The sequence below is a fragment of the Microtus pennsylvanicus genome, chromosome 7, assembly GCF_037038515.1.
Source record: "Microtus pennsylvanicus isolate mMicPen1 chromosome 7, mMicPen1.hap1, whole genome shotgun sequence".
Lineage (NCBI taxonomy): Eukaryota > Metazoa > Chordata > Mammalia > Rodentia > Cricetidae > Microtus > Microtus pennsylvanicus.
In genome coordinates this window covers 33,955,791-34,212,492 of record NC_134585.1, presented here as the reverse complement: position 1 = coordinate 34,212,492, position 256,702 = coordinate 33,955,791, and the positions used below count along the sequence as shown (strand labels likewise).

The 256,702-nt window shown below is 45.0% G+C and overlaps 4 protein-coding genes and 1 pseudogene across 25 annotated transcripts; 1 reads left to right on the top strand and 4 right to left on the bottom strand.

The window, feature by feature from the left end:
- Positions 1-32,717: 32,717 nt before the first annotated feature.
- Positions 32,718-141,308, bottom strand: Uggt1 (UDP-glucose glycoprotein glucosyltransferase 1). 3 transcript variants are annotated; one of them, XR_012911353.1, is made up of 42 exons: positions 141,076-141,308; positions 133,242-133,377; positions 129,967-130,049; positions 126,720-126,850; positions 117,556-117,668; positions 114,940-115,114; positions 111,665-111,761; positions 109,982-110,060; positions 108,700-108,800; positions 107,058-107,157; positions 105,558-105,618; positions 103,697-103,788; positions 101,044-101,194; positions 97,403-97,522; positions 93,527-93,612; positions 87,157-87,292; positions 85,826-85,957; positions 83,028-83,192; positions 80,611-80,731; positions 73,787-73,885; positions 73,006-73,029; positions 72,428-72,522; positions 70,010-70,216; positions 68,999-69,130; positions 68,303-68,433; positions 65,303-65,398; positions 62,189-62,291; positions 60,956-61,035; positions 59,993-60,182; positions 58,435-58,593; positions 57,733-57,818; positions 55,735-55,819; positions 53,879-53,967; positions 53,279-53,380; positions 52,098-52,182; positions 50,946-51,128; positions 45,206-45,366; positions 43,479-43,593; positions 39,526-39,642; positions 39,054-39,207; positions 35,803-36,898; positions 32,718-33,903 (listed from the first exon to the last, which is right to left on the bottom strand). XR_012911353.1 is itself a non-coding variant. In XM_075980480.1 (41 exons), exons 1-41 carry the CDS (start codon positions 141,131-141,133, stop codon positions 36,873-36,875), a joined length of 4,656 nt encoding a protein of 1,551 aa, XP_075836595.1. In that variant the 5' UTR covers positions 141,134-141,302; the 3' UTR covers positions 32,718-36,872. The 3 variants fall into 3 exon arrangements, 2 of the variants coding, with proteins under 2 accessions (XP_075836595.1, XP_075836596.1); XM_075980480.1 differs by having other exon boundaries at positions 32,718-36,898; positions 141,076-141,302; XM_075980481.1 differs by lacking the exon at positions 73,006-73,029 and having other exon boundaries at positions 32,718-36,898; positions 141,076-141,268.
- On the bottom strand, positions 78,207-80,252 carry LOC142853533 (RNA polymerase II elongation factor ELL2 pseudogene; annotated as a pseudogene).
- Positions 141,309-161,485: 20,177 nt separating the features above from the next.
- On the bottom strand, positions 161,486-183,504 carry Neurl3 (neuralized E3 ubiquitin protein ligase 3). Of its 2 annotated transcripts, XM_075980477.1 has the most exons (6): positions 183,478-183,504; positions 182,540-182,769; positions 168,182-168,424; positions 163,610-164,098; positions 163,077-163,130; positions 161,486-162,079 (listed from the first exon to the last, which is right to left on the bottom strand). In XM_075980477.1, exons 3-6 carry the CDS (start codon positions 168,207-168,209, stop codon positions 161,886-161,888), a joined length of 765 nt encoding a protein of 254 aa, XP_075836592.1. In that variant the 5' UTR covers positions 168,210-168,424; positions 182,540-182,769; positions 183,478-183,504; the 3' UTR covers positions 161,486-161,885. The 2 variants fall into 2 exon arrangements, with proteins under 2 accessions (XP_075836592.1, XP_075836594.1); XM_075980479.1 differs by lacking the exons at positions 182,540-182,769; positions 183,478-183,504 and adding an exon at positions 171,612-171,628.
- Positions 183,505-192,786: 9,282 nt separating this feature from the next.
- Arid5a (AT-rich interaction domain 5A) lies at positions 192,787-206,240 on the top strand. 4 transcript variants are annotated; one of them, XM_075980475.1, is made up of 7 exons: positions 192,787-192,883; positions 200,319-200,434; positions 200,968-201,088; positions 201,361-201,413; positions 201,758-201,855; positions 202,190-202,352; positions 202,682-206,240. In XM_075980475.1, the coding sequence occupies exons 1-7, from the start codon at positions 192,880-192,882 to the stop codon at positions 203,891-203,893; spliced, it is 1,767 nt and encodes a 588-aa protein (XP_075836590.1). In that variant the 5' UTR covers positions 192,787-192,879; the 3' UTR covers positions 203,894-206,240. The 4 variants fall into 4 exon arrangements, with proteins under 4 accessions (XP_075836590.1, XP_075836589.1, XP_075836591.1 ...); XM_075980474.1 differs by having other exon boundaries at positions 192,790-192,883; positions 200,316-200,434; XM_075980476.1 differs by lacking the exon at positions 192,787-192,883 and adding an exon at positions 192,976-195,865 and having other exon boundaries at positions 200,316-200,434.
- Positions 206,241-221,194: 14,954 nt separating this feature from the next.
- Positions 221,195-256,350, bottom strand: Kansl3 (KAT8 regulatory NSL complex subunit 3). 16 transcript variants are annotated; one of them, XM_075980465.1, is made up of 23 exons: positions 256,278-256,350; positions 254,912-255,177; positions 251,586-251,756; positions 249,008-249,136; positions 244,271-244,361; positions 243,970-244,155; positions 239,897-240,028; positions 239,214-239,330; positions 238,917-239,018; positions 238,742-238,813; positions 237,100-237,174; positions 236,756-236,913; positions 234,498-234,561; positions 233,923-234,123; positions 233,624-233,780; positions 232,328-232,405; positions 231,093-231,284; positions 229,943-230,024; positions 229,466-229,596; positions 228,426-228,532; positions 227,813-228,035; positions 227,360-227,493; positions 221,195-223,139 (listed from the first exon to the last, which is right to left on the bottom strand). In XM_075980465.1, the coding sequence occupies exons 4-23, from the start codon at positions 249,019-249,021 to the stop codon at positions 223,119-223,121; spliced, it is 2,337 nt and encodes a 778-aa protein (XP_075836580.1). In that variant the 5' UTR covers positions 249,022-249,136; positions 251,586-251,756; positions 254,912-255,177; positions 256,278-256,350; the 3' UTR covers positions 221,195-223,118. The 16 variants fall into 16 exon arrangements, with proteins under 16 accessions (XP_075836580.1, XP_075836584.1, XP_075836583.1 ...); XM_075980469.1 differs by having other exon boundaries at positions 251,586-251,794; positions 256,278-256,338; XM_075980468.1 differs by having other exon boundaries at positions 254,893-255,177; positions 256,278-256,327.
- Between the last annotated feature and the right edge of the window lie 352 nt (positions 256,351-256,702).

The following is a 256,702-nucleotide window of genomic DNA, read 5'->3' as shown; positions in this document are numbered from 1 at the left end:
GGACCTTGGTAGTCAGCCTCAGGAGGAGAAAGTGGCCAAATAAGGGAAGGGACCTTGGGGGCTAGCTTCAGGAATGCAATCTAATGGTTTTGAGCAAGGCAGAGGGAATTTGGGGAGAAGGGCAGGGCCTGCCAGAGCCGCAAGTTCTAGTGAGCTAATGCCCCTTCAATTCCCAGCTCAGAAAACAGTTTAAGAAAAATCTAAGAGAAATTGCAGTGGAATGCTCCCAAGGCTCCCAGAGCTTCGCCCCACCCAAGCGTTTCCCTGGGAGAATTTTTTAAGTAAACAGTGGGCCTCTCAGCCCGGTTCCCCTTCAGAGAATCCTGCATGAAAACGTCCTCCATTTTATTTTATTATTTATTTATTTATTTTGGGTGACTCTAATCATTTTTCTACAACCCGTCTCCTGGTCAAAGGTGAAGTCAGGCCTGAGCTCCGCCCCTGAAGACAGTGCTGGCCCAACCCTTCCTGTTTCCTATAAAGTCGAAGATTATGAAGTCTACCTGAGTCAAGCACTGTCCACCCCAGCCCAGCTTGCTACCTAGCCCTGAAAGCCTGGTAGGAGCCCCACCATGACCCAAGCCTCCTGAGCTGCTGGGGAAGCCATCTTACCACTACGACTATGAGTTCCAATTAATACACTCCTCTGCCAACCACAAACCAGTCCTGTCTACTGCTCCAAGCCCTCGACTGGATCAGCTGGGCTGTTTCTCCTTGCTCCCCCTCGGCCTTAGCCCATCCTCATGCCCTGCTCTATCGGAGCCCCTTGACACACTGACCTTTCTGAAAGTAGAACAGACTCCATGGCCCGAGGTCTCTGGTCACCTTAACCACTGAGGTTAAGCCAACGAGCCCGTCCTCTGACCAGCCTTATGAGGAGGGGGACGACACACACACAAGTGCCACACACTAGGCCCCAGGGACCTGCAGGACTTCTGGGTGGACACTGGTAGGGTTTATTAGTGACAGGTAGGCCTCACATCCCGGGATCCTCCTGCTGGGAGAAGCCAGTTCTCATCCTGATGGTCTGTCAGGTGGGGTCTTCCATTCCACTGTGCTGGATTGCTAGTTTTTTGTTTTTTGAACAGTGTCTCACATAGCCCAAGCTCTATATAACTAAGAATGATATTAAATGTCTGATCCTCCTGCCTCTACCCCACAAGTACTGGAATCACACACACTCCATATGACCAGCCCTAGTTTATGCTGCCCTGGAGATTAAGCCCAGGACTTCATGCATTCTAGGCAAACACTCTGCCAACTGACTACAGCTGCCTGTGCCCAGTCCTTGACTGTCTCTGTCAAATGGGAACCAGGTGTGTCTAGTGTAGACCGCGGGCATCCATTGAAGGGAGATTCTGACTCTGACTGGGGAAAGACAATCAGGGACCCTGTGGTCCCTGGAACACGGAAACACACACACTGCTCAGCCGCTCTGAATCAAACCCATGGGCCCAGCCTCTCCTATGGGAAAGAAATGTCCCCTTTCCTTTCCTCTCACGATCCGCGGCAGTACCCATACTCTCGTTCCACTTGGTTTCTGCTGAACCCCCACCCCAGATGGGCGGGCCACTTGGCCTCAGCGCTAGTGGAACTAGGGGAAGCCAAGCTTCTGGGCATCACCCAGATGTACCCAGGCCTTGCCCTGTGACAACTGTTCTGGACCATTCCGATAGCCAGTTTGCTTTCTGCTAATCCCCTCACTCCGGTCATCTGATCCAGCATCCAATGGCCTTGCCTAGTATCCTATGGAGTTGCCCCAGGGGCACTCACTCTCCCAAAAGGGACAACGTGTACATACGTACACACACACGCATGCATGCACATACACACTCATGCACGCACACACAAACACACACACTCCTCTTCCAGGTTGCTACCCCTCCTTCTGCAGGCCAGAGTCAGCCCTCGTCTACTGCCAGTGGTGGTGTTAATGCAGCTGAGGCCCAGCTGGAGGAAAGTACAGAGACTCTAGGGGTGGCCTGGCCCCTTGGGGGCACTATCGCTGAGTCCCCACCTCCCCTACAGGCTCTTAGCGTACCCGCCGGGAGTGAAACTATCTTCCCACCTACCCTGTGGTTCCAAGCACTTCCATGATCCCAGCTTTCACCCCTGTCCTCCAGTCCAGGGCTTTTCCTAGTGCCCAGCCCTGGCAGAGACCCAGGGTTGTCCTCTTTTCTGTCCAGAGGGTCTTTGCTCCAGGTTCCCTGAGGGCTTCTTTCTGAAGTCCTTCATTGTCACATCCTCCCACTGCAACCCCATCCCTAATGGTGCTCCAACCCTATGGTTTCTGAGAGAGGCCGGAGGGCTTTGGAAAACACTTTTCTTCGTCAAACAAAAAGCCAAGCGTTCAAGATATAAGGCTAGGTCTCCAAGGAGCCACCTCCCCCTAACTTCTCTGTCCTTCTGGGACCACCCATCTCCAGTGCCTCAGCTACCAAGCATCTGTGGTGCTCTTCTAGGTCTGAAGGACAGTGTGTGTCCCCGACACGAATACGCACATTCTACACTGTTGGTGACAAGGCCTGCCTCCCAGGGAACCGCTGGCCTCATCCGGGCTCAGCAGACTGTGTCTCTGCCCTGAACTGTGGCCGCTCACCTCTAGCTACCAAGCGGCCACGAAATCCCTGGCAAGTCCGAAGCCTGTCAGTGCCCCTGCCTCGTGGCAGGGGGTCTTTTTTCTTGTCTGTGTCATACAAAGCTGTCATAACTCCTTTATCTGTCTTTTTGACATTGGAGATGGGATGGTTTAGGATTTGCCTCTTTGTGAATAAAATCCTAGCCAATTCTCTTGGTCTTTGCAGAACAGCATCCAGCCCCCATGCATGTGTACAGCTGCCAGCACCCTGGCATGGGGCAGTCACTGTCTAGGACATGGCACGGCTCTGGCTCTCCACCCTTCTGTTCTGAGACAGTGGGGCGGGGAGCAAGCAGGATCTCTTATTTAGGCTTCACAATAATCCTGTGACCAGGCAGAGACTTTTGGGGGTTGATCTTGGCATTCGGGTCCCAGTCACTACCTTCACTTTGATGACCAACTTGCTCGTCTGACCAGCACATGGCTCATGGTGGTGTCAACATGGTAATTAACAGAATCAACACTGTGGATCACAAACATGGATGTAGCCCTCGGTCCCTGGAGCTTTTCAGACACCGTGACCTGGTGACAAGGCAAGACAAGGCCATCTTGTATTCTTGCTGAGTCCATTTCGTGTTTAGCTAGAATATGATCTCATTGATGGGAAATCCTTTAGGAAATTCTCCAACTCTGTTCTAGGATCCAAAGCCAAGATGCCCCAACTAATTTAGCTTCTGTTAAATTGCTTGATTGTGCAAAGTTGTCTCAGCAACTGCTGAGCAAGATAACAGGAGGTGGGTTTTACCTTAAAAAACCCCTTGGTTAATAATGAGGACAATGGCAATGGCCACCCAAGATAAGACTATTTGGGCACAATCTTTGAGCAGGGGAACCTCAGCACAACAAGGTGAGCTTTTAGCTTTGACTTAAGCACTCTGCTGGGGGAAAGACAGGCTATCACAGTGTACACCAATAACTATAAGCTTTAGCTACAGCCCATGACCATGGGACTCTTTCTGCAGAAAAAGGGGATTGCTAACCTCAGCAGAAAAAGAAATCACAAATAGAGAAGAAATCCTAGCCCTATTGGAAGGTATCTGGTTTATCTAAAAGGGTGTCCATCATCCATTGCAAAGTACACCAAAAGGGGCTCCCCAGAAGCCAGAGGCAACACAGAAGCTGGTTTGGTCACCCAGGAAGTGGTCCTAGGACCAGTGAGGCCGCTCCAGGTGTCAGTAGCCCTGCTGGAGCCCAGCTTACCAGACTGCCCAGAATCCACCCCAGGGTAAGGCTGCCTGGGCTAAACAAGAACTGGTCAGATAGAATCGAGAAGGATCATGGATGCCGTATCTGGGAAGGCAACTGGTTACGGTTCCCCACCAAGTCACCCACCTAGGGAACTACAGGAACTGCTGGACTCTTCAGATACTATGTCCCAAATTTGAACATCCCGATTAAAGACACCGCTTTTAGATGTGCCACCTGTGTTCAGGTGAACCCCAGAGGGGGAAAGGAAGACCCCACAAAGGATGTGAGCTCAAGGAAATGGGCTTGGGAAACATTGAGAGTGGGGCTTCACTGAAATCTGACCTACTGGTTTGTGGTGTAGGCATTTGCTGGTGTTTGCGGATACCTTCTCAGGATGAGTGGGGGCCTACCCCACCCCAACAGAGACTGCTCTAGAGGCTAAGAAACTTCTTCAGGAAATAATTGCTAGATTTGGATTGCCCCTTGTTTTGGGGTATGACAACGGCGCAGCCTTCACAGCCAAAGCAGGTCAAAATCTGACGAAGGTATTAAAGAAGCTGGAAATTACATTGTGTGTCTAGGCCACAGAGTTCAGATCAGGTGGAAAGAATGAACAGAACTCTTAAGGAGACCCTGACCAAATTGGTCCAAGAAACTGGTGAAAAAATTGGGCCAACCTCCTCCCTTTGCCTGCTCATAGCCCGATGTACTCTTACTGGGAGGGGCTTCCTCCTGAAGTTGTGCTTGGGAGACCACCTCCTGTCCTCTCCAAGCTCCAAGATATTCCTCAGGCAGAAATGTCTAACTGCTCACTCTTCTCAAGTCTTTGCAGATTTCCAGAAAGCATGCCAGGCCTTTGTGAAGGAAGTCTTGTCATTTCTCACCTCCAACGCTACCCACCAGTTCCTGTCAGGAGGCTTGGCTTGGATAAAGAGCATCCGCTCCCAGACATGGGAACCTGTCTGGACAGGGCCCTGCCCTGTATTCTTCACTATCAAGGTAGCCAGTGTCATCCATTGAAAATAGGTCATGAGAACCATGACCAATGGGCTGTCACTTGGACCTTGGACCCCTTAAAGATAAGACTGATGAGAATTTACTAACCTGGGATACAAAATCCCCAAACCTGGCCATGGAAATTTGGAAAAACTGATAATGGGGAACTACCTTTCGGGTGGACCTCTGTCCTCCTGTGTTTCTTCCGGAGATAGAAGAATATGGGTTTGGGGGGGATGTAGGACTCAGTAAATCAGGAGAAGATTGGCTAGAAAAAGGCCTCAGGAATCGCAATTTTATACCTACCCTGCTAATGGTGACTCATCCTTCCAAGGATGGCCTCAAATTACCTGGCTTGTGTGTAGTAACAGTTGACTAAATGTGCCTCCTCTGACTCACTAACAGTGAGTCACACCCCCACTCTATGTAGACTGGTCTACGTTATCCCCCAGGTATATGCCTATAATATAGGAGATGAGTGGAGAGCTCATACTGGCTTTGACTCAGTGTTAATAAAGGTTGAGCAGGCCCCAGTTCTGGTCCTGATCATAGTAGGGGCAGGAATAGCCAGTGTAACTGCCACAGGCATCTCATCCTTCACTGCTGGGAGCCGAATCAGTTCCCAGATAGACTTAGACCAAGGCCATTTGGAGAGTCTGACGTTCAGGCTGGAGAGCCAAGTGGACTGCCTCACACATAGTCCCACAGAACCGAAGGAGACTAGACGGCCTTTTGTATGAAACAGGGGGGACTTTGCACGGCCTTGGGAGAAACTCAATGTTTCTATGCCAACCAGTTGTGGTAATTAGGAAACACCTTGCCATGGGGAGATCAAACCTCGATGAAAGGAAAGAAAAATAATAAAGATCAAATAATTGGTATCAGTCTCTGTTTACTGGGTTTGCAAGGCTGATCACTTTATTGTTCAAGCATTAGCTGGACTATTGATTCTTATTCTGATTAGGCTAATGGTTAGATGTTGACAGAAGTTTCTGTCCTGCCCAATCCTGCAGCTGTTCAGTCCCCAAAAAACACACAGTGGTTTACATTAATTATAAGCTGGTTGGCCTATTAGTTCAGGCTTCTTATTAATGCTTACATCTTAAAGTAGCCCATAATTCTTGTCCGTGTTAGCCACATGGCTTGGTACCTTTATCAGTGAGGCCTTCTCATCTTGCTTCCTCTATGTCTGCGTGACAAATGCAAACTCAGCCTTTCCTCTTCCCAGAATTCTCCTGTTCTGGTTTCTCCACCTCTACTTCCTGCCTGACTGGCTACTGGCCAATCAGTGTTTTATTAAAGCAATACAAGCGACAAATCTTTACAGGGTAGAAGACCATTGTTCCAGAGCAATTAGACACTGCAGCCTAAACTGCATGGCCAACTATGTCAAATGGAGAATAAACTCATAAGTTTTATTATTATTTATTATTCTCATAATAAATAAGTTCTCAGGACCAGTTATTCCCCACTAGAGACAGGATGAGTCAACAATTTAACTCATAGAACTAGCGGGGAATGTGACAGGGCAAGGCCTTTCAGAGGTTCCTCCAACTTTATTTCTCCATGGTCACTTCAGGTTTAACTAGAATTAGATCTCCTTGATGGAGAATCCCATGGAAAATTACTCAAATCTATTCTGGGACCCAAGGCCACAATGTCCCAGTTCACTTATCCTCGCTTCTGTTAAACTGCTTGCTTGTGCAAACTTCCCCCTGAAGTTGCTGAGCAAGGTGCCAGGATGTGGTTTTTGTCTTTAAAAGGCCATTGCTCTAAATGCTAGGGGCTACACTTAGGTCCCAAATACCTGAGAACAGTCCCAGCCAGCTGCAATAAAGACTTCGCTTGGCTATAAACTATCTGAGTGATCATCTTCAGTGGACTCCCTGTACCCCTGCAGTCCTTGTCCCCTGCAACCCATAATAAACCACAGCACACCAGAGCAAGCCTTGCACACAGCAAAGGCAATTGTAACCTAAAGGTTCTACCTGGGCAACCGTGCACAGACCTCTGGAAGTCACCTTTTCTCCATGAAGCTCCATTCAAGGAAGTCTTCTGGGCTAGGGTTCTGGAGAAGTCCCACAAAAGACTATCATCTGTTATCATTCTGCTGACCTTCTCTGTCACCTGGGTACCCTGTCCCTTTAAGAGACAAGCACTGCCCACCCCCAATTCCCCCTTTCTGATCTCTCACCTTCTCTATATCTCCTCATCCTTCTTCTGAAGAGGCAACCACTGCCTCTCCCTTCCCTTTCTCACCTCCTCTGTCTCTCTGTCTCTCTCTCTGTCTCTCTCTCTCTCTCTCTGTCTCTCTCTCTCTCTCTGTGTGTGTGTGTGTGTGTTTCTCTCTCTTTATCTCTTCCCTCCATAATCCCCTTACCCTTATACCCTTTCCAATACCCACTAAATAAACTCTCTCCGCATGGCATATCTGTATGTCTCCCACCTGCCAGGGTCACGCAGCCGTAAATCTTTCATTATCCACATATGAAATCAGCAAGATTGTTTATTATTTTGAGAAGGTACCAGCCAGCAGGCTTGGGAACACACATCCAACACAAAGGCAAAAGTGGTGAATGGCGACCCCCAAGAAAATCTTGTGGGCTCTTTTATACACAACAGAAGAATTCTAAGAGCACTGTGATGGTTCTGTCTAGGATTGGCTTATGCAAGTGGCAATCATGTTAGTATGTTTCTAATTGGTTAGAACTAGCGGGGCTTAGCTAAGGCTAAAACTTTTACATTCTGGGGAAAGCCTGCACAAATCCCAGGCTTTGTCCTTATTTGGTTATTGCCTTAAGGTAAGGAGGGGTTTGACTCAGATCTAGTACACGCAGGTCTTAATGTCCTCACTGTCAGAGGCTTCGGTGATTGGCTGCCCTTTGTTCACGTCTTCCTCAGAAACTGTCTCGTTTTAGTTTCAAGAGGCAGGAACTGAGGCCTGGTTCTTAACTGAGTTACTGGGGCTCCGTCATGCTTTTTTTGCCTGGCCCTCTCACAGAGCCGTCAGTCCTCTGATTCCCTGACCCTTCCCCCAGTAACATCCTCTGTCCTGGTGGCTAACATGATTTCTGTCCTGGCTGGTGTAACTCCAACTTCAATGCCAGCGTAGCTATCTTCGGCGAGCTCCCAGGTAAGAAACTCATTCAGTTCAGCTAAGGGAAGTCATCAGCCACAACCTTCCTCTTCCTGGAAATCGGCCACTAGTGAGGTCTTTCTGAGGACCCATGCTTTCTGTTATTTCCAGGGAATACGGCTGGAAACAAGTTCAAGAAAGCAACCACCACTCCGACTGAAGCGTCTCAATGAGGTAGCTTTACTCGTGGTGGAGAGGGTGAACGGCTCACAGAGGTGAAAAGCGAGCACACAGAACGGGAAGTCTGTTTGATTTCTATCCTAACGCAGGTGGTAACCGTGTCTTCTCCACAGAGGCTGGGCTGCAACCTCACAGTCAGCTGTTAAAGCCGCTGAAGACCTGAGGATGCAGCAGGGGCTTTGGGAAAAACCAAGGTTTTTAACTGGTGGAAGGGATGGAAACATTTGCATGAAAGTTTTACAAGGCGAGAACATTAAAAAGATTTGGATTCCTGCCCTAAACACAAGTTTTACAGTGTTGGATAGGAAAGACGAATACTTAATGTTTCTTACAATACCATATTGGAACTTGAGGGACATCTCATTGTACATTTGAACTTCATAACAAGTTTCCAGTTTCCCGTTTCCCACAGTGGGATAATTTAAAAGCTGAGCATGGCAGAGCATGCAAAAGGCCCCTGGAAGTTTTGATGAAAATAGGAAGTAGAACTGGTCAAGTACAGCAGGGACCCTATCTTAGTTAGGGTTTTTATTGCTCTGAAGAGACGCCATAACCACAGCAACTCTTATAAAGGAAACATTTAGTTGGGACTGGCTTACAGGTTCAAAGGTTTAGTCTATCATCATCATAGCAGGAAGCATGGCAGCATGCAGGCAGACCTGGTGCTGGAGAAGGAGCAGAGAGTTCTACATCTGGATAAGCGGGCAGGCAGCAGGAAGAGAGAGTGACACTGGGCCTGGCTTGAGCATCTGAAACCTCAAAGCCCACTCCCAGTGACACACTCCCTCCACTAAGACCACACCTACTCTCCAACAAGGCCACCTTAATCTTTTCAAATAGTCACTCCCTATGAGCCTACGGGGGGGGGGGGTGCATTTTCATTCAAATTACCACAGATCCCATACTAGTTAGTATTTTTTTTGCACAATTTTTTTTCCTTTTGGGGGGGGTTATAATGTAATTACATCATTCTCTTCCTTTCCTTCCTCCAACCATTCCCATGTATTCCTTGCTCTACTCAAATGTGTCCTCTTTTTATTTGATTGTTCTTAGGGGTGTATGTGTGTGTGTGTGCATTCTTTAATACCTAAGTGTAACCTGCTCCATCTGTATAATGCTGCTTGTGTGTCTATGTTTTCAGGCTGACTTGGTATCAGATAGTTAATTGGTGTTTCTCCTGCTCTCAATATTTACCAGTTGCCTGTAGTTAGCTCTTTGTAGGCTTGAGACTGCATGAGCTTTCCCCCTTCTGTTTGTGCTACTTTTTGGTTGTTGTTGTTGGTTTTTTTTTCTCCCTTTGGTTTTTCGAGACAGGGTTTTTCTGTGTAGCTTTGGCTGTCCTGGAACTTGCTCTGTAGACTGTAGACTGTAGTTTGTGGGCTGGCCTCAAACTCAGCGATCTGCCTGCCTCTGCCTCCCAAGTTCTGGGATTAAAGGTGAGTGCCACCACCACCTGGTCTTTTTGTTTTTCAAGACATGGTTTTTCTGTGTAGCCTTAGCTGTCCTAGAACTAGCTACGTAGAAAAGGCTGGCCTCGAGCTCACAGAGTGCTGGGATTAAAGGCATGTGCCACCACTGTCTGACTCTTTTCTGGCCTTTATAATCTTTCTGCCCCCTCTTCTGAAGTGATTCCTGAGCCTCGGGTGCAGGAACTGTGTTGCAGGCATATGAGTCAGGACTGGACTCCACAACTTTATGCTCTGATCAGTTGTGTTTTTCTGTAATGATCTCCTTGATATAAAGGTGAGAACTACTCCTACCTGTGGGGTAGTTAAGGATTATGTTGGTTAAATAAACTGGCGAGAATAGGTTCTCTATGATTCATGGCTTCACTAGCCACAGGGAGTTGGCTGGGTTTCCAGTACCAGGCATGAGTTCCCTCTCGTTGAGCATGTCTTAAGTTCAACTAGAGAGTCGTTGGTTACTGCCTCTCAACTTGACACAACCTAGCATCACTCTAGAAGGGAGCATCAATGAGGAATTATGTCTAGATCAGTCAGCATGTAGGCTTGTCTGTGTCAAGGGTAGGGGGAAGTGGGAGTCTTGGTTGCTCACTGACCTGGCCTACCATGGGCAGCACCCTCACAAACTGTATTAGATGCAAAGGATAGGCCAAGTGCTAACCAGCAGATAAGCAAGCAAGCATGTGCTGGTCTTTCTCTCTGGATGTGAGGTGACTTGATACTTTGAGTTCCTGCCTCAACTTCCCCTCCATGATGGGTTGTAACCTGGAATAGGGAGCTGAATAAACCCTTTTTTTCCCCCTAAGTTGCCCTTTGGTTAGAGCATTTTAAGAATGAGGGAAACAGAACAGCTCTCACGGTGTCCTTGCAAGAGACAGGAATGCCAGGAGGGAGACCTTCCCGGGTTCTTGTTATCTTCTCTCCTAAACGAAAGCCCCTCCCTGGAAGCCGTATAAGGATGAGACTGAAATCAAAAGGAGACACCTGAATACACCATGGGTAGGCCAACGGGACCGCCCCACCCCGTATCTCACCCCAGTTTCTATCATCAGCCCTATAAAAGGCTCCAGATTAGCAGGCGGCATCCTATTATCTGGGAACTTCCGTGCCGTGAAGATACAAGTCTCTAAAGTTCCCACCTATGACTCTGAAATAGATGTCTTCCTAAAACTCCCCTTCTGTAGTTTGTGAATTTCCTTCTTCGAATCTGAGGAACAAGCACGCAAAGACCGCCGACTCAGCAGGAGTTTTGTGCGACTGTGAGCATCAGGCACCCAAACTCCCTCCATCAAACTCAAAGACCCATCCCAGTTTACACAGTGAGAGACCTTGTCTCTAAACTCAGGGTGAACCAGTTGCCCCTGCAGAGAGGTCTGTGTGTTGGGCGCTGGAGCAGGGGTGGGGTGGTAAGGGGGAGACAGTCCATGCTCCCATCCTGGCTGACCTGCTTGATTCTGCACCCACTTCACCGCTCGCGGGAGCAGGAAGCTCATTCGAGTTTAGTTTCTGTTGCTGAGACAAGCCTCTAGCTTGCTATGTAGCAGGGAATGACTTGACCCTCCTCTTGCCTCCAAACTCCCTGCAGAGGCTTTCCAGCCGCTCAACACAATTCCCTGTCTACCCAGTGCTGGCAATGGAACCCGGGGCTCCCCGAAGTCTAGCTGAACACTCCATCCATCGAGTAATAGCCATAGCCTAAGCTTTAGGGTCAAGTCCTTAGGTAAGGGAAGATGTTGATCGAGACCCTTTTCCTACACTGAGGGGCCACGAGATACATTCTTCATGATACGGTCTTTTTTTTTTTTGCTTGAATTAGCATTTGATTTATTATTGACATATACTGAAAAGCCTATTACTCCTGCTTTTTGAGTATGTGATTTCCTGCCTCCATTGACAGTACTTGGGGGTTTGGTTCAAAGATATTAGTTATGCTTCCTTCTGGCCATTCCCTCTATGTAAATAATGCATCTTAGTTGGTTTTCATCCATCCCCCCTCCCAACCCTCTCTCATCTCCCTCGGGAGGCTTTCTTCCTAACAAATCCCCTACAATCTCCACTTCTTTTTGTGTGTGGCACACGGAACCTAGAGTTTCTTCCCAGAACATAGGCAGGAGGTTCTTTACTAGAACAGAGCAACTTCACAGTAGCTACATCATTAAAGAAAATGTCACCCCCTCTGCCAGCAACCTTTAACTGCTAATAACTAACAGTCCCTCAGAGAGGGGCGGGGCCTGGCGGTCTCCTCCACATCCATGATGAAGTGCCTACCGATGGATGCTGTTTCTGTACAGGTCTGTGTCGATGGCCACAGCTGCAGCGGGTTAATTCTGCTCATTGAAACAAACAAATAAAATAAAATAAAGACAGGATGCTTTGGGGCAGCTCTAAATTCACAATAAAGTGAAGAGAAGGTAGTGTGTCTCTCTACACCCACTGATACCTGCCTGCTATCCCCCTGCCCACCTGCCCGCCATTCCCCTGCACCCCCGGAATGCCATCCACTCCTGCCTGCCTGCCTGCAGCCTTGTTAGCCCAGCTTCTCTCCTTCACTGCATTTAAGTTTCTTCCATGTACCTGTTCTTGTGACTATGCTTATGTGTGTGCACAAGTGTATATCTGCGGGGGCCAGAGGTGAGCCCTGGTGGTCTTCAAGAACTAGCCACCTTGGTTTTTATCTGCTTGTTTCGTCTTTCACTGAACCTGCAACTCACCAATTAGGCTAGACTGGCTGACGGTCCCAGCCTTCGCCTGCCCCTTCCTTCCCGGCACTGGGGTGGCGGTGCTGGGACAGCAAGCAGGGCACCACACCCAGCATTTTTGAGGGCTTGGGAATCTAATTCACTGAGCCATTTCCCCCGCCCCTTGCACATCTCTCCGCGGCTTCACTCACTGCCTCTTTCTTCCTGTGTGTTCAGTACTATTGGAACCACTACGTTTGTTTCTCCATCCGTCAGCTGCAGGACATCGCAGCAGCTCCCAAGTCCTGACAGCTACAGAGAAAGTTGGATGGGGACAGCATTGTGTCAATGGGATCTGTGCTGTTGCTGGATTTCTCGTCCTTAGCCCTTTGATGTGATGAGCTACATCGTTGGCCACCGACATTCAAAGTGTACTGTGGCTGGGCTAATGCTCATGTTATTGTCGTCATTTCCTATTTGTCTGTCATTGCTCTTTTTGTTTTCCGGTCTTCCTTCTTGTGTTCTCTCTCTCTCTCTCTCTCTCTCTCTCTCTCTCTCTCTCTCTCACTTTCTATGTACCCGCATGCACATGTTCCTGGTGTGGCTGTCCGAGGATAGCCTCTCACGCCAGCCCTCACCTTCCATCTTGTCTGAGTAGGGTCTCACTGTGCAGGCCAGGCTAGCTGCCTACAGGCTTGCAGATATTAGAAGGAAGCAGGAGTCACCCAAACTAAGGTATCTCCACAAGACTTCACCTCTGCTGAAGGGTTAGTAGTCATGAGTTCTGGCAAGCACACACATTGAGTGCCAATCCTGCTGGAGTTTTAGTCCTGACATGAGGGTTCTGTGCCTTCACTCTGCATGCATTATTAAACCATTGGTTGATTCAGGCAGTGCAGCACAGTGTGGGGAGTCGTTGGCCTTTCTGGGCCCAGGAAAGACTCAGGAGAATCAAACTTATATTCTAGAAACTAGAGATATATGTGTGTGGAGGCAGATTACAAAACAGTGGCTTCCTCGTATGTAATCATCCTGGCTTAGCTAATCTTTTTTAAGTTTTTTAAAATTAGTAATTGTTGTGGAATATAGTTGAAGATGTGTTACATTCATTTATGCTGTGGAATATTTGTTTAATGATGCAAAGATGTGTTGCATTCTTTTATGTTGCATTTGTTTAACTCTGTGAAGCTGTGCTACTTTGCCTGTCTAAAACATCTGATTGGTCTAATAAGGAGCTGAACGACCAATAGCTAGACAGGAGAGAAAAATAGCTGGAGCTGGCAGGCAGAGAGAATAAATAAGAAAAAGAAGAGAAGAGGGGGGGAGAAAAGGAGAAGGAGAAAGGATGCTAGGGGAAGCCACCCAGCCACACAACCAACTACAGAGTAAGAAGGAAAAGGGAGTGTCTACAATGAATAAAGGTGAAAGACTCAGAGGCAAAATGTAGTAAAAGAGAAATGGGATAATTTAAGTTAAGAAAATCTAGAAACAAACCAAGCTAAGGCTGGGCATTCGTAAGTAAGAATAAGTATCTGTGTATTTATTTGGGAGCTGGGTGGTGGGTCCACAGAGAGTAAAAACAAACGAGCAAACAAAAAACAACTTATTTACTTTTTGTATAGCATGATGTCTTATATTTCATTGCTGTGAAGAGAGACTACGGTCAAGACAACTTATGAAAGAAAATATTTTGAATTATGAAAGAAAATTGGGGCTCACAATTCCAGGGGTTAGAGTCCATGACCATCATGGAGGGGAGCATGTCATCAGGCAGGCAGACATGATGCTGGAGCATTAATGAGAGCTTGTGTCCTGGTCACAGGGACAAGGCAGAGGGAGAGCTAACTGGACTAGTGTGGGACACACCTGCTCCAACAAGGCCACACCTCCTGATCCTTCCCAAAGAGTCCACCAGCTGGGGACTGAGCATTCAAACAGAGGAGCCTATGGGGCCATTGTCATTTACACCACCACAGTCAGTGTTTGTCCGCAGGTACAGCTGTGTGCCACAGGTACCCCAGGAGGCCAGAGAAGGATGTCAGAATGTTGCTGGAGTTAGGGTTTCAGAGGGGTGAACTGTCTGCACAGGTGTCCAGGTTCTTTCTAAAGACAAACAAAAACTGAACGCCCGGGGACAAAAAGAAAAGAAAAGAAAAGAAAAAAAGAAAGAAAGAAAGAAAAAGAAAAAAAGAATCAGAAAAGGTGGAAATGGGGATTTATTAAGGGAGAAAGCAAAGTGCAGAAATAGCCCTGTTGGAAAGAATGGAATTTCAGAGCTAGATGACTTCCAAGTGGTGTCTGAGCTGGTTCTTTTACGAAGCCTCCAGACCCTTTTCCCCTTTGGTCTCCTTTCCTATTTATTGTTTCCTCCGCACGAACTGAAAATAACCTCTAAAACAGACAGTATTGTTGAACCAAAATAGTCAGAAAAACACGAGTCATTGTCCAAAGAATGGCCTTGATTTGATGGATGGCCCTGGTTGATGCCTGCCCTTGTTTGTCAAGGCCACTCCTTGTGTGGGAAGGTTACCTCCTTCCCTTCCCACTGGGAATATTTCTTTCTTCTATATGAATGTTATCTTTTTTTCGCAGACCTTTTGCTGACTCCCCATGCGATCCCTGGGACTAAGAGAATGATGAGATGCCGAGTAGGTGCTGGGAAGGGAGTTTGAGTCCTCTAGAAAAACACCTTCTACCTGCTGACCCTTCTCTCCAGCCCCTCGGCTTGCCTTTTGAGGGAGAAGAAGACAAAATGCTTCTCACTTGGGGGATTCTCCTGCTCTACCCCCATCTTCTTGTCTAAGCACTGCGACTGCTCACACATGCCCCCAGGCCCGGTTCTGGGGATTCAAACTCGTGCCCTCACCCTCGCTGGCAGGTGCTTTCCCCACCGAGCCGTCTCTCCAGCTCTTTTCTGTGGTCTTTCATGGAGTCCCTTTTCCCAGACTTTTGTTTGACCTTTCACTCTCTTGAAGAAAAGTTCCCAGTTTCCATAAAGTCTAAATTCTCAGCCTTTGTTTACTTTCTGGTTTCTGTGTCAGTAAATTTCTGCCCAAGGATGTGGAAACCCAAGTACAGCATGACACCGGCGGGGAGGCTTCTTAAAGAGCACAAGGCATTCTCTTCAGCCCCTTTCCTCTGTCCTGTTTCCGTGATGCTCGGGGCCCTAGCATCCATTAAAACAACCAGGCCATATGAAGGCACAAACCCCACACAACTGGAGGAACCTGAGACATCAAGATGAGAAACTGGCCCTGAACAGGGAATTCTATTATTCGGGCCTTTGTTCCTCACAACATAGCCAGAGCTTTAAAAAAAAAAATTCTTTTATAAAGAAAAATTCAAGCCAGGTGTAGTGGCACACGTTTTTAATCCCAGCAATCTGGAGGCAGAGGCAGGCAAATCTTGGTGAGCTGGAGGCCAGCCTGGTCTACAAAGCAAGTTTCAGGACAGCCAAGACTACACAGAGAAACCCTGTCTTGTAAAACAACAGAAAACCGAAAGATCCAGTCAAAAGGGAAGGATGAATACAAGACACATCCTTCAAGCCTCTCCTCCAATGAGGACTGCCTCTAGCAGGGCTCCACTGCCTAACAACCCATCAATGGGTTAATCTACTCATGAAGCTCACTCTTTCTTTACCTAGTCAGCCCCCAGTGGCTGCACCACTTCTGGGTACAAGTCTCTCATACACCAACATTCATTTCAGTACAAGTTTTGAGCCAGGGTCTCAGGAAGCCCAGATTGGCCTTGAACTTGCAAGGTAGCTGAGGATAACCTTGAATGTTTGACTTCCCTGCTTGTTCCCCAAGTGCAGGGATTACAGACATACACCTAGAGCCCAGTTTATGTGGGGCTGGAGACTGAATCCAGGACTCTGTACACGCTAGTGGTTAGGATATAAGGGCTGCACCTCGTTCTTGTACGGGAATTATTGCTTGTCTCCCAGAGTGAACTGATCTCATGAGAGCTGGTTGTTCTAAAGTGAGATCACCCATAGGTTTGTCCCTTCTGCACCAAGCCATTGCTCCACCTTGCTGCTGTGCAGCCAGGGCCTCCCTCATCAGAGGTCAACTAGGTGGGACCACCTAGTTGGATTTTGATTTTGGATTTTCCGTCTCTGAAGTGTGACCTGGATAAACCTTGTGTCACCGCAACAACGAACAAATGACTAGCAAGAGCCAGTGAAGGTTAACTTAAGTCAGAAGGGTGGGGCCCAAACTCAGTAGGACCACTGCCCTCATTGGAGGAGGTGGGAAGGGATTCACAAGCTTGATTACCTGAGCGGAACCCCTGTATCCATGTAAAAACCAGGTAGGGTGGGGTGTGCTTGTAACCCCAGCACTGGGCAGGGCAGACAGATCCCCTGGGTTCAGAAGCCAACCAGCCAGCCTAATTAGCAAACTGGGGAGAGACCCTGTCTCCAAAAAGACAGAAGAGAGCCAGCGAGATGACTCAGCAGGGATAGGTTCCTGTCACCCAGTCTGATGGCCTGAGTTCCATCGCCTGGGTCCACACACGCACCCAGAGGAAGGACATGACCAGCTCCACCAGCAAGTCAACCTCTGACCTTCAAACTAGAGCCATGACACATGACACACGCACAGTCACGCAATCACATACACATGTACACACACACATACATATGCACATCCATACGCATGCATGCAGGCACGTGCACACATGCACGTACGCACACGCACACTCTTCATAGGAGCTCTGACCTGCTCAGCTGCAGCCTGAGTCATTGCAGCCCCTGATGAGTCATGCTGGTGGCCGTGAGGCAGGTGAGGCTTGACTGAAACTAGGAAGAGGAGCTTAGCCGCAGTAGGGAGGCCATAGGGGGGGAGGGGGAGGTTCTTCAGGACTGTGTTCATTATTTTCCCATTGCTGTGATCAGATACCCAGACAAAAAGTAACTTGGTGGAGAGAGAGTTTATCTTGGCTCAGAGTTCCAGAGGGGATGCGGTCTATCATGGCAGGAAGGCACAGGGACAAGACTAAAGTCAGCCAGGCAGTCTGGAAGTAGGGAGTGAAGATAGTACCTGAGCCAGGTGTAAATCCTTAAAGCTCAGCCCCAGTGATGTACTTCCTTCAGCCTTGGAAAGGTTCCACAACCTTCCCAAACAGCGCCACCTACTGGAGAACCAAGGATACAAACACATGTGTCTGTGGGGGGCATGTCACATTGGGTTTTATTTTGTTGTGGGTGGGTTTGTTTGTTTGCTTTTGGTTGACTGGCTGTCATTGTTTGCCAGTGTTTCTAGCCCAGGCTGGACCAGAATTCCCTATGTATGGGAGGATCATCTTGTACTTCTGATCCTCCTGCCCCTACCTCCTAAATGCTCGGATTATAGAAATGGGCTACCATGCCTGGTTTATATGGTGCAGGAGACAGAGCCAAGGGCTTCCTGAATCAAGTACTCAACCAACTGAACCACATTCTCAGTGCAGTGGGCCCTTCCAGTGGCCCCTTCCTGCTTTCCACGTGTTCCAGCTGCCACGGTTCTGTAGCCAAGTACATGGGGAACGAGTGACCCCACACTGAACTCTCTGAGCGGGTGAGTCACGGGAGGCCCTTCCTCCTGTCAAGCTGGTCACAACGATGAGAATCTAATGAACACAGTTTTAAAGAGCAGATTTATGGGGTAAGGGCCGCTGCTGAGGAAATTCTAATCACGTTGTGAAAATAAAGTCAACTCAATGATAAAAATCAAAGACGGTGGGTAAGGAGCCCGTAGCCACCTCTGGTGTTTGAGCAGTGACTGAAACGTGGGCAGGTGGATGGCAGGAAAGGGCAGCCCTGGTCCACACTGGCTAACGCAGGGACTCTGGACATGGCTACTTCTAAGCAGGGCCTCCTGTGTGATTAGTTAAGTGAGCATAGTTGACCTCGGGTGGGTGCTAAGTTGGAAGGGAGAACAAAACTGTGGAAGCTGACGCTTACTGCCAGTTCCTGGCTGCCTGGACTCCTTTATCCGTCAGCCTTCTCGGGACAAGGGCTGGAGATGGCTGCCTGGCTTCCTTCGAGTCTGACTTATGGAGAACTGGAGAGCAAGGCAAAATCCTAGCTAAGTAGCAGGATAGCACTGGACCCAAGGTTCAGTGCTTCCAGGAAATGAATCACCAGCTTGAGCCACAAACTCCTTAGCTTCCTTTTTATTTATGCATTTTTGTTTCTGTTAATGAACTCTGCCCTGGGGTCAGGAACTGGCCAGCTGTGGCTTGTCTAATCGGGACACTTCCAACACTGTGCTCCTGGAACCACAGACCGCCATGCTCCCTGACCCTCTGTATAATCACAGCCTTGGTACCTCTGCCTGGAGATACTCACTTCCCTTTCGGCTACAGCTGTTCTAACATCCCAGCTCCAGACACAGCCACCCTGTCGTACAGGAGTGTGATCATCTCAGCGCTTACTCCCGGAACCATGACTCCATGCTAGTTACCGCTCTCACTGCCTTAACAAAATGGGTTTATTTTGGCTCACTGTTGGAGGATACAGTCCCTAGTGAAGTTTCCCATCATTAGGATTGCATGGCACCAGGGAACTAGGCAACTGGTCACATTGTATCCGCAGTCAGGAAGCAGAGGGAGAGAGATGAATGCCGGGGCTCAGCACCTTTTCCTTTACATTCAGCACAGGACCCCAGCCTGAGAATGATGTCACCCACCCCTGGAGCGGTTCTTCCTATCACCTGAATTTCTAGCATCCTTCTAGATCCTTCCAATGGTCCTGAGTGTAGTAGCTGAGGACCTGCTGCAACAGAGCCGTGCCTGGTTACTTTTTCAGTCATGACCCTCCAGCGCCGTCTATGCTGCTCAGCCTATGACTGTCAGCTAAAGTCCCAACTATGGCCTGTGAGGAGTTATAGCCGCAGCTCACGCATACAGCTCATTGGAACACTTCCTCCGCGTTCACCATGATTCACAGCTGCCTGCTTGCTACGGTGATACATCCGGGACCGCTTCAGCCCTTGCCACAGAGACACAAGCAGTTACAGAGGTAAGAAAAAGCAGTTGTAGGCTGCTAGCCATGAACGTACATCTTGGAGCAGAACCTGCTGCCTAGGCCAGCCTTCCAGTGATGGTAGCCACAGCTGCCCTCTAAGGCCAACAGCAGCCTGCCCGACTGAGCCTGTCCCAACAGTCTGACACAGTGTGACCACCGCACAAGGCTGTTTTATGCTACCGTTCATGTGTATATGCATGTATGTGCTTCTATGCATGCATATGTGTCCATATGTATCTGCATGTTTGCATGGCTAACTGCATCTACACATGCATATGTACATGTCTATAGAAGCACTGTGTATTTGTGTGTTTGCTAGAATGTGTATTTACACACGTTTGTGTGCCTTTGTGTATGAGGGGTTATATAGGTTCTTACACTGCAAAATCCATACTTGTCCCCTGAGCTTAACCCCAGCCATTGTCCTTTTGGCTTGGATCCACACTACCTCTCCTGTTTACCTGTTGGCTCTCCATAACTCTATAGCTCAGGGCGACTCCGTAGCTTTGAACTGTCCATCCTCCTGCCTCAGCCTCTCTCTAGTCAGATTACAGGTCCACATACTATGTGCATCTATACCGCTTTGCTTTCACATATCCCATAATATTAAATTAATTCGTGGACTGCTTACTGTTGTCTACGATTTCCTCTACACTTGCCTAACAAAGCACACGTGTGCATACTGATACATGTATGTACGCACATGTAGAGGGTTTTAGTGATGTTGACAAAGTAGGACCCCTATACCACAGTCTTCTGCTCCTTGATTTCCTCATTCATCTATGTAGAAAGCTCTATGGAACCCTCAGATCCCCTCAGATCCCACCCCGTCCTTGTCTTTTCACGGCTGCATAATATTCCATGGCACTGGCAGCAGTAATTTACTCATTCGGTTCTTGATAATGAACAAACCTTGGTTGTCAGTTTGGGGCACGGGTGAGTTAGGGTCAGAGCTTGGACCCTGGTAGCCTCCCTAATAAGTCAGGTATGCACCCCATCCTGAGGACAAACATTGCTTTATGTTGGAGCAGAGAGGGCCCACTAGCAATGGCAGCCGAGGGACCACATTTTCACTTAGTTTTAATATCTAGTATCTCAGAAAATGTCAGGTTTTAGGACCCAGGAAGCGGCCAGACTCATGTGTTAGGAATGGGGCCACTGCACTTAGTGAACACTGATAAGCTAATAACTTTGTCAGAATAGGTGCAGAAGAAAGCCTTGGGCGTAGCTGAAAGAGAACTAAGATGCCTGAGGCCTGAAGGATTTCTGAACGAGAACAGAACACCTCCAGGCACAGCGGAGCCAAGTGGACCCAGAACCGCAGCAGCCAGCCAGGGGAGAGCTCAGAGGACCTGCTACAGGAAAGGAAAGAGGTGCCCTCCGGGCCCCAGCGGCTGCCAGAAGGATCTGGAATCGGCTTTAAAACCCAGAGGGCAGAGCCTACTGTGTGTGCAGTGAGGTACAGAAGCCAAGGTGAAGAGACAAAGTGCTGGGTGCAACCACACCTGACCACAGCTGCGCCCTTGCCCCGTGGTCTGTAGGATGCTTACTGAGGCAGGGGGCTGGGGACATGTAAAAGGTGGCAATATCTTCACGCATCCCTGTGAAAAGCTAACCACAGGAGAGGCATAGGGAGACACTTTAAGACTCAGCAAATGGAGCACAGGAGGGGTAAGGAGCTATTAGGAAAAGATGTCGTAATACAAAGCTCGAGACAAAGGGAGCTTGCTTGTTTGTTTGTTCATGTGGGTTTGTGACATGGCTCAGCCAGGAAAGGTACTTGCCACCAAGCCTGACAACCCTGGGTTCAATTCCTGGGATCCACATGAAGGAGTGGCAAGCTGATCTCTGACCTCTACATACGAGCCGTGATGCGTGGCGCACGCACACTATCCCTCACAGAAATGTAGGTTTTAAAATGTTTAATTTATATTTTATGTGTGTGAATATGCTTACATACATGCCTGTGTATTTCTTGTGGGAAGTGTCCAGGGATGCCAGAAGAGGGCTACTGATCCCCAGAACTGAAGTTACAGACAGCAGTGAACCTCCAAGCAGGTACCGGGATTTGAACCTCAGTCCTCTGGAAAAGCAGTCAGCACTTTCAAACCACTGAACTATCTCTCCAGCTCTAATTTTTTTTAAATTGTCTGCATTAAAAGAAATTAAGTTTTAGTGGGGTGCAATGACAGATGCCGGAAAGGAGAGCTGGCTGGATGCTCCGTAGGTGCAAGAGCTTCCTGAGCAAGCCTGCAAAGTTGACTTTGATCCCTGGTCTCACGGTGGAAGGGAAGGACCACCTCTAATGTCCTCTGTTCTCCACACACTTACCTCGGAGGGCACTGTGTGCCTGTGTTCGTTCGCGCGCGCGCGCGCACACACACACACACACACACACACACACACACACACACACACACACACACACACACACACCCTATGTACACACAATAATCCTCAAAGAAGGGTTATAAGCCTGGATAGAGATCCCTTATCAAGTACATGATTTATAACTATTTCTTCTGATTCAGTTACTCTCAGGCTGGTCCCCTTCTGATGTATATTTTCTTTCCCATTTTTATGTTATTGGGTTCATTTACTTTTGTTTGTGTGTGAGCTCCCTGTCTGGGGCGAGTGGAGGCACATATGTTGTGTCTCCCCAGGAAAAGCCTGCCACACAACAGCCTGATGACTGGAGTTTGGGGAAAGGACAGAAATCACTCGCACAAGTTGTCCTGGCCACACACGGGCCGTGGCGCACACGCACCACCACACATGAGCACACCCACACACAATGTCTCAACTAAGGAGAGATGTGAGAGTTTATTTCGGGGTTCTCTTTTCCTCACAGAAAGGGGAGGAGGGCCGGAGGGGCTGTGGGCAGCTAGAGTCAAGGATACACCTCTAGCAACCTTCCTTCACCTGGCCCTGCCATCTGCTGTACAAATATGCTGGCATTTTAGGAGTCCACGGAGGGGTTAATCTGCTCACAATGTCAAAAACCTGTGCTCCCCAATCTCCCAGGTGTCCCGGTTATTTCTTCCCATGGCTGAGATAAAACACCCTGACAAAAGCAATGTAAGAGACAGAAGGCTTGCTTAGCTCAAAATTGCAAGTTCGAGCCCATCACGGCTGCAGGCACTTAAGCTAACCAGTCCCATCACAGCCGCGGTGCGGAGGGGAAAACAAGGGATTCGAGCGTTCATGCTTGTCCTTCACTCTTTCTCATTCAGTTGAGGACCTCAGCCTCACCCCTGAGCTGGTGTCACCCACATTCAGGGAGGACTTCCCACCTCAAATCACTCAGAAAATCCCACACGAGCAGGCCTGTAACATGAGGACCGGCTTGTTGGGGTTTCTGTCCTGCCCAGTTCCCACAGCCAGTAACCCCCAAAGAAATTACAGAGGTCTACATAACTTATAAACTGATTGGTTCATTAGCTCAGGCTTCTTATTAGCTCTTGTAGCTTATATTAACCCATTATTCTTATCTATGTTAGCCACATGGCTCAGTACCTTTTTTCAGTGGGGCAGATCACATCCAGCTTCTTCGGTGATATGGGCAGGACTGGGAAGGACCTCCTCCTTCCTTGAATTCTCGTGTTCTCATTGCCCCGCCTCTACTCCCTGCCTGGCCAATCAGTGTTTATTTAAAACATGATTGACAGAATACAGACAATTCTCCCGCACCACAGGCCCACAGGCTAGTGTAAACTACATAATCCCTGCCAGTGATTCTAGTGTCAAGTAGACACTATTATAACTAGCCATATCCTCCTAGGTGTTTCTTTCTTCTAAAGTGTGTAAAGTGTGTGTGTGTGTGTGTGTGTGTGTGTGTGCGCGCGCGCGCGCGCGCGGAAACTCAGGTGTAGGTATACGTGGGGGGGGGGGGTTTGCTGGTCAGAGAACAACTTTGTGGAACAGCTCCTCTTCTTCTACCTTTCCATGGGTTCTGGGGATCAAATTCAAGAGTCAGGATTGCACAAGTGTGCTTTCACTAGCTGAACCAACTTGGTCCTCCTGCATGCTTCTTCGTCCCACCAAAATTAACCATCATGGAAACATTTTGCTGAGGATTTTTGCATTATTGTAAGATACACTGGTTCAGTCTCCTTCTTTGTTATGGGTCCTGCCTGGTTTCTCTCTCTCTCTTTCTCTCTCTCTCTCTTTTTCATTTTTGTCAGTTTTGATGGTTTTCATGTTTATAGGAATTTGTTCCTGCAATTGTTGCTGTATATACTTCTCTAAAAAGTAGGCGGTAGGAACTGAAGAGCTGGTTCAGTGGTGAATTTGCTGCTCTTCCAGGACACTGGAGCTCAGTTCCCAGTGGTGGGTGGTTCACAACTTCCTGATACTCCAGTTTCAGAGGGCCTACTGCCCTCTTCTGGCCTTCATGGGCACTGCACTCATACATGCAGTCCCACATACACAGACACAGAAATAAAAAATACATCTTCTAAAAAATAGGTGGTACTGTTTCCTTTTCTAATTTTGATTATTCGAATATTCTCTCTCTCTTATTCTCTCTCTCCCCCTTCCCCCAGCACACACCCGCTCTGCTAAGGGCTTTTGCAATTTTTTTGATATTTTCTAAGAAGTAATTTTGGCTTCATTGATGTTTATTCCTCCCTTGGCATTTTATAATCATTTCATTACGACTGTCAGCTGGGTAGCAAACTGACTCCAGAGACTTATATCCGCCAGGCAAGTGCCCTTCATTTTTAACATAGGCTGTATTTATAGCTACCTGTTTTGTTAATCCCAAAGATGGGAAGAGAAAGACCAAGTCATTGTGGCCAACTCAATTAAAGCAGGAAATTAATTAAAGCAAGCTCTTTTATTCCTGTACAAGGGCTGCTCCCCCTAAGGCAGGGCTTGAGAGGTCAGCACTGAATGTGAGAATGACAAGATTTGTATTGCTCAGGGGTGGGGAGGTTCCAAATGGGGCATTTGAGGGGCAAAATAGGGCCGGGTACAGGGGCAGAATATATAAGCATCCTGAAACAAAGACGTGGTTGGAAGGAAACAAAACAAGGTGGTCCTAAAACCTTTTGAAACAAAGGCAGGGCTGCAATATGGTTATAGACAACTTTTTGAAACCAAGACATGATTACCATTCCCAGAACAGGCTGAACAGAATCATTTGTAGTTAAGGTTACAGGAAGGGCATAGGCCAATCCTTGAGAAACAGCGGCTTAATTATAAACAAGAAGGAACCTAGTTTGCCTTTGCTATCAGATGGCTTTTGAGCCTAAGATGGAGGCAGGCTGGTTCTTCACTTTCCGTCTTAGAGTTGCATCCTGAGAGTCTTACATGCTCTATCTTCACTTTATATACACCAATGCATTTCCGAATTTCCCTTTTGATTTTTTTCTTTGATTTGTTGGAAAAGAATATGTTGTTGTCAGGTGCTCAGGATGAATCCTGAGGTCCTAGCTGCGAAGGAAACTGAGGCAGGAGGACCACTCCAAAGACAACACAGAGACGAATTAAGATACCTGGAGCTTTGCCTGGATTGAGTTGTACCCAAGCCCCCTCCTCTAACAAGGCACATGGCAGCCTCACTCCTTCTGCATTGACTGTGTGCACACAGATCCTCCTCCAAACACTGAACCTGGCTTCCTGGCTTCACCAGAGCCTCCCTGAGCCCACACTTTCAAAGGGCTATGTGCACTCTCTGAAAAATGGTGTAGATTTCTCACCCCTAATGACAATCAAATTGAGACAGTTTCTAGTTAGCTTTGTTCCCAGTGTTCACACACGGTGAGGCACACTGTCCTTCAGACGAACTTTGAGGTAGACTCCCCTATTCAACATCTTAGGCCTCTGTGTAGTTGCCATGAATATGATTAAGATAATATGCATTATGAGAAGGAACACTGCAGTATGGATATGTGACCTAATCTATCAATCAAACTAAGGAGTCACCCAGACCAAACCTTTAGTAACTATCCCCTCCTAAACCCCATACGAAGAGGCCCTAGGCTGTAGCCTGGGCCCTAGAGCGTCCTTACCCACACGGCCCTTCAGTCTGGATAGCCAGTCTGTAACTTCCTCTATTGCTTAACTCGAATCAAGTTGTTTTGCTTCTTCTACAAATCTTCATGAGCCTTTGTTTCCAATTCTTTTGGATAAGAGGCCAAGAACTTAGAAACTTCTGCTCTGACCTCTGGCATCAGCTTTAGTCCAGGATGTTAAGGTCAATCAGAGTCAGGTAGAAAAGGAACCATTTCAACAGACCAAGATAATTTTCACTTTGGGTTGAAATTTCCAGTTTTCCCCTTCTACTTCTGATTTCTAATTTCATTCCACTTTGACTGAAATATATGTCACACAGTTTCGATTTTTGTTTTGTTTTATTGAGACAAGACATGATGTATTTCAGGAGAGCCATACACTTGCTCAGTAGCCAAAGCTGCCCTTGAAAATGCCGGATCCTCTTGCCTCTGCCTCCCCAAGCACTGAGATTATAGGTGTGCACAACGGCACCTGGCTGATGTGGTAATGGGGACAGAGCCCAGAACTCTATGCATATTCAGCAGGCATAATGCCAGCCGTGCCACAGACCAGTCAATTCAACTTTTCGCAATGCATAGAACCTTTAGCGTTTGAAGAGATGGTGCAGGAGTGGAGAGCACGGGCTGCTCTCACAGAGAACCCAGGTTCCGTTCGTTCGCTGCATCCACCTGGCAGCTCACAACTGTCTGTAACTCCAGTTCCAGAGGATCTGATGCCCTCTCTGGCCTCTTTGGGTACTGTGCTGAATAGTTTTGTCAACACAGCTAAAGTCACCTGAGAGGAGGGATCCGGTACAAGTGTATTTTCTTTAGTGATGGATGGAGTAAGGCCCAGCCCATTGTAGGTGGTGCTATCCCTGAGCTGGTGGTTCTGTGTCCTATAAGAAAGCGGGCTGAGCAAGCTATGAAGAGGAAGCCAGTAAGCAGCACTCCTCCATGGCCCTGGCATCATCAGCTCCTGGCTCTAGGTTCCTCCCCTGTTTTGAGTTCTTGCCCTCACTGCTTTCAGTGATGAACAGTGATGTGGAAGCATAAGTTGAATAAATCCTTTCCTTCCCAAGTTGCTTTGGTCATGGTGTTTATCACAGCAATAGAAATCCTACCCAAGACATGTACTGCACATACATGTGGAACATACATACATAACTGCAGGTAAACCACTCATGCATGAACTAAACTAAGTCTTACACACATACAGATGTTCTGAAAAGCAGAGGGCTCCTTGTTTGCTGTGTCTAAGTAGCTTTTACTATCACTAACTAGCTTTTACTATCACTAACTAGCTTTTACAATCACTCGGTCCTTCTAGACCCTTACTGATCCTCTGCCTGGATATTCTATTCAGTGTTGAAAACAGGATACTGAAGCTACTCAGTCATCTCTACAACTCGTTCTCCCCTTGGTTCTGTTCATTTTCACTCTGTATATTTTGGTGCTCTTCTGCTAGGGGTGAATCTATGACCTCACACACCTGAGGCGAGCATTCGCCTGCTGAGCCACACCCTCCAGGCGGTTGAATTTTTTTAAGCATACCATTTAACTCCTTTATTTCCTTTACCATAAATTCTTTTCGGGTTGTTTTTGTTTCTTAAGACAGAGCCCTACTTAGCTCTGGCTGCCTTGAACTCACTATGGAGCTGAGGATGGCTTTGAACTCGTCATTCGCCACGCCTCCACCTCTCACACAGGAGTGTGCCCCAGACCCAACTCCTTCACTGTATAATTTTATTATCTTATTTCTCTCCTCCTTTTTGAAACAAGACCTCACGTGCTCAAACGTGAAAGTATCTTGCTGCATCCTCCTAATGCTGGGCCTGCATCCTCCTAGTGCTGGGCCTGCATCCTCCTAGTGCTGGGCCTGCATCCTCCTAGTGCTGGGCCTGCATCCTCCTAGTGCTGGGCCTGCATCCTCCTAGTGCTGGGCCTGCATCCTCCTAGTGCTGGGCCTGCATCCTCCTAGTGCTGGGCCTGCATCCTCCTAGTGCTGGGCCTGCATCCTCCTAGTGCTGGGCCTGCATCCTCCTAGTGCTGGGCCTGCATCCTCCTAATGCTGGGCCTGCATCCTCATAGTGCTGGCCCTGCATCCTCCTAATGCTGGGCCTGCATCCTCCTACTGCTGGGCCTGCATCCTCCTAGTGCTAGGCCTGCATCCTCCTAGTGCTGGGCCTGCACCACCAAGCTTGGCTCGTCTCTCTAAGCCTTCTGACAGATGGCACCAGAGCATGGCGCTGTCATCATTGTTGCCACTGTTGAACAAAGGTGTCTTTGCTTTCTCAGGGTCCCACCAAAGCCCGCTAAAACACACCAAGCTACATCTGTGCAGATCGTCAGTGTCCACGCCAGCACCAGGATGCAGACCACTGTCTCTGCACCCACAAGGCATTTAAGACTGCGGTAGATCCCTGCCCACCTCTCTCAGAAAATGTCAGGAGTGTTTTGGTGTGGGGCAATGGCTCAGTGGGTAAAATATTTGTTATTTGGCATGGTGACATGAGTTCAAATCCCCATTACACATATAAAGCCAAACTCAGCAGCTGGAATCTGGAACTCAGTGCTCCTATGGGGATGTGTGTGTGTGTGTGTATGTGTGTGTGTGTGTGTGAGAGAGAGACAGAGAGAGACAGAGAAAGAGACAGAGACAGAGAGACAGAGACAGAGAGACAGAGAGGAGAAATCCCAAGAAGTTCACAGTCCAGCAAGCAGCAGCAAACAGCAGTGTCTCAAACAGCAGACAGAAGATGAAGAACAACCCTCAAGGTCATCCTCTGACCTCCACATGAATGTACACATACAAAAGACCACACATGCGTGCACGACACACACATAACACACACACACACACACACACACACACGTGCTCAAAAATAGAGGAAAAAGAAAATATACAAGTATTACCATCTATCCCTTCATGAAGCGCCCCCTAGTGGTTGCCAGTGCACAAGCTGCTCCAGGGCTGCACTTGCTCTTGCCAGGTCAGCAGGCAACTCAGCACAAGGTCACCCCGGGATTTTTACGTTCGTATATTGCAGACCATCACTCCTCCACGTATTTTTTTTTCAGTTGTATGTGTCTGAGTGTTTTGCCTGCATGTATGTCTGTGAGTCACTATGTGGGTGCTGGGAATCCAACTGAGGTCCTCCGGAAGAGCAGCCAGTGCTGCTAACCACCGGGTTCTCTTCAGCTTCCTCCTCCACATATTTTAAAGTCACATCACAAGTGCCATGTAACGACCCAGTGACATCATACTATCTGTGGTCTTGGGGTGCTAAAGTACACTCTGATTTTTGCACAATTAGAAAACCACCTAAAAACTGTTTTTTTTTGGGGGGGGGCAGCATCTGACCTTGAAATCACTATATAGCCGAGGTTGACCCTAACCTTCTCCACAGCCAGAGTGTGGGATTGCAGACGGGCGTCACCTCGTCAAGTCCAGGACCTCATGTATACAAGGTAAGCACCCTACCAACTGAGCTACGAGCCCAGGCATCTAAGGGGTAAGTTTTCAGAACGTATCCTAATTCTTAAGCAGCATCCAATTCCTAATGATTTCTTGATAAATTAACTTTTATCAAGATAAACTGGACCTGCTCTGGTATTATCAGTCTTGAAACAGAGTTCACTCTATTAACAGAGCCAAGCATCAGCTTCCTTATTATTGGTGGGATGGCATCTTCCCTCTAACCCGGGCTGGCCTCAAACACATGACCCACACATCCCGTTTGCTTCAGACACCTAAGTAATGGGATTCTGGCTGTGTGCCCCTGTGTGCCACCATGCCTGGCTATTGTTTGGTGTATTTCTCTTATTTCAACCTATTTTTCATTAATATTCTTTTTAAAATTAAATTTATATATACACGAGTGCATGTGTGTATGTGTCTGTGTGTGTATCTGTGTGTGCATGAATGTCTGTGTGCATGTATTTGTGTGTATCTGTATTTGTGTGAGTGCATGTGTCTGTGTGAGTGTGCATGTGTCTGTGTGTGTGCGTGTGTGTGTGCGTGTCTGTGTGTGTGCATGTGTCTATGTGTGTGCATGTGTCTGTGTGTGTGCGTGTGTCTGTGTATGTGTGCATGTGTCTGTGTGTGTGCGTGTGTCTGTGTATGTGTGCATGTGTCTGTGTGTGTGCATGTGTGTCTGTGTGTGTGCATGTGGGCTCCTGTGGAAGTCAGAAGACAACCTTTGGGCTTGCTGGCTGTTAGGCCTGTCTACAATGTGGGATCCCAGAACCAAATCAGGTTTGATGGCAACCATCTTTACCCACTGGCTTAATATGCATCCTTAAATTGATTCTAAGAATCCTGTCTGAAAATATTGTTTAAGGCTGGTAAAATGTAATGGAACTTTAATTTTTCATTTTAATGGTTATTATTTAGCTATTTGTTTTCTATTCTTTCCCTTTTGTTCTTTTCTCCTATTATTTTTGTCTGGAATTTATTATTTTTATTTCAAATGATGTGCATGTGTGTGCAAGTCCCCTTGGGTCCAGAAGAGGGCGCTGATCTCTTGAAGCCAGGTTTATATATGTGCTTATGTACCGTCTGATGTGGGTGACTGCAATCAAATTCAGGTCCTCTTCGAGAGCACTGCCCTCTCTAACTGCTGAGCTATCTTTCCAGCCCCTGGGGAAATTTACTTAACAGTGTGTGTGTGGGGGGGGGGGCAATTCTTAAGTTGCTTTTTGTTGTTTTGTTGCAACAATGAGAACAGTTTAATGACTATGTGTGACCCTCTTTATATGTTTCTAAGAAGACGGTGCTGGGGGCTGGAGAGATGGCTCAGCGGTTAAGAGCACTGACTGCCCTTCCAGAGGTCCTGAGTTCAATTCCCAGCAACCACACAGTGGCTCACAACCATCTGTAATGGGATCTGGTGCCCTCTTCTGGCCTGCAGACATACACACAGACAGAATATTGTATACATAATAAATAAAATATCTTTTAAAATCATCAGATGCTAGATGATGGTGATGCACCCCTTTAATCCCAGCATTTGGGAGGCAGAGGCAGGCGGATCTCACAAGTTCAAGGCCAGCCTGGTCTACAAAGCAAGTTCCAGGACAACCAAGGCTACAGAGCTACACAGAGAAACCCTGCCTCGGAAAAAAAAAATATTAGACAACAGGGTTTGGGAAATGGCTCGGTAACTAAAGTGCTTGCTGCAAAAGAAATCTTCAGCCAGGCATACGCAGTGGGAAGTGGGGAGCCAATCAGACCTCCATGTGTGCACGGAGGCATCTCTCTCTCTCTCTCTCTCTCTCTCACACACACACACACACACTACAATCATTAGAACAGAACTGCCAGCAGTTTCTGAAATAGCTGACATCTGTACTATGTGTTTATGCAAACTGAACGTTGAAGATAACCTGCGTCCCACAGCAGCAAACATGTAGCTAAGACCTAACCAGATAAACTAGTGCGTCCACTTCACTAGTACTAGTGTCTTGTCTTAAAGAAATGGTGTGGTGGTCTGGACAAGACAGTGGGAGATGCCAGAGCTATGAAACAGCTGCCAAAATGGGCGGCACGCAGGGAGTGGAGCCAGCCCACGAGATGGAGGTATGCTGCAGGCAGCAAGGCTGGAGGGGAGCAGACACCAACGCCTTTTGACCTAGGATATGGAAGTAGAGAACTGAGTGTCCCTTATGGGTTCCAGCATTGCTTTTTTGGTTCAGTATTTTCTCACTGTGCCGATTCCTCCCTTTTAGAACAGTATATTCTGTACCACTGTATGTTGGAAGTTTGTAACTTGCTTTTAGATCTAATAGAGGGTTACACGTTGCCTTGAGTCTCAGAGACCTGCAAGCAGTGTTGAAAGTCTATGGGGACTTTTGAACTGCAGCATGTGGCGGCCTCTAGTGCTGATGCCGTCTGGGGCGTCTCACAGTGTGGGCTTGTGAGAGGAATGGTCCCTGAAGGCACCTGGCCATTTATAGTTCTCGCTTTGTTTCTTGTTTGCAGTCAAAGACATGAGCCCTGAGCTTCTGCTCCAGCCTGCTGCTTGCCATGAAGGACTCCCATCCCTCCTGAACCTTAAGCCCAAACAAGCCCTTCCTTTTGTAAGTGGCCTCTGTCATGGTGTTCTAGCGCAGCAATAGAAGAAACTAATAAAATGATAAAACTGTATGTATACCAAACAATGTTTTAAAATAATTATACAGTTTATTATCAATAAATGTCTGGTGTATGTACCAATTTGAGTATTAGGGCCACATGAATATTGCTCAGGCAAAAGGAGTCTAGAATGAAAACCATTTGGAAATCTCTGAGCCCAAGGTGAGTTAGGTTAATGGACCTGCAGCTAGAAGAACCGACAGCTATCACATACCGTGCTGACAATCATCAATATAGTTGTATTTCAAATCTTCACACTGTGAACCTTGAGTACACATATATTTAGAAATTAAAACTTTAGGCTAAAAATATAAATGTAGGAGACATTAAGAGTAATAAGGAATCAACAAGGAAAGTCTAAGAGGCCGATTCCTAACCTAGGGTTTGCTAACTAGCTCACCTGGAGAGTTCCAGAAACAGAAAAGTAGATGACTCCTGAGGAACAGAAGGTGAGGGTGTCCTTACAACCCCCTCAAAAAAACCATGTCAAGTCAGAGTCCAGTTTCAAGGTCCGGAACTGTCCTGGTCCCAGACCAGTCCCCGTCCTGGACAGCTCAGCGAGATGCACACGGACTCTCTTGAAGTCCTTCACCAACACAGGAAAGCTCCCACTTCTGTGCCGGCCTTCTATTTAAGCACTGTTTCCCTGGCCACCAAATCCCTCCTCCTCTTGACCGCCACCTCAGTAAGGACACTTCACACACCAGTCTGAAGTGTGCACCGATTTCGGAGGGGCAGGACGTGTTCAGCTTCTCCTCTGCCCCAGAGCGGCTCAGAGAACCGGCAGGGGGCAGAACCCACATGCCTCCTGAGGAACTCAATGAGGAGGCCTGCCAGAGGCCTCACCCCACTGCCTCTCATGGCACTGCCAGGGCTGTTTGCCATCCAGTGACCCAGAGCTGGGGGCCTGGCTGCTGGCCCAAAATCTGAAGGTCTAGCTACGGCCACACCTTCAAGGTTTGTGACAGGTGAAGGGTTAGACTGTCCTCTACCAATCTACTCTTCACGCACACGCACACACACACACGCACACACGCGCGCACACACACGCACGCACACACACACGCACGCACACACACGCACGCACGCACGCACACACACGCACGCACGCACACGCACGCACACACACACGCACGCACGCGCACACACACACACACACGCGCACACACACACACACGCACACACGCGCACGCACGCACACGCACACACATGCACGCACGCACGCACGCGCACACACACACACACACACACACACACGCACACGCGCGCACCTTAATGACCAACCAGACAGCTGTAAAGAAGAGAGGAGGAGTTTATTGTGTTGAGCAGAGCTTACTCTCATGATAAACCAGCATCCTTTGGACTAAGACATTCACAGACATTAATTAACCTCATACCAAGTGAGGTGTTGGTTTGAGTGGAAAGTTGGACATGGTTTCTTTAAACACCCTAAGTTTTGTCTCCATTTTTCCTTTTTTGATTGGAAAACTGAGTGCTTGGGAGTCTTTTGTTCCAAACTGCCAACCTTAGGTTAGTGTGGTTTGCATCTGGTTAAAGGAATGGTGCCCATTTCTCTACCGAGCTCAATGGGGACGTAAGGCAGTGCAGAAAGCACGGGCGGGAAGAGACCATGGCTCCAAGCCCTACTCATGAGTCACAGACCCTCCACATTGCGAGGGACCCAGGACACTCAGGAGAGGTCTCCTGCTTTCCTTCCCCGGAGCATGTTGGTGCTTGGCGCGGACTCTGTCACCTGCTGCTATGAACTGTCAGCACTCGCGGGCACCATGGGAAGGAGAGTCTCTGCCCAATTCACTGGCTCACCATTGCTATGAACACAGAAGGGCTCTTTCCGTTACTACACGGACAGACAGACACCAGCGATGGAGGAGAAATGGGAAATTTCAGTAACTTCCTGAGTGACAGTGTTTAATGTGCTTGGACTTGATCCGGCGTGTGAAAGTCCTCAGTAAGACTTTCCTCGTTACCTTAAGGCAGAGAAAACAGGAGCTCAAGACTTCCAACAAGAAAAAGTGCTAGCTTCCTAAACAAGAAACACGACGAGCCATCTGGTTGACTCTGGTCGTCACACAACATCCCCAGAAAGTTAAGTACCCAGTAACTCACGAAGAAGACGGAGCCTGAAGTCACATTTAGGAATCGTGCATAGACCATACTCCACATCACCAAGCCACTTCCCACTCGACAGCCTTCCTTCCGTGAAATCTACCCAGCAAAGTGGACCAGAGCGCCCTCCCAACTCCTCAGGCAAATGATTTCTTTTAATCATGCAGGTCTAAGAAGAACAACTTTAGAAAAAGATTTAGTCATGGAGGAGATAGGGACAAGAGGAGCGACTTCGTACTCCTGACCATGTGAGAGCTATCTGACAGTTCTAAATCACGCCAGTCAAGTTGACTTCCTGTTTTTCTCTTCCTTCTTTATCTCTGGGCTCTTGGGGTATCATCCGGGGACTCAGCCTGAAACCAGATGACACACATCAAGCAGAGCCTCAACAAGGTTCAGAACACAGTTTCAAGTAGCATCAGGAAATATGGAGCCTGCTTCTGGCCAGACAGGCCCAGCACAATGCATGTGCACCTGGAGACAAGCATGCTCATCAGAAAGGCAGCTTCCGCCAGACTAACAATGTCAACATCTTATGAAACCAATACACCACCACTCTCAACTAAACCCATGATGCTGGAGGGCTGGGCCCTCACAGTCCGGGATGCCAATCAAGGGCCGCTTTCTGCAGAACACAGACTGACTCGCACTGGCTCATGTAATTCTGACGAGTCACAGTTCACCCTACCCTACTGACTCAGAAAGCAAACTTTCTACCTCTATATGACAAGAGGTCAAAAAAACTATATATGTGCATGCCAAGAACAACAGTGAACTTTCCAGAAGCTTGGACAACCCATGTGATCCGTTATCTCCTGCTCTTTCCAGTCACAGCCTGCTTTCCCATGGAGCTATCAGATGAAACCAACATGGACACCTTCCCTGGGGCACTTAATGGCAGCATCATTTCTGGGGCATTTGCTAAATTTGTTGAGATGAAGCTGGAAGCAAGGAAGAAGCTGGCAAAGGAGGGGCCCAGACAACCTTAGAAGCAAGCTGGGTCTGGCCTATCCAGCATCAACTATGGCTATGACTTACGTCAGGGTGGTGACACACGAGGAACCACAGAGGACACATGAACGACTTGGTAAAAAGAAGGAAACTGGCCACTGGGCTAATAGTAAAAAGCATACCCCCGTGACCTGATTCTTTCCTGCTCATCGCGGAGCACTGTGTCCCTGCCTCCAGTTGGGGACAGCAGCAGTGGCATCCCTGAAAACTTAGTACAATGTGGACAGAAGCCTGAACAAAGGCTGGCTCTAAGTTAACCTTTGGATTTGAAAATAGGGGAAAATTAATTACTTGATATGTGTGGTGAAATCTTTAAAGTTCATGTCGCAATATACAGTGTGCTGATGTCACGTACTAGCTAAGAAGCTGGCTACAGAACATGTTTACCTCAAAGTGTCCTCCAAGGCCCTTGGTCTGGGGATGTGAGGCCCCCTCTAACTTCATGACAAAACAGTTCAATAGTCCAAGAGTCAAACATGACATCCTTGAACACAGCTGGGAAGTAATTCATTCCCAGACACCTTTCCAAGGTCAGAGGACTCAGCCATTGCTTGGCCCGCCATCTACGCGCCTGCAAGCTCAGCTGGTTTCTGCAGGATGTTGTGAGCACCGAATCTGATGATGCTGTTTTTAGTTTTGCTATTTGTTCTTTCACTTGTGTCCTTACCTGAGGGTACACTCTGCTCTGCCCGGGACACTCACTGGGGAGTTTCTGCTGGTTGTGTGAGCTCCCGATAGATGACGCGTTGCCATCTCTCTCTATGTATTACTTAATAATGGCCCATTCAAATCCCAACTATGGCTACTGTAGATCATTCCTCCTTGGAAACACACGTATTACCTAGCTTAGATGGGCAAGGACTTCTGTGTACTCACTCTTCATAGTCACTCTTTCTGAGGGGGTGGGGGTGCAATGCTGGGATGGAACCCAGGGCCTTGAGCTTGCTAGACAAGCACTTTGTCTGCCATTGAGCCACACCCAGCTCCCTTCTTGTTTTTAAAAGGCAGGTTAAAGAGGAAGAACAGCCCCTGTGAGCTGGAAGGCAGGTCAGTACCCAGAAACCCTCTCTGCTGCAGATCCCTGACTCCTGGACAGAGATGACACCAGACACCTGTACAGCCAGGGTAACAGTGTGTCCCCGGCTCCACAGCCCAGGCTGCTCCCGCCCAGGTGAGGTTGGGCTGTGACTGTGGACACACACAAAGCAATGACGGGGGCTGCTTCATACAGCAGCAGTTACCTTAGAACGGTACTGGGCCTTGGACGAGTCTCCAAAGCTAAAGGCAATCACAGAGCCAAAATGAAAGGGAAACAGACAGAGTATAGGAAACTGAGTTCCAGAGACAGTCATTCCTCGTCATAGGTCTGAGAGCAGAGCGAAAGGAAAGTCCAAGGCCAGTCTCCTGGGTCTGAGAGAAAACTACGGTGGCCATCCAGATGGAGGCTGAGCACACTGAGATGGGTCACTGAGGGACTCAGTGTGCCTGTGCCCAGCCAGGAAACTGATAACCGACAGTTTTTTACAAAGTAGGAAGAAAAAGCAAACATTTTCATAAATATAAAAATCGTTTACAAAACAATTATGTAGAAAGTTCACTGGGAATAGAATAAAGCTTCCTTTAAAGTCAGCCGCAGCAGACTGAAAGAGAATGGCCAATTTTTTGTCTTCTTCCTTCGAACACCACATAACTCCCCCCTGCCTGTCATCTCCACAATCCTCATCCAAACAGCCCCAGTTCTCCTCAAGACCGGTTTCTTAGCAACTGAGCCAACCCTGAAGACACATGATTATCGGCTGGGCTCAATAACAATGAGCCTAATGCTTGGGAAGAGAATGTGGGGCACGAGATGGGAGAAGCATGTTGGCATAGACCTTGAGGCAGGGACCTTGGATGAAACATCTGCCGGCCTGACCTGGTGCAGGGTGGGCATCTGCAGTGCAGCAAGGGCTGCAGGTAAACTGAGGTAAGGAAGAACATGGTGGCTTTTCTGGCCAGCTTCTGAGCCAGTGCAGCAATGTGTGCTCTTGGACGTGGGCACCAAAGGACTCAGCTTCCTTCAGTTGCTGCCACCATTTCTCCCTCTGGTGTGAAGAGAGTCCCAGAAGATCAGCCACTTGTCTTCCTCTGAGGTACAAATCCAACAGAGCCTTAGCCCCAAAGATCCAGCACCCACTGGGGTGCAGTAGTCTAAATCAATAGGTGTGGACATCTGCCCAGTCAGTTCTTCAGCAGTTGTATCGACAGATCAGAAAAAACCATTTAGTATAAAAACTGTCAGATGGTGGGATTTCCCATCTTCCTCCAGAGATCATAATTCTTCATGTTTCTCAGGTTCTATGGAAAAGAACAACAGAACATAAGACTCACGTCATAATCACAGCATGAGCACTGTCCACAGCACACCCCACGAAGCTCTCAGATGGAGTTAGAGAAGCTTGGGGTTTGGTATTTTTGTATTAAAGTTTGAAAGCAAACATAAGAGAAAGGACATATTTTCAGTTTTAAGAGTTGCTGACTCGCACTGTGGCTACATTGCTTTCACAGGGGCAGTCCTGGCTCTCAGCCAACATTTGTTCTGTGTGCCAGGGTAGCTGTTTTCTTTGATCCTTAAACTGTTTTAATGTTACTAATTGATATGGAACAGTAATGCAAGCGTCTTCCTATGTATTGTTTTTGTCTTGCATTGAGTTATTTAAGAGCACTCTCACAGGAGCTGCTGAAGGGGAAGCATTTTCTTTCATGTGTGCACACGGGTGGGTCAGAGGAGAACTGTGTGGAGTTGGTCGTCTCCTCCACTCTTACATGGGTTCTGGGATCAGACTCAGGTCATCACTAGGTTGGGTAGCAGGCACCTTGCCCACTGAGCCCAGCGGTGCAGGATCTCAGAGGCTCCCATTAACAGACATACTGCTGCTTTTGAGCAAGGGCTTTCCAGACCCACAGCTTCTGCAAGGTTCATTCCCCAGTCTTACCACTGTCTCCTCTATGTGCGGCATTATCAATACATCAATATTTTTTGATATAGCAGTTACTAATGGTGACTCTAACTTGATTTCTGCCTCCTTATTTCTATGTGGCTTTTCTTTTGAGTAGTTTGCTCATATTCTTTGCTCATTTATCTACATATATAGCTGTATATCATACGCATGCTGAGCCCACAAAGGCCAGAAGAGGGCATCAGACACCCCAGAACTGAAATTACTGTCAGTGCTTTAACCATCTCCCACACCAAATCTGAGTTGTTTTTATGGTGACTGTGTGACTGTATAGCCTTCTAGCTAGGATTCTTACTACCCCGACAGTCTCCAGAATGGACTGCTGAGTCACTCAAGACCCAAGCTCTGCATTTGCTCTTGGGATAACTTTAAAGGGGGAGAAATATTAAAACCCAGAGCCCAATTTATTCATTGTTTTTGTATGCTGGTCTCAAACTTACTGTGTAGCTGAAAAGTGAGTTTTACTCTTGATCCTCTCACTTCTTAGCTTTGGATTAATTATTAAGACTTGTATGGATGGGCAAAGGTATTAAGCATTTATTGTAAATTTTTGTGGCTTCAAAAACAAAACACCTAATTTGACTGATAAAAATACGAAAGTATTTTGCAGAGATCCGTGTCTGTCCTTGGAAGTGCTAGGGATGGAACCCAGGGCCTTACACACACTAGGAAAGTGTTCTAACACTGAGCCACACATCCAGCCTTCAGAAGGACACGTCTTAACCACTGATTATGCTCTTTCAGCTTGCTGCTATAAAATACACTCTATGTGTGTTTGGTTTTTCTAACTTTGTCTCTGTTGTTTTGAGACAGGATCTCACTTTATTTCCTTGACTGGCTTGGACTCACTATATAATCAAGCTGACCTCAAACTCAGAGATCCACCTGTCTGTTTCCAGAGTGCTGAGATTAAAGGTGTGTGCTGCCACGCCCGGTGATATGTGTCCCCCTCTAAATAAGTAAACTTATTATGAAGCTGTAATAAAATGATATGGAATAAAGTTGAAAATTGATGTAAAGAAGACATCTTTTTTTTTAATTTTCAGCTTAAATACAAACACTCTGTTCTCACTCCAATATGCTTGTTTTACACTATTTTCTTTCAAACGAATATATATTTTGTCCTGATCTAAATTTATTCACTCTCTAGTATCTTGGCAAATTTAATGAAAACAACACACACAACACACACATTTTTTTAAAAAAAAGTTTTAGAAAGCATCTCTTCTTTCTTCACCAAAACAAGAAAGTGTATGTGTGTAAGTGTGTATGTGTGTGTGTGTGTGGTGTGTGTGTGTGTTGGGTAGAGGACTGCAAGACTTCACTGAAAGCACTATTTAAAGGGCTGGCCGAAGAAACAAAATGAAAAGCAGAACTTAGGTGAGGTTGAGACTAAGGAAAAGGTAGCTCTCTCCCCTTATGTCATTATTTTGTTGTCTTCCCAGCAAATCAGAAACAAAGAAGCACTTACCCAAGGCCAGGCTCACACTCACCTTCCTGTGTCTTTTCTACATGCAGGGTCCCCATCTTCTTCTCCTTTTGGAAGAGGCTCTGCAGCTGCTTGATCTCCTGATCATAGTCCTGCCACTCGGGGACGATTCGCACAGCAGCCTCCAATTTGGGTTCTTTAGTCATGGGATTATTACACTGAAAACACAAGGAACGCACCTCAGAGGAGCTCAAGGAAAGGCACACGCCGTACAGAATGCAAAGGAGACTGAGGAAAGAAGATCAGGACTTCAGGGTCAGCCCAGATCACACAGTAAGAAACTCTCAAAGCCAAAATGGAGTAAAGGTCACAGGCACAGAGGTGCAATGAAGGGCAAGCAGTGACTCAGCAGTAAATGGTCTGCCCTCTGCCCGGGGATCTGGCTCCCTGAGGAAAACAAAGAGGCCGGCTGAAACAACCAAGACCTGCTTTGCAGCCCAGGTACAGTCAGGGTCCATGCAGGGAAGGCAGCTCACCAGGTCGATGGTCTTAGCCCTCTTCTTAGATGCGTCATCACACCACGTCTCACACCAAAGCCATTCTTGAGGGAGGGATTTGATTGGCACCTGATGGATCATGTTATTAGGCAAATCCTGTTTGGTAAAGAAAGTAAAACACAAAGATCTAAAACTCAGAAATTTAAATAAGCAACCAAAAAAAGTGTTAGCTTAAAATTCAACTAGAGGGCTGGAAAGATTGCTCAGCATTTAAGGGTATACTGTTTTTTCAGAGGATCGGAGTTCAGTTCCCAGCACCCAATCACCTGTAACTCCAGCTCCAAGGGATCTGATGCCCTTTTCTAGCTTCTGCAGCCACCTACACACATGTGCACACACCCACACAGAGACACGCACCCACATAATTAAAAGTAAAAAACAAAAACCTGACAAAAGCAAACAACAATATCACCTCACCTAGGGGCCCATGAATGGGACTACAAATAAAGCATTAGCAGCTCTTACAGAGGACCCAGATTGTTCCCCACCGACGGTCTGGCAGCTCACAACCATCTGCACCTCCAGATCTGATGCCCTCTATGGCCTCCTTCAGTACTAGGCACACATGTGGCATATACACACAGGCAGGCCAACACTTACACATATAAAAAACAAAACACAGACAAAATTCAACTACATTTTCCTGTATAAAGAAAATCCCATTCTTTTGTTTTTGTTGAGACAGTGTCTCATTCTTGCCCAGGCTGGCTTGGGACTTGTGAAGTCCTCCTGCCTGGCCTCTCATACTGGAATCACAGCTGTGAACCAATATGCCTGGCCTCTATTCACTTCTGCAGTTCAACTAGTTTATAATTTTCCAGAAGAGAAGTTCTGACTCTCCCATCTGAACCCTGTTCCCCAATGCAGGAGCCCATATGTCCCCCACAATAAAATGCTCCATTATCCTAACCCACTGAAAAAAATCTAATACATCAATGAAATAAAAAGCTCAAACTGACTGTGAGGCTTGTAAAGAAAGATGTAGTGCGGTCAGCTGAGCGCGACGGCACAACTGCATCCTAGCACTCTGGAGGCAAAGGCACGAGATCAAGTCACTGAGTTCCATGCACCCTGGCTATGTTGTGTGTTCCGGGAAACAATCACTTGTACTCCAACGTTTAATGAGATAAATGGTTCCTATGGTGGTCGGAACAAGAACAGGCTAGTAGGTTTGAACACTTCATCCCCAGTTGGTGGAACTGTTCCCACCAACCACACGGCAGCTCACAACCATCTATACTGAGAAGGGTTAGGAAGTGTGGCCTTGCTGGAGAGTTGTTCCCAGGGCAGGCTTTGAGGATTCACAGGACACCATTCCCAGTTTCTCTCTTTCTCCACTTGCAGTCAGATGTGAGCTCTCAGCTGCTCCTGCTACCATGGTTCTTACCCTGCCCTCAAGGACGCTGACCCTCTAATTACACACTTACCAACTGCCTTGGTCATGGTTCTTTGTCCCTATGATATGGATTTGAGTATGAACTTCAGGATATAACAGCAAAAAGCATAGGTAACAAAAGAAAGGGAGAATGGAAGAAAATGTCAACCTCTTATCTAGTAATGGATTAATATTCATAACATATAAAGAACTCCTGAAACTCAATAACAAATAACTCTAAAATGGGCAACTGGCTTTAACAGATATTTCTCCACATATAACATATGAATGACCGCACAAAAAGACAGCAACAACACTTGTCACTTCAGAAAAATCAAAACCAAAACCACTGTGAGAATCAAGCACGGAAGTCCAAGCCTGTAATCAAAAGACAAGGAAGAGTGGACAGGAAGACCACAGAGTTAGAGGCTAGCCCAGATCACAGATCCCCCACACAGTAAGACTCTCCTTCAAATCCATTAGGTCAACTATTGTTTAAATTTAGCATGTGTGTGTATGTGTACACACCATATGTGGAGGTCAGAGGACAAATCTCTTCACCACATGCGTTCCAGGGCTCAAACTCGGGTTATCAGATGTGCGGACAAGCACCCGCTTTGCCATTTTGTGGACCCTGTTTTCCTTTTTTGAGAGAGAGCTGGCTGCAGTGACCCTCTTGTCTCTGCTTCTGGAGTTCTGGAGTCAGAGTGCGCCACCACACCTAGCCAGGTCAACTTGTAAAAAATAAATTAGAAATGTAGATAGGGCTTGAGAGATGGCTCAGCAAGTGAAGGCACCTGCTGCCAAGCCTGACAGCCTGAACGTGATCTCTGAAACCTACATACTGGAAGAGAAAACAAGTTCCTACAAGTTGTCATCTGACTTCCACACTGTGTTATGACACGAGTGTGCACCCAAGAATCTGGAGCAAAGGGAGTCCTGTGCATAACTAACTGAAACGTAAAACAGTGTCACCATTGCGGAAAACAGCTTGGTGGTTCCTCAGAAAGTAAATACCGAGTTCTGCTATGATTCACCAATTCTATTTCTTGGTATATATCTCAAAGAACTGAAAGCAAGAACTCACATACTATATACCAATGTAAATAGCAATTGCATACACCCTAGTAACGCTAGTAAACAAATGCTGTATGTGAGCATTACAGCACTGTGCAGTCTTAACAAAGGGGGAATTCTGACCTAAGTAGACAAGCTTCTATACAACAGTCAAAACATCAGGATGCTATGAGTGAAACAAAACAAGCAAAGGGACAAATACTAGGACTCCTTTATGAGTTACAGGAAACAAATTCAGTGACAGAAAGTAGAGTAGGCAGCCAGTGAGATGGCTCACCACAAAACCTGAGGACTATACTCATGTGCAAATATCCACATCCCCCATATATTTTAAAAGCTTTTTGAAATTATCTAGTTAATGGTAGTAAAGGCACAAAGAACTGATAGCTAATACTCCCACCTATAGTAATAAATAATGCATGCACAAGTGTTCACAGTGGCATTTATTGATGTAGTGAAAAACCAAAAATATGCCAGGCTAGGGAAACGCAAGCCTGCAGTGCATAACAAAACTGCAAACAAACAAAAAGACAAACAAAAAAACCCAAAACACCAACCAACCAGCCGGGCAGTGGTGACGCATGCCTTTAATCCCAGCACTCAGGAGGCAGAGGCAGGCGGAACTAGCTCTTGTAGACCAGGCTGGTCTCGAACTCACAGAGATCCGCCTGCCTCTGCCTCCCAAGCGCTGGGATTAAAGGCGTGCGCCACCACCGCCCGGCATGACTAGAAATTTTTAAGAAAGACAGGTGGAAATCATGACGAGTCTTGTCTACAACTCAAACACAACAACAACAACAAAAGGAAGGTAGGAGAGAGAGAGAGAGAGAGAGAGAGAGAGAGAGAGAGAGAGAGAGAGAGAGAGAGAGAGAGGGAGAGAGAGGTAAAAAGACTGACAATAGATATCTAAAAATACCTAAAAGTACAATTTGGGGGCTGAAGAGAAGCTTCAGGGGGTAAGAACACTGGCTGCTCTTCCACAGGACCTAGCATGGCATCTATTACGCCAGTTCCCTGGGAACAGACTCCCTCTTCTGGACTCTGGGCACATTGCACACATAGTGCACAAACACATACATGCAGATAAAACACCCAAAAGCATAAACAAAACAAAACAAAAAACAACAAGAAAAAAACCAAACCCAAACAAAACAAACCTCTAATTTTACTTCTGAAAATGCTATTCAGCAAACCTTCCTGAGAGTTTCTGACATGGAGTTTCTGACATGCAGGGTGTCAGGGCTAGGAAAAGTTTAATGCTATATTATATAAATTCTGAAATATCTGACAGTCTCAGTCCTTTGGAAAACAGATATAAGTCTGATCGATCTCCACCCCCCACACACACACTCACACACACCTTCCATGAAGAAACTGTTCAGTTCCGAGAGAGTACTGAGACACAAACACTACTTTATTTTCTGAAACACAGAGGCATGACTGTATGAATGTATTGGCATGACCGTCAATAGTCACTTACTTGATCAAGATTTGAAAGACTGTTGGGATCTTGACTCAGACCTTGGTACTGTCCCCTGAGTCTGTCACCAGCAGCTATTTTCCTAAACTTCTTCAGATCCACGACATATAGTGCACTGAACAGAGAAGAGACACTTGTTACAGGCAAACCACGGATTTATGTCAACAACAAAGCAAACTAAATAATGGAAGAGGTCATGAGCCAGGCGCTGCCAAGTGTCACTGAGAGGGTGAAGGGATGGTGGCTGCAGAGGGACTGTGTACTTCAGAGAGGATTGCCTCCTGCAGGCCACACTCTGCTGTAACAGCTCACCGCGGTCAGCTTTTTATTTGTTGTCTTACATAAAAATTAATTCTTGAGGCAAGATTTCTAGCTAACTCAGAAGATTTAGTAATGGAAATCATTGAAACTGATAAATAACAACCCTTGCAAAAGCTATCCTGATGATCTCTTAATTGGGTGTGGGGGAGGAAGGCAGTGCTACAGTTCTTTCAGGCCAGGAACTAAGTATAAAACTGAAATCACTGTACTTCATCATCCAGCTCTATATGTGTTCTTTTTTAAAAGGGTTTATTTAGGGAGTTGGAGACTTGACTCAGAGTGAAAAGCATTTGCTGCTCTTCCAGAAAACTAGGTTTTGGTTCCCAGCACTCACATAGTGGCTCACAGCCACTTCTAACTCCAGTTTCAGGGGACCTGGTATCTTCTGGCCTTCATGCAGGCAAAACATTCATACACATAAAATAAGCATATCTTTTCTTTTTCAAATTCATTTTATGCATGTAGAGGTGGTTCCCTGTATCTATGTCTGTGTATCACATGAATGCAATGCCTACACAGGCCAAAAGGCATCGGATGCCTTGAAACTAGTTATAGAAGCAGTGTGCCGCATGTGGGTGCTGGGAACTGACCCTTATCCCAGTGGAAGCGCAGTCAGCGCTCTTAATCTCTGTGTTATCTCTCCAGCCCTGTATTTTTCTTGTACGTATCCTTGCCTTCAAATCTTCCAAATTATACTTCTTCCAGAAGACATGAAGTGTCCATTAGAAATGAATAAATGCATATACTGGTTGTTGGTGGTGGTGGGTTTTTGTTTTGTTTTGAGACAAGGTCTCACTTTGTAGCTCTGGCTGTCCTGGAATTCACTATGTAGACCAGGCTGGCCTCAAACCCAGAGAGAGAGAGCGAGATCTACCTGCCTTTGCCTCCCAAGTGCTGGGATTAAAAGCATGTGCCACCATGCTTAGCCCAAATACTGACCCAAGAGGTTACTAATATGCTTGAAATAGGCAAAAAAAAAAAAAAAGGTATTTCATAGATTATGCATCAGGACACATTGTAAGAGGAAAACTATGAACAATGCACTGCAGAATATGCAGCTAAGCAAAGGAATAAAGTATATGTAGGTATAAGAGCTATAACATGACATTCTTTTAAAAAGCTCAAATTACAACACAGTAATTTAGACAGTGTAAAAAGGAGAGTATATTTTGTAATAAAAAGGATATATATTCATAGTTGTTTATGTAAGAATTAAACTCTGGAAGGAAAGACAGGATATAAATAAGAGGGCTTATCTGTTGGGAGGGGCTGGATAAAAAAGACAGATTGAAGAATTTTTCTCTTTAAGCCATATTAATATAATAATATTATCTATTCACTGATTCAATTCACAAAGTTAAGAAAAGAAAACCCAGACAACAGTGTAGGGAGTGCTCTTTCAGTACCTGATATGATACTTCCGCCCAGCCAAATGACTGGCCCAGTACCCTGACTTCCAGAACCGGTAGCCATCCATCTCTCTCCTGCTATCACAGAAAGGAGTGTAACCGTAAGGGGCGCCATCCAAATTGAAATCCCTTAACTCTTTCAGATCTGTCCGTACAATCTGCAGTAAAGAAAGTCAAAATACTTGTTAACCAACATACAGAAAACTTAAGGCATTCCTTAAAGTAGACTATATTACACAGGCAGCAGACAGGGCAACTCAACAGGTAACACACAGGCTCTAGAATACAAGCCTGGATTCCTCCACTGTCACGTTTTAACCTGAAATGATCCTCACAGACTCCTGTTTTGAGCAGTTGGTCCCGAGCTGGTGGGTGGTGCTATTTTGAAGACTGTGGAGTCTTTTGGAGGCTGGCTGGTAGAAGTCTCTAGGGGCAGGCCTTTGAATTCTGTAGCCTGGCCTTGTTCAAGCTTCTATTTTCTACCCTTGGTCTGCCGTCATGGGGACAAGCAGTCTCATCAGACATTCCGGTCCCCCTGGTCCATTACCCATTTCCCTTTCTCTATCACGACAGACACACCCTCTGAGACTAGGAGCCAAGACAAACCTTTCCTCCCTTGAGCTGCTTCTGTTAGGTTTTGGTCAGACAATGAGACAAGTTCTAATACAGAAAACTGATACTGAGGTACACACTGAAGTGACAGCCTGCCCAGTGGCTCGCAGGCCTTTTCAAGGTGGCTTGTGGAAGCATGTGGGAGAGCTTGCGGATGCAGGCTAGAGAAGCCTTACGGTGTTGTAAGCAGAGCGTGGAGGACCTCTCTGGTGGGCGTGCCTAGGACCAGAAGGTCAGGGACAGCTGACAATAAAGACTGTGCTGATGAGGGCTCAGATGAGAGCGAGGATCTTATCTTCTGAAAAACTGAGTTAGGTTGAATTCAAAAGTAATGAACCTATTGATTTAACATGGGAGATTTGAAGACTGTCTTATTTTCAGGCTGTGGCATGGTTAGTAAGCACCTTGCTTTGGGTCAGATAAGCAGGATTAACATAAGGATAACAAAAGGATAGTTTAGCAGTGAGGAGAAAGCAGCTGCAGTGGTTAAAAGGATCAGCATCACTGTGGAGAAGGTGTGCCAGAGAAGTATTCGCAGCATTCCTTGTCATAAGATCTAAGCATTTCCCCTGAACTTCATTTATCACCCACACCAGTAACACCTATAGCTAGATGTGGTAGTACAGGCCTGGAGTTCTAGTATTCAAGGGGCAGGGACAGAAGAACAATCTGGACAACAGAGAAAGGCTCTGTTTTAAAATCAGTGAATGTTCAATAAAGTACTTAACATTTGGGAAAATAACTGGACATAGTAACAAAGTAATATTAAACCTTTATTTTTTCAATTCTTGGTATTTATAATAAATGAATTAAGTAATATATAGGACTGAACACACAACAGAGCAGCCATATTTAAGACAAGATGAAAATGAGATGTGCTGGGAAGCTAAAGACAGGGCCAACCCTGAACTTAGGTGAGGCCTACTGGTGTGTAGGGGCATCACATCTCCAAACAGCTTCACAAGAAGCTGCAGGCCCAGGGTGGGAACTGAACTGACTCCAAATTAGAACAGAAGTATCTTGCAGTGGCTTCAAGAGAAGCTGTGAACCCACAACAGGAACCAGATTTTACTCTGGGAAGTTTCACAACTCTCAAGAGAAAGCTGCAGACCCAAGCAGAATCCCCACATTTAAATAGAACAATACCTGACCCTCAGAGCAAGACTTAAGGTAGGGACCTTGTCCCTAGACACTAGTCCCACAGAAGAAAACAGCACCTCAACCCTACAACGATGTTCACCTCCTGAACATTGCAAACACTACCACTGAAAGAAAATAAAAGGTGATTTGAATTTTAAAAATTAAAAATAGAAAAAGACTCAGCAGATAAACTAACTCCAGATGTCCAAGTCCCAGAGCAGAAACAAAAACAAAACCAAGATAACAAATCCCCTTCAAAGATTACTAATCAATCCCATCGCTAGGGCTCCTAATGGAAATAGCTTGAAGAACTTCAGCCGAAGCATTTAAAAGAATAAATATAACTATGCCCAAGCAACGTAAAGACATGAATATATTCTGAGAACAAAACAAAAGAGCTGAATGCAATGAGGATGTCAACCCAAGACATAGAAATTGAATCAGGAGAGGAAGACAGAAATGCTGAAGAAAAACCAAACTGAGACGATGCTGGAAATGAAAAATTCAGTTAGCCAAATTAAAGGCTCAGTGGAAAGCCTCACGAACAGAAAGGATTGTGTGGAAAATGGAGTATCAGGGCCAAAAGAAAAGACAGAGGAATCAAATCATGTAATTAAGGTCAATGATAAATAATTTGGGGAAGGGAGGGAGTATAGATCTAAGACACTGCAGAAAGACCAAAAGAGCGAATCTTCTAATTATAGGCACAGAAGAAGCAGGATACTACACAGAAAGCACAGACAATATTTTTAATAAAATCACAGATGTTTTTTCCCCAAATCTAGAGAAAAAGATGCCCAACAAGGTATGAGAAGCTACAGAATTCCAAATTATACACGACCAATATATTATAGCTAAAATACTAAAAACACAAAATAAAGCTTCAAGAAAGAAAGGTCATGTCATCTATAAAGGCAGGACTATCAGAATAGGACCTGGTTATTCAAGAGAAACACTTAAAGCCAAAAGGAAAGATGTAGTCCAAGCTCTAGAAGAACACAACTGCCAATCAAGACTACTATACCCAGCAAAACTATCTGCAAAAAAAATCAAAGGATAGTGGGATAGAAAAAGAGCTTAGTGGTTAAGAGCAGTGGCTATTCAACCAGAGGCTCCAGGTTTGAGTCCCAGCTCCCACAGGGCAGTTCACAACTGTCTGTAATTCAGGTTCCAATGGATTCTCTGTAGAGTTGTACCAGAACTTACAACTTGTAGTTGTAAAGCACTGATACCAATACTATTCACATTGTTCCATAAGACAGAAAAGAAGTCTTTTGAGCTCTTTCTATGAAGCCAATATTACCCTGGCACCAAAATCAAATAAAGACAACACACATCAATAAAAGAAAACTTCAGGCCAATCTCCTTGATAAGCATAAATGTAAAACTTGGTAATAAAATCCTGACAGAATTTAACATTACATTAAAAACATCATTCATTATGGCTTTATTTCAGTGAATGCAGTGGTGGTACGTGTAAATCAATAAATATAGTAATTCTGCACATGAATGGACTAGAGGACCGAAATTATGTTTCTCTCCATCAACACAGAAAAAGTTATGATAAAAATCAAGGCAAGTTTAGGGATAGTTGGCTCATGCCTTAATAAAAACTATATATAGAACCAACCTGAAGTCAACATCATACCAAATGGGGAAAAGCTCAAAACACTCTTCCTAAGGAACAAGACAAGAAACAGCTTCTACTTAATACAGTACTTGAAGTCTTAGCTTGAACAATATGATGAGAGAAGGAAACAAAAGGAAAACAAATAGCAAAATAAGTTGCAGTATTGTTTTTTGACAGATGTTAAAAACTCCAAGGAAGTCTTAGAGTTGATAAATACTTTCATCAAAGTGACAGAACACAAAATCAACATAAAAAAATCAGTAGCCTTTCTACATTACAATAGCAAACTGAAAAAGAAACCAGAGAGATCACAGCCATAAGCAAACAAACATAATAACAAAAACCATCTGGGAATAAACCTAACCAAGTAACAAGAGACCTTTACAGTGAAAATTTTTAGACAATGAAGAAAGAAATTGAGGAAGATAAAAGATAAAAAGATATCCCACGCTTAGGGATTAGAGAAATCATTATTGTAAAAATGACCATCCAGCCAAAAGCAGTCAACACATTCAAGAGCAATCCCAGTAAGAATTCCAAGTCCAGGGCTGCAGAGATGGCTCAGAGATTAAGAGCACTGATTGTTCTTCCAGAGGTCCTGAGTTCAATTCCCAGCAACCTCATGGTGGCTTACAACCATCTGTAATGAAATCTGGTGCCCTCTTCTGGCCTGCAGGCACACACGCAGACAGAATACTGTAAACAAAATAAATAAATTTTAAAAAAAAAAAAAAGAATTCCAAGTCCATTCCTTGTAGATTGAAAAAAACATCAAGATAATTTATACAGAGGCACAAAAGACCAAGCATAGTCAAAGCAATACTAATCAAACAGAACAGTGCAGGAAGTGTCACTATGTCTGATTTCAAATTATACTAGTAATAAATTAGCATGGTACTGGCACAAAAGCAGACACACAGATGGATGGAATAGAACTGAGGACCCAGATATAAGACCATACAATGAGTTTTGATTTTTGAGAGAAAAGACAACATCTTCAACAAATGGTATTGGGAACACTGGAATTCAATATGAAACTAGATCCTTATCGCTCACTCTGCACAAACTGAACCCCAATTGGTCAAGAACTTTAACGTAAGACCTGATACTCTAAAATTGCTAGAGAAAAAAAGAAGGGAACACACTTTGTCCTACAGGCACAAGGAAGAGAGAGTATTCAATTAACAAATGGGCTCTCGTGAAATGAAAAGCTTCTGTACAACAAAAGCACTGTGAAGTGAGTGTATGAACACCCACAGAGTGGGAGGAAATGTTTTTGCCACTTGTGCAATAGTGGTACAACTGTTATAGGATAGCTAATGGCTTTCCGACTGGACTTGAGGCCCAAACTGTGGAAGTTGGGGAAGTCATAGGCCCCAGAGCACAACCTGCTATTGTCATTTTCCTAAGCAGTGAGGCCCACAAGTTATCTCTAAATACTCATGTTAAAACCCAGAGATTGGTGATGCACTTGCCCTGTCAGAGAAGCTTCCTTATGCGGTGGGCAGCAGAGGGACACAGAATTGGTCAGAGTGAGGAGAGTAAGAGCTAAACAGAATATCGGTATCAAGGTCCCCATCTCCCAAGGCTTAGTGGACACTGAGGAAGATGAGATGGAAAGGATTTGGAGCCTGTGGATGAGGCAGAGTGCTGTAAAATGCTGTCCTCTGGCATGACATGGTTATCAGACTCATAAACTCAGAGTATCTGTGGCTGCATGCACAAGACCTGTACAAGATCAAGCCAGCCAAAATGTAGACAGATGGGATAGATGACATGTAGGCTCCACCCCTTACTGGCACTGGGTAGCTACTGGAAAGGGAGAATCATTCTTTTCTTAGGATAAAGGCTACTGACAGGATTCCCAGGCTCTAGTAGACAGCTCTATTCCCATGCACCTATGCACTAACAGGACATAGTCACAGAGGGTATATATGAGAGATTACATGAACACATTTTATTGTATACATGCATAAAATGTTCAAGGAAAAAATTTAAAGGGAGATGAGCTGATGGAACTTAAATTTAAAAAGTGATACTATCTGAATGGTATCTTTTCATATTTCTGAAATACTAATGCAAAAAAACAAACAAACAAAAAACAGGTACTTTTCTGTATCTGAAAATCATCTTTAAAAAGGAAAAGGAGCCGGGCAGTGGTGGTGCACGCCTTTAATCTCAGCACTCGGGAGGCAGAGGCAGGCAGATCTTGTGAGTTCGAGGACAGCCTGGTCTACAAGAGCTAGTTCCAGGATAGGCTCCAAAGCTACAGAGAAACCGTGCCTCGAAAAAAAAAGGAAAAGGAAACCTTTCCCATTTAGCACTGACTACCAACAGCTTGTGTTCAAAGCTTACCTGATCAGCATCTACAAACAGGAACTTGTCAACAACCAGTGGGAAAAGTACATCCAGGAAGAGGATCTTGTAGCCCCAGATGATCCGCTGCTTCTCTGTCTGCTGATGAAGCCACCGCGGCCATTTGTACTGAACAAGTTCATACTGAAAGTTGTATTTGCTGGCCATGTAAGGTATAAACTCCTATTTTTAGACAGGGAACAATAATCATTCATTCTGAATTGATTCCTTAATGCAAGTTAACCACCATTATTACAGTACAACTAAGTATTATAGTACACACTACTAAGAAACTTGGTCTTAATTCACTTGGCTCATATAAGAGCACATATAAACTCTGGTCCAATTCCCATTCTTGATGACATGTAGTCACCATATGATCTGACAGAAACCTGCAGGTGAAGGCTTTGAGATTTAAAGCTCTGTGTGTGGGTGTTTACGGCACATAAGCTCCAGGTTCACTTATCTAAATCTGATTTTAGTAAAACACTTTGAGCTTGTAGTAAAATCTTCTCAAGGCTATGTCTAAACCACAGCAGAGCCACAACTCTTCAATTTCCTTACTTAACAGTAAGTCCTCTGGACCCAGGACACTAATGCCTTCAGGAGAGCAGAAGTAACTGCTCATCTGAGATGAGTCATCACTGAATAGAAAACTGCTTTAAATACTACAGAAAAAAAAAGTAAGATACAAGAAAATCAGTCCAGGCCAACACGAGTCAAGCAGCAGACTGCTGAAGTTTGGTTTCCTTTGGCACAGAGGAAGCAATCCTTCCATACCTTATTCATAAGAAAATTAATCATTCTCAAAACACACTATCACTGTGCTTCTTAAACCAAGGCAAAGACATGCAAGCCTCCAGGGAAAAGGTTATTATTTTGTTAAAACATTGTCTCTTAGAAAAGACAAGAGACTCTCCTACATTATTCAGCTTCAAACAGGCCACAGTTCTGGGTTTGTTTCTTAATAACTATTACTCCAAATAGAGTAGCCTGAAAGAAAAAAAATACCAATATAGAAAAGACAATGAAATTAGGATATCCTAATAAAAGGGATAAAAAATAAGTGTACAGATAAAACAAAAATAGAAAAGAATATGTTACGGTGTAAATATTCCCTTAACAAGGTTTTCCCTTTCCCCTTGAACAAACCTTAAATGTGGGGGACAAATAATTCTTCAAGAACCAGAATTTCACAGGAGTTTTGGTATTCTTCAGCACTGATAGCATCATTATGCTGCCAAAAAAACAAATAATGATTTTCCATTGCTTTTTAGCCTCAACAACATTAAGCAGAGAAAAATCACAAGACTGACAGCAGAGCTAACCTGTGGTTCAGTTAGGCAGAGACCGTCAGTAGTGGGAAAGTCTACATACTGTACTAAAAGGTGTCGCTGAATGAGAGAAGGATTTCCCTGAAAGCACATTCCAAACAGATAGGGGCAAATGCTAAGTATGCTGCATACTTAAATGAGCCACCTCACAAACCGGAGGTCATAGCCATCATTCTCCAGACCCAGCAACATCTGGTACATGCACGGCCCCTGTCAGTCCGGAAAGAGAGCCTTGAGAGAAAGGAGAGCAGGGAAGGGGAAGGGAAACCAGAGGGAACAGGCTCAGGCCAAAAATGCAATAAAGTTTTTAATCACTATTGTTATTTTATTTAGTTATTTAGTGGAAAAAGAACTAAAAATTACCCAAATGACTTTTTTTTATTGTCTCCTATACCAGAATTAAAATGAAAACTAAAAGGAAAAACAGCTCTGAAATTGGGACAATGACCTTCAAGCAATGTGTTCCTTCAACACTGAGCTCCCAGACAGAGTGACAAACTGACCCTGAGACCCTTCCCCTCTGGTAACCACAGCAACAGTTTCAAGCAATGGCCCGTTCTGCTTTCAGCTGTATGACCTAGGCAAACCCCTTCCATTTTAGTCTTGGTTGTTCAAGCAAGGGTGTTCTCACTTAGAACTAAGATCTGGCTCTAAAGCTGTGTGGGTCTGCAGAAGGTGGCCAAGAGTTACATGGTTATGGCCTATTGTTTGTAATTCCTTAGTTTCTGCTTTAAGCAATATTTATGGTCAAGGAACAACAATTTTTATAAGGTATACACATAGGATACTAATGGTCTATGGCCTTGTAATAGCCACACTGAGGCACCATGTAGCTCTACTTCATGGAGTGAACCAGATCAAAACAAATAGAACTGTATGTGGCAAGCTATCCATAGCTCTGAGTACTTCATATAGATACACATAGTACAGTGAGCAAAACTTTTCTCAAAATAAGCATACTGTAACAAATTCATTTACATACAAATAATGAAGACTAACCGAAGAAATCTTTCATAGAGATGACCAGATGCAACAGAGAAAATATTGATTATGTCATCTTTTTCAGGTTTCACTTCCTCAGTCTTCTGTCCTGAAAAGCCCCTGTAACAACAGAATTCACAACAGAACCACTTACGATGCTGGGTAGACACAACCTTTCAGGAGAGGAGAGAGAGACAGTACCCGTGTCTTCCTGCTTGAGAGGTAAGACTTGTGGAAGCCACATACAGATGCGGGAAGGGCACAGGAACAAGGCTATCTTGCAAGGCAATAAGGATGCTCATCAAAAGGCACCCCATCATTTAGGAATAGATGGAACATAAGCTGCTCCAGAGAATACAATCTGTCTAGGGGGGAGGTCAACAGAACAATGACTATCACCTCCCCCAGGAGTGGACCCCTCTCAAGCTACATGGAAGAACATTTCCCCTTTCTTAATCAATGGGAAACATTTCCCAACTCCAATGGAAAGGAAACAATCTAGTTGCATGAAGCAGAAGGCTAGAAGTCAAAAAAATTTATCATACTCAAAAGGATGCATAGCATGCATCTCTCAAATTTCCCTCCAAAATGTTAACCATTTTTATGATGCCAATTTACCATTTAAATGAGTCCCAAAATCCAGATTCATTCTCACTCGTTCCATCACTCAGCAAGTCTTCATTAACCATGTCTGCTTTCTTCTGAACCTGCAATCATATATGACAGATCTTATTTCTCCCAGTAGGTCTGATAGGCACTGGATACACATGGAGTACTGTCAACAGGAAACAATCAACCAAGTCTCCTATAGGAAAACCCCATCCAGACTGAGTACCCAGGAAAAAAGTATGTTTATCAGAATGCCCACGTCAAAGCCTTCAGGGAGGATCTAGCTATCTCTTTGAATTGAATGATAACCAAGCGTAGTTTGTACAATGAGCCAAAGACCAAACTTAGCTGCATAGAAACATAGAGCGAGTAAACACATACACATTGTTTATATACACAATTCATAGCATTATTTCTTCTAGCTGACAACTTCTGGGGAAGAATTCAGCCTTCAGGAGCTGTTGGGAGAGGCATGTTGGGCCATTGCCTGTTTTCAGGACTTATTACTGCAAAGGATTCTCTGCAGCAGTCTCCTTTCTGTTCAGCCACAGGATTTTACCATGTATAATAGGTACTTTTATACCATGTATAATAGGTACTTTTCCTCCAGTCACTTTACTTGAAGTCAAAAAACTTTAGAACGCTGAGGAGAGAGAGCAACAAAGGGCAGTAAATAAAATCACTTACTGTTTGTATTTTGTGTTTGTTTTTGGAGGCAGGGTCTCATGTCACCCAAACTGGCCTCAGATTCACTATGCAGTGCAGGCTGACACTGAACTCCTGATGCTCCTGCCTCTAACTCCTTAAGTACTAGGATTATAGGTGTACATCAACCATGCCTATAAACACTATGATCTTACTGTTGGGTTGTAAATGGGATTTCCAGAATAAAATAACTAGTAACACTATGAATTGTGTGTATAAAAATGTCAACGCCAGGGCTGCAGAGATGGCTCAGTGGTTCAGAGCACACACTGCTCTTCCAGAGGACCCGAGGTCAGTTTTTAGCACCCATACTGGGTAGCTTACAACTACCTGTACCTCCAGCTCCAAAGGATATCAATGCTCTTTCTTCTGACCACAGGTACCTGCACATGTGTGGCATACAGTCACACAAACACATGTACATATACACAAACAAATAAAAGTTTTTAAAAATGACCAAGCTGGTCCAGGCAAGGTGGCAGATGTCTTTAACCCGAGCATTTGGGAGCCAGTCTGTTCAGACAGATCTCTGAGTTCAAGGCCAGCCTGGAATACATAGCAAGTCCCAGGCCAATCAGGACTACACAGTGAGATCCTGCTTAAAAAGAATAGGGGGGCAGGGACAAAGCCTCTGAGGACATTTGTATGAAATGGGACTAACATTGTTCTCTGACATTACAATCTTTTGGCTGAAGAAAACTAGAAGTTTGTCTTCACAAAGACATTTTCCTTAAGCAGCATCCCTAGTAACAACAACCACCCCCCCAATGGAATAGCAGACTGACTTCAAAATGCAGGTGCCCCCCTTTATCTGCTGGGAAACATTCCAAGCCCCTGGTGGATACATAAAATCTGAGATAGTAGAGAACCCAGAACATATTCCATAGCTTTGCTCGCACTATTTATGAGAAAGCTTAATCTGTAAATTAGGCCATATAAGATCCACAACAATAACAGTTATTGTTAATGGAGCATTAATTATTTTAATAAACTAATGTGAATATGCTCTTCTTGAAAGAGTCACACAGGAGTCAGTATTTTCAGACAGTGGCTGACCAAGATCACTAACGCCTGGCCACAGCAAGGTCTGCTATGACAGAGAATGAATGGGACTATTTACCAACTATAAACAAGTCACTGCCAAAGCAAAGCAAACTTACCTTCACTTTGATGATCTTGCTTTTGAAGTTATTGAGGAGGACAACAACATCATTTGCATCAGGAGGAGAATCTGTGCCATCATGGCTGGAGACAAAAAGTAAGGCAGAGAATACAAATCACAATCCCCCAAATACAGTAAGTGCACAGACAATGACTGCTATTTTGCCCATCATCTTTATCATAGAAAAGCTTTCTAAAACCAACAGTTCCTAAAAGAAGCACCTTTATAGGACAAAGAAGTGTTCGTAGAAATCTCCATCTCTTCACTAAAGTGAACTGACTTCCTTCTTGAACCTTCCTTCAGATTAGCAGGCAAACAGCAACAGGTTCTCAGGCAGGGTACGCACATAGAAGATCATGAAAAAGCGTGTATTTTCATAGCTCTGAGCACTCAGGCCCATCACTGGAAACACTTCTACCTTTTAACTGGATCAGTTATGTAAAGAAATCTACTCTGGACTGAATGTGGTGACTCACACCTAGAACCACAAAGGAAGCAGCAGGGAGATCAATCTGAACTCAAATCCAACCTAGGCCACAGTGAGAGTATGAAGAAACAAGGAAAGTCCATCTATTCTTGCTCTGTCGGGAGGCAACAGAACCAGGCAAGTTTAGAGCACAGACTCAACTCTGTGTCTCTGGCAGAAAGTCCACAGGACCACCAGCTCTATTTATAGGCACAGGAGCAGAGGAAGAAGAGTTTAAGCACTCTTTTCCTACAATCATATTCTCCAGTCACCAAGTATCAGGAAGTCGCTGCATCTGCTGTTATTCAGCAGACAGCAGGGTTCTCAGGCAAAAGGAAAGGAGAAAGCTGAAGTACAGAAGATTCCAGAGACAGGGACCGTCCACTTAGGCACAGGAACCCCAGACAGCAGGAAGAGAAGATGGCACCACAGCCCTCAGCAAGAAGGAAGATAAACAAGGGCACACAGAAGAAAGAGAATTCAGAAATATTACAATTTTGTGTAACCAGTAAGGCAGTGGTAATCTCAGCACTCGGAAGGCAGAGGCAGGCAGATCTCTGTGAGTTCAAGGCCAGCCTGATCTACAAAATAGTTTCAGGACAGCTAGGGCTGTTACAGAGAGAAACCCTGTCTCGAAAAACAAAAACGAAACAAAACAAAATTGTGTAACCTTACCTAGAAAATCACTCAATCAGAGAAAAGCCCACTATTTCAATAAGGACACAACGACAGTACAAAACACTCTGGGTACTGAGTAAGGAACCTGCACTAAGCTGGGATGGCGGCACGCGCCTGCAGTCTCAGCTGTGCAGGAAACTAAGGCAGAGGAAGGGTCACCTGAACCCAGTTCAAGACTGGGCAAGAGAGCAAATACCTGCACCAAAACCAAAGACACCAATCTATACCGTTTCTCCATGTTCACATAAACAGATGCAAACCATTCCCTACTAAACTGACACAGAACTTAGGACTAACTTAAACTGTGTGACACAGAACAGAGACCACAACTTTTTAAATGTGTCTGTAACTAGAGGATGCAGTGAAGTTTAAGCCAATTCCTGTCGCTGACAATATGCTCTAGGAGTACATCTACTCAACTCCAGTCCAAGGACCAAGATGAGAGTCAGACTTCATGGTCAAGGCTTGTGTGTTCTGTGCACGTGTAAACCACTCAAGGTCAAGATATATACCGGCCCATCAATGGACCAAACATGTCCAACCCCATTGCATTTCCAAAACTCAGGTATCACCAGGTCCACAGAGCTGCTGCCTGCTGTCTGCATCCCAGGGAAAGAGTAATTTCATTCTGATATAGTTGAGAAAGGGAAACCAGAGGAACAAACCTCACTCTAACCATTAGTTATACCTCCTGTCACTCAGCTCACTTGTAAAAATCCACCTCCATTTACTGCACTGGAAAGAAAGCTTGGTTATTACATGACTATACATTAATGCGTGATGCCTAGAAGGCCCAGACAACACCCAATTAAAGCAGTCTCTTTAAAATGCAGCTGCACCACTCAGTCCTACCTGTAGATTCTATAAATATCATCAGAGCGCCCCTTCCTTAGTCTGAGAATCCAGGCTCCTGGGTTGGCTTTGAGCTGAAAATATCCCTAGGACACAAAGAAAGTCAAATTTCAGTTCTCTTTAAAACCTCAAAATGTTTCTGATAGAAATTTACTTTTTTTCCTGACAGATATTTCTTTTTTTTTTTTTTGTAGGTATCAGATCATGAGTGTGTGCATGCCTATCTACCTACCTATCTTTCTTTCTTTCTTTTTTTAGGGGGAGGGAGGGTCTGGGGGATTGTACTAGGAATTGAGCCCAGAGTCTTGCTGCTATGATAATTTTAAAAAAAATTTAAAAGTTAGCAAATCAGGGAAAAGTAAGCCAAAACAAATCAAAAAAACTATCAAACATGCTAAAAACCGAAGCACACTAGCAGAACAGAGCCAGTGAAGCCGAGGAGTAGTTCTCCACTAAGGAGAAGGTGTGACAGGGATATGAGCTGGAACTTTCAATGAAAAGAGAGCGAGCAGAGCTCTACAGTGTGTTTTGTTGTTTAACTGGCATATAGATGGAATCTCCAAGCTTAACCAAACCAGTGACTTTTCAATGACTACATTTAGTCCATTGTTAATTCTTATTTCACTCCATAGTTCAGAATGTTAGCTCTTCTGTCATAAATTATAGCACCTAAATGCCATGACAGATCAACTGATTACTCACCAGATTGGCCATCACAATCGTGTCCACAGTTGTTGGGCTGGCTGAAGTCCCTAACGTAAACTGCAGTCCTCGAGGGGGCTGGCCCGTGGTGACATCGTAGCAATGGCCCTCTAATAACAGGTACTCCAGCTCATACTCAGCAGCCACTATACTGTCCACCTGAAAGGCCGAAATCAAACCACATGGACATTACACATGCATACTCAAAACGCAATCCGCAGGGGCCAGGGGAGAGTGGAGTGCACAAAAGTGCTTGTCAATGAGGCTGATGACTCGAGCACGATCTCCAGATTCCACACGGTATAAAGAATGCCCACGTTGGCCCTGACCTCCATGTGCACAGCATGGCGTGCCGCAGGTCCACCAAAAATTAACTAAATTAAATAAATGCTAAAAAATACACCTTTTGTGACTTTAAGAAATTCAAGAAAAAGAAACACAATTTCAGAACATAGATCATCCGCTAATTTTGGTGGGGGTAGGAGGTAATCTACAAAGGGATAGCAAAGGGATTCTTGGGATAAAATGTTCTGGATCTTGATTGAGATAGTAGCTAATGACTATAATTATAAAAACTTGATTGGAGGAGAGAGAAAGAAGATAATAAAGTTGTTCCAAAAATATAGATGAGGATAAGAGTCTCCATGTTGTTGTGAAAAGCCCTAAATAAAGAGAATTTACATCTTATGGTAATGGATGGGTACAGCAAGTACACAACGCTCACAGCAGCATCCCCATAAGAGCCAACAATAGAAACAATCCAGTGTTCATCTGTGCACAAGCACACAAAGTATGCTATATCCAAATAATGGAATTCTATCTGGCAATCAAAATAAAGTACTGACAGGTGCTATCACAAGCAAGAACCTTGGAAAACAATTTCAAATGAAAAAAGTCAGTCACTAAAGACCGATTTGGAAAGCTCACAAAAACAGAGTGTCCGTGACTGCTGGGGGAGTAAGGGGTGAGTATTAATGAGTACTGTGATGGTAAGTCTTCATCTTGACTAGATGCGGAAGCATACTTCTGGGCATGTGTGAGGGCCTTTCCAGAGGCTCAATTCAGGAGGAAAGACCCACACTGAATGCGCAGCAGCGTTCCATGGGCTAGGATCCCAAAATTAATAAGAAAGAAAAAGGGAGAAAGCCATCCGAAGGAATTCTCCTTTCTTTTCCACTGCAACATCTCCCTACCACAAGGGACTCCGTTCTTATGAGCCAAAACAAATCACTCCTCTCTTACATGGCTTTCTGTCACATGTCTGGATGCAACAACAAGAAAAGTAAATAATACAGACATGGAACTGATTCTGAGGGCAACAAATGCCAGCTAAACTGAGAGAGCAAGGCTGGCAACATCTGCACACGCCAAAACTCCTAATGCGACACTTTAAAAGGACAAATTTACCGAACACGACGGGTATCTGAAAAAAGCTGCTGCTGTACAGAGCACGTTAGATGTGAGCAGTGAGCCCACTACTCAGTTCAGGGTCACCACTGATTGAATTATAAACAGATTGTACACATGACTCAGTATTCAGAAACAGTGATGCTCTTACCTCTTCTAGATAAATGTTATCAAGATCATATGGCGTCCTGACAGATTCCACCATCCAACTCTCAGGTGTGTTCAGATTCAAAGTGAACAGTGGAGACTGTGGCATATCCAGAAACTTCGCTATCGGCCCCTTAGCAAAGCTGTTGTCTGCGGTGAAAGAAATCTCTGGTTCTAAGACATAACGGTAAAAGCTGAAATGGAGATAGGGTGTTAGGCTTTCTTAACATTATCACATTCACGAGGTCCATACATGTTAACAAAAAACTAGATTCTTCCAGATCAGGGCATGAATAGGCAAAACCATTTTTTGGTCTAGCGATGCCTCCCAGGGCTGCTACATATATAAGAATGTAGGAGACCACCCCTTCAATGCAGTTCTCCTCTTTGGGAAGAACCCATTTTCTCTTAAAATCTGAGCCCTACATGGTGCTTGTGCTCTCATGCCAGCACTGAAAACATTATATGTAATAACTAAACATTTCTTAATATAAAGCTAATAGTGGAAGCTATGGCTCTTCATCCTTTGTAAAATTGTTGGGCTCTATTTAGAATCTAACTACAGAACTCTTTCCTTCATCGAGGAAGACATTTCCCGCAGCCAGAGCGTTTGCTAAGCTACCACTATCATTGGGACACATCTTCCACAAATGGCCATCCCACAAGCAAGTCTCTCCATTTTCCTAGGATGTAAGAGAATGAGTATAGTAAATTTCCTACATATGGCTACAGTCCTTTAAGTGAGATGCAATGTGCAATAGCTTGGCTTAGCGCCATCTGAATGCTCACAGCCCACACTCTGTTCTCAGGATGTCTATCTAGAGCAAGCATGTGACGGAAGTCAACATTCAGCAGACGTCCTTCCAAACACAATGCCCACCTACCAGCCCACCTGATTCGTCAGCATTTAGTGCTAACTTTTAGATTTGGTACCACTTACAGAAAAGTTCCTTAAGTGGCATTTTACCTTTTCAAAGGCATGTCGGAAAGTTTAGATTGGCAATTCATAAATACTCTTAGATTCATGTTTACCAGCTGAGTCAAAACCTAAAAAAAAAAAATCAAACCAGATGACAAAATATTTAGGTTTTCTCTTCAGAAACATTATTTCACAATTAGTTAGGAAATAAACATTTTTAATTTATCAAGAAGGGCTATGAAAGTGACACCTGTCACCACATCTTCACTGGAGAGGTTTTGAAAAGCAGAGCTGCACTGTGGATTCTACCACACATAGGTAAGGCACAGTTCCACAAAGGGGCCGGGAAGGGTAAGGAAATGGATCAACAAGTAAAGGTGCTGGCTGCTAAGCCTCACAGCCCAGGTTTGACCCCTGAGATCCAAATGGTAGAAGGCAAAAACTGACTGTTTGTTTGTTTGTTTGTTTGTTTGTTTGTTTGTTTGTTTGTTTGTTTTTTGAGACAGGGTTTCTCTGTGTAACAGCCTTGGCTCTCCTAGAACTCTTTGTAGACCAGGCTGGCCTCAAACTCAGAGATCTACCGGCCTCCACCTCCTGAGTGTCAGGATTAAAGGAATGCATTAGCATGCCTGGCAAGAACTGATGCTTGCAAGATGCCCTCTGATCTCTACCCATGTACCATGACATGCATGCACACAGACACACACAGAATGAATGAATGAATGAGTTTTTAAAAGGCTACTGCAGGTCACTGTTCCTCTCTCAAAGTTTAGAACTCAGTTGTGAGGAAACAGCAAATGATGAATATTTAGCTACAAAGGAAAACACAACAGCTCTTTGCTTCAGTTCACAATAAAAAGCATGAAAAAGACATATGTATTAACACCCATAGAGAAGAGTAGGTGATCACACTATCCTAAAACAATCCCTGCTTAGGGTTAGAGATATACTTCATTTGGCAGAATGGCCACATAGCATATGTAAGGCTCCATCCATGTTCAGGGTCTAGAATATGCATGTGCACACACGCACACACACTTAAACGAAATGGTAGGATGTTGTGTTGGTTAGTATTTTTAATCATATATCAAAGTATATCTTATACATATCTAACAGACATTATATAATCCATAAAGAAAATGAGCCTTTATTAGTCCTTATGAAAATGATATTATCCAACTCCTTTAGAAGATGTCTCAGGGACAAAGGAAGTACCCAGAAAAACCATACAGTCTCTGACTACTTCATTAAACATAAGAACCACCTCCATAGCAGCCCTACCAAGAGCAAGGGGGCAAGCCTCTGTGCTTCTCTTGTGACAGGGTCCACGACAGCTACCACATCATAGTATGTGTCCCCTTCATTGGGCTTCAGTTTAATTGCACTAAAAAAAAAATCAAAAAAGCAAAACATTAGCATGGAGAAAACATATGCAGATCAGAATAAACAAGTTAAAATGCTAATCACCTGTGAATAAAGCTATAGAAGGAGCTATACCTAAGTGAGGCTTGTGATTGGTCAAACCAGACGCTATGGAGCAAAAACATGCCAAATCCCTGCTCTGGAGACAGAAGTGTACTCTGCTGCCTTTTGGTCTGAAGAGCTCTCTCCTGCTCACTATCACTGGTGTTGTAGCAGGTATGCACCAGTAAAAGCTCTTACAAATGAAGAGCAAAGAGAAGGGAAGCAGTGACTCTCAAAGGATTAAAACTTCACCTAGTCGTCCTAAACCATTTCTTGCCTTGCTTGATCTGATACAAGTTTGACAGTGCAAGAATATTTGCCCCTGTGCTAACAGTACAACACAAAGCAGAATACAAACCGCAAACCACGTAGCAATGGTTTAGCTGCTGTTGGTGGTTATTTCAAATGTTAGATGTTCTGGAAACAGCCACTACTACAGTACATGATAGTTCTGCTGCTATTTTCAAAAAAATCACCCCATGGGTGCTCACAGCCATTTCTAACTCCAGCTCTAGGGAATGCAATGCCCTTTTCTACTCTCCGTGGACACTGCATGCACACGGGCGCACACGTATACACATGGGTAAAATGCCCATATACAAAAAATAATTTTTTAAAAAATTCTACAAGGAAAGAGGACAAGAAGACTCGAGGGAGGCTGGGTGGTGGTGGTGCACGCCATTAATCCCAGCATTTGGGAGACAGGGGTAGGTGGATCTCAGTGAGTTCGAGGCCAACCTGCTCTATAGAATGGGCTCCAGGACAGCCAGGACTGTTACACAGAGAAACCCTGTCTCAAACCACGCCCCCCAAAATACACCTCAGTAAAGTAACAGTTACATGATTATAATATAACATAATATAATATAATATAATATAATATAATATAATATAATTGTGTCTCCCAAATTATGTTCACAGGAATCACTGGGGAATCTTGCAAAGAGGCAGGTACTGACACTCTAGGTCTGCTGTACGGCCAAAGATCATTCATTCAGCAGGCTCCCAGACAACACCCTGTTGCTGATGGTCTGAGGCTCACAGTAAGGGCACACAGAATTGATGACACAGGCATTTTTTTCCTTCTTTCCTTCCTTCCTTTTTCTATTTCTTTCTCACTGTTTAGCACTGGCTATCCTGGAACTCATTCTGTAGAGCAGGCTGGCCTCAAAGTCGGAGATATACCTGCCTCTGCCTCCTGCGTACTGGGATTAAAGGCGTGCATCTCCACCATCCAGCTGCATACTCATTTTTATTTGCAGGAGAAATAATAACAATTTTTATGTAATAATTAAATGACATTTATTTGAATACAGGTTTCAGCATATTGAAAAATTAGAAACAAAGACATCCATGAGCTGAATGGATAAAGCCTCTTGATAAAACAGGAATGACTAATTTTGATTTACATGTATCAAATATTGGCTAACACAACAACAGTAAGAATTTCTGTTGTATCATAAAAGAATTTGTAAATAGGGCAATTTTAATTAAGTAAAACTCACAGAGCTCATAGAGAAAGAATGTTGTAGAGAGGGCTCAGGCTTCACGAAGGAAGCTACTATCTTGGCTATGGAAGGCAGATGGGACAGCAGAGCAGTCGCTCTTGCCTGTGCTGCTACCTAGCTGTTTCTTACAGATGCAGTGTTGAGAAGAGGGGCAGCAGGTGCACAGCATGCTGCCAGTGGCAACTACCAGAGAGTTATCCTGGGCCACAGAGCCGTAGCCTATTAGAGACCTAAGAAATTAGAAAAAGGCTGAGGACGTAGTTTAGTGACAGAGAGTGACTGTTTAGCTAGCTCGCACAGGTCCTAGATCAGACAGCAGGATAGGGGTAGGAGGGGGAAAAATAGAGATAGCAAGCAATCAATAAATGAGGGGACACGGGCTTGGAGAGAGAGCTCAGCAGTTAGGAGTGCATACTGTTCTTGAAAAAAAGGACCCGAGTCTGGGTCCCAGCCCCTACATGGCGCATTTTACAACCACCTATAATTCGAGCCCCAGGGGGAATCCAACAGCCTGAGACCACCATAAGCACCTGCACATATATGCACATATTCATATGTATACAAGAGATACGAATAACTTCAATGTGTGGTCTGGAGCATCAGAGAAATCTCAACAGAGACTCTGTATTAGCATTGTGGGATGAAGATCACATTTCTCAGGTATGTTCACAGAACTGTGGATCAAATCTCCACATACCAAATACATGTTATATAATGTGGGCAATGAATTTTCAAATGCTAGGAAAAAAGATGTGAGTATATGATGTGGGAGTGTCATATATCAATCTGTTGATTTCATTGGTTAAGCAATAAAGAAACTGCTTGGCCCTGTGGGTGGAGTAAACAGAACAAAATGCTGGGAGGAAGAGGAAGTGAGGTCAGACTCCACAGCTCTCCTCTCCGGAGCAGACGCCTCAGAGAGAGACACCATGCCTCGGTCCCGGGCAGACACACGCGATGAAGCAAGCCGCCAGGTTAGACATGCTGAATCTTTCCCGGTAAGACCGGTGCTCACAGATTATTAGAGATGGGTTGATCGGGATGTGAGAATTAGCCTGTAAGGGCTAGAGCTAAAGGGCCAAGCAGTGATTAAAAGAATACAGTGTCCCTGTAATTATTTCGGGGCATAAGCTAGCTGAGCAGGCGGCCGGGGTGTTGGGGACGCAGCCCCACCGCTCATATTACTACAAGTATAGGCAAATATATGTAATACACATATGCATACTACACAATGATAATACTAAATATGGCCAATAACTAGTAAATCTGAGTTACACAGAAAACTGCACATTAAACCTCTCATTTCTCAATAACATAACAAGGATTCTAAAACCTTATATGGAAAAACAAAGGATGTGAGACAAAGGAAAGCCTAAGAGTTTAATATTCAGGAATGTGCATAAATTCAACATTACTTCTATACCTGTGTTTGTCTTCAAAGAACTGGTAGTCAATCCTTGCCTCGCCTTTGGGTTGCGCTGACAGGAGAGCATCCACCTTCATTACCAGGTCACTTGCCCTAAAAGACGGAGTTATGAAATCTTAGCATCACTTTATCTGCAGATTTTCTAATTACTGCTGAACACCATCAGTCCAAATACAGAATCAATGCCAACAAGGTGTTTAAAAGAGGCATGGACTTAGCACCAAAAGGCATGATTCTGTGAACAGCTTCATCATCTCTGGAATGTAACTTTTCTCCACGTATGAAGGACAGGTACTACCTGCTTTGCAAGGCTGTTGTAAATACTGTGCTGGCTACATATCTTAGGGCCTAGCTGAGGGCCTGGTTTAAATAATGCTATTACTTCTAAGGATTATTGCCCCAAAATCTATTAACCTAACCAGTTATTCAACATCTATGCTGGTTTTCTAACTTCAATATTAGAATCAGCATTACAATATGCAATTAAAAAAAGATCTATGAGTTGCCGAATATTTCTGGGTTTGTTCCTAGTGTGGGGAAAAAAAAAAAATAAAACTGTAGTACTAAGTTTTTATGAAAACATCTCAGGACCCCCCAAGACAGAACTTTTGGCAAATCTCACAGCAAAGTTAGAAATACCCCTTGAGATCCTCTAAAGTGTTTAACCTGCTGTCTTACTGCGCACTCAGCCCTTAAGTTTAACCTGCCCTTGAGAGAACAATGTAACCTTACTAGTCATGGATTTCCCATGCAATCAGCTTTTACAATGTTAGCTAATATATAGATTTATTCTTCCATGCTCCTAACCCATGGGGGTGTGTGTGTGTGTGTGTTATGGTAATCATTTGCTGGAATAGCTAACAGGTTGAAAGTAATCTTATAAATAAATATCTGACATAAATGTTGGAAGTAACATGTAAATATAGGTTGAAAACAGTTTTCTCTTCTAGCTTGGTCAAATTACCTCTTCCCGTGTAAAAATCTTGTTAAATTTCTATAAAGAATTTCTCATTCTTTCCCATGACATACTTTATTAGAGAAAGGTAAAGAAACGGACAGATAAAGACCACACACACACACACCACACTAGAGATGAGCCAGTAACCACAAACTACAGAGAGATGAAAGAGACAGAAAAAGAAGTGGAGAATTCAAGTTGGGCTCACCCTTGGTCAAATTAATCCAAGAAGTGTTTTGTTTTCATCCCTTAGTGCCACATCAATCCATTTTGGTGCCTCTGAGGTTCTTTAATGTGTAAACAGACATAAAACAAAACAAAACAAAATACTCCCTGTTTTACCTTCCCCCTCTATTGAAAAAATGTTTAAATTACATTTATGTATTTGTGCACATATGTGTGTGCTCTCACACACTGTGGATGTCAGAGAATAACTCAAGGAGTCGGTTAGTGGCTACCTCTTCCCACCATATGGGTGCCAGAAATCAAGCTGAGGTTGTCAGCACTGAGCCATCTCACTGGTCTGCCAACCCCTTCAAAGCTGATTTATAACCAAAGATTTGAGCTAGACTCGAACACAACACCCCAGTCAAGCCATCAAAAGAACAGCTGGGATAGACTTCAATTATGACCAATTTTGTGCATTTTCTCTGTGAACCAAACAATTACATCGTAAGCCACTTGTTTAACTGCCCACTATCAATTGTGAACACTTCTGGCACACAGAACAAGCAACTTCCTACATATGACAAGCACTAAGATCAAAGAGTACACAGCCAAGCTTCAGAACGCTATGGCTGTAGCAGGAGTTTTTCTCAGTCTGGGGAAGTAGCCCAGTGGTATAAAACGTTCCTAGTATATATGAGGGTCTAGGTTCCACCATCCACAGCCCTACACATACACACCAAAAATCTATATTACATGACAAAGGGGCTACTTTGGTAGCTATCAAAGACAACGTATCACTAAAAGATGCAGTGTAACCGTACATAAAAGAGATGAAGGAAAAAAAGAGACCTTCAATTTCTTCATATCCTCCTAATAGGAATCAAATGGCATTATTCAAAGGGTAAAAGGGTAGCCAAGGGAATGGGGAAAATATTTTCAAATCACAGATTTGATTGGGAAATGACATCCAGAATTTAAGGAATGTCCACAATTAAACAATAAAGCCAAAGAACCCTATTTAAAGTGATGAAAAGACTATAATAGATAGTTCCCTGAAGATTTGCACTGGCTGGTGTGCATGAGACACGGTCAAACTGTAAGGGGACACCACTCCAGACCCGGAGGATGGCTACTGCCTAAAAACAAACAAATGAAAGGCAAAAGAAAGTGTTGGTGAGAATACAGAGAGACCGATACCAGGAGCACTGTGGATAGGAATGTAAAACGGTCAACTACTGCGGGAAACAGGGTAACAGGTGCTTATAACATGAAACAAATAATCCCCAACTGCACATCGCTGTGACATCTAATGCAGAAAGGACTACAATCACCATGGGCTTTTGTTACATGGCAAATATATGGTCCCTTCAAACAATTTAAATCTTGGAAGTTAACAGACTTCCAAGACATTAGTTAATAAAAATAATAAAATAATTAAATCACAAGCCAGCAACATCTAATTTATCATTCCTCTGCAAGAAAAACAGCTTTGGATCCCACACAGGTATGCAGAGGAAAAGAAGCATTCAGCATGCATTTCCTCCCCAGCACAATGAAGCTGAAGGAGACCACAGAGCCAGCAGACAGTCTCTACACACACACCCCATAGAAAGCAGACTCGGCCCTCATGTGTTTGAACTTTTCCAGATTCAAAATGGAGAGAAATAATTCAGAAACATAAGTCAGAACTTGAGCATTATTACAGTAAAATTGGAAATAAATCCACTGTCTTGGTAATATATTTGACAATATATAGTCCTCACTTTGACCAATGAGGAGAAATTAATAAAACTCTATGACATGTCCTATCTTTAATTAGAAAACCAGTTTTATCATAATTATCTAACTAGTTAGTAATTATAAAAACTTACACGTCTTCTTCTACGCGAAGCTGTTGGATGTGAGATTTTATTTTCTGTCCTGATGTTTTTAAGATGATATTTTCTAGGAGGTGGAAATCATCTTGATTGAAGAGCTCACTCTCCTCCAGCGGCCCGATGATCTGTGAAGTAGAGAGCAGGGTCAAGCTGCAGAGTGGTGGTCACAAGCTACTGTGAAGCCTCTGCTAGCCCTGGGATAGATGACATTCCCAAGCGTTTTACAATCCCAAGCCTGAAACATGTCTTTGAATGAATGAAAAATAAAAACTAAAGCCTGAAAAAACTCAGTTAACGTTTACTATTTATCCGCAGGCAGTAGGAATGCGTGGTTCACGTTAATTTTCTGAGCAAACTGACAAGAAACAGCAGTGTCATCTGCACTGGTTCTCAGCAAACAGCAGTGAGGCCTACTTTACAGGTAGCTGCACTAACTTCTGTTCTGAGAGCCTCCCACTCTCTGCTTCCCTCACTGTCAAGACACAAATAAAGATCAGGGGCCCATGGGGGGGGGGGGGGCTGCATCAGACGCACACTTTCTTGGAAAGGCAGGACAGACCTCTCTGCACCAGTACCCGAAGCCTGTCAGTTAACAGGAGGGCGGCTCTAGTGCAGACCATAGACATTTCAAAGGACAGAGACAGCTAAAGACCTATCAAAAGCAAGCTTCACAGCCCAGACAGTCCTCACCCTTCCGTTGCTGATCACCATTCTCTGCCCCTTCTTTAGCTTCAGAACATCTCTGCAGTATAGGGCATGAGACAAAATGAAATCCATTTTGGAAGACTCAAAGGCCTCTTTAAAAAGACTGACATCCATGCCCTAGGAAGTAATCATTTTTAAGAAAAGCCACTATTATTAAGCAAGCCATATAAATGAATAATAACAATGAGTAAACTATAAAGTGCCTTTATGAAAATAACCAAATTTCTTAATTAAAATTATAATATCTTAATTCTCCACTTTCTCTTCTTTCTTCCCTCCTCATAAATGGCTCATTCCGTTTTCTTGTTTTCTACTGATTTGTTTACCTGGCAGTCGATTCTCAGTAACTTTACTTTGCATCTTTAAATATTGATTACTTCAGGTGACAGTCGGTTCCTCTAACCAAAACTCAACATATTCACAATTCTATAAGAATTTTAAAAATATAAAAACACTGCCAAAAATAAGTAACACTAGACAAAAGAATAAACGTGGGCTTTTGCCAAGCGGTGGTTGTGCACACCTTTAATCCCAACACTTGGGAGACAGAGGCAGGAGGATCTCTGTGAGTTTGAGGCCAACCTGGTCTACAAGAGCTAGTTCCAGGACAGGTTCCAAAGCTACAGAGAAACCCTGTCAAAAAACAACAACAACAACAACAACAAATCCTTTCATCAGAAATAAAAAACAGCTGAATCTCTAACTCATAAACGTCTTAAATCTGTTTTGTACTTACAAAAAAATCAAATATTGTCTTTTAAAGATCATATAAACAAAGTGGCACAAACTTGTATCCTGTGCATCTTGAAACTAAAGCAAGTTTAAAAGTATAATGTAACATGACAGAATTATTTCTTGTTAAGATTCTAACTCAACAACAACAAAAAATATTCTGAGACTCAGAAGCAATCATCACAAACACAATTATGAATAGTATACATCAGCCCGGGAAGAAACATGAATGGCCAGGTTAGCCCCAGAACCTGCGAGCCTTACCCCAACAGAGAATTCCCCCATGTCCACTCCTGCAGCCAGGGCCTCTGCTGTCTCCTCTTTGGCCATTTTGGTGATGAAATTCTTAGCAGAGTTGGAGGTCTGTGTTTGGAGAGCTGCCCAGATCGCTCTGGAGATTGGAGTGCTTGAGTAACTGATCTCTTGGCTGGGATTATTGATCATACTTATCCTAACATTGTTACTGGTTTTCTATTTACAAAAAGGGAGATAAGAATTATTCAGTACATGTTATTAGCTTTAAAAAAGTAACACTGACCAGGCATGGTAGTCCATGGGTGCCTTTAATCTTAGCACTCGAAGGCAGGGGCAAGCAGACATCTGAAAGGCAGCATGGTGAGACCCTGTCTCCAGGGGTGGTGTGCAGGGCACACAACACTAACAGTAGTCATGCTCCACAATAGCAATATCTCTTCCACAATCTTCCGTAGTTATCTGCAGTCAAAATTCTGACAATATTTACAGTCAGGTCTGCCAAATCCTGTATGAACTGGCCACAGACTTTCTTTCCAACTTCATTTCTTCCTTTTTGTTGTTGTTGCTGTGTTTTCGAGACAGGGTTTTTCTGTGTAACAGTCATAGTTATCCTGGAACTAGTGCTTGTAGACCAGACTGGCCTCGAACTCACAGAGTCCTCCTGCCTCTGCATCCCAAGAGCTATGATTAAAGGCGTGTGCCACCACTGCCTGGCCCAACTTCATTTCCATAGGCACAGCAGACATCAAGAGTGCTGCTTTTCCAGAACATTGTGAACTCTAACTGCACTCCATCTTTTCTAAACTCAAACCTTTCCTCAGGTTCCTGCTCAGCCATCTTCATCCATATGGCCTTTTCAGATGCCAGCAGCAAGGAACCATCTAATCAAATCAAAACATCAATCTATACAGAAAAAGATGGAGGACCATAAAACCAAAGAGGGCTTTTATCAAGAATGTAAGCTGGCCAGTGAGATGGCTTAGCCAGTAAAGGTGCTTGCCACCAATAAATCCCTATGACTCAGGGTGGAAAGAAAGTACTTTCCCTTAAGTTGTCTAATGACCTCCACTTATGCACCATGCCATGTATGTGCCTCTTTCCATAGATAAATAAATTAAAACGTAGCAAAAAAGAAATCAACCCACAAACAAACAAACAAACAAAAAAGGGATCAGGCACTGGAGAGAGAACCCAGCTGTTAAGAGAACTTGCAGCTCTTTTAGAGAGCCCCCATTTGATTCCCAGCAACCCCATGACAGCTCACAACTATCCTTAACTCCAGTTCTGGGGGCTCTGATGCCCTCTTTGGCCTTCTTAGGCATTAGACATGCTTGTAGTGTGTGTATATGTACACATATAGGCATATATATTTAATACATAAAAAATAATTTTAAAAAAATCACTTAAATTTAAAAAGTCAGCTCACAAAATGTTGAGTAAAAGAACTAAATACAAATGTACATTCTAAGATCTTATGATTCAAGAAGAGGGAGGGAACAGAGGCTGGGGGCCATCAGTGATATCATTATTTATTGATCTGGGTGGTGGTCGCAGGGGCATACTTGTTTATGACACTAAGTATATGAATATGTACTTCACCTCAATGAAAATCAATATTTAAGAGCTAGACTCTCCTTCCTGGTGTTCCCAGTCGGCAACCATGTGAGGAATTTCTCCACTCACAGTAGAGAGCCCCGTGTGTACATCTGTCAGCCGTCATTAGGAACTGCCTGGGCTCGACCTTCAACTGACCATAGTATCCCACCCAGTGTCTCAAACAATGAAAGCTCTTGGCACCATAGTAAAATTAAAATCCCTGGATATTTTCTTATTTCAGTCAGACTTCTTGAGGCTCAGGTTAGAAAGGGACACAAAGAGAAATGCAACTTCTAGATGAAGCTGCAAAGTGAAACAGTCAGCAAGGACCTTGACGTCTGGTCCTGACAATAATACTGTCCAAAAGAAGCCACTTCTTCTCAATCACTCTGCACTGCGATGCGTCAACTCCTAATGTATATATACAAGCTGATTTAGAGTAACTATGTGAACACTCCTCTGGGAGCCTGCATCTACTTATGTGGAACACACGCCAACCTGCTGGCAGGGGACCTCTCTTGATGTTGCAGTACATGGCAAGATCACTGCAGCAAGGACATGTACAGTCAATACGAGAAAAATCCTACACGGAGAATCTCATTATGTTTTCTCTTAAAGAATCCCTTGAGTGAAGCTAGGCCCTGTAGCAAGGAGTTGACAACCTTGGAAGACACTATGCTCATTTCCCTCAGCACACCCAGAAGCATCAGAATCACTAGAATACCCACATTAGCACAGAGGTGATCACAAGGCCAACTGGAGCCTCAGAAACAAACAAACAAACAAAATACTCCATATTCCCCCTCCCAAAATGAAATCTGAGAAACTTGCCTGATGTTTAATGGCATCATATAATAACTGCCGTCCAGAAGGGCTATCAAAATCCCCAACAATCCAAAAAGTCACTGGCCTAATAAAGGAATCGTCTGCAGAAAAACAAAAACAACAAACCGACTAGAAACGGGAAAAAGATAATCTTTGTTTCAACATTAAAATTAGGCCAAATAATTTCTGAAAAACATGCAAAAAGAAAAATAAGAAAACGGCCGATTTGATAGAGATATAAAGCAAGAAGGTAGTGGAACTTCTCTACTAATGTGAAGGAGAGCCATCTTCCAAGCAGCTCAATTAGAAAGTAGGACCATGCATTGATTAATTGTCCTGTGGTCTGGGGATCTGTTAGCATACACAACGAAACATGCAGGCAATGCAATGTAGTATTTAATCATGGTAACTGACAACTTTCTGAGAGCTCTGCAAGCATTTATGCAATTTATCTACACTCTACTGTTACCCACAGGTTTCAGAAACATCACAATGAAATGTCAATAAATTCTGAATAACAATAGTTCTGAAACTATATAAGTTAGTTATGAAAATGAAGGGATCATTCTGGAGTTTTGAGTTACCATAGATTTCCTTGGAGGACATTCCTGGACAAAGGCAAAGAAAAAAAGAGTAGAGAAAAGAGAATGTCATTTGTATAATTGGATGCCCATCAGAAAAATCACACACAGCTCCCGAGGCTGTGCTTTCTGCTCTAGTTCCCACCATGCCCACGCTCTGTTCTAGGAACCCTCACTACAAAGTCTCAGAGAAACCTAGTGGACTAATCGTGTGAATGGATACAGACATGGGAATCAGAGAGAGCATCGCAGCAGGGTAAACGGAGCTGTCCTAATGACAACCAATGCTTTTCAGAGTAGCACCTATTACTAGAGCCACTCTGGGAGGTAACCATGTCAGCTCCACCAGAGGGAAGGGACCTGTCTGCACTGAAAACAGTCACTTTGGACAAGTGTAGCTGCAGTAACTGCAGAAAATCACTTCAGAGAATTATACAAGGCTTCTAGAATCCAGATTATCCTGTAAGTGCCAACAATAAAATTAGCTCTATGAAGTTATTGAAGAATCAGGCAAAATCTTTTCATATAATGTTTTCCATTTTGAACTATAAAAAGGCTTTTCCTATCAATTTTAATGATAAACATAAAACAAAAAAATTTGCATTTTTAAACACATACACAAAATTATATCTTGAATATATATTTTCTATACTTGCATTATAACAGAAAATTAATAAAAGGAACTATGGAATCTTTTTTCTCAGGACAGTAGGATGGATTTATATTTTCAAGAACTAAGTAAAAAATAAATATGTTGGATCCAAAACAAGCCCAGATGTCTTACCTTTCTTTGTCAGATAGTTCATGCTGTTGGCTATAGCAGCAGTCTTGCCCCTAGAGTCCAGGGCAGAAAATCTGGCAAAATCATCCACAAAAAAGTTATCTGGGGGAAAAAAGGAAAAATTTAAACAGATGCATAATTAATAAACCTCAATGCAATTTACCATTAGTATTCAATTGATAATCGGCTTTGAGCATAATAGAAGATGCAGAAAATGTATGAGTAGAGGACATTAGGTGCTGCTCACTAGGAGGAAGTTGCTCTTGGAAGGGATACGGGTACCTGCCTTTTTGCTTCCCAGCCACCATAGGAAAGCAGAGCGGTCACACTGCATGCTCCTGGCTCTAAAACAACAGAGCCAAGTGGTCATGGAAGCATATCTCTGAATGCCAGGGACAAAGAAAACATTCCTCTCTTAAAGTCGATACTCTCAGGTAGTTTGTCACAGCAATATAAATCGGACAGTGGCTTCTTAAAAAGGTCCCAGGCCATCAAGGGCCAGAGAAGGATAGTCAGGATAATAGTGCTCTTCACTACCCCTGTCCGGGCTGAGTGACAGACAGGAGACCTGCCACTGTAGCACAGAACGAAATATACCTTACCCATGGCACTGCTGCCATGCTCTTTAAGCACTGCTACTCCAAAGACAACCTTTCACACTTTACATTTATTTATTTTGGATTTTCTTTTCCTTTTCTTAACTCTCAATCTTCTTGTCTCTGTTACCTAAGTGCTAGAATTACAGAATGTACTGCCATACCCAACCAGCCTACCATTCCAGCTTAACTGAAAGTAATGAAGTCTTATGTGGTAGTGCACGCCTTTAATACTAGCACTAGGAAGGCAGAGGCAGGGACAACTCTGTGAGTTCAAGGCCAACTTGGTCTATAGGTGGCAAGTCCCATTCTAGTCAGGGCTATATAATGTGACCTTGTCTTAAGCACACAATCACACACACACACAAAGACAGAGAGACTGAGAACAAAGACTCGGGACAACACATTGTGAGACTACTTGGCTCACTCTACACTGACTTCTGAAGGTAGCATCTAGCCTGTGGAGGAACTACTCCATTCACTTTCTGAACAGATTCTTCACACCCATATTTCTGTGGTATCAGGGAACTGAACTTAGTGCTCTATGCGTGCTAAGCTAGCACTCTTATCAACTCAGCTACACCCGAACCTTTTAGATCTACATCTTACTTCTGTTTATCTTTTCTTCCCTCTCTCCCCAGCCCAGTACTAGGAACTGAACTCTGGGCTTTGCATATGCTAGACAAGCATATGCTAGACAAGCTATTCCACAACTTTTTTTTTTTTTATGAATCACAGTCTAACTAAATTGCCTATGCTAGCCTTGAACTCATTAAGTAGCCCAAGCAGGTCTCAAACTTGTAATCTTTCTGCCTCAGCTTCCCAAGCAGCTATGATTACAAGCTTGTATATTTTCATTATATTGATCTATAACAACAAAGGCTTCATATGTCTTTTCTTCCCTATGAAAGACTCACAGCAGGCAAGTGATGAGAAGTCCACCTCATTCCCAAATGTGGTGAAATGCCACTGAGAGTCTGGAACAGACTGCTCACGGGTTCACCATAGCTCTTAAAGGCTAGAGTTGTGGAGAACACCCAACTACCCATCGACTGAGATTAAAGAACAGAATATTTAGTATCTAAGAGAAATGACATACTGACACGCTACAAGATGGATGAACTTAGGAACATGCTAAAACATAAAAGAGAAGTCATGCACAAAGGCTTCCCAGTCACATGGAATATCCTGAATAGGCAAATCCACAGAATCAGAAAGCAGATAGATAGATAGATAGATAGATAGATAGATAGATAGATAGATAGATAGATAGATAGATAGATAGATAGATAGAAAGGAATGAGGGAGGGGGAAATGGAGCAACGACATGGAGAAAAAGGCTTATACATGAGTGATGATAATCTTAGTATTAGACAATGGTTAGAACAGCAAAACTTTTGAGAATAAACTAAAAGACATCAAATCATGTATTTTTGTTTTGTTTTTCGAGACAGGGTTTCTCTGTGTATCTTTGCCTGTCCTTGAACTTACTATGTAGACCAGGTTGGCTTCAAACTCACAAGAGATCCACCTGTCTCTGCCTCCCAAATGCTGGGACTAAAGGAGTGCGCCACCATGCCTGGACAAATTATGTATTTTAAAAAGCTGAATTTGATGGGGCTAGAGAGATACTGTTGGTTAAAAACACTGGCTGCTCTTCCAAAGGATCTGGGTTTGATTCCCACCACCCACATGGTAGTTCACAATCACTTCTAACTCCAGTTCCAGGGGATCTTCTGGCCTCTGTAGGTACCCACATGTAGATGGTACACATACATGCATGAAGGCAAATACACATACACATAAAATTGGGGCTGGAGTTGTAGCCAAGTGGTAAAGCACTATACTTTCTAGCATGTATAAGACTCTAGAATGATTAAAAAGTGCTGTGGGAACTTCAGCCAAAAACACTTAAGATACTGGCCATTTTGACATGGTCTCAATTACTATAAATGCAGATGTAAAGTATGTGAGGGCCCTTTGGCTGCTGGATTCGGTTCCAATTACCAGAGCACACAGAGGGCTGCAGATCACTACTCTTCCTGTGGGTTTACCCCCTAATAAATAGACCTTTGTTATACTCCATTCTGAACTAGTGTGGAACTCATTTGTACAACAAAAAGAAGTAAAACTAAAACACAGGTTGGGTTTCATGGCATATGCATTATAGCTCAACAATTCCCGCACCAACCCACCCCTTTTAACATGGCGAGTTCCAGTATATACCCAAACTTGTAATCCCCCTCCTCAGCTTCCCAAGGACTAGCACTGAAGTCATGTTTTACCCTGCCCAGCAGAAACTACTACTTTTTAAAAAGTACCCCTAGGGCTGCAGAGTAAGTCTAGTTGAAGTACTTGTTGGGTTCTTACTCAGTATTGACTCTAGATGAGGACAAGGACTAAAGAACTATCTAGTGCTCTATGGCTATAAGGTGGCCAATACAGGTCCATTCTTTTTTTTTTTTTTTTTGGTTTTTCGAGACAGGGTTTCTCTGTAGCTTTGGAGCCTGTCCTGGAACTCGCTCTGTAGACCAGGCTGGTCTCGAACTCACAGAGATCCACCTGCCTCTGCCTCCCGAGTGCTGGGATTAAAGGCGTGCGCCACCATCGCCCGGCTACAGGTCCATTCTTATCATCTAATGGCATCATATATTTGGCATTTAAATGGCACAAGTTTTGTGGGTTTTTTTTTTTTTGGTTCATAGGTTTTACCTAGAAAAAAAATTATCCCTATTTACTCATCTATCTGTTGGGATTCTAGAGACAAATATCTTTATTAAAGATAGTACCATATTTTGGCAAACACTTCAACGGATTTGTAAACACAATGCTTCTCTTTTTAACCAGAAGCATTTTATGACAATTATCATAAGACTACACAACCTGAATCAACAGTAGCTCAAAATCCTTTTATTTTTGATCTCATAACTTATGTTCCTACATAACCAAACAACTGATAGTTTAAATCAGCATCAAGAGATAAATTCCATGAAATCAAAGTTTGTGCTGTTTTATGAATCATAGGATGTTATGGTTAAATATATGTATGCTTTTTTATGTTCCTGATATTCAGAATGAAAAATACATCTCATATAGGTAATAGTTTCTCTGCAAATGTCTTCAAAAATACTTTACAGTAGTAGGCAAAGATACAGTAGTATATAAATAGGTTATCTACATATTTAATTTTATAATTTTGCCCCAAACTATATTTTATTTTATAGTATGTCCATTTTTGTTCAACATTAATAAAGCTGACACACTGTTGATATATGCATTTGTCTTCTATAACAGAAGCAGCAATAGGACAGAAAAAGACAAACAATACACCAACAACCTAGAGGAGCATCATCATCTATTTAACCCGAGACTGAGAGCGGCAGCTCTCACGCAGCTCACTCCACAGTAGCACTGCAGCAAGTCAGTCCATATGCATGAATGTGCAGAGCAGTCTATATATACCCTCACACACTTCTGCTTTTCAACCCTCCACAATAGTGTTTTGATTTTTGTATTTTGTGTAAATGTCTAAATATCTTACAACTTAAGGCAAAGAGTTTGCATTTAAAAAGGCCAGAAAATAGGTTTTTGTTTATCCAAAAGCATTTTTCTTTGCACATTACTGTTTTGTTTCAAACACACACAACTCTTAAGTGTGAACACTGCATACCTGAAAGCTAAACCTCATCTCTAATGACAAACACAAGTTTTCAATGAAAAGTTGATTTGAAGTAGACACTGAACTTCCCAATGTCTAAAACAGACAGACAAACAGGAAGAAAAAAAAAAACCCGCTTCTATTAACAAACAAGTTGGGGGAAGGATCAGCTTTAAAATGCAAGGAAGCAAAGTAAAATGGAGTGGGAAACCATCACTCAAGTTCACTATACCGAAACTTTCATCAAGTTAAGTTTCATCTTTTACAATCTTAAATAAATAAGCTTAAGTTACTTCACATATTTTGGTTCAAGCAGAGTTCTAGTGCCAGGACTGTGCTTACTTTTAGCTAAATTCCCTGAGTATCTTTTGATGTGAGCCAGTTTATTCTGAAGATCTGAAGATACTCAAATCTATATAATTCTTCATGGTAACTGGGACTGCTTGATCTTCCTAAACTCCTGTGAGACCTTTTCAAGAACATTCTGGTACTCTTTTGAGCTCAGAGAAAGGCATTTTCATTGTGCATGCAGTTTGATAAATCTAGCGACAGTCTCCATCCTGACATGCACAGCCCTGTATTCGGCATAGTCAGTACTGGAATCATCCCTGTAATTCCAGTGTTGTAATACAGTTACTGAGTAATCAGGGAGTTCAACTGTTGAAGAGGCTCCATGGAAGCAGTGCAATCTTCTTCAACTCCTTCACTGGGATTACGAGGAGTTACTCAGCTTGACAGTGTCTTCTCTTCAATAGTTTTTTTCCAGTGTCACACTTTTTTATTTGGTCCTTTTCGTTATGGGTTTTAGACCTTAAGACTTTGTTTTTGACATTTTGTAAGAAACTAGATGGTTTTCTTCCATAGGCTTTGGTGGATACTTTAGCAGATCTAGAAGAGTTTTCAGAGAAGTCCTAAGTCTTGCTGGTTTTCAAAGACACTACCACTTTGACTAAACTGTGTCTTGAGTCCACTAGCCTTCTGGAGCACCTGGAGAACAGGAATTGGAATTTATAATCTGAGGAATATTTGGGAAAGGCAGGTGGGTTAGGGGCATGGGAACAGCAGCAGCTGCAGAAGGCAGCAAAAGGCCTGCAAAGATTTTTCACTGGTGGGCTTCGAACAGCCACTTAACACCGGCGGGCTCTCGCTGGTCAGGTGAGATATTCAAGTGTTTTTTCTTCATTAAAGGATCAATGAAATCTGAGCCAAAAGACTGTTTCTGAAGAGAAGATGCTGCATCTCTGCTGGAACACACAGGGCATTCTGAACGGCTTGTGCCAGGGCGCGGAGATGGGTTTAGTTTTCAAGACAGCATTAACTCTAATGACTGTCTGTCTGTCTAGCCACACCCTGGCCAGTCTGAGGGAAGCTCTTAAACATAACCCTTTAAGCACAAGAGAGGTCCTTAGGATGCAGAGTAGCCACCTGCTGCAGAACTGTCCCAAGGAGTTGGCTTTTTGATTGACACTTTCTTTCTGCAGTTGATCAAGCAGTTTTTCTCATAAGCCTTTAGCTCTCGTAAGTGAATGATCCGGTCTCTAAACGGCACTGAGAAGAAACACTGCTGCCACCAAGTATGTGTCTTTTGAACTATATTTGCAGGATTCATGAGCGTTGACATTTTTCTCTTAGCCACCCCATCTGAGATGGCTTGAGGAACTTTCAAATTTGCACTCTTTTTCTACATATAGTCCACAGAGTTTGTAATGTTTATGCTTTGATAATGGGATTCCTCCCCTGCCTGCGTCATTCTTTCCCATGTAATTGCATAGGACTCATTTCCTGCACATGCAATTTATCCTGCACAAATGTGAAGCAGTTGAGCTAGGTAGCTTCAGGGCTGGAGAGTGTTCCATTAAAGTTTCCCTTAGGGCTATTAGCCCACATTTCACAAAGAGATAGGAACTTCACTGAGGGACTGTTTTTGGGAATTCTGACAAGCTAAAAAGACAGAAACAACCTTGGAGTGCTTGAAAGTGAACTGAAGGTCAAATAGGAATTCAATTCCTGTGGCCCTGCCAAGTCTCCAGTGCCCAGATCACTGTTTTGTAAGCTTGGCAAGCTGCACTGTCCTGCCCCTGCCACCTCAGCCCATAAAGTACTGCCCTTCCCGAAGGCCCACATCACACCTTGAACTTCTGGAGGTGTCACCCAGGCTCCAGTTCCTACAGTCACCTCCACAACTGCAGCCTTTCTGCTGCAGATGTAATGTCATATACCGCTCCTGGCTAGACCCCCTCTCTTTCTTTCTTTCCAGCTCTTTATAAAGGTTTATTTATTTTTATTTTATGTGTAAGAGTGTTTTGGCTGCATGTACGTATGTGTCTGTGCCTTTGGAGGTCAGCAGAGGGACCTGGATCTCACACCCAAGTCTTCTGCAAAAGCAGCAAGCATTTTTAATCACTGAGCCTTCTCCCCAGCCCCAGAATTTATCTTTTTTTATAAGGAATTTCCTATGAGTTCGGAAGCATATATCATAATTGTGGTCTACCATCTCAGCATTATAATCTAACAAACAGAAGCAGGTGAAGCACAAATAGAAAGCTAAGAGTCGTTACTGAAATGATCCTTACTGCTGGCTGTTAGATCCAGATACTCTCGTTTAGCGGTCAAAATCCGAGAATTGATTCGTGGAACAACATTTGGTTGATTCATGATATATTCTACCACATCTTGATCATGTGGCAGTTCACCCTGTAAGAAAAAAGAAACAGCAGGGGCAGGAATGTCATAGGAGTATCAGCAATAATAATTCACTAGAAATAAAGCGTTCATAGCTTTGAAACAGTTTGCTATAGTGTGGTTGCGTACACACAGTATCTCGAACTTCATCACCACACAGGGGTGATGGGGACATTCATAGAAAGACAGGGCTCAGGAACAAGAAAGTTAAGTCAGCTTTCCCATGGTAGGAGGTCCACAACCACTCCGTGGAGTCAGTTCTCTCTTTCTACCTTTCCAAAGGTCCTAGGGAATCAAACCCAGATTGCTAGACTGGCCCAGCAAGCTCCTGACTCATTGAGCCATTTTGCCAGCCCTTGAATTCATTTTTATATGAAGTATAAAGTAAGGGTCAACTTTTGCTCTGCAGTTAAGTGGATACAGAGTTTTTTCAGTATCATTTGTTTAAAAGGTCAGAAAATATTTATTTTTGGCTTTTCAAAACAGAATTTCTCTGTGTAGGCCTGGCTATTCTGAAACTTGCTCTATAGTCCAGGCTGGCCTAGAACTTACTGCCTGCCTCTGGCCTCATAAGTACTTGGACTAAAGGTGTGCACCACCACTGCTCAGCCAGAAATAAAATTTTAAAATAAATAGATTTGTTCTAAATATCAATATAGTCACACAAAAGTCTTCAGAGACTGGGTATACACGGTTAACCCCGACACTCAGGGGAAGGTGGATCTCTGTGAGTTCAAGGTCGAGCTGGGCTATCTAGCAAGTTCTAGGCCAGCCAGTGAGACTCTGTCTCGAAAATAATTATCAGGGCTGGTGAGATGGCTCAGTGAACCAGGAGCTTGCTGGGCCAACCTGGCAGCCTGAGTTTGATATCCCATGTGAAGGTGGAAAGATCTAAACTCCACAGTTGTCCTTTGACTTCCACACACGTGTTGTGGCATGTACTTATCCAAATAATAATAATAATTGGAACAATTGTAAATTAACTCAAAATAGGTCAAAGATTTACCCTAAAGATTTGCAATCATAAAAGTCTTAGAAGAAAACACTAAAGAAAAATTTAATAATAGCTGGACAATGACTTAGCAGTGCTTTCTTGGATAAAACAATGAAGAGCACAAAAACAAAATGAAAGAATAAAGTCCATCAGAATGGGAACTTTCACGCATCAAAGGACATTAACAAGAGCGTAGAGGATTGGAGGCGTAGGTCCGATGGCAGAGTGCTTGCTGGCATGCACAAAGCTCTGGCTTCAGTCCCCAGCACTGCAGGATTAGGCAAGAGAGCAAGGGATAGACAGAAACCCTCTAAACAGCCGCTGAGAGGTGAGTGATAAAAGTGAACACACACATACACACACACACATGAATGCACACACAAAATGATAATAAGTAAAAAATGTAAAAGTCGGTTAGAAAAGATCTACAGGATAGTGGCAAGGGTTGCATAAAACTGTGACTAAAGAAAATGCCAATTCACTGAACACTGAAAGTGGCAAGATTTCATGCTCTGTATCTTTCACTATAAGTCAGGTGGTTAGCTACTTTTTTATTTCTATGACAAAACACCATGACCAAGGCAAACTTATAAAAGAAAATGTTTGATTTAGGGTTCACGGTTCCAGAGGATTAGAGTTCATGATTTTCAGGGCTGGAGCATGGCAACAGGCAAAAAGCCCGGCACTGGAGCAGCAGGAGGCAAGGAGAAATAACTGGGAAAATGGAGTGGGCTTCTGAACTCTCAAAGTCCACCCTCCCAGTGACACTCCTCTTCCAATACCCGTTCCACATATCCTAATCCTTCCCCAATAGTTTCACCAACTAATGACCAAGTTTTCAATGTACACACCTATTAGGGTTATTCTCATTCAAACTACCACAGAGGTAATGGATTCACGTTATAAAAGAGGATATAAAGCTAATAGCTTCTCTAGGTCCAATTTTATCTTGGAATTTTTTTTTGGCTTAGAACTCACAGAGATCCACCTGCCTTCTCCTGAGAACTAAGACTAAAGCCATGTGTCACCACGCAAGGCATAACACAGAATTTTACTACTAACTAAAGAAGCTACAAAGTGGGCCTGGAGAAATGGCTCATAAGAGCATTGGCTGCTCTTCCAGGGTCCTGAGTTCAATTCCCAGAAACCACATGGTGCTCACAACCATCTGTAATGAGATCTGGTGCCCTCTTCTGGTGTGCAGGCATATATGCAGGCAAAACACTGTATACATAACAAACAAATCTTTAAAAAAGAAGAATATACAAAATATAAACCACTTGCTTTCAAAGTTGTCCTGAAAATACCACTCACCAAATATACCACCCTTTGGAAGAAGGACGTGGTCTCCAAGATCTTGTGCATTGTAATGGTTTCCAACTCGTCAGGATCCAAATGTTCCTTTTCAAAGGGCATGCCATTGAACAAGACAACGGGCAGGGGACCAACACCAATCTGCTCATAGTAGCCTCTCGCTTCCTAGAAAACAAAGGACAAAAAGAAAGCACATGTTCCCCCTCATGATACACACAGAACAAAACAGTTTCTTACATGCCTGCTTAAATTAAAAAAAAAATAAAAAAGTTAACAGGGCAGGCAAGATGACTTAGTAGGTAAAGACACTTGCTTTGTAAGACCTGAGTTTGATCTCTAGAACCCATGTAACAGACTCTACAAAGTTGTAGTCCCTCCATATGTGTGTACACAATAATAATAAATAAAAATAATTTTTTGAAAAGAACAAAAGAAGGGCTAAAGAGATGACTCGGTCATTAAGAGCACTTGCTCCCCTTGCAGAGCACCTGGGCTCTGTTCGCAGAACCCACATGGTGGCTCACTGCCTATAACTGCAGTTCCTATGAGTCAGATGGTCTCTGGCCTCAGTGGTCTCTGGCACACAAATGGAGCACATATATTCACAAATACACACACACAAATAAATAAATCTTTTTAAAAAAAATAACAGACTAGAGCAAAGAAATGACTAAAGATATTTTTTTCTTTTTTAAGCAGTATGAAAAACAGATACTACCTAAGTTAATTTTAAAGAACGTGGTATCATAGTTAAAAATCTTACTTAGTAAATGTGAAATTAAATTATTGAACTTTAAGAAACAAAAACTTTACAGACTAGGGAATGTGTATGTCTGTTTATGTGTGTGAACAGTCCTCCAGGCTTCTAAAACTGCATCATGTATACAATGCTCATTGTACAACAAACTTTCTACAATTGTTGGGAGTAGACTCTTCACCACCCCAATACAGTGCTTACTGGCAGCCAGCAGGCTCAAGTCCAGAGGATAAAAGAGCCCCTGGAAACTGGTAACACAGTGGTAGCTGCAAAAGAAACAAGAGCTGAGCAAAATGGGCTGCCTGAATAAAGCAGAGAACAGCAAGTTGCTGCAAAGGTCACTGCAGCAATTGGGAATACACAGAAACTTGCTTCAAGTTTCCTCACCTCTGCAGAGACAAGAGGCTTGCAGGGCCGGACTGAGAACTCTGAGCAACTTCTCAGGCTCAGGGCTCTGTCCCCCCACTCACCCACATTTACAGCTCTTCCCTGATTAGTCCTACTTTTTCTACCTAATGCACACTGATATTCAGCCACACATTTCTTTAAATTTGGGCAACAACTGAGGAAGGGAAGGCAGATTTCTGAGCCCAGCTCCAGCTGCTTCTGCCTTTTTCAGTGGAAGAAACTAAAGAGCTCAGCAACCAGCTCCTAGCCAGGCTGCTCACTAGAGAAGCAAAACCGCTTTCAAGAATTGCCAGAGATAGATCTGTTGGCTCCCTGTGACTGCGGCTTCTATCCCAGGCTGGGAGCCCACTCCAACCTGCCTCAAGGACTCAACACCAATCAGCAGACAGAGGGATTCTTTCCACACCTTTCCACACGAGGTTGGGCTGTAAAAGGGAACTGGTTCTCGCATTCTTACCTTGCCTTACTAAGTTTTGGCTATTAACTTTTATAGCACTTTCTAAAAACCAAAGTACAGCAAATGTTTTCTAATATTCTCACAGTGTAAGAATCAACATTGTTTTGGTTGTAGGTATGTAAATATGTACAAACAAAGTACTTGGTTTTATGTCACCCCCCAAAAAGCTGAAGTTTTCTCTTCTTTCACCTTCACATGAGTTTGGAGGCTTAAATTCAGGTTGCCAGGCTTACATAGTAAGCATCTGTACCAGTAAGCAATCTCACTGACTCTGGTTATTACATTTCTTTCCTTTTTTTGTTTTATTTTATTGTTTTTTGAGACAGGGTTTCTCTGTGTAACAACTCTGGCTCTCCTGAAATTTGCTCTGTAGATCAGGCAGGTCTCAAACTCAGAGATCTACCTGCCTCGGCCCCCAGAGCTCTGGGATTAAAGGTGTGCACCCCCATAGTTGGCTAGTTAACAGACACGTCTGGAGCCTGAACAATGATGTAAAGTCAAACAGTACATATTGTGCTATACACCACCTTCTGGTTCTATACTTCCAATAGGTTTTATCCAAAACATACTTCATAGAAGTACAACTACTATATTGAAAAAGTAATTGTTTTCCAATTTAAAAGTTAACATGCAAGTTAAAAAATAAGTACTATTGGGCTGGAGAGATGGCTCAGAGGTTAAGAGCATTGCCTGCTCTACCAAAGGTCCTGAGTTCAATTCCCAGCAACCACATGGTGGCTTACAACCATCTGTAATGGGGTCTGGTGCCCTCTTCTGGCCTGCAGGCATAGACACAGACAGAATATTGTATACATAATAAATAAATAGATATTTAAAAAAAAATAAGTACTATTTTCTGACCTAGAATCACTTTTCAAAGACTGACAAGTGAGGCTATATGTGGTTACAATATGCCTTAATCCCAGCACTCAGAGGGTAGAGACAGCTGATCTCTGTGAGCTCAAGGCTAGCCAAGGGCCGCACATTCAGATCCTGTCTCCTGGCAGGGAGAGGAAGGGGGGAGGAAGGTGGGGACTAAAAAGCGGTCTGTCTACATTTTGAAATGCTAGGTACTGATCACTTTTATCAACACCCCACTACAGACACCATCCAACCCAGTCTAATGCAGCAGTCACGTCAAAATACCAAGGAACTAAGTTCTAAAGAAAGTGTTACCTTCCGGTTCTGATCATAAGCAGAATCAATCCCCAGAATGCTATTCACTTCGACATACGGGTATTTCTTCTCCAAGACACTGACCACATGTTCAACTTTCACTTTTTCTCCAGTCCTCACCTTGTTATAGATCTAAAAAAAGAAAAATAAGTAACCAATTACACTTTTAAATTCAAATTTCAAATGTGAGGAAGTCTCTAAACACATTAGAAAAATAGTACTACTTTTATTAAGAAGCAAACTGGAACTTCTTAGCAACACTATCATTTCAATATTCCTTATAAGATATCTTTGATTAAGAACCGAAGATTTTTCTTTCTTTCTTTTGTTAAGACACAGTATCATCACAGTATGAAAGCCTGGCTAGCTTAGAACTTGCCAGGTAGATCAGACCGGCCTTGAATTCAGAGAAGCCCCAGCAGCTGAGTGACGGAACTAAAGATTTCTTGAAATGATCTTCTCAGTACATAAATACATTATAACCCAAACGTGGGGAGGAGGGGTGCAGGAAAAATGCTTTAGGAAGTATCAGAAGCCAGGTGTGGTGGATCATACCTGAGATAGCCAAGCCCTGGGAAGATAAGGAAAGCAGACCCAGAGTTTTTGGCTAGCCTGGGCTATACAGAAAGACCTTATCTCAGAAGACAAAAAAAAAAAAAAAAAAGAACCAGGCACGGTGCTGCACAGCTAACACCGCAGCACTGTGGGAGACAGGAGAATCAAGAACTCAAGATCATATTCAACTACACAGTTTTTCCAAGGCTAGCCCTAGCTATATGAGACGGTCTTAACAAAAAGGAGAAGAAAAAGAAAAAAGGAAGGAAAGAGGGAGACAAGAAGAAAAGGAAAAGATGAAAAGATACCATAAGAAAGTCTCAAAAGAAAAAAAACTGATTTTAAAAAAGTAGAGACCACCACATTGCCCAAAGGCATTAACTGATGATTTCACAGAGTGCAGAGGACTGCAGCATGTATGCTGTTCTCTCTCTTCAGGAATCGCATCTGATGACCAGCACTACGGCTTAACTGCCTGACCACCAAGTCTGATCCCCAGATCCCATGGGAGAAGGAGAGAACCCACTCAGAAGGTCATCCTCTGGACCTGCATACATGTACAGTAGTACACACGTGCCCCTCCCCCAGCAATCTATTATTTTCACATCAGTGAATTAATAATGTATAAGGAACCCTGAAATATAAAACACTAGAGTTTATATAAGAATATACTTTACCTTTTCTCTTTACATAAGTACAAAATACCCCTAACACAAACTGTTTTAGAGTGAGTTAAATTTCTTAAAAAGTATTTGCCATTTTGAACAAAAACATACATGTGTGAGAATCTGGAAGGCGTGGTAACCATCCACTTCTTGGACAACATAATTATACGCTCTCAGAACAGCAACTCCAGCATCTTGCATCCCATCAACATCTTCCGAGTCATTGACCACAAAGATAAAACCAATCCTGCAGAGAAGAAAAGGGGCATTTTAAAGAAGGCAATCAGCTAGAGGCAGTGGGGTCCCGCTCCTCACTTCTAACTGAGAAGCACAGTCAACATCCCACTCTAAACAAGGCTGGCAAAGCTACATACACATCATTTTAAAAACACAAGAGTAGGGTCACAAAACAGGTTAGGCTTTTCCACAGTGAAGGCTCTTAAAGAGTCTTGACTAGATTTCTTTACTGTCACGAAGAGCTTGCTACAGTGATAGGTAGAAATTCGTTCTGCTTTTCAGTTGGGAGGACTGGAGAAACAGCTCAACTAGTAAGAGCACTGCTCTTCATTCTCGAGAGGGAGGGGGAATGGAGTGGGGGGGAGGGGGAGAGGGGGAGGGGAGTGGGGAAAGAGGATGATGTGTGTGAGGAGGGGGAGGGAAATGGGAAACGGGGAGGAGGCGGAAATTTTTTTTTTTTGCAACAACTAAAAAAAATAAACAAACAAAAAAAAAGAGCACTGGGCGCTCTTGCAGAGAGAGTACCTGGGTTCTGTTCCCAGCATCCAAATCAGATGGCTCACAAGGGCCTCTAGCTCCAATTTCAGAGCATCTGATGCCCAATTCTAGCCTCTGTGGGAACTGTGCATATGTGGTGCACATACAGACAAGCAGGAACATACACATAAAGAATAAATACATTAATTTCAAAAATCCGGAAATTGGAGCTGAAGAAAATGTAAATGTAACTAAAACAATATAAAAGGAAGCCAGGATCACAGCTTTAATCCCAGCACTCAGAAGGCAGAAACAGGAGGATCTCTTATGAGTTCAAGGCTAGCCTGGTCTACAAAACAAGTTCCAGGGCACCCAGAATTGTTACACAGAGAAACCCTATCACAAAAACAAAACAAAACAAAACAAGGAAGGAACAAAGGAAGGAAGAGAATCAACTGTCGTATATCATACAGAGACGGATAAGTATGAAGACTCATGGGCAGTCTGGGCATCTAGACTAAGAAAATTGCAGTTATGCCAACAAATGGTACTGAAACAACTGCACAAGCAAAGTAATGAATTTAGATATAAATTTACCCTTCACAAAAATTAACACAAAACATACAACAGATGTAAGTGGAAAACCAAACCTACAAAGTCCTGGAAAATAGCCCTGGAAAGAATTGGTTGGTGGTGTCAGGTTTGGCTAATGACAGGTTAGATCAAAAAGCATGATCCAGTTAGGGAGATGGCTTCACAGGCAAAGTGCTTGCTACACAAGCATGAGAACCCAACTCAGATCCCTAACACCATGTACAATAAACTGGGCACGGGGGGTATATATGTCTGTAACCTCAGTATGGAGGTGAAAACAGAAGAATTTTGGCAGGGGGCGGACCTCTCTGGCTAGCAGCCTAGCCAGTCTATGAGATCCAGGTTCAGTTACTGTAGTGGTAATAACTTAGGGAAACACCAACATCAACTCTGGTGCACACACGCGCACACTCACACACACACAGAATCATAAAATGACTGAGAAGGCAGACGTCATTGAAGTTTAAAACTTCTGTTTTGTAAACCTCAAACCTGGTTCTTTCCTCTTGGAATAAGAAATATGTACCTTATTTTTTACTTTACAGAAGATTACAGTTGAGAGAGTTTGGATTTTTAAGAGAAGCTAGGTATCCTAAAGTGAATGAGTTTTTAAAAACATTTATTTGTAATTATGTGTCTGTGTGTTGGTACGTGGACAAGAGTGCAGGTGCCTGCAGAGGCTAGAGATGTTAGATTTGCTGGAGCTGGAGTTACAGGTGGGTGTGAGCTCCCTGTTGAGTGCTGGCAATTTAACTTGGATTCTATGGAAGAGCAGTATATGGTATTAACTGCTAAGACATTTCTCTAGATCCTGACACTGAACTGCTAAGTAATGGAATTTTCAAAGACTTAATTAAGGATTTTTAAAAGTTGAACTGTGCTGTATAATGTGATATTAATATTAACATGAGATTTTGAGGATAAAAAAGAAATGACTTAATAATAGTGATGTAATTGTGTATTAAGCTGACTGTCAGTTGTGTTAGTAAATTTTGTTCAGTTTGAAAGAAACCTAGATAGACCTGGGAAGAAGGAATCTCAGTTGAGGAATTACTTTCGTCAGATAATCCTTGAGCACGTCTATGAGGCATTTCCCTGATTCATGATTGATGTGGGAGGGTCTAATCCACTACAGCCAGCGCCCTCTTGGTAAGTCACCCTGGGTTGTATAAGAAAGCAAACTGAGCCGGGCGTTGGTCCCAGCACTCGGGAGGCAGAGGCAGGCGGATCTCTGTGAGTTCGAGACCAGCCTGGTCTACAGAGCTAGTTCCAGGACAGGCTCCAAAGCCACAGATAAACCCTGTCTCGAAAAACAAAAACAAAAAACAAAAACAAAGAAAGCAAACTGCGCAAGGCTCCAGGAACAAACCAGTAAGCATCATTCCTCCATGGCTTTTCGTTCATCCCTTGCCTCCAGGTACCTGAGTGGAGTTTCCACCCTAACTCCCTTTTCATGATGCTCTGTAAACTGTAAGATGAAATAAGCCCAAGTTGCTCTGGAACAGTGTTTATCACACCAACAGAAAGCAGACTAAAATGATGCCCATCAAAGGTGAAAGGATAAACAAAATGTAGCAAAACCATAAAATGAAACATTACTCCCTGGTTAAAAGAAATTAGGAGGTTGTGGGCACATGCTATGGAAACTCCTGATTCAAAAAAATCAAGAGTTCTGGGCCAGCCTGGATTACATGGATGGATGGATGGACGGATGGACGGACGGACGGAAATTTTGTATGAACTCTCACAATTACTAAATAACCTGAATTGCACATTGCTAAATGAAACAAGTCAGACTAAAGAGCTACATACTATATATAGCTGCAGGAATATGATATTCTAAAAAAGATTAAAAAAAAAACTATGAGGATAGTTAAAAAGTCAGTGCTGTCGAAAGATTCAAGTTATTGGAGGGAAGGGCAAACATATAGCATGGGAATTTTTAGAACAGTGACTTTAGTTAGTATGTATAATGTAAACAGTTAATACTCGACCTCTGTCAAAATCCGTAACACTAGCAATATCAAACAATGAACCATAATATATATGATAGAGTTTATTTAATGATAATATATCAATCAAGACAGGTTTGTGGGCTGGAGAGATGGCTCAGAGGTTAAGAGCATTGCCTGCTCTTCCAAAGGTCCTGAGTTCAATTCCCAGCAACCACATGGTGGCTCACAACCATCTATAATGGGATCTGGTGCCCTCTTCTGGCCTGCGGTCATACACACAGACAGAATATTGTATACATAATAAATAAATAAATATTTTTTTTTAAAAAAAAGACAGGTTTGTTTGGTTCTGGAAGTTAAACCTAGAGTCTCACCCATGTTAGCCAAGTACTCTAACACTGAGATATACCCCCCAGCTATTTAATCAACATGATTTAGTTTTTATTTATTTTTAGGTTTCTTTAAGACAGAATATGTGTAACCTATATTGACCACAATATAAAGCCCACGCTAGTCTCAAAATTAGGATTCCCCTGTTCTGTCTCCCAAGCGCTGGGAATACAGGCCTGTGTCAGCAGACCCTCCTAACTGGGCTTCCTTCTTTTTTTGTGGTTGTGGATTTTGAGACAGGGTCTCAACTATGTAGTTCTGGCTGTCCTTGGACTCACAGAAACCTGCCTGCCTCTGCCTCCCAAGTGCTGGGATTAATGATGTGTCCCACAATGCTGTGCTTCTAAAAGGCAGTCTACTATAATACAATTTTATTTAGACAAAAAGAAAATTTGTACAAAATGGGTGGAACTGGAGATAATGTTAAACAAAGTAAGCCAGACTCAGAAAAAAAAAAACATGCATGCATATGCACATAAGTGCACACACGCACAGACAGAACCTGGACACATTTAAGAAACATATATGCAAGATAGGGATAATCTTAGTTGTTAACTTGACACAACTGGGAAGAGGGAACCTCAACTGAGGAACAGCACTGTAGTCACGTCTGTATGACTTTCCTTGATTGCTGATTGATACGGGAGGGTCCATCCACTGTGGGTGATAACTCACTAGGCAAGTGGGCTAGCTGATGATATAAAACAGCCAGCTGAGCAAGAAGCATTCTTATACATGGTCTCTGCTTTAGTTTCTGCTATGGGTTCCTGCCTTAGCTTCCCGTGATGATGGACTGTAAAAGTGAAATAAAACCTTTCTTCCACAAGTAACTTTGGGTCACAGCAACAGTGACACAAACAAGAAGACACACATACACAAGAAAAGTACGAGCAGAAGCAGGGAAAGAGACAAGGGACACAGCAGAGTGATGGGGATGAAGATGAGCAAAGGGTAGTGACATATTAAGTCTGGAAATGTAAAAACTATGAACATATTTATCAAATAAGAACTGTTAACAGTGGACCTGATGTGGTGGAACACACCTGTAATCTCAGAACTTGAGGGGCAGAAGCAGGAGGATCTCACTGAGTTCTATGTCAGTCTGGTGTACATAATGAGACCCTATCTCAAAAAAAAAAAAAAGTTTCAGTTGTGTGTGTGTGTGTGTGTGTGTAGGCAAACAGATTGTTTTCAAGTTAACTCTTTATTTTTAAATTTTTACTCATGATATAAACCCTGTAATTAGAAAAAAATGTCCTAAACATCCTTATGTTGGCAAATTGACACCTAATTATATCTCCAGAATCTCCTTATCTCTTTATAAGTAAGTCCACTTCCCATCTCTAGTTTCTAATTGGGTATCAGTTTTTCTTCAGGTAAGACAAAAACTTCAGGCTTTTGTGTCTCCTGGGTACCTCCCTTACTGAATAGCCCCGGGGAGTCCACAGCTTGCATCAATGCCACAGGGTAGGACCACATTCCTACACCAAGAGCAAAAAGTCAACCTATCTGCCAGCTCCCCTCTGACGCTCACAAGACACCCTTCCTGTGCCCAGGGCTCAAGTGCCTTTGTTCCCTGTAATCTTCCTGTGCCTCAGTACAACTGTACAAATGTTTGGTTAGGGCCCACTGTGTACCATGAACCAATTTACATGTGCTCAGATCCGCCTTTAAACAAACATGGCTGTAATTTAGCAATTTATTTTCTCCATCTGCCAGGTGGTGTTCAAATTTAAATGAAAATTTTTATTGCACTCAACGATCTCTGCTTTTCTGGTCCTAATAGTCCTCCTTTTCTTCAAAGCCCCTGGGAAACCCGGGTCCTCCCCGCAGAGCTCCATATATCCTAAGCACTTGATCAAATACATTCTTATAGAGTGCCAAAGTACAGATATCATTCAGACAAGCCAATCAAATACATTCTTATAGAGAGCTAAGATATTCAAAAGGCAAACAGGACAGATATCATTCATACAAGCCTACCACAACTCAGTACAGGGTAATAAACATGTCATAATGTTTATTTACTAGAAATTCCTTTGTCCTTTAGTTTCTTCATTTTTAAGAACTCAGATTTCAGGAGACATAGAGGTGCATGCCTTTAAGGCCAGCACTTGGGAGGCAGAAGCAGGTGGATCTCTGTGAGTTCAACACCAGCCTGGTCTACAGAGAGAGTTCCAGACAATCAGAGATGCACAGTGAGACCCTTTCTTGGAGAGAAAAGAAAAGGAGCTCAAATTTTATCAGCATGTAAAATTACCAGAATTATTACAGAGTGTAAGGGAAAATATCGTAACACATGTATATGTAACACATATATGTAAATATATATTTAACAATCTACGTATTTTTTTATATAATTGTCTATGAAAAGAAGAGGGGAAACCCAGCTACCTGGTGTTCAGTTGGTAGACCTGGCAACACAACTAACACAGATGTGTCTGTCTGTATCTACAGAAGGCTACTTAACATTTTAACATTATAAAGCATTTAGTCCTTAAAAGTCAAAAAAGCCACTAGCAAAGCTCTCTGCTGAAATTAGAAACAGGCTTTTCTATGTGGACATGCATCCAGGAAAGTCCTTTCCAATAGAAAGCAAGTGAAGACCACAAACTACTTTCACACAGCTACTTGTTAATAATTCAATGGTGGTAAGCGCCTGTGTGCTCAGAATTAAACTCTTAGTCCCTAAAGACACAGATGTCTTACCAAGCAGAAGATAAAACTGTCATTAGTGAATCCGGCTATTAATTATACTACAATTCAATGAAACCAGACATGTGATTCAAATAACAAACCAAGCCTCAGCTGAATGACCCCAGTGTTACCTTAGTGGTACGTGATTGCTGAGGAACAGCTCAGCTATGCTAATCAACTCGGCTGTGGTCTCATGCACAGGATCAACAATAAACACCTGTCAGAGGAAAAAGACAAGAACCCATGAAATGGCAATCACGCATGGGCTAAGAGAAATGACACAAATTGTCATACATGAAGTCAATCCTTCCCAAAATATTACTGAACCACATACAAAGGGAGTTATGAATAAAAACAGCAGCTGCCACCCTCAACATTCAGACTGTGGTAGTGGGAAGAGAGATTTTTTTTCCATGGATTTCACTGGTGACATCCACCAGTGATCCAGACTGCTGATGCCTGCCTATTCTACCATATCAGATAAACCTCAGTTTTATCAGTTCTCACACTTTGGAAAACAGAGCTGCCTTTTTGTTATATTTGTTTCTAAGGCTCCCTGAATTAACAATTAATTTTGAACTCAACTTTTAAACCATAACAATAGCACTGATGTACGAAGTCCTCATGTGCTAACCAGCTTGTACACATTCTCTACACGATGAAGTTACTCGGACTGAGGCTGTGATTCATTTGGCAGAGTGTTCACCAAACATGCAAAAGGCTCTGGATTCAAACTCCAGCCGAAAACCAGGCCTGGTGATGCATACCTGCAATCCTAGCACATGGGAGGTGGAAGTAGGGGATCTTAAGTCCAAAGTCACCCTCAACTATATAATGAGGTTAAAGGTCAGGCTGAGGTACATAAAAATTGTCTAAAATAAAACTTTTTAAAAGTAAAAAATTAAAGTTCACTCATGGTAAGAAAGGGAAAGACCTGAATTGTGAAAGGAAAAGGGTAATTTGAACGACTGAGAAAAATACAGGATTGGCAAGATAAACTTACTGAAGTGGTTCTCAACCTGCAGGTAGCGCCCCCTTTGTGTATGGGGTGGGGTTCGAACAACCCTATCACAAGGGTCACCCAAGACCATCAGAAAACAGAGATACTTACATTACAATAACAGCAGCAAAATTACAGTTTATTAAGTAACAATAAAATAATTTTACAGTTGGGGGTCACCACAACAAGAGGAACCATGTTAAAGGGTCATAGCATTAGGAAGGTTGAGAACCACTGGCTTGGTGGGTCATGTGTTGCCAATTCTGAAAACAAATTGGATTTCTGGTTCCCACATATTGGGAGAGAACCAACTCCTAAAGGTTGTGCTGACTTAGATGCACACACTGTGGCATGTGCGGGCCTACACACATGCACACTCTGAGATTAAACACATGAAATAAAAAGCTAAGATTAAAAGAGAGACAGAAGTTCAGAGGGTTGTTCCCCATATAAATCTCAATGCTCTCCTGCTTCTGTTCTGTGAAACAGCTGTGAAGAGGAAGAGAGAGAAATGAGGGGAGAGATTGGTAAGAACCTTCCTTCTCTGTCTCTCTAAAGCAGGGAAATGAGGGATGGGGTGAGAAGGGCAGTGGAAAGCTAAGAAGTTAGCTGAATTACTAAATTTGAGGGATTAAGATATTAGAGCTCAGGAGGCCCTCCCTCCTCCAGAGGGCTAGTTACAGTTAAAGGCTGATAGGGAAGGGAGAGATATTTTTTAAAGTAGCCTCTAAGGAACCCTAGTTTTGTCAACTTGACACAAGCTACAGTCGCTGGGAAGAAGGACCCTTAACTGGGAAAGGCCTCCATCAGACTGGTCTGTGGGCAAGCCTCTGACGGGTTTTCTTAATTAATGACTGACATAGGTGGGCCCAGCATGCTGTGGCTGGTGCCCCCTGGGAAAGCAGTGCTGGGTTGTGAAACAAAGCGGACTGGGCAAGTCATGGGGAGCAAGCTGGTAGGCAGTGCTCAGAGCCCCTGCTTCAGTTTCTGTTTCTCCAGAAGCCTGCCCTGTGTCCCTTCCAGGGTGGACTGTAAGCTGTAAGATGAAATAAACCCTTTCCCCCTACGCTGGTTTTGGTTAGTCTTCATTAAAGTTACAGAAAGCTAACTCGGACAGAAACTGGGCTACTGCTGTAACAGACCTGACCATGTTGTTTTAGGAAAAACTGTGGAAGCGTTTGGAACTTTGGGCTGGAAAAGTCATTAGTGCTCAAACTTAAATGGGCCATGACGGGAGTGTGGAAATTCTCCTCAGGCCAACGCACAAAAAGTATATAGTCCAGAGGGGGTAAGGCTGAATTTCATGCTGGCAGCCAAACTTGTGAGTGTTTGAGGTACTGGTTTTGAAGGGATACAGAGGTCATGAAGAGCGGCACAGACTGGCACCATATGAGAGGCCAAGAGAAGCCACTGGTGAAGCTACAGCCTCAGCTGCAGTGGTAATCCCTGTACTCAAGGGGTTCATAGAGAGAAGGCGAGGCTTGTCACCACGTGCCAAAGTCAGAGTCCCTGGAGAGAGCTCAGGTGAAGTTATTGGTAAAGGTGCAGCCCAGGTGCTTTGGAGAGAGCACCAGCACCCTGGAGACAGCCACCAAGAAGTAGTCGCTGTGGAGAAAGAAGGTGCTTGTGCTACAGATGCACAGCTGGGGAAGAGGAGCTGCCCCGGCCTCTCGGAGCCCAGAGGATCATGAATAGCCCTGACACCAGGAACTATACATTTACACTGCTGAACTTTGGGTTAGCTTTGATGTGACTGTTGCAGGAGCTTACTGTTGGAGAGACTTCGGACATTTAAAGAAATGGCGGATATTTTAAAGAGAACTTGAACTTTTAAAGTGTTTGCATTTTTTTAAAGACTGTGGTATATTTAATATTATGGTGTCAATATTGTGATATTAGTATCAATATAACATCTTGAGAAGAGACAAGAAAGAAAAGGCTACAGTTTAATAGTGATCTGTTTGTGTGTCAAGGTAATGACAGGCCAATTGTGTTTACTATTTTGTCAACTTGACAAAAGCTAGAGTAATTTGGGAAGAGGAACCCTCAATGGAAATAAATGCCTCCATCAGACTGACCTGTAGGCAAATCTATTAAGGGTATTTTCTTAATTTATGATTGATATGGAAGGGCCTAGCCCACTGTGGGTGGTGTCGCCCCAGCGCAGGTGGCCCCAGGTTGTATAAGAAGGCAGGCAGAGCAAGTCATAGAGAGCAAGGAAGTAAGCAGCTTTCTTCTGTGACCACTGCTCCAGTTCCTGCCTTGAGTTCCATTCTCAGTGAACTATAAGCTGTGAAATAAACTCCTTCCCATTTGCTTTTGGTCATGTACTTTATCACAGTAATAGGAAGCAAACTAGGACTCTCTAATTAAACTCAGTGGCTCACGAGAAAGAGCAGGTGAGGGGGCAGTAATGTATCACACCAAGAGTACAAACATCAGGACCAAATATCTCATGACCCTAAGACTCACTGAGAATCACAACTACTTCCACTGGACAGAGACTGATGCTTTCATTTCCCAAGTGCAATATCAAGTATCCCACTAGTTTTTTTATGTTGCCCTCCTTTCTTTTACTTAGTAAGATAAAAAAAAAATCAAGTGAGCCAATGACTAAGTTGTAACTTGAAATAAAAAGAAGCCTACTGACATATACACAAAAGACATGACAGAAGAGCAGTAGCCATGTGTCTTTTGAGCTACACACACACATCAAGCACTCTCTTAAAACTTATACAACATTTCTATAAACTTAAAATTGCTCTAGGGATATAAAGTCTTAAAATATCAACTTAAAATATAGTGTGGTCCATTGTAAACCTTCAGTATGGATGAGGTACATGTGTCACACAGCAACACAGGCTGTCACACTGCTGTAACATGAACATAGTCCTTTCCACTTGAACACTGTGCACACATACAGGGAAAACTGAACATTCTACAAATGATGGAAAAGAAGAGACACAGCAAGGAGAAACAGATATGAGGAGGCGAAAGTTTTACTTACCATGTTATGCAAGTTTTTCCTGATCTGCCGTATAACGCCAGGAAAGGTAGGTCGAAGTAACTCTTGTAAACTAGAAGGCCATGAATTATATCGGCTATCAATCTCTAGGTTGTTGACCCACTGAATAAAACAAAAAACACAACATGGTACATACACATTAGTCACTGATGGGGGACAAAGAGATAGTTAATGAGACTTTAAGAATCACATAGTAGAGATAGGCATGGTGGCACATGCCTATAATCCCAGCACTCAGGAGGTAGAGACAGGAGAATCAGGTATTAAAATTGTCCATAGCTACATAGAGTTTGGCGCCAACCTGGGATATACAAGACCTTGTCTCCAGCAAATACATAGGCATAAGAGATAGACTATTCTCAAATATACAAAGATTGAATAGAAAAACGAATAACTACAACAAAGCAATAAAACAGGTGAAATTATTTACAATCAACACAACCAACTAAAGACCAACAGCAACAAATATTATTTTAAAAAAAAAATCAAGCAACCCACAGGAAATGAGATAAGAATAAAATAAAACTAAGCTAAATGTGGTGGCACACAACTTTAATCCCAGGGACAGGAAGATCTCCATGAGTCTGAGGCCAGCCTGGTCTACAAAGTGAGTTCCAGAATAGCCAGGGCTATTAAACAGAGAAACCCTGTCTAGAAAAAACAAAACAAAAAATATATATAAATTAAAAAAAACTACATAGGGATCATAAGTGATCAGTAAATACAACTTTATTCACAATCTGTGAAACATAAATGAATTCACAAGAAAACTTCGCATTCATTAAGTTGGAAAACATTAACAGTTTGTCAGGACCTAAGACTAGGCAAAAGCACAGAGCACATAGGAACCTTCAGGTAATAGTGATGTCTGCAACACTCATTTAAAGAAACAGATAAAAACACACTGAAGACCTGACTAGAACCACTAAGTATATGCAGGCATCCATTCCAATTGAATTCTCACAGGTATGTGGGAGAAAAGGACACGGAGACCCAACATGGCAGCATCTACAACAGGAGGGAGGCAGAAGAACAACACATGAACAGTAAGCACCTACTGCCCGGATAACGAAGCACAGCTAAAATATACAGACATTTTCCTGCTTGTGTGAGTAGAATACTCTGGACGAGCACATAAGCAACTGCTCATACTAGTGACCCAGGAGGAAAGTTTTTTCTTTCTTTCTTCTCTTTTGAGACAGGGCTTTACTGTCTAGCTCTGGCTATCCTGGAATTTGCTTTGTAGACCACGCTGGCCTTGAACTCACAGAGATCCGTCTGCCTCTGGACACAAGCTAGCTATCTGAGAAGAGGGAACCTCAATTGAGGAAATGTCCCCATAAGATCTGGCTGAAAGGCATTTTCTTAAGCAGTAACTGATGGGGGAGGGCTCTTGCCCACTGTAAGGTGGTGCCATTCCTAGGTTGCCGGTCCTGGGTTCTGTAAGAAACTGGGATGAGCAAACCATGAGGAATAAGCCAATAAGCAACAACCCTCCATGGTGTTTGCATCAGAAGAACTTTCAGGTTCTTGCCCTGTGTGAGTTCCTGTCCTTACTTCCTTTGATGGTGAACAGTGATGTGGAAGTGTAAGCCAAATAAATACTTTCCTCCTCACCTTGATTTTTGGTCACACTATTTCATTGCAGCAATAGAAACCCTAACTAAAGCACCTAAGTATATGAAATTTTCATTTATAAAAGTATGGCTTTTTTAAAAAGTAAGTAATATGTTTTTAAGAAAGGAACAACAGGAACTCTCATACAATGTTGTTGTCTAGAAATCTCACTCTACTCTAATGGACCTACTAAAGCTAAAGACCTTCCAATACCACCAAGTACTCCAGTTCCGATGAACTGTTCCATCCTCTCTAAAAGTCTTAAGAAAAAACGTGTTAAGAAAAAGGATTTTCTAACAGTGTGAATTTGTTTGTTTGTTTTTTGAGATAAGGTCTTACTATGTAGCCCTGGCTGTCCTGGAACTCACTATATAGACCAGGCTGGCCTCAAACTCACAGAGATCCTCCTGTCACTGCCTCCTGAGTACTAGGGTTAAAGGCGTGTGCCATCATATCCAGCAATATGAGTAATTTAAAACCACTATTAATATGTTCTTAATTACATGATTTAAAAGGACTTTATTATTTGCTGTATGAGTTCTTTGGGCCCTTGTCATCTTTAAAAAGAATGTGGAGAATGAAAGCCTAAAAGGTGGTCACAAAATAAAATCGAGGCTATGGAATGAAAAGGAAATAGATAGGCTGGGCGGTGGTGGCACACGCCTTTAATCCCAGCACTCAATTAGGCAGAGGCAGGCGGATCTCTGTGAGTTCGAGGCCAGCCTGGTCTACAAGAGCTAGTTCCAGGACAGGAACCAAAAAGCCATGGAGAAACCCTGTCTCGAAAATAAAAAAATAAAAAAATAAAAAAAAGGAAATAGATATGAGACCAAGAGACACACCAGATTGTGAAAATATTGAAAACCTTTAAAAGGAAATAAAGGTATACAATTAGAGACAGAGGAATGCATGCCAACTTCAGGAAAGAATTGTCTGTGAGGAGAAAAGAGGTGTAACTAGGAAAGAACACCAAAACGGCCTCAATTGAAACATTTTTAACTCCAAGAAAAGAGGAATTATTATACAAATTGATTATTTAGAAAGAATGGTAATAGGCCATATAATTATCAATCTATTATGTTATTTTCTTTATTCTTTATAAACAAAATCATGCTATCAGAAATCAAACTGTATGTATCAAAATATGCAATGTTTACACCACCAAGTGAGAATGTAAGTAATGAGAATCTACAAACAGGCAGGTCCAAGTTTTAGCATCCGTAAGTACACTGGGCTGCATTAGTGGCTATCCTGAGATACATGTGGCCAACAGGCTGCAGGATACACATGCCTGGTTCAGAGTAAGTATCTATCTTCCAATAAAATGCATCTGAAATAAACGCAGGACAGAAACCAAGGGGGGAAAAGATAATGCACCACTATTCCCAAAATTCTTTTTACAGATGACAGAGACACGGATCACACTGCCAACAGTAAGGTCCCAGAAAATAAGGCTACTTATTAGAAATATGTTCTAATAATAGTTTTAAATTACGCATGCTGTCACAAACCCACAGAACCTAGACCCAACTGGGAAAATACAAACCCTCTTTCCCAAGATGTTCATCTGAATACAACACAATGGAGAGAATGCTTGTTTTTTTTTTTAATTTTTTAATTATTTGATTTGTGGGATACCCACAGAGCTTAGAAATATCTGATTCCTCTACAGATGAAGTTACAGGTGATTGTAAAACACCAGATGTGGATGTAGGGAACTGAACTTGGGTCCTCTGCTAGAGCAGTATATGCTCTTAAAGCTGAGCCATCTCTCCAGTCCTAAAAACAATGCTTCTTACTCATGAGAGTCAGAAAATTTAAAGCATGTAAAAACCTATCTTATGCCCAGTGTGGTAGCACATGCTTTTAATCCCAGACAGACAGACAGAGCCTACCTTAACACAGTCTCACACAAGCACCTATAAATCTTTGATAAGGCACAAATTAGGTAGTGGTAAGGGACCTGACCAGTGGGAGGCCTCAGGACCATTCAAATAAATACTCACTGAAATAGCAGGACTCCTGATGTCTACTGCATAGTCAGCCTCAGAAGGCTGGATGTTGAGCTTCAAAATATTATGTAGAGAAAGGCCTTCTATTCCTAGTCTGTGCAGACCCTCCATTACCCGGGCTTCATTCCTCAGCGTATCAAACAAACTGCAGAAAAAAAACAAGGTGTCTAGTTAAGGGTTGGCTATTATGCCAGAGCAGAATACTCGCCTAGCATATGAGACCCTGGATTCAATTCACAATATACAACACATGCACACAGCCTGATGGTATTTGGTAGGGAAAAAAACTTATGAAAGCCTTGAAAATTTTCTATCAGTTCAAAATTCAGTGCTAAAGGAAACTGACTGAAGATTCAAAAATGGAGCTTTTTATTTTGTTTCATCTGGTCAGAGGACACAGGACAGTGGCAGGATATGCTTTCGTCATCCTGTTTATTTACATTCTTGGTGGATATGTACATTATCTCTCAGTACAAACTAAGATTATCTCTGTATACATAATTAAATAGTCCTCAATTACACTTCATAGTGCATGTGGGAGAGTATGTATTCACGTGTTCATATGTCTACATGTGTGTGAGCATGGAGACAGTGCTCAATGTCAGGATCATCTTCCACTCTCTCCACCTTACTTTTTTGAGGCAGTGATCCTGGAGCTTCCTGACCCATCATGGCTACTGACCAGAATGTTCCATGAATACTCATCTCCATTTCCCCAGCAGTAGGATTACAGGTGTGTGCCATAAAACCTAGCACTTTATGTAAGACCTAGACTCGGGTCCAAGCATTTCAAGACTAAGTCATCTCCCAGCCATATACCACATGTTTTATTTGTTTATTTATTTTTTAAATAAATTTACTTATCTACTATTATTGGGCATACAGTGTGTAAGGTATGTGTGCATGCGTGTGGAGATCAGAAGAAAACTTGGTGGTGTCAGTTCTCTCCTTCCACCTTTATGTAGGTTCCAGGGATCGAACTCAGTCTGTCAGGCTTGCATTGCCAGATGGCAAGTGACTGCCTTCTAAGGTATCTCACAGGCCTTAATTTATTCATTTCTATTTTTCATTGTGAGCACTATATGTAGCTTACATCCTTGCAAATGTTCCCAAGTGTGGTAGAGGCCAGAGGTCCACATTGGGTGACTGGTTTCTTTGTGATAGAGCCTCTTTATTCAACTTACAGCTTCAGAGAGCAGCTGCCTCCACCAAACCAGTGCTAGAGCTACACACGTGTGCACCATGTCTGGCTTGTAGGTGCTGCGGATCTGAACTCAGGTTCTCATATTTGAAGCACTTACCATACCAACTAAGTCACCTTGCTTTAAAAGAAGAGTTAATCGGTATTATATTTTTTTTGTATCATCAAATGAATCTTAGTTATCTTAAAAGCACATATTAAAAAGCACATTAAATCTTTAATGTGTTTTAATATCAGGGTCAGTTAAAACAGGTTCTCATACACTTACACATACGCACACGTTGATGGCAATGGAAAAGTCTTCTGGGAACTAAGAGCTAAAGAAACTAACAAGAGGGCAGGAACTTTATTTAGTTTCTATACTCTATATTATTTAAAATTGTAATGATCAGTCTCTTTGTTTGCAATAATCTGAAGGATAGACTATTTTTAATAAATCACTCAATGAAGTCACATGAACAATATTCTAAAATATTCATATTCACTTTATTAACATATCACAAGGTCTGTAATACAACAAACAGGTATAAAGATTAATTCAATTAATTCACAAAATAATATTGTGAAACTACTCCTAAAGCATTAACAACTGCTTTTATTTTCACTATTATAAAGCCATAATGATGGGAAGAGATGGCTTAGGAGTTAAGAGCACTCGCTTCTCTTCCAGAGGACCCAGGTTCAATTCCCAGTATCCACATAGCAGCTCAAGGCTGCCTGTAACTTCAGTTCCAGTGGTTCCAACACCCTCATGAAGACATACACACAGGCAAAACACTAGTGCACACAAAATAAAAATATATAAAAAAAATTTTTTTAAAGCCACAGTGACAACTGTACTGCTAATAATTCTATAGATAAAATCTGAATTCTACTTGTTCACTGCCCCCAAAATGTATAACAATTTAGACTCTATTAGCCTTCAATTACATTTTAAGAAGAGTAGCACAAAACAGTATGCAAAGTGACTTGTTATGGTACACATCTATAATTCCAGCAGTTGGCAGGTAGAAGCAGAAGGTTCACTTAAGGCCATCCTCACAAATCTGGGAGGCCAGCCTGAGCTAATAAAACCCTGTCTCAAAAACAAAACAAAAATTTTTAAACAGTGAATATTCAAAATAATTTTAAAAGTAATGCCTTGCGAGACAGGAGAGACAGCACTATGCTTACACCTACTTCACAATTCTCAGAAGCAAGAGAACTGCGCTCTTTTCTATGCTTCTGCAATGAACAGGAAAACTACAACCTCAAATATATATCTTTTAAACACACAAGACTTGCCCACACACCGTTCTGCCTACCCCAGTCACAGCATGGGCGCACCTCCAGTAAGTCTCATAAGCTTGAGCCTTACCTCATGCCATACCAAGAAGAAACACAAAACTGAACGTGTCAGTTATAAAACCTTACAGAAAGAGGGGGAGAAGTGTTTATTAGCCATACCTGAATATATCCTGGGTATCTAAATCAATATGAAGTCCATTGATGAAGAGAGCTGAATCCCCAGGCTGCAGTCCTATTGTTCCCTTGAAATACTGAGAACACACACAAAGAGCAGTGAGAGTATGTTCAGGAAAGCTTGTTGTTCCCGAGCTACATTACCCACACAGATCCCGACATTCTGGGACCAGGTCAGAATTCCCTTCCATACTCTTCTTTGGACTCCTCTGTGCATCCCCTATAGAGACTTAAGATGCTACCTTACTGGGCCTCCACCTTTTTCCCTTCCTCCTTCCTTATTCTGATGATGACACAACCATTTCTATAATGTTGGGCATGTAAGAATGCCAAGTGCTAAGAGTCACTTATCAAAAATGAAAACTTAATAGTCAAGAAGGCAGCTCAGGGGATAAAGAAAGTGCTTGCCATGCAAGAGAGAGGACTAGAGAACAGACGCCCAGAACCCACCCACAAAAATGCCAAGCAGGCAGGCATGGTGATTTACCTGCAACCACAGCACTTTGGAAGAGGTGGGATTCCCAAGAACGGGCTAACTAGCTAGACTAGCTGAATGTGTGAGTCCCAGGTTCAGTCAACACCCTGCCTCAGTAAATAAAGTGAAGAGCAATTCAGGAAGGCACCCAACAACACCCTCAGGCTTCCATAAATATACACTGAAATGCATGTGTACACACAAAAATATCTTCCACACACATGCAAACATATACGAACATACACACATCACACACAATAGACTGTAAGTAGGACTAATTGAACAAATATTATATCTACATAATTTTTAAAATAAAATGTTTCTTCCTGGCCCACAATACAGTAAGATATTTAATTTTTGGGTTCATTTTCTAATAATTCTCTGAACTGACTACAAAGAACTAAAGCTTATTGTGCTGCCTTATGTAGGACATCAAAGGAATATACACATTTGTTCACTGCTTTAGTAACAAAGCCCTTTATAACTAAACTGAGTTATCTCCTTAATATTGAAGGCAGAAAAAAGTAAGCTATCTAAAATTGGGGTCACAAGAGGATTCTCCCTTCTAGGTTCTGGAATTTTCCTTACCTCTGTTTGCAAGCGCCAGATTAAAGTGCAAAGCTTTGCTTTTTTTATGCTTCTGTTGCCTTCCCTGATTGTGATGCCAATCAAGTCTGGGCTGGCAACCAACACAAGGCCGCCTTGATGAAACAAAGGACTGAAAGAAGGGTTTCTAAACACCATCCCCAAGTGGCCAAGAGACCATAGTGACGAAGAAGACACCGTAGTGAGTGTCTTGGCAGCTTCAGAGGCTGCATGTGGGGCTGATGGGAATGAAGGACAAGAACCCAGCTACCCTGTGGAGTGCATCACAGGCAGGAATGAAACAGGTTTAAGGAAAGACTACTTAAAACAGGACCAGACTCACCCCCACCCTGGTTAGGAGACTGCTCTCCTTAAAGAAAATGCCACCAACTGTGACTAAAATATATATATATATATATATATATATATATATATATATATATATATATATACACTAATTACTGTATTTATAAGTAAATTACTAAAAGTAATACTGTTAAATGCCACTAATTTAATTCAAGTTTCTTTTTTTTTTTAAAAAAAGACTTATTTATTATGTATGTAGTATTCTGCCTACATATATCCTATAGGCCAGTAGAGGGCACCAGATCTCATTACAGGTGGTTGTGAGCCACCATGTGGTTGCTGGGAATTGAACTCAGGACCTCTGGAAGAACAGTCAGTGCTCTCAACCCCTGAGCCACCCCTCCAGCCCATAATTCAAGTTTCTTTATTGTTTTTAAAGATACAACACAGGATAGAACGTTTTCAATCAGTTACTAATACCTTCTGGTTCTCTTCCACTTCCGTTCTAAGTTGTGAGCTCACAGCTGTTTTTGTTATTGCTCTAAGAAACAAAAATGTAATCAGCTCAGCATTCCATATAAAGGCTTTTAATTTCCCTGTTCTTAAATATGAAACATGTGGTTCAATAAGCTAAAAGGTAAGAACTAAATAAACGTGACAGCTCTACAGCTTAGCAAGTGAATTTCACAGACGTACAAATTTCCATTGCTGTAAGACAGAACAACAGCAAGTCCAGTTGCTTCCAAGGTCTCCCTTGACGGTGTGGCCCTACTCCTTATGTGACATAAACTGTGCACAGATAAATAGACAGCATTAAATTCACTGCACTGAAGCAGACTGTCGGTCCTATTAAATCCTTCTGGTGGAGGTTGGACACTGCACATGAATCTTTCAGAAGCATGATAGATTAAGAAATCTTTTTTTTTTAATATTTATTTATTTATTAGGTATACAGTATTCTGTGTGCGTGTATGCCTGCAGGCCAGAAGAGGGCACTAGACCTCATTACAGATGGTTGTGAACCATCATATGATTGCTGGGAATTGAACTCAGAACCTTTGGAAGAGCAGGCTCTTAACTGCTGAGCCATCTCTCCAGCCCCCTAGATTAAGAAAACTTATACAGCAGGGCGGTGGTGGCGCACGCCTTTAATCCCAGCACTCGGGAGGCACTCAGATCTCTGTGAGTTCGAGGCCAGCCTGGTCTAGAAGAGCTAGTTCCAGGACAGGAACCAAAAAGCTACGGAGAAACCCTATCTTGAAAAATCAAAAAAAAAAAAAAGAAAAGAAAAGAAAAGAAAAGAAAAGAAAAGAAAAGAAAAGAAATCTTATACAGGCACACTACACAGTGAAAAGGGAACTTACTTATAAAACTCTCAGCCCAGAACTAAGCCAGTGTTTTTAGTAATTGGAGACAAAGATTAGCAATGGCTTTTGTTAAAAGTTCCTAAGAATTTGTCTCTTAAATAATTTTGCCTTGCATTTATACAGAATAAACAGTATGTAAGAAAATTCAGAATATTGTTACTATGAAGGGTCAGTCTCTCTGAGCCTCAGTTTCCACAGAAGGAACCTGATCATCCACATCCCCCTCTTCTTCTTCTTTTTGGCAGTACTGAGAATAAAACCCGGGGCCTTATACATGTGAGACAAGAGTTCTAGCACGGAACCCCAGGCAAAGCCCTTCTTCATCAGGACTCAAAACTGGCAGTCTGGGCCAGACTCTGGATCAGCTGATCTGGCATAAGTGGGGCAGTGTCAACAACATCCAGATCGCTCTCTCTCTGCAAGCACACAACCAATGGTCTTGTTACCTTCTTAGAAGGAAGACACTAGTCACAACAGGAGTTATAAATAGGTAAAAAACTAAAATGTTTCAAAGCATTTGTACCTTTTAGTTACATCATATTCTATGTAAACATCAAAGTCATTGGGAATAATGTTAAGGAGAGGGATGTTCCAAAACCTTAGTAGATGTTACCTGGCTTTTGTAGGAAAATTCTGACTAATATCCTTCATCACCACCAAAGCTAACTCCACAGGAGCAGCCAGGATGCGGGCAGCAGTCTGGAAACTGAGATCTGCAACAATGCCAGGCAGATATCAGGTTAGAACATATGACTCTAAAGTAACGACAAAAGAACAAAACCCCAATACTACCCACAATTCCCTGACAGTGAAGAATGCCTTAGAATGCAACCATTCCAGAGAGTGCCTATGATTTAGTTCAGATCTCACTCACTTCATGGACCCCTGGAGTTTTTACTAAGCTATTCATAATCTACATCTATAAAATCCTTGGGCGCATGCTAACGCATTTAGCAGAAGCAAACTTTAGCCCAAATCCTGGTGCCTTCTAGATTTACAATACGTCACAAAAATACAGGATATTTAGCAAATTACCTTGGGAAAAATATCTTAAGAATAGTTTGGAACATTCTTTAGAACAGAAAAGTGCACATATATTCCACTCTTATGTGCCTAGAGATACAGTTTAAGAAATGCATACAAATAAATATAGGAGACCAACTAGATGGCTCAGTGAGTAAAGGTGCTTGCTGCCTACAATGCAAGCAGGATTAGTTGAATTCAATTTCTCAGAACCCAAATAAAGGTGGGGAAACCAAATTCCACAGAGTTGTCCTCTAACCACCACATGGGCACTACGGCACACTAGTCTACATATACACAATGTTAATAAATGAATTTTAAAATGCATTGGAAGACTAAGGTTATAGCTCAGTGGTGGAGTGCATGTCCAATATGTAAGGCCCAAGATCAAACCGTCAGCATTACTTTTAAAAAAAAAGTACAAACCTAAAATTAAAAACTGACACTTAGGTTTTTAAAATGTATGCATAAAGAAAATAGCTGGGCGGTGGTAGCACATGCCTTTAATCCCAGCACTCAGGATCCAGAAAAGGGCAGATCTATGAGAGTTAGAGGCCAGACTGGTCTACAAAAGCTAGTTCCAAGGCAGCCAGGGCTGTTACACAGAGAAACCCTGTCTCAAAAAACCAACCCCCCCCCAAAAGAAAGAAAGAAACAAACAATGCAGTTATATATTTGTTGTGTGTGTGTATGTATGTATGTATGTATGTATATATAAAAAATTACAATTTGGGGGCTGAAGAGATGACTCAGAGGTTAAGAGTACAGGCTGCTCTTCCAGAGGACCCAGGTTTACTTCCAGCAACCACATGGCAGCTCACAACTGTTTATATCTCTGGGTCCAGGGGATCTGATACCTTCACACAAACATATATGTAGGCAAAACACCAATGCACATAAAATAAAAATAAATTAATTATTAAAAAAATACAATCTGTGGTACTCTCAGAATCTTGTAAATTTCATTCAAACTCCGCAAGTCTCCCCTCCCAGACAAGGTTTCATTCTATAGCACAAGTTGGCCTGGAACTCATGACAATCATCTTGCCTCAGACATAGGAACTGGGTTTACAGGTACAGTACAAATTCTGGTTAGCGTGGTGCCAGGCATCAACCCAGGGCTCTGTGCATGCTAGACAAACACTTGACCATCGGAGCTATATCCCTGGAGCAAGTTCTGCAATTTTTAATAACACAAAATATACTGACAGTGAGCTCTGAGTTTCCATTACCTTGCAGCTGCCAAACTTTCAAGGGCGCCATCTCATTGGTGCTCTCCACAAGATACTTTCGGAATTCTTTCAATTGTTCTTCCAAAGAGGGGTGCAGCTCTCTGGCAGAAGCACAATCAGTTATTTTCATTGTTTTCTCTCAGAGTACACTGAACAAAGGACTCCAATTTTAATCTTCATGATTTTCCCCTCCCAAACCTAAGAAAATTTCTTCAGTTTGGACAAAAGTTTTTAAGGCACAACAGCTGCCCTCTAAGGGTAAGTTAACACTGTGTATTCTACAGGAACCTTTCTGTGCTGTGAATACATAAAAATCACAGCATCACCCAAAGATCGACAAAGAAGGAGCAGTGAGATGGCTCAGCCTGCAAAGACTGCCATCAACCCAGGACTCAGAGGGTGGAATCAGAGAACCAGGTCTATAGCACACATGGGACCCATGCACTGTCCCCATAATACACAAAATAAATCAATGCAATTAAAATGTCTAAAAGTGCATGGAAAGATTCTGGAAATCTTGATCAAATAAAAGTGGTACCTGACTATGACCATAATCCAAAGTGACAACAGACAAGTGTACACAGGCAACGAACCAACCCAGCACAGCAATTAACTGGAAACGAAGCCACTACTGCCTAAACTGGAACCTGGTTAGACTATTTCATTCAACCAAATGTCATAGCTGAAGCATATGTTACATAATGTCATCTGTTTTTATCTTGCTTTTAAAGGCAGCCCACCACAGATGTTCTAGCTGAAATCCCCAAACACAACAGAATTCAAGGTTCTGAAAAATTTATCAAGTCACCACAGTTAAGAATAATTTTCTGCTGTAAATTATGTTTTCACAAAACTGTGAAACTATGAAACAAATTTCAATATTAAAGTCATCTTCTGCAAGGCATGACTGCACATGCCTTTGATCTGCCCCCAGTAGGCAGAGGCAGGCGGATCTCTGTGTGATTGAGAGTAGCATAGTCTACATAGAGAATTCCAGGCCAACCAGGGCTACACAGTTGAGACCCTCCTCAAAAAAATCAGTAACAGCAAAACATTTCCTGTTCACTGACAGAATCTATTTCTGCTGTGTGTTTTTAAAGTCTAAGGTTTCTCTTAGCATTAGAGAATAACCCTGGTCACTCTAATTCAAATAACCAACTTTACTATAAATGAAATGGGTTTTCTCCACTGTAAACCACATATATAAAGAGCCACAATTCAGATAGTAATGAGAAAGACAGCAGGAATGCAAGGAGGCATCTGCCAACAAGAATTAACATACCTTAATTTTCCAAAAAGAAACCCCTGAACTTCATCAATAGGATCGTTCTCACCAATGACTGTGGTATTCACCTCAGTTCCTATACGGACACAGTAAAGACATGTCTAGTAGCTTGGCATAGAAATAAAATGTTAGCTTCACAAAGTCTGAATGTTAAAAAGAAATGTCAAATGCTTCAATTAACAACTCGCTGTAGGCTTTTAAGCCAACAGTGTTTTAATATTTCTTCTGTTCCTGTACAAAATAAGGATGTGTTTTCTCACTTTAGAAAATTTTACAATAAAAATTTCAAAATAGATTTAAATATTACAAAAGATTTTTCACAGTTAAATTATGAAGAATTTAAAGTTAGAAAATCCTAAATATAGTCATTTTCCATTTGTTCTACTATTAAATCAATCATTTTTAATGTTTAAAATGAGCTTAGCAAATATAATTGGCACACACCATAATTCGGAAGGCTGAAGCTGGAGGACCACGTTCAAGACTTGTCTGAATAATTAATTTATTGTGCTTGGATAACTTAGTGAAAACCTGCCTCAATAAGAAGCGAACAAAACATTAAAAAGAACTGTGGCTGGAGCTCAGTGGTAGAGTCCCTGTGTAATATACACAAGACTCTAGTTCATACCACATGCTGCAAAGGATATAATTAAGGTGAAGTTCAAAGAAAAAAAATCAGCAGGTAAAACATGGTTGAAAAACGTAATTCAGGGTTGGGTGTGATGGTGCACACCTTTAGTCACAGCGCTTGGGAAGCATAGGCAGGATCTCTGTGAGATCGAGGCCAGCCTGGTTTACAAAGCAAGTTCCAGGATGGGCTCCAAAGCTACAGAAAAACCTTGTCTAGGGGGGTGGGGTAAATAAGAAAAGAAAAACTTAATTCAAAACTACAAAATATTATATAGGAAGAACTCAGAGTAAACTGTTCCAAGAAAAAGGTATAATAAAAACATAAAATTAGGGCTGGAGAGATGGCTCAGTGGTTAAGAGCATTGCCTGCTCTTCCAAAGGTCCTGAGTTCAATTCCCAGCAACCACATGGTGGCTCACAACCATCTGTAATGAGGTCTAGTACCCTCTTCTGGCCGGCAGACATACACACAGACAGAATATTGTATGCATAATAAATAAATATTTAAAAAAAAAAAAAACATAAAATTATCCATTAAGCCCACAATATTCAAATTTCCATATTGGAATCACACATTAACGTCTATTTGTGATGCATATAACATCAACAGCATTGATACCGTTTACTAAATCATTTTATACAAAAGAAAAACTCCACTAAACTTTTGAGCTTTTTATTTTTTGTTTATCCTTGTTTTTATTGTTTGGGGTCAGGGACTTGCTACACAGGCAAGGCAGGGCTTGAACTATAAACCCCCTGCTTTGGCGCTAAGATTGTAAGCAGGCACAATTCCAGCCCAAATTCATGAATTATATTTCTTACTTCTCCCGAATACTTGAAAAACAAGCTATATTGCCTATATATTACAGAGCACAAAAATTAGGACCTAGAAAATCTGCTGAAGGTCATCCACTCAGATGTAACAGAATCAAGATGCAAACATGGGCTCATCACACTCCTAAACCTATTCTTTTTCAAAAGGGGAGGCAATTCCCCATTAATTCATATTTAAAGACAAGAGAACACATTGGTCTTATTTTACAAATTCACCTTTCACCTGAGTATCATCCTTGGCCTTGTACTCCGTGCTCTTAATTGCCAATTCCACACCATAGCCGGAAAGGTAAACAGGCTCCTTCTTGGGATTCTGCAAACAGAGCAAGAATTCCACCATCACCACCTGGCTCATTATGAGGCACAGCAGCCCCCTTCCTTGCTAGCATGCCTATTGGTGGCATGACCTGCTTAGGTCATGTTTAAGTAGCCACATTGGTGAGACTTCATGGAAGAGCCCACCAATTGGTTATCTAATACCAAAGGACCAGCCCTGAAATATACATGTACAAATGACATTACGTGAACTGAGCAGGTTGTAGATGTGCATATGAGTGCTTATATACATTTGTAGATTTGAATGAAACCAAGGTGGGGTACATATGAAGGGATTGGGGGAAAAAAGAGAGGGAATAATGTAACTGTATTATAATAACAAAAAAACTAAAAAAAATTATAAATCAATATATAGTTATTAACTATGTGTTCAGAGAGTTCAGTGAAAATCAACAGTAATAGAAGTACTTGCCTATCATGAAAACATTCATTCTATTTATGAATAAAATCAATCTAGAATTTGAACGAGATTGTTGTTCTTGAAAATGTTTGCCTATGTCAATCGCCTATTAGTTTTGTAAAGACAGGATGTACCTGGCTTGATATTTGGCTAAACTAAGAAAATGATAAGTGTTGTTTTTGGTGTAAAAATATTTTAATGTAAAAGTTAGGGGAAAAAACATATTTGACATATTTGTTTTTGCCAGAGGTTAACACTGGAGGATAGGGAAAACTTGTTTGCTTGTATGGAAAAAACATGCTTATTTTCGATGTATAAATATTCAGAGCCAGTCACTTGTGTTAAACTCATCTGATGGTCAGACTCCTTCAGGCCAACAGCCCTTCCCCATCTCAGGTCCTGAACCCAGGCTGTGGCGAACACTAACTGGACTTAGTGGGTTATTTAAACAAAAACAAAACAAAAAGGAGGAGGAAGACATAAGGATAGGAGGGAGGTGTTTGGTGGGAGTTGGAGAAGTAGATGGAGGTTATAATCAAAATACATTGTTTACATAAATGAAGTTCTCAGAGAGTTAAAAAAAATCCATTCCAAAAGCTATACAACAAAGAGAACCATGTTGAGACATTGTGTGTGTATGTTTCTTTACTGTATCTGAATGTTCCTGGTGGGGGCTGGAGAGATGGCTCAGCAGTTAAAAAGCACTGGCTGTTGTGGAATAATCCTATTGTACACTGTGAAGGTGTGTCTCTGCCAAGGCACCTTCTGATTTGTTTAATAAAGAGCTGAATACCAATAGCTAGGCAGGAAGAGATTAGGCAGGACGTCTGGCCAGAGAGGGGAGATGAATCTAGGTGCAAGGAAGATGCCAGAAAACACAGAGAAGAAATAGGAGGTACAAGATGGAAGAGAGGTAAAAAGCACGAGGCACAACACAGGTTAATTTAAATGGGTTAATTGAAATTATAAGAGCTAGTGGGACAAGCCTAAGTTATAGGCCAGGCTTTGATAATTAATAATAAATCTCTGTGTCATGATGGTCTTCCAGGGGACCTGTGTTCAATTCTCAGCACCCACATAGCATCTACAATTATGTGTAATTCCAGGGGCTCTGATACCATGTTCTGGCCTCCACAGGAAGCAGATATGAAAGTGGTGCACAGACATACAGCTAGACAAAACACTCATACACATAAAACAAAAAGTAAATAAAATAAATGCTTTAGGTGAGGAGGTTGAGCTTACCAAATGCCACATCCTCACTGTGGGAAAATAACAATATCAGTATCACATAAAGATACACAGGAATAAAGCAAAGGTCTTTTTTATTTTTTACCTTTTTTTTTTTTGTAAAAAAGGGTGTGCCAGAACCCAAACCATGGCTAAAGACCATGAAGGGCCAAGATGGCCTTGTCTGTGATCCCTAACACGGCTGAGTCTCTTCTCCTTGTAGGAGCCTCTTCTTCACAACATAAAGTAAAAGGGGAAGGAGGACGCTTGGGGAATGTGGGGTCTTGGCAGGCTAACTATCTTCGATAGAGAAAAAACATTTCTTCCACTCATTACCAGGCTGACTGACCCTGGCCCTTTAGCTATTTTAATCCTTAATACTCACAACAGGGCCAGGAAACAGGAATGGGGAGTAGTCAAAACTGGACTTTGACCAGGTGCGGTAGCACAAACCTTTAATTCTAACAGAGGAATCAGGAATTGTTCTACATCAGCCTAGACTATATTACACTGATCTCAAAAACATCAAAGGACAAAAAACACTGGGTTGATAAATACATCTGACTCTACTCGGTCAAATTTTCATTTACTGAACTATGATACACGAGCTTTAAAGACTTTCATATTTAAAATGTTTAATGATAGGCTCAGGATGGCCTTGATTCACAGCAATACTGCTTTAGCCTTCCAGGTGCTGAGAATACAGACATGAGCTTTCATACCTAGTTCTATGCAGTCCATTTTAAAATAAAATACAAACCAGTATACCACTTTTTAACTGTTTGACATTTTTTTCAGAAAGACAAGCAACACACTGTCTACATGCAAATACAAGCTCTAATGAGGGAAATGACTTAGCAGGTAAAACCCTCACCACCCAAGCATGAGACCAAAGTTCAGATCTACAGAAAGCAAAACCAAGGAAACCCCGGGAGCAAAGCTGACTGGCTAACCCAATCAGTTCAAATGATAGACTCAGTGAATGGAGGAAACTGAGTTCAACAAAGCAAACAGTTATTAGGTTATTCGACATCAACTTCAGACCTCCACATGCACATGATGCTCTCAAACACACTTGTGAACACACATATACACATACACAAGTATACACACTGTATAAACATATTCCTAAAAAGAGAAAGTAAAAAAAATTAATTTAAAAAGTGTCATGTGGTAGCACACACCTTTATCTCAGCACTTGGGAGGCAGAGACAGGTGGATCTCTGTGAGTTTGAGGCCAGCCTGGTCTAAATAGTGAGTTTCTAGACTAGTCAGAGCCACAGAGTGAGACCCTATCTCAAAAAAACAAACAAACAATTAGAGAGGAAGGAAAGGAAGGGGAGAAGGACTGAGGCACAGAAGGGGAGAGAGAAAGATGGGTGAGAGTGCAGAGAGAGAGATAGCTAATAAAAAAGTAGTTCAAACGGAATTATTTTTTTAAAGGGGGAAAAATATCAACTCATGTTCTATGGTCATTTTAAAGAAATTAATATTCAACAAATTTGTAAAATAAGTCAATACTTACAGATATATAATGTCTGAATACATAATTAATTTTGCCTTCGTTGCTTTTTGATATAAGTTGGTGATGAATATTATAAAATTCTTCATGGCCAATCTCAGAGTAGAAAATCACCACAGGACTTTCAGAATTCGATGAGGGGAATCTGTGATCTCCTTTGAACAACAAAGGTTTAGGTCTGGAAATAAACATTGAAAGCTTCAAATTTTCAATTAAAAAATTTTTAAACAAAAACCAGGACACTTTTGACCACAACTATAAAAACTTAGCAAAGATTTGAAATATCTTAATATAAAGGGTATCACAGTCTTGATCAATCTGCACTTTAAATACTGTCAAGTATGAATTTTATTCATTCAGTACCATGAAAAATAAAAGTATATCAAAAGAATACTAACTATGAAATACTGACTTGGGTTGAATGTTATTATTGATTCCTAAGAAGGGAAGGTGAGCCAGGATGCATATCAAATCTCACAGCACTAAAGCTACAGGACATTTTCCTCCCATGGAGTACTGACTGTAATTTTACCTGAAATCATAAGGGCAAATAAGATGAGCAGCAGAAATGACTTTGAGTGTAACTTGTAAGCTACAGCAAGTCTCCCTTCTCTTCCATCTTTGCTAGTGTGAACTTCCTACTAATGAGTTCAACTTTTCAGTTTTCCTCTTTTTTTTTGATTTTCGAGACAAGGTTTCTCAGTAGCTTTTGATTCCTGTCCTGGAACTAGCTCTTGTAGACCAGGCTGGCCTCGAACTCACAGAGATCCGCCTGCCTCTGCCTCCCGAGTTCTGGGATTAAAGGCATGCGCCACCACCGCATGGCTCCTCTTAATTTTTTAAGCTTTGCAAAATACAAAAAAAAAAAAAGCCAAAACCATCACATCAGGACATTAAAAGTTCTGCTCTACTGTGGCAGTTTGAGTGGAAAATGTTTCTTACAGGCTCGTGTATTTGAATACTTGGCCCAGCTGGTACTGTGTGAAGGGAAGTTCTGAGAGTTTGGAACACAAAGGACACCACCACTGAGGATAGGCTTTAGAGTTACAGTCTTGACACACTCCAGTTCTTTTCTCTGCTCCCTGTGTGTGAATGAGATGTGATCCCTCGGCTCCTGTTCCTGCCACCATGCTTGTCATCCTATCATGATGAACATCTTAGCCTCCTGAGATTGTGCTGCTTAGTTGTTGTTGTTGTCAACTTGACATAAGCTAGAGTTATTTGAAAAAGGGGAACCTCGACTGAGAAATGCCCCATCAGACTGGTCTGTAGGCAAGTCTATAGAGCATTTTTTCCATTAATGATTGATGGAGGAGGGCCCAGCCTTCTATGAGCAGTGCCACCCTTGGGTAGACGGTCTGAGTTATAAAAGAAAGCAGGCTAAGCAATCTAGTATACAACGTTCTTGCATGGTTTATGTCCCAGTTCCTGATCCCCCTGCCTTGCTTTCCCCTGATGATAAAATTTTAAGCTAAATAAACCTTTCCTTCCCAAAAATGCTTTTGGTCACAGTGTTTTATCACAGCAATAAAAAGTAAAGTAAGACAGAAATCCTATGCTAAAACAAATGCTTCATTAAGTTGCCTTTCATCGTGGTATGTATTACAGCAACAAAAAGTAACCAACACACCTACCAATCCCTAGTATAATTATTCAACTGAAGGCAAACACATATAAAAAAAATATGTTCTTTATAGTAGAAAAGTTCCAAAAATTGGAAACAACTTTTAAAACCAGCAGTAAGATATTTTACATAGGACAATATGAAGATGCTAAAAATACTGAAGTGTACCCACATGCACTAGATGTGCATATAGAAAGATGCCGCAACAGAAATAAGCCTACATACTTGTACAAATTTAAAACCATAAAAAAAAGTCTACCAGAATACTACTAAAAACAGTTCCAACCTCTCAGAAGAAGAGGCACCACTCTTTACACAGGTCTGCCTTATTGCTAAAACAAACCAAAGTTTTGAAGAAACTACAAAGTCACCAATTATGTTTCACCCAAGAAACAGGAGTGTCAAATACTTCTAATTTTGAAACAAGAGAATACAAAGTAATGTGCCTCATTTTACAGAACTATTTTAAGTAATGGAGCTGATGTTCATGCTCAGTCTCTAGCTAGTAGCCATATTCTAATATATAGATAGATAGATAGATAGATAGATAGATAGATAGATAGATAGATAGATAGATAGATAGATAGATAGATAGATTAGGTAAGAAAATCAGAGGAACCAGGTATATGTCATGTTTATAACCCTAACACTTGGGAGGCCAAAGTAGGAAGTTTGTGAATTCAAAACCAGACTGGGCTATAAATCAATACCTTTTCTCAACAAACAAACAAACAGACAGACAGACAGACAAAAATCAGCCAGGAATGAGGACATAGGCCTTTAATCCCAGCACCCCAGAGGAAAGGAAGGCCAATCTTTGTGAGTTTTGAGGCCAGCCTGGTCTATATTTCAAGTTCTAGGTCAGGTAGTACTATATACTGAGGTTCTATCTAAAACAAACAAGGAAGAAAACTAGCAAAACTCAACTCAGAGAGTACACATAAAAGAAAAGGCTTGGAACATGAACCACATTGAAATGAAGAAATAAAATCTACCTGTCGGGTGCAGTTAGTAGAAGGGTATCCAGAGCATCAAAATCACAGGTCTGCTTCCCATGCACTGAAAAGAATGACTTACATCCTTCCGGGGGAGGCTCATCACCTGCTATCTGTCAGGGAAGACAAAATATATATTTCTACTCAAAAGATCAGGTAGAAATGTATGTTTTAATGAACATGTCGCTAAATGATAATCCACCATCAATAAAAGCAAAAACTACCATCTGCTAACATCCACTGTGGGCCAAGAACAACCCAAGCCAGAACTCTGGCTAGTTATAATATTCAATTCCTCCTATCAGTCCAGGTCAGTATAAGTATTATAAATCCACAAAATAAATTACATCAGATGATTATCAAAAGATATCTAGGAATTTAGGGTGCACCTTCAAAAACCCTTAGCTCAAAATGGCAGGAGGCTTTGTGAGTGCAAACACATACATGTACACACGCATGTTGAGGTCAGATGTTAACATGGCGAGTCTTTTCTAGATTACTCTTCAAGGTTATTTCTCGAGACAAGTTCTTTAATTGAACCTGAAGCTCACCAATGTAGTTAGGATAAACAGATGGTGAACTTCAGGGATCTCCCTATTTGTTCCTCCACTGCAAACCTTGGGGTTACAAGTGTATACTGCCATGCCCAGATGTAAAGGCATTTTGCTAAGTCATCTCTTCAGCTCCAGGATCTCCATGGTGGACAACTACACAGTGGAAGAAGACAATTACTGCTGTCCTCTGACGCCACAGTATACCATGGCATATGCATATACACACTAAATAAATAAAAATGCAATAAAAATTTTAGATGTCAATTGTTAAAAGAGAGTTGTGCTTGACACTGAGTGCTGAGAAATGCCAGGAAGACAGAAAGGGGCCAAGAGAAGGGAGGTGAGACAGTATAACAAACCAGAGATGAAGGGGAGGTGTTGAAACACTGGGAATAGAAAGGTCTATGCCGGTGAGTGGGTAGGAAAATAGGGTGAAAGAAGAAAGGGGTAATCAAAACTAAGGAAATATATAATAAGCCATACTGAAACCTACGAACACACAAGCTTATTTATAAACTATAATTTTTTAAAAGAGTCAGAATGGAGTAGCCCTTCATGGATGGATAGTGCTTCTACTGGAAGTCTTGAGTTATTAAACAAAAATTCCAGTGCTAGGTGTGGGCTATCTCCCTATGAGTTACTGACCAGAGAAGAGCCCTTCCCTCCAAACAATATGGACTATTACCATTGTTCTTGGCCCCACCCAATCTTTTTTTAAAATATTTATTTATTTATTTATTATGTATACAATATTCTGTCTGTGTATATGTCTGCAGGCCAGAAGAGGGCACCGGACCTCATTACAGATGGTTGTGAGCCACCATGTGGTTACCAGGAATTGAACTCAGGACCTTTGGAAGAGCAGGCAATGTTCTTAACCACTGAGCCATCTCTCCATCCCTAGCTCCACCCAATCTTGATAGCAACATTCTATTATTGCTGGGGCTGGAGAGATGGCTCAGTAGCTAAGAATTCATACTGTTCTTGCAGAGGAACAAAATTTAATTTCTAGCATCTACACCAAACAGCTCACAATCACCTGTAACTCCAGCTCCAGGGCAATTTGACAACTCTGGCCACCATGGAAACCTACATTCATGTGTACCAGGTACATAATTTAAAATTTTCTTTAAAAAAAAATCCTATTTCTAGAGGTACTACATAGTTTGATCACCGGATATACACAATCAAACTGGAGCTAAGCTAGAAGCTTTCTCCCTACAGGTTAGCCTTCATACTGCTGGAATATACTATTCAGACTGTCAACAAGAAAAAGTTATCAACAGTCTTACTTAGATGCAAAATTTAGGGGCTACAATAATGACCTGCAAGGCAAGATATCATGACAGCATGGATATCATGAGTAGCCAACCACTTTTTGATTGCCTGGCTCTGAGACCTGCTCCATAGGCTAAGATAAACCTGATCAAGAGCATATGGGATGGGGGTAGGAGGAAATCCTAGGAAACAACCCACTACTACTACCTTTGATTGTGTCATCAGACAGCTTTCTGAATACTTGTTCATGTTTATACCCACAGAGTAGTGGTGTGGCCTTCTCTGGAGATGCTTCTAACTCCAGTGAAACAGCAGTTTTCACAGTTATGAAATCATATCTGGCCAAAGTGCCAAGAACAAGTGATGTCAGAGGATCAGCCCCAAATGGAACAGCAACTATCATTTCCTCCAAAGACCAAAGAATACTACATAGCACAGGGAGATATGCAGGGAAAAGACATCTTCTGAACATACAGCGCTGTGGTTACCTGCATAGTCTATACAAGATCAGGTCCTTCACACTGCATCATGGACAGAGGAAGAGCCTTCCCATCCCCCTACTCCCAGGACTATTAGCAGTTAAAGGTTGCTGGCAGAGGGGGTGACATTTTCTTTAATGATGTAGCTACTGTGAAGTTGCTCTGCTCCAGTAAAGAACCTCCTGCCTATGCTCTGGGAACAAACTCTAAACTCAGCGGGCCACACGCAAAAAGAATATATGGAATTAGCAGGGAAATTTGTTGAGGAGTGTTACACATAGAGAAGGAAGATAAAAAAAGGAGAAATGGAGGTTTAAAAAAATAAATAAATAGATTCTGTGGTGATGTTTTGTTTGTGATCTAACAAATACTGCTTGTCTGAGGATCAGAGTGTAGGGCTAACCCACTAGTCAGTCATAGTGGCCAGGCAGTTGTGGCACACATCAGAGGCAGATGGATCTCTGAGTTCAAGGCTAGCCTAGGCTGCATAAGATTGATCCAGTCTAAAAGAGACAGAGCCAGGCAGTGGTGACTCACACCTTTTAATCCCAGAACTTGAAAGTGCCGTGCCTTTAATCCTAACACTGGGGAGGTAGAGGCAGAAAGGGATATGGCTGGGTGGAGAGGAATGTAAGGCGGAAAGAGATAGGAGCTCAAAGCTCAAAGTATTCAGTCTAAGGACTCACAGAGTCAGGATACTGCGTTCAGGCTGAGAACTGGTGGCTGGCTGCTGTGCATCTCTGATCTTTCAACTTTCACCCCAACATCTGACTCCAGGTTTTTATTATTAAGACCAATTAGAATCCATGCTACAAAATTCACTATAAATGTATGAAACTATGGTTGGAGAGATGTCTCAGAGGTTAAGAGCACTTTCTCTTACAGAGGGCCCAGGTTCGATTCCCAGCACCCACATGGCAGCTCACAACTAACTGTTTGTAACTCCAAGATCTGACCTTACACAGACATACATGCAGACAAAGTACCAATACGAATAAAATAAATTATATTTTTTAAAAAAAGTGCAGGAAGAGGGAGCTAGAGAGATGGCTCTGGGCTAAAAGCACTCTTGCAGAGGCTCTGAGGATGGCTCCCAGCACACTTATACACAGACAGGCACATACACATTATTTTAAAATAAAAGTAATTTTTTTTTAGATACAAAAGAACAAGAAGAAAATCTCAGTAACATACTAGTGTACTTCCTCCGAGAAGAGGGAGCTAATTCATCACACATCAAAATGGATATAAATCTCTACAGGGCTGAGTGCTGGCTCAGTGAGTGAAGCATGAGGGCTAGGGCTCAGATGCCCAGAACCCACCTAAACAGCATGTGGACACAGTGAGCCCCGTGTGGGAGCGGGGAGACAGGAGAGCCCCAGAACAAGTAGCCAGTCCGATGAACCAAAATGGCCAGCTCCAAGTTCAGGAGGTGTGATTTAAGGAAGACTCCCGACATCTACCTCAGAAACATACCCACTCACACATACAGGAGCAAAACGTCTCTATTTCTTTTTTTTTTCTTTTTTTTTAATTTATTTATTTATTAAAGATTTCTGTCTCTTCCCCGCCACCGCCTCCCATTTCCCTCCCCCTCCCCCAATTAAGTCCCCCCCCCAGCCCGAAAAGCAATCAGAACGTCTCTATTTCAAAATCTATACTAAGCTAAGTAATTATTAAAAGAAATACAAAGGACCAGAAACAGCATCTGCATATGCCAGCTCCATATAAAGGAGACATTATTTTAGGCACAGATAACATTTGCATCAGCCCAAATTTGCAGTCACATGCCACAGGTGGCTTCTGAACTAGTGTTACTAGTGACACTGAAGAAGTAAAGTTTGTCTTTAACTCTGTTTATATCGAAATAGCCTCACCTCTTCAAGAGATAAACAGCAAAGTGTATTGTTCGACTCAATAAAACACGTCATAAATATACAGCCAGGGTAAAGATAAAAAATGCAATCTATAGCCTGGCGGTGGTGGTGCATGTCTTTAATCTCAGCACTTAGTAGGCAGAGGTAAATGGATCTCTTGAGTTCAAGGCCAGCCTGGTCTACACATAAAACAAACAAACAAAAAAAAAACCCACCTGACTCAAGCAAACAAACAAAAAAAGCAATCTATGAGTTGGAAAGATGGTTCACTGGCTAAGAGAACTTACTGCTCTTGCAGAAGACCCAGGTTTGGATCCCAGCATCCATACCAAGTGGCTCACAACTGCCGCTAACTCCAATTCAAGGACATATGATACCTTTTGCTAGATTCCACAGCCACTTGCACACACATGCACATTATAACACGCATCTTTAAAATTTCTTTTTTCCTAATGCAACCCATTAGCCAGACCTATAATCCCAGTTTGTTGGGTTTTTTTTTTTTTTGAGTGGTTGTGGGCAGAGGATAACAAGCTCAAGGCTAGCCTGGGCAACATAGTGAGTATAAGACTAGCCCAAACAACTCAGTAAAACCCTGTCTCGAAATAAAAATTTAAAAAGCTGGGGATACATCTCAGTGCTATAGCATCTTCCTAGAATGAACCACAACTTCAGTTCCATTTCCCTTACCAAAAAAAGAAAAAGAGAAAGAAAATGGGTTATAATTAATATACTAAAGGAAAAAATGCAAATCCATCATATTTTGCAATGATTTCTTGTGTTTGACAACAGAAAACACAGACAACCACAACAACAAGGACTAGAAACCAGATATGGTGGTGGATGCCCGTCATACCATAACTTGGGTGGCTGAGGCAGGACATCTAGAGTTCCAAGATGGTTTGGCTACATAACTGAACCTATGTTTCAAAAGAAAAAAGGAAACAAAGAAAAAAGGGAAAGAAATAGAAGAATCAAAATGTGATGACACAAATCACCCATCAGGGTGCAATATAAAAATAAGAAACTGTTGAGGAAGATATAGAGAAATTAGAACTCTTGTACATTATGAGTGAGAAGTAAAAATGGGGCAGTCACTGTATAAAACAGCTCAATGCGTCACTAAGATATTAAATACAGGGCCTAGAAATGTAGTTCAACCAGAGAATCTGCTTAGCATGTGCAAAGTTCTGGGTTCAATCCCTAACAATAAAAGGTTAAACACAAAATTATCATATGATTCATGAATCACACTTACATACAAAGGCAAAAGAACTGAAACAGAAACTCAACCAGACATACAGATGCCAGTTCTCTACAGCTGGGCTACTGATACAAGCCAAAAGGTAGAAGCAACCCAAATGTCAGCTAAGGAAAGAATGAATACCAGAACGTGATATACACATACAATGGAATATTAGCAAAATATAAAAGTGAGAACCTAGTACATGCTACACCTGGATCAATATTAATAATTGTCCTTCATAAAACAGGAAAGGGCAAACACTGTAAGACTGCACTTAAATGAGAGGTACCTACAATGGGTATAGTCACAGAGGTAAAAAGCAGAATTCTGGTTGCTAAGAGTAGTAAGGGAAAGGGGGGAATAAAGAGAATTAACATTCTGTAGAGTTCTGTATAGAGTTCCAGCTTCACCATACAAAAAAGCTCTGAAGTGCAAGCATGACGGAGCACACAGGTAAATCCGCTAGAGAAGAGGAGGCAGGCAGAGAGAGGTCAAGCTCAGTTGCAGCTACACAGCCAACCAAGTTCAAGGCCAGTGTATTAGTTAGTTTTGCATTTCTATAACAAAACACCACAACCAAGGTAATTTATTTAAAAAAGTGTTTAATTAGGCTTATGGTTTCAGAGGGTTGGAACCCATACAGCAGAGTAAAGGCATGGTGGTGAAAGACCTGGATAAATCCAGACTCCCCCAAGCAGGAAAAATTAGAGCCAAAAATCTAAGCAGGGAGGGAAGAATCAGATATCTGTTCAGTTTCAGGAACTAGCTGAAGATAAAGTTAGATTGTAATCTTGACAATAATCTTGAGAAACACGGAGTTGCCCCCTTGTGATTATCATTGGTATTTTTGGAATTTTCTGATGCCCTCTCTACCCTTTGGATTACTGGGCTGTGGTTTCTTCCCTTAAAAACCCCTTATCCCTGGGGCTGGAGAGATGGCTCAGTGGTTAAGAGCATTGCCTGCTCTTCCAAAGGTCCTGAGTTCAACCACATGGTGGCTCACAACCATCTTTAATGAGGTCTGGTTATTATTGTATGCATAAAAAAAAAACAAAAAAAAAAAACCCTTATCCCAGTTACTCGGAGGTCGAACTCCTCCCCTGCATGGGTTATGAGTCTCGGCCATAGTGCAGCCATAGTGCACTGGTACCTGTCAATAAATCTCGTGTGATTGCAGCAAGGACTGTCCCCCAATGAGTTACGGGGGGGGGGGGGGGTCGTGTTATCCTGAGACTTGAGTGAGAGTCTCCCCTCACTGGGGGTCTTTCAGTTTCTCAGTCAATAGAGCCCACCCTTATGGGAGATGTCACATGTACTTTAGTTTGGTACTCTGCACGGTCTGTATAACCAAGACCACCGTCCTCTAAACCTCTATAACCAAGACCACCGTCCTCTAAACCTCTTTATGGTAGAGGTCACAAGGATTTTGCAAAGAGTTTCAATATACGCATGCCTTAAGGTTTTTTAGTTACTATTATTCCACTAAAGGAACACAGCGATAAAATTACTTCTCATGACAAATGCTATAACCCTAGAGCAGAGCATCGCCCACTCAGTCCTCACCAGAAGCTGCTTCTTGCAGTATGTAACAAGATCCACAGGTGGATAACTTGCAGAATGAGAGGCTTCCGAGCACTCAACTCTGAACGGGGTGTCTTTATCAAAGACACCCTCCCCTCAAGGCTCAAGGATCCATGCAGAAGAGGCAGAGGTGGTGGATAACACCAAGGAAACAGGGTCTTCCAGACTGATAAGCATCTGAACTCAGAGACTGAACAGCACACACAAGACCTGCACAGGTTCCAACTACACAAAATCCCAGTACTGAGAAGGGGAAGTGAACACAAAGTTCCACCCTAACCAAGAATCTATTTGCAACTGATACCTGCTAGGAAAGGAAAATCATCTTTCTCCAGTGCAGTATAACTGGGTATACTTCCATACTCAGAGTAGCCCTCATGCCCAGGAGTAGTTAGCCAACACAAAACAAACTCCATGGGTTTTTGGTTGGCTTTTTGCTTTGTTTTGATACTTTGTCATAACTGATTTCTTTTTTTATAGTTTGTTTTGATTTTCTAGCTTTTGTGCAGTGGGCAGGTTAGAGTTTTTCCTGTTGTTTTTCATTTGTTGTTTCCTTTTGAGAGAGAGAAGATGAAGCTGGGTGGGCAGGGAACTTGGGGGATCTGGGAGGAGCAGGGAAAGTGGAAAGAATATGATGAATTATATAAAAAAAGTACATAAAATTTTAAGAATTGGAAAGAAACAGAGGGGAAGGAAGAAAAGAAGGGAAGGAAGGTCTGAGGAAAGGAGGAAAAGAGGAAAAGGAAAGCGAACAGACACTTGAGTCCCCTAATGAGTGACTACAGCATTGCTATAGACTTGACTAAAGAAGGAAATGGAATTTTGATTGAGCCTCTCTAGACGCAGTTCCTGATTATAGAGAACAGCAGACAGAGGAGTAAGCTAAACTGCACCATAAATATGTGGTCAACAAAACTGAGTGCAGGAAAAGTACGATGCAGCCCATGGGATACAACAGAAAAGGAAAAAGAAGAGCTAGGCACAGCAATACACACCTACAATCCTGACACTTGAGAAGGAAGATGGAGAATTCAAAGGTAGCCCATGCTACAAAGAATAACAGTTTCAAAATACAAACCAAACAACAACAAAAACAATCAAGAGAACCTCTCCCAAAGTTTTAAAATTTTCTAACACAGGACAAAATTAAACTCTATTGGGTACAGATGCATTCTTAGGGAATAAAACAATTGAAAAACAAAACTTCGGGAGACGATTCTGACAGAAGTGGCAGCAGGGCTTCTTTTGGGGGACAAAAGGTGGCCATGACTGAGACAGCACATGCAAGACTTCAAGGTAGCAAGTGAAAGTCACTAAGGAGCTCACTTGCCAGTAACCCGTTGTATGATTTGTCTGTTGTAAGTGCTTTTCTGTATCTGTTTTGTTTTATAATACAGGATGGTTTTACAATTAACATTTCTTTCATACAAATATCTAGTTGCTATAAACACATCTGATTTTCTCTTATGCTCCCCTTTCAAAATGCAAATATGATTTCTGCAGTGACATTCTGAAGCCTTCTTGATGTTGCTATGCTCTTCTTTCTCTTTTAGTTTTTCTTTTATCCACAGAAGATCCCAGATCACTTTACTAAAATATTTCTCTAATCCTAGATGTTTTAGACTATAATCCCTCAATGTTCCCTGCCTCTTGTCTCCTGTTTTTAGATCCGAAGGTTGTGATCAGATTCAGGTTCACTGGTTTAGCAAACTTACCTCTTCCACACTGCGTAGGATAAGAGCATCTGGCTGTCACTTACCTGTGACAATATTCTTTTCATTTCTAACATGAAAACCAGTGTAAATCATTTCTTAAAATTTTCATACCCAAGTCCAACCCCAATGCAAGAAAAATAAAAATGAATACACTGTGATTAGTAAAGAGATGTGGCTCAGTAGTAGAATTTATTTATTTGCCTAGCATGCCCAAGGCCCTGTGTTCTATCCCCAAAACAGGGACAGAGGCAAACATCTGTGATTTAAAAACATCAGCTTTGTTCATTATTTAAAAGTAAACCAGAAATCCCAGAAAATATCAGGCAAAGAAAGTGATAACTATATATCAATCCCAAGAGAACTACAATCAACTGAATCACCATGTCACGCCCCCTATAAAATGCTGTTTTCTAGATACAATGATGTCTTGTTACCTGCTGGAAGGCTTGAATTGAGGCTGAGTAGGAACGAAGAGAGAGACAAAATTTCAACAAATTCTGCTGCAAAGGTGACAGAAATTGAAACGCGGCTTCCAATATCGCATTGTAATAGGAATGATCAGTGTCTGTCAAAAAAGCATATTAACCAGAACAATTGCACGACTGTAAATAACCAAACAAGACAGTTCACAAAGCACAAGACAAACACAAATGATGAGCTGTTCCCACCTGAACTCTGTTGAGTGACTAAAATCACCAGAGGTCCACAATACAAATGGACACTCCTCTCCTTCCTCTAAACCACTCTGCTTGCCTAGACAGCTACTTTCCTACTCTTCGGATGGCTTGCTCCTGGAGGAATTCAGCTATGAAATCATTCACTCAGTAAAGTAGACTTCATCTTTACACTACGCTTCTAGAGACCAGTTACATCGCTGCTAAGGTCCAAGAATATCTGCCTACCACATCATTTACTAAAGTACTTATTCACTGACTCTGGGCACCCACAGACAGAGGCTATGGCTTCTATCTTTGTACTCTCAGATCCTAGATGTGCTCTCTACTAAAATAACTAAGTAAAGCACTAAGGAATGCAACAAAATATTAAAGGACATTGATAGTATCATAAAATTTGATGATAAGTATTTAAACAAAAAAGCTAGCTAGGCAAAATTAATTAGAAGGAAAAGACATCTGTGTGCTACCATCATAAACCCTCTAGTAAAGGAAGAGCAAATGTACAAAACTTGTTACATAGCAAGCAGTCATTTTTGCCAGACTGTGATATGTGTGTGTGCTGTCAAAAAACAAAACAAAACAAAACAAAAAAATCACTCCAGAATAAATGTTAAGTGGCTTTTAAAAGCAAGCAGAACCTTTAATCCCAGCACTTGGGAGGCAGAGGCAGGCGGATCTCTGTGAGTTCGAGACCAGCCTGGTCTACAAGAGCTAGTTCCAGGACAGGCTCCAAAACCACAGAGAAACCCTGTCTCGAAAAACCAAAAAAAAAAAAAAAAAAAAAAAGCAAGCAGAAAATACAAGAAACAGAGACAAGAATGAGTATCCAACTTTTTATTTTTATTTAGCTTTGACTACAGTATGAGTTACAGGAGTTATTCAAAAAATAAAATCTTCAATAGAAAAAATATTAACTTTGGCATGTGTGAGTGTGGTGTATACAGATATAAGTGTCTGAAGACACTTGTGTCAAATGGACATGAACATGCCTACATATGTATGCAGTCCCAAAATTTATACCAAATGTCTTCCTTGATCTTTTACACTGAGCCCAGAGCTTGCCGACTGCAGCTAACCTACCAGCCAGCTTGGTCCAGGTACACCCTTTCTCTGCCTCCTGAGTGCTAAGAGGACAGGTGACTAGCACATCTGCTTAGCTTGTGTATGGTTCTGGGATCTGACGCTGATCCTCCTGCTTGCACATTAAATGCTTTATCCACTGAGTTATTTCCCTAGTCCCAATATTTACATTTTTAAAAGCAGAATATAAAAGGTTCCATATCACATTAGCATTATCTTACATGGAAAAAAACAGAAAGAAATACCTCAAATGGTCCCAGAAATTAATAATGTCAATCTTTAGATGGCAGACCTATGAATATTATTTAGCATGTTTTTATAATCACTTCTAAGAATTCACATCCCTGTAACATTAACCAAGAATATGCATCATTTTTATTGAAATTTCATTTTAAATGTTAAGACTTGAAGTTTTAGCTAAAATCCTTATTAATAAATTCATTACATGAAATCATAAAATTCTTTAAGATTTATCTTATTATTTTTAATTATTTGTTTGCCTGTGCGTTGGTACATACACATGACTGCCCTCAGAGCCAGAGGCATCAGGTCCCCATAGAGCTGGAGCTACAGGCAGTTGTGAACTGCTGGATATGGGAGCTGGGAATCAAACTCGGGTCATCTGAAAATCATCCACACTCTTAACCACTGAGCCATGTCTCCAACTCTGTGAGATAATTTGTTATAAACAATCCTACTTCACTCTAACTCACATGACTAAAACTTATAGATGCTTGCTCAAAATCTGCATGCATTTCCATCACAAGATTCAGATGACTATTAAAATGCTATTTTAACAAAAGTTTAAAAGTAACTGAATACATTTAATTTAACAATAGTCAATTTCCAACCATTTCTATGCCAGTAATAACTGACACTTGTCTAAGCTTAATGGTCAACATTTTAATGACTGTCATATGTCATTGAGGGAGAATATGTTCAGAGCAATACACTATTGGGTGACTTTGTCCCTATGTAAATCAATAAAATACACTTACACAAATAAGACAACTAAGGTCACTGGGTGACATCCTATGACACCACTCTCATGGATGTGGTTCATCCCTGACCAGAACATCACTATACTTCCCTATTAGCATCTTTGACTAGCAATGCCTGCAACCTAGATTACATCTTTTATGTTAGAAAATGTTCAAGAAAGCACACCATCCATAAACTAAAACTGAGCGATACAAGATACATCTTTAAAAAAAAGATAGATAAGATATATCTTTATATATATATATATACATATATATATATATATATATATATCTTAATTTGACATCTTGACAGTCAAGTAGTCAGTGGTTAGCAGGCACAGTCAGCAGGCACAATGGAAAACATACTAGGTGGCACTAAGTTAATGATAACACACGTAACACAAAGAGATCACTTGTGTAATTATAACAAAAGAGAGAATGAATCAGACAGATCAAGTTAATACTAAATGATCTAAGATAAAATGCACTTTTGCTAAGTAGTGCCAAAACACATTAACAAAAGAGCACAACAGAGCAAAAGCAATGGGAAGAAAGGCATTATCTGCAGTCAAAGTTACAAACTGCATACACACAAAAATAATGATTTGTGGTTACACACAATGATGTCTGCCAACAGCCCCAATTATTCAAGAGGCTGAACCAGTAGGACTGTTCTAAATCAGCCTTTGTAAGACATCATTTCTTGCAAAGGGAAATAAAAATGTATTGGTCTAAGTCAGTAGGGGTTTGGGACTAGCTCAGTGGCATAGTGTAAGTTTCCCATGCACTGGGTTCAATCTTCCTACCATGACAACTCTAGTCAGTAAAGAAAATATTATTTTCCATTAACTGCCATGTTACATATACTATACAAAGGAGACCATTTTTTTCTAACATTTTCCCAGACCACAAAGTCAAACAAATATTTGCTTCAATTTTACCGTGATGATCAGATGATCCAATATTTTGACTGGCTTCTACAAAACTCCAAAATTTTTCTTGACTGTCTTCTGCTAAGAACTCACTGGGGGAAAAGTGGGAGATATCAGCAATTAGACAATAAAATCTTCCATTACAAGCTATATTACTAGGGAGAATAAAAGGGGATTTACACTTCCAAATGCCTGTAGTTTGGTTTTTATTTTATTTATATGTATACATATATACATAAACATATGTATATATTATATATATTTATGTATAATGTATATTTTCTTAATGAAAAGTAAGTTTTATTATTTCATATTAGCTATTAATAACAGCTTAATAACTTGTTCACTTGGTTATTTCTTTAAAAACCTAGAACAATAAAAATGTTATAATAATAGGGAAGCCCTAAAATATAAATGACTTATGAAATCCATTAGCAGAACTCATCAGCAGTGAAAGCAGAATTAGGAAATGGCCATTCTAGTGATAGTTCTGCCCACATTCTTTCTGAAAGATCTTACAAAGTGCAAACATGTTTAGCTTAAGGTTCTCCCACAGTAAACATGAATCCTAAAAATTCTCTTGAATAAAGGCATATCTTTTGACATCTAAAAAAACAAATTTTCAAGATCACCAATTTTCTTAGCTTAAAATTAGTACACATCTAACAAGTCAAATCTAAGAACTAACATCCCTTTTAGCTTTACACTATTATCCTAAAACAATGGTCTTTCTGAATTTCCTTCACTCAAGTCTAAAGCTCCTGAAACAAAATGCATTTAATGACCGAATAAATGATTCATGTACACTGGTGATCATCACTTGAAGCTAAGTGCTAATGTGGTAGTTATCTCTCACTGTCTTAAAGCAAACTACAGAGCTAGATCTCAGCTTACCTAGCCAAAGGAAGACTTGCCCATTACTTGCCAACACTGGGGTGTACAATTCTCACTCTACTCCACAGCTAAACACAGAGATATGGGAAAATAAGAAACAATTTCGGGTAATGCAGCTTCTCTAAAAATAGGTTTCAAAAATTATCCACTATTATTAATGTAGTAGATTTAGTGCCTTCATGAGTCTTATTTTTCTAGGCTGTCTAGCAACTAATATAAACACTAACCAGACTCACCTTAGAGTAGCTTACACTCTACAGAAACAGGGGCTAGGATGGCATGCTATGCAAATGAACAAATCCATGAACTCAAGGGAAGATGACATACTCACCAGTGGGAGAAAAAAACAAGGACTCACTAGGGCTAAATATACTTTTCACATAAGCATAAACAATTTTCTTTTTTGGTTTTTCGAGACAGGGTTTCTCTGTGGCTTTGGAGCCTGTTCTGGAACTAGCTCTGTAGACCAGGCTGGTCTCGAACTCACAGAGATCCGCCTGCCTCTGCCTCCTGAGTGCTGGGATTAAAGGCGTGCGCCACCATCGCCCGGCTAGTTTTGTTAGTGTTATGAATTGTAATAAATAGCTGTTTTCCAATGGTCTCTGGAAGGGTCATTCAATCCCCTCCCCTGAAGAGAATGAGGTTGAGAACCACTGCCCTAGAGGTAATTGCAGAGTGATACAAATACAAATAAATAGGCTTCTTTTGGAGTTGCCTACAAGGCCTATTGCCTTGACTACCTGTTTGCAAATACCTACTGGAGAAGAGACTAAAAGTTAACAACTCAAAGTGGCAAATTGTCAGAGACACCATGAAACGGGGAGATGTTTGTGATGAGGAAGTTAATGATGCAAACATCATAGCCTATACACTCAACTGTGATCAAAGAAAGGGAACAAAGATTGAGGAATTAGAGCTGAAGTATTAGACACACTTTCTCAATTCCATGGATATGTACCACAAAAATCTTCTAGGGATTGGAGATGCAACTCCAGTATTAAGAGTGCTTGCCTAGCATGCATGAAATCCTGGGTTCATTATCCCCAATATCATACAAACTAGACACAATAGCACATGGCTATAATCCAACACTGAGTACACAGAAGCAAGACCAGAAGTTCAAGGTCACCCTTAGCTACATAGTAAGTATGAGGCAAGTCCAGGATACATAAGACCCTGTCTTTAAAACAAAACACCAAAAATGATTATTTAAAAAAATAATTTATTGTGTATTTTATCACTTTAAGACTTATTATTTTATATAATTCAAGTATGGCCTGATTGTTTATGATACAGAATCATTATGTAGCCCAGTATGACCTCAATTACACAGTTCTCCTACCTTAACCCCTCCATGTGCTGGATTTACATGTAAATACCATCATGCTAGGCTATGATGATTTCTGGAGGAGGAGGCAGGGGCGGCACTGAGGACTGAACCTAGGTTCACGCCTGGGGAGCGATCGTTCTAACACTGTGTTATACTCCCCATCTTTTATTGTTCTTGTTGCTGGATGATGGTGATGTTTTCAGATAGTATCTGGATAACTTTCCATCCTTCTGCCCAGGCAGCTGGTATTACAGATACCTCACCATTCCCAGATCTAAGATAACTCTTTTATATCACTGTCTCATGTATCCCAGACTGATTTTGAGTTCTCTATATACCAAAGCATGACCCCGAACTCCTGATCCTCCTGCCTCTCAAATGCTGAGATTACAGACATGTGCTCCTCACCCTAACAGTTTATGTAGTGCCGAGGACCAATACAGTGACACAAGGGAATACTAGGTGGTACAAAAAAAAATTAATGTGTATAGATGTTAGTACAAATTAGTAAGATCTAACTTACTACAAAAATAAGTAAAAATAAGAAGAAGAACCTCCAAATTTAAGGAAGTACCCAGATTTGGGAGACTCCAATGTAGAACAGGACCATCTTAAACCAAGTAAACCCAAGCTGGGTGATGGTGGTGCACACCTTTAATCCCAGCACTAGGGAGGCAGAGGCAGGAGGATCTCTGTAGTTCGAACCAGCCTGGTCTACAAGAGCTAGTTCCAGGACAGGCTCCAAAGCTACAGAGAAACCCTGTTTCAAACAAAAGAAAAAGGAAAAAAAAAACAAGTAAACCCGTGGCTTCTGCAGCTCCTTTCTCCTCCTCCACCCCCATTCTCTTACCCTAGAGTCTTGTTCTTATGAGCAGTGTTCCTAAACCTGCCTATGGCTCAGTCCTGTGCAGCTGCAGACAGAGTCTGTGTCCTCAGAGCCCTTACATGGTACAGAGCTTAACATGTACAAATGAAAAGTACAAGCTCACTACTGATAATCCATTTACTACCAGACCCCAAGTTTATAATATTCCAGTATACAGAGAGAATATCTCCTTACCTGGCTTCCAATAGCAGTGGAGGAGAAAACCACTTTGTGGTCAGAGAGGTTGTAATGGCTTTGGAACTGGCCTCTGCTAAGGAAAACAGGCACAGGGAAGCCAGTGTAATTATAAGTCCCATGTTGTAACAAAGCTCTACAAAGGGAAAAAGAAGAGAAAGTAATGTTAAAATTTCAAAAGGAAGCACAAAACAACACTAATACTTAGGGACACAAAGTAAGAATGAAGGTACATGAAGCATGATTAATAAAAACTCGAGTCAGAAATTGGGGTTCAACCTGAAGATCCGAAAAGCGAAACAGTCAGCCACTGGCTCTTACCTTGACCTCAGTCTGAAATGGCGATCCTGCCTCCCAGAATCTCAGAATGAACTATGTCTAAGAGCTGTCTTCCCCCATCTTATATTCCTCTCTAGGGCTGGGATTAAAGGCAGACGCCACCTGATTTCTATGGCAACTAGTATGGCTACTGGGATTAAGGGTGCGTGTCATTGTGGCTACTGAGATTAAAGGTTCATGTTACCATAACCTGGCCTGTAAAGTTGGCTAGTGGGACTGTTTTACTCTTAGATCTTCAGGCAGTCTTTATTTATTAAAATACAATTGAAATGCCACTACAGGTATAGAAATCAAATGCTTCTGAAACAGACAGCATTTAACACCTTGATGGTCCAAAAGGCAATGCTGAGTACCTGGAACAAGGAGAGCTAGGGAGTGAAAGCTGGCGACAACCTTTCCTACAGGATGCCAGTTCCATTCATAAAGTATGAGGATAAACAAAGCTAAGATAGAAGAAATACGAATGACTAGTGGTGCTATAGACTGAATCCTAATCTACAAAAAAAGGGGTGGGGTATGTTGCAATAATAATCCCTCTGCCTCAGAATGGGAACTGACTTGGAGACAAGGTGACAAAATTCTGGTCATTGGTACAGTAATCCAGTGAGACCAGAGTTAAGGAAGGGAGAGAGATAAACAGACCCAGAAAAAGGACCTGTGAAGAGAGAAGTAAACACTGCAACTATACCAAGCAGTATCTGTGGGTCTGATGCTACTAGAGACTGATTAGGCAAGCAAAAGTCCCTCCTTCTTGTAGATTTGGAGGAAATATGTTGCAGCTACACTTCAACTGAGGACTTGTAGCCTAAAAACTAGAAGACAATGAAATCTACGGTCGGAAGCCACCCAGTTTACGGCTCTTCATCTTGTTAGCTCTAGGATATAATATAGTGAGTTTCAAAAGTAATGAACTCAAAGACTGGATCTACAATGGACAAAGACATCAGTAACGTTTCACGCCAACTGCTCCCATCTATAAAGTAGGGAATCCAAGTTCCCAGGAAGCAGTACAGAACTGCCTTACTCCCATCAGCAGCCTCTCCAAGCAAACTGACATTCTCAGAGACAGCATCCCAACCCCTGCAGAAATCCCCTTCAGGTCTTGATTGACCTCAGTTCTCATGCTAAAACCTTACCAACAGAACTTCCTTAATCAGACACACATTCTCCACCGAGCTATAGACAGGTCAGCACCTTCAGGCTAGAACACTTGCCTGGCACAGCATGATGCCCATTAAACCACAGGGCCACAGAAGAAAAGCCAGGCCAAGTGACTCAAGTCTATATATACCCTTAGCTACACAGGAAGCTGGGGTGAAATTAGGATTAGAATTAAGGTTAGCCTGAGCAACGTGAGATGGGCAAGATGAGATCTCTTCTAAATTGAAGAAAACAAAAATCAGCATCTAACTTTGGATGGGACACATGAGAATGAGAAGTGGGAAGTCTATACATTCTGTGCTCCTAAACGTCAGGCTCTGGCAGGCTCACCCTGGTCACACCCAGTCCTTGATACTGGTTATAAAATCTATTAATGAGATGGACATAAAAGATATTGAGTGAGCCGATCAGGATCTACATTTTTACTGATACCATTTATGCTAAGAGCCTACTTTACACAATGCATAAAGACTGAAAAATAATTGAAACAAAATATAGAAATAGAAAGGTATCTTTTAGAAGCACTGCCAACTTCTCTACAAATACACAAACAAAACAACAAAAACTTGAACATTCCATGTGTAAATAAAGGACTAAGTCCTAAATGGGATGTCTTCATCAGATTGTCTCTTCAGGGCTCAGAATGAAGGATTCTGTGTCTCCCCCATCCACAGGGGAGAGCAGAGGAAGTAGGCTCCACCAAGCAAGTCTCCAGGGACGAAAAACTGAAGCAGGGGCTTCACTAGCTCCAACCTCATCTTATCCCCTTCCTCTGTCTTGAGAACTTGCCCTCCCACTCACAGGGTGGGGAGCATCCTTGTCTGCCCTTGACTTTAGTTTGCCCAGGCAACTTGTGTTGGCCAATAGAATGAGGCAGGTGGATGTGTGTTGTTCCAGAATCCACATCTTAAGAAAACTCAGGGAGTAAGGCAGAAAGATTCTAAGAGTGAGAGGTAGTGACTAACTTCAGGAAAACAGTATCCTCCAGACACAACTGGACTGCTGCACATATGAACTCAGAGACAACGGCAGCACACACACGGCCTGCATGGGTTCCAGCCAGACTGTGTTCCAGCACTGAAAGGAGGAAGTAGACATGGGCTCCCATGCCCAAGCAAGAAGCTACCTGCAACAGACACCCACTTGCAAAGTAAAAATGGAGCCTTAAGTCTGCCTGAATACATTAACAACCTCAGGGTAGGCCCCATGCCCAGCAGTAAAGTCAACACACACACACACACACACACACACACACACACACACACACACCCTCAATATTTTTGTCTCAAGTTGCTTTATTTGAGTATTGGGCTTCGCTAGTTTGTTTTTTAAAGAGAAACAGAGCCAAGTGGTGTTGCCACAGTCAGGAGGCAGTGGCCAGCCTGGTCTACATAGAGTTTTCTAGGACAGCCAGGGTTATTAAAGAGAAACTCTGTCTCAGAAAAAAAAAAAGAAAACAAATATATTTTTCAAAAAAAGGAAAGAATGCCCAATCTCAAAGTATACTATGGAGCAACACTGAGAAAGAGAAGCTGGTGCTGGCATACACGTAACAGGTTGAGTTCGAGGCCAGCCTGATCTACAGAGCGAGTTCCAGGACTGGCTCCAAAGTTATAGAGAAACCCTATCGTGGGAGGAAAAGAAAAAGAAAAGAGGAAACAACAGAGAAAGGTTCAATATGATTTACAGAGGTCAGGGCCAATGGCTAGTTCACAGCAGCACTTGAAGGGGAGTTATAGTAATATACATATACAGGGAAAGCGAAGGGAAGCTCCTAAAATGGTGGCTTCTTGTTTCTGGAAGGCATTTCAAGGGGAAACAGTTGTAAAGCATGGAAGCAGGTATCTAAGGAGGACCAAGAGGAGAAAGAAGAGGACCCAGGGGCCCTACAAATACCCAAGCCAGCATCAACAGAGCAGGCTTCCAGTCTTCAGGCCTCTCCCATCCCAAAAGAATAAAGTGGCTACTTTTCCTTTGACATCAGCTGTCACCCTGGTTACACACTCAGGAGGCGGAAACAGACAGATCTCTGTAAGTATAAAGATAGCCTGATCTACATGGTGAGTTCCAGGCCAGAGAGATGCATAGTAAGACCCTATCTCAAAAACATTTTTTTACCATTTTCTTTCTTTAAATTTTTTTATTAATTTTACATACCAACCACAGTTCCCCCTCCCTCTCCTCATCCCACTTCCCCTCACCCCATCCTCCATTCACTCTTCAGAAAGGGTAAGACCTCTCATGGTGAGTCAACAATGTCATTGAGTCAACAATGTCATTGAGGCAGGACCAAGCCTCCATTCCTGCATCAAGGCTGAGCAGGGCATCCCACCACAGGGAATGGGCTCCAAAAAGGCAGTTCATGCACCAGGGATAGATCCTGGTCCCACTGCCAGAAGCAGAACAAACAACACAATTGTCATCCGCATGCAGAGGGCCTAGGTCCGTCCCTTGCAGGCTCCCTAGCTCTCACAGTCCAGAGTCCATGAGCTCCCACAGGTCAGCAGTCTCTGTGGGTTTCCCCGGCATGATCTTGACCCATCCTTGCTTATGTAATCCCTCTTCCTTCTCTTCAACTGGAGTCCCAGAGCTCTGTCCAGGGCTTGCCTAAGGATCTCTGCATCTGCTTCCCTCAGTTACTGGATGGAGGTTTTATGATGACAATTACGGTAGTCACCAATCTGATTACAAGAGAAGGCCAGTTCAGGTACCCTCTCCACTATTGCTAGGAGTCTTTGCTGGGGCCATCCTTGTGGGTTCCTGGGAATTTCCCTAGCACCAGGTTTCTCCCTAATGATGGCTCCCTCAATCAAAGTATCTCTTTCATTGCTCCTCCTCTCCGTCCCTCCCCCAACTCAATCATCCCCATTCCCTCCCTTCTACCCTTTCCCTGCCCCCAGTTACCCAGGAGATCCTATCTATTTCCCCTTCCTGGGGGATCCATGCGTCCCTCTTAGGATCCTCCTTAAAAACATTTTTTTAAAAGTAATTAAAGTCAGGTGATGCTGGAACACGTCTTTAATCCCAGTACTCAGAAGCAGAGGCAGGAGGATCTCTGAGTTCAAGGCCACACGGGTCACCAGAATGAGTTTCAGGACAGCCAGGGTTACATAGTGAAACCCTGTTTCGAAAAACACACAAACAAGGTAATTCAATAAAGTAGAGCGCAACTAAGGAAGATTCTTTTATATTTCTGTTCGTTTTTATTTCCAAGAATATTTTTTTTATTTTAAAGATTTAATTTTTTATGTGTATTGGTACTTTGTCTGCCTGCCTGCCTGTATGTTTACCATTTGTGCCTGGTGCCTGAGGAGGCCAAAAGAGGGTGTCAGAGCCCCCAGAACTGAAGTTATAGATGATTGTGAGCCACCATGTGGGTGCTGGAAATCAGAGACGGGTCTCCTGGAAGAGCAGTCAGTGTTCTTAACCACTGAGCCTTCTCTCCTGTCCCCTGAGGAAGAATCTCAAAAGTGACCTCAGGGCTCCACACCCTGGTGAATGCACATCCCAAACACACAAGAAAAGCAAAATGGGAAATTGACAAGATTGTAAGGAGGATAAGAGGAGGGAAGCTGGAGGGAATGGGAAGAGGGGAGGGAGTGGGAACTGGGATTGGTATGTAAAATGAAAAAAGATAGTTTTCTTTGTTTAAAAAAATAAAATAAAATAAAGGATAAAAGTGAGAGGCTACATACACAAAGGTACTCTTGCACTATTTTTAATATTTTAAAGATGTATTTCTTATTTTTACTTACATGTATATATGTGAGACTGAGCTCATTTATATACACCATGTGTGCACAGGTGCCCAAGTACCAGAGAGCATCGGATCTCCCGGAACTACATTACAGGGAGTTGTAAGCTGTCTGTTGTGGGTGCAGGGGGCAGAACTCAGGTCCCCTGCCAGAACAGTAAATGATTTTAATTGCTGCCATCACCGCTCCTGCCCTCACTTCTTTTACAGAGAAATGATACATCCTTATGAAGTATGGCACCACTGTTTATAACAAGATGAAAGTTATACATTAAAGAGTAGCTTTGCCAACCTAACCCCACGCTTGACCTCACAAGTGATACCAGAGGGAGATGTGTCTGGAGAAACAAACAGGTAAGTACTCATTTGTTTGAAGATACTTTCATTTTATAAGCTCCATTAGCATTCTGACCCTAATGGTCCTTATATGTTGCTTACAATGGTAAGTATTCCGAAGACAGCAACAGAAGGAGCAATGCTGGTAGCATGATGGACAAACAGCCAACAGTCTAACAAGTTATAGGCCCTAGTCTACTATCAACCATCTGGGAGCTCCCGGAGCATTTAAACCAACGTTTGCTTGATGATCCACAGTACAATATAAAAACTGTATAGCCGGGCAGTGGTGGCGCACGCCTTTAATCCCAGCACTCGGGAGGCAGAGGCAGGCGGATCTCTGTGAGTTCGAGGCCAGCCTGGTCTACAAGAGCTAGTTCCAGGACCGGCACCAAAGCAAAAAACTGTATAACAGCTGTACAGAGCAGGATGGTGATTCATTCTTAAGATGTTACCAAATTCCTTCTTTCTCTTTCAAGACAGAACTTGCTATGTAGCGGGGGATGACCTTGAATTCCAAATCCTACTGCCTCTCTCAAGTGCTGGGATTACGGGAAAGCACCACCACAGACCTAGCTACTTGCTTCAGCATTTTTAAACTGAAGAAGAGTTAGCAAACTCTTTAAAAAAAGGAAAAAAAAGGAAAAAAAAATCTGCAAACTGCAAGTCTACCAACTGAATTTCAACATGTTCAATAGCAGCAAAGAAAAATAAGAAAGCATCCAATCCAAGTGCAAAGAAATTAACTTGACAAATTTACACCTAATAACCATCCGCTGCGGCTCGCATAAGCTTGGTTTCAGCTCCAAACAGTTACTATTCATCTGAATGAGAATGAGGAGATACCTGCAAAGACACTCTAACTGAAAAATCTCCACAGCTCCACTCAGTCCCACCTAGTTAAAGATGCACTAAGACTCCTTCCTGCTACAATACAGAGTGCTGTTTACTTCCTTTAATAAAGTTTTAGGCCAGGGAGATGGCTCAATGGGTAAAGGCACTTGCTACACAAGCCTGATGACCTGAGTTCAATCCCCAGACTCAGTGTCCACACTCTCAGCATGACAAACTCTCTTACTCTGTCTCTGTCTCTCTGTCTCTGTCTCTCTCTCTCTGTCTCTCTCTGTCTCTCTCTCTCTCTCTCTCTCTCTCTCTCTCTCTCTGTCTCTCTCTCGCTCTCTCTCTAAAACGAAGTTCTACCAAGATGGCTCAGTGGGTAAAGGCTCTTGTCAAGCGAGCCTGGTGACCTGAGTTTGATCCCTGAAACCCACAACAGAGGTGGGTGGTGAGAACAAACTCCACAAAGTTGTCCTGCACACACAGGGACAAAAAACTACATAAATAAAATAAAATTTTTAATTTAAAAAAGAAAAGTTTCAGCTAAGTTTACCAAAAGCGAAGCAAGTCACGTGAAAAGGCTCCAATCTGCTCCAATCTGGTACAGTAGTTTTAACTAGCTCTTTAAAATGTCTTCAAGCAAGCCCGGTGATGGCCGCCTAGCCTCAAGTCCCAAAGTTACTCTGGGTTACCTGAGATTCTATCTCCAAAGGGGGAGGGGGGAGCAACAAATAAAAATATGTCTTCATGCGTTTGCCTGTGTACAAGATATTTCTAGGAAAGAAAGCACTTTATACTAAAATAGGCTTGCACGTGCACAGATGTTTCCAAGGCACGGTTAAGGGTCAGATCCCAGGTCTCAGAACAAGCAAAACATTCTCCTTCTCGAACCTGGCAACAAATGCAGAACGAGAGAGTTCCGACAAGCAATGAGAAGAGCTTACGTCCTTAACGTATTGGAGATGCAAGCTTATCTTATGCAGGTCACAGGTTTATTAGTGAAGCGGATCGTCCAATTTTATTCCAAGAGATCTTATCACTTACAGAAAACGATAACCAAGAGGTTAACCCGTTTTCATTTAGGGAAAACAGAAACCTATAAAAACACCAACTCGTTCTCCAGAGACATGCCAAAGTGCTGGTTCTCAACCTACTTAGGGTCAGGCTTGGTCAAATTCCTGGGGGCACTTCCTCCTCCTAACACCTCAAACCGAGTTAGTAAGGCTGGAGAGAGCCCCCCGACTCACGCAGTGAACCTAAGACCGCTGGGGACAACTTGAGGCGCTCGCAGAGAGAACACTGGAGGAGAAATCGAGTCGGGGTAGACCAAGGTGACTCGAACTCACGGTCGCCTCCCGCTCTGGCCCCTCTCCTGTTTCCGAGGCCTCCCCACGCCACCCGAGGTACCTGTCACCCGCCGAGCAGCCGAGGCAGCCGAGGCGTTCGCATCCCCCCCGCTGCCCATGCCCGGACCGCACTTCGTCCACTCCGGTGTCAGCAACGACGCCCGGGTAGGGCGGGACAGCGGCGACCTCTGTGGAGGCTGCGCCAGTGAGAAGCCGACACGCGCCTTTCCCGCCGCTGCTCACAAGCCGGTTTCTCAAAGCAGCAACCCAGTTGCCAGCAACCCCTGCACTTCCGCTTCCTTGAAGCGAAAGCAGGACAACTTCCGCTATAGAGTGCGGGCTGGAGTTTGCCAGAGCGTCCCGCATCCGCCATATTGCCAGCCGAAACCTCGCCCCTCTTTCCGGCCCCGCCCCTCTATCTGGCCCCGCCCCTCTCGGGGCCGAGCGGGCGAGCAGTCGGGACAGCCTCTGCCTTGTAAAGTCCCGGGAAGAGGCTAGTCTATGTGGCTGATCTCTAAGGTTTCGCCCAAAGGTGCAGGCAGGTAGATATTTCAATCTTTGTTTTTCAGATTTTTATCATTTATTACTCTCAAGTTAAATCAATGTGCAGTTAAACTCAGGCCGCAAAGGCAAGTGCATCTTTGTGAGTTCAAGGCCAGCCAGGACTGCGTATAGAGACCCTGTCTCACAGGGGAAAAAAAGGTTATAAATTTGTTTCGTGGTGTGTGATATTAGTTAATGCAAAAACATATAATTAGTCAAAGTGCTGAGAATAAGTGATTGTTGACCTCTCAGCCCTGAATAAAGAATCTATATCACCACCTCCCAAGACCCAAAGACCACCCGGGGAAGAGAGCAGAAAAAACAAGTCAGTGCTCTTGCTGCCAAGCTGGAAGACCCGAGCTCAATGCCCAGAATGCACAAAAAACCCAGGCTCAGTGGATAAAGTGGCTGCTGCCAAGTCTGAAGATGAGTTCAGGGAAGGTGGGGGAAGCAGGAGGACGGAGGGGGAGAGAAAAGAAAAGAAAAAAAAAAAAAAAGACTGGAGTTCCAATTGCCCTGGCAAGGTGGCTATCTAAACTAGCCAGAATTATTCAGCTCCAAATTCTCAAGAATTCAGCCTCAATAAATAGGGAGTGGCTGGGGAGAATAATCAGTTACTAAGTGTCTATTGAGCATGCACATGAATGTGTGCATGTGCACGCACACACTCACACTCACAAAATAAGCCAGATATGCTATGGACCTAGAGACAAGCAGATCCCTGGGGCTTGCTGGCCAGCCAGGCTGGCTGCTGAACGGGTAAGTTCCAGACTGTGAGACACTCAGGAAACTAAAATGGATAGTGTCCTGAAAACTGATACCTGAGGTTGACCACTGGCTTCCACACCCAGGTGCACACATGTGCACACCAATACAGAGAGAGAGAGAGAGAGAGAGAGAGAGAGAGAGAGAGAGAGAGAGAGAGAGCATGCGCACAGCACTGCACTTTCCGCTCTGGTTTTGGGAGCAGTGCTCTTTCCTGAAATCAGTTCTCATAGGTTTTTATTTTCAATTGTCTGTTTCTTGCTGTGAGGACAGGGGAGACATCTGAGCCTCTTGTAGGTAGAACAGAAACTGGAAGTCTAAGACTCACCACACTTAAGGTGAGTTGTGATAGAACTCGGGGCTCCAGATGACCAGTGCTGTTCAATAGACGTTAAGTGTCAGCCCAGGCAGTGAGACGGCTCAGCAGGCAGAGGCACCAACAGCTCTACGCTCTGGAGTTGGGATACCCGTGGTAGAAAAAACCCAACTCCCAGAAGTTGTCCTGTCTTCTGAAGTCCACATGTTGTACACCGAGGCACACATACACACATGCACAAACAAGTGTAAAGTGTGGGCTACATTTGCAGTTTCATTTTTCCTTGTTAGTAATAGCAGTTTCTGATGAGGATTGAATCCGTGGCTTCATGCATGCAACGCATGTGCTTTACCACTGATTCCACCCTCGCCCCTTTGTCCTTTACGACACTCGAGGGGCTGACAGAGGTGGCTGAGCAGCAGTTGCTCTCGCAAAGGACCCAGATTCAGTTCCCAGCACTCACATGGTGGTTTATAACCACCTTAATTCCAGTTCCAGGAGATCTGGCTGCCTCTTCTGATCTCTGCAGGCACCAGGCATGTACATGGTCCACATACATGTGTACAGGCAAAACACACACACACATAAAAGGAATAAATCTTTTGAGTTAAAGTATGCTAGTAGCCACTTCATTTCCTGAGACAGGATCTCACTATGTAGCCCTGGCTGGCCTGGAACTCATTGTAGACCAGGTGGCCTTGAACTCACAGAGAAGCCTCTGTGCTAGGATTAAAGGTGGGAGCCACCCTGTGCAGCCACATAGCCACATTTTTTTTTAAAATATAAGGAGGTTCTGGGTCAATAACCCAGTCTCTAAAATGTTTGTCAAACGACTATTAGGACTGGAGTTCAATCCTAAGCACCCATTAAAAGCTTCTTATAGAATGCCTCAAAAACCCCCTCAAACAAAGCAGGTACAGGTTACACACCAGTCCTTGATGCTAAGTACTTGTTGGGGCTGGAGAGACGGCTCAGCAGTTAGGAGCACTGGCAGTTCTTCCAGAGGTCCTAAGTTCAATTCCCAGCAACCACATGGTGGCTCACAACCATCTGTAATAAGATCTGGTGCTCTCTTCTGGCCTGTATACATAAAAAATAAATAAATCTTAAAAAAAAGAAAGAAAACCGGTTGCTAAAAACACCATACACTTTAGCCACAGGACATGAGAAACCAAATTGGTGCTGACCAAGAAGATTCTCCCTCGTGACTCGCTTTCATAGTACCAGATGGTATGCAGGCTGCTGGGAGGAAAAAGCCATCAACGCCTTATCCAGCTGTGAAGACTGAGCTCCAGTAATGACCAGAATGACAAGCTATGCTGTGGATGCGATGGTGGCATGAGTTATAGGGATAGCCAAGTGCTTTCTGATTGGACGGAAGGCTCACTCCACAGTAGAAAATAGAATGTTGATATTGTGAATCTGACTGAGACCCATGACTGGGGAGCTCGTGGGCCCTAGAGGTTAACTTACTACTATTAATTTTGATAAACAAACATAGTATCCAACTGCCCTCTACGTTCATATCTCTCTATCCTCAGATTGGTATAGCTGTCAGACCTCGTCTGAGAAGTTTCCTTTTACAGTGGACAGTGGTTAATGCTGAAACTCACAACTGGTCAGAGTACAGGGAATAATTCCTGTAATGATCAGTTACAATTGCGACATACACATCACACCCTGACCCCTACAGACTGAAGGACCGGACCATTGAGGAAGAACTCAGTTACGAGTGAGACACACATCACACCCTGACCCCTATAGACTGAAGGACTGGACCGTTGAGGAAGAGGGGACCAAGAGATTATAAAGTCAGGTGATGGGGATGGGGAGGAGTGGGGCAGAACAGTGCCTACTGGATGTGGAATGAATGCTGGACTCAGGAACTCATCAGCTGCTGTGGTTGCCTGCCTGAGATCCAGCCGGTCAGCATTCCAGCATGAAGTAGGGAGATCATGGGCCCCTACCTTAACTGAGGAACTGGTGACGCTTGGTGGCATCTGGAGGAGAGGGAGAGTCTATTTCTTTAAGGGTGTGGATTCTAGTGGGCTGACCATGCTCTAGTCAGCATACATGTAGACAGAACACAATATACATAATAAACAAATCTTTTAAAAATGTTTTCATTCATTTGTTCATTCATTGAGCAAGGGTCTCATTACATAGCCATGACTGGCCTAGAACTCACTATGTAAACCTGACTGGTTTCAAATTTATAGAGATCTGCTGCTTCTGCCTCCTGCGTGCATGACTGTTACTACCATGACTGTTGAGGTTATTTATTTATTTAGTCAGTTAGTTATTATTCTTTGACAATTTCATTTATGTATATCCATTGTTTCACCCTGTTTCCCTCCCTAATTCCCTTCCCACTACCAGGCACCCCTCCTGTTTTCCTGTCTTGCCTTTGTTCTGTGGTTTTGTGACCACTCAGTTTAATCAGGGTAGCTTGCGTACGCATAGGGCAGGGGTGGTTATTTCCTGGAGCATGAACAACTTAGCGATGGCTATACCATTGGAGAGCATTAGCCCCCGTCTACCAGCTCCTCAGAGACGGTGAGGCTATCAGCCACCAAGAGCTGTCCAGGAGACAGTGTTTCATGGGGCTCCTCCCATTCCTGAGTTCCTTAATTCTTTTTAGCCCATCTTCTGCAACATTCTCGAAGCCATGGAGATGTTACACAGATGATACCCTCGGGACAGAGTGTCCAGCAATCACTTCTTTTCAGTACTTCACACATCATGTTTCTAAGATTGGAGGTGGGGTATCAAACCTGCAGAACAAGTGCTGTGATTTGGACAGGGTTTCAGAGGTTTTCCAGAAATTTCGTGACTTCAATCTGTGGTCCTCCCGTGGTGATTTTTTTTTTCAGATTTTACTTTATTTACATGCATGCATGTTTGTCTGAGTGTACAGAAATCTGATCTGATGGCTTCTTCTGGCCTTTGCAGGCATCAGACATATACATGGTTCACATACATACATACAGCCAAAGCACTCATGCACATAAAATAAAAATAAATCTTAAAAAGAATGAAAAGGTCAGTACTAATCATTGCCCCATAGACTATCTTACTTTTCTTTTTCAGACTCAAAATCCTTCTCCTTCAATCCCTTGAGTGCTGTGATTAAAGGGACGCGCAACCTTGCCTGGCTCAGACACTGGGTTCAGATGTGAGACTGTGCTTTCCCCTGAGTTCTCCATGTGAGGTTGATGGAAATGATTCTATGCTGTGCTCCCTCATGCATTTTTTGTGACCATGTGGCCAGTCTTGGCTGTGACACAGAGCTAAGATGGGTTTCCTCCCTGAAGGGGGGCAGACATGCTGAGAAGCAGGCGTGGGGGGCCTCAGCTCTGTGTTTTACATCATGTGAGTGCAGATCACATTCTAAGGAACAGCATTGGTCAGTGCCTGGGGAATAGGAACACTGGCCTCTTAATTTGAACTTGGGTGAGGCCCTGGTAAATAAACTATGGAAAAGAAAGCTCCCAAGCTGGACCGTGGACACAGCTGGAAGGGACAGTCTCACACCTGGTGCTTGAGACTGATCTGCCTGCCAGGAAGCCACCTGGGTAGTTAGCAGAATAACAAAGGGCCCAGGTCCTTTGAGACCCTGAAGTCCATTGCAGCAACTTAGTGATATTAAAATGCTGTGTGTTTGGACCTCTGGGTATAGCTGAAGAGCACTGTGCTTGCTAATCCTGTGTGAAGCCTTGGGTCCTCTGCACAAGGTAGTGGGGGGAGAGTGTGGTTTCTCTGGAAGAAGGAAGCAGCTGTAGATAGCCATAAATTTGGTCCTACACAAAATTGTAAACGTACTTAAAACATTATGCAGGGGTGTTTTTTTGACATTTATTTTGTAGTTCATTTACTGTGTATATTCTTGCCTATGACGTTTGCACGTGTGGAGGTCAGAGGACAACCCGTGGGAGTCAGGTTTCCCCTTCCTAGGTGGTACCCAGAGATCTAACTCAGATCAACAGGTTCGGTGGCGTCTTCACTCCCAGAGCCAGTACACCAGCCCTTGATGGATTGGTTGGCTGATTGATAGATCAATTGATTGATTGATTGATTGCTCACTCACTCGATCGATCGATCAAATTGAGACAGGGTCTCACTGTGTATCCCTGGCTGGTCTAGAACTAGTTTAGTAGACCAGGCTGGCCTCAAACTCACAGAAATCTGTGCCTCTGCCTCCCAAATGCTGGGATTAAAGGCGTGCTCCACTAAGCCTGTCCCCAATATTGTTCTGGTTTTAATGGAATGTGCTTTCTTGCATAGTTGTTTTTTTTTTAAAAAAAAAGGCTTCAGTGCTCAGTGCTGTTTTGCTTTATAGGTGTATGTATCTAGGTAAAACAGCTGAGAAAAGCTAATTACCATCTCGGAGAGATTCCTCTGGTATCCCCTGGGATAGGAATTGTTTATCTAACTAGCAGACAGTTGTAATGGGAAGGTCGGGCATGTTGGCAGGCACAGATCTGACAACAGAATGTCCCTTTTGAAACATTACTTTGTATAAAAAGATAGAACTCAGTACAACAAATAAAGATGAGCTTCTATAAGCGAATTAGATTTTAATGTAACTTTATTTTGAGAGTTCTTATGTATCCCAGGCTAACTTCTAACTTGCCTCCATCCTTCTCCCAAGTGCTGGGATTACACGCATATTCTGTTACTTTGGTCTTATGTAACGGTGGGGATCAAATGCAGGGCTTTATGCATGCCATGCAAGCATCCTACCAGTGGAGCTGCAGCCCAGATCTTAATGTTATTTTGTAGAAACTTTTCCTTCTTCAAGAAACACATACTGGGGGCTGGAGAGATGGCTCAGTGGTTAAGAGCATTGCCTGCTCTTCCAGAGGTCCTGAGTTCAATTCCCGGCAACCACATGGTGGCTCACAACCATCTGTAAAGAGGTCTGGTGCCCTCTTCCGGCCTGCAGGCATACACACAGACAGAATATTGTATACATAATAGATAAATAAAATAAATATTAAAAAAAAAAAGAAACACATACTGAAGCTTTAGGCTCTAAGGTTTAGAGTTAAACTCCTTCAGCCTGCACTACTTCCCAGGGGTCCAGAAAAACAAAAAGTCTTAGGAGAATGCCTACACGCATGGGGAGAGCAAGGACCCCAAACCGAAGTGTGTACTGCAGGTATTGCTCAATTGGTAGCATCCTGGCATGTATGATGTCCTGGTCCTACCCTCAGCACAGCATAGAACAGGCCTGGTGGCACATACCACAATCCCAGCACTGGAGAGGTGGAGGCAGGACCAGAAGTTCAGAGTCACCCTTTGTTAATTTAGATGGTTCTCTAAGGCCAGACTCTGTCTCAATACAAACTGGAAAAGAAAACAGGTATGTAGACCATTATTTTAATTATTGAGTCTGTGGCTAGTGAGATAGCTCAGGTGGTGGAAGTGCTTGCCTGAGTACCTGAATTCATTCCCAGAAGGCACGGTAGAAGAGAACTGAGTCCTAGAAGTTGTCCTCTGACCTTCATGGGAGTACTGCCAGCACTCACAGACACACAAACACATACACTCACATACATGCACACACACACACAGTAATAATAATAGATAAATATGATTTTAAGAAGCACTGAATCTAACTTTTATTATAACTTTCATTAGTTATACAATCCTTTCAAGTCTTCTGTAATCTTTAAAATGTTTCAAAGTAAGTTGGAGGGGGAAATGACATAGCAAAGGGCTTCTAACACTCAGCTTAAAGAAGTCAAACCCAAACCATCAGGATGTTGTCTGTCTAGAGAGAAGCCTGGGGGAGACTAGAGGTTTAACACAGCCCCAGACTGGCTGCTTTCTAGACTCTCTGTTCTGATTCCCCAAATCTGGGGACTCCAGGAAGGGAGTGCTTGGTACTCAGGATGAGACAAGCTTCAGCAGTCAAAGATATATCTGGCTGTGACCGTCGATTAGATAAATATGGGCGGCGGTGAAGAGTGACGGAGAGCAGTCTCCATCCAGTAGTGGATTCCTGGCCGGGAGGTGGCTCAGTGGCGAAGATGCTTGGTGCACAGCGTGGAGTCCTGAGTTTGGGTCCCAGCACCTATGTAAAAGTCAGGCATGTAGCATGCCTGTAACCCAAGCACTAAGGGGAAGAGACGGGAGCATCCTGGGGCTTGCTGGCCAGCCAATCTAGCCAAAACAACAGATTTTAGATTTAGTGAGACTGCCTTGAAAAAAAAAAGAAGGAAGGAAGGAAGGGAGGGAGGGAGGGAGGGAGGGAGGGAGGGAAGGTGTGAAGTGAGTGAAGATGCAGCCTGAAGTCCAAATACCTCTGGCCTCTGCACATGTATGGCCACCCATGAGTACATTTGTGTGCACATCCACACACAATCCAAATTAATTAATTGATTGATTGATTAAAATGGGTTTTCTTCCCTAAAGGCTACCAGAGAACATCACTGAACCTACGACGTGTGAAGAGAATGTTCTCAGTGAATGCTGATGGTTCAGGGTTCTCATTTTATGTCTGTGGTTCACGGGTTGCAGTCCTCTCATGATGGACGGCTTCTCCAGAGTGGGTGGCCTTACTTTTGTGGGTTACCGAACCACATCCATTCACTTTTAGAATCCTGGCTGAAAGAGCTGAACGATGATGGGGCTCCTAGTCTGTGTTCCTGGGGATCCCCCTAGAGGCCAGAGTGAGGCACTGACACAGGTAGCGAAGAACCCAGCTGCACAGGGTTCCTGCAAAACCTCGGCGGTGAGGGGTTGTTTGGGGGAGATTCAGTAGTAGCCCTTACCTGACACCTGAAGGCAATATTGTCTGTTCTCGTGGGAGTTTGTAATTCCTCCAGGTACTTGTCAGGTACGTAAACAGGAGTGCTGTGTGCATGGGGAAATCAAGGGAATGACTAGCAGATGGGCGTGCATAGATGTGTAATGAGACATGAGATTCTGTACAGCCATCCACAGGACACCAGCATCTTCTATTCTGAAGACTTTGTATGGGACTACAAATTCTGTTCCTGAGCCAGAATTCATGTTTCTCTCCCTCGCTCCCTTTTCATATCTCTCTCTCTCTCTCTCCCTCTCTCTCTCTCCCTCCCTCCCTCCCTCCCTTTTGCGCTTTCTAGATCGTTTTTTTTGTTTTTGTTTTTGTTGCCTTTTGAGACAGGGTCTCATTATGTAGCTCTGACTGTCCTGGAACTCTGTAGACCAGACTGGCCTTGAACTCACAGAAATCTGCCTGCCTCTGCCTCGCAAGTGCTGGGATTAAAGGTGTGTGCCCCTACACCTGGCTTTTAACCTAGATCTTAAGCATGAGGACTAAAGGAAAGAGAGGTGCTGGGGAAGAAAGATATACCCTACGCCTATTAGGTTTCTCATAGAGTCCCCAGTTAAGCATCTGAACATTAGCCCTGGATATCATTTTGGTGGCTCTCAAATGGTTGCCAAGAAACATACCCCCTGGCTGGAGAGATGGCTCAGAGGTTAAGAGCACTGACTGCTCTTCCAGAGGTCCTGAGTTCAAATCCCAGCAACCACATGGTGGCTCACAACCATCTGTACTGAGATCTGGCGCCCTCCTCTGGTGTGTGGGCATACATGGAGGCAGAATGTTGTGTACATAATAAATAAATAAATCTTTTAAAAAAAAAAAGAAAAGAAACATACCCCCCCCTCATTCTCTCTCTCTCTCTCTCTCTCTCTTTGATAAATTAGATTATAGAATGGCTCTAGAGGTACCTTGGTAGGATGTCAATCAGATAAAATAAAACCAAGATCAACTAGGGTGGTACAAAAGGGGTTGGGACATATATTTTGCTGTAAACAGGGCTTCTGATGGGTTCCTGGAGATCCGCGGGTATACATCTGGGGAACGAGAAAGGTCTAAAGGGTTCTGGAATTCTTGATTTTTAGGTGGTGAGAAACTTCACCAGAAGCTTTTCCTATGTGGGGACTCCTTTCTCTTCCTGTGTCCCCAGAGTTTTCTGCCTTTCCATCCTGCCTCAAAACCATGAAGGGTCTATCCTGAAGTAAAGGCTTCTCTCTTAGCGGGGTTTCTGGAAGCCTACATCTTGTCTCAGCTATACTAAGGACTTCTGCACGGCCTCAGGCAAGTCAGACACAACCTCCGAGCCTCAGTGGCTGCCCAATGGGACTGCCACCACTTGCTCTGCTCTTCTTCCTCTGTTCTTCTTCTGAGGGAAGCTAGCTGCACCAGAGGACCACAGGGGAGGTACCACCTCCAGGCACATATGGGGACTCTTCCTCCTTTTTCTTCAAAAAGAGATGTGGAGACACTGGTCAGTTAGCATCTAGCTGGAAAGAGAGATGGAACAGTAGCATGGATGGTTCCCATTTCCCTTTCAACCAGACTCGGGAATCTGGCCCGCCACTCCCATCCTCAGCTTATCTGAGGTGGGAGGCCTCTGCTGTCATACTGGGGCTGAAGACCACGTGAGGCTAGGTTGTTATGGAGAGCAAGTCTGCCAAACACCTTGTCAAGCCATGGGAATTCCCTCATGCTCAAGGAAAGCCCCTCAGCCGTCCCAGGACCCAGCTAGGTGGCTTCCTGCTCACACCACAATAATGATCCTGTGGGGATTTTGCTTTCCTTTCTCTCTGCCAAGTGTCCTTTAGAGGGTGATTAACTAAACACTCCTTGTTTGCTTTGGTCTGATTCCCTTCCATCCCAGCAACCTAGGAATCAAGCTAGCTTCCAGGAAAATGAACCTTACCAGTGGCCCACCTGTCACCTAGGAGACACAATGAATGAGCAGGCCTGGCTGGGATTAGCACCCAGCTGGGGCACAACCCTGAAGCTTGGCTCTCCTGAAGACGGATAGAACGGCAAGCCCTGCACTCCTCCTGCTTTGGCCAGGCTTGTCGTTGAACTTGGGGACCACAGTCTGTCCCTCAAGAATCCACGTCTGTACCTATCCCCAAGAACCCAATAAGAGCAGCCAAATTGATAGTAAAAGGCAGAAAGGGGAGAGTTACTCAATGTGACCACATTGGGAATTGTGTCCATCTTGGGGATCCTGAAATGAGACTGTCTAAGTAAGCTTAAATAAAGGGCTAGGAATAGGCACATCTTGGCAGTTCCGTCAAGGTGTGGTCCTGCCGACCATCATCCCTGGTTGGTCTGGGCTTCAGTCTCATCAGGTAAGATGGTTTGACAGACTGTTGGAACTGTGAAATGTCTCTTCCTAGGATAAAAGTTCTACCTCCCACCGGGCGGTGGTGGCGCACACCTTTAATCCCAGAACTCGGGAGGCAGAGACAGGTGGATCTCTGTGAGTTCGAGGCCAGCCTGGTCTACAAGAGCTAGTTCCAGGACAGGAACCAAAAGCTATGGAGAAACCCTGTCTCAAAAAAAAAAATTAAAAATGGGTTAATCTAGATGTGAGAGCTAGCCAGTAAGAGGCTAGAGCTAATGGGCCAAGCAGTGTTTAAAAAAATACAGTTTCTGTGTAATTATTTTGGGTAAAGCTAGCCGGGTGGCGGGCTGCAGCCTGCCGCCGCTCCTATTACAACACCACAAGATGAGAACTTCCCCAGGAAAAAGAAAAGGCCCCCACCAGGAGCAATGAGGTAGAACTAGCTCTTGTAGACCAGGCTGGCCTCGAACTCACAAAGATCCGCCTGCCTCTGCCTCCTGAGTGCTGGGATTAAAGGTGTGCACAACCACCGCCCAGCTTAACCCATTTTTAATAATCTGTGTAGCCCCACGAGGTGGTAGCTTACCAGGAAAGATTCTAACCTGCGTCTGACTCAGAGAGGAGAATCGTGGAGACTGCCTGACTCTGCTTCTTTCTCCCACATTCTGTTCTGTTTACTCCGCCTACCTAATTTTCTGTCCTATTAAAGGGCCAAGGCAGTTTCTTTATTTAACCAATGAAATCAACACAAAAGAGAAGACTCCCACATCATTGTGGGCCCTTTGTTTCGGCACTCTGCTGGTCAGATTGAAAGAAGTAAATGTCTCATTAGAATATCTTCTCCATCTTCCTAGCAATTGTGCTGCCAGGAACTGGTCTCTGTCTGTCTAGGGGCTGTGATGTCAGGACCTGATCTCCATCTGCCTGGGGGCTGTGATGTCAGGACCTGGTTTTTGTCTGCCTAGGGGCTGTACTGTCAGGCCCGTTTTCTGGTGTCACTCAAGTGTCCCCGCTCCCGGATCCTTACTGCCACCTTGATTTTCTCTGGCGTGCTCTTGGTTGTTAGTTTCCCCTACTATTCGTTCAGGGTATCATGGAGGGTTTTGGTTAGGCTAATAAATTTTTTGTTGAGATATAACTCACAAATCATAACCATCTACTTAAAAGGTTTTGGTTTGGCTAATAAATTTTTTGTTGAGATATAACTCACAAATCATAACCATCTACTTAAAAGGTTTTGGTTTGGCTAATAAATTTTTTGTTGAGATATAACTCACAAATCATAACCATCTACTTAAAAATGTGCCAAATGAAGCTCACTGTGGCACCACGCACTTGGAAACTATGGCAGGAGCATCACCGTGAGTTTGAGGCTAGCCTGGACTACACAGTAAGACCCTAATCTCAAAAACAACAACAACAACAACAGATAAAAACATGCCAGTGATAGCTTTAGTACCTTCAAAGTTGTGCAGCCATCGGCAAGACCAAGACTCCACTCCTTATCTCATCGTGAGAACAACACCCTCAATGTTGTTCCGTTCGAGACAAGGTCTCTAATCCCCACGAACCTCCAACTTACTTCATGACTTTGAACTTCTCGTCCTCTTTCCTTCTGCATCTTCCTTGCTGGGTTTGCAGGTGTGCAGTACCATGCCTGGTGTCTGCAGTGCTGAGGACTGGACCCAGAGCCTCCTGTCTGCCAGGCAAGCATTGCAGCGAAGGCTGCATTCTCCGCCCACATCCTTTTCCTCTTCCCAGCCCTTGCTGCCTGCTAATTTCTGTGTCTGTGTTTCCTATTGTGGATGTTTCATGCGTATGGACTCATGGAAACATGTGACCCTTTCCTTTCGTTTTTGTTTTATTGCTGAGTGTTTTATGTATGTGCACCCTGTGTGTGCCTGGTGTTCAAGGAGGTCAGAAGAGGACGCCTGTAACCCCTGGAACTGGAGTTACAGATGGATGTGAACCACCATGTGGGTGCTGGGAATCAAATGTGGGTCCTCTGCAAGAGCAAATGTTCTCAACCGTCGGAGCCATTTCCCAGGCCCTCTTTATCTCATCATCATCATCTTTATTATTACTGTTGCTTATGTATGTACCTGTATGGGACCAGAGTAGTCCAGGGGAAGGTATCAATCATCTAGAGCTGAAGTTAAAGTGGTTGTGAGTCACCTGACATGGATGCCAAAAACTGAACTTGGGTTCCTGTAGGTTGTGCTTTTAACTGCTGCGCCATCTCCGGCCCCCATGCGGCCCTTTGTGACAGGTGTCCTTTTCTCGGTCCATCCCTCAGCGTATGGATCAGTTGTTCCCGTGGTTCTCATGGCCGAGTCACACTCCACCACTGTGACTGTGGCTCTGCTCCACGGTCTCCCTTTGAGCTGGCACACACTCGGGTTGTTTCCTTCTTGGGGCTATTGTGAATGGATGGATGGCTCTTCTCTGAACCTTCGTTCTGCGTGGGTGTGTTGTTCCAGGCCAGCTGGCGTACACCAAGAGCAGAACTGCTGGCTCATATGGTAACTATGCTTTCTCAGAAGTCGCCAGAGTGTTTTCCAAAGCAATTAGTTTTGTTTCTTAACCAAAAGATAATGCATTCCCATCATAAGAATAAAGTAACAACACAAGCAAAATATACATGACCTTTGGGTCACTCTCCTTTCTTTTCCAGGATGACCTTTCATTTTGTTACACATTAGCATGTACGTGAAAATATGCATACACACATTATTCTATGCATTTTAATCTACATGACATTGGCTATATATCACATTCAGGATGTCAGAAACAGGAAAGCCAGACCCAGTGGCATAGCTGGGAGACTAAGACAAAAGGATTTCAAGTTCAAGGCTAGCCTGGGCTACACAGAAAGACCCTGTCTTATGAAAATCAAAGGGGAGTTTTGCTCAGAAATAGAGGACTTATGAATGAGGGATTTATCATCAATGCCAGAGAGAAAAGAACAGAAAGGAAGGAAGAAGAGAAAAAGAGAAAGGTCACGGGTGGTGGTACACACCTTTAATCCCAGAATTTGGGAGGCAGAGCCAGGCCAACCTCTGTGAGTTCGAGTCCAGCCTGGTCTACTGAGTGAGTTCTAGGACAGCCAGAGAGGACTACGCAGAGAAACCCTGTCCCGAAGAACAAAGCAAACAAAAAACTGTTACATCAACTTCAGATTTGCTCTCCAGTGAGGACATCAGGTCTCTGTCACAGGCAAGTAAGATGGATAGGTTTTATTCCTGTAAGCTATCTGATAAGAAGGCAGCCTGAAACCAAACAAGCTACAAATTTTCATCCCTCTTTTTCCCTCTTTTTCCAGGCAACTAAAGCCTCATCCAGTCTGACATTCCTATGAACAAAACTGGAGCCTTTGTTTCACAGCCCAGAGACACCTGAGGAAGCAAAGCCCGTGTCTTGATCACAAGCTCTCTGTCTGAGGACCCAGAGTGACTGGGGTTGACCAAATGGACTCTATCCGTGTGGAGTAGTAGTTCTCCGGCTCACACATACACAGCCCCTTCATTTTCTTTATCCTCCCTGACATGGGCCCCACTTCCTCGGGCATTGTTTTCATAACAGAGACCTGGGCAGGGTGATGAACTTGCATCAACACATCACCTTCCGCCACTGACTGAACTTTCCACAGCTGTCCAGCTGTGCTGCTTATGTAAGAAGCCGACCATGTTGTAGAGGTCTCAACCCCCTCCCTGATCTTAGGGATCGCCTTTCCGGAAAGACCATCACCATTACTCAATGTTATCACAGCAGTTCTGTTTTTTAACACTAGGTTCTTTTTAATACTGACACCTCATGGTACTGTGCCACCTCAGTCCAACCCCCACCTCCACACTGACCAACTAAGACAGTGAGGTATTGACCCCTCTCCCCAGGACCAGCGGGCTATAGTATCTTGGGTCTCAGGCCAGAACCACCCCCTATTCAGGCACAGATACTATGTATCTTTATTTTATTTCAGCCTTACAGAACCATGATTGACATTAAAAATTTTATATATATATATATATATATATATATATATATTTTTTTTTTTTTTTTTTTTTTGGTTTTTCGAGACAGGGTTTCTCTATGGTTTTGGAGCCTGTCCTGGAACTAGCTCTTGTAGACCAGGCTGGTCTCGAACTCACAGAGATCCGCCTGCCTCTGCCTCCCAAGTGCTGGGATTAAAGGCGTGCGCCACCACCACCCGGCAAAAATTGTATATTCTTAAGGTGCACAATGCAATGGTTTGGCATGTGTGTAGATTGTAAAATGATCACCACAATCAAGCTAATTAGCCTTTCTACCGTTTCTCATAGTTGCCATTTTTGACTGGGACGAGAAGATGGAGGATCTATTCCCTTGGCAAATCCTGTCTCCCCAGTCCATCTCACTCACTGTAGTCACCGGCTGTGCATCCGCCTTTCACAGCTGGCTCTTTTGGGGATTATTTGACCCAGTGATTCCCCCTTTCTTAAGGTTGAATAATAGTAAATAAATAAAAAAAATTAAAAAATAGTAAAATCCCCCATCGCTTTTTATTTATCCACTGCGTGTCAACAAGCCATTAACGTTGTCCCTGTATTTTGGCCACTGTGAATAATGTTGCAGCACGCAAGGCAGTGGGAAAAATGCTTCCAAATCTGGTTTATTGGCTTTGGCTGCAGGCCCAGCAGAACTGCTTGCTGCTTGTTTTATTTTTGAGGAACCTCCATGGTATCCGTACCCCCGTGACAATGAATAAGAGTTCTCATTTCATCACACCCTCAAAAACACTTCCCTCTTGATTTCTTTGATAACGGCCATCCCTGCAGGTACGAGCTGACGTTTCACTGTGGTTTTGGTTTGTAGCTTCCTGTCGTTAGTGAAGTTCTACTCTTTTTCACATCCCCGTTGATCACTTATAGGTTTCTATGGTGTAAATGTGGTTTGTCTCCTCCGACACTCATGCGGAAGGGATTGCCACTGGAAGGTGGGGCCTCGTGGGAGATGTCAGGCCATGGGGGTTGGGAATGGATCAATGACTCTCTGGGGTGAGGAGACAGGATCGACTCTCATAGGCATCTGCCACCACTCGCAGACTGTGTTGCAAGCTAGGATGTTTAGAAGACCAGAGAGACTCAATGCATTTGACTTGCGATGTTTTCAACCCAGGTTGGGTTACTGGGCCAGAACCACACGGTGCAGAATGGCTTCACACTCCCACACGTCACAGAGGAAATAAATCCATCAGCTCTGATTTGGGTGGCAGTGTCCTCCTGTCTGCTTTCTCTCTCTTCTACTGTGATCTAATTTAGCTTTACTTCTTTTGTTTTTGAGACAAGATCTCACTACATAGCCCAGGCTTACTTCAAACTCACAATCCTCCCACCCTGGCCTTGCTAGTATTGCTGGTATGAGCTACCACGCCAAGCTTCAAATTATACTTTTTCACTTCTTGTTTGGAGGTTTCCTGAGATGTCTGTAAATTCTTGGCTGCCTGCTCAGATTTAAGACTAAAGCATAAATAAGCCACGTCAGCGTTAGCCCTGTAGAGCAGGACAAGGGACTTAACAGGATCAAGCTGGATGACCTCTGAGAATGACTTGGTGTCGGTCTTTTTAGATCTTTTCTCTCGGGAACACTAGCAAGTGTTCTAGAAGATGGCTCTTTCAGTCTTCTACTTGGAGTTGTAATTATAGCCAGGCTCTGTTATGTACCCCAGACTCTCTTTGAACTTATAGGAATCCTCCTGTCTCTGCCTCTCAAGACCTAGGATTATAGCCATGAGCCCCAACTTGTAAGTGCTTCCTGCGTCCACCTGGGCCTGGAATCTTCCAGACCAATGACCTGCTGTCTTAGCCGTTCAGGAAGTCCTGCTCCTCTGATCTTCCTTTGAGTATCTCCGCCTGCGTCTCCATTTCCTTCTTTTTCAGTTCCCAGTGATAACCTTTTGAACTTCTGCACCATTTTCCTCGACCCCCCGTCGTCTATATTCCTCCCCTTAGTCACTCTGCAGGGAATCGAGGCGATTTCTGCTGTGGTCTTTCAGCTCCTCGCTTCAGCTGACTAAGTTTTGTTTCCAATAATCAAGTTTCTAATTCCCAAGACGTCTGACTTTTTCTAATTACAGCCGTGGGAACGCCCAGGTCTGTCGGCCCTTTTGTTCCGTCAGGTATGAATGCATTCTGTACAACTCGGTGCCTTTTCTCCCACGCCATTCATGTTCCTCAAATGCTGGCCTTCTCTTGACTGTGAGCTTACTCTTGCACCTGAGGTAGCCTCAGTCGTCTCCTTGAAAGATGGGAGGTGCCAACATGTAGCTATGATGTGTACAGTGTTTGGCTGTCTCTTTTCCAGTTCCCTTTCAGATGCAACAAACATCTTTTCTTTCAAAGTATGCCCCACTTCCTCTCTTTCCAGACCACAAAAGTTGTTTTTCAGTTCCAGTCTGGCTCTAAGCCACCATTTCCTGACCCTACTTCCTCCTTACACACACACACACGCAAACAAAAAACAAAAACAATTTGTGCTTTAATTTTTTTTCTTCCTCATCTTACCTCGATGCTCTGATTAGCAACTCAGGTTTGGATTCTGTGGTTGGTCCTCCACCCATAGGGACAATCCAGCTTCTCTTTTACATCAGGGATAAAACCAGGAGGACTCCGCCATCCCTGTGCTTGGGCCACCGCTTTTGTGGGTAACAGCTCTTGTGTAGAAGTAAGGATGCAAACAGAACACTAATTTTAATTACAGTGGTGGTCTCTTTCTTTGTGACCTCGGAAATATTCTAACTCTCTGATAAAATACCCTAACCAAAGCAACTTCGGGGAGAAAGGGCTTAAATTAGCCCACAGTTCTGGGTCACAGGCCATCATTTCCGGGAGGTCACAGTGGCACAGCTGGTCAAACAGTGCTCCTAATCGGGAGGCAGATCACTGGATAGCTTGCTGGAGGCTCCCTCTCGGTGCCCCCCCATATTCAAGGTGGGTTCCCAACTCAGTTAACCCAATCAAGAAAATTCCTCACAGGCCAACCCAATGTAGACACTCCCTCACTGAGACTCCCTTCCCAGGTAACAATTCCAGTTTCTGCAAGCTGATGACTAAAACCAATCATCACAGTGGTTACTGGGCAAAGGAAGCATGCTCAGCTTTGGGGATGCAGAGGCTTCCTGTCCCTGAACTGCAATCATCAGGAGGTTGCCGGGCTCCTGCCCATAGGCAGATCCTCCATGACTCACTGTTTGGCCAGAGGTTCGGATCTCTGACCTCCTCTGGCCACCAGCTTTTAAAACTGGGGGTAAAGAGTTCTTCAAGCTCCTCCTCTTTGCAGGAACCCCCTCATCCACAGTCAGCAAAGTCGCTGCTTCAGTAAGTAGACTTGGGTGGGGTCATTTCTTGGGTCCATCATCAGTGCCCTGTGGCAAGAACTCGTATTTCCCCGAATCTCCTTCATGCCAATTTGTCAATCTGGTTGGATTGTGAAGTTGAGCTCCCACAAATGGAATAAAACATGGTCACCACCCACATCACAGATCAAAGAGGGGGTCCGTGTTGGCCCCATGTGTTACCAGCCTGACTTGGACACTGCTGCACCCTTTTTGGAAAAACAATCACCTTGTTGCGATATTTTCACGTTCCTTCTGTGTGTTCTCTTTCCAGACACCCGGATTCTTTCTAACACTGACTGCGGTGAAGAGATGAAAAGCCTTGCATCGGTCTTCAGTTTGGTCCATTTATTTTCTTTTTTTCTTTTTTTTTTTTTTTTTGGTTTTTCGAGACAGGGTTTCTCTGTGGCTTTGGAGCCTGTCCTGGAACTAGCTCTGTAGACCAGGCTGGTCTCGAACTCACAGAGATCCGCCTGCCTCTGCCTCCCAAGTGCTGGGATTAAAGGCGTGCGCCACCACCGCCCGGCCTGGTCCATTTATTTTCTATCTTTTATCAAAGTTCTTGGTTCCTGAGGTGTTTCTTACATAGTTTTCTGTGAAACATATAAATTTGTTTAGCTCATCCCCAGCAGTTTATAGCTGGGAACAGAAGGGAGCAGCTACATCGCCTGGTGACTTGCTGAATGAGGGGAAAGAATCGAGTCAGGAGCTGGCTCTCTGTAGGGAGTCAGGGAAAAGGGTCCATCCCACTGAGGGTGCAGGCTTTACGCTGAGGGGTGTGTGCATGTGTGTGTGTTGCTGGAAATTCAGAGCTGTGATACATGAAGCAAGCACTTCACATCTGAGCTACGCCCATAGCCCTCCTTTAACTCCTAGACACGGTTTCCCTTTGGTTACCCAGATGTAGTGTAACAGCGGAATTAAAGTGTTTGTCTAGTAACCGTTTCGAGCAACCAGTGATGTCATAAACATAAGCCATACTTTCATTTATTTCAAGTCTTCTTGATACATAGAAGAAGATAGAAGAAAAACTATCTCTTTGGGTAATATAATTTGGCAGTTCTGAAGAATAAAGAACCTCCACTCAAAGGCTCACTGTTCTTGCTATCCTATTGTCCTCGATGGTGTGTGTTTGTTAATTTAGGAGCTTTCTTGGGTAAACTCTGTAGAGCTGTCTCCCTGTTACAGCCACTGACTGAATTCTCAGTACAGATAGGTTATTGGCCCGCTAATGACTGTGCAGAGGTTTTTAAACAATGCTTTGTTCTAGTAAGTGTCTACACCTTGCTAGACACACCGTGGGGGCTGAGGCACCTTCAGTCCGTAGGCAGTTTACAAGTATACCTTAGCTTTCATCTCCTTTGTACACAAGGCCTCAAGATCGGCCAGAATTGAGAAACTGGGGGTGCTTCCAGGCCATTCCTGAACATGTACGAGTCTTATAGATCCTTAGGAACACATCAGAGATTTCCAAAATTCTCTACAAAATCTTATTTTCCTAATGTGCGAAACAATCCCACACCAGTTAAGATTTTTTTTTTTTTTTTTTTTTTTTTTTTTTTTTTTTTTTTTTTGGTTTTTCGAGACAGGGTTTCTCTGTGGTTTTGGAGCCTGTCCTGGAACTAGCTCTTGTAGACCAGGCTGGTCTCGAACTCACAGAGATCCGCCTGCCTCTGCCTCCCGAGTGCTGGGATTAAAGGCGTGCGCCACCACCGCCCGGCTCCAGTTAAGATTTAAAGGGATATTTATTTTGGGGGGTAAAACTCACGAAACACCAACCGTCAGGAAAGGAGCGTAGTCGCCGGAACAGGAGCGGGAATCAAGCGCAGGAACCAAGAGCGCTGGCCGAGGCTTGCCGCTCTTTTTTTAAAGATAAATAGACCACGCCCCAGTGGGCTGGTATTTCAGCAGCTATTGGCTGAAGGAGCGGAAGGTCCTCCCGCAGCATTTTCCAAAGACTCTTTTCAAGTCTCCCCCCCCCAGTCTCAGTTTAAACTGTATAAACTGATTACATTTAACATTTGACAATGTGTTGTGGATAGGGGTTCCTCCAGAAAGACAATCCCAGGTTGGGCTTCCTGGCCATTAATACCTGCTTTCTGTCAATGGCAGAGCTTCTGGAAGTCCCCAGAACCCAAGCTGGCAAGACTCAAAAGCTGGGAGTGTTGACCTAATCCCTGCCATGTTCAGTGCATAGAACCCATGGACCTGGTGCCCAGAGTTCCTTGCAGCCCTTACTGTAAGATCAGTGTGGTCAGGGAGGGCAGGACAGCATGTCCCCAAATGCCCTAGCCAGATTTGAGTGCCACCTCCTCCCACTGAGTATGGCGAAGGAAACAACACAAAAAGAAACTTTATTTTGCTGTATCACAAACCAGCAGGGAAATCACCATGATACACGTCCCCACTTCTGGTACTTCTGCCAGACACAGATCGTTCCATCCTTTCATGTCCTCAGCTGTAACATCAGGGCTCAGGCTGCCCCTGCTACACTGGGGACTTCCCAAAGTGGCCGGAGAGATTTCTCTTTGCCATATCAACCTCTCCCAAACTTCCGTCTGGGGAAAGAGTCACTGAGTCTCCCTCGTGGGTAACAAGGCTTGCTGACCCAAGATTAGGCGTGGTGGCCTATGACCGTGTTTGCTGACCCATGTCCAGACAGAGGTTTTTTCCTTTCACAGGGGCCTGTCTCAGAGCCAAGTCCCATCTACTGCCCACTCTAGGAAACTCTCTCTTCAGGAGCCTTCTCCAGTCTTCAGTGAAGATTCCACAGCCACCTCCTCGATCTGCCAGCGGCACATGGGGCACCTGGCCGTGTCTTTGAAGATGTGCCAGGCACAGGAGCTGCAGAAGTGTGAGTGGCCACAGGGCATGAGGCGGGTGTTAGCGGTGTTGTGGAAGCAGATGACACACTCCTCTCCTGATGCAACTGGAAAAGGAGACAGCGTGGGTCAGGCACACATACAGGGTAGTCCACCTACCTACTGATCCACAGTAGGTAGTCCACAGGGCAGGAAAGCACAGTGGTTAGCTAGAGCAATGACTCAGTTGGTAAAGTGCCTGCTTGGTCTGGGTTGAATCCCCAGAAGCCACGTGAAATGTCAGGCACATGTTGGGAAAGCAGAGACCAAAGAAGTCCAGGGACTTGCTGTCCAGCCAATCTAGCCAATCAGTGAGAGAACCTGTGTCAAAAACCAAGGTGGAGAACACTGGAGGAAAACACCTGAGATCTACCTCTGAACTCCACACACACATGCATAACAGACCAATGTGTACACACACATGCACAAACATGTACACACACACATGAACAATCATGTACGCACACACGCACGCACACACACACAAACGGCTGGGGATGTGGTTCAGTTGGTAGAGTGCTTATGCACAAAACCCTGGGTTTGATTTCCAGCATTGAATAAAAACAGTAGTGATAGCCAGGAGGTGGTGGTGCACACCTTTAATCCCAGCACTTGGGAGGCAGAAACAGGAGGATCTCTGTGAGTTCCAGGCCAGCCTAGTCTACAGAGCTGGTTCTAGGACAGTCAGGGCTACACAAAGAAACTTTGTCTCAAAACAAACAAACAAAATACAAAAAAAAAAAAAAGAAAGGAAGAAAGAAAGAAAGAAAGAAAGAAAGAAAGAAAGAAGAAAAAATAGGATTAAACTAGGCTTCAATCCCAGCATTTGAAACAGTATTGAGTGAACCTGAGTCCAGATTCGGCCACCCGAGGCTGTTTCAGACAAAGGAATATACTCTCCTAATTTGGGAATGAGCTAAAAGGCAGAAACATCCCCTTGTTTCTGGATCTCTAGCCATCAGTAAACTGTGGGAAGCCTCTCTGTGGTACCTAGAAAGATGGCTTTGAACAACCAGATTTCCCAGCCACTCCACTCGGTGCTGGGATCCGGGGATGAGTGCTCACCTTCAGGCTCTGGCATAGCCTCCCCGCTGATGATCCAGGCGTTGGCTTTAGGATCTAAGGCAGAAAGAGAGGTTCAGGGTCAGCACAGCAGCTCCAGAAATCCACAGGCACGCATGCGTGCATGCACCCTACCCTTCAGCAGCCACTCCCTTCCTCACTGCTAATCTCCCTGTCGTGTTAGGAACCCAACTGAGAACTCTCACATCTTTCTTTGTTTTTTTCCTTTCTTTTTCACTTGTATAGGGGTGAACTTCTACTTAAGCGCAAAGCCGCGTCCAAATGCTCTCTCCTTTGTGAAAAGCAACCAGCCTTCTAACGTTATTTAGGGCACTGGTCATATCTTATCATCGTTTAGGACAAAGCTTGTGCCCAGTTAGAGTCTCCCATGCCCATCCTTACACTAGGCCATGGGCTGATAGCATACTGAGCATGAAGGAATGAACAATTCCTTCAGGGTTTCTAGACAGGTTCATGAAGCCACCCGGAATTCTGTCGCCACACCACACACTCCGAAACCACAAGGATTGTCTCACCCAGCAGCTCAATGGCTTTCGTGGTCCCGTACACATCCATCACCGCCCAGAGCGGGGCGCCCTGGACCAGTACGTCTTTGCGCAGCACGAGGGGGCGGCCAGCGTTGACCTTGGCATAGAGCCAGCCTCTTCGGTTCACCCAGAAACAGACGACATTCCCCGCACGAACGAAGCCCTCTGGAAGCAGTGCTGCCCACGTGGGGCTCTGTTCCTCCAAGTCCGGGCACACGAAAGGCGGCAAGCAGGGCGCGGCCACGTTTGCAGGGTCAAGGCGCGTGAAGCCTACGCGGAGGCCACCGCACCAGCCTTTCTCTTGTCGCAGCACGCGCAGCGCAACACGCTCACCGGGCCACACTGGCCGCTGGCTGAACACGATGCCATCGTGGAACGTAGAGCGCCTGTGAGCTGTGCTCCGCAGGTCATCCAGATGCACCTGCGCGCCGGTGGCATTCCCGTGGAAACTAAGGGCCTCTCTGGGCACCTCAGCGTCTGTGGGGCAGAACAGATAGCCTGTCAGCGAGGGCCCATTCTAATCTCCTGGCTCCCCAAATAACGACCAGCACCCTAGGCTAACCAGGCCTCCTACTGAGGACCACTTCAACGGCCCCAAGTTCCGTGGAACCACCTCCACACCCCAAACGACCTCAAGCCTCACCCGGCAAACCTCAAGGATCTACTAAAAGCCCAAAGGGCAGCCCACTCTACCTGCCTGGGTCTGTCCCTAGCTTCAGCCGTTTCTTCTGCCTGGCATGAAAATTAAAAGAACCTCTATCTAAACCTTGTCTAAACTCAGCCCTGAACTATGGTTATTACTGAGATTGAACAGAAAAAGCAGCTTCTTGGTGTGGTGGTGCCGTAATTCCAGCGCTGGGAAGGTATAGGCAAGTTCCAGGCCTGCCTGGGCTATATAAGGGGTTCCAGGCCAGGCCAGCCTGGGCTATATAGACAAGGAACTATTATTAAACAAAATGAAACCAGACAGTTAGGCATATGAACTTAGATGAGGTTTATTGGGTCTTGTTGTTTGGTTGTTTGGTTGGCTGGATTTTGGTTTTTCAAGACAGGGTTTCTCTGGATAACAGTCCTGGCTGTCCCGGCACTTGCTCTTGTAGACCAGGCTGGCCTCAAACTCACGGAGATCCACCTGCATCTGCCTCCCAAGTGCTGGGATTAAAGGCATGCGCCACCACTGCCCAGTTGAGGCTTATTGGTTTTGGTTGTTTTTATTTTTTAATTTATTTTGTAACACTTACTTCTTTATTGGGTGCCAGGACGTATGCATGGGTGGAGGTCAGAGAGCAACTTGCAGAAATCAGTTCTCTCCTTCCACCCTGTAGGGTCGGGGGGGTTGAACTACAGATGTTCAGCTTGTCGGCAAGCACCTTTTCTTGCTGAGCCCTTTCACCAGCCCCTAGATGAGATGTAACACTCACGGATTCTCACGCACCTAGCCTGGAGGAGCGGAGCTGGCTTGCTGACTTGTGCACGCCCTGGCAGGTGGCCCACCATGGCCGTGCCTTCCTCTCTGTTTCTCTAACCTCCTTTCCCCACAGGTGAGCTGTATCAATGTCTCCTTCACCCCGCAAGGTGACTTCCTGGTCCTGGGGGAAGAGGGAACACAGTAGTTTCCCACAGGACAGGGGAACAAGTTGAGAAGGGTCTGCGGAGATGCCTAGGATCAGCCAAGGCCAGACATGGGCTTCAGAACCAAGGAACTTCTTATACTAAGGTACTTGGCAGTCAGGAGGGAAAGGTCCCTGTGGGGCAGCCCCTCTTCCCAGCCCTGGCTTCAAGAGAGCAGGAGCTGATCTGATCCCAGAGACCTGCCTTGCCTCTTTTAGTGGGGGTGAAGAGAGGAAGTCAGCTGACTGTTGGCTGAAAAAGAAAGATGAACTCAGTCTGAACTTGAGCCAGGTCCAGGAGAGTCCCCATCCCCCACCAGCCGATTGTCTCCTGTTCCGCTTACAGACCACAGGTCTGCTTGCAGAGCCAGACATAGGACTGAGGGCTTCTGATGCTGCCACCAGAGCCCGCCCCGTCACTCAGGTGGGTCACAGCCACCATTCATGTGAGGGACTCAAGAGAAGACCAGGGATAAGCTTGGTAAGGGACCTTACCAAGTGGATGCTGGAAACAGTCCCCTGCCACCCTGCTGCTGGAGAAGCCAGATGTACTTTCCAGAGAGCCCCAAGCAACAACCCTGGTCCATCACAAGAGCAGAAATAGAGCTAAGTGGGACCTTCAGCCTCATCCACTGCAGCCTCGGTGGAAAGGACTCGCATCCTCTCTGGGTCTGAGAACTTTGAACTGCTCATCTCTAAATGGTGGCCAGTCCTCCCTGGCTGTGGGCAGGGTGTTCACCTAGCCATCCCCCATCCCCAGGAGGATAGAAGACTGGGAGATCTGTTCTGGGAGAGAGGGAGACAGACAGACAGACAGACAGACAGACACACACACACACACAGAGAGAGAGAGAGAGAGAGAGAGAGAGAGAGAGAGAGAGAGAGAGAGAGAGAGAGAGAGGGAGAAAGTCAGTTCACTGCCCCATCTGTTTTCTAGAGGAGAAGCAGGAGAATCTGGCTGGCGGAGTGTCCGTTCGTGAGGAAGGGGGCTGCCCTAGGAATGCCCTCTGGGAGATGCAAGGGTCCCTTGGCACCCCAGGAAAGGAAACCTTGGCCTGGATGCCAGTTTGAGTGGGCAAAGCTGCACTGCAATGCAGGAGACTCCTCAGTGGCCTCTGAGAGTTACGTTCTCATGTCCTATGTTACAGGAGAAACTGAGGGATCCCACCGCTGCCTCCCCAGGTCGCTGGGTGGCCAGAGCCTCTTGAACCACCTTCTCTCAACTGCATGCTCAGGCCTTGTATCCCTACCTTCAGTAGCCTCTGGGCAACTCCCTGAGTGTGGCCCTCAGGAGGAGTCACAGCAGGCAAGCGACAAGGGGCCTCTTGAGGCTTGGTCTCTTCTACACTCACTCTCTCGGATGGCTTGTGTGGGTTAATCACTGAGAATGGCCCAGGCTGAGTAGGGATGAAAGCCACCCTCACCCAGCGAGTCTATCAAAGGCCTCAGGACTTTGTCCCCGATAGGAGCCCCACCTTTCCTTTACAACGAGATTTGCTTCCTGACTTTAGAGCTGGGTCACAGTGGCACTAAAGGGGTGAACACCGTCTCCATTCTGCCCTGTTCCGACAGCAGAGCCTTGCAGGGATCCTCCCACCCGTTGACTAAGCAAACTGATAGATCCCACTGTCTGATTGGGGAGAGGCAGAGGTGGGCACAAGCTAAATACGACTCTCTAATTGGGTCTGTTCCAGCTGGCAGGGCTGGCACAATGTCCAGAGCACTGTCCACTGAGGGTTGGGTTGCTGTTTTTGGGCTGAGCCCCATTTTCAGGTCAGATCCTGAGGCTCCCCGGAACAGAGTTAAGTGGAGGACCCTCTTCGATGACTCCGCCTTTGGGTTCCCCAGTGCTGTAGGGAAGGGGCATTGCTGGCCTGAACCTAGACCGCTAGGAAGTTTGAGACACACAAGTCGTGTCCTTAGGGTCAGCCCATGATGGCCTCCCACTGTCAGCATCTTCATCACCACCCCTCCAACCACCAAGGCTTTTGGGGTGCCAGGCACCCACTCAGCCCTTTGCAGCCTCCTGTTCTACTCTCTGCATCCTGTATAGAAGCACTCAGAGCTTGTGGGAGAGGGGAGAGAGTCTCGGGAAAGGTCCCTTCTAATTTTCCCAGCACCAAGGAGACTGTGGACTTGGCTGCGCTCACACACACACACACACACACACCTGCACCTGTTACATGACATCCCTTTCAGCATTGGTGCCCTGCCTTGAATCCAAACACAGCTGCCACACAGAAGTGGCTCAGGGTGTGGCCATCCATCCACTGTGAGTGAGCCTTGGGTGCTCGCCATGGGGCCCTAAGCAGGGTTCTGCTTGTGCATCTCCAGGTTGCCTGGTCCCAGACTCTGTGCTAAGAGCTGGAATGCTATCTCCTGCCCACTCACCCACGTCCTTCCACTAAGGGACACTGTGACCACAGGTACAAGTAAGTGTCTTAGAGAAACTTCCTATCTCATTACTATTTAGACTTAGATATTTGGAGCCTTAAAGGCCATCAGGGTGGGTGGCATTATCCCCAACCTTCAGAGGATAAAAACCAAGGACCCAGCATCAAAATGACTTGCCCCTGGGCCATCTCTAATTTGGCAAAGCTGAAATCCCTCATCTTCTACCTTCAGCCCTCTAAATTCTACTCGTCTTCCCACCCCAGTCCTGTTTCTCTCTTTGTAGCCAAGTCTTAGATGAACACTGGTTACAGATAGTGGGTGGGGAAGGAGGGGTGTTTATCTCTGCAACCATCTTGGATCTGAGTCACCCAACCTCTCCTTGGTTCCTGGGAAGCCCGGAAAGTCACTGCCTCATGCACACCAGACCTTGGCAGAAACCTCCTCTAGCTGGCAATGACCTCAAGGTCTCAGTTCTCCCCTTTCCAGACCTCCCATCTGTACTCCCTGTGGTCCAGCCTCCAGAAACCAGCTCAAGGCATACAGGAAGTCTACTTACTGGCCTCAGGGCTGAGGCGGGCACCCATTTGCTTGGGCTCCTCCTGAGAGACAAGTCCTTGTGTCTGGAGATGTCTGTGAAGGCCAGTGGTCAGGTTTACAAGACTCTAAAGGTTCCCCTTTTATAGGCTGGAGATCACGTTACAGGGTTGATGATTAATTAGATGCTGTCACGCATGACGATATCCGGGACTTTCCCCATGATGTCTCCCAGCTCACAGTAGACCTACTGCAGGAGGCTGGCCTGAGAAAAGGAAGCGGGGACTGTGAGTGTGGCTGCAGCATAGAGTTCTTCCTCTCTGCCTTCTAATCAGCCCTTGCTTGTGAATGAGAACTGCCCACAGCCTGTTAATAAACATCTGGGCTCACCCCCAGCCCCCTGCAAGAACTCTGGGTGTCCCTGGCCTGGGGTGAGATGTGGACATCAGAAGTTTCAAGGAGTATGTAGCCGGCATGGCTCACCATGGCAACCCCACATATAGAAGGTGCACAGCAGGTTAAACTGAATGAGCTAAATCCCGAGACCTGTGCCGTTGAGCCTGCCCGGTGGCAAGGACGGTTTGGAAGCTTATAAATACCCTGCACCCCTGCTGCCCCCAACAGCAGCAGCAGCTGCCTAAGTCCTTCTTGAGACTCCAGATCAAGGCCACAATCAGTGGCTTCTTTGGACCCTTACAGAAATGAATAGTGCCAGGAGGTAGGGGCACTATTTAATCCTTTAAATTAAAGGTGGTGGCACTTTTAATCCCAGCACTGGGGAGGCAGAAGCAGGCACAGCTCTGGGAGTTTGAGGCCAGTCTGATGTAGAGAGCGAGTTTCAGAACGGCCAGGGCTAGAGAGAGAAGAGCTGTCTCAAAAAACAATAAAGAGAGAAAGGAAAGAAAACTGGGTAGATGAATAGTCCTCAGCAGGTTCCTGGGGCACCTGAAATGGCACTGTCCTCTTCTGAGGAGGGAGATGGAGAGTTGGAGACCCAAGTTGTGCCCGCTGTGTTACCTTAGACAGATCCCTCCCTCGTCTTTAGCTCTGGTGTTCCCACGTTATAAAACAGGGAACTAGTGGTCTCGGGACCTCTTCCAGTCAGCTGTGCCTAAGTAAGACGAAGTGGCGAGAGGAAGGTGGGGGACATCAGTCTAGCCCTGGTTACCTCGGACATCGCTGTAGCCCCTGGACTTTTCTCCTTCCTGCCCCGCCCTTACTGAGTGCCCTTTGTCTCGGCAATGGCTGTATTACTTCTGCCAAGCCCAGAGCCAGCTGCGCAAGAGCAAGACCAAATGCCTTGGGGTCGGAGGCCTGTGGATCCTAAGAGCTGTAGTTGACCCAAAGCTCTGACTGACCCAGTCTGAGAGGCTCGGGCTCCTGGCAGGCAGACCAGTCCCTGGGCAGTGCTGGTTGCTCCTCCCTCGCTGGACTTCACCTATCCAGCGGTATTGAGTGGCCGCCCAGGGCTGGAACCAAAAACTCCTTCTTGATAAACTGCATTCCCCTACCACAGGTGTGTGTGGCACCTTATCAAGGGACCTGCTCTGGAACTTTAGACCTTATAGAAAACCACTGAGTTAGTCGTACACCTGTAGGCAGGTGGTGTGGCCCCACGGGGAGGACCTGTAGGCTGCTCAGGCCAGCAGCCCGCAGGTGGAAAAGACAGGCAAGCCCAGACACCCACATACTCCACTGATGGGGTGCAGGACATCCGTTCTACACAGGCTCCCTACATTTGGGAAGTAGCAGAAACAGGAAGGTCCCTCTCTTTACCCCACCTTTCTCCCACGAAGCCACCCCTGAGCCCCTCACACTATGCTTACCACTGACCTCAGGGCGGGGGAGAACCTGAACACACCGCTCTTGCTAGGCCCCGCCCAGCTCATCACCATTTGTTCACACTCACTTTGCCCCAGTATCCTTCACTCTACTAGTGATTATAGCCACGCTTGGGCTCAACTTCGAACCAGCGTACACACATGCAGACTTCCCCCTTCTCTGGGTCTTTTTTGAAACAAGTTCCCGTATGACCTAGCCTTGCCTGAACTCACCACATAGCTGAAAATAACCTAAGACTCACAATCCTCCTGCCTCCGCTTTCCAATGCTGGGGGGGTCTAAACTGGGGCTGAGAGGCTGGTGAGATGGCTTCTGGGTAAAGACGTGTGCTGCCTAGCCTGGCCACCCAAATTCTATCCCAGGGGCCCACGTGGTGTATAGAACGAAGTGACTGCCGCAAGTTGTCCTCTGACCGTCACACGTGTGTCACGGCATGCGCATATCCACTCCCACAAAAAACCAATTCATGTAATTTAAAAAATAACACACATACATGCACACACATGCATGCATACACCAGGGCTTCATGCCTACTGGGCAAGCCACCCTACCAACTTAGCCGCATTCCCAGACCTGTGTCCTCATCGTTTTTCTATTTTTATTTATTCTTTGACAATTTCATACACATATAAAGTGTATTTTTCAATCTTAAGTTTTATTTTTATTATGTATATTGTATACATACACCTGAACTGTATACACGCACCTGAACATGGGTGTCCTTAGAGGCCAGAAGCTTTGGATCGGCCTGGAGCAGGACTTACAGGCGGTTGTGAGCCCTTATGATTCGGGTTCTCTGGAAGATCAGTAAGCCCACGTATGATATATTTTCATCATCATCGCCCTGTTCCTCTCTGTCCCTTCCTACCCCATCTGGACCTTTCTTCTTCTTTTTTTAGTTTATTTTTGTGTTGTTATTGTTTTCCGAGACAGGCTTTCTCTGTAGCTTTGGAGCCTGTCCTGGAACTCACTCTGCACATCAGGCTGGCCTCGAACTCACAGAGACCTACCTGTCTCTGGGATTAAAGACACACACCACCACCACCTGGCTGAACCCTTTCTTCTTCCCAAAAAAGTCCCTCTCCAACTTCTGCACCTTTTTTTATGACCCGCTGAGTTTAACTAAGCTTGCCTGCAGACATATATCTGAGTGTGAGGTTACTGGCTGGATCGCAGGCAGCTTTCCAGCAGTCACGCTCTGAGTGAAGATGACCCCCCCTCCCTCGGCAGGCCGTAATTACCAAGAACCCCTCAGCTTGGGGTGGGTCCTTGTATGCCCCTCCTCCACCTGGATTTCTATTTCTGGGAGGCTCCAGGTATCATAAAACTTTACATCCATACTAAATTCTTGTACTTTACCACGGAGGTGCCCACTAACTCTTCGTTCCAACTCAGTTGTGCAATCAGCCGAGGTGCCCATCCGGCAACCAATGAGGGCAATGCGTGCAGTGCAGTGTAGTGTTACCCATACACTACAAAGAATGGAGTTATGTCACGTGCAGGTCAGAACTAGAGATTATGTGGTGTGTAATAGGCCAGGCTCAGACGGACAAATGTCACCAGTGTTCCCTCCTATACAGAATGCAAAATTTTAAAAGGTAAGGCACATACTGGTAGGAGATGTAGCTCGGTGATACAGGGCTTGCCCAGCATGCATGAGGTCCTGGGTTCGATCCCTGGCAGTGGCAAAGGAAGGAAGGGAGACTTGAAAGCACAAGGGACTCTTTGCGGGTGGACTTGTGTTGATCTGAGACAGATTTCAGTCCTTGATCCCAGGCGGGTTTGGAATTCACAGCAATCTTCCTGCCTCGGGCTCCAAAGATCTGGGATCATAGGTATGAGCCACCATGCACAGCTAGAGGGAACTAGAGGACAGAAGGCAATGGGAGTTAGATATGATTAAAGCATGTTACAAGTGTGTGTGAAAATGGAGGGATGAAGTCATTGTTTCGTACGGCGAATACGTACTCGTAAGAAATGCATGTTCTTCTTCTTTTCGGGCTGTCTCGTGTAGCCAGGGGCCTAGCCATAATCCCTGTGAACGGAAGGACAGAGAACACTCTCCCAAACATTGCTCTTCTAAGTCCAATACTGGGCTAAGTTGACAGTTCTTGGGGGGAAGTCCTCAGAAAGGGTCTATCTGGAACCACTCCCATTTCACAGAAGGGGAAACGGAGGCACAAGGAGCATAAACAGTTCCTGGAAGATGGCTCGGTGGGTAAAGGTGCTTGCTTGCCGCATGACCCTGCCAACCTGAGCTCAATCTCCAGAACCCACACCAAGGTAGAAGGAGAGGACCAAGTCCACAGATTGTCCTCTGACCCACACACCCATACACATACATTGTGTGCGTTCACACAGACTGATTAAAAAAAAAAACTGAGTTCAAAGTCTTCCTTGGACACATAGTAAGTTTGAGGATAGCTTGGGCTACATCTGACCCTGTCCTAAAGAAAGACTTCTGCTGTGTGGCTGTGCCTTCTTTAGTAGTTCCTCACTGGCTCTTTGTGGGTATTCAGATGACTGGGTTGACACACAGTAGGAGTTTTACAAATAGCAACTGATAGGCCACCTGAGTGCCCACTGGAGGCCTCCCAGGGCTCCCTATGTGCCCCCATTCCAGCAAAGCTGGTGCCTGGAAAGGAGTGCTCCCAGGTCAGGACAACCTCTGTGCTACAAGGTAAACAAGCCACCCTAAAGAACTGCGGCAGGGACTGGGGCGCCCTCTGCTGGCGAGAGTCAGTATTGCAGAATTCACTGAGGCCCTGTGAACCTACAAGCCCGGCATGAGGCCAGAAATTGCCAGAGCACCTTCTGAGGCTTCTACACATCTTCCAGTCACCCTGAAGCTCCCGAGACACTCCTCCTACCCAGAGCCAGCTTGTCACCTCATAGAGCCTCCTGGTGGCAGTCAGCCCTCAACTTGTCCGGTCTCTTTCATTGCCAAGTGCTCTTGTGTGGACCCCCTCAAAGAGATCTCCTTTTCTGAGAAGGAGCTGAACTGGTGAGCAAGCTGCAGACTGATTGGGGGCCCAGGCTATCCTGTGGTCTAGCAGAGGCAGGAGCCCTGCACAAACTGGGACTCCATTGGGCTCAGCCATCAGCATCCTAGGACCCCTACATTGTTACATGAGATGGTGGAAGTCTGCAGTGCCAGAATGCTAGCTCCTTGAACAACCAGTCATGGACATAGAAGTGAATAGCAAGGTTTGCCAGGTGCAAGCAGGGCGGTATCATAGCCTCTTTGCCCATCTGGTGACCGATCAAGAGATTGGGAGGGTAAAGGTGTTTGCAACCATGCCTGCTGACTTGAATCTAATCCCGGCACTCACAAGACGGAAGAAGAGAGCCATCTCTCACAAGTTATCTTCTGGATATCATACGTGCACTGGAGCAACACCCTGGCACACACTACAAATGTAAAATCTGCCCATCTGCAGCCTTGGCATGGCGGTGCATGCCTGTAATCTCAGACAGAGGCAGGGGAATCATGAGTGCAAGGTCAACCTGGCCTTGTCTCAAAAGGGGAGAGAAATTTCACCTTCCGAGAAAACATACAGACCTGTCATTGTTCCCTAAACAATACAGTGTAACAGGTACTTGCATAGCATTTACATAGCACTGGGTGTTCCAAAGCAATTGCAGATGGTGTGAGTTTACCTTTCTCCTCCAGCGTGCATACATAGGTTGAACATTAACATACGTAGGTTGAGGTTAAGAACTAGGGCTAGGGATAGGAGTCCACTGGTCAAGTTCTGGGCTAGCATGCACAAAGCCCTGGCTTCTACCCCTAGCCATGCATAAACCAGACGTGATGGCATGTACCCGTGAACCCAGGCCTAGGGAAGCGGACACAGGAGGCTGTGTCCAAGAGCATCCTGAGCTACACACCAGGTCTGAGGCCAGCTTGGGCTACGGGAGATTTTATTTCAAAAAGAAAAATAAGCTGTAAGCGATGGCCGTTGTTGAACACCATGATTTGGGCATCCGCAGGGGTCCTAGAATTAGTCTCCATAGAGATCAAGGGATTGCTGTACAAAACACTGTTTATCACCTCAAGACTCTGAGGTAGATGTCAGGAAAGATCCAGAATATTCATGCACACATGACTGCACGCACGCACACGCACACACACACACGCACACACTTCCATTCATACAAAGTTTAGATGTAAAAGTCAGGAGTGGGCTTCTCTTGAGTGTAGGACTGGAGAAGTACCCCGAAGAACTGGGGTGGCTGTTATATATCTGTGTGCACAGACAGAAAGTGCCGTCGCTTGGATTTTCAAAGGACACGTAATCTAAATCTACCTAGATTTACTTCGTTCCATCCTGAAACTTCTGAATGAGCTCAGGGGAGCCCATGAACAGCTTGGTTAGCACTGCCCCTGGTGGAGACAAGAGGGAGTGTGGGAAATCCTGTCACCAAGATTCGAAAGGTTCCCAGGCACACAGTCTCGGTCACCAGCTCAACTTGTCCCATGAGCATTCTAACAACTCTGGGGGGCCACTGAGTCCTCCGAGTCAATAGCTGAAGTCCCCAGGCATGTGTCAGTCAGCTGTTACTGGCAGTAGGGTCCAAAAGGGGTAGACCAGAGCTTGCTGACACAGTAGCCAGCCGCAGGGCTAGAGAAAGGCTCAGCAGGGCAAAGGACCCGGGTTCGGTTCTCAGCACCCCTAGGGCAGCTCACTACCATCTGTAACTCCAGTTCCAGGAGACCCAGCACCCTCTTCTGGCCTCCCTGGGTACCAAGGACACAGTACACAGACATGCATGCAAGCAAAACATTCATATGTGTAAAATTAAAAATTAATCCTTATTTTAAAAAAGTAGCCAACTGTTTGTGAGGCTATGTAGGTGTTCCCCTTCCCACCACCCCAGTGAGAGAGAGAGAGAGAGAGAGAGAGAGAGAGAGAGAGAGAGAGAGAGACTTATAAAGCACCTACTGTGCCCCAAATGTTGTCTTAATTCTGAGTAACCAAAGATTAAGGAAAACTCAGTTATCATCCATTACCACTCAGGTAAGTCTTGGCATTTAGGTAAGTACTACAAAATGATCACACTGAGGGCCACGAGGGTTGTTATGTCCAGGGAATGGGTGGTTTGGTGGCTTGAACGAGGCAGCCCCCACAGGCTCATAGGTTTGATGCTTGGTCCCCAGTTCACCGCTAAGTTATTTGGGGAAGGTTTGGGAGGTGTGGCCCTGTTAGAGAAAGCGTAGCCACGCTGAAGGAGGTGTGTCCCTGGGGGTGGGCTTGAAGGCTTTAAACCACACCCCACGCCGCATCATTGCAGTTAGCATGTGTTCTCTCTCTCTCTCTCTCTCTCTCTCTCTCTCTCTCTCTCTCTTCTCTCTCTCTCTCTCTCTCTCTCTCCTTCTGTCTCTGACTTGTAGATAAGATCTAAGCGCTCAGCTACTGTTCCTGCACCAGGCCTGCCTGCTGCACGCTCCCCTCCACGATGGTCATAGTAGACTCGCCCTCCACAATTGTAAGCAAGTGTAAGCAAGCCCTCAATTAAATGCTTTCTTTATAAGTTGCCATGGTCGTGGTGTCGACATCTTCACAGTAACAGATCGGTGACTAAGACAGGTGCTGGAAGTTTAGGGGTGGAACGGGTATAAAATTGAGCCCTGAAGGAGATTTAGGGTCTCAACAAGAGAAAACAAAAGAAAGGTATTCTGGGAAGAAGAGAAAGCACGTGCCAAGTCACAGAAACACAGTCACGCCTGGGGCCGCATTCCTGCCTGTTGGGATTGGCAGTGCTTGCATAGAATAAGCTGGAAGAATGAAATTTTTTTAATTCCCATTTATTTTTCACATAAGATAAGTTGAAAGCATTCATTCTAGGTAGAAGCAAGAGCTACAGTCTCGCAGGTCCTGGACTACCTTCTGCTACAGCTTCCGTGTGCTTTCCCCAACATCGGTCACTTTGTGAACCAAAAGAACTGCTGGCCTTTGCCCATTGCCAAACCTCTTGTTGGCCATTGCCTCAACCATGAATCCTTAGACACCGCATCCACCATAGCAGAGCTAGGAGTGACCTAAAGCCTTTCCAATAGGACCAGCTTTTAGATGCACCAAAACCTCCTAACGGTGCCACCCTGGAAGCATGTCTTTAGTGCATGAACCAGTGGGGAACAGGTGGGGACCAAACTATAGCCTGAGAAATAATTAGACTTATTGGAAACAGCTTTGCATAGTACTAGAAGCCATAAAACAGTAAATAAGATTTTGTTTGCTCGTTTGTTTTTTAACAGGGTTCCTTTAGGTAGTCCTGGCTGTGCTCAAGGCCAGCCTGATCTACATAGTATAGATCTACATAGTATAGATCAGGCTGGCCTCGAGCTGACAGAGATCCTACAGCCTCTCTGCCTCATGAGTGCTGGGATTAAAAGTGAGCACCATCACATCCAGGTGTGTGTGTGTGTGTGTGTGTGTGTATTAAGGCTAAAATAAACTTCCTGGTGTCATTCTAGAAGCTTGACCCATCACCAGTTAAGTTAGACAGAACTGGGTTTCCTTCTTGCCTCCCTTAAATCGGTTTTCTGCCAGTCTTGGCATTTGCGGAGACCCCCACAAGGGCTTCAGCATCATCCCTGGCTACATAGTGAGTTTAAGGCTAGCCCTCGGCTGCATAAAACCCTGGTCTCAAAAATTGAAAACAAAACAAAACATTTATTTTAACTTAAAAAAAAATTAGGAAGGCTAGCCACAGTCTATACTTGCAATTCTCAAACGGGAGACTAAGGCAAGAGGGTGGTGAGTTTAAGGCCAGCCTAGGCTACATAGAAAGGTCTATCTCAAGCACCAGAGACAAATAAAAGAAGGAAGGGGGGAAAAGATACCTCCCGACAAAAACAAGATCTATCATTCAAGAGTCTCAATAAAAAAAAAAAATGGCTGTGGCTTCTGCTACTGTAAGAAGGAAACCAGACTCAGAAAATGTGCAACGGTGCACGTCCCCAGTTATCTTTTCCTGCCACAAATCACCCCAAAGTTAATCAAGTAAAAGACCAATGATTTTATCTTTTACTTAAATGAATTAAATGTATTATTGTTACTTTTGTTATTATGCTGGGATTGCAGGCGTGTGTTCCCCCTGCCTGACTTAATCACTTCTCTATGTTGCTCAAACTCCATGGGAACTCATGATGTGGCCCAGACTGGCCTCCAGCTCTTCCTGTCCTGCCTCAGTCTCCCGAACACAGGGATTACATCGTGCCTGGCATTCGAACATCTTATTGTAGTCTCAGCATCCGTGGGTCAGGAAATCTCCCAAGCTATGCCAGGGGAGGCTGAACTTTGTCTTCCAATGTTTGGAACCTCTGCTGCAGTCTTGAGTTGCTGAGGTCTGGAAGTATATGGAGGCTTCTTCATCTACAAGCCTAGCGCCTGAACTTGGATCTGAAAGACCACGCTTAATGGAGACTAGTGGCAAATGGCCTGTGCCCCGGGAGTGTCCAAAACGAGAGTTCTAAGAAATCAGGGACAGCCACACAGCCTCAGAAGTGACACAGTGCCCCTTCCACCACATCCGCTGACTCAAACAAGTCACTATGGTTAGCCCAGATGCTGGAGAAGAATTAGACTCGGTCTTCACGGGCAGTACCAAGGTCATACTGCCTGTGGGATGGAAGATGCCGTCATCTCTAGCTTGGGGTAAACGACAGCCAGCCACACTTAACAAAACAGCCGACAATGTTTAAGTGTGAAAAGTCATTGATTTTTATCAACAGTGATACTAAATAATTTACTATGGTAAAATCAAATTGAAACACAGTATTAGATGACAATGTATAGACAGGGGAGGAGGTAATAGGAGCTGAGCTTTTAAGACCCTTGCCATTGCTTGGGAGGTGCACAGAGGAAATTGATCAGTTTTATCTCTCAGTCAGATATGCACGACAGAAATATAACTTAACCACTGAAAGACTCAACAGCAGGGGAAGAGGCGGGAGGCTGATGCTGAGCCTCACCCCCACACGAAGCTCTCATAGCGTGCTCACTTTAATCCAGAGGGCTCAGGAGAATCAACCCTCTGTAACCTGAGCATCTAGACCTGCAGTTAATCACCTGCATATACAGAATATTCTAGAAAAGCAAAACTACTGCCACCGCACAGGTTCTCTTCTTGTCACTTTCCCATAGTCAATGAAGTATGTGAATGATTTGCAGGCTGGAGAGCTCTCTCAGTGGTTAAGAGCCCTGGCTGCTCATGCAGAGGACCTGGGCTTGGTTCCCAGCACCCACGCAGTGGCTCACAACTTTCTGGGACTCATTATGGTTCCAGGAAACCCAGTGCACTCTTCTGGCCTCTGCAGACACCGTACGCACATGGTGCACAGGCATACATGCGGACAAAACATTCAAAAGAACTTTTATAGAATGGTTTTCCAGAGCATTGACATTGCACTAGGTATAATAAACCCTCTGAAGATGGTTTACAATAGACAGGATGTGGGCTAGGGAGATGGCTCAGTGGGTTAGCACTTGCCACATGGCTGGCTAGTTTTACGTCAACTTGATACAAGCTAGAGTCATCTGAGAGGAGGGAGCCTCAGTTGAGAATGCCTCCATCAGATCCAGCTGTAGGCAAGCAAGCCTGTAAGGCGTTTTCTTTTCTTTCTTTCTTTTTTTTAAGCTTTCTTTTTATTTATTCTTTGTGTCTTTCCCATCATGCATCCCAACCCCGCCCATCTCCTGTGCCCTCGCATCTGCCCTCTACCCCTGCCACGCCCCTCCCCCAAAAAACAAAATAAAATGTAAGAGAAAAGTGGGGGGAGGGAGAAAGGGAAAACCTCGGCACGGAAGCTGTAGTGTGAGACAGTAGAGTCACGCAGTAACCCCTTTATCCATACATCTTTACGTGTGGTGGTTCATTGCAGACAATCGCTGATCTGACTCTGCCCCTGCCTCTGTGACACCATTGGAACACTTCCTGGACATTGCCTTGCTGCCCTGTGTCATAGCGATCCTGAAGCCCTGGGTCTTCACGACTGTGCTGCCCAGGCGAGGTACAGGATTCACTTTCCTGAGCGCCGCAGCTGGCAATAGGGAGGGTCAGCTCCCTCACCCAGCACAGGTGGTCGGGGCAAGAGAGGGGAAAGGAATCTTTCTCTCAGTAGGGCATTTTCTTAATTAGTGATTGATAGAGGAGGGTCTGGCTCATAATGGGTGGGGCCACCCCAGGACTGATAGTCCTGGGTTCTATAAGGAAGCAGGCTGAGCAAGCCAGTAAGCAGTACCCCTCCACAGTCTCTGCACCAGCTCCTGCTCCCAGGTTCCTACCCACTTTGAGTTCCTGCGTTGACTTTTCTCAATGGATGGTGGCTAAGAATACGTTAGCCAAATAAACCCTTCCCCGCCCCCCAAGTTGCTTTTGGCCATGGTGTTTCAACACAGCCATTAGCCACCCTGACTAGGACCTCATGCACTGTGAGGACCTGAGTTTGCGTTCTCAGAGCCCACAATCAAGTTGGATGTGGCAGGGCACACATCTGTGATCCCTAGGTGCACCTATGGCAAGATTGGAAGCAGAAACAGCAACAGCAATAGGTGCCAGCTAGCCTAACCTGTGCATCATTGATGAGGATGTCTCAATCAAGGGAGAAGACCAGGACTGGCACCAGAGTGTCCTTTGACCGCTGCACACACACACACACACACACACACCTTATACTCACACAAAAACACTTTTTAGACAAGTACACAGAATGTACATATGCGGTGCCCTCGAAGGGATTTGAACTTCCATGGATTTGCTGCCTTGAGGGGGTCTGAGTCTCTCCTGACAGTGTATTTCAGTATTTCAACTATATTTCCATTAGATAAATAACTAGAGGCCTGGAGCGTTGAAGGACAGGCCTTGGTACCCTTTTGCTGAAGGGTAGACTGTGCTTCTGACTATGACCTAGCAGGTGTGTACACGTGCCGGATGGGTGCCCATGTCCAGGCTAGGCGTCTGAGCATCACACTCCCCGTCTATGGCTGCCTCCTCCCCCATCACAGCCATCAGGAACCTGGTGATTCCCATCACCCACATAGAAGCTTACAACCATCTCTAACTTGATGTCTCCCGAGATCCCCACTTGAGAGCAGCCTTTTAGTCTTCCAACCTAGGTCAATCCAGGGACTAGACAGGAAAAGCTCCCTGAGCCTAGATGGAGTGCAACCTTACTAGGAAGCTGAGAAGGAGAAATACTTAAGCTTAGGAATTTAAGATGAGCCTGGGCAGCACAGCAAACCACCATCTCAAAAAGAAAAATAAAGGAGAAAAAGAAAGAAGCAATGAGAGAGGAAAGAAGGAAGGAAGGGAAGGAAGGAAGGAGAGAAGGAAGGAGAAGGAAGGAAGGAAGGAAGGAAGGAAGGAAGGAAGGAAGGAAGGAAGGAAGGAGAAGAAAGGAAAGAAGGAAGGAAGGAAGGAGGGAGGGAGAGAGAGGAAGAAAAGGACAGGGAGGAAAGAAGTAAGGGAGGGAAGGAGGGAGGGGAGGAGGAAGGAAAGAAGAAAGGAAGGAGAAGAAAGGAAGGAAGGAAGGAAGGAAGGAAGGAAGGAAGGAAGGAAGGAAGGAAGGAGAAAAGAAAACAGCTCCCTGGGTGTATCAGGCTGAGACTCAAGTCCAGGCCCCTCTAGTCTCCTACATTTGCCCAGAATCCAGAGCCTGCCCAGCTTTCTCCTCAGATCATGTGTCCTCTCTGCCTTGCTAGGGACTGGGGGTGCCCTCCGTGGGAAGCTGAGTCCTGTGTGTTAAGAGGGCAGGTGGGGAATCCTGCAAGAGAGGCTGAATGCCAGGGAGACAGGGCCCAGTGCCCTTCACCAACTGATTCTCCCCCAGGGGAAGTGCCAAACACAGAAAACACATAGGCTCCAGACACAGGGTCCTTGGCTCGGATGGCACAGAGATTACACTGACTTTTCTGAGGAAGGAGAATGTTGTCTCCCTGGGAGGATATCCATTGGAGCAGATGGCCCTTCGGTTCCAAGGACCCACTGCCGGCGTGGAAACAGTGTGGTACTGGCTGCTTCTGAAGCGAACTGCAGGCTAAGCATGGCTCCTTCCTGTTACAACCTCGAGAGTCAGCACTGTGCACACATTCGACGGATAAGGAAACTGAGGTTATTGAGGTTAGGTAACTTGACCAAGGTCACATATTTAGAAAGTGGTAGAAGCTTTCAAAATACTAAGCTGGGGAAATGCCCATCATTTGTAGAAAAGCTTTCAATAGAGCCCAAGAACGCAGGCTTCCAGTTAACCCTGCCTTACCCAGAAAAGTGAATTCCCCAGAACCCCCTGCACCCTGTGTACATCTGGGTGCATGTTCTGATTAACAACCGAGGTCTCGGTAAGCAGGGCTGACCACAGGAAGAAAACTGTTCGGAAATCAGAAGCGGTGTTCTCTGCATTTACTGAATGCTTGGAGATCCCCAGGGCTAGAGATGGGAGCTGCTGCATGCTCTAGCCTGAGGGGCACGAGTTTCCAGGGGGCCCCTATCCAACCTCTGTGGCGCTCAAGGAAAAGCGAAGCACGCTCAGCCACGCATCGACAGTGTGGCTCATCTCAGTCTCCGTTCCTACAAAAAGGGTAGCAGACTGTTCGGAGGGAAACCCTATGGATTCAGTTGCCAATTCAGAATTTTGAACCCTGGAGGCTTCTCCTGCCAGGAGTTCTTGGATCTTAGGGATCCCGGGATGGAGCCTCATGGGAAGCGGGAAGGGGTCTCCTGCTCAGCTCACCATGGCTTTCCTGGCTGGACAGCCCAGCCTGGTATTCTGAGTCAGCCCTTATGTCCCTGCTTCCCATTGACAGCCGACAATGAACCTGAGATCGACTGCTCAGCAAAAAGGAAGAATGCCCTCCCTCACCGAGGGAGTCCAACTCATTAGCGCATGCATCCACCTACCAGTGCCTGTGAGCCTGTACCTCCCCGCCGCTGACCCAGGGTTTTAAGGGGCTGAGGGACCCCACCACGCCAGTTCTTCGGTCCAAGCTCTACAGCAGCATCCTTGCTATCCCTCACTGACAGACTCCTTTTCATGCACCAGACCCCAGGGGCTTCCCAGCGCCTGCCACCACAATGCAAAGCCACCTCTGCTTCCTGTCCTGCCTTCAAGTCATCATTCAGTGTCTGAAAGGGAAGATGTTCCCAGTTGTCTCCTGGAGTCAAAGACTCGCTCCGCCCTTGGGGTTAAAGGTGTCTCCCCACCCCCAAACTGCCTATCACACTTTCGTGCAAGTCATAGGGGCCGCTCCAAGTGACGGCAGAGGGCACACCAGTCTTGGATAGATCAAGGGCTATGCCCAGCCAGTCTTCCCTACCTAGAGCCCAGGATGAGGATACAGACAAGTGTATTCTGTTCAGAGGCTCATCTGACTCCGTGTAGCCATGAGCCACTGCGTGTGCTCATCCTCATGTCTGTCGGGCACACACACCCTGCATACAACACCGTGTCTCTGCCACTGTGTGTGCCTGTAGGACTCTTCCGGGAGACAGCAGCCCTGTGCCTGCCTACCTAGGAGTTCAAGACAGATCTTGCTTACCGGGTAAACTTTGTGCTGAGATAGCAGCCAGGCCCAGGCGGTGGTACAGCAGGCCCCAGCCAGGTGTCCTGGGTAGCCAGGGAGATGAGCCAGCAGCATCTCTCTCACACACCTGTCTCCAGGTCAAGATGAACTTGAAGCCGGCAGGGGCCCAAGTCAGAGAATTGCTGACTCTGCAAAGCCTTGGATACCCCTCGAAAGCAAGGAACTTCCTGCAGCAGAAGCCAGCTCTGTAGAGACCAGGATCCACACAGGTGACCTTCAGTTAGGTTCTTGAGGGGAGCCCGAGAGATCCCTTCCTGCCAGCACCCAGTCCCGGGAAGTTCAACCTATGAGAAATAGGTTAGAATAATAAATGCTGCTTGAATATGAGATTAGTAAAAAGTTGGTTAATTGGGACCTCTGAGTGAGGGCCTGAACGATGGTCAGAAGACATGTGCCACCAAGCCAAAGGGCCTGAAACAGATTCCAGGGTCTTGGGGCGGACATGATGAATAAACACTGGTTCTTTTCAGGTTGACTTCAGGTATTTCCTATAAAAGGAACCATCAACAACCAAGAGTAACAGAGACACCGCCACCACCCCCACGAACGCCAATATCAGGCTTTCGAAAAGCCTTCACTATACCCGCCTGAGTGTTGGGGATGCTGCAAGCTAGGAAGAGAGTCCCCCTACAGGGTTGCTTGAAATTGGTGAGGGAATGGCACGATAGAAGGAGCCCTTATCCCTTTCCAGATGCCCCATTCCTCGGGCCTCCAGCGAAGGGAAAGACTGTTCTGGATGGCCCAGGACCGCAGAATGCAAAGTCCCCTTGATCAGCCCTTTGTGCCCCCCGCCCTTCCTACTCCCTTTTGGGGCGGAAAGAGGAACTGTATGGGGCTTGGGGCTTTCAGCGACACCCGAGGGGCCCGCGACGCTCCCGCCCTGGAGCTCCTACCTGGCAATTATTTGGGCCCCAGAGAAATATCGGTGGCCTTGGCTAACCGAATTATTCTTTCGGTTTGAGCCAGCTCCTCTTTTTGAGTCAGATCCGGCGTGGGGAAGGAAAGCGCTTTCCGAAAGTCCCGCGGGTCCTCCGGGCTGGGAGAAGCTGCTGGGTCGTGCAGTCCCAGCTAGACCTGCTCATAGCCCCTGTCGCTGTCCCAGCAGTTCCCAACCCTGTATTTGCCGCAGCTGCTGGCGCCAGGAGCCTGAGCCGGCGTCCCTTGGGTGTCCCTGGTCATTGGGTGGAGGCTCGGTTGATCCAGCACGTGCTTGAGCCACCAAAATAGCAAAAGAAACACACTTGGAAAGTGATCTTTCCCAACGAGTTTCGAATCGCATTTACGGGGAAAAAGTCAAAGCCTTGTGGGACTTCCTCACAGGCGACAGAGGGACATGAGGTCCTTTGCAGCATTTTGTGCTCCCTCCAGTGGTCTCTGGGGCCCTTGGGTCACTAATATTTTAGAGTCTCCATCTCAAATCCCTGGAGACACAGGGCTGCCCAGCTGTTATTTTGCAGAATTTTTTTCTTGTAGCAGGCGACAGTTCTGCTTACTGCTCCTAGGACTGACTCACAAGGGGATGTGGGGATTTCTGAGCTGTTTCAAAATGTGCCCCGAATATTAGGGTGTTCATATAGCCCTTGTTTATTTAAAATTTAAAAACGAAAAAGCCCCAAGGCCAACAAATAAGACCCGTGCACGCTGAAGCTGGGAGGGAGAGGTAGGCAGGGGCCTTCCAGGACCTAACGACCTCTGCAGTTTGCAGCTGGGTCCAGAACCCAGGTCTCCTGGGTGCCCCCACTCCATACTGTCTGCTTTGTCTTGGGCTGTGGGTGACAGCGACAATTTATGAGTTGCTTCCTTCTGCCTGGCTCACTGTTAAAGGCTTTGTAAGAAACAGTTCTTCCAAGCTAAGCCTGGCAGTAGAGGTCTGTCATCCCAGATGCTGAGGCAGGAGGATTCTGAGTTTTAGTCTGACCTGGATAACTTAGTAGGATATCTCAAAATAAAGACTAAGAGGGTTGGGGATGTAGCTAGACAGTAAAACAATTACCTAGTATGCAAGAGGCCCCAGAATAAAAGCAAAACAAACCCTTATCCAGTGCTCCTCATAGCATTAGGCAGCTGAGGACAGCTATGTCACCATTGTGCCCCTCCTGAGTTCTAGGTGAAGGTGTTGAGCACAGGGAACCTAGCAGATTTAGAGCCCTTGGTTTTCTTGGGGAGTGGGATGCCGGCTGTGGATCCTGCTAGGGCTGGCCCTGCCCAGTCACAGGCAGACCTCAGACTCAGTGAAGGTAAGTACAGAGGTCATCAGGTCAGAGGTAAGATCTGGGTCAGAGGGTGCAGTGGAGCCCAAGGGATCCTGCACGTCCCTTCCACCCAGCCTCCTGAAGCCATAGAGATACCCAGTAAAGGGATCCAGATGGGGCAGAGGGATGGAGTAATACTACAGTCCCTACATAATACTACCAGTAATACTACAGTCCCTACATAATACCACCAGTAATACTACAGTCCCTACTACCAGTAATACTACAGTCCCTACTACCAGTAATACTACAGTCCCTACTACCAGTAATACTACAGTCCCTACATAATACCACCAGTAATACTACAGTCCCTACATAAGCTCCCACGACCCAGACCTGGGACTCTGGGGTCGTGGGAGCTTATGTAGGGACTGTGGTATTAATATCCTGCCCTTGCTAGCAAAGTGGCACGGCCGGAGAGAGGGAAAGGCAGTCAGTGGCACAGAAGGGGCATTGCACCCCCTCAGCCTCCCTCCCTGGCCTTCCATGGATTCCTCATCTGGGGATCATCCTTGGACACCTCGCTTACTTCCTCCTCAATCTTTCCAGTTTGTTTACTTACTGGCCCTGAGGGTTCCTAAGATTAAGACAACTTCAGGCGAGCGTGCCACAGCTGAGGAGTAGGCAGCAAGCAACAGGACACCTGCTTTAGATGGTGCATGAGGGTTTGCTGGGCAGACCCGGTGGAAACCAGCAAGTCTGGGGAGAAAACAGCAAGCTCAGAGGGGAAGGTACACATAAATACTTGGTACTAGCAGCACCGTGGACGAGCACCACGGAAGAGCACCGCGGACAGTCTCCCCGTCTGGCCATATCACCAAATAAGTCAGGGAGACGTAGACACCAAGCCACCATGCCTGGAACCATCATTGACCCCAGCACAAAACAAAGAGAAGCCCTCTTCACAAAGCCTCTGCTTTCACCTGGGGCCAAGAAAAGGCGAGAAGGCAGTTATGACAGAGCAGAGCCCCGCCAGGCTAGGACCCTGGGTGAAGACTACAGGGCATAGGTGGGCAGCTGAGAAAAGACAGGCTGAACAATTTTAGGACATCCATGGTGAGTTACCGTAGTGGCCCGCTTTGGAAACAGGATTCACCTGTAACGGACAGTGAATGTGTATGGTTGTGAGCCTAGCCTTTAATGGCCGAGACATCTCTCCAGCCCAAGCATGTAGGTTTCTTGAGCCTGTGTGAGCTGTAAGGTTCTCTGTACACACCTGCCTATACACACACACACATTTTGTGAACACGGGTTAATGTCCATGCTAATTCGGTGCCTGCAGTGACTAGAAGATGTACAGTGGGCATGGGGAGCATGTGATTGACAAAGAGGGATAGAAAAGGGGCTTGGGGGGGGGTAGGACCACTTAGACCTGGTGGGCTCTTCCTGCCCACTGCTGTTTTCAAATAACGAATGCTGTTACAACATCAGCACGGGCAGTCCTCACCAGTGGCAGCTGCCAGCTGATTGATATCAAGATAATGAAAACCAATGTCTTGGGTCTGGGGGTGGGTAGGGCTGTAGGAAGAGTAAGAAACAATGGATCTTATGTTTTTACACCAAGGAAACTGGGACCCCTCCAAGCGTTACTTAAGTTTTTATATTTGAAAGACCCCTTGAGTTTATTATCATGAAGTATAGTGCTATATACCTTTAATTCCAGCACTTAGGTGGCTGAGACAGGAAGATCAAGAGTTCAAGGCTATCCTGGGCTACATAATGAGACCTTGAAAAATAATAAATCCCCAGAGCCCATCTGAGGAACAAGTATTAGAGCAACCTCTCTCCTGAAACTTGAGCTCCTGGTATGGAAGAGGTTAACAGTGACTGTTCAAGTCATTGCCTTCTCACCCAGTTCTAGGCATTTGGGACAGAACCTGGAACCCCACCAAGGACCCAAGGGTTCTTCAAGCTGACTTGAAGTCTAGGAACCCTAATCTGGTGGAGTCTCAGGACCCAACACCAAATCACCAAAGCCAGAGCCTAGGACCACTCTGTCTAGGCCTCCCCTTGAGTGATCAGGGGACAGGGCTGACTACATGGCCAGGGTTTGATCCCTGGCACAAGAAAGGGGGCTACCTGGAGGTGGTGGTGCATACCTCTAATCCCAAGACTTGGGAGGCAGAGGCAGGTGGATCTCTGTGAGTTCGAAGCCAACCTGGTCTACAGAGCAAGTTCCAGGACAGCTAGGACTGTTACACAGGGTAACCCTGTCTCGAAAAACAAACAAACAAACAAAAAAAGGAAAGATGCCGGTTGTCTGTCTGTCTCTGTTGCCGCCTTTGTGACCCCCCCCCCACCCGTGTATGTGTGTGTGTTGAAGGTTTATTTCCTACCCATTTCTTCCCTGAGATAGAAACACTCTGCCAGGTTTGGATGAGAGTCCCCAAAGGTTACAATAGCCGATATTTAATCACACTGTCAGGTATTGGGGGTATGAACACAATGGTGTTTGCAGGGGCAGGACACTCTGAGGGTGATTAGGGTTAGAGAAGGCTGTCAAGTTTGGGGGTGGGGTCCCAGTGGAGAGGCCAGAGGAGATACACTCCTGCTTTGGTTTCTCACCATGTAATGTCCTCTGCTCCCTTGGGACTCTGTCAGTAAGAACTCATCACCAGGTGCTGGCCCTCAACCCCAGACCTTCAGAATCATGAGGCGATATGAACTTGACTTCTTCATAACTCAGTCACCCTGTGGTGCTGTGTTGGAAACAACAAAGAGGCAAATCCACACACAGAATCAGCCCGGGCAGAGGCTATCTGCACAAAGTGAGACAGCCTGATCACCCAGGTCTGTTTTTCACCCTCATAGTAATCTTCTCAGCTAGATCCTAAGCCCATTTCAGTCACGGGAAAACTGATTAGAAAAGTCAGTCACACCACCTGCAAGTGAGTCAGCCAGGACTGGAAAGTGTCCGCCTGGTTCCAGAGCGGGAGAGTTACAACCCAGACTAGTCAAAGAGTCTTTATAATACCCAACTTAGGTGGATATGTAGTTCCATGGTAGACTGCATAGCCTCCTTGAGACCCGCGGTTCAAACCTCAGTACCGAAAAAATAATATAAATAATAATAAATGATATGGTAAGGTGCCTACCTAGGTGTACTGGTGTGCCTCTAATCTCAGCACTCAGGCTAAGGCACCAAGGTCTGGAGTTCAAGGCCAGCCTGGGCTACTTAGCGAAAGCCTGCCTTGTTAAAATTAATTCATTCAAAAGACAAAACCAAACCACTGCAAGGAATTTAGGGCTGGGCTAGGCTCGCTAGCCTCAGGTATTGCCTGGAACTAGAAGCCAGGAGGAAGTGTCTGGGTGTGTCAGGGGCCTTAATACCAAGAATTAGAGTTAAGACCATTGGGAGGTGACACCAAACCTGTGCCTTGCTTTGGGGACACACTTGGGGGTTAGAGGCCATGGGGTGGGGTGCTGCTGCTTCTGGATCACCCGCACTCCCCAGGTCATCAAGGGAGTCATCCTCACCTCTCAGAAGCCTAGCTGTGGCCCTAGACTGCTTAACACAGAAGCAACTAAAAAGAAAGCAGGGAGAGAAAATATGAAAATCAAGGCAAACACGCACACGGCAGGAGGTTTAGAGGGAGACCTCGGCAGAGTATTGAGGACTCTTCTCGGTCTCTAGCCCCTCTCAATGAACTTGTCTCTGAAGCTCTCCAGACATCAATTCTAGAATCCCGGGCAGGAGCAGCGAAGCGCTGTCTCACCACCTCCGTCCCCTCGCAGGGCGGTCAAACTTTCCCTGAGGCCCTTAACAGCAGGGTAAACTGAGACCTGGCTGGCTGCCCTCTTCCCCGCCCCCATTCGCTGGTTCCCGCCCGGACGGAGCCCAAGCTCGGCTGGCAGCGCCCAGGCACTCGGCTCCACTCCGCTCCCAGGCCGGGCTGGCCCAGCGCGGAGTCCGCCAGGCGCTCCCGCTCCTGGCGCTGCAGCCCGGGCCCGGAGCCCGCCTCTCCCGCTCTGATGTAAGCTGATATTTTAATTCTCTTACAAGGAATGGTGTTTAGAGAAATGACTTAACCGGATTACTCATCGTCGATAATGACTTGGCCCAGCTCCGAGGCTATTCCTAGACGTGACGCTGGAGGCTTTGATTCTCTCTTTACTTTTGCTCCCCCTCTGCAATTCCCCTCCTTCCCCTCCCAATGCCAAGAAATTACAGTGTGAGCGGCGACTCCGCCCCTACACGCCCCCCCAGCAAGGCATCCTGGGAGATGCAGTTCTCTCTTGACGCTGGGAGCACCCCCCCCCCCCCCCCCCGCCATGCTCTCCAAGGCTTATGCTGCTGAGCATTGGACAGGGTTATATGGTAAGTAGAGGCCCCTTAAGTGAGACATGCCTCAATTTATCCATCTGTCAAATGGGAGAAACAGTCAAGAACATTCAAACAGGACTGAAGGACCCTCTGAGACCTTAACTAAAAGCGCTGCATTGACCTAACCGAAATCTTTCTCCAGTGCATTTTGTACTGACTCCCTGGTCTAGATTTACCATTTTGTGACAAACTGCGACACAAGGAACCAAGGTCTGGTTGCCCTGTTCCTAGGAACTCTGGCGCACAGCGAACCTTTTCTTACTCGTTCCAGATTGTGGCTGCGCCCATGAACTTGTACAGCACCTGTTCTCTGGTCCTCAATGTCCCAAGAGTATTCTGGGGACAAATACAGTGCCTAGTTTGTGGGGATCAGGTGACACGTCTGGTAAGACATGGGTGTGGTGGGGTCTGATGTAGATAACACTCTGCTGATTCTCCAGCACCCCCGCCGGCCCCGGGCATGGGCCCTTTGCTGTCTGTTAGCGGCTACCCCTGAGTCTAACTTGGTGCCTGCACACAGAAGGACAACATGACACATGTTGATTGATTGGTTGGTTGAATGGATGGATGGATGGATGGATGGATGGATGGATAAGCACAGCATCCTCTCCACCTTCCCTGATAAAGCACCTGTGCACCTGAGAGATCAAACAACTTGCATGAGGTTGCACATCTGGGCTGTGTATGAGTGCAGATGAAAACCCCAAATTCTTCCCTACCCCAGGGGGATTCAACTGTCACCGTTCACGTGCAGGCACTTTAGCATCTTGGATTTCTGTTGGGTAAGGACAGGGCCATGAAGCCCCCCACCCAGAAGCCAGCCCTGACCCAACACAGGAAGTTGTTCTAGATTCAGTGGGTTGGTGCAGAGGGGGAACAGAGCACCTGCTTCTAAGCACCCCTGGGGACAGCGACCACATCTCTTCTCCTAGGAAATTGTCCCCTGGTGATCTGGGACCCAACCCTATGCTAACATTGCCACCTTCCCAGCCTCTCAACCCTAGCCCATCCCCAAAGGCCAAAAGCTATTCTTGTCTCTTTCTAAAAGACGCGTTTGAAACCATGAGCCCATTTTTTCCATTCCCGGCTTGGGTATGGTCTATTTCAAGCATTTGCTGTTTTCCATGAGTTGCGAATGCCATTGTGAAGCAAGCCTTTCCTGGACAGCTAGCATAGCAGGGTGGGGGAGTGGGGTGCAAAGCCGGGCCAACAGTTAAAAATACTCCCCCACTTCATTCCCCTTTGAAAACAAGGCCCCAGGGGGCATTTTGCAACTGCTAAGACTGGGAACAGAGCAGTAACAGCGGGGAAGACAGGCTGCTTGTCCTGTTTTCTGAGTACACCAAACAACTTTGAAGGCCTCAGATGAAGCATGGCACTGTCTTTCCTGTGTGACTTCCAGCAACTTGCTGAACCTCTCTAGGCCAGTAAGTTCCAGGAGGAGCACCGCCCCCAAGGTCAGGTCGTTAGGGATGGACCAGTGTGAGGTGTTAGAAGGTAGGCTTAACCCAGTCTCTCCCCAAAAGTGCCCTAAGAGATCTAGAATTCTCTCAGCAAGATTCAGGGGTGGGGGGAAGACTATGGAGAGATCACCTATAAGACATAGACAGTAGCAGATGCTAATAGAGAAATGACCTGTATTTTAAATGTAGATCTCTCTATGGCAAAATCAGAATTGTATCAGCTTAAAGCACACACTAAACCAAGTTACGTCTTTTACCAGACCATGGATACACGTATTCATGAGAAGAAGTAGGGAACATTCTAAAAGACTATCCAATCTGATAAGGAGAGGGAGGGAACTGGATTTGGGGCATGGCCAGAGAGGGCTGATTTATTTAACTCAATGCTTTTCCCGGGAAGAGTGTGTTTACACATGAGTGGTGTTTTGTTTCTCTTCTGGAGGCTGGCAGAGAAACAACCCAGACACGGAGAGGCTAGTGGCTGCTCAGGCTATCCTGAGCTGGTTCTCCGCAGATGGTGGGTGATGGAGGAAGGCAGCTGGGTGCTGCGGGAGAGATGTGTAAAATGAAGCTTGAACAACCGGAGTGTTTGTGTTTTTAGGGAAGCAAATGGAGGTGTCACTCCTCAGTAGGGTTTATTAGCCGTTGTAGATCACTTTCTGTTGCAAACAGCTGCCTCGGGGAGACAATTAAATTTAGAGCACATTGTTCTCAGGTTGCTCCAGACAGGTGCTGACTTGCTGAGCCTTCGCACAAACAGCCCTGTCTAAGAGTACGCTCTCCTGCCTGGATGGTAGGGTCCTTCTCTCCAGAGGTAGGGTTAGCTGTGGTTTGGTCCGGCAGTGCCTGCCTCGCTGATGCAAGTATCCAATCCAGGAGGTAGCAGATGGTCTATACTGTGGCACTGAAGGTAGTATCCAGATCGCCGTACCTAGCCTGGCACTGTGGCTGGTCCAGTCAATCCTTACCAAATGGGTACAAGTGGAGCCGAAAGAAGTTTCTGGGTGGTATCTTTTGGTAGATAGCATCTCGGCCAGTCTCAGATCTCTTGGGGTGGAGCGTGGCTTGTAATCTTGGACGTGGGAGTACTGTTGCAATCATTATTCTGGTGATTATTCTGAGCAGTTAATAAATATTGACAACGTGTCTGTTACCAGATCTGTGAGCGCAGGCTGTTCAATTATCCCACCAAGCCCGGTGTGGTGAGCTTGCAGATCTGTCATGCCAGACCCCTGGATAAGGGCCTGAGGGTCAGCGTCGCCAACTGCTGCCCAGTCCCTTTGTCCACTGTGAATGGGAGCAGCGGTAAGTTGGGAGTATGCCTATGGAGTCCTCCTAACCTGTGCCCCTATTTCCCGGTTGAGCTCTAGGTATAGCTCTAGCTATATGAGCTAATTAATCACCCAGGCTTGTTTTGCTCTATAAAATAAGGACAATGATGAGGTGAAATGCACAGAGTTGTATGAATATTATAATTAATGGACACAACTTGATTCCGGGGATATTAACTACATACTAGAAACGAAGTTCAAGTCCAAGCCCTTCAGCTGCTGAGGCTTTCTTCTTTTAAATCTCAAGGCTTAGCTTCATCTTCTATAACCCACACAGGTCCAATGGACTGCTCGTCCTCCTCTTGTCCCCATTCACGATAAATCTCACCCTCTTTTCCCTTACTTCCTCTTTGCAGGGCTCAGCTTGTGGCTGTCACTAGTCTACATGACATATGCGGACATGGGCACTATGGGCAGGTCTAGGACATTAGGCATGAGCTACGGAGGACTTTCTAGATTGGCCCTTGGTAGGTCCTTGCTAGGCTGACAGTGCTCGCCTCTCTATGTGATATTGAATAGGATGCAATTGGACCACTTCGGGTCAATTCAGAAGCACTTAATCCCACCCAGTCTTTGGCACGCTGCAGAGAGCGGGCAGTTTTCTTAGACTCTGGTTTTGCCTCTAGGGAAACAAGAAGACTCAGGGCGGCCATGACTCTTGAGTGTCCAGCATGAGCCCCTTGCTGATAAGTGGGCGCACACTACAACTTCCAGACTTCCTCGGGCTCAAGGGGCGGACCCCACCCGCCCTAGAAGATAGGATTCACCAATAGGAGCCCAGAGCGCGGCGGGGCGGGCCCGGGGGCGGGCCCGCGGGGAGGCGGCAGTCGAGCGGCAGCGCGAGTCAGTCGCGCCGAGAGCGCTGGGACCGGACAGCTCCGTTCGTCGAGGGTCTCCGGTTGGCTACGCGCGATCTCTCTGGGCCATGGGTAAGTGGCTCGCGGGCGGCGCTGGGGTCGGAGGGCTGGGGACCTGGAGCGATCGCGACCCGAGGGGCGACCCGAGGGGCACCGGGGTGTCAGTGTGCTGTCTTCTCGTGGAAAGTCGGGGCGGCCAGGGGCTTCCCAGGCGTTTATCTCGAAACTCTCCTCTCTGGCTCCGGACTGAAATTCACTGAGCCGCCCACACTTCCTGCTGCGGTTTCAATCTCAAGCTGCTCTCGGCCCATTTGTTGTGACAGCTGTCAGCAGCAGCTTCTCGGCCGCGGGCCCCTCCCTGCCCCGTGCCAGCCCAGCGCTTCTCAGAACCCGAGGCGCCCGGGCCGCGCACCGCGCTTCCCACTGCTGCCGCGATTCCTGAAAGTGACTGCGCGGGTTTTGAAGAACTTGCTCAATGCGCTTTGAAGAATCAACGGTTCCTCTTTCTGCCGAGGGACATGCTGATGGTTTGACGGTCACAGGCTTCAAGTCCCCTGCTCCTTCTCTTCTCTCTTCTCTTCCTTTTCCTTTTTGTTTCTCTCTTTGCCTTCCCAGCCCCTGGCAGGAAAGATGGCTTCTTTTTACTTGCCTAGTCTTCTGACTTTTCCTCTCTTCCCTCGAATCCTTCCAGAGGGACAGGGTGGTGGCCCTGGACTGGGGGTGGTTAGTGGAGAGAGGGCAGAAAAAGGCAGCCTGCCAGAGTGCAACGTACAAGTTTGGCTTTGCTCTCAAGCTCGAACTGGGGGCACAACCACGCCACCTCATCCTCAACCCTCCACACTGCCCAGGCGCCATGCCCTGGCTGGGGTCACACTCTACACCCTGGCCCACAGGCACAGTGGGGTTGCCAACCCTGGGCCCAGAAGGCCTCAAATTCATCCCAAGTTGTGCTGCTATGGCTTGGATCCCCTGTTCGCAGAGTCTTCTGCTTCAGAGGAGGGGTCACAGTGACCAAAGGAGGTGACAGGTGCTCCTTGCCCTGCCCCGTGGACACTTTTGGAAATTGATGTACATCTAAGGTACTCGGGGCCTAAACAGGATGCCAGGGTAAGGGAGGACTGGAGATGTTAGCTAAAGGGTCCACAGCACTTACAGCGTCCAAACTGACTGCTTGGCCTAGAACCTGAAGCGACAGAGGCAGAATGGGTCTTAGTCAGCCCCCTCCCCCGTCACTCATCTTTTATTACAGTCAGAGAAACTGAGGCACAGAGGCAGGCTCAGGTCTGATAGTGAGTGAGACTTCCTTGACTTCCAGTACTCCTTGCCCTTCACCCCTTTCCGAGCGGCCTTCTTTCTGTTGCCCTCAGTGGGAAGCTGATCCGCAATGGTCTGCATTCCCTCGCGGAGCAGGGTAGCAGGCGCTGGGCTGGGGTGCGGAGAGTAGGAGGAGAAGAGCGGTGAGGTAGGGAAGTACCCTGTGTAGGGGTTCTCCCTCTGCTGTTGACTCACCCCTCTGAGCCTTGTTTCTGCACAGGTGGGGTGGGAAAACCGGAAATGATCCATATATAGGACTCTGTTTTCACCTAGGGGCAGAGGGGCGGGGCGGTGGCGACTCAGTCCTTCCAGGAGTAGAATTGCTTAGGCTGTTCCAGAGCTGGGTAGCACTGGGCGTCTGGAATCTCATACTTGGTGCCCCTACGCCTCTCTCTGCCTTCATGTACCCCTGAGGGCTCCCAGCTTGTCTCTAGCCACTGACAGGACTTATTTCTCCCTGCCTTGGCAGAGGTGCCGAGGCTAGGCTGTGGATGGTTCTGGGTCCTCAGACTCTTGTCCAGCCGTCCTCAAGGATGGCTCTTGATAGGACTCCCGCTCCCCAAACTGCCCACTGGAGCAAGCCCAAGGAGGAGAATGCCAGGCAGCCGGCTTCTGGGCCACGGAGTGGACTGACCGCTTCAAAGGCTGTCTTTGTTTCCTCTCCAGCTCGAGCTAAGGGAAACTTAAGCCAACAACCTCAGGCAAGGGGGTGGGGCTGTGCCTGCTGGTTGTTATTGAGGTTGCTGTTGCCATTATTGTTGTGACTGACGTCGTCTTCCCAGTCAGTGAGTTTTCATGAAAGGAAGTGTCACTTCCTTCCCATCACAGGGACGGTGGCTGGGGTAGGCAAATGAAAGAGAGAAGGAAAGTGGTACTCACGCCTAGCAAGCTTCTCAGCTCCCGGGAGGTGTGTGGCCTTGAACACTCTCTCTCAGAGCAGGTAGACTCATCATCCCACAGACTTAGGTCAGATTTTCGGGAGCACCCTAGGGAGAATCAGATGCCGGGGGACAGGCAGGTATCACCAAGGATATGTGCACATTTGCAGCTGTGATTTGTAGGGGAAGCCTGCGTGCATTCTTTCTTCAGTTTAGAACATTGGCCATTGAGCCTAGCATTATAGAGACGAGGGAGCTACCTAAGCAGTGATGAAGGTGACAAAAGACGTGCCCAGCGTGGCATGGTGGTGCAAGCCTGGGAACACTGGGAAAGCTAATCCAGAAAACTGTAGGTTCGAGGCCAGTCTGGGTTACATAGAGAGACCTTGCCCAAGGCAAACAAATAAACAAGTCAAGAGGCATCCCTGGGGCACTACAGTCCCCCCTCCTCCATCCTGTACAGTTTCAGCTGATTGCAGCTCACTGGCTGGCAGGGCAAGGGGCAGGCTTCCAGGGAGGGGCCTCTCCTTATCTATCCCGTTGCCTCCTCACTGATTCCTCTACAGGGTGCCCCTCACCACTTCTATCTTCCCCTCTTTTACACAGAGCCTTTGTCTACTGAGACAGCAGTTCCCACTTCTTCAGGGACCCTCGGTTGTGTTCAGTGGTTTTCCTTCCTTAAAGGTTATAAAGTGGTACCCTGGATCGCAATGATGGGGGCCTGGGAGACTCCAAGGCCAGGCACATTGATTCATGTGGAACTTCTGCCGCTTCCTATTCTGGGCGTGGTTGGCTCAGTTGTCCATGCTGACCTGTGCCTCTCAGTGAAGTGGGGCTGCAGAGAGCCACTCAGGCAGTGTGGGTAAGTCTCTGCCCTCTGAGCTTAGATGAGAAAGCTGAAGGTCTCTGCCTATTTACAAAGCTCTGGAGTTTAGGGTTCAGAGTCTTGGAGCAATCTGACTTCTGTAGTTTGGAATCTCGGCTTTGCCACTGGAAAGGTGTGTGACCCCGAGGCTTTGTTGTCCAATCCCACTGAGCCTCAGGCGTGACGTCCATTCAAAGGAGGAAGATTCAGTCAGGCTTGTATTGGGTACCCAGCCCCAGACAGCCCAGAAGAGATTAGCTTTGGTGGAGCCACTGCTAGAGCAGAAAGTGGCTTGAAAACACACCGACTTTGGCAAGCTTGCTCTGATTGGAAAGAGAGGCTGAAGCTGGGCCTGTAGCTTAGAGTCTAGGGGCCCAGCTGCTTCAGACGTCTTTGGAATTGACCAGAAGTCAGTCAAGCCCAAGAAGGACTGGAGCAGCCCTCCTGCTGCACCCTTCGCCACCTGCCTGTCACCCTCTGATGGCTTAGCCGCCCCAGGTCCTTGTGTGGACAGTGGAGTAAGGCACCCCAAGGTGCTGTGGGGTGAAGCCTTGCCTGCCATTCCAACCATAAGATTATTTTCTTTGCTACTTCTTCTTTTTTTTTTTAAAGATTTATTTATTTATTATGTATACAGTGTTCTGCCTGCATGTATACCTGCAGGTCAGAAGAGGGCACCAGATCTCATTACAGATGGTTGTGAGCCACCATGTGGTTGCTGGGAATTGAACTCAGGACCTCTGGAAGAACAGCCAGTGCTCTTAACCGCTGAGCCATCTCTCCAGCCCCTCTTTGCTACTTCTTAACTAATTTTGCTACTGCTGTAAACAGTGATGTAAATTCCTGATATGCAGGATATCTGATATGCGACCCCTGTGAAAGGGTCATTTGACCCCCAACGGGGTCGCGATCCTAGGTTGAGAATCACTGCTTTAGAGACTGCGCCTACATCATCCTAAGTCTCAGATGGAGTGTTCTTCAAAGAGGAAGGTCGGAGGGGGGCTGGACCTCCATGTAGTGAACTCTGTCATAAGACCCCCAAATTGAAACCACCCATGGATGCCAGCACTCCACCGAGAGAGGAGCGGAATAGGAAGTCCAGGGATGACCCCATGACCCCTGATATGCGTCTGTCAAGTGGGAGGTTGTGGGGAAAGTAGCATTTCGTTTACTGCAGAGGGGTCACTCCACCAGCACTGGCAAACACCTGGCCAGCGGAAGAAAACATTGGTAGACCCCGCCCTCAAACCCCACACCCCACACTCCACACCAGAAGAGAGTTTAGACGCGCTACAAGGACCCATCCATCCCCGTTACCATTCTTGTCTCAGGGATGGAAAGAATCCTGCCTGAGTGATGTGGTGGAAAGCAGACTGTGCTTTTAAAATATCGATCTTCTTCTCTACTCACGTGGAGGAGGACATCGAGGCACTGGCCAGGAAGGGATCTCACACACGAGCTCTGAGGTGGACGAAGAAGACTTGGGTTGTGGTGGCAGCAAACAGGGAGAAGTGGGTTTCTCCTGTCTTACAGGCAGGGTGATGCTGGGCCACCAGTCCCTTCCCACCCCCTGTAGAGTGAGAGGTGGGACCCAGCCTGCTACTCCATGTTTGGGCCTCGTATTAGAAGGTTCAGGAGCCAGGCAGGCCGGGGCATTGTCTACTACGGTTTTGGCTGAGGGTTTCACAGAAGAACCTTTCCTACAGATGCGTTACCTGGACCCTGTACCTATAAATGATTGGGGGAATGAGGAGTTAGGACTGCTAGGGATAAGACAAGGCAACCCTACCCCCTCATCTAAAGCCGCAGAGGTCAGGGCCCAGAAGGTCCTGCCAGGGACAAAGAATGGTAGTCCCGGCCAGGAGAGAATGGACACCAAGTTCATTTGGGGACCCAGGACACGGTGATAAAGTATTTCTTTCCTTTTGTGGCTCAAGGTGGGAGCCCTCATCCCTCGTCCATTTGGGGCCAAACAGCTTGGACTGGCACCTTCCTTTCCAGTTAACCTGAGTGCCCTGCTCCAGGAGATCTTCCCTGAGTGAGCATCTAGATCCTGGAACTGAACACAGAATCAGGACCAGAGATCACCTGCCTGGTGGCTGTTCACCCGCAACCCCCCCCCCATGCCTGTGAGCTTTCTATTCAGATGCTCATACGCATGCGTCTTTGAAGTGCTCTCCAGGGGTGGGGGTTGTCACAGTCCAACGCGTTATTTTTTTGAGATCTAGGGACTGCGTCACGCTAACTCTTTAGAAGCTAGAAGCCCAGGTCACACTAAGTGATAGATGGAGAGTCCCTGCTGCTGCCGCCAGAATCTGAGGAACAACTGGAAGGGAGATAGGAGCGTGCAGAGGCCTCAGGCTGGAGGAGGACTGGAGCAAGATAAGCTTCTGGTTCCTAGATTTGGGATTCACCCAGAGGTGGCAGAGGACCCCCGAGTCACAAAAGCAAAGCCTGAGGCACGGAGTTTCAGGGAATGTGGTAGAAAGGGGGGGGGGGCAGTTGTCAGTTCCTGAGATTTCTGGAGACTGACCTTGAATCTGATGTCAGTTGCTGTCTAAGACAGCACCCAAGTTTCTTTGGACTCTGGCAAGAGTTAGGATGAGCGTCTCTGTGAGCTTATTTGGGCACTCCATGCGGACTTTGCCAATGGTGACGATAATCACAGCAAGCCATCGAACCCAATGGTCAGACAGACTTTGTCTTGAGTTCTGGTGCCCAAGCTGAAATGCTGAGCCTCGTGACCTCTCTGACTTCAGCTACCCCCTCTTTAAAATGGGATCCCTGCCGCGACTAAATGAGGAAACGTACTGGCAAAGCCAGGTACCCAGAGGCAGGGACCGGTACAATGTGAGCAGACACAGGCATGGATGTCTGTACTGTGTGAACAACTGGCAATGGGAGGGCCTTTCGGGACCTGAGCATCCTAACACAGCTCCTCTGGGTCATGTGGCTGTGGGACAGTGTCTGCAAGGAGATTCTTTTCTGCCTGTGTTGACAGGAAAATCTCAGCCTCCAGCAATAAGGGGTCTCAGAGCTGGAGCAAACCAAGAGTTGGTCTCATTGTAGCAAGTTGGTGAAAAGAAAAGGGAAAGTTGCCAGATTGCACCTGTGATCACTTTATAGGTAGAGATGGGAGCTCAGAGCTTGTCTGGGCTACACTGCGAGGCTATTTCAAAACCTCTTGTGCTTGAAAGCATAATGAAACGTGCGAAATGCCACAGTAAATCTGTTTCTTTGTATGTCAACCCCACCCCAAAAATGATTTAAAAACGTGCCTGTGTAGAATGTACAAGCCCTAGGCTCCATCCCCGAAACCACAAAAGGACAGATTAGCAGATGTGAACTTCTAGGCCAGGTGTGCTGGTGCATGCCTTTAATTACAGCATCGGAGAGATGGAGGCAGAAGGACCAGGAGTTCAAGATCATTCTTGGCTACCTAGGAAACTGCAGTCCGGGCTACATAAGACTCTGTCTCATAAAATGGGAGCAAAACAAGTTCCCTTTTAGTTGAACGTGGTAGCACATGCCTGTAACCCTGTCCTTCAGAAGGCAGAGGCAGGGGGATTCCTGCGTGTTTTAAGACAGCCAGGCTACACTGTGAGACATTGTCTCAATTAATTAAAAAGATTTGGCTCCAGATCTGATGCCAGCCCAGCTCTTCACCTGAGGCAATCTGAGTTGATATTTCTGCAGTGACCAATCTGTGACCAGACCAGAGCTGCACTAAACAGACGTGCAGATAGCTTCTCTCAGGCCGCCGTCACAGTCTTGAGTCTCTGCTCTTACCTGGCTCATGTCTCGAATGGGGCCAGAGGACTCACAGGGTGTGGGCAGTCACAGATCAGTCATACTGGACAAGAAAGGGAAGGATTTGAGTGCTGCAGTTAGCCAGGCCTGGGAAAGGCCAAGCAGAGGAAGGGATCATAGCTGATGTGAACAGTCATCACCAGCCTTGCAAGAAAGGGCAGCTTGGAGCCTAAGGGCCTACACAGGGGCAACTGGCCGTGCAGGGACTCATGGATGAAGTCTTGATAGCATTCAACTGAGCTACTGTAATGAGTTCTGCCTGGAGATGGGCAGGATTGAGAGAGAGAATGTCCTCAAAACATACCTACCCGCATTCTTCTGACTTGAGGCTGAGGGTTTCCTGCAGAGATGTGGGGCATGGCTAGAATAGAGGAAAGGAAAGGGGGTGGCTGCCAAGCCAGGGTGAGTGTGTGTGTGTGTGTGTGTGTGTGTGTGTGTGTGAGAGAGAGAGAGAGAGAGAGAGAGAGAGAGAGAGAACAGCTCACATGTCATAGCCGATACTGGCCAGTAAAGGGCACTCTAAAAGGACTATGAGCACCCACCCCTTCCATGGCTGAGGGAGGGGGACCAACCCTCAGCCCATGTTCCTCCTATCTGCATCTCACCTGCCCTCTCCTCATCCGTTCCTCTCTCCCAGCAGCACCTCCTGCCAAGGGGACGAAGGAGCAGTCAGAAGAGGGCGACCCCCTAGAGCTCCCTGTGTCCCCCAAGCCTGATGAGGAGCAGAGCAGCAGCCAGAGCCCCATCCAGCTGGAGGTGAGTTGGACAAACCCTAGACCTCTTCCTTGCTGGGCTCAGCCTCAAGGGTACCTGAGACACCCTGAGCTCGGAGAGGGAGAGAGGCCTCTGCCCCATGCTGCAGAGTTGAGGGGCCCCACGTTGGAAGATGCAGGATCTGGGTGCTAGGCAAGGCAGAACCTCTCCCAGGATTCTGCAGATCAAACAACTCTGATCAGAAAGCAGACAAACACAAGTCTGCGATGTTCAAAAAAAGATTCCCAAACCAGGCAGTGCTGGCGCACACCTTTAATCCTTGGACTTGGGAGGCAGAGGCAGGTGGATCTCTGTGAGTTCGAGGCCAGCCTGGTCTACAAAGCGAGTTCCGGGACAGCCAGGGCTACACAGGGAAACCCTTGATCTGAGCCTAGGCACTAAGCCCACAATTGTACCCAGGACAGGAGGATGGGTGCTCCCAGGTAGCCTATGGTTGGGACCTTCAGATGGCCGTGGTTCCCAGTGTCCAGCTGTCCATCAGTGGAGTCCATCCATACTTCCTACTCTCTCCCCAGGACTCTTCTGAGACCGGCGAGGAGCGGGAGGAAGAACAGGCCTTCCTGGTCAGCCTCTACAAGTTCATGAAGGAGCGACACACGCCCATCGAGAGGGTCCCCCATCTTGGCTTCAAGCAGAGTACGTTCCAAGGGGAGGTAGATTTAAGGGGGCAGCCAGGGGATCTTCCCAGAGACAACAGGCAAGACACCTCAGCTCCAGGTGATCCTGGAAGACTCCAGCCTCCAGGGGTTGCCTATGAGAAGGATGCCTCCCTGAAGGCCAAGGGGTGGAGCTGGGTGCCCATCCTCTCCTCTTGACGGCCAGGCCAGCCTGCCCCATCCATCACAGTGGTCTTTTATGGAGTGTGTGGGTTGCCGCGCCTGACAGCCTGTCTTGCCTCTTTCCTTCAGTTAACCTGTGGAAGATCTACAAGGCAGTGGAGAAGCTGGGGGCCTACGAGCTGGTAAGGAAAAGGTTCTCAGCCATAGCAGAAGCTGGGGGAGCAGGGTGGTCAGCAGGGCTTCCTGGCCTGTAGATGTGAGGAAGATCAGAATTCCCAGGTCCAGCCCGAGTGCTGTGGGAGGAGGGACTGGTGTTTTGCATCTCAAAGCTGGTTTCTTCCCACCCCCATCTGGCCCACCTTCCCCTACTCCAAAACCCTCTTTGCCTAGCAGTCAGAGAGGAGGGAGAGCTGATGAGCACCAGCAACCTTCTCCAGCATCCTGCCCGTGGCTCTCGCTGCCTCCCTGCACGGGGAACCTGGAGCAGAGAGGGTCCCGTTGGCCCATCTTCTTTGGTGTCTTGCAGGTGACGGGCCGCCGACTCTGGAAGAACGTGTATGATGAGCTCGGGGGCAGTCCAGGCAGCACCAGCGCGGCCACATGCACGCGCCGCCACTACGAGAGGTACGGGGTGCCCAGGGGGTGCTGCACACCTAGGCCTTCCCCTTTCCGGGGTCTTAGCAGGTGCGCACTGGGAGTGAGGTGCAAAGACGGAATATAGACAGATACGCTGCTGTTCTGGGGGCGGGCAGTACATATGTGCCACAAGCAAGACCTTGTCAGGGTCGGGATCTGCAGCGAGACCAGGAAGCGTGCTCTGTGCACCTTCGGGGAGGAGCTGGCAGCTTTGGAGACAGCAGGAGCTCTGGTGGGGAGGAGTCAGAGGGCCTTAAGGAAGTCCCGCTGGCTGCGAAGAGCAGCTGCTGGGCTCCTGGTTGACACACTGGCTCTTCCCCAGGCTGGTCCTCCCATATGTACGGCACCTGAAAGGGGAAGATGACAAACCACTGCCCCCGACCAAGCCCAGGAAGCAGTACAAGATGGCCAAGGAGCTGAGGGGGGACGATGGGACCATAGAGAAGCCAAAGAAGGCCAAGGACTCAGAGAGGCAGGTGGACCAGGTAAGCGTCGAGCATGGTGAGGTTGTTTCCACAGCTCCATGCCTACTCTGGCTGTGGCTGCTGACTCCCACTTGGAATGCCAGGAACCTGCTTCAGGGTAGGAGCTGGCTGAACTTTGGGTTCCCTGAAGACCAGTTGACACCTGCTATGCTGGGATTGCTGGGATACTAGGCTGTATCTGCTTGGGACGGGGCACCTTGGAAAACTTTTGACCCAAGGTGTTGCTGAGGGCTAAGTTGTGGCCCCTCTGAGGCCTGCTACCTCCAGATCTCCAGGTTAGAAGCACAATCCTGCACCCGACTCTAAGCCAAAGCCTTTTCTTATTCCAGACCACACCGGGAAAGACCAAATCAGATGCCACTGGTCTGACGCAGCCTCCTAGCCAGGGACCCTCAAGGGATAGCACAGAACAGCTGGGCCCAACATCTGGGCCCTCTTTGCCATTCATGGGTGCTAGCGGCTGTCCGGAGGCCTACAAGCGGCTCTTGTCCAACTTTTACAGCAAAGGGGCACATGGTATCATGTCACCACTGGCCAAAAAGAAACTCTTGGCCCAGGTCAGCAAGGCAGAAGCCTTGCAGTGCCAAGAAGAGGGCTGTCGTCATGGAGCAAGGAGCCCCAGCAAAGACCTTCAAGAAAGTCCCCAGAACCTAAGAGGGCCAGCTGAGAACTCTGAACACCAGCAAACCCCTCAGGAAGAATTGCTGCCCCCCAGTGGCAGCACCAAGGAGGAGGTGCAGGAGGGGCCCCGCCCCACAGCCCCGACTTTCTCAGGCTGTTTTCATGCCTACCCAACTGAAGTGCTGAAGCCTGTCAGCCAGCACCCCAGGGACTTCTTCTCTGGCCTTAAAGACAGGGTGCTGTTGGAACGGCCTGCTAAAGAGGAAGGGCTGTCAACCAAAGAGCCCCAGCTGGTGTGGGGTGGGGATGCCAACCGCCCCTCTGCATTCCATAAAGGCAGCTCCAGAAAAAGAAGCTTCTACCCCAAGCCCAAAGCCTGTTGGGTGTCCCCCATGGCCAAGGTTCCTGCAGAGAGCCCTGGAGCCCCACCTCTCCTCACCAGTAGCCCAGGCCTTGGCAACAAGCGCAACTTGGAAGAAGAGGGCTTTGCTCATGGTGGCAAGAAACTGAAGGCGGTGTCTCCCTTTCTGAAGGAGGTGGATGCCAAGGAGTGTGGGGGCAAGCCTGCAGCACCTGGCATGGCGGTATCCTGCCTACTGGGCCCAGCCCTGGGGCCCACTCCTCCAGAGGCCTACAGGGGCACCATGCTGCAGTATCCTCTGAACTTTGCCAGTAGCCCAGACCCTCTGAAGGGCCAGGCCACACTCCCCTTCAGTCCCCTGGTCATCCCGGCTTTCCCAGCCCATCTCCTGGCTACGACAGGCCCCTCACCTATGGCTACCAGCCTGATGCATTTCCCCCCCACGTCCTATGATACCGTCCTCCGCAACAGACTGGGCCCAGCTTCATCTGCCTGGCACATGCCACCTGTCACAACCTATGCGGCACCTCACTTCTTCCACCTCAACACCAAGCTGTAGGTTGGAGCCTGTTGTGGCACGCTGTGAGGATCTGATGGATCCTCAGGAGGGCAGGTGCTGCCGGTAACCTCAGGCCAGAGCCCACTGCCTGGAAGTCGATGTCCCCCGCCCGCTGGCACTGATAGGGGTTGTCAGTAGGCTTGTCTCAACAAATCAGCCTGAGCCCAAAGCCCGGGGACCAAGTTGTGGTAAAATCACAAAAGTACCTGAGCTAGAAGTATTCTCTCTCTACAGAGGCCAAGAGAACTGAAAGGCTAAGGAGCTAGATAGCAGCTCAAGGCATCCAGGCTGGCCATGAAAAGTCCAATCCAAAGATACTGGTGTGATTGCCCTTGAGGTATACAGGGCTTTTGCAAGGGGAGGTGAGGCAGGAGCAAGCTTATGGATGCGGTCACCTGTGTGGGAGCAAAGATGAAACAAAGCCATTCTGGTCTGGATGTTACCACCCCACTGGAGGGCAGCCCAGAGCAATCTCAGCCTCTTCTGCCCGGATGAACAGACATGCTTGCTTTTGGTCCTGCTTCAGGGCACCTACCTGGCTGTCGGGGTTGTCATGGTATAACGCCCAGAGCTCACTGGTGACTTGGGAGACATGAAGGAGGGACTGTGAGATTCCAGTCCTCCAGGCTGAGCCACAGACCCAGTCCCAAGACGCTAGGAAGGGAGCTGCTTGCTTTAAGAGGTTCTTGCTGTGTTGTTCAGGTTAGTCTTAGACTCCTGGCCTACAGAATTCCTGCTGTGGCCTTCACAGCAGCTGGGATACAGTTGTGAAAGGAGGGAGGATTCTGAGGGTACTACCACAAAACCCAAGTCATCTGTCCCGGTGGTGGGTACACTCGTAAACCCTGCTCCCTCGTGCTCCCGGTGACCTACCGCCAACACACCCACTTTCCTGCTCTCCATACTGGATTTGGGGTGAGGGGCCCCGTCTCTGCCTGGGAATCTGTTGCCAAGCCGCAGTAAGTTTCAGCTGTGTTTGCTCCAGGGGCCCACAGAGAAACCCTGTGGTTTAGCATCCTCCTCCCTTAGAGATAGCTTGATCTGCCAGTCCCAAGGAGACTGTCAGTACAGCTTCATAACTGCTCCGGGGAAGGTAGTGCCACCAAGGCCCAGAGATGCCAGGGTGCCAGTGAACCGGGTTAGCAGATGGTTACTGACCTGCATCATGGGAACGCATCCTGTTCTCGACCTCAGGCCATGGGTAGGAGGGCAAGATTTTATGCCCCCCTTAGTTCACAGGTGGCATGGCTAAGGCCAGGGACAGGAAGTGTCATTGAGGACGCCTGGTTTGGGGAAATGGTGGTCAGGGAAGGTGAGGGGAGCTGGAGCATAGGTGCCCTCCAGGACCAGGTAGCCAGAGGGAGGAGGGGTGTCCAATGATGCGCTCAAACATATTCCAGATCCCCTCTTCCTTCTGGAGCCACTGAGGTGCTGGCCTGTGTCTGCGGATGACTAGCCCTGAGCATCTGGCTGCCCCACTGCGCCCATGTGCTGCGGACTGCAGTGGTGGCGCCCTCTGTAGGCACATTTGGAGAATGCACATCTGGTGAGATAGAAGAGTGGATGGATTCCTGGGCTGGACTCTGCTACCTCTGTCTAAGCAAAGACACTAGAAATGAACACAAGTCGGGCTTCTTGGAAACCTTTGGAACTCTGTACTGAACACCCGCGTATCTGCCTCCTTCCCACTGTGAATGACTCCAAACACCATGGTAGCTGATGGGGGTGCATGCCACACACATCTCCCCATGTCTGTACTCGTCCCCGACAGGCTGCCCCAGAGGGCCCGCAGGCCAGCAGAAGAGGTCTCGGTGTCAGTGTTCAGTGCAAAATTTGTGTTCGGGATCTACACTCAAATCTTTCATGGCATTTGAGCTGCTAATGGGGGGAGGAGGCAGAGGCCACTCTGGAATTGGTGCTGATCCTGCTCCTACCTGTCTGTGGTCCCAGCTCCTTTTCCTGGTACCAGCTTAAGTGTGATGAGTTAGGCATTCGGCAGGCAATGCCTTTGTTTGCTCTGGGAGTTGATGTGCGCTGCCCCTTTAACTGTCTTGGGTGTTCACCTTGGTAGCCTTAAGTGTGCATCACCCGCACTGGCCTGGTGTCACCACCAGAGTTTTAAACAGTGGCCGAGAGTGTCCTCTAGAAGACTTTGAGAATGGCTAGAGGGGGTGACAGAGAAGCAGAGCAGCAAGTCCCCAAGGGAGTGGCCAGAGCATGGGGTCCAGGAGCCAAGGGGCCTGTGGGGTTGGGACAGAGGGACCCAGAGGTGACTCAGGCTGTTTGGTGCCTTCTAGGCCGGGGGCGGTTGGGCTTCTACACAAAATAAAAGAAAGATGGAAGAGCGTCCCGGCTTCCGGAGTTTGTTGTTTGCTCTTTCTGGTGCTGAGAATAGGCTCCAGGGCATGAAGTGCTCAGCCAGCTCTGACCACTGAACTGCACCCCAGCCCCAGCCTGTGGCAGATGGTGGGTGGATCTGGATGCTCTGGAGACTAGAACAGAGCAGGGAGCCTCTCCTTGGAGATGGAGGAGACAGCATCTGGACCCAGATCTGCAGAGCCAGTGCTGCTGTCTGTACTGTGAGCGGAGCGGGCGTGGGTGGGGGCTGGGCTTGGAGAAGGACAAGTGAGTGAGCTCAGAGTGGAGCAAGGCTGGCCAAGGGCATAGCTAAGGCATCTGAGAAGCTCCAGTTTCCACTTGAGGTTACTGGCATGAGTATCATTGCACCTAGAAGGCCAGCTGGATGCAGTCTTAAGGCAGGGGACAGTTAAGCACCACTCCAGTAGGGGATGCAGGGAAGGGCATAAATATGGGACCAGGGAGTGAAGCCAGTGAAGGCAGAGCTGGGAACAGGTGGTAAGACCTCCAGACCTGAGGTCCTGGTGAGCTGTGGGCAGAAAGGGGCTGACAGAAGAGCTCAGGCATGGGAACTGAAACACCACAGACAAGGACAGCGGGTGTGCTAGGCGGTCACAGCAGCCAGGGTAAGTTACACAGTACAAGAGGCAGCAAAGTGTAGTTCTCACATGAAATTGCTGGGGTGGCCAGAGCCCTAGGCTGGCAGAGTGGACCTTAGGGGAAGCCAGAGGCAAGTGAGAAACTTCCATGGCCTTAAAGGGATTTCAGGTAAGAGCAGAGGCTGCTGGAGATGTTTCGATGTGTTTGTTTGTTTTCCAGTGTGGTGGATGGAACCCAGAGCCTTGCATATGCTAGGCAAGTGCTCCACCATGGAGCTACATCCCAGCCCTTCGGTGTTTAAAAACAATAGAACTGACAGCTTTTAAAACATTGCGTGTCTTGTGCACGCCTTTAATCCCAACACTTGGGAGGTAGTGGCAGGAGGGTCTCTGTGAGTTCGAGACCAACCTGGTCTACAAAGTGAGTTCCAGGACAGCCAAGGCTGTTACACATAGAAACCCTATCTTCAAAAACCAACCAAACAAACAAACAAACAAATAAACAAACAAAAAACCCATTGCGTTTCTCTTGAGTAGCCACATTGGATGACTTTCTGAATCAGGACGGGAGGAATCCATCTACCATAGTCCTTCCGCTCCTCTGGTGCCCAACCCTTCGGGCAACTAAAGATTATTCCTAGCCAACCGTCCTGGTTCCCGCCACTCAAGGTGGAGCTGTAACACTGTTCAGACACTAGGTGGCAGCTGCTGTTCTTCATTAGTTATAGAATCAAGAGCAATTTTCTTAGCTAATGACTCCAAGAACGTTACTGCTCAATTCCTCAGAGGGCTCCTGGGCAGGAGTGCAGAGCAATCGCTGGTCTGGCAGGCCAGTGAGGTGGACACATGTGGGCACAAGCTCCCGAAATGAACGCCACTCACTGGGCCACCTGAACACCTGCCTTCTCTGACCCAGACTGTGATTTAGAACGGGCCCTAGACCCTGGTAAAGAGCAGAGGATGGTTGAACACACTCCCCAGCCTACCAGGGGCAGCCTAGCCTCTTGTGGGCAGCTGCTACTCCTGGAAGCCACCATCTGCCTGGCCCTAGCTGTGGAGCTCCCCTGTGTAGGAAAGGCACTGGCATACTGCAAAGAGAGCAGGAAATGGGGGCTACCAGTGGGGGTCTTCTCAAGAGAAACTCCTACCTCTACACGTTCAGAGGCTCTTTCCTACCACTAGGGTTCTTGCATGCTTGGGCCTTAGGGTGGAGAGGAAAGACCAGGAAACTGGAAGGCAAAAGGATTCTGACCGACACTCTCCCACAGCCAGGGGTTCTTTCCTGGCAAGCAATAGAAATGAAGGCCAATCAGGCAAGAGAGCTCGTGAGGGGCTCAAAGCATGAGAGAGAGCCAAATACCAGGCCGTGATGGACAGACTCAATGTGAATCCTGTATTAGTTGCTTTTCTCACTACTGTGACCAGATGACCTTCAGAAATCACTTGGAGGAGGGGTTACTTCTTTGGTTCACATTTTCAGAGGCTTTATTTAGCCCATGGCCACTGGGTCCTGTATGCCCGAGTAGAAGATCATGGTGGCAGAACCATGTGGCACAGGAAGTTCTTCAGAGAGCATTCCAATCAGGTAAAACCTCCAAAGACATGCCCCAGTGAGCTACCCCCTCCGGCTCTGTCCCAGTTCCTAATTTTCATAACTACCAATTGAGGGTACCAATGTGTGAGGTACAGCTAGCTCTTAACCCAGAGGTTGCTATGGACACCTGTTTTCAATCTGTATTCAGTGACATTTGCTGGTAGCTTAAACTGCATTGAAGCTGTAATGTTTGTGCACTCCAGAGTGTCTCCTGTCTGCAAAGCTTTTGTCGCTGTCCTGAGCTGCTGTCCCAGGCAGTGATCAGATGACCAGCAGCAAGCCATAGGCTCTGCCTGCCATCCTTCTCATGAGTCTCAGTCCTGAGGGGCTCGTTAGAAGAGAGGCTGACCGAGTCCTGAGCTACCTGTGCTGAGGCTGAGAGTAAGCGTGTGCCATGTGGGTCGAAAGGCTGGGTGACACCAGGTGCACTCCCTTTTTCTGTCTCATCTGTAGTATCAAGTGAGTCGTTTAACCTCAAGAGTCAGGGTATTTAGAGAAAGCTCCGTAAACGAGGGCTCTATGAATGTGAGTCACGGCTTCCCTTGCCAGCTTGGCCATGCCTTGTCCTGTCCTTTACCTTACCAATTTTGAAACCCCTGCATGTGTTCTGACCGCTACCCTTTAGCTTGCCTTCTGAGTCAGAGTCACTCTGACTTTTGGATAGTGTCTGGGTCAAGAATGGCAAGTCAACTTTTGTGGTTGTCTGCAGCTCTGGACTGACTCATTGTGAAAGTGATGCAATTGATTAGTAATGTCTGCCAAGGCTATAGGAAGGGGAGGGGAGGTTCACCTGCCACATTGGTGCCATCTCTGTCTGGGGCTTGATGATGGGCTGTCTGATGCCGGTCCCTGACCTCACTGCCACATCTCAGCCTGGCTCCAGTGGTTTCCCTCCCACAGGAGCAAAGACTAAGAAAGGAGAGTTTGCACTGGGAGCTCAATCCAAGAAGCCTAGGTTAGGCATTGCTTGCCCATGAGCTACAGTTTGATGCCTGGGTAGTAATCAGAAAGGGAAGCAATAGGGAAAAGCTGTTAAAAGAGGTCTGAGGACATCTGGCAGTGGTGGTGCACACCTTTAATCCCAGTAATCGGGAGGCAGAGACAGGTGGATCTCTGTGAGTTCGAGGCCAGCCTGGTCTAAAGAGCGAGTTCCAGGACAGTCAAAGCTACACCGAGAAACCCTGTCTTCAAAAACAAAACAAAGAGGTCTGAGGAGATGGCTTATCAGACTTATGAACTTGTGTTTCCAAGCTTGATTAGTTGAGTTTGATCCCCAGGATTCACATGGTAGGAGAAAAACTACTGGAAGTTGCCTCCTGACCTCTGTATGTGTGCCATGGCATGCATGTACCCCCCACCAGACCTCCAGATGTGCACCATGGCATGCATGTACCCCCCCACCAGACCTCCAGATGTGCACCATGGCATGCATGTACCCCCACCAGACCTCCAGATGTGCACCATGGCATGCATGTACCCCCCCACCAGACCTCCAGATGTGCACCATGGCATGCATGTACCCCCACCAGACCTCCAGATGTGCACCATGGCATGCATGTACCCCCACCAGACCTCCAGATGTGCACCATGGCATGCATGTACCCCCACCAGACCTCCAGATGTGTGCCATGGCATGCATGTACCCCCACCAGACCTCCAGATGTGTGCCATGGCATGCATGTACCCTCCCACCAGACCTCCATGTGTGCCATAGCATGCATGTACCCCCCTACCAAACAAACAAATGTAATCAATTGGAAGGGGGACCATAGGATGAAGGCAGAGCCAAGGGAGAAAGATCCGTTCAGCAGTGGCTAGGTGGGATGGAGAAGTGGAGCTTACCATGTCATTTGTAGAGTGACACATACACATGTGAGTACAGATGTCTACACACACACACACGAGACGAGTGGGGAATCAGAGGATGATCTCAGGTGTCCGTCTTTGCTTTCCATCTTGTGTGAGTCCTCTTTGTTGCCCACTGCTGCCATTGTCTGGCTAGCTGGTGCAAGCTTCTGGGACATCAGGATTCCTGTGTCCACCTTCCAACCTGCTGCAGGAGCTGTGGGATTACCTACACAGGGTACTGGGGTCAGCACTGTAGACCTTCGGACTGACAGCCTGGTAAGTCCTCTCTGGTAGTGCATGCTGGGCCTCCTCTGTTTCTCATCTTCAACGATTGAGTTTTGTTTTTTTTTTTTTTTGGTTTTTCGAGACAGGGTTTCTCTGTGGCTTTGGAGCCTGTCCTGGAACTAGCTCTGCAGACAAGGCTGGTCTCGAACTCACAGAGATCCGCCTGCCTCTGCCTCCCGAATGCAATGTTTGAGTTTTTGAGGCTGCTCAGGACTAGACTGTTCATCTAGACAAGGGTATTTGAAGTTCTGTTGTAATCATGTACCAGAGCAAGGTAAGAGACACCAGAGGAGCCAGAAGCTTGAGAACACTCTAATGTAATTTGTGGACAATGGGAAATAAAGTCTGTATGATAAAGAAGCCATGGAGGGAGAATTCTAGATAACTTTTGTGCTTATAGCTATTGATCACATCTAAGAAAAATGGCTCAAAAGTGTTTTAATAATAAATACACTTAGCCAGGCGGTGGTGGCATGTGCCTTTAATCCCAGCACTTGGGTGCAGAGGCAGACAGATCTCTGTGAGTTCAAGGTCAACCTGGTCTGTAAGAGCTAGTTCCAGGACAGGCTCCAAAACTATAGAGAAACCCTGTCTTGAAAAACTAAATAATAATAATAATAATAATAATAATACACTAGATTATATACTTGACCCAAAAGAAAGGTGGCCTCTTCATGAGTCATTAAATGATTACACTATCTTGCAAACAGAATTTCATTGTCAAATATCAGGAGAATGGCATGTTCAATCGTTCACACGTTTACACAATCAAGATACATATATATATATATTATATATAATACATATAAAATAATATATAAAAAGGAAAAAGGCACACTAACTCCCTATTTAAAGCAGTATAATCTGTGCCTGAATCCAAAATGTCAGATTTTAAAATTTTTTATTAAGTGTAAAGTGCTTTGTCTATATATTGCATATGTATTTGCATGTATGAATGTACATCGCATGTGTACCTGGTGTTGGCAAGAGGCCAGAGAGGGCATCAAATCCTCTGGAATATCTGTAACTGGAGTTACATATGGTTGTGAGCCACCATGTGGATGCTAGGAATTGAACCCGGGTTCTCTGCAAGAGCAGCCAGTGCACTTAACCACTAAGCTCTATCTCTAGCCTTGAGACTTCACATTTTTAAAGTGCATCTTGATTTAGTCCTGCTGGTTAGAAACCCCAGATCTGAGGAGTATTTTCCCTTTGAAGATCTAGGAGCTATGAATGGAATTGCCTGGGACATTCGCTCTACTGCCTAATCCTCACACTCTGTGGAATGTTATGCTGGGGAATGTAGATGTTTTACTGTCCATGTCCTAAATTGCCTTCTTTTGCATTCTACTGGCAAGCACATCAGAATTACTTTTTATCTGTGGATCAACAGATTCGCAATTAAAAAGAAACAAATGGCCGGGCGGTGGTGGCGCACGCCTTTAATCCCAGCACTCAGGAGGCAGAGGCAGGCGGATCTCTGTGAGTTCGAGACCAGCCTGGTCTACAGAGCGAGTTCCAGGACAGGCTCCAAAGCTACAGAGAAACCCTGTCTCGAAAAACCAAAAAAAAAAAAAAAAAAAAAAAAAAGAAACAAATGGCCAGGCAGAGGTGGCTCACATCTTTAATCCCAGCACTTGGGATGATCTCTGAGTTTGAGGCCAGCCTGTTCTATAAAGTGAGTTCCAGGACAGTCAGGGCTACACAGGGAAACTATCTCAAAAAACAAACAAACAAAAAACCTAAAATAACAACAACAAAACCAAAAAAAAAAAAAAAACACCCCAGCCCAGCACCTTTAATCCCAGCACCCAGGAGACAGAGGCAAGCAGATCTCTGAGTTCGAGGCCATTCTGGCCAACAGAGTGAGTTCCAGGACAGCCAGTGATACACAGGGAAACCATGTCTCAAAACAACAAACAAACAAACAGTATTATAGAGCAGATGTCACCCAGTATTTAAAAACTTGTCCACAGTCTTTGAGGACATATTGTTCTACTTTATTTCCTACCACATCTCTGTTTAAGGCTAGCCTGGACTACAATAGCAAGACCTTGTCTCAGAAAAGTGAAAATGAAATCAGACTATCGGGTCAGTGATCCACTCCCAGAACTCACTGTAGAACAAGAAGGCAGGAGTTGCTTAGTCATTTCACTTCCGGCTCGCAGGTCTTGAAGGAGACCATGCTCTTGGCAGACTGCTGTCTGCACCTGTGGGGTTCAAACTATGAACAGAATACTACATAGAAAAACAAATATGTCAGTCATATCATATGAAACCTACTATGTAGCCAAGGATGAGCTTGAACTTGTGCTCCCCCTGCCTGCAGCTCCAGAGTGCTACTATAACAGATGTACAGTCCACGCCTGCTATGCAAACATGACCACCGAGCCACATCTCCAGCCTTATTGGCCTATTTTCATTGTGTGTGCGTGCATGTGCTAGACTAGGGATCAACGTCAGGTGTTTTTCCTCGGGGGACACACACCTGCGCGTTTTTGTTGCTTCTGTTTTGAGAGAAAGTCTTTCTAACATCTGTTAGGCTAGGCTAGCTGGCCAGCGTACCCTAGAGTCTCTGCCCCAGCTCTGGGATATACGTGTGAACCACCAAACCCAGCTTCTCACAGGGGTTAGAGACAAAACCCAGGTCCTTTTGCAGAAAACACTTTACTGAGCGAACCATCTCCCAGCCTCATCTTGTCTTAAATACAGATATCTAGTAGTATTTGTTGTGATGTTTTTTAACTTCTAAACTTCCTGTCCACCCCCCTCCAAAATGCTGGAATTTCAGACAGGCACCACCATGCACAGCACCTTTGCCAAAGCTTACCAGCTTCCTGGTACAGGAAGGACGCTGGGCAAAGAGTGTGGCATCCCTGATTTGTAACAAGAAAGCTTGCTGGATAGTAGAGACTTTAGATATCACACACACAAACACACACACCACTACACTTTTCAGTAAGTACAGCTTTGAACAGAGTTGCATCCAAGAACTGGGGCCAAGAAGAAATCCTTGTCTTCCTTATGGGAAGTCTAGCCTTCATGTTGAGGAAGCTACTAACGTCTGGAGTGGACCAGGCAGCCTATACTTGCAAAGATCAAAAGAAAACCAAGGAGACAAAGGGAATTGGGAGTCCAAGTGAGGAAGAGAAAGGGAAGGCAGAGAGAAGCCGCCTCTTCCAGGGGCAGAGGAATGAAGGTGGGTGAGGGCACCCACGACTTTTCATTGATGGTTACCTAACACCATGATAGTTACCTAGGTCCCTCCACACTGGTCCTCCTCATGTCACAAGTACCATCTTCCCAAAGGTGTCATCAGATGAGACACACAAACCAGCAAGGGCTCCAAGACAGGTCAGGGGCTGCAGTGGTTTACAGAGGTCACCGCGTAGGGGGAAGACAACAGGGCATGGAGCCTTCTACTCAGCCATTTGTCTATTTGAGCTCAGGTCAGTAAGGAATTTGTAGCTGCTGGGAAGACAAAGGCTCACTGATGGGAAAGCTTCCTGAGTTTTGTTTCCCTGTGTATTTATGGCCCTGAAAGTTGATGTAGTTTAGAACTGAAGCTGTAAACTGTGTTTTCCCCGAGGATGGCTTTATCAAACTGTGTTAGATAGAGACCTTTGAAAGGAAATGATGCCTGTCTTTGTTTGTTGAGACAGGTTTCTCTGTGTAGCCCTGGATGTACAGCTCTGTATCTGTAGACCAGGCTGGTCTCAAACTCACAGAGATCCATCTGCCTCCTGAGGCTAGATGCCTCCCTGCCTGACTTGATGCCTGGCTTAGAGATAAGCTTACATTATTTAATATTTCTGAAATTCCCCAATTAAGCAAATTAAATTTATAACTTTCAAGGTGCAAAAAACTTTTTTTACCCAGCCCTCAAGAGAGGCAGAGGCAGTCAGATCACTGAGTTCAAGGTCAGCCAGATCTACAAATAGAGTTCTATTACACAGAGACCCTGTCTAGAAGAAAAACATTTTTAAAAATTTTATTAGATGTATTTATCATTTTTTTTTGCCTGCATGTATGTATGTCCATCATATGTGTGCATGGTGTCTACAGAGGTCAGAAGGTAGAACAGATCCCCTGGAACTGGAGTTAAGGAGGGTTGTGAGCTACCACTTGAGTGCTGGGAACTGAACCCAGGTCCTCTGCAAGAGCAGCACGTGCTTTTAACTGCTGGGCCATCTCTTCAGCCCCAGCAACGTGGGTTTTTGTTGTTGCTCTGTTTTGAAGACAGGGTCTGGAATTGATTATGGAGCCCAGACTGACTGCCCTAGATTGCTTTCTATGTGATAAAGACTATGACCAAAGCAAGTGGGGGAGGAGAGGGTTTACTGGCTTACTCATCTTGACCAACAGCCCATCAATGAGGGAATCTTGAGGCAGGAACTAAAGAGGAGCATGAAGGCAGAAACTGAAGGAAAGGCCATGGCGGAGGATGCTTACTGGCTTGTTTTCCTATATAACCTAGGATCTCCTGCCCAGGGGTGGCACCACCAACAGTGGGCTGTGCCCTCCCACATCAATCATTAATCAAGAAATGTCTCATTAACCAAGAAATCAGGCAATCTGACAAAATGCTGAAGCGTAAGTTTTGAGTTTATGTATTTTATATAAGAATATGATACTAGAAGGCTAAAAGGAAAAACCTTAACCAGGTCAACTTAACAGTGCTTAGTAGTGGGGCTGGCTCAGCAGTTAGAACACTTGCTGGGCTTGATTCCCAGCAACCGCATGGCTGTTTAAAACTGTAACTCCAGTTCCAGGGGACCTGATGCCCTCCTCTGGTACCCTGGCTACACATACACACATGCATAAATGGAGGCAAAATGCTTCAACACAGAAAATGAAACTCTGAAAACCCCAAATATCCTGTTGTCTAATTGTGCAAATAGTTCTCAAATTGGGCCGTCTTCAAAACCAGAACAAAGTCTAGTTACTCTAACTGGGCAACTTAGCCAAGCTACCTCAAAATAAACATGCTGCTCAATGTCAGTGTTTGTCTAGCAAGACCGAAGCCCTGGGCTCAATGTCTGGAACCACAAACAAATTCTTCCAGGGCTGAGAATATAGCTCAATGGTAGACTGCTTAGTAGGTGTGAGGCCAATGCCAAATGTTTTATAGTTAGGGGGAGATTTGATTGCTGCGCTAAAACATGGGACTATGAACAACTGGGGATAGAGAGGCTTTATTTCATCTTACAACTCGCAGGTCACACTCCATCACTGAGGGAAGCCAGGACAGGAACTCAAACAGGGCAGGGACCTGCCTCATATAGCGGTCATAGATGGTGCTGCTTACTGGCTTACTTTGTTAGAGAACTCAGGACCACCTGCTGAGAGGCAGCACTACCCACATCAATCACAAGAAAATACATGACAGGCTTACCCACAGGCCAATCATAGGAGCATTTTCTCAACTAGGGTTCCCTCTTCTAAAATGACCCTTGGCCATTTAGCTTGGTATCAAGGTGCCATAAAACTCACCAGTAAACTGGATCTCTAGAACCAACTCCCGGATGTTTCACTGTCCCTTTAGTCAAATGAGATTGTTTTTCAGGAACTCATGATCTTTTTTTTTTTTTTTTTGGTTTTTCGAGACAGGGTTTCTCTGTGGTTTTGGAGCCTGTCCTGGAACTAGCTCTTGTAGACCAGGCTGGTCTTGAACTCACAGAGATCCGCCTGCCTCTGCCTCCCAAGTGCTAGGATTAAAGGCGTGTGCCACCACCACCCAGCTAGGAACTCATGATCTTAAGTGAAATTTTAAAGCAATTTTTGACAGCTTGCTTCTCCCAAATCAAATCCTAAAACTGCCCCAGATTTCCCACAGGACCCTGTATCACGTTCTCTTACCTTGGAGAGTCTGAGTGCTAGGAAGAACTCATTCCATCAGACATTACTAACGAGTTGCCAGAAGCCCTACCATCGGAAGAGACATTCTGAGTAAAGTGCTAATGACACAGACCATTCAGCAACTATGCACTGTGAGTCTTCACTCCATCAGAGCCATCAGTAGCACTGGTGGCTTCTCCTATTAAATCTACTTACCAGAGACATGGACTGCTCTGTCTATTAAACAAAAGCAGTATAGTGTTACTAGCTAATATCTGTTAGTTTTAAATGTTTGCTCAGTTGAACTTTTTTTGGTGGGGGAGGTTATGGGGGAGGACTCAATTTGCATGCTAGGCCCTGGCTGGACTTTCAGCACCATAAACAAGCTATGCCATATAATGTAACACCTCAGAGCACACATCAAAAAGGCTGGATAGGGAGATATACGCAAAGACACTATAGGCCAATCAAACTGCATTCTAAAAAAAAGGTTCAAGAAACCCACAATGGCAGGAAAAAAGAAAACAAATACAACAGAAAACAGGAACTAAAAGGGCAGACTGAAGCCCTGACATATCTATAATTATATGTAATGGAAACAGTCTAAAGCTACCAATTGAAAGATTGTCAGAGGGAAAATCACATGCTAAACACAGTCAGTCCACTAGACGTTCACATTTCTTATAATCATACAGGTGAGTTTAAAACAAAGAATGGAAAAAAGAATACAAACGCTAATCAAAAGAAAGCCAAGGGACTGAGTGCACCCCAGTGTGTACAGGCCCTGGGGGTGGGGGTGGCAAGAGACAGAAGTCAGAGAAAGATTAAGACAGACTTCAGACAGGGATAGGGACATTACACAATGATAAACAGGTCAACCCACGAAAAAGACAAAGGATTCCTAAATGCATTTGTACCAAAGAAGAGAACTGCAAAACAGATTATAGTTGGAGATTTCGACACTATCCTGACAAAAACATGGCAGAATACCACCAAAGATACTTAAGAAGGTGACTGCGAGCAGAATTTTACTGACACCCTATAGAATCTAACAGCATCAGAACACACATTCCCTAAGTGTCAGAGCACTGGACAAAGTGGACCACATCCCAAGACCACACGAGCTATCACCGGCATGTCTGACGATATAAAAGGTAGTGAGGATAAGACTGCAGCTCTCTCATACACCGCTGCTGGGAATGCACACTGTCGCAGCTGGTCTAGAGAAGCTAAGAACTAAAACTTTACCATGGGATCCAGTAATCACACTTCTGGACATTTACCCCCAAGTGACAACAAATGTCCACATAAAAACTTGCATACATGCCGGGTGGTGGTGGCGCACGCCTTTAATCCCAGCACTCAGGAGGCAGAGGCAGGCGGATCTCTGTGAGTTCGAGACCAGCCTGGTCTACAAAGGGAGGTCCAAGACAGGCTCCAAAGCTACAGAGAAACCCTGTCTCGAAAACCCAAAAAAAAAAAAAAAATACCTTGCATACAACCACTTGGTGCAGAGGCAGAAGCAAGATAATGGAGGGAACGTTGTATTTTGAAACATGCAAATAACTGTGTTGCCGCTGTAGCTCTAAGGCCCTCTGTCTTCAGAAGTGGACCTGTAACAGATGTGGCTCACGAAAGTGTAAATGGGGTGTGAAAACCAAGAAACAGCACACTGGAACGGACAAATAAGACATCCAAAAAATCAGCTAATGCATATTCAAACATGGATTCTGAGAAGGAACAGCAGATAAAACCAAGGGACAGCTGCTGCAGCATCCAGTTAATCTTGAAAATTTCAATGACTGAACTTAAGCTACATGCTCTGGTTTCAAAAACAAAAGGAAACAAGGATCCCTCAACAGGCTAATGCTTAAGCTGTGGCATACCCACATGATGACTACTACTCAGCAATAAGAGGAATGAACTATATTAAACCCACACACAACTTGGATAGACATCAAAGGGATTAAACCAAGGGGAAAAAAAGAGACAACTCAAAGGTCATGTACTGTACAGCTCTATTTATATATTATTCCATTTACAGAGCTGTAGAAGGGATCAGTGGTTGCTATGGGCTAAGATGGGCAGTGACATTAAGGGGTAGGACAAGGGGCTGGAGAGATGGCTCAGCGGTCAAGAGCACTGCCTGCTCTTCCAAAGGTCCTTGAGTTCAATTCCCAGCAACCACAAGGTGGCTCACAACCATCTGTAATGAGATCTGGAGCCCTCTTCTGGCTTGCAGGCATACACACAGACAGAACATTGTATACATAATAAATAAATATAAAAAAGGGGTAGGACAAGAACCCTGTGAAGAGGGAGTTATGCCTTGACTGTAGCTGCAAGAATACAGTGACAGAGAACCACACACATAATGAACCAAAATTTGCTCATTAAAAAAGAAAACTTTATGTGCGTTGTATGCTACGGCACAATAGTGGAGGTCAGAGGACAGCTTTGGGAAGCTGGTTCTTCCCTTCTACTTTGTTGAGGCAAGGTCTCCTGTTTCTGCAGCTGCACTGTGAACTCCAGGCTAGCAGGCCCACAAACTTCCAGGGAACTGTTTCCGCTTTCTACCTTCCTGTAGGAGTGCTGAGATTACAAATGCATGCAACCAATCCAGCTTTTTATGTGGGTTTCGGGGAAGCAGGCTTGGGTCATCAGGCTAATGAACTAGCACTTTTACCCTGAGTCATCCTCCCAGTCCTTAATTTCCTCATTTTGGAATACTAGTCAGGTTCAATGCAAGCAGTGAAGGGAACGTTGGTGAGGCCACACGGGCCCTATCAGTCTTGAAGCATACACACAGCAAAAGACAATAGTTCATGTTTCTCGATTCTTTTAGAAAGACAAGTGATATGAACTGCATGACTTACTGGATTATGGAGTGAGTGGGATAAGAACCAGCCCCTAAGTAGGCTCAGGTCAATTGGGCTGTTTGGAATTAGAACTGAGAGATAGGAATCCACTAAGCAGTCTGTGCTGGGCAGTCCTATGACAACAGGAAAAAAAATTAATCAGGGGGGAATGGAGAGATGACCCAGCAGTTAAGAGCATATACAAGTTGATCTTGCAGAAGATCCTGGGTTCAATTTCCAGCACCCACATGGTGTCTGTAATACCAGTTCCAGGGACTCCAACAGACACACACACACACACATATATATATACACATGTATGCAGACAAAACATTCATACACACAAAGTAAAATAGTTAAAAGATAAAATTAAAAGCAACCAAATCCATTTTGAGCGGTTTGATGGCACACACCTTTAATCCCCGCACTCAGGAGGCAGAGATAGGTAGATCTCTGTGAGTTTGAGGCCAGCCTGGTCTACAAGAGATAGTTCCAGAACAGCCAGGGCTGTTACACAGAGAAACCCTGTTTCAAAAAAAAAAAAAAAACAAAACAAAAAAACCAACCAACCAAAAGAAACCCAACCAAATCCTGAAAACAAAAACCACAAGGTAAGCACCACGGCGCCCAGTCTATGTTTTCTCAAGTCAGACTTACGGTCATGCCTATAATCTCGGTATTCATGAGACTGAGGCAGGAAGATTGCTTGGAGCTCAACACTGGCCTAGGCTATGGATTAAGTGAGTTCCTAGCCAGCCTGGGCTAGAGTAAAAACCAGTCTCAAAACAAGGAGCTGGGAGGTGAAGAATGCCCACTGGAGGTAGTTTTGAGTCTCTATTCCTTCCAACTACCAGAAAAGGAGAGGAAAAGCAACAAAGACTCGTTTCGTCTTAACTGTATCAGAGCCTCAACTTTCATCTGATGAAGCAGCAGATTCAGTGATCCTAAGAGATAAAAGTGAGGGGGAAAATATAATCAGCTTTGCTAAAGATAGTTTAATGTGTGTCAAAGGTTCCAATCAGTCTACTAGAGCTCACCACAGGGGTACCAATGCCAAGGCAGGCCTGAGAGTCACTATACAGCTGAACTGGCTTCCTTTAAGGGGGGAAGAAGTGTGTGTGGTCTGTTCTGGGTTCTGAGATGAAGACTAGAAGGACCTAAAGATAAAAGGGGTAGAGGAGGTCCCCCTTGCTACAGATATACAAGCTGAAGGTTAGATTCCACTTGTCTACCTTTAAGTCTTTATTTCAGGGTCAAAGGGCACGTAGGATGCCAACTGTCTGCTAGGACCAACAGTGAGGGACTCTGTGTGTAGACTGAGGTCTAGTGTGTGCTCCGCTAAAGCAAAATGATGGGAAAACTGAAAAGGACACATTCTCCTTACTTCCTAGGCTGCTTTCCATCTCAGAACCCAGGACAGGCATCAGCTCACACATCTTCCTCATCTATAAAGGGAATGACAACTGGGTGTGGCAGTAGATGCCTGTAATCCCAGCATTCAGGAGGCACAAGCATAAGAATGGTGAGTTAAAGGCCAGTTCAGCTACAGTGAATATGAGGCCTACATAAACTACATGAAACCTGTTTTTGTTTTGACGTTTTGTTTTTTTGAGACAGGGTTTCTCTGTGTAACAGTACTAGATCTGTAGACCAGGCTGGCCTCAAACTCGCCTGCCTCTGCCTCCCATGTGCTGGGAAAAAGGTATGCACCACCACCGCCCGGCTGTTTTGATGTTTCTTAAGAATTACAGTGCCTAGGCCTCAGCATCTGACAGCACCAAGATAACTTCAAGTACCATCTCTCTCTCTCTCTCTCTCTCTCTCTCTCTCTCTCTCTCTCTCTCTCTCTCTCTCTCTCCACTACACAGGCGATTTCCAAAGCATGCAAAATCAAATGAAAACAAGGTAAAGCAACACAAAGTTGGTTGTTTTGTTTTTTTATTCTTTTTGCTAATGTAAGATCAGAATCGTCACGATGGCTCGCTTCTTTTAATTCATCCACCCCCAAATTATTATAGTGATACAACCAAAGGTGGACAAGTCTCTATCCCTGTGACCTCTTCTGAAAGCCACAGACATTTTCCACGGGGCATTTACAATACATCTCTTGCCCAAGAATTTAAAGCCTTCCTGATCCTTCTACATACTCCATAAGAGTATTACCTTCTGAGGCTATGCCCTCAAGTCTGCCACAAGATGGGTACAGTCAAGTGTCTTTCCACATTCCAAGTAGTGTGGTTTGAATGGGATCTGAGGAATGTGATCTACAGACTCCAGCCACTTCCTTGTTGGTCAGTCCCTCAAGGTGAAGGTCAGTGTGTTGTAGCTCCCCTTCCTCAGTTTTGCAGTTCTTCAAGGTATATAGGCCATGCCTCAGAAGTCACCCATGGGATGTACATAGATTCACCACCAAAGCAGAATACAAGTTTTCTTTGGTTCCAGAACACAGGGGCAGCATCTTTCAGGAGCAGCCCCTCCAGTGTTGTTCAAGCTGTTCTCCTAAGTCACAAAGGGCTGCTCAGAACCCCCTGCCAACCTAAATGATCCCTCAAAGTTTCACAGAGCCCGACAGTCTTATCCTCTCTTTTTTGGTGGTTATATGCTCTGAATGACGAAGCTAATAAAGCCCCAGCACTGGAGGCTTCTTCCAGATTTCATACCTTCTCAAATTCACTCAATGCCTTCTGAATTTCAGAATACAGCCCCACTCTGTGAAGCACTGCAAGTGCAGCTCCACAGCCAAGGCGAGGGTGTGGAGTTTGGAGACCACTCTCTACTCCTATCATGTCTGACCTGAATTGCCTGAGGCTCCTCAACACTACATGTTCCACTCAGATTACAGGGGAGGCCCTGTGAACAAAATCACATTTGAGTTGCTTTATTCTCACTTGACAGAAACTTTCTAAGTATGAAATGGAAAGGAGCCTGCTCTGGAACAGAAACTCAGAGTCAAGCTCCAAGTTACATCTATACAGTGTCATTGGAAACGAAAGACTCAGCTCTATCTTTAGTGCCCACATCAGCAGAGACCATGATCTGCAAGGCTCAGGCTGGCACCAAAGCCTCACACAGTAGTCACCACAACCTACTTCTCAGCAGAAAGTCAAAGTTCTAAGGAAAGGAAACAAAACTCTTCACTGTCCTACCTCCCCAAGCCTCCTACAACAGCAGTGACAACAGGGTAGCTGGTCAATTTGCTCCATCCCCAGGCACCAGAGAAGATTCTCAGGGATTCAGGTTTTCCCTTTTACTTGCTAATCTTCAAGTGTCCTCTCAAGTGTCAGGCAGAGTCCCAAGTCCAAACTGTCAGCAGCATAGGGTTTGTGGGTGTCTTGCCAAACACGTCCTCTGGCTGCTCCATCCCTCACTTTCTGTCTTTGGACCTACAGACTTTCTGGTACAGGAAGTGCATAAAGCATAGTGAAGAAGAGAAAGGGGCCTGGTAACCACCGTTCCTCACTTCCCCAGCAGCTAAAGGACTCAAAGCTGACAGCCCAGTTCTCCCTGCCTTCACATGAAACTGCAGTGAGCAGTTCTATACTGACACCGGAGTCAAATTACATTAGTATTGGGGAGGAAATGCCAATAATCCATACATGGCGAGTCCTGCTGGGGATTCCAGGAACCAACCTGCTGGCCCTGGATAGCGCTCCCCTTGCTGGCACGGTTACCACCTGGCCTAATGCCTTCTCGAGACCCAGAGGCCCAACCCAAAAGACAGCTGGTAGAGAGGTGAAAACGACTGTCTTAAGGATGTCTTCAGACACTCAGATGGCTCAGCAGGACCACACCGTTCACCTTGAGGCAGCGGTCACCAACCTGGTAAGGACATATCGCTGGCGTAGTCAGGGTGCTGGAGGCAGGCGCTGTGAGGCAGAAGGTGAAAAGGGGTTAAAGTTTGGCCAGGCTAAACCACTCCTCTGATCCAATCATCTCACTCCTAAAGCTCAATCCAATGTAGTGATCAATAGGAAAGAAAACACACAAGACAAAGACCCTCTGGTGTCATGCTCATCTAGCTACTCCTGAGGGCAAGGGGCTCACTAGCTCACAGGGCTCTGAGCTTCCTTTTCCTCACCTGTGGAAAAAGATGGCAGCACCTGCTTCCCAGGATTGCTACGAGGATTAAGGGAGATAACTGCACAAACCATCAATAGTATAGTCCATGCTCAACTCACAATCATCAGCTCTTAGTAGCATTCATCACACCCAAGGAAGGAGAGGAATGCCGAAAACAGGTGAATGACTAGACAGAATTAAAGGTACCAGACTGCGGAAGCTTTCAGTCTGGGAAGAGGGAGGCCAGGTGGAAGGACAGCATCTTTTCAACAAGCCTACCACGTTTCTACACTTCACACTATCAAAAACCCCAGGACCACAGAGAAGGTGAAGAACATGTAAGGGGGAGGATGAAGAAGGGTCTGATAAACTCAGAAAATCCACTTCCTACTTGCTTATACAGACCCAAAACAGGGCTGCACACAGGAGTTGACTGTCCTGATTTTAAAGAAGGAGGGACTCCAAGAAGGACTGACATGATCTCTTATAAAACTGGTCAGTAACAGTACACACACACACACACACACACACACACACACACACACACACACACGAGGTGGAAACAAGCAAGCAAACACACACACACACACACACACACCTACCTATAGGCTAACAATAAATGGAGTTAAAATCTCAAGTGAAATAGAAGCTAATCAAAAGGGCATGCTACTCCTCTTAAAATAGTAGGCTCTTCTTTTCTCAGCGTGTTCTCCTTTAATAGGGTCTTATTTCCTATTTCCTTTGTATATAATAAAACTAACAAGGGGATGTAGGAAACAGTAAGAAGACAGCATGGTGGCACAGGTCTTCTAATCCTGGCACTTAGAAGACACTGCACATCTGAGATCTGTCTAAACAACACAGGAGACCCCATCACAAACAAAACAGGACAAAACTGAAGAAAAATAAGATGAGATAGTTGCTGTATGCAATCCTAGCATCTGAGAGGTTAAGCCAAGATCAAAGTTTAAAGCCACCCTGGACTATGCAATAAGACCCTATCTCCAAGAAATACACCAGACAACAACAGCCAAAAGAAACAAATAGGACATACTGAATAAACCACTGACTCTGGAATTCAGACAGTTGAATATTAGGAAAGCTATTTTTAAAGAATATTTATTTATTATGTATACAATATTCTGTCTGTGTATCTGCCTGAGGCCAGAAGAGGGCATCAGATCTCATTTTAGATGGTCATGAGCCACCGTGTGGTTGCTGGGAATTGAACTTGGGTCATCTACGAGAACAGTCAGTTCTCTTAACCGCTGAGCCATCTCTCCAATCCCCTTCAAATGCGTTTTTAAGGATAAACAGACTTACCCTTTCCTTCAATGGGTATGAAAAAAAAATTACAGCTGAGCATGGTGGTGTATGCCTGTGGTCACAGTATTTGCAAGGCTGAGGATAAGGATTGAGAGTCTTCCTACACAGTGAAACCCTGCCTCAATAACAAATGAAAGCTGGGCAGTAGTGGCACACGCCTTTAACCCAGCACTCAAGAGGTAGAGGCAGCCAGAACTCTGTGAGTTCCTGGTCTATAGAGTAAGTTCCAGGACAGTCAAAGTTACAGAGAAACCTTGTCTCGAAAAACAAATGAACAAAACAAACAAGTACAGAAATGAAGAGGAACAAATAAAAAGGACCCTATGCTGCCCTTACATAGGCAAATCAACCAAAAATGGCTGGGTGTAATTCTAGCAGATATGGATGATCTCAGCCTGGTCTACAATATCAAGTTACAGGTCAGCTAGAGCTAGCTATACAGTGAACCCTAACTCAGAGAAATCTAGAAAATTTTCTGTCAAGCTATCTCTAAGAACAGCAACATGAGAAATTTAAACATTTTCTAAATTACATTATTCTTGCAATGTTCCAATAATTTAAAGTAAGCATAATTATTTTGTAATTGAAAGAAAAAAAAAAAGAGGGGCTGGAGAGATGGCTCAGTGGTTAAGAGTACTGACTGCTCTTCCAGAGGACCTGGGTTCAATTCCTAGCACCCACATGGCAGCTCACAACTGTCTGAAGATCCAGTTGCAGGGGATCTGACACCTTCACGCCAATAAACAATAAAAAATATTTAAAAAAAAAAAAAAGATTAAAAACACTAGGCCAATAGCCAGGCATTGGAGGTACAGCCCTTTAATTCCAGCATTTGGGAGGCAAAAGAAGGCAGATCTCTGAGTTCGAGACCTGAGAGTTCCAGAACACCCAGGGCTAAACAGAGAAATCTGTCGCAAAAAGCAAAAAACAAAACAAACAAACAAACAAAATAAAAAAAAAATTCCAGGGGCTGGAGAGATGGCTCAGAGGTTAAGAGCATTGCCTGCTCTTCCAAAGGTTCTGAGTTCAATTCCCAGCAACCACATGGGGACTCACAGTCATCTGTGATGGAGTCTGGTGCCCTCTTCTGGCCTGCAGGCATACAGGCAGACAGGATATTGTATATATAATAAATAAAAATATATAAAAAAAAATTCCAATAGGCCACGGGGCAGTTCAGTGGGTGAATAAAGGATCTTGCCACTAGGTCTGATAACCTGTTTGGTCCCCAGAATCCACATGGTAGATAGAACCCACATGGTCCATGTAGGAGATAGATAGTCCTCTGATCTCCAAAACATGCACCATGGCATGAGCACGCACTCACACACAAATAATGTTTAAAAAAAAAAAAGGAAGAAAGAAAAGCACTTTCAATCCCTGTCAAAAAGGGGTAACTAGATGTCCATGTATGTCAGGCTCTGGTCTCTGCATAGCACTTCCCGTTAAAAGCAAATAGACAGAAGGGCTTAGAGAATGGCTGGGAACTCTAGGGTACCTCAGTAGTACTGTGCTGGTTTGAAATAAAATGGTCCCCATAGGGAGTGGCACTATTAGGAGGTGTGGCCTTGTTGGAATAAGTGTGTCACTGTGGTGGGCTTTGCAGTCTCCTATGCTCAAGCTATGCCTCGTGTGGCACATAGTTTCTCCTGCTGACTGTAAATCAAGATGTAGAACTTTCAGCTCCTTCAGCACCATGTCTGCATGCATGATGCCATGTCCCCACCATAACAATAACGATGAAACCACTGAAACTTTAAGTCAGCCCCAATTAAATGTTTTCCTTTAAGAGTTGCCATAGTCATGCTGTCTCTTTACAGCAAGAGACCTAACTAGACAAGCTCCTCTGTGCCCAGCCATGTTGGTCTGGTGGACCTGCAGATAAGTAACCTATACAGGTCCTTGCTCAAATGCTGAAGGCCTGGTTGAACTGAGCTACTGGTGAAGAATACAATGTTAAACCAGGACTATTTTTGCTTGGACTCCTATCTTTGAATGATTCCTCAGATAACATTTTTAGATTAGGAGCATTTATTTTACTTTAAAAAGATATAATGGGGGCTGGAGAGATGGCTCAGTGGTTAAGAGCACTGACTGCTTTTCCAGAGGGCCTGGGTTCAATTCCCAGCACCCATATGACAGCTCACAACTGTGTGTAACTCCAGTTCCAGGGGTTCTGTCATCCTCACACAGACATACATGCAGGCAAAACATCAATGCGCATAAAATAATAAATAAATAATGATTGTTTTTTTTTTTTAAAAAAAAAAGACATAATGGAAATCAACTAAGAGAAACTGGTGGTACTTCCTAGGTAAACCCTAAAAAACCTACTTATACCCCCAAGACAGCAAAAAACACAATGTTTGAAAATCAGCCCCTATTCACAAGCTCTGGATGAGGAAACCAAGAGTGGAAGGAGAAAAGGAAGAAGAGGCAAATACCCAAAAACATTATACCCCAGCAGCAGCCATACCTGAGTGTCCACAAACTCAATCCCCACAATAGCTAGTTTTACAGATAAGGAGACTCAAAGAGGTCCTGCGTTGATCAAAGTAATAAAGCTATAAGCCTGAGGGCTCAAATTTGAATCTGCTCTGTCAACAAATTTAGTTCAACGGCAGCTATGGTCAATCCTTTGGCTGGCTCCAAATTTACCTAGGATTAGAGCTCACTTCCTGGTCTGTGCAAGCCAACTCACCTGTGAGCTAGAGGGTAGCATCTGGGAGGTAGGCTCCTCGGATGGTACTGCTCCTGAACCTATAGGGCTTAGCGTGGTGATTCTGCTTGGCTGGCCTCGGAGTGTCAGAGTAATGGTGGTGGGGACCTTTAAGCCTAAGTAAGAGAGAGACAAAGACAGGAAGACACGGGATTCATAGCCTCTTTCAGGTAACAATGTCTTCCCATATAAAACATCCTCTTGGTTTCCTTCCTGGGTGGGTAGGTCTACCCCATCAGTCAATTTGAAAGGCAGCAAGGAGGAAACTTCCTGTGTTCTCTAGACCTCTCTGGGGGCTGGCCCAACAGAGCTGAATCCAAGAAACCAGGTCAGGACCATGCAGGGCTGGGTTTACAGCTTCCCTATGTGAGATGGCCAGTAAAGTGCTATGGAAAAGCCCAGATCTGAAGTCCCCACTATTTTCATGAGACTTACCTGATGCTTGGTTAGAAATCTGAGCCAAGCCGGGTAGGCTGCTTGCCAACTTAGCGAGGCCCCCATTGGTCAGCAGCTGGTGGATAGCAGTAGGCTTCCCACCAGGAGTGGCACCCAAGGAGGAGAGAGTGGTGGCTACAGGAATGGTGCGGACAATGGTGCTCGTGCCTGTGGTGATGGCACCCAGACTCTGCATGGGGGTTGGCAATTTCAAACCGGTGGCCTATTGGACACACAAGATGATTAGAAGTTACCACCCAACAGCAACGTTAGAGCCTGGAGGGCCCACAGCTATTATTAAAAGCTAACATGCACAGTATCTACCACATGTTAAGGTACTCTTCCAGGAATTCTGCATATTATCATCTTTAATCATCACAAATATACGAGGGAGCTAATATCTTTAGCCTATTTTATAGATAAAGAAACAAGTCAGAGAGGTCAGGAATCTCACCCAAGGCCATACGGTAAATCATAGATTATAACGTTTGGTAACTTTTTGGCTGAATATTTAGAAGGTTCTTTGTCCTCAACCCACTGACCCCAGATATAATTTCCCTGACAAAATTAAGGAGTCCTAATTCCACACTGCTCAACACAGCAGATGATATACCTGTGGGGCTGGCCCTGGAGAGGGACTTCCTGGGAGGCCAGAGGTCTTGCTAATATCCTGTAAGCTGAAGCTGAGGCCTTGGAGGAGGCTGCTGGCTGAAGTGGCCCCTAGGAGAGGACATGACAGGTAACAGCAGAGGTCAGTCACTTGTACATATCATTCAGAAGCAGCCACACTTTCACCCTCACCAACAACTTACACTTGTCCAAAGACACTTTCCTGTCCCCAGAAAGAAACCAGGAGAGTCTCCTGAGCAGACACAGTAGATACCACACAAGGAGAGATGCATGCCAGACACTGCCTTGGATTTGCTCTGCACAATCAACTTGTTCCAAGCCAGTAGTTCTGCATTTTGAATGGCATTAGGAACAGCTGAGAGCTTCAATCCCACTTTTCAGAAACCTAAATCCTCTTTATTTCTAGGTAAGAAGAAAGGCTCTAGAAGCCAAGTGGATTCATATACTTGACCACATTACACATAGTCCAACATTCTCAAAGTAAAAATCTGCTTAAAGGAAAGGTAAATCAGCAATGCTCTAAACTATGGGATCAGGCAACCAGCCCTTCCATGAGACTGCGGTCAGAGTGACAAACACAGAAAAAACATCTCATTTTCCAATAACCAGGTTAGCAATACCTCCAGCTTTATTCAGTCAGATGTATGAAAAAGAAGAATCAGTCAGGTGGTGGTGGTGTACACCTTTAATCCCAGCACTTGGGAGGCAGAGGCAAGCGATCTCTGCGAGTTTGAGGCCAGCCTGGTCTACAAAACGAGTTCCAGGACAGCTAGGGTTGTTACACAGAGAAACCCTGTCTTGAAAAATCAAAAATTAAAAAAAAAAAAAAAGAAGAAGAAGAATCACAATACAGGCATTGCCCATGCTCAACAGTAGAGGACACAGCTCCTAGAGACCATCATCCACGCTAATTCTGGCAGAGATACTCCCTCTAGCTCCAGTCCCAGAGCTCCTGGTCTAAGACCACCTCCTAACAGCAGATCCAAAAGACTGCTGGTGGACATGAGAAGGGCTACAAGATACCTGGAAGGGCGCTGCCAGGAGAAGTGGCCACTAAGCGGCTCTGCAGGGTTTGGATGGCATTGGGTGTGGCACTGCTGGAAGCCACAGGTGGCGCTGCGCTGGCTAAAACGCCACCTTCAGAAGGACTTGACCTGGAAACAAAGAAAGGAGTCCTGTCATCCAAAGGGTAGCAGCCCACAGTCATAGAGGAAGCATCCAGAGAGATTCAGCCAGGAAGAATTTTCTGTTTGTTTCAGCTTCTAAGCCCTTAATTTATCCTTCTAAAAGTCATGCCTAAATTAAAGAACTGTGGTCTTAACTCAGTAAATGCTCTGCAATCTTCTAAGGAAAAATGAACCCTAACTGACAGAAATGAAGGAAAAGCTCCCTCTGAGAAAAAAAAAATCACATGCCCATAACTGACAGATTCCAGAATCTCTCAACTTCCCTGAACACCAAATGAACTGTAGACTGAGTGAAGGGAAAGAAGGGACTCACTTGGAGGTGGTGAGAAGTCCAGTTAGTTCCTTGGCTCCCGCTGAAGCTCCCAGTGTCATGGTGATAGGTTTCCCCCCAGAAGCTGCAGAACAAACCCCACGACCATAGGTTAGTTCTAATGTGCCCCTACAGCCAAGGCTAAACTTAAGACTGGAAAGTGCATCCAGATACTTTTCTCTGTCCTGTCTGGTCCCATTTGACCAGTTTCTTTCCCACCTGCTGGTCCCTGCAGTCGCTTATAAAATAGTCATTTAGAGGTTTAATATTAATTACAATTGCTTGGCTGATGGCTCAGGCTTCTTACTGGCTAGCTCTTACATACAGATGAACCCATTTCTAAGAATCTGTGTATCACCATGTGGCGTTACCTATTCTCTAGCATCTTGCTGCTCTGGTGGCTTGCTGGCATCTCTCTTGACCTTGCCCTTCTGCACCTGTATCTCTGCTTGGATTTCCCACCTAGCTATATTCTGCCCTGCCATAGGTCAAAGTAGCTTTATTCATCAACCAATAAAAGCAACACATATTTGCAGTGTACAGGACATCCTACATCACTTCCTTTCTGTCAAATTGGAAAGGGAGATTTTAACTTTAACATTGTAAAATTACATATAATAGAACAGGTTGTCAAGCAAGAATTACAATTATAATAGTCTATTTGGATTTGGCAGAATTAAAGAAAATATCTACCCTATCTTTGTGAGTCTCAAGTTTTGTATCTAATTCATCTTTTATCATAACTAAGGAAAACTGTAATTATAACTATCTAGTTTTACCTCTGAAGGCCCCAGAAGGATATATGGGCAGGACAGAGAAAAATATCCAGCTACAGAAAAGTGAAGACAGAACAGCTAGCTATGCTATTATAGGAGAGCTGGGAGTTCTTCCATCTTTTAAGCTTTCTGGAGTATCTCATTACCTTAACTGAGAACCAGAAAGGGACAAAATATGTAATGTTCTAAATGGCCCCACAACTACTCTTATGTTGTCTCTCTTGTTGAGAAAAGGTGACTACCACTTTCCAACATGTGTGACCTCAGACCATCTCTGTTTCGGGTGTCCTTCACACTGACAGAAGTTGGGCTGCCTGCCAAACTGTGTGCCTGGGAAAGCTGGTCAACCTTTACCAAACACTCCACAAAGGACTCACCTTCAGGCGTTCCACCTTGAGAAAGAGCACAAGGCCCTCCAGCTGTGTCCCCTTGGGAGATCAGGGACACTTTGATCTTTGGTCGCTTGGAGGGCTTTGCACCAGGAAGAGGACTGGAAGGATGATGCCGCTTCAGCTGGACCCTAAGCTCCTCTTTCTCTGCTTCCTCCATAGATTCTGATGAAATGGGGACTAAGAAATGGAGTTGAGGTAAGATCTTCCGTAAGTTTATAAATACCATAGGCCAAGCCAGCCAAATTGGGAACACACAGGAGAAATGCCCCAGGTACAGGTCACACCTCCTATTTCTACCTCAGCTCCCATCCATTGTGGACCTAATTTGGAGCATCTCAGAGATAGCTCTAGCCCATTCAGCTGCGCTGGACTTGGTGGCTCTCAGGACCTACTAGGTGAGGCAGCATCTCAGATTCTGCCCAAAGATAACAGGGCAGAAGTGACCTATGTCACAACCAAGTCTGTTTTTGTTTTTTTGTTTTGTTTTGTTTTGTTTTTTCGAGACAGGGTTTCTCTGTGGTTTTGGAGCCTGTCCTGGAACTAGCTCTTGTAGACCAGGCTGGTCTCGAACTCACAGAGATCCGCCTGCCTCTGCCTCCCGAGTGCTGGGATTAAAGGCGTGCGCGGAAATATGGGCTTTCACTAACAGATCACTAAGTATAAAGGCAAGCCTTCTGGATTCCTCATTTCTCCTACTCTTTACACTCAGAAGTCTCCTCCCTTTAGTCCTTCTTAGCACAGGCAAACAAGATGGGACAGGGAGAAAGCATCCCAGTGAATTTGGGCTGGGAAGCGGGGGTGGGGGGCTTGGTATGGGGCCACAGTTAGGGAATTGATTACCGATCAGTTAAAAGAACTGCTTAGGGATAAACGTACTGGCCTAAGACAGAGGAAAAAGGCAAGAGCTCTAAGTGCCTGGTATGCTTGCAGAATGGGAACAACTAAGGCAGGGGAGAAAACAGACATGGAAATGCAAGCTTACAGGTCACAGGCATACAAGAGAAACAGAACCAAGAAGCATGGCAAACAAAACAAAACAAAAAAACAGCACCATGAGAAACCAACAGAAAGAACTGAGAAAGGCAAAGGCCACTGCACAAGCAAGGGGACCTGGTGGAGTCAGGAGACAGAAGACAGAGGAAAAGAATGGAGAGAGGGAAGAGTGAGAGGTAGGGGAGGAGAGCAGCAAGCCTGGGCGAGCAAGTGAAAGCAATACTCACCAAAGAGACAGGAGGAGGCGCCAGGAGGAAAAGCTTTCCTCACCAGCATGTTTTGTTTCAGAAAAGCAGCAAACTGTGCTGGAATGAATCAGAAAGAATTATAGAATCATAGCCAGCTAGAGAATGGAGGAACAGAGTGGGAACAAGGAAAAGATGAAAATGGTCAGTGGGTGCTCTCTCTTAACTAGACGGATCTAGAACCTGACTGCTGTGTACTTGCCACATGGGGCCGTCAAGCCAACAAACTAGAGCAAGTCAACTGCAAATAGAGGCAACAGGCAGTGAGGGCTCTGTTTATATTAACTACCACTTCCCATCCACCCATCAGCTCTGCCAAAGTCATGCTTTTATGGATGCTGCTTTCCCCACTGACACTCCTGGGTCTCATCCTAAACCCAGTACACCACTCAACCTTCAAGATCACCTTAGTAACTCCACTAATCATGCTACCCAGAAGTTCAGTAAACTGCTAGCTCTTCCTTCACCAAATTTCTAAAAGAATCCCACACCAGAACTTGGCTCTTTTCCACCACTCAGGAAGTTAGGTCACAGGGCATCCACAGACTCTAGGCACCTAGCCTCTTTTGTTGCCTTCATCCACCCACTCACACTTGTTAGTGGTGTCTCATAAGACGTCTGGGTTTAAGTGATAAGTCTGACTCCATTAAAAGCAAAAGGGAGTGTGAACAGAGGATCATGTTGGGGTGGAGGGGGTGAACAGACCGACATAAGGGACAGAGCCACTAATGTTTCCTTCTTGTTTCACTGGATTTTCCTTTTCTACACCTCCTCACATAGTCTTTAGATTCCTCCAAACCCTAATTTCAACAATACAAATGTTTTTCACTCTCATCTGAAGCTCAACTGCAGAACCCTGACATAATTTGTAGATAACCCATCATGTAACTCTGAACTCGGTGAGCTGGCCTAGAACCTGAGGAATAAAATCAGTCACTCTGTACTTATCATCTGGAAAGCCCTCTGACTACTGGAATGGTTGGCAAAATATATACTTCTCCAATGAGTAATTAAACGAAAGGTCGGGCCACTACACACAGTCAGCTCATAAGCTCAGTGTCTCCAGCATACCAACACACAAGGCTGTGACTAACAAACACAAAGCCTAGTCCCACACAGTCTTGGCATTCATTTCAACCTGATTTTGCCTAAAAGCAATATGGGAAAGGGTACCTCTCACACTGGAAAAAGCTGCAAATCTAATACTTTCCAACTGCCACAGGACATTAAGTACAAGCAATAGAACCCCATTGGGGCTGCTGGGACAGGAGACTATACCTTGAGCTTGTTTGTGGGTCAGCACAGCTTCTGTTCTCTGTACATGTCTTTTCAGCAGCTGGGAAGTCCCAATCTGACTGGACTTCTGGGCAGATGTCACTGTGGTCACTTTGGTCTTAGGACTAGAGGTGGGGCTGCTGGACACACTGGAGAGATCCTGGGTAGAGAAGGTTCAAAGGTTTGCATCCAACCATCACTTGGCATGTCTCCCTGGATCTCCCCTTATAGTAATTCCCAGATATCCTCATAAAGAAATACCTAATTATACATCTTCATACCTTCTTCCCCGCACACACTACCTCTGAGCCCGAGGGGGAGGTGGGGAGCTTGGCAGCTGGGGAAGCAGGCCGACTTCCTCGCTCAGGAATTTCAAAGGCCAAGTCTCTTCGGGCCAAGTCCCGGGGCTTCTTCTTCTTTTCAGCATCCTGATCCCGAGGCTCAGAACCCACATGTCCCTCAGCACGAGTAAGCACTCCAGTCAGGAAGTCCACAATCTCATCCTAGTGTGAGAAGAAGCTAAGGCCTGAGTTCTCCTCTGGAGAACAGGACCCTCCTAGATAACATCGAAGCAAACAGAACTCTACTCCTTCCCACTCACAAAGCCAAGCTTCCAACTGCTATCTTGAGAAAGACCAACAGCTGCCTATGTGAAAGAAGCTCTGAGCACATCCACCCTGAGGTGCCTCGCCTATATCTTTATTCTAGCTCACCTCTCCTTTGCTCTTTTTTTCCTCTTTCCCTTTGATTGTGATTTAGGTATATCATAGAACCTACTTGATATCCTTCATAGTCCAAAGTGAGGCTGCTGCCATTAAGAGTAAACCTAAGGCAAGAGACAGAAGGCCCAAATACAAAACAAGAGAAAACTGTTTACCTGAATACATCTGTCCACCATGCTTTGAGTCAACCCTTCTGATTTCTTCTTTGCTTTGCTTATTCTTAAGAGGCAAAAAAGAGAAACAGTGAGGCCAGTGAGGTGACTGACTGGGTAAAAGCACTCCCAGAGAAAGCCTAATGACTAAGTTCAAATTCTGCCACCCAGAGTGAAAGGAGAGAACTGACCTGGAAGCTGTCCTCTGACCTCCACACACATGCCATGTTCCCACCATCCTGGTCCATGTATACCTACCTCCATTCACACATCTTTCTCCCCACCACTCTCAAACACACATACAGAAAGAGGAGGGAGAGTTGTAAAAAATTCTTTAACTACAACTAAGACCCTTTCTCAAAATAACAAAAACCTGGTTTCTGGCTGAGGCTCCTGGCAAAGAGAAAACCAAGCCCCTTAAGTTATACAATGGAGAGTTATTAGTAAGCCTCCAAAACAAATTAAATAAAGCTTAATATAAATAATACCCATGTTCATGTTGATCCTCCAACCTGAGTTGCTCAGGACCCACATAGTTTAAGGAGAACTAACTCCAAGTTATCCTCTGACCTTCATAAAAGTGCTGTGGCATGTGAACACTCACACACACACCAATCATTGATAAAAATATAACTTAAAAATTAAAAAAAATTTTTTTTTGATTTTTTTTCGAGACAGGGTTTCTCTGTGGCTTTGGAGCCTGTCCTGGAACTAGCTCTTGTAGACCAGGCTGGTCTCAAACTCATAGAGATCCGCCTGCCTCTGTCTCCCACGTGCTGGGATTAAAAGTGTGTGCCACCACCACCCTGCCAACATTTTTTAAAACCAGGTGTGGTAGCCTAACCAGCACTCAGGATGCCGAGGCAGGCAGATCTCTGTGAGTTTAAAAACAAGTATCTGAAACTGAGCATGGTGCAGCATGCCTTTAATCCTACCACTTGGGAAGCAGTCAGGTGGATCTCTGTGAGTTCAAGACCAGCCTGATCTACAGACACACAGAGAGAGAGAGAGAGAGAGAGAGAGAGAGAGAGAGAGAGAGACAGAGAGAGAGACAGAGACAGAGAGAGACAGAGACAGAGAGAGACAGAGAGAGAGAGAGAGACAGAGAATGAGTTAGTTCCAGGACAGTCAGAACTAAAATTCTCCCAAAATTTGGTTCTATTTATACTCCAAAATGTATCCAGTCAGGATTAAGACAAGTAAATCTATGTTCACACTGATCCTCAGTAAGAAAAAAAATTTAAATGCCTACGCCAGGAAAAGTTTGATGACAAAGAATCTCAAAGTATCTTCTCCCCACAAGATGACTCCTAATTACAAAGGGAAAAACAGTAATTTCAGAGTGGAGAACCCCACAGCAGCTATCTCAACTGCACAATCAAAGGTAAAACTACCTATAACTGGTCAGTGTCTTTAATAGTGTCAAGGTCACAGAAAAAAAAAATCACTAAAGACTGAACACGGAGATTTAGTAGTTAAGGGCAGAAGGGTTGTGTTTAAGGTCATCCTCAATACATGGTAAATATGAGTACAGCTTATGTCAAAAACCAGACAGACATTAGGGAGACAATGATGAAATCTAAGTTTGTTGTTTAGACCAGACAATGCTATCAAATAGACATTAGTTTCCTCATTTTGAGAATTATATTTTGGTTATACAAGAAACTTTAGGTGAAAGACAGATGAGATTTCAGATTTCTTATACTATTTTTGCAGCTTTAAGTCTTTTAAGTTTTTGAGACAGTTGGTTCAAGGGCCTGGCCTCAGACTGAATCCTTCTGCCTCAACCTTCTGAACATGTATTGATTGGGATGATAGGATTCAACTTATTTATTTATTTTTTTAAAAAAATATTTATTATGTATACGATAGTCTGTCTGTGTGTATGCCTGCAGGCCGGAAGAGGGCACCAGACCTCATTACAGGTGGTGATTGGGATGATAGGATTCAACTTATTTATTTATTTTTTAAAAAAAATATTTATTATGTATACGATAGTCTGTCTGTGTGTATGCCTGCAGGCCGGAAGAGGGCACCAGACCTCATTACAGATGGTTGTGAGCCACCACGTGGTTGCTGGGAATTGAACTCAGAACCTTTGGAAGAGCAGGCAATGCTCTTAACCTCTGAGCCATCTCTCCAGCCCGGATTCAACTTTTATTATTTCAGTCACACTGGTCTGTCATTGCACCGCCACCTTGGACAAGCTTTTTTTCAACATCCTAACACGTTCCCTCTCGGTTCTAGAGGAATGCACCCACCTGAGATTATCATCAGCTCCCCCGACCACCACCAAGCTATTTTCTGCTCTAATCTTTTCCCGGAAGTCCTCCATGGCTTCAGGGTGGCACTGCAGAGAATTCTGACCAATGACAAAGAGGACTGGAGTCTTCATGTCCAAGAGGGGATCATCTACATCCTAAAAGAGGCAGGTAGCAGTTTAGATTTAGAATTGGTACTCAGGAAGCACTGACCTTGAAGCTATTCAGAAAAGTCAGTTGTGAACCTGTAGGAGGCCTCAGCCTCAACCTACCCTGGACGTCCCTCATTCCTGCTGTCCTCCATTCCCACCGCCAAAGACCAACCACTTTGACCTTGCTCTTACCCCTCGGGGGCCATCCACAGTAAGCAGAGGAAACCCAAGGCAGACAACTGCAGTGACGTACTCCATCACAGATACCTGTAAGTAAGAGCACCATTCATCTTTAGGGCAAATGAATTAATTGCACCTCAGCCGCCCCAGAATGCAGGTGGGACTGGCTAGTCGAGAGTCACCAGTCAGTCCCAGCTTTTCTTGCTTGTCTTAGACTTCAGTTTTGTCAGCCATGACATGATTAAGTGTACAGAACACAGGCAGTCACCTCCTAGAGAACTGGAGTCCTGACAGGACCTCCACATACACCTGAGCCTGATGACAGCTGTCACACTTCAGATCCACCAGCAACCTAGACTAGAAACCTCCTTACTGACTTTCTTATTGAGAAAATATAATAAAAAGAACAAAATGTTGCAAGCTCAGAGTAGCACACTTACCTCTCATGTGCAAGGCTCTGGGTTTTATCCCCATAACAGAGAACACCCCAAAATATAGAAAAACCACAAACGCCAACCCTATCCCTTAAGCAGAGAAATCTCTTATCAGTGGTTTTAAGGGATAGCTCCCATACAGCAGAGACTTCTCAAGGTAAGTGGCTACTGAGACTTCTGTCCCAGGTTGTGCAGAGTATAGTGGGTGCTCGCTCTCACTACTTTGACTATGCTGGTTGGAAGAAGTGGAGCTTTCCAAAGTCAAGGACACTTACACAAGCTGATAACATGTGGGGGAAAAATGTTCCTTAATATTTATAAAGGAACCAAACATGAATATAACATCAAATTCAAATTTGTCCCCATTTGAAATGTTAAAGAGAGAGCACAATATGATGTTTAAGTCTGGAGAAAAGGAATCTTTTTACTTGTTCAAACATATATAAAAAATACAGTAGTTGGAAATTTGTTTTTTTTTGAGACAGGGTTTCTTTGTGTACCCCTGGCTGTTATAGAACTTGTTCTGTAGATCAGGCTGGCCTCGAACTCAAAAGACCCACTTACCTCTGACTCCCAAGTGCTGGGATTAAAGGAGTGCACCACCACTGCCTGGTCATATTTGGAACTTTTAAATACTGTTTTGTTTTCTCTTCTCCTCAGAAGTTTGGGCTAGCCCAGAACTCACTACATATAGCCCAAGTTAGTCCCAAATTCATAGCAATCTTCATACCTCAGCCTACCTAGTGCTAAGATTATAAGCCTGGTTGAGGTGATCACTGGTAAAGCTACGTGAGGAGATCAAGGAATTTATCTATTACTCTATTCTTCCTATAGTAACATTTCTATAATAACATTTATTTTTTAAATAATTAATTTATTTTTACTTTATGTACATTGGTGTTTTGCCTACCTAAATGTCTATATGAGGGCATCGGATGCCCTGGAACAGGAGTTATAAACAACTGTGAGCTGTCATTTGGGTGCTGGGAATTGAACCTGGGTACTCGCCAAGAGCAGTCACTGCTCTTAACCACTGAGCCATCTCTCCAGTTCCCCATAATTAACATTTAGTTTGTCTTCCACAATATAAATGCAGTTTCCCACACAAAGTATCTAGCACAAAGACAAAGAAAGAAGAATTTAAAGTAGTAACAGTAGCACTGTTTCCATGACCACCTTTACATTTTCAGTGACCTCCAAATACAACAGAAATTACTTACATGACAGGCCACCAAAGCTCCTGTATTCCAACCGATCAAGATGATGGGCTTGTGTGGAAAATGGCTGTGGATCTTTGTGACAAGAGAAAGACGACAGTGAATAGGAGACTGTGCATGAGCAGACAACCCCACACTACCGGGTGCACCTCCATGAAGTAAACCTGGGCACTCTCACCTCCAGCACTTTGCTCCTCACTGCCCCAATCATGTGTTCGAGGCACTGCAGAACTCCTACCCCACCACCACTGTTTAGCAGATGGGTAGCTACAGGGATGACCTGAAAGGGAACAAAGAGCATCCATGCCGCAGGGCCAGGTTCCAAACCTCAATTCTGCTTAACTTATTATCCCAAGTCTCTTAAACAGTTGACAATTAAATGCCAACAACAAACTTGACCCCATCCCACACACCCTTCTCTTTAATCCTCCAAGACCACATTTCTACCCAGAATTCCTCTTGCCCTTAAAATTACCTTGCCTAAGCAGGAAAGTTGCGACTGCCAGAAGCGGTGGCGGCGTGAGGCAGGGAACACAGAGCTGGAGGGACCAGAGGAGGCGATGAGAATCAAAGGAGAACCAGGGAGTTTGCTCTGAGGAGAAAGAATCCCATCCAAGAACCACTGAGTGAGAGGTATTCACCTATAAACTCTCAACAGTTGCATCCTAACAGTTCTTACACCAACCACCAATCCTTTGCTTATGGGTGGAGGGACGGCTCAGCAGTTAAGAGAATATACTGCTCTTCCAGGGAAGCAGAGTTTAGTTCCTAGCACCCATGTCAAGTGCTTGTAACTCAGTTCCCTCTTCTGGCCTTCATGAGCACCTGTACTCATGTGTAAACACCCACTTTAAAAAGAAATGAACCGGCTGGGTGGTGGTGGTGCACACCTTTAATCCCAGCACTCGGAAGGCAGAGACAGGCGGATCTCTGTGAGTTCGAGGCCAGCCTGGTCTACAAGAGCTAGTTCCAGGACAGGAACCAAAAAAAAAAAAAAAAAAAAAAAAGCTACAGAGAAACCCTGTCTCGAAAAATCAAAAAAAAAGAAATGAACCCAAGCTATTACTAAGAAAGTTAAGTCACTTATCTTCCCTGCCAAGCTTCTAAGGGTCAGCCTGAACATTTTATGTGGCAGTAAAGGCTGAACAACCAACTTACTGGTTTGTTGTGAGAAAGCACACCAACAGCAGGGTCCCATGGCCTCTTGAGGAGGAGCGACAAGGCCTCTGCTCCTGCAGCCCCAGTCTTTGTGTTGGATGACACAAGCATGCGGTCAATCAAAGTTGGGATCTACAAAGAAGGATAGGCAAAGATATTTCCAGTGTGACGTGAGAAACCTTCCCTACAGCAAGCAGCAGGGCAGTAACCCACTTCTTAGCTCTTATGCATATCAAATCTGTACACAGCCAAAGTACACTCCCACTGTGAAAGGAAAGCAGAGATGATCCTCTGGAAGGCAATTTGGTGAGCTGTATCAATGGACTGAAGTTTATTCCACCATCCCTTTCCCAGATGACTGTACTTTGGGTACTTTTCTTATCAGAATACACACAGAAGTCAGGGTGACATATTCCTATGTGATCCCAGCACTTGGAAGAGGATCAAAAATTCAATGTCAACCTCAGCTACAAAGGGGACAGCCTGGGATACATTAGACCCTGTCTCAAAAAAACAAACAAACATCCACGCTATTTTCTGGATATAGCCTTCAAGTTGAGACAAGTATAATGAAACCTGTTATTGTTTCCCCAAAATATATCCTACTGTATTATGCATATTGTGATTTATATCATATCCTGTTTTTAACTATCCCCCAAAAATGTGACCTCACCAATATATAAACATAGGTTTTAGACATGCTGATGTTTATATTGCAAAGAAATATCTTCATGAATCCCACAATACCCACAAAGAAGTCAAAACAATCTCAAAGAAAGAAAGATTTTTAAGTGTTAAAGGTAGATTCATAGGTATTTTAAAAGGGTTTCCAGAAACTAGAGAATATGGTTTGAGGTAGGCATAAAACTCCAAAGGCAGCAGGCTAAGATGAGCTATTCCTAACTCAGGAGTGGGAAGGAGGGAGGGAGAAAGGAGGGAGAGAAGAGGAAGAGAAGGAGAGAGAGACATGTAGACAGACAGACTGGTTAGAAGCTGGGAGTAACTCTTACCTAGGATTTGTAAGGCCCTGGTTTGATCCATAACACACAAAATAATTAAAATAAAACAGATAATGCATTGTGGTATGTTACTTGAAATCCTTCATCTGTCCTCCATATAAATATGCTTCACATAAGTAGTCTAATAGATTTGAAATCTGGGCCCAACACTCAGGAAACTGAGGCAGGAGGCTATCCAATTCAAGGCCAGCAAAGGGAAATCCTGCCTCAAAAACACAAGTAAATAAACAACATAGGAAGAAGAGATACTAAAAGGATCTCCACATGAGATTTTTTTTTTTTTTTTTTTTTTTTTTTGGTTTTTCGAGACAGGGTTTCTCTGTGGCTTTGGAGCCTGTCCTGGAACTAGCTCTTGTAGACCAGGCTGGTCTCGAACTCACAGAGATTCGCCTGCCTCTGCCTCCCGAGTGCTGGGATTAAAGGCGTGCGCCACCATCGCCCGGCTCCACATGAGATTTTGAAAATTATAATCTCGCCGGGCGGTGGTGGCGCACGCCTTTAATCCCAGCACTCGGGAGGCAGAGGCAGGCGGATCTCTGTGAGTTCGAGACCAGCCTGGTCTACAAGAGCTAGTTTCAGGACAGGCTCCAAGACCACAGAGAAACCCTGTCTCAAAAAAAAAAAAAATGCTGGCTTCAGAAAATTATAATCTCTAGACTGCCTCAGTTAACTCATAGAAGTTAATGTTTATACAGTAGCTGCTCTTACAGAGCACCAAGCTAATCCTGCAGAGGGATTTAACCTCAAAGGGTGAGAATGACAAACCAATGGGGGGGCACTGCTAACTGCCATGGGAGGAAAAGAAGCCCTATTTCAGCCATCCAACAGAGCAGGGCAGGTCAACAGGAAATTCATATCTGAAGCAACAACACATATAGTGAAACCGGCTTAGGTTAGGCAACTCAACATCAGCACTCCAGCACAGCTGGGCATGGTAGCCCATTCCTGTAATCCCAGAATTTGGGAAGCAGAAAGAAGAGGATTAAAGCAAGTTCAAAGACTGTCTGGTCTACATAGCAAGTTCTAGGCCAGACAGGTTACCCAGTGAGACAAAAGGCAAGGATGTGTGGTGTTTATTCCAGACCCAAGTGGACTTAAATAACAGATTCCAGCACAGAAGTAGGAGACCACAGTGACAAGGGTTAAAGCCAAACTGCTTTAACCGCCCCAGGATCACCACCCCAAACTGGCCATTCTCACTGAGCATGAGCCACAGCACTGTGAACACTACAAAGCTTTCTCAGGCAGCAGAGTTTACCTATGAAGCTGAAAAGTCTGAGGCTCACTGTCAACATGAAATAAGTCATCTGTAACTGACTTTCCCTTAGGAGCTATAAGATCAGGATTCCCCAGCTCTTCCAGTCCTACATTCATTCTGTCTCAACACAATTAAGACCCTGAGTTTGCTGTCCCTTCTCTGCTCTCTTCATAATGAAATTAAAGGTGAAAATAGCTAGGCTAAGAGTCAGTTGCTGTCTAACACCTAACAAGTATTTTAAAGCAAAATAATCCCATATTCATTAATAGCTTTAAATCTGGATCACCATGGAGGGTATACAGTACCTTATATTCAATGTGCTCACTGACTGGTGGTGTAATAGACAGACTCATGCCATTCCACTTAAACCATTCCAGATGCCAGCAGTATGTCCAGGTAGCACTGGCACCCACTGTTTACACTTGAGTCCACAATAGGCATCTGTCATGCTCAAAATACCTCTCAGTTCATTTACACAAGGCATGCCCCACTAGTATCTTAAACCAGAAGTAGTGCAAACTTGTCTTCATTTCTTCTTCTTTTGTTTTTTTGAGACAGGGTTTCTCAGTAGCTATGGAGCCAGTCCTGGAACTAGCTCTGTAGACCACGCTGGCCTCGAACGCAGAGATTCACCGCCTATGTCTCTCGAATGCTAGGATTAAAGGCGTGTGCCACCACCACCCAGCGCAACCTTTTCAAGCAAGGGGTATTGCATCTAAATTCTGGTCACAGCAAGTGTGGCAGAGCTACTATTGCCCCAGGCACTACCAACACTCGTTTCTAAAGCACACTACTCACCAAATATATTTCTTTTTGCTCATTCCCATGCCTGATACATTATAAATACAAGATAAGTATTAGCTGGATGAAAAAGATTAGGTCAAATATCCTACCACACATGTATCTATTGTATCTAGTCCTGAGTTTTGTTTTCACTTTGGCACAAAGTCAGTTTTCTTCAGCCTTCTGCAACTTCACAAAAAAATCCAATTAAGAACCAATAAAACCAGAAGTTTTGAAGACATGACTCAGAGAACTAATGACTGGGCAAATGCAAGGGCCTGGACTCCATCCCAGTACCACCATGTAAAAGAAAAAGAAAGTGAAGAACTGAACTAAGTACCGCTGCCTAAGGCCACCCTGTGCTGGAGCAAAGCACACACATACTCCTCAAGCCCCTATGAGGACCACTTAAATAATCCTCAGTAGTTACTGTGGGCTTCTCATATGCTGGCTCTCGTGTCAAGATCTCTACCTCAATCCCTACAGAAATGAACTTGCAGTGTAGACCAGGCTACATCACCATCAAGTGATGGTGAGCCACCTGCCTCTGCTTCTACATACTGGGATTAAAGGCATGTACCACTACACCCAGTCAATGGTTCATCACTTGATGAGAAGAGACTTAGTGTCAGAAAGTTCCTTGCTATGTAATTTCCTGGCCCTCTGAGCACCACAGATCTGCTTCTCACAGCCTCCTTATTGACAGTCCTCCTTGGTAAAACCCTCATCTCCTCCACCACAATTCAATTCACCAATGACTCAAAGCACAAACTGCAAGGCTATAGAGGTTAAATATGTATTCTGGTTTTCAGATGCCACACCTCATCCAAAAGATGGAAGACTGAAGAAATTTATAGCAAACATAAACCTAAAATGATACCTTTTTCTTATTTTAACATTCAAATTGTTAGACTCAACCATGCTGACCTGGTCACAATGGCCTTGTCCAAATCTAAACCCTGAACCCACAGCAAATACAAACTACTGCTAGGAAAAAGTAACAAAAGCCTCACCTTCCCTTTCAGTGTCTGCAAAGCGTCCAAGTAAGCAGCCAGCATGGGCAGACTCAAGGTCTCCACGAGGGTGGTATGTAGCCACTGGATCAGCTTGGTGTCCCAGCTTACACTTGCCAGAGCCTGTCGCACCCTCCTTGCACACTTGTCCACAGCAACACGACGCAGCACAGGCTCATTGCAAGCCTAAAAGATGTTCATGAAAAGAGGTTGGGGGGATGACACATGACAGAACAGAACACAGTCAATCAGTGAGGCCTGAACTAAGAGTTTAATTATAGACAGATTTCTGATGTCTTACCCCTTCGTTGGCCAAGCGTGCGAGTCGGTCAGACTGCAGGGCTTTGAGGATCTTGTTGAATAGCTTGCTCTGAGCCACTGTCCAGCCAGTCCTGTAACAGAGACTCTGAGGAATTAAAGTGTAACCTTAAGGACATTTCCCATATATGTCCACCATACAAAGAGATACTATCACATTTTTGTTCCCATTATGGAAGCATACTGCACTGATCATAAAATTTTGGTCCCAATTCTGCCAACGAATTGGCTCACCATACACTACAAGTCAGGACCAGTCTGGAGTCTTTGAGTGTTTGCAAAGCTAATTATCGATCTGGTGGCTAAAATAATCATATTAGTAACCAAAGACACGGCACCAGTACACCGTTAAATTCTATTGATTATTTATTTTCCAGATAGGGTCTCACACCAAACTGAACTCAAACTCCAAATTCCTCCTTCCTCGGCCTCCAGAATGTTGGGATTACAACATATGCCACAATGTCAACAAGCATCTTTCTTTTTTTTCTTTTTTCGGTTTTTCAAGACAGGGTTTGGAGCCTGTCCTGGAACTAGTTCTTGTAGACCAGACTGGTCTCGAACTCAGATCTGCCTGCTTCTGCCTCCTGAGTGCTGGAATTAAAGGCATGCACCACCACCACCCGGCTTTAGTAAGCATCTTAATGTACTATACAAGAAACATGAGAGTAAGGCAAGAGCTCTTTTTAAATCAGTTTGAAAAGCAAAAATGCAAAAGAACTATTATCACAATTCTTCAATGCCTCAATATTGTATCCCAGTTTACATTTTTTGTTACAAAACTAGCAAAATGACGTTAACATTAACCTAGTACATGACAATAACATATAAATGTTCGCCTTCCCTATTTTTTCACAGCCCTCTGTGCCCTTCTAAACTCAGCTGTAAACTCTGCAATCACAAGTCTATCCTATTGTTCTCCTTTTATTTGTTTACTTTTGGTGTTTCAAATCAGGGTTTCTCTGTATACCCTTGACTGTCCTGGAACTCACTATGTAGACCAGGCTGGCCCAGAACTCAGAGAGATCCGCTTGCCTCTGCCTCCTGAGTGCTGAGATTAAAGAAGTGCGCCGTATCACTGCCCAGCATATCCTATTGATCTTAGCCCCACACTTCACTCCCAACGTAGCAGTATAGAGCTTATTAACATCACTCCCAATCTCAGTAATTCTGATATCCGAACTATGACTAATAATCTTAAAGACAGGAGGAGAACGGCAATAGAAGACATTTAAACTTTATTCACTCTCTCTGCCATCAAGAAACTCCCAATATACTTAGCACGGTGGTGGTGGTGCACAGCTTTAATGCCAGCACTAGGGAGGCAGAGACAATGATTTTTGTGAGTTCAAGGCCAGCCTGGTCTATAGAGCAAGTACCAGGGTAGCTCAGACAGTTACACAGAGAAACCCTGTCTCGAACAAACAAACAAATCAGCACAAATAACTCCAAAAAACAAATTTATAAACCCAGTCAGATGGTGGTGGCGCACGCCTTTAATCCCAGCACTCAAGAGGCAGAGATAGGCGGATCTCTGTAAATTTGATGTCAGCCTGGTCTACAAAAGCTAGTTGCAAGACAGGCTTCAGAGTTACAAAGGAACCCTGTCTCGAAAAAACAAAACAAACAAAAACAACAACAATAAAAAAACCCCAATGACCAGGTGCTAATGAGATGGCTCTAGGGGAAAGTGATTGCTATGCAAACATGAGGACAAGGACGTCAATTTGTATCCCCAAACACCCATGTAAAAGTTGGGCATGGTGACATATGTCTCTACCTCTAATGCTGGGTTCAGGAGTGGGGTGAGACAGAAGGATCCCAGGGACATGCTGGCTAGTCAGTCTAACCAATCAGCAATCTCTTCACTGAGAGAGTCTATATCAAAAACTAAGGTAGAAACCAGAGGAAGCCAAAAAAAAAAAAAAAAAGAAAGAAAGAAACCAGAGGAAGATACCAGACATCAACCTCTAGCCTCTATCTGTAGAAACACAAGTGATAACAGCTTTATAATCTGCATGTACACTCGAATACATGTATACACACATGCAAAACACACACACAACAAATAAAATGGAAAAAAAAGTTAAAGTTCTTGCAATGAACCATGTGGATCCCAGTACCTTCCTAATTTCATCACCCAATGATTGTCACTCAGGTTTAGTTTAGTGTGCTTTTCTGTCCCTGATCAATATTATCCATTCCCTTACATTCACGTGTATCATGCATAGCCCTGTATCTGGAGCCCTTTCATTCTTCTAACAGTAATGTCCTCTTTCCTCTCCTGCGAGATCACTGTTAAATATCACCTTCTACTTAGGCCTCTTTGAACCTTTTATACCACCATGGGATTCTCTAGCTCCATTTTCCAATAATATCACTACCTCACATTCCAGCCATTCTGTGTTTGGTTCCCTTTGTTAGAATGTAAAAGTCAAGCACAATAGTTCATGTTTTCCTTTCCCTTCAGATCACTGAAATGTACAGTATATTTACCCTAGTAGCATCTCTCCATGTACAGTGATTCTCAGGTGGTCTTGAGACTTGCATGTGGCCATGGGAGGAAACAATGTCCACAAACAGAATAGAAAAGGCTTTCTGGAGACAGATATATTTCCATTTTAATTTACTTCTTGTTTTTTAATCATTAGTTGAATTCTATCTGTAAGCACTAAGATTATTGTGTGTGTAGTGTATAATATGGATGGGGTGTCAATGTGTGTACATGTGGAAGCCAGAGGTTGAATTTATTAGGTGTCCTCTTTATCTTTCTCCATATTGTTTGAAACAGGGTCTCTCACAGACCCTGGTACTCAATGATTGACTAAATGGCTGTCCAGCAAGTTCCAAGGACCCCCATCTCCTTCCTCTCAAACACTGGGATCACAGATGTATATTGCCATACCCAGCTTTTTTTATGTAGGTGCTGAAGACCCAAACTCAGGCCCTGACGCTTACACAAAAGCCCTATCTTACCCACTGAGCCATATCTCTTAGCCCTTAGTTATTACTCTATTTCCACTATGAAATCCAAAATGATATGAGGAAGAAGTATGATCTGAACAACAAAGTAAAAATATATTTAGAAATGACTACCATACAACACATGAAATTAAACTTGAAAGCCACACAGAATCTAAAGTCTCAGGAAAAAAATTCTTGTGACTGTTGCTACACATACAACAAAGTGAACCAAATTGAAACATGTTCTACGTATTCTGTCAGCTCCGTGGGAGGCTGAAAAATTAAATGGGCAGAGGGAAAAGATCTAACCAAAGATTAAGATAAAGAGCATGCTAAAGATATAATTAAGTAAAAATTCAAAAACAGGAGACCAAATTTTAAATACAAGCCTAAACAGTCAAGGAGCTGATGGGAACTGTGGTGAGTCAACTGCCCTCCCTTTGGGCCTAAATCTATTTAATTTTCATGAGTGCAAGAAATGCATTTTCTTTGCTCCATAGATGAGATCAGATAGTCTTTTGTTTTCTTCAGTCTGACCAACCTGAATGATATGCTGATGTCAGGCTTATCTAAGCTAAAGCAAGCAAAATAGCACGCTGGTCCTAGAAAATCTGACTCTTCTTTCCCTTTTTTTTTCTTTTTTAAAGAGACAAGGTCTCACTATGTAACCCATGCTGTCATCATTTAGACTCTCCTATCTCTGTTTCCAAAAGGCTGGAATTATAGACATATGCCACAAAGCCAGACAAGCCCAGTATTTTCAAAGGTAATTATTAATTCCCTGATTTTGTTCCAAGGGAGACTGATTCAACGCAAAAATGTCTAAAGGACATGGAGGTCAGAAAAAGGGCACTGAATCACCTGAAACCAGAGTTACAATGGTTATAAGCCATGACCTGAGTGCTGGAAACAGAACTCTGGCCCTTTGCAAGAACAGCAAATGCTCTTCACCACTGAGCCATCTCTCCAACCCCAGATTTTTTTTTAATTGTGTATGTGCATGGGACTAGGTGTGATGTATTTAGGAGGGAGGCACATGCCATGGCACTTATATGGTCAGAACTTTGGAGAGCAATTCTTTTCTTATCTTACATGAGTTCTGGTAATTGAACTCAGGTCAACTTGCACCACGTTTATGTTTTGGCAAATTCTACCTCATTGGCCCCATTGAAAAGAATTTAAAACAAACAAACAAAAAAGATCCTCTTATTTATTAATTTGTTTATTTATTCACTCATTCATTTATTCATTATTTGTTTTATGAGACACGGTCTCTCTACATAGCCCTGGCTGTTCTGGAACTCACTATGCTCACCAGGATGGCTTCAAACTCAGAGATCCACCTGCCTCTGCCTCCTAAGCACTGGAACTCTATGTGTGCACCACCATGCCCAGCCTAAAGAAATTTTTTTAAGTGAAAAGTTAAACAGAGCAAGACAAAAAACATCAGAAAAGCTCAATTAAATCACATAACTAAGAAAGGGAAGAATAAAAGAAAAAGAAAATGGGCAAGTGGTAAGGAAGGAGGGAAACAATCTAACAGTTTAGGACTTGAAATATCAAATATTTGACTTGATATATACATACATATCATAGTACATAATTACATAAAGTTCAGAAAAGGAGAATGGGAAGATTTTTGGTTGAATATCTAAAGTTCTAATTTCTAAGATAGACAGCCTACTTTCCAGTACTAGATTTAAAAAACAAAAAACAAAAACAACCAACAACAAAACTTAAATGTTTTAAAACTCACCTGAGCAAATGCATCTAATGCAACTTTCTATCTGATGAATGAACAGATGGGGGATAGCTGGCCCAACATCTTCAGGACTATATTACTGGCCACCAAATAGAATTTTCAACAATCCTCCAAGGTATATGACTGTGACACACAAACACAAGAACATGACCCAGACCCAGTCAGCTAACTTCTTGGATAGGAAATCAGAATGTAAACACATGAGGGATTATAGATCATATGGTCCCTGACATAACCACAAAACTCTTTGTTTTGGTGAAAAAGCAGCCATGGGCAATATCATTATAGGCATAGCTGCATTCCAATTAATTGTTAATCATAGACACTGAAATTAAAATTTTATGTGTCATGAAATAATATCTTTTTCTCCAAATACTTAAAAACAAAAACTACTCTTAAGGCATACAAAACCAAGCAATGGACCAAATTTGGCACATGGATCAGTTTAACAACCCCTGCCTGATCTAGACAATTAAATCAAACAGAGATTGAAACCATTTCATCAAATACCAGCCATCATTAGATAAAACTAGGATTAGATGATGGTAGTAGATTTTGTTTCCTACACACAAATTGATCTGTAGGAAGTTTCTACTGAATAATTCAAGGGTCAGGGAAAAGAGCCCTAACAAAGAATGGAAGTTTCTGACTCTACAGATACAAGCCAATCAGTCGTCTCCCTGAAGATAAAAGTCTAGATTGTAGGGAGTTGTCCTATAGAGCTGTCCATGGAGGTCTCAGAGTGGAAAACTGTAATTTTACATGGCTTATACAGGAAAGGAAGCAGCAGTTTAACAATCAAGAGAAAGAAGGCAATATGATGATTATAATCACAACAGAAGCAACTGCAAACTTCCAAACAAGCTACAGAAAAATGATGACCTCTTGAGCTAGTAAGTACTAACAAATAATGAAATCAGCTATCTGCAAAAGTGACCTAACCAAAGAGATAGCTTAAAGCCTGTTGATATTAAAACACCACCCAAATCTTACCAGACACCAAAACACAGTCACAGTTTATTTCAGAATAACAAAACCCTATCAGTGTGCAGTGGTCATCCTAATAGAAGATGGAGGTTCACTTTGAGACTAGAGAAAGACAAGCCAAAGATAAGAATCTCTCAAGTGTATGCTGTAGCACCCAGCAGGTGAAAGGGCACCCTAGTTACTTGGTGTGCCCATCCTGTAAAGATTCTCCACGTACCCACCCCAGGGAACAGAATGCCTTCTCAGACTTTTCAACTGGGACTGGACACTCTAGCCAGGCACTCCAGTGTCTCTTCTGCTTTGCAGTTTTATCTTTCCTTATAAATTAAGAAACTAGTGACCATGTGTGTGGGCCAGACACAATAAAACCATTTATAAAAGTAAATAAAGGCAACACATGGGGGTGACACACCTATAATCCCAGCATACAGAAGGTAGAGGCACAAGGATCAAGTCAACACTAGTTACATAGGGAGTCTACATCAGACCAGAGACGCTTGTCTCAAAAATCAATAAAGGGGGCTCAACAATTGTAAGCACTTGCTGCTCTTACAGAGGACTAGAGTTCAGTTCCCAGCATCCATATCAGACAATCCACAAGTGCCTGCAGCTCCAGAGGATCCAACAATCTCTTCTGGCCTTCAAGGACACCCATCAAACATGGTATACACTGGCATATACTCATAGACAAATATATATGAATATAAAATCAATCTTTTAAAAAAATGACTGTAATAAGGAATTAACTGGTTTTTAAAAGTCCTTTAATTCTTTCATACATTTGTTCCCATATGTTTTAAAAGTCATATTTTAACTGTGTGTGTGCACATTTGTAGATATGTACATGTGCATTCAGGTGCCCAACTAGAACAGAGGCATTCCCCTTGGAAGCGGAATTACAGGTAGGTGTGAGCTGCCTAAGATATGGTCCTCTGAAGAGCAGTACATCTCTTGACCTCTGAACCATCTCTCTAGTCCCTCTCACCTTTTTTTAAATTAAATTCTGTCATGGAGTTATATCCCCAACCTCAAAAATTGTACTTTAAAGCAATTCAGGCATAATTAGCTTTACACATGACTCCAAACATTTATTAGCCTAACTGCAGATCATATAAATGCAGATCTTACAAATATAAATTTAGTTTTTTAGGTCAAGCACATCATATAGTTTTGTGGTGTGGGTCTCACACATGCCAGAAAATGCTTTACCACTGTGCTCTATCTCCAACCTCCTACCTCTTATAAAAATAAAGGTTTCACACTATGTTGTCCAGACATATCTTGAATTCTTAAGTGCAAGTCCTCCTCCTGCCTAGGCCTTCCAAGATGCTGCAACTACAGACATCTGTCACTATGTACATCAGTCAATGTGATAGTTAGGAACAGTGAGGAAGGTAACTGAGATGCAACTCCTCCTGCCAAGTGGTTCAAAGCAGTGAGCTGAGAAACAATGCAGAATAAAAAGAACATCTCCATTTACACAGCTACAAATAAAATAAACCCCAGCAAAATTTTCAATGAAGATGATATCCAAGAATCACAGGTACTAACCCAAAGTGACCAATTTGATCAAGGAATGGCCTACCTGTTGACATGTTCTTCCCAGTCTTCTGGTGGAGGAGGAGCATCTGCATCTGTCCTGGCGAAGATAACATGCCGCTCACACTCGTTCATCACACTTCGCGCCTTCTGATTGTCATACAGTGGAACAGGAGTTGACGTGACTGTCTCCACATCTATTGGAACGTCTGATTCACTGTAAACAGGTGAGGAAATAGGACCAAGCCACACACACTTCACAAACATAAGTGCTTAGCAATCATCTTGTTGCCAAATAAAAAATGTCTATTGAACATAATTAGCTTTAAATGATCCATAAGAAAATTCTGATCCAAAGTCATCTTTCCCACACTATCATCTTGCTCTCTCGCTCTCTCCCTGGTATGGCTTGGGAAATGCCAGGTCATTATACTTTTAGTGGCTTTGGTCTTTTCTTTTGAAGCAGTTTCACATTGGCCTGAAATTGACTATGTTGTCTAGGCTAGCATTGAACTGGTTGTTGTTTCATTTAAGATTTTTAAAACAATTTTTGTGTATGTATGCAAGTGGTTATGTGCACATGAGCTCATGACCACAGAGGCCAGAGACATCTGACATGGATGCTCTGTAAGAGTAGTATGTGATCTTAACTGCTGACTCATCTCTCTCCAGCTCCTAGCCTTAACCTCCTGACACTTCTCTTGCCTCAGCCTCACCAAATGCTAGGACTATAGGCATGAACTACCACACTGGATCCAAAGTCTTTTTAAAATGCAGCTAACAACAACAACCAATATATATATATAGACAGAGACAGACAGATAGATAGATACATCCACAAGCAAATAATTGGCTATCTAGGCATATTGTTCAAATGCAGAAGCTATAGGCCACAGAGGGCTACTTAAACCTATTAAGGCAAAATAGGATTAGGATTAAAAATTTATTCCTCATACAGTGTATGCATGCCTTTATTTAATACCAGCACTCAGGAGGCAGAGGCAGATGGATCTCTGAGTTTGGGGCCTGCCTCGTCTTCAGAGCAAGTTCCACGATAGCCAAGGCTACAGAAAATCTGACTTGTGTAGGAGGGGTTCTGTTCCTCAGGTCCAGAGAAATGGCTCAGCAGTTTAAAGTGCTTGCTGCTCTTTCAGAGAACTCAGGTTTGATTCCCAGCACCGACATGAGATGGCTCACAACTACCTGTAACTAGAGCTCCATGGATCTGATGTCTCTGACCTCTGAGGACAATGTCACTCAATGTACATACATACCCACACTCATAAACACAACTAAAAATAAAATAAATCTTCCAATAAAGTCAGTTACTCAATCACTGAGCTTCATTTTAAGAAAATGCCACGAGATACAAACACATGAGTTTTAATGTAAGCAAGATTTTTTTAACACAGTAAAAAAAAATCAAATTTTAAATAAAGATTTTCAGTTATGTCTCAAGCCAGAGGCATTAGGATTATGCTAGAATGTTCCTCTAAGTCATGGCTCATGGACCTTGATAAAACTAGAAGTCAACAAAATGTTACTATCATTAGGAAATAAAATCCTGTCTTCTGAGCTGGGTAGTGGTACAGGTCTTTAATGCTATATGGGAGACACCAGCCTGGTCTACATAGAGAGTTCCAGGATAGCAAGGGCTACATAGAGAGACCATGCCTCAAACAAACCTACTCTTCTAATCCACACCTAAAACTGCAATCCTAATACTTGAGAGGCAGCGTTAGGAATATTTCTTAAAACAAGCTCTTTGAGCCGGGCAGTGGTGGCACACTTTCATCCCCCAGCACTTGGGAGGCAGAGGCAGGGGGATCTCTGAGTTCAAGGCCAGCCTGGTCTACAAGAGCTAGTTCCAGGACAGGAACCAAAAGCTATGGAGAAACCCTGTCTCGAAAATCCAAAAATAAAAGAAAAAAAGAAAAAAAAAACAACAAGCTTTCCACCTATGCAATTAATCCCAATCAGACTGAATCAGATCAAATTAAAAGATATCCAGGTTTAATTGGACACCTGCGTTCTAGGGTGGCCAGATTGAGGGGGGGAAGCCACCTACACAACCATCACCAGAGAGGAAGAGGGAAAACCAAGTGACTATTTTCTGGGGAGCAGTTTAAATAGCCTGTGGGACTGGTCTTGACCTTTCCTGGGGAGGGGTCAAGGCCTGGCAGGCTCCCTTGAAGTGTTCAGACCAAGGCAACTGGGGGGTGGGGTGTCCAAAACTGGAGGCCAGAGGCTGGGATTACAGGCAGCAACAAGAAAATCAAGAGTTTGCTGCCACCCTTAGCCACACTGCAAGTTCCAGGTTGGCCTGGGGAACAGAGTAAGACCCTGTTCCAAAAGGAAACACACAAACTAATCAAGGTGGCATATACCTATTATCCTAGCACCTGAGAGATGCAGGAAGGTCAAGAGTTCAAAATCATCTTAAATTATACTACTGTCTGGAGAGGGGAGTGGTATGTGTGTGTGTGTGTGTGTGTGTGTAAACAAAACAAACTTCAAAACTCCAACAAACCAACAAAGACATCCAACATTCTACACTTGCTTAAAAACACATATGATCCCTCTAACTCACTCTAACTCATAAAGACTCAAGGTAGTTGTGTAGGGGTGTGTATGTGTGTGTCTGTATAGAGAACCTACTACTCCCACAAAAACAACAAACCTTGTGTTTGAGGAAAGATTAAACAAAACAAAAAACAAACACAAAATCTCTTATTCAAATTTTTTTAATGATCAGACTAGAACATTTCTACAAATCCTAATATGAGTGAGATCAGAACATTTAAAATAATTAATTAGTTAGGTCAAATGTAACCAAATCACTTATCAGATAGTAAATTTTTGAAATTTTCTTACCCTCTAACGTAGGGTGGCTGGAAATATAATAAGATTTAGGAGGGTTTAGATTAACCCACAGGTGGCTTTCTGTAAGGAGGTAAGAATGAAAGCAATGTTTTGGGAGCTTCCTCCGAATCTGTGAATCTGTGCACTAAAGCCAGGGAAAGCGAAGAATAGATTGTGGCCACTGTGAAGTAAATCAAATGCTGCAGTAAAGTGACAAGGAAATTCTTCAGTTTCCTCCTTCCACACAAGCTCTACGACACTCTCCTAAGTGGAGCAGGCTGTGTGTCCGTTTGCACATCGTGCTTTTCTAACTCACATCTGGAAATGTCTGAAGATGTCCACACTTGCCCTGATATGCTTATGCTGCTCATCCAAGATCTCCAGTCACTCCCCTCCCCCAATCACTCCCAAGTACACCTCTGTAATCCCCACCACATGATCACTGCCAAGATCAGGCACAAGTAGCCCTTAAGAAGGAAACCCAAACTCACATGGTATTCTCAAACTCACATAGTATTCTCCTGCTGCCGACGGGGAGTTACAAAGAGCATGCGGGTGGGTCGGGCACTACTGGCATCTGGGTGGGCACTCCATGGTTTAGCATAGCTATGATCCAAAAAAACGAGGTCCAGTTCCCGCTCATGCACTGAAAGCTGGAACAGCAGAGAGGTACCCATCCGCCGAGCTGAAGTCTGGAAGTCCCTTTCCCCACCCCGGTGGGCCATGTCAATGGTCAGGCAGTCAAGTCAGCGGGTGAGTATCTGCATGCTAGTGACCTGCAGTGAAACGTGGTTTGTCAATTCAGTATTGTCAATTTCTCCCAATTTACACTATCATATAAATAGGCTTTTGTGCCTATCATTCTTATCATCGATCATGCACAATTCTGCTCACTGAGGTAAGAGTTCCCACACCACTACCAAAGAGGTACAGTGCCATACAAAATCCGTGACAAGACTCCACAGTTCACAAAGACCTGGGCTTTGTTTGCAAGGTACAGTGGCACACGCCTTTAATCCCTCAACTGAGAGGAATCTCCGTGAGTTCGAGGACAGCCTTGTTTATACAGGGAATTCGATGACAATCAAAGCTACATAGTTCCTGATTTAAAAAAAAAAAAGTTAAAAAAAAGAAAGACCTAAATCTGCTGTGCAATTTTCTTCCTAGGTGGTTTTTGGCAAACAAGAGGAAATCACAAGCATGAATTGTCCAAAAGCTAGGGAGTCCCTACTTTCCATCCCCCTAAAGAGGATTTGGGCAGGGCCTGTGGGCTCGGGCGCCCCTGGAACAAGCCAGGCACCATGGGCGTTCAGGACGCTGATGGCTGCCAAGGGCTCCAGGCTTCACACGCTTTGGGCTGAGATCAAGAGGCGTCTCCTAGGGTCACGTTCCAAAGTTTTGCACCGACCTCTGGTTACACCCAGAGTTTTGAAAAGGTAAACACGAGAGCCCGCCCTCACCCCGTGCCGGGAAGGGCCCTCGGGCCTTTCTTCCTTCCTTCGCCCTCCCTCAGCCAGGCGCCCAGCAAAACTGCCCGCTCCTCCGAGAGCTTCCAGCCACAGAGCCGCAAAACCTCCAAACGGCCCACCCGGGCGGCACGGCGACGGCGGCTCGGCGGCCAGGGCGACTGGGCCAAGGTCAACCCGAGTTCGTGACGACGAGGAGGAGCCGCCCGGCCCCGCCTCCCGGGGCCCACGTCGGCCCCGCGCCTCGGCCGCGCCAGCGCCGTCTCGGCCTCCCGCGCCCGGTCCGTGGCTCCAGCCCCGGCGCCCGCCCCCCGCATGCCCGCGGAGCCCCGAGGGCCTCGCCCAGGCCGTCGCCCGCCGCCTCGAACCCCACGGCCCGCCACCCGCGCCGAGCCAGACCCGCGTCTCACCCGCACTCGTCGGCCGCGCGCTCGCCCGAGCCGGCTGCCAGCGCGCGTGCGCTTTACCGCCTCCGCGCCGAGCGCGGTGGGCTCGGAGGAAAACGCGGAACTGGATAACTGTCTGGGAACCGCACGCGGTGAGCTGCAAAACCCGGAATGGATTCACACCGCGATTTCACTGGCCGGAGGATAGTGCCTAAAAAGACACACAACTCCGAGGCAGAGACGTCCTCCCTCTGTGTTTTCTACAGAAAAAGTGTGAGGGCAAAGAACAAGATAGTTGAGACAGGGCTGGGCGCTGGTGGCGCACGCCTTTAATCCCAGCACTCGGGAGGCAGAGGCAGGTGGATCTCTGTGAGTTCGAGGCCAGCCTGGTCTAAAGAGCTAGTTCCAGGACAGGAACCAAAAAAAAGCTACAGAGAAACCCTGTCTCG

What these genes read in the sequence shown, in the direction of transcription:
- Uggt1 (XM_075980480.1), bottom strand. Translation starts at nt 141,133, where the DNA reads ATGGGCAGCGGGGGGGATGCGAACGCCTCGGCTGCCTCGGCTGCTCGG. An exon ending in AGCAATCACGTACCACTAAG is followed by an intron (nt 87,293 to 93,526) that starts GTAACACTGGGG and finishes TCTTCTCTGCAG; the next exon opens with GATTGGTTTTATCTTTGTGG. An exon ending in GGGCGGAAGTATCATATCAG is followed by an intron (nt 43,594 to 45,205) that starts GTACTGAAAGAG and finishes TTCTCTGTTCAG; the next exon opens with TGCACTATATGTCGTGGATC.
- Neurl3 (XM_075980477.1), bottom strand. Translation starts at nt 168,209, where the DNA reads ATGGGTGCCCGCCTCAGCCCTGAGGCCA. An exon ending in GAAAGCCATTGAGCTGCTGG is followed by an intron (nt 163,131 to 163,609) that starts GTGAGACAATCC and finishes TTTCTGCCTTAG; the next exon opens with ATCCTAAAGCCAACGCCTGG. An exon ending in GGCTATGCCAGAGCCTGAAG is followed by an intron (nt 162,080 to 163,076) that starts GTGAGCACTCAT and finishes CTCCTTTTCCAG; the next exon opens with TTGCATCAGGAGAGGAGTGT.
- Arid5a (XM_075980473.1), top strand. Translation starts at nt 200,228, where the DNA reads ATGGCTGAGGGAGGGGGACCAACCCTCAGCCCATGTTCCTCCTATCTG. An exon ending in CCATCTTGGCTTCAAGCAGA is followed by an intron (nt 201,089 to 201,360) that starts GTACGTTCCAAG and finishes TCTTTCCTTCAG; the next exon opens with TTAACCTGTGGAAGATCTAC. An exon ending in ACGCGCCGCCACTACGAGAG is followed by an intron (nt 201,856 to 202,189) that starts GTACGGGGTGCC and finishes GCTCTTCCCCAG; the next exon opens with GCTGGTCCTCCCATATGTAC.
- Kansl3 (XM_075980456.1), bottom strand. Translation starts at nt 255,126, where the DNA reads ATGGCCCACCGGGGTGGGGAAAGGGACTTCCAGACTTCAGCTCGGCGG. An exon ending in GATTTCTAACCAAGCATCAG is followed by an intron (nt 227,494 to 227,812) that starts GTAAGTCTCATG and finishes TCTCTTACTTAG; the next exon opens with GCTTAAAGGTCCCCACCACC. An exon ending in TGCTACCCTCTAGCTCACAG is followed by an intron (nt 223,140 to 227,359) that starts GTGAGTTGGCTT and finishes TCTGCCTCACAG; the next exon opens with CGCCTGCCTCCAGCACCCTG.